The sequence below is a fragment of the Lonchura striata genome, chromosome 33, assembly GCF_050655825.1.
Source record: "Lonchura striata isolate lonStrDom1 chromosome 33, ASM5065582v1, whole genome shotgun sequence".
NCBI classification, from domain to species: Eukaryota; Metazoa; Chordata; class Aves; order Passeriformes; family Estrildidae; genus Lonchura; species Lonchura striata.
The window spans coordinates 6,469,004-6,703,896 of NC_140735.1; the positions used below are offsets into that span (position 1 = coordinate 6,469,004).

A 234,893-nucleotide genomic window follows, 5' to 3' on the forward strand; every position below is an offset into this window, starting at 1 on the left:
CTGTGCCCAGGTGTGTCCTGTACAGGTGTGTCCTGTCCCCTGTCCCAGGTGTGGCACCTGTGCCCAGGTGTGTCCTGCCCAGGTGTGTCCCTGTCCTTGTCCAGGTGTGGCACCTGTGCCCAGGTGTGTCCCTGTCCCTGCCCAGGTGTGTCCCTGTCCAGGTGTGACACCTGTGCCCAGGTGTGTCCTGTCCAGGTGTGGCCCTGTCCCTGTCCTCAGGTGTGTCCCTGTCCCTGTCCCAGGTGTGTCCTGTCCAGGTGTGGCACCTGTGCCCAGGTGTGTCCTGTCCAGGTGTGTCCCTGTCCCTGTCCTCAGGTGTGTCCCTGTCCAGGTGTGGCACCTGTGCCCAGGTGTGTCCTGTCCAGGTGTGGCCCTGTCCCTGTCCTCAGGTGTGTCCCTGTCCAGGTGTGACACCTGTGCCCAGGTGTGTCCCTGTCCCAGGTGTGTCTCTGTCCCTGCCCAGGTGTGTCCTGTCCAGGTGTGTCCTGTCCTTGTCCAGGTGTGGCACCTGTGCCCAGGTGTGGCCCTGTCCCTGTCCAGGTGTGGCACCTGTGCCCAAGTGTGTCCCTGTCCCTGTCCAGGTGTGACACCTGTGCCCAGGTGTGTCCTGTCCCTGCCCAGGTGTGGCACCTGTGCCCAGGTGTGTCCCTGTCCCTGTCCCAGGTGTGGCACCTGTGCCCAGGTGTGTCCTGTCCAGGTGTGTCCTGTCCAGGTGTGTCCTGTCCAGGTGTGTCCTGTCCCCTGTCCCAGGTGTGGCACCTGTGCCCAGGTGTGTCCTGTCCAGGTGTGTCCTGTCCCCTGCCCAGGTGTGTCCTGTCCAGGTGTGACACCTGTGTCCAGGTGTGTCCCTCTGCCCAGGTGTGTCCCTGTCCCTGTCCAGGTGTGCCTCACCAATCTCAGGTGTGTCTCACCTGTCCCTCACCTGTCTCACCTCTCACTTGTCTCTCACCTGTCCCAGGTGTGTCTCACCTGTGTCTCACCTGTCCCAGGTGTCTCACCTGTCCATATCTCACCTGTCTCACCTGTCTCTCACCTGTGGCTCACCTGTCTCACCTGTCCCAGGTGTGTCTCACCTGCCCAATCTCACCTCTCCCACCTGTCCATATCTCACCTGTCTCACCTGTCCCACCTGTCCCGGGTCTCTCACCTGTCCCACCTGTCTCTCTCACCTGTCTGTCTCACCTGTCCCATCTGTCCGCCTCACCTGTGCAGGTGTGTCTCACCTGTCTCACCTGTCCAATCTCACCTGTCTCACCTGTCTCTCACCTGTCCAATCTCACCTGTCTGTCTCACCTGTGCAGGTGTGTCTCACCTGTCTCACCTGTCCATGTCTCACCTGTCTCACCTGTGCAGGTGTGTCTCACCTGTCTCTCTCACCTGTCTCACCTGTGCAGGTGTGTATCACCTGTCCAATCTCACCTGTCTCACCTGTCTCACCTGTCCATGTCTCACCTGTGCAGGTGTGTCTCACCTGTCTCTCTCACCTGTCTCACCTGTGCAGGTGTGTCTCACCTGTCCATATCTCACCTGTCTCACCTGTCCATGTCTCACCTGTCTCACCTGTCTCTCTCACCTGTCTCACCTGTGCAGGTGTGTCTCACCTGTCCATGTCTCACCTGTCTCTCTCACCTGTCTCACCTGTGCAGGTGTGTATCACCTGTCCAATCTCACCTGTCTCACCTGTCCATATCTCACCTGTCTCACCTGTCTCACCTGTCCATGTCTCACCTGTGCAGGTGTGTCTCACCTGTCTCTCTCACCTGTCTCACCTGTGCAGGTGTGTCTCACCTGTCTCTCTCACCTGTCTCACCTGTGCAGGTGTGTCTCACCTGTCTCACCTGTCTCTCTCACCTGTCTCACCTGTGCAGGTGTGTATCACCTGTCCAATCTCACCTGTGCAGGTGTGTCTCACCTGTCTCACCTGTCTCTCTCACCTGTCTCACCTGTGCAGGTGTGTATCACCTGTCCATGTCTCACCTGTCTCACCTGTCCATATATCACCTGTCTCACCTGTGCAATCTCACCTGTCCATGTCTCACCTGTACAGGTGTGTCTCACCTGTCTCACCTGTCCATGTCTCACCTGTCTCTCTCACGTGTCTCACCTGTCTCACCTGTGCAGGTGTGTCTCACCTGTCCATGTCTCACCTGTCTCTCTCACCTGTCTCACCTGTCTCACCTGTCTCTCTCACCTGTCTCACCTGTGCAGGTGTGTCTCACCTGTCCATGTCTCACCTGTCTCTCTCACCTGTCTCACCTGTGCAGGTGTGGGGCCGCCGCCGGGCGCTGCCGCTGGCCCTGGCCGGGGGCCGGGTGCGGCTGTGGCTCCGGGGGGGGCGGCGCCAGGTGCTGCTCACCTGGGCGGGGCTGCAGGTGAGCCTGGGCCGCGACGGCGCCCTCAGCGTCCACGCCACGGCGGCCGGGCGGCTCTGCGGGGCCTGCGCCGGGCAGCGCACCTGCGGCACAGGTGAGCGCAGGGGAGGGCGGGGGACACCTGGGGGCAGGTGAGGGGATGGGGGGACAGGTGAGGGGATGGGGGGCACACCTGTGCTGCAGGTGAGGGGATGGGGGGACAGGTGAGGGGATGGGGGGCACACCTGTGCTGCAGGTGAGCGCAGGTGAGGGGCTGGGGGACAGGTGAGGGGATTGGGGGGGACAGGTGATCAATGGGAGCGCACCTGCGGCACAGGTGAGGGGATGGGGGGCACCTGCGGCACAGGTGAGCGCAGGTGAGGGCGGGGGGCAGGTGAGGGGATGGGGGGGGACAGGTGATCAATGGGAGCGCACCTGTGGCACAGGTGAGGGGATGGGGGGCACACCTGGGCACAGGTGAGGGGATGGGGGGCACACCTGGGCACAGGTGAGGGGATGGGGGGGGACAGGTGATCAATGGCAGCGCACCTGCGGCACAGGTGAGCGCAGGGGAGGGCGGGGGACACCTGGGGGCAGGTGAGGGGATGGGGGGGACAGGTGAGGGGATGGGGGTGACAGGTGAGGGGCTGGGGGGGACAGGTGATCAATGGGAGCGCACCTGCGGCACAGGTGAGGGGATGGGGGGGACAGGTGATCAATGGGAGCGCACCTGCGGCACAGGTGAGCGCAGGTGAGGGCGGGGGGCAGGTGAGGGGATGGGGGACAGGTGAGGGGATGGAGGGCACCTGTGGCACAGGTGAGGGGATGGGGGCACACCTGTGTGGCAGGTGAGGGGATGGGGTGTGGGGAGCACACCTGTGCCAGAGGTGAGCAGGGGTGGGGAGGTGGGGACACACCTGGGGCACAGGTGAGCACGGGTGAGGGGCTGGGGGCACAGGTGAGCTGGGGTGGGACACACCTGGGCACAGGTGAGGGGCTGGGGGCACCGGTGAGCTGGGGTGGGACACACCTGGGCACAGGTGAGGGGCTGGGGGGCACCTGGGGAGGCTCAGGTGTGTCCCAGGTGGGGGTGGGAGGTCCCAGGTACCCCCCAGGTGTCCCCCAGGTGTCCCCAGGTGTATCTCAGGTGTGCCCAGGTGTATCTCAGGTGTATCTCAGGTGTATCTCAGGTGTCCCCAGGTGTCCCCAGGTGTATCTCAGGTGTCTCCAGGTGCCCCCAGGTGTATCTCAGGTGTCCCCAGGTCTATCTCAGGTGTCCCCAGGTGTATCCCAGGTGTGCCCAGGTGTGCCCAGGTCTATCTCAGGTCTATCTCAGGTGTCCCCAGGTGTCCCCAGGTCTATCTCAGGTGTCCCCAGGTGTGCCCAGGTGTCCCCAGGTGTATCTCAGGTGTCCCCAGGTGTATCTCAGGTGTCCCCAGGTGTATCTCAGGTGTATCTCAGGTGTCCCCAGGTGTATCTCAGGTGTCCCCAGGTGTGCCCAGGTGTATCTCAGGTGCCCCCAGGTCTATCTCAGGTGTCCCCAGGTGTATCTCAGGTGTCCCCAGGTGTATCTCAGGTGCCCCCAGGTCTATCTCAGGTGTCCCCAGGTGTATCTCAGGTGTCCCCAGGTGTGCCCAGGTGTATCTCAGGTGTCCCCAGGTCTATCTCAGGTGTCCCCAGGTGTCCCCAGGTGTGCCCAGGTGTGCCCAGGTGTGCCCAGGTGTCCCCAGGTGTGCCCAGGTCTATCTCAGGTGTGCCCAGGTGTGCCCAGGTGTCCCCAGGTGTATCTCAGGTGTGCCCAGGTCTATCTCAGGTGTGCCCAGGTGTATCTCAGGTGTATCTCAGGTGTGCCCAGGTGCCCCCCCACCTGCGGGGGGTGTCCCGGTCACTCCCTCACCCCTCCCCCCCCTGTCCCCCCCAGCCCCTCCCCCTCCCCCTCCCCCGCCCCGCCCCTCCCCCCTCACCTGCCTGCTCCAGGTGCGCTCGCGGCGCTTCCGCAGCCCCGGGGGGGCCTGGGGGCGCTGGGGGAGGGGCTGCCCCTCCCCCCCCCCGCTGCTGCTGCCGGGCCCCGCCTGCGCCCCTCCCCCACCGCCCGGCCCGGCCGTGGCGCTGGGCGGGGGAGGGGCCGTCACCGTCACCACCGGCAGCCGCCGGTGGCACCTGAGCGGGCGGCGCGTCCAGGTGAGCGCCGGCGGACAGGTGGGGATGTGGTGATGGTGATGGTGGACATGATGGTGGAGATGATGGAGATGATGGGTGGATGGAGAAGGCTGGATGATGGTGATGATGATGATGATGGAGATGATGGGTGGATGGAGAAGGTTGGATGAAGGATGGATGAAGGTTGGATGATGGTGATGGTGATGGTTGGATGGAGAAGGTTGGATGATGGTGATGATGATGATGATGGGTGAATGGAGAAGGTTGGATGAAGGATGGATGAAGGTTGGATGATGGTGATGATGGTGATGATGATGGTGATGATGATGGGTGGATAGAGAAGGTTGGATGATGATGATGATGGGTGGATGGAGAAGGTTGGATGATGATGATGGTGATGGGTGGATGGAGAAGGTTGGATGATGGTGATGATGATGATGATGGGTGGATGGAGAAGGTTGGATGAAGGATGGATGAAGGTTGGATGATGGTGATGATGATGATGATGATGATGATGATGATGATGATGATGATGGGTGGATGGAGAAGGTTGGATGATGGTGATGATGGAGATGATGGAGATGATGGAGATGATGGAGATGATGGGTGGATGGAGAAGGTTGGATGATGGAGATGATGGGTGGATGGAGATGATGGGTGGATGGAGAAGGTTGGATGAAGGATGGAAGAAGGTTGGATGATGATGATGATGATGGTGATGATGATGGGTGGATGGAGAAGGTTGGATGATGGTGATGATGACGATGATGGATGAAGGTTGGATGAAGGATGATGAAGGTTGGATGGAGGATGATGGATGAAGGTTGGATGGAGGATGATGAAGGTTGGATGATGATGATGATGATGATGATGATGATGATGGAGATGATGATCAATGAAGGATGGATGAAGGTTAGATGGAGCTGATGATGACGATGATGGATGAAGGTTGGATGGAGGATGATAGATGAAGGTTGGATGAAGGATGATGAAGGTTGGATGATGAAGGTTGGATGAAGGACGATGGATGAAGGTTGGATGAAGGATGGATGAAGGTTGCATGATGATGATGATGATGACGATGGATGAAGGTTGGATGATGATGATGATGACGATGATGGGTGGATGGAGAAGGTTGGATAATGATGACGATGATGGGTGGATGGAGAAGGTTGGATGATGATGACGATGACGATGACGATGATGAAGAAGACCTCCCCGCAGCTGGACGGCGTGCCCGTCCCGCTGCCCTGGTGCCTGCCCGACGGCTCCGTGTGCGTTGGCGCCGCCGGCGGCGCGCTGCTGCTGCTGGGCCGGGACCTGCGCGTGGCCACCGGCCCCGGGGACATCCTGGAGATCTCCGTGTCCCCCCGGCTGCGCGGACGCACCTGCGGCCTCTGCGGCGACCACCACCACCTCCAGCTGGACCACCACCGCGACCACGCCGGGAGGTGTCCCCAGAGCCGCTGCCGTGAGTGGGACGCGGCACGTGGACCTGGGGTGGTGGGGTCTCCACGGGTTCTTGCAGGACCTTGGGGTGTCCATCGTGACCTTCTCGTGTCCATCCGTGACCCCTCCATGTGTCCATGGACTTCTCCATGACCGTTATGTGTCCATCCAGAGCTTCTCCATGCCTGTGTCCATCCCTGACCCGTGTCCATCCGTGACCTCTCCATGGTCCATGACCTTCTCCATGACCGTTATGTGTCCATCCAGAGCTTCTCCATGCCTGTGTCCATCCCTGACCCGTGTCCATCCGTGACCTCTCCATGGTCCATGACCTTCTCCATGACCGTTATGGGTCCATCTGTGACCTTCTCCATGCCTGTGTCCATCCCTGACCTCTGTGTCCATCCGTGACCTCTCCATGTGTCCATGGACTTCTCCATGACCGTTATGTGTCCATCCAGAGCTTCTCCATGTCTGTGTCCATCCCTGACCCGTGTCCATCCGTGACCTCTCCATGGTCCATGACCTTCTCCATGACCGTTATGTGTCCATCTGTGACCTTCTCCATGCCTGTGTCCATCCATGACCTCTGTGTCCATCCGTGACCTCTCCATGTGTCCATGGACTTCTCCATGACCGTTATGTGTCCATCCAGAGCTTCTCCATGTCTGTGTCCATCCATGACCTCTGTGTCCATCCCTGACCTCTGTGTCCATCCGTGACCTGTGTCCATCCTGGTGTCCTCCCCTGACCTTTGTGTCCATCCATGACCTGTGTCCACCTCTGTGTCCATCCATGACCATCTCATGTCAACCCATGACCTGTGTCCATCCTGGTGTCCATCCAGAACTTCTGTGTCCATCCTCATGTCCATCCATGACCTTCCCATGTCCACCCATGATCTTCCCATGTCCAACCATGACCTCCTCATGTCCATCCCTGTGTCCATGACCTGTGTCCATCCGTGTGTCCACCCATGACCTCTGTGTCCATCCATGACCTGTGTGTCCATCCCTGTGTCCATCCATGACCTGTGTCCATCCGTGTGTCCACCCATGACCTTCTCATGTCCATCCGTGACCTCCTCATGTCCATCCCTGTGTCCATCCATGACCTGTGTCCATCCGTGTGTCCATCCGTGTGTCCACCCATGACCTCTGTGTCCATCCGTGACCTTCTCACGTCCATCCTGGTGTCCACCCTGGTGTCCACCCGTGACCTTTGTGTCCATCTTGGTGTCCACCCCTGACCCCGTGGTGACCCCTGGTGACCCCACGCTGATCCCCTGACCCCGGGGTGACCCCCGTGACCCCGCGGTGACCCCGCTGTCCCCGCAGCCGCCCGGTGTCCCCCGGCCACCGCCCGTCCCCGCCGGGAGCTGGACACAGGTGAGGGAGGAAGGTGATGATGAGGAGGGGAGGGACCAGGGATGAAGATCTGGGACGGGTGGGGTGGCCTGGGGATGAAGATGATGGTGGGATGAAGGTGGTGATGGTGGGATGAAGATGGTGGTGGTGATGGTGGAGATGGTGAGGATGATGAGGGTAGGATGAAGATGATGGTGATGATGAAGATGAGGGAGGGGTGGAGGTGGTGGTGATGGTGATGGTGATGATGATGAGGGTGGGATGGTGATGATGGTGGTGGTGGGATGGTGATGAAGATGATGGTGGGATGGAGATGGTGGAGGTGATGGTGGGATGATGATGGTGGTGGTGGTGGTGGGATGGTGATGAAGATGATGGTGGGATGATGGTGATGGTGGTGGAATGGTGAGGATGATGATGAGGGTGGGATGAAGATGGTGGAGGTGATGGTGGGATGATGATGGTGGTGGTGGTGGGATGGTGATGAAGATGAGGGTGGGATGGTGATGATGAAGATGGTGGGATGGTGATGATGGTGGTGGGATGGTGATGATGATGAGGGTGGGATGAAGATGGCAGTGGTGATGGTGGGATGAAGATGGCAAAGATGGTGGTGGTGGGGTGAAGATGATGATGATGAAGGCGGGATGGTGATGATGATGATGATGATGAGGAAGATGGTGATGGGATGATGATGAAGATGAGGGTGGGATGAAGGTGGGGTGATGGTGATGGTGGGATGGTGATGATGATGATGGTGGGATGGTGATGACGATGATGGTGGTGGGATGATGATGATGATGATGATGGTGGGATGATGATGATGGTGGGATGAAGATGGGGTGATGGTGGGATGATGATGATGATGATGGAGATGATGGTGGGATGATGATGATGATGATGGTGGGATGATGATGGGGTGATGGTGGGATGATGATGATGATGATGGAGATGATGGTGGGATGATGATGATGATGATGGTGGGATGATGATGGTGGTGGGATGAAGACTATAGGGGTGATGGTGGGATGAAGGTGGCAAAGATGGTGGTGGGGGGATGAAGATGATGATGGTGGGATGGTGATGATGATGAAGGTGGGATGAAGATGGTGGTGATGGTGATGGTGGGATGGAGGTGGTGAGGATGGTGGTGGGATGGTGATGATGATGGTGGGATGAAGATGATGATGATGAAGGTGGGATGGTGAGGATGATGAAGATGAGGGTCTGATGATGGTGGTGGTGGGATGATGATGATGGTGGGATGAAGATGGTGGTGGAGATGGTGGTTGTGGGATGAAGATGATGAAGATGATGGTGGGATGAAGATGGGGTGATGGTGGGATGATGATGGTGGTGGGGTGAAGATGATGAAGATGGTGGTGGGATGGTGATGAAGATGAGGGTAGGATGAAGATGGTGGTGGTGATGGTGATGGCGGGATGAAGGTGGTGAGGATGGTGGTGGGATTGAGGGGGTGATGATGATGAAGATGAGGGTAGGATGAAAATGAAGATGATGGTGGGATGGTGATGAAGATGGTGGAGCTGATGGTGGGATGATGATGATGAAGATGAGGGTGGGATGAAGATGGTGGTGGGATGGAGATGGTGGTGGGATGGTGGTGATGAAGATGATGGTGGGATGATGATGGTGGGATGATGATGGCGGTGGTAGGATGGTGATGAAAATGATGGTGGGATGACGATGAAGATGATGGTGGGATGATGATGATGATGAGGGTAGAATGAAGATGGTGGAGGTGATGGTGGGATGATGATGATGATGATGAGGTTGAGCTGAAGGTGGGGGTGACAGTGGGATGAAGGTGGCAAAGATGGTGGTGGTGGGGTGAAGATGATGAAGATGATGGTGGTGGGGTGGTGAAGATGAGGGTGGGATGAAGATGGTGGTGGTGATGGTGGAATGAAGATGAGGATGATGTTGGCAGGAAGATGATGATGATGAGTGTGGGATGAAGATGGTGGTGGTGATGGTGGCATGGAGGTGGTGAGGAGGGTGGTGGTGGGATGAAGAAGATGATGATGAAGGTGGGATGGTGATGATGATGATCATGGTGGTGGTGGGATGGAGGTGATGGTGGTGGTGGGATGAAGATGATGAAGATGGTGGTAGGATGGAGATGTTGGGATGAGGATGATGATGGTGTTGGGATGATGATGAAGATGATGAAGTTGATGATGGTGGGATGATGATGATGGTGTTGGGATGACAATGACGATGGTGTTGGTGGGATGATGATGACAATGGTGGGATGACGATGACGATGATGATGGTGTTGGTGGTGGATGAAGATGATGAAGATGATGGTGGTGGGATGGAGATGTTGGGATGACAATGACGATGATGATGATGATGGTGTTGGTGGGACGAGGATGATGATGGTGTTGGGATGACAATGACGATGATGATGGCGTTGGGATGACGATGACAATGACGATGATGACAATGGGATGACGATGATGATGATGGGATGACGATGACAATGATGAAGATGATGATGATGGTGGGATGAAGATGATGGTGTCGGGATGACGATGACGATGGGATAACGACGATGACGATGACGATGACGATGACGATGATGATGAAGATGATGGTGGGATGATGATGATGGTGTCAGGATGATGATGATGACAATGATGATGACGACGACGACAATGGGATGATGACGATGGTGTCGAGATGACGATGAAGATGATGATGGTGATGGTGTTGGTGGGACGAGGATGATGATGGTGTCAGGATGACCATGACGATGGTGGGATGACAATGATGGTGTTGGGATGACAATGACGATGGTGTTGGTGGGATGATGATGACAATGGTGGGATGACGATGACGATGATGATGGTGTTGGTGGTGGATGAAGATGATGAAGATGATGGTGGTGGGATGGAGATGTTGGGATGACGATGACGATGATGATGATGATGGTGTTGGTGGGACGAGGATGATGATGGTGTCAGGATGACCATGACGATGGTGGGATGACAATGATGGTGTTGGGATGACAATGACGATGATGATGGCGTTGGGATGACGATGATGATGACGATGATGAAGATGATGGTGGGATGATGATGATGGTGTCGGGATGATGATGATGATGACGATGATGATGACAATGACAATGGGAAGACGATGACGATGACGAAGACAATGATGATGGCATCAGGATGACGATGGCATTGGGATGACGATGATGATGACGATGATGATGACGATGACGACAATGGGATGACAATGGTGTCGGGATGACGATGAAGATGAAGATGATGGTGTTGGGATGACGATGACGATGATGATGGTGGGATGATGATGATGGTGACAATGACAATGACGATGATGAAGATGATGGTGTTGGGATAATGATGATGATGACGATGGTGGGACGAAGATGATGGTGTTGGGATGACGATGACAATGGGAAGACGATGACGATGACGAAGACAACGATGTAGATGATGGCGTTGGGATGACGATGGTGATGATGATGATGATGGTGTCGGGATGACGATGACGATGACGAAGATGATGGCGTTGGGATGACGATGGTGACGATGGTGACGATGATGACGATGATGGCGTTGGGATGATGATAACGACGGTGTCGGGATGACGATGACGAAGATGAAGATAATGGTGTCGGGATGACGATGACGATGGAATGACGGTGACGATGATGATGATGATGATGGTGGGATGATGATGATGATGATGGTGGTGGGATGATGATGACGATGATGATGGTGGGATGATGATGATGATGATGGTGGTGGGATGATGATGATGGTGGTGGGATGATGATGATGATGGTGGGATGATGATGACGATGATGAAGATGATGATGATGATGATGATGATGACGATGATGAAGATGACGATGATGAAGATGAAGATAATGGTGTCGGGTTGACAATGACGATGGCGATGACGATGATGGTGGGATGATGATGATGAAGATGATGATGATGGTGTCGGGATGACAATGACGATGACGATGATGGTGGGATGATGATGATGATGATGATGATGATGATGATGATGGTGTTGGGATGACGATGATGATGATGATGATGATGATGATGATGATGGTATCAGGATGACGATGACGATGACGATGATGATGGTGGGATGATGATGATGATGATGATGATGATGGTGGGATGATGATGATGATGATGATGATGATGGTGGGATTATGATGATGATGATGATGACGATGAGGAAGATGATGATGATGGTATCGGGATGACGATGACGATGATGATGGTGGGATGATGATGATGATGATGATGATGATGATGATGGTGGGATGATGATGATGATGATGATGATGATGATGATGGTGGGATAATGATGATGATGGTGGGATGATGATGATGATGATGATGATGATGATGATGGTGGGATGATGATGATGATGATGATGGTGGGATAATGATGATGATGGTGGGATGATGATGATGATGGTGTCGGGATGACGATGACGATGATGATGGTGGGATGATGACGATGATGATGATGGTGGGATGATGATGACGATGGTGTCAGGATGACGATGACGATGACGATGACGATGGTGGGATGATGACAAGTGACCCCCCCCGTGTCCCCCCCAGGCCGCCTGCTGGAACCACTGGGAGGAACCGGAGGAACCCTCGGAGCACCACTGGGACCACTGGGAGCACTGGGAGGGAACTGGGATGGACTGGGAGGACCACTGGAAGCACTGCGAGCACTGGGAGGACTGGGAGGACCACTGGGAGGACTGGGAGGACTGGGAGGACTGGGAGGACTGGGAGGACCACTGGGAGGACTGGGAGGACCACTGGGACCACTGGGAGGACCACTGGGAGGACTGGGAGGACTGGGAGGACTGGGAGGACTGGGAGGACCACTGGGAGGACTGGGAGGAGCTGCGGGGGGGGCACTGGGAGCACTGGGAGCCCCGGTGGTCCCTGGGGCCATCCTGGGACCCTAAACTGGGGACAATAAAGCCACTGGTGTTACTGGTGATACTGGTGTTACTGGGAGGGAACTGGGATGGACTGGGATGGACTGGGATGGACTGGGAGGGACTGGGAGGGAACTGGGAGGGAACTGGGAGGGAACTGGGAGGGACTGGGATGGACTGGGATGGACTGGGAGGGAACTGGGATGAACTGGGATGGACTGGGAGGAACTGGGATGGAACTGGGATGAACTGGGAGGAACTGGGATGGACTGGGAGGGACTGGGAGGGACTGGGATGAACTGGGAGGGACTGGGAGGGACTGGGAGGGAACTGGGATGAACTGGGATGAACTGGGATGAACTGGGAGGAACTGGGATGAACTGGGATGAACTGGGAGGGAACTGGGAGGGACTGGGATGGACTGGGATGAACTGGGACAAACTGGGAGGGACTGGGATTGAACTGGGATGGACTGGGATGAACTGGGATGAACTGGGATGGACTGGGATGGATTGGGATGAACTGGGATGGACTGGGATGGACTGGGAGGGACTGGGAGGGAACTGGGATGGACTGGGAGGGAACTGGTTTATACTGGGATGGACTGGGATGAACTGGGATGAACTGGGAGGGTCCCAGGTGTGGGGGGACACCAGGTCTACCCATTGACTTCTATGGGGGGGATTTTGGGGGGTCCCAGGTGACATTTGGGGGTCCCAGGTGACATTGAGGGGTCTCAGGTGACATTTGGGGGTCTCAGGTGACATTCAGGGGTCCCAGGTGACATTGAGGGGTCTCAGGTGACATTTGGGGGGGTCTCAGGTGACATTTGGGGGTCTCAGGTGACATTTGGGGGGGGTCCCAAATAACCCGAGGGGATCCCAAATGTGACAAATTCTGCTGTCCCCAAATGTCCCAAATATCCCCAAAATGTCCCCAAAATGTCCCCAATGTCCCCAAACCTCCCCAAATGTCCCCAAAATGTCCCCAATGTCCCCCCAAAATGTCCCCAAAGCCCCCAATGTCCCCAAATGTCCCCAATGTCCCCAACCCCCCCAATGTCCCCAATGTCCCCAAATGTCTCCAAATGTCCCCAATGTCCCCAAAATGTCCCCAAAATGTCCCCAAACCCCCCAATGTCCCCAAATGTCCCCAATGTCCCCAAAATGTCCCCAAAATGTCCCCAATGTCCCCAAATGTTCCCAATGTCCCCAATGTCCCCAATCCCCCCAATGTCCCCAAAATGTTCCCAAATGTCCCCCAATGTCCCCCAATGTCCCCAAACCCCCCAATGTCCCCAATGTCCCCAGATGTCCCCAAAATGTCCCCAAACCTCCCCAATGTCCCAAATGTCCCCAAATGTCCCCAAATGTCCCCAAATGTCCCCAATGTCCCCAAATGTCCCCAAATGTTCCCAATGTCCCCAATGTCCCCAAATGTCCCCAATGTCCCCAAATGTCCCCAATGTCCCCAAATGTCCCCAAATGTTCCCAATGTCCCCAATGTCCCCAAATGTTCCCAATGTCCCCAAATGTCCCCAAAATGTCCCAAATGTCCTCAAATGTCCCCAATGTCCTCAAATGTCCCAAGTGTCCCCAATGTCCCCAAATGTTCCCAATGTCCCCAATGTCCCCAAAATGTCCCCAATGTCCCCAAATGTTCCCAATGTCCCCAATGTCCCCAATCCCCCCAATGTCCCCAAAATGTTCCCAAATGTCCCCCAATGTCCCCCAATGTCCCCAAACCCCCCAATGTCCCCAATGTCCCCAGATGTCCCCAAAATGTCCCCAAACCTCCCCAATGTCCCAAATGTCCCCAAATGTCCCCAAATGTCCCCAAATGTCCCCAATGTCCCCAAATGTTCCCAATGTCCCCAATGTCCCCAAATGTTCCCAATGTCCCCAAATGTCCCCAAAATGTCCCAAATGTCCCCAATGTCCCCAATCCCCCCAATGTCCCCAGTGTCCCCCAATGTCCCCAAAATGTCCCCAAATGTCCCAAATGTCCCCAAATGTTCCCAATGTCCCCCAATCTCCCCAAAATATCCCCAAAATGTCCCCAAAATGTCCCCAATGTCCCCAACCCCCCAATGTCCCCAAATGTCCCAAAATGTCCCCAAACCTCCCCAATGTCCCCAAACCTCCCCAATGTCCCAAAAATGTCCCCAAACCCCCCAATGTCCCCAAATGTCCCCAATGTCCCCAAAATGTCCCCAACACCCCCAATGTCCCCAAAAATGTCCCCAAACCTCCCCAGTGTCCCCAAATGTCCCCCAATGTCCCCAGAGATGCCCAAGCGCCAGGCCCAGTTTTTAACCCTTTATTGGCGGTGCCACCGCGCGTCCCCCGGAGCTCGGGGGGTGACAGACGCCGTGTCCCCTGTGTCCCCTCCCCGGGGGGGGGGTGACAGCCGTGTCCCCTGTGTCCCCTCCCGGGTGGGGGTGACAGCCGTGTCCCCTGTGTCCCCTCCCCGGGGTGGGGGTGACAGCCGTGTCCCCTGTGTCCCCTCCCCGGGGTGGGGGTGACAGCCGTGTCCCCTGTGTCCCCTCCCCGGGGGGGGGGTGACAGCCGTGTCCCCTCCCCGCTGTCACCCCCGCTGTCACCGCTCAGATCTTGCCGGGGAAGGTCCCCTCCTCACGGGCCTCGTCCCACGCGGTCACCTGGGCGGGGGGACAGAGGGGACACTGGGGACATTGGGGACATCAGGGACATTGGGGACACTGGGGACATCGGGGACATTTGGGAGGTTTGGGGACACTGGGGACATCGGGGGGGTTGGGGACATTGGGGGGATTTGGGGACATTTGGGACATTGTGGGGATTGGGGGGGTTGGGGACACTGGGGGGATTTGGGGACATTGGGGACATTTGGGACATTGGGGACATTTGGGGACATTGGGGGGATTGGGGACATTGGGGACATTGGGGGGATTGGGGACATTGGGGGGATTTGGGGACATTGGGGGGATTTGGGGACATTGGGGACATTGGGGGGATTGGGGACATTTGGGGACATTGGGAACATTGGGGACACTGGGGACACTGGGGACATCGGGGGGGTTGGGGACATTGGGGGGATTTGGGGACATTGGGGGACATTTGGGACAGTGGGGGGGTTGGGGACATTGGGGACACTGGGGACATTGGGGACATTGGGGACATTGGGGACATTGGGGGGATTGGGGGACATTGGGGGACATTGGGGACATTTGGGACATTTTGGGACATTGGGGACATTGAAGACATTGGGGACATTTGGGACATTTTTGGGACACTTGGGGACATTGGGGACATTGGGGGGATTTGGGACATTGGGGGACATTTGGGGACATTTGGGGACACTGGGGACAAATTTGGGACGTTGGGAGGATTGGGGACATCGAGGACATTTTGGGACATTTGGAACATTGAGGAAATTTGGGACACTTGGGGACATTTGGGGACATTTTGGGGACATTTGGGGACATTTTGGGACATTTGGGAACATTTGGGGACATTTTTGGGACATTTTGGGAACATTTTGGGACATTTTGGGACATTTTGGGACATTTGAGGACATTTTGGGGACATTTGGGGACATTTTGGGACATTTGGGGACATTTGGGGACATTTTTGGGACACTCGGGGACATTTGGGACACTCGGGGACATTTGGGGACATTTGGGGACATTTTGGGACATTTGGGGACACTCGGGGACATTGGGGACATTTGGGGACATTTTTGGGACATTTTGGGAACATTTGGGGACATTTTGTGACATTTGGGGACACTCACCCACGAGGAGGGGCACAGGGACTTGTAGACCCGGAAGTACCACTGGCACGGGGCGGCGTCGGCACCGCGGGCACCCATGGCGCGCTGGCAGCGCTGGAAGTCTGGTGGGGACATTGGGGACATCGGGAAAAAATGGGAGAAAAAGGGGAAAAATGGGGAAAAATGGGATTGGGGACATTGGGGACATTGGGGACATCGAGGGGACGTTGGGGACATTGGGGGGATTGGGGACACTGGGGACACTGGGGACATTGGGGGGATTGGGGGGGATTGGGGACATTGGGAAAAAATGGGAGAAAATGGGAGAAAATGGGATTGGGGACATTGGGGACATCGGGGACATTGGGAAAAAATGGGAGAAAATGGGAGAAAATGGGAGAAAATGGGAAAAAATGGGAAAAATGGGAGAAAAATGGGAGAAAAATGGGAGAAAAATGGGAGAAAATGGGGAAAATGGGAAAAAATGGGAGAAAATGGGATTGGGGACATTGGGGACATTGGGGACATCGAGGGGACATTGGGGACACTGGGGACATTGGGGGGGTTGGGGGGATTGGGGACATTGGGAAAAAATGGGAGAAAAATGGGAGAAAATGGGAAAAAATGGGAGAAAAATGGGAGAAAAATGGGAGAAAATGGGAAAAATGGGATTGGGGACATCGGGGACATTGGGGACACTGGGGACATTGGGGGTTTGGGGACATTGGGGACATTGGGAAAAAATGGAAGAAAAAATGGGAAAAAATGGGATTGGGGACATTGGGGACATTGGGGACATTGGGAGAAAATGGGAAAAAATGGGAAAAAATGGGAAAAAATGGGAGAAAAATGGGAAAAAATGGGATTGGGGACATTGGGGACGTTGGGGACATCAGGGACCTTGGGGACATCGGGGGGACGTCGGGGACGTCGGGGACAGTGGGAAAAAATGGGAGAAAAATGGGAAAAAATGGGGAAAAATGGGATTGGGGACATTGGGGACGTTGGGGACATTGGGAAAAAATGGGAGAAAAATGGGAAAAAATGGGAGAAAAATGGGAGAAAAAAAGGGAAAAATGGGATTGGGGACATTGGGGACATTGGGGACATTGAGGGGACATTGGGGACGTTGGGAAAAAATGGGAGAAAAATGGGAGAAAAATGGGAGAAAAATGGGAGAAAATGGGAAAAAAAGGGAAAAAATGGGATTGGGGACATCGGGGACGTCGGGGACATCGAGGGGACATTGGGGACGTTGGGAAAAAATGGGAGAAAAATGGGAGAAAATGGGAAAAAATGGGAAAAAATGGGAGAAAAATGGGAAAAATGGGAAAAAATGGGATTGGGGACATTGGGGACGTTGGGGGGATTTGGGACATTTGGGATATTTTGGGACATTTTGGGGACATTTGGGACATCGGGGACATTGGGGACATTGGGGACACTGGGAAAAAATGGGAGAAAAAGGGGAAAAAATGGGATTGGGGACATTGGGGACATTGGGGACATTTTGGTACATTTTGGGGACATTTGGGGACATTTTGGGGACATTTGGGGACATTTTTGGACATTTTGGGTGAATTTTGGTACATTTTGGGGACATTTTGGGACATTTTTGGACATTTGGGGAGGTTGGGGGCGGCCCCTCCCAGAGACAAAAAAAAACCCCCAAATTTGGGGATTTTTGTGGGTTTTTTTTGATTTTGGGATTTTTTGGGGTCCCCAGGTGGAATTTGGGGGATTTTAAGGAATATTTTGGGGATAAAAACCCCAAATTTGGGGATTTTTGTGGGGATTTTTGGGGTGAATTTGGGGGATTTTGGGTTTTTTGGGGTGCTGAGGTTGATTTTGGGATTTTTGGGGTGAATTTGGGGGATTTTGGGTCGTACCAAGGTGACTTTAAGATACTCTCTGGGAGGATTTTGGGGATAAAAAAACCCCAAATTTGGGGATTTTGGGGGATTTCTGTGGGGATTTTTGGGGTGAATTTGATGATTTTGGGTTTTTTGGGGTGCTGAGGTTGATTTTGGGTTTTTTGGGGTGAATTTGGGGGATTTTGGGTCGTACCCAGGTGACTTTAAGAGACTCTCAGGAAGGATTTTGGGGATAAAAAAAACCCAAATTTGGGGATTTTGGGGGGATTTCTGTGGGGATTTTTGGGGTGAATTTGGGGGATTTTGGGTTTTTTGGGGTGCCGAGGTGGATTTTGGGGTGAATTTGGGGGATTTTGGGGTACCCAGGTAGTTCTGCCAGCAGTTCCGGGTCTGGTTCTGGTTGGGGAAGCGGCCGGAGAGGGGAGAGAAAAAACCCCAAATTTGGGGATTTTGGGGGGATTTCTGTGGGGATTTTTGGGGTGAATTTGGGGGATTTTGGGTTTTTTGGGGTGCCGAGGTGGATTTTGGGGTGAATTTGGGGGATTTGGGGTTTTTTGGGTTTCCCAGGTGGATTTTGGGGTGAATTTGGGGTGAATTTGGGGGATTTTGGGTCGTACCCAGGTGACTTTAAGAGACTCTTAGGGAGGATTTTCGGGATAAAAAAAACCCAAATTTGGGGATTTTGGGGGGATTTCTGTGGGGATTTTTGGGGTGAATTTGGGGGATTTTGGGTTTTTTGGGGTGCCGAGGCGGATTTTGGGGTGAATTTGGGGGATTTTGGGTACCCAGGTAGTTCTGCCAGCAGTTCCGGGTCTGGTTCTGGTTGGGGAAGCGGCCGGAGAGGGGAGAGAAAAAACCCCAAATTTGGGGATTTTGGGGGATTTCTGTGGGGATTTTTGGGGTGAATTTGGGGGATTTTGGGTTTTTTGGAGTGCTGAGGTTGATTTTGGGTTTTTTGGGGTGAATTTGGGGGATTTTGGGTCGTACCCAGGTGACTTTAAGAGACTCTCAGGAAGGATTTTGGGGATAAAAGAAAGCCAAATTTGGGGATTTTGGGGGATTTCTGTGGGGATTTTTGGGGTGAATTTGGGGGATTTTGGGTTTTTTGGGGTGCCGAGGTGGATTTTGGGGTGAATTTGGGGGATTTTGGGGTACCCAGGTAGTTCTGCCAGCAGTTCCGGGTCTGGTTCTGGTTGGGGAAGCGGCCGGAGAGGGGAGAGAAAAAACCCAAATTTGGGGATTTTGGGGGGATTTCTGTGGGGATTTTTGGGGTGAATTTGGGGGATTTTGGGTTTTTTGGGGTGCTGAGGTTGATTTTGGGTTTTTTGGGGTGAATTTGGGGGATTTTGGGTCGTACCCAGGTGACTTTAAGAGACTCTTAGGGAGGATTTTGGGGATAAAAAAACCCCAAATTTGGGGATTTTGGGGGATTTCTGTGGGGATTTTTGGGGTGAATTTGGGGGATTTTGGGTTTTTTGGGGTGCCGAGGTGGATTTTGGGGTACCCAGGTAGTTCTGCCAGCAGTTCCGGGTCTGGTTCTGGTTGGGGAAGCGGCCGGAGAGGGGAGAGAAAAAACCCCAAATTTGGGGATTTTGGGGGATTTCTGTGGGGATTTTTGGGGTGAATTTGGGGGATTTTGGGTTTTTTGGGGTGCCGAGGTGGATTTTGGGGTGAATTTGGGGGATTTTGGGTCGTACCCAGGTAGTTCTGCCAGCAGTTCCGGGTCTGGTTCTGGTTGGGGAAGCGGCTGTCGAACGGCGCCGTTTTGTACCGGCCCAGCTTGGCCCGGATGTCCTCGGCCATCGCCTAATTTGCATAATTAACACCCTCATTAGCGCCTCCGCTCCCCCGCAGCCCTCTGGGCGGCGTTAATTAGCGGCCTGAGGGGGTTAATTAGGGTTAATAGCCGGGGAAATCGTTAAAAATTTGGGGTTTGGGGTGGCTGCAGGGGGTTTGTGGAGAGTGTTAATTAGGGTAATTAACTGCTGGTTAATTAGCTATGCAATTGGTTAGCGCTTAGTGGGTTAATCAGCATTCCAATCTGTCAACTAGCTCATTAACAATTAATTAGTCTCAAGGTCCATTAATAAATAAAATAATACAAAAGATCGAAAATATTGAAAAATCATTAATCATGTTAATGAGTAACTAATTAATTAGCTAACAAACCAGTTAGCGTTTGGTTAATTAGATATCAGCTCAGTTAATTAGTTAGCTCATTGATTATTAATTAACCCCACCCTGTAATGACCAATAACAGAACTAAAAATAGCAAAATAGAAAATTAAAAAAGAGAAATAATTTGCATTAATTACACAAATGGGCAACTAATTAACCACCTAAATAAATGGTTAGTAACTAGTTAATGAATTATCCCCCCGGCCTGTTAATTAGCTGATTAATTATCAATTAATTTCACCCTGCAACAATAAATAATAAAATAGAAGTGGAAACAACAAATTGGCAGCTCATTAATTATGCAAATTAGCAGCAAATAACTAGCTATCAAGCTGGTTACCACCTGCTTAATTAATTACCAGCACAGGCTGTTCATTAGCTAATTAATTGCTAATTAATCTCGCCCAGCAGCGACAAATAAAAGAATAAATCAGAGAATAGCAAAGACTAAAAGCTCATTAATTATGTAAATTAGCTGCTGGGTAACTAGCGAGCAAACTGATTAACACCTGGTTTGTCAGTAATCATTCTGGCTTGCTAATTAGCTCATAAATTACTAATTAACCCCACGTAACAACAACAAATAAGGGACTAAAACAGGACCAAAAACTGCAAATATTAAAAGCTTATTAATTATGCAAATTAGCAGCTAATTAGTTACCTGCAAGGTTAATGAGTGTTTAGTTAGTTAATTACCAACCTAACCAATTAACCAGATCGTTAATTATTAATTAAGATCTCTCAGCAACGAAAAACAGAACAAAACACAAAAGGGAACAGCAGAAACTAAAGTGCCATTAATTATGCAAATGAGCAGCTAATTAGCTAGCTATCCCATTGGTTAGCACCTGGTTAGCTAATTACCAGCCCAGCCAATTAACCAGCTCGTTAATTACTAATTAACCCCCCCAGCAGCGCAGACAGAGCAGAATGCAAATGGCGCAGCCGGGGCTGAGCTCATTGACTATGCAAATGAGCAGCGGGGTAATTTGCATAATCCATTCCTGCCCTCCCAGTTCAAACCAGTTCAAACCAGTGACCCCAAACCCCTCCCAGTATAAACCAGTAACCCCCAAACCCATTCCCAGTATAAACCAGTAACCCCAGACCCCTCCCAGTATAAACCAGTAACCCCCAGACCCCTCCCAGTTCAAACCAGTTCAAACCAGTAACCCCAAACCCCTCCCAGTTCAAACCAGTTCGAACCAGTGACCCCAAACCCCTCCCAGTATAAACCAGTAACCCCCAAACCCATTCCCAGTATAAACCAGTAACCCCAGACCCCTCCCAGTATAAACCAGTGACCCCCAGACCCATTCCCAGTATAAACCAGTAACCCCAAACCCCTCCCAGTATAAACCAGTAACCCCAGACCCATTCCCAGTATAAACCAGTAACCCCAGACCCCTCCCAGTTCAAACCAGTTCAAACCAGTAACCCCAAACCCCTCCCAGTATAAACCAGTAACCCCCAAATCCCCTCCCAGTCCCATCCCAGTTCAAACCAGTAACCCCCAAATCTCCTCCCAGTGCCCTCCCAGTCCCATCCCAGTACAAACCAATAACCCCAAACCCATTCCCAGTATAAACCAGTAACCCCAAACCCATTCCCAGTATAAACCAGTAACCCCAGACCCCTCCCAGTATAAACCAGTAACCCCAAGCCCTCTCCCAGTTCATTCCCAGTTCAAACCAGTAACCCCCAAACCCATTCCCAGTATAAACCAGTAACCCCAAACCCATTCCCAGTATAAACCAGTAACCCCAGACCCCTCCCAGTATAAACCAGTAACCCCAAGCCCTCTCCCAGTTCATTCCCAGTTCAAACCAGTAACCCCAGACCCCTCCCAGTTCAAACCAGTAACCCCAAATCCCATCCCAGTATAAACCAGTAACCCCAGACCCCTCCCAGTCCCTCCCAGTTCCTCCCAGTTTGTCCCAGTTCCCCGCACCTCGCTCCTCTCAAAGTCACCCCCGCTCGCCGCCCGCCGGAAGTGACGTCACCAGGGAGCGCCGAGCGCCGCCCGCGGCCGGAGCGGCTCCTCTGGGGAAAACATGGCGGCGCCGGAAGTGACGTCACGGAGCCCCCCAAAAAGCCATATTTTACCCCAAAAATCCCCGGTTTTACCCCAAAAATCGCCGGTTTTACCCCAAATCCGAATTTTTTACCCCAAAATCCGAATTTTCACCCCAAACTCCGATTTTTTACCTCAAAATCCACATTTTTAACCCAAAATCCCCATTTTTACCCCAAAATCCGAATTTTCACCCCAAACTCCGATTTTTTACCTCAAAATCCACATTTTTACCCCAAAAATCCCCGTTTTTACCCCAAAATCCGATTTTTTACCCCAAAATCGTCGGTTTTACCCAAAAATACCCGGGTTTTGCCAAAAAAATTCCCCATTTTTACCCCAAAATTATAATTTTTACCCCGAAATCCTCGGTTTTACCCCAAATATCCCCATTTTTACCCCAAAATCGGAATTTTCATCCCAAACTCCGATTTTTTACCTCAAAATCCACATTTTTACCCCAAAATCCCCATTTTTACCCCCGAATCCGAATTTTCACCCCAAACTCCGATTTTTTTACCTCAAAATTTATGTTTTTACCCCAAAATCCCCGTTTTTACCCCAAAATCCGATTTTTTACCCCAAAATCCTCGGTTTTACCCAAAAATACACCCCAAAAATCCCCATTTTTTACCCCAAAATCCGATTTTTTACCCCAAAATCCTCGGTTTTACCCAAAAATACCCGTTTTTACCCCCAAAATCCCCATTTTTTCCCCAAAATCCAAATTTTTACCCCAAAATCCTCGGTTTTACCCAAAAATCACCGTTTTTACCCAAAAAAAATCCCCATTTTTACCCCAAAATTCAAATTTTTACCCCAAAGTCCGCATTTTTAACCCAAAAAGCCCCATTTTTACCCCAAAATCTCTGGTGTTACCCCATAATCCACATTTCTACCACAAATTCCCACTTTTTACCCCAAAGTCCCCGGTTTAACCCCAAAAATCCCCCTTTTTTACTCCAAAATCCAAATTTTGACCCCAAATCCCCGGATTTAGCCAAAATCCCCGGGTTTTACCCCAAAATCCCCTATTTTTACCCCAAAATCTCTGGTGTTACCCCATAATCCACATTTTTACCCAAAATCGTCCTTTTTTACCCCAAATCCCCAGTTTTACTCCAAAAATCCCCATTTTTAACCCAAAATCCAAATTTTTACCCCAAAATATTCGATTTTACGCAAAAATCCCCAGTTTTACCCCCAAAATCCCCATTTTTACCCCAAAAATCCCCATTTCTTACCCCAAAATCCCATTTTTTACCCAAAAATCCCTAGTTTTACCCCCAAAATCCCCATTTTTACCCCAAAATCCCAATTTTTACCCCAAAATCCCCATTTTTTGTCCGAATATCCCAATTTTTTATACCAAAATCCCCTTTTTCCCCAAATTTCCGATTTTTTGTCCCAATATCACCACTGTTACCCAAAATCCCCATTTTTTATTCAAAATGCCTGGTTTTACCCAAAATCCCATTTTTTACCCCAAAATTCCCATTTTTTCCCCCAAATCCCCATTTTTAACCCTCAAATCCCCATTTTAACTCAAAACCCCCATTTTTACCCCAAAATCCCCATTTTTGTCACAAAATCTCTATTTTTCACCCAAAATCCCCGGTTTTAACCCAAAATCTCAATTTTTACTCCAAAAATCCCATTTTTAACCCAACAATTTCCCATTTTTAACCCAAAATCCCCATTTTTTAGCCCAAAATCCCCGGGGTTACCCCAAAATCCATATTTTTACCCAAAACTCCATTTTTCACCCCAATTTCTCCTATTTTTACCCCAAAATCCCCATTTTTGTAATGAAATCTCTATTTTTACCCAACCCCCCCGGGTTTTACCCCAAAAATCCCCACTTTTTACCCCCAAAATCCCCAATTTTACCCCAAAATTCCCATTTTTACCTAAAAATTCCAATTTTTACTCCAAAATCCCCGATTTTGCCCCAAAAATCCCAGATTTTACCCCAAATCCTCGTTTTTACCCAAAATCCCCAGTTTTACCCCCAAATCCCCATTTTTGTCACAAAAATCAGTATTTTTTTACCCCAAAATCCCCATTTTTACCTAAAAATCCCAATTTTTTTACCCTGAAATCCCCATTTTTTACACAAAACCTTCATTTTTACCCCAAGATCCAAATTTTAAACCCCAAATCCCGTTTTTTTACCCCAAAATCTCTGGTGTTAACCCAAAATCAACATTTTTTTCCAAAATTCCTCTTTTTCTGCCCCAAATCCCCGATTTTAACCCCAAAATCCCCAATTTACACCAAAATTTCCATTTTTACCTAAAAATCCCAACTTTTCCCCAAAATTCCCATTGTTTTACCCAAAATCTTCATTTTTACTCCAAAATCCCCTATTTTGCCTAAAAATCCTAGATGTTACCCCAAATCCCCATTTTTTACCCCAAATCCCCATTTTTTGTCCAAATATCCCAATTTTCTCCACAAAATCCCCATTTCCCCCCAAAATCCTCGATTTTACCCTAAAATCTCAATTTTTTTACCCCAAATCCCCATTTTTATCCAAAATTCCCGATTTTACCCCAAATCCCCCATTTTTTCCCCAAACCCTTGGATTTTACATTAAAATTCCCATTTTTAACCAAAATCCCCATTTTTTACTCAAATTTCCCGGTTTTTACCTAAAATTCCCCAGGTGTCACCCCAAAATCCCCATTTTTACCTAAAAATCCCAATTTTTTACCCTAAAAATCCCCATTTTTACCACAAAATCCCCATTTTTACCCCAAAATCTCCATTTTTTACCCCAAAATCTTCATTTTTACCCCAAGATCTCCGGTGTTACCCCAAATTCCCTTTTTTCACCCCAAATTCTTCAATTTCTAACCCAAAATCCCCATTTTTACCTAAAAATCCCAATTTTTTACCCCCAAACCCCCATTTTTTACCCAAAACCTTAATTTTTACCTCAAAAATCCCCATTTTTACCCCAAAATCCAAAATTTTACCCAAAATTCCCATTTTTCACCCCAAATTCTCCGATTTTTGCCCCAAAATCCCAATTTTTCACCAAAATCCCAGACTTTACCCCAAATCCCCCATTTTTACCCCAAATCCTTGGATTTTACCCTAAAATCCCCATCTTTAACCAAAATCCCCGTTTTTTAACTCAAAATTCCCGGGTTTCACCCGAAATCCCCAATTTCCCCCCAAAATTCCCGGTTTTACCCCAATTCCCCATTTTTTATCCAAAATCTCTGATTTTTACCCCAAAATCCCCATTTTTTGTCCAAATATCCCAGTTTTTTATACCAAAATCCCTTTTTTTTTGGCCAAAATTTCCATTTTTTCCCAAAATTCCAATTTTGGACCAAAATCCCCGATTTTACCCCAAATCCCCCATTTTTACCCCAAATCCTCGGATTTTACCCTAAAATCCCCATTTTTAACCAAAATCCCCATTTTTTTACCCCAGAATTCCCTTTTTTTACCCCAAAATCCCCCTTTTTACCTCAACATCCTCATTTTTACCCAAAATCCCCGATTTTACCCCAAAATCCCCATTTTTGCCCCAAAATCCCAATTTTCCCCCAAAATTCCCGGCTTTACCCCAATCCCCCATTTTCTTACCCCAAATCTCCGATTTTTACCCCAAAATCCCCATTTTTAACCAAAACCCCGGATTTTACCCTAAAATCCCCATTTTTTAACAAAACCCCCATTTTTTCACTCATAATTCGCGTTTTTTACCTAAAATTCCCCATTTTTTGTTCCCATTTTTCCCCAAAATCCCCATTTTTTAGCCAAAATCCCCATTTTTTGCCCCAAAATCCCCATATTTTTCCCCAAAATCCCCATTTTTTTCCCCAAAATCCCCATTTTTTAGCCAAAATCCCCATTTTTTCCCCCCAAATCCCCATTTTTTCCCCAAAATCCCCATTTTTTGCCCCAAAATCCCCATTTTTTTTCTCCAAAATCCCCATTTTTTCCCCAAAATCCCCATTTTTTGCCCCAAAATCCCCATTTTTTTTCCCCCCAAATCCCCATTTTTTGCCCCAAAATCCCCATTTTTTGCCCCAAAATCCCCATTTTTTACCCGAAATCCCCATTTTTTTCCCCAAAATCCCCATTTTTTCCCCCCAAATCCCCATTTTTTGCCCCAAAATCCCCATTTTTTCCCCCCAAAATCCCCATTTTTTAGCCAAAATCCCCATTTTTTACCCAAAATCCCCATTTTTTGCCCCAAAATCCCCATTTTTTTATCATCCAAATCCCCATTTTCTACCCCAAATTCTCCTCGGGGCGCTCTGAGGGCACTTCCGCCCGGAAGTGGGCGTGGCTTTGGCGTCAGGCCGGGTATGCGCATGCGCGGGGGGACTGTGGGGTCCCGCTATTTGTGACGTCACTTCCCGTTCCGGCAGAGGCGCGCGAGCCCCGCGTGGAGAAAGCGGCGATGAGGCCGGGTGGGAACTGGGACAAACTGGGACGGACTGGGATGGACTGGGATGGAACTGGGACAAACTGGGAGGGACTGGGATGGACTGGGACAAACTGGGATGGACTGGGACAAACTGGGACAAACTGGGAGGGACTGGGACAAACTGGGACAAACTGGGATGGACTGGGACAAACTGGGACAAACTGGGAGGGACTGGGACAAACTGGGACAAACTGGGAGGGACTGGGATGAACTGGGATAAACTGGGATGGACTGGGAGGGACTGGGATGAACTGGGACGGACTGGGACGGACTGGGATGGACTGGGACAAACTGGGATGGAACTGGGACAAACTGGGAGGGACTGGGACAAACTGGGATGGAACTGGGAGCAAACTGGGACAAACTGGGATGGAACTGGGAACGAACTGGGACAAACTGGGATGGAACTGGGAACGAACTGGGATGGAACTGGGAGGGAACTGGGATAAACTGGGCGGGACTGGGATGTACTGGGAGGGGATTTGGAGTGAACTGGGAGCAACTGGGAGAAAATGGAAGGGTAACTGGGATGGACTGGGACAAACTGGGGGGAACTGGGAGGAAACTGGGACAAATTGGGGGGAACTGGGACAAACTGGGAGGGAACTGGGACAGACTGGGAGGGACTGGGTTATACTGGGATGGACTGGGACGGGACTGGGATGAACTGGGAGCGCTGGGAGGGAACTGGGCCATACTGGGATGGAGTTAGAGGTGAACTGGGAGCACTGGGATGAACTGGGAGGGGATTCAGGGGGAACTGGGATGGACTGGGTTATACTGGGATGTACTGGGAGGGACTGGGTTATACTGGGAGGGACTGGGGGAGGCCTTGGAGCCAAACTGGGAGCACTGGGAGCCTCCAGGGCACCTCCCAGTACATACCAGTATATCCCAGTTCATTCCCAGTCCATCCCAGTATGATCCCAGTCCGTCCCAGTACGTCCCAGTCTGACCAGTTCCCCGCAGGTTTCAGCCCCCGGGGGGGCCGCGGCGGCTTCCGAGGCAGAGGTGAGTCCCAGTACAAACCAGTATAAACCAGTATAGCCTGGGGCTGCCCGTACTGGGAGCCCCAGTGCCCTCCCAGTCCCTCCCAGTATATCCCAGTTCCCTCCCAGTCCCTTTCCAGTATATCCCAGTATAACCCAATTCCCCTCCCAATTCCCTCCCAGCCCATCCCAGTTCATTCCCAGTTCCCTCCCAGTATAACCCAGTTCCCTCCCTGTATAAACCAGTATAAAACCAGTATCAATTCTCACTCCCTCCCAGTATAACCCAGTCCATCACAGTCCATCCCAGTATATCCCAGTATAACCCAGCCCCTCCCAATCCCCTCCCAGTATAACCCAGTATATCCCAGTATAACCCAATTCCCTCCCAATTCCCTCCCAGTCCATCCCAGTTCATTCCCAGTTCCCTCCCACTCCCCCCAGTTCCCCTCCCAGTGCTCCCAGTTCCCTCCCAGTATATCCCAGTATAACCCAATCCCCTCCCAGTCCCCTCCCAGTATATCCTAATTCCCTCCCAGTATATCCCAGTATAACCCAGTCCATCCCAATCCCCTCCCAGTAAAACCCAGTATAACCCAGTCCCCTCCCAGTATATCCCAGTATAACCCAGCCCCTCCCAATCCCCTCCCAGTATATCCCAATATAACCCAGTCCCTCCCAATCCCCTCCCAGTCCCTCCCAGTATATCCCAGTATAACCCAGCCCCTCCCAGTCCCCTCCCAGTCCCTCCCAGTACATTCCAGTATAATCCAGTCCATCCCAATCCCCTCCCAGTAAAACCCAGTACATCCCAGTATAACCCAGTCCATCCCAATCCCCTCCCAGTAAAACCCAGTATAACCCAGTCCCCTCCCAGTACATCCCAGTATAACCCAGTCCATCCCAATCCCCTCCCAGTAAAACCCAGTATAACCCAGTTCCCTCCCAGTATATCCCAGTATAACCCAGCCCCTCCCAATCCCCTCCCAGTCCCTCCCAGTACATCCCAGTATAACCTAGTCCCTCCCAGTATATCCCAGTATAACCCAGCCCCTCCCAATCCCCTCCCAGTACATCCCAGTATAACCCAGTCCCTCCCAGTATATCCCAGTATAACCCAGTTCCCTCCCAGTATATCCCAGTATAACCCAGCCCCTCCCAATCCCCTCCCAGTATATCCCAATATAACCCAGTCTCTCCCAGTCCCTCCCAGTACATCCCAGTATAACCCAGTCCCTCCCAGTATATCCCAGTATAACCCAGTTCCCCCCGCAGGTTCCGGTTTCCCGCCCCGCGGAGGGGGCGTGGCCAGAGGAGGGGGCGTGGCCAGAGGAGGGGGCGTGGCCCGCGGAGCGCCGAGGGGGCGTGGCCGAGGCCGAGGGGGCGGGGCCAGGGGCGGGGCCCGCGGCGGCTTCAAAGGCGGGAAAAAAGTGACGGTGGAGCCGCACCGGCACGAGGGTAACTGGTTTATACTGGTTTGTACTGGTTTGGACTGGGAGGGGGACTGGGAGGGACTGGGGATACTGGGAGAGACTGGGGATACTGGGAGGGACTGGTTTATACTGGGAGAAAAGTGACGGTGGAGCCGCACCGGCACGAGGGTAACTGGTTTATACTGGTTTATACTGGTTTGGACTGGGAGGGACTGGTTATACTGGTTATACTGGGAGGGACTGGTTTATACTGGTTATACTGGGAGAAAAGTGACGGTGGAGCCGCACCAGCACGAGGGTAACTGGTTTATACTGGTTTGTACTGGTTTGTACTGGGAGATGAACTGGGAGGGCCTGAGAGGGACTGGGGATACTGGGAGGGACTGGTTATACTGGTTATACTGGGAGGGACTGGTTTATACTGGTTATTCTGGGAGAAAAGTGACGGTGGAGCTGCACCGGCACGAGGGTAACTGGTTTATACTGGTTTATACTGGTTTGGACTGGGAGGGGAACGGGGTAAACTGGTTTATACTGGTTTATACGGGGAGGGACTGGGAAGGGAACTGGGTAACTGGTTTATACTGGGAGGGACTGGGAAGGGAACTGGGTAACTGGTTTATACTGGTTTATACTGGGAGGGACTGGGAAGGGAACTGGGTAACTGGTTTATACTGGTTTATACTGGGAGGGATTGGGAAGGGAACTGGGTAACTGGTTTATACTGGTTTATACTGGGAGGGACTGGGAAGGGAACTGGGTAACTGGTTTATACTGGTTTATACTGGGAGGGACTGGGAAGGGAACTGGGTAACTGGTTTATACTGGTTTATACTGGGAGGGACTGGGAAGGGAACTGGGTAACTGGTTTATACTGGTTTATACTGGGAGGGACTGGGAAGGGAACTGGGTAACTGGTTTATACTGGGAGGGACTGGGAAGGGAACTGGGTAACTGGTTTATACTGGTTTATACTGGGAGGGACTGGGAAGGGAACTGGGTAACTGGTTTATACTGGTTTATACTGGGAGGGGCTGGGGAGCAGCTGAGGGTCCCACGCGTGTCCCGGGCGTGTTCGCGTGTCCCAGGCGTGTCTGTTTGCGTGTTCAGGTGTGTTCATCTGCCGGGGCCGCGAGGACGCGCTGGTGACACGGAACCTGGTGCCGGGAGAGTCGGTGTACGGCGAGAAGCGCATCAGCGTCGAGGTACTGGTTTGTACTGGTTTGTACTGGTTTGTACTGGTTTGTACTGGTTTGTACTGGTTTGTACTGGGAGGGGCTGGGGCGATGGGAATTGATACTGGTTTGTACTGGGGGGGCTGGGAGGGGCTGGGGATGGATACTGGTCTGTACTGGTTTGTACTGGGAGGGACTGGGTTATACTGGTTTGTACTGGGAGGGGCTGCGGGGGATTGGGGATGGGTACTGGTTTGTACTCGGAGGAACTGGGAGGGACTGGGATGGACTGGGATGAACTGGGAGGGACTGGGGGCGATGGGGATGGATACTGGTTTGTACTGGGAGGGACTGGGAGGGACTGGGTTATACTGGTTTGTACTGGGAGGGACTGGGAGGGACTGGGGGGGATGGGGATGGATACTGGTTTGTACTGGGAGGGACTGGGGGGGATGGGGATGGATACTGGTTTGTACTGGGAGGGACTGGGTTACACTGGGAGGGATTGGTTTGTACTGGGAGGGACTGGTTTATACTGGTTTGTACTGGGAGGGACTGAGGGGGATGGGGATGGATACTGGTTTGTACTGGGAGGGACTGGGTTATACTGGGATGGACTGGGTTATACTGGGATGGACTGGGAGGGACTGGGTTATACTGGGAGGGACTGGGGGAGGCGTTGGAGCCAAACTGGGAGCCTCCAGGGCCCCTCCCAGTATGATCCCAGTACATCCCAGTATGATCCCAGTACGTCCCAGTACATCCCAGTATATCCCAGTATGTCCCAGTACATCCCAGTATGATCCCAGTATGATCCCAGTACATCCCAGTATGATCCCAGTATATCCCAGTATGTTCCAGTACATCCCAGTATGATCCCAGTATGATCCCAGTACATCCCAGTATGATCCCAGTACATTCCAGTATGATCCCAGTACATCCCAGTATGATCCCAGTATATCCCAGTACGTTCCAGTACATCCCAGTACATCCCAGTATGATCCCAGTATATCGCAGTATGTTCCAGTACATCCCAGTATGATCCCAGTACATCCCAGTACGTCCCAGTACATCCCAATATATACTGGTCTGTATTGGGAGGGAACTGGTTTATACTGGGAGGAACTGGTTTATACTGGTCCATTCTGCTCCATACTGGTTTATACTGGGTTATACAGGTTCATACTGGTGTTTAGTGGTTTCTACTGGTTCATACTGGTTTATACTGGTCTATAGGGGTCTATAAGGATTTCTATCAGTCCATACTGGTTCATACTGGTCTCTGACTGGTTTATACTGGTCTAGGAGGGCACGGAGTCCATCGAGTACCGGGCCTGGAACCCGTTCCGCTCCAAGCTGGTCTCTAACTGGTTCATACTGGTTTATACTGGTCTATAGGGGTCTATAAGTGTTTATATCTGTCCGTACTGGTTCATACTGGTCTCTAACTGGTTTATACTGGTTTACACTGGTTTAGGAGGGCACGGAGTCCATCGAGTACCGGGCCTGGAACCCGTTCCGCTCCAAGCTGGTCTCTAACTGGTTCATACTGGTTTATACTGGTCTATAGGGGTCAATAAGGATTTCTATCAGTCCATACTGGTTCATACTGGTCTCTAACTGGTTTATACTGGTTTAGGAGGGCACGGAGTCCATCGAGTACCGGGCCTGGAACCCGTTCCGCTCCAAGCTGGTCTCTAACTGGTTCATACTGGTTTATACTGGTCTATGGGGTCTATAAGTGTTTATATCTGTCCATACTGGTTCATACTGGTCTCTAACTGGTTCATACTGGTTTATACTGGTCTATAGGGACCTATAAGTGTTTATATCTGTCCATACTGGTTCATACTGGTCTCTAACTGGTTCATACTGGTTTATACTGGTCTATAGGGGTCTATAAGTGTTTATATCTGTCCATACTGGTTCGTACTGGTCTCTAACTGGTTTATACTGGTTTATACTGGTCTAGGAGGGCACGGAGTCCATCGAGTACCGCGCCTGGAACCCGTTCCGCTCCAAGCTGGCCGCCGCCATCTTGGGCGGCATCGACCGCATCCACGTGCGGCCGGGCGCCCGCGTGCTCTACCTGGGCGCCGCCTCGGGCACCACCGTCAGCCACGTCTCCGACATCGTGGGGCAGGTAGGGCACACCTGGGCACGGCTGGGCACACCTGGGCACACCTGGGGACACCTGGGCACACCTGGGCACACCTGGGGGCACCTGGGATCCATAAAACGTCATTTTGGGGTGAAAAAACCAAATTCTGCGGCCAAAAAACAGTGGGGAATTGGGATTTGGGGTCACCTGAAGGTCTGGAGATCTTCAGTGGAGGCATCTTGGGGGTACCTGGGCACACCTGGGGGCACCTGGGATCCGTAAAACCTCATTTTGGGGTGAAAAAACCAAATTCTGGGGCCAAAAAATGGTGGAGAACTGGGATTTGGGGTCACCTGAAGGTCTTGAGATGTTGGGTGGAGCCACTCTGGGGGCACCTGGGATCCGTAAAACGTCGTTTCGGGGCGAAAAAACCAAATTCTGGGTCCAAAAAACGGTGGGGAACTGGGATTTGGGGTCACCTGAAGGTCTTGAGATCTTCAGTGGAGTCACTCTGGGGACACCTGGGGACACCTGGGGACACCTGGGATCCGTAAAACGTCATTTTGGGGTGAAAAAACCAAATTCTGGGGCCAAAAAATGGTGGAGAACTGGGATTTGGGGTCACCTGAAGGTCTCGAGATGTTGGGTGGAGCCACTCTGGGGGCACCTGGGCCCCTCCCAAGCCTTTTGGGGACCTCAGGTGGACATTGGTGACCCCGGGTGGACATTGGTGACCTTGGGTGACCTTGGATGGACATTGGTGACCTCGGGTGGACATTGGTGACCTCGGGTGGACATTAGTGACCATTGGTGACCTCAGGTGGACATTGGTGACCTTGCGTGACCTCGGGTGGACATTGGTGACCTTGGATGGACATTGGTGACCATTGGTGACCTTGGGTGGACATTGGTGACCATTGGTGACCTCGGGTGGACATTGGTAACCTCGGGTGGACATTGGTGACCTTGGGTGGACATTGGTGACCTCAGGTGGACATTGGTGAGCCCTGGTGACCTTGGGTGGACATTGGTGACCTCAGGTGGACATCGGTGACCCCGGGTGGACATTGGTGACCTTGGATGGACATTGGTGACCATTGGTGACCTCGGGTGGACATTGGTGACCTCAGGTGGACATTGGTGACCTTGGGTGACCTTGGGTGGACATTGGTGACCTCAGGTGGACATTGGTGACCTTGGGTGACCTCGGGTGGACATTGGTGACCTCGGGTGACCTCGGGTGGACATTGGTGACCTCGGGTGGACATTAGTGACCATTGGTGACCTCGGGTGGACATTGGTGACCTTGGGTGACCTTGGGTGGACATTGGTGACCTTGGGTGGACATTAGTGACCATTGGTGACCTTGGGTGGACATTGGTGACCTCGGGTGGACATTGGTGACCTTGGGTGGACATTAGTGACCATTGGTGACCTTGGGTGGACATTGGTGACCTCGGGTGGACATTGGTGATCTCAGGTGGACATTGGTGACCTTTGGTGACCTTGGGTGGACATTGGTGACCTCGGGTGGACATTGGTGACCCGTGGTGACCTCGGGTGGACATTGGTGACCTTGGATGGACATTGGTGACCTCGGGTGGACATTGGTGACCATTGGTGACCTCGGGTGGACATTGGTGACCTCGGGTGGACATTGGTGACCATTGGTGACCTGGGGTGGACATTGGTGACCTCGGGTGGACATTGGTGACCATTGGTGACCTCGGGTGGACATTGGTGACCCCGGGTGGACATTGGTGACCTTGGGTGACCTTGGATGGACATTGGTGACCTTGGATGGACATTGGTGACCTCGGGTGGACATTGGTGACCCCTGGTGACCTCGGGTGGTCCCTGGTGACCTCGGTGGCCCCGGCAGGAGGGCGTGGTGTACGCGGTGGAGTTCTCGCACCGCTCGGGCCGGGACCTCCTGAACGTGGCCAAGAAGAGAACGAACGTGGTGCCGGTGATCGAGGACGCGCGGCACCCCCACAAGTACCGCATGCTGGTCGGTCAGTGCCACCACGGGGACGTGGACACGGGGCTGGGGACCTCCTGGAGAGGGGCTGGAGAAGGGTCTAAAGGTCTGGAGGAAGTTCTGGAGAAGGTTCTGAGGAACCTCCTGGGGAACCTTCTGGAGAAGGTTCTTGAGAAGGGTCTAAAGGCCTGGAGAACCTTCTGGAGAACCTCCTGTAGAAAGTTCTGGAGAAGGTTCTGAGGAACCTCCTGGGGAACCTTCTGGAGAAGGTTCTGGAGAAGGTTCTAAAGGCCTGGAGAACCTTCTGGAGAACCTCCTGTAGAAAGTTCCGGAGAAGGTTCTGAGGAACTTTCAGGGGAACCTTCTGGAGAAGGTTCTTGAGAAGGGTCTAAAGGCCTGGAGAACCTCCTGTAGAAAGTTCCGGAGAAGGTTCTGAGGAACTTTCAGGGGAACCTTCTAGAGAAACTTCTGAAGAAAGTTCTGTAGAAGGTTTTGGAGAAGGTTCTAAAGCCCTGGAGAACCTTCTGGAGGAAGTTCTTGAGAAGGTTTAGGAAAGGTTCTGGACGAGGTTCTAAAGGCCTGGAGAACCTCCTGGAGAAAGTTCCGTGAACCTGGAGAAATTTCTAGAGAAAGTTCTGAGGAACCTTCTGAGGAACCTTCTGGGGAACTTTCTGGGGAACCTTCTGGAGAAAGCCCTGAAGAAGGTTCTGGAGAAGGTTCTAAAGCCTTGGGAAACCTTCTGGAGAAAGTTCTGGAGAAGGTTCTGGGGAAACATCTGAAGAACCTGTGGAATCTCCTGGAGAAGGTTCTTGAGAAGGTTCTGAAGGTCTGGAGAACCTTCTAGAGAAAGTTCTGGGAAATCTTCTGGGGAACATTCTAGAGAAACTTCAGGAGAAAATTCTGGAGAAGGTTTGGGAAAGGTTCTGGAGAAGGTTCTAAAGGCCTGGAGAACCTTCTAGAGAAAGTTCTAGAGAAAGTTCTGGAGAAAATTTTGGAAACCTCCTGGGGAACCTCCTGAGGAACCTTCTGGGAACCTCCTGGAGAACGTTTTAGAGAAGCTTCTGGGGAACTTTATGAGGAACCTTCTGGAGAACCTTTGGGAGAAAGATTGGGAAAGTTTCTGGAGAAGGTTCTGGAGAACTTTCTGGTGAAGGTTCTTGAGAAGGTCTAAAGGGCTGGGGAACGTTCTAGAGAAACTTCTGAGGAACCTCCTGGAGAACCTTCTGGGGAACATTTTTGGAAATTCCTGGAGAAAGTTCTGGAGAAAGTTTGGGAACTTCCTGAGGAACCTCCTGGAGAACCTTTGGGAGAATCTCTGGGAAAGGTTCTGGAGAAGAACTTCCAGCCATGGTGGCCGTGATCTTCTCGGTTGTGGAATTTATGGGAATTTCGGGTTCCTGGCTGGAATTTTGTGGGAATTTTGGGTTTTTTTGGCTGAAATTTTGGGTTTTTATCCAGAATTCCAGGATAATTCCGGAATAATTCTGGAATAATTTGGGACAATCCCGTTTTTCCCTGTCCCAGCCATGGTGGCCGTGATCTTCTCGGTTGTGGAATTTATGGGAATTTCTCGTTCCTGGCTGGAATTTTTTGGGAATTTTGGGTTTTTTTGGCTGAAATTTTGGGTTTTTTTCCCAGAATTCCCAGATAATCCCGGATAATCCCGGATATTCCCATTTTCCCCCCGTCCCAGCCATGGTGGCCGTGATCTTCTCGGTTGTGGAATTTATGGGAATTTCTCGTTCCTGGCTGGAATTTTTTGGGAATTTTGGGTTTTTTTGGCTGAAATTTTGGTTTTTTTTCCCAGAATTCCCGGATAATTTGGAATAATCCCGGATAATCCCGGATATTCCCGTTTTTCCCCCTGTCCCAGCCATGGTGGCCGTGATCTTCTCGGTTGTGGAATTTATGGGAATTTCTCGTTCCTGGCTGGAATTTTGTGGGAATTTTGGGGTTTTTTGGCTGAAATTTTGGGTTTTTTTCCCAGAATTCCCGGATAATTCCCGGATAATCCCGGATAATCCCAGATAATCCCGGATATTCCCGTTTTTCCCGCTGTCCCAGCCATGGTGGCCGTGATCTTCTCAGTTGTGGAATTTATGGGAATTTCTCGTTCCTGGCTGGAATTTTTTGGGAATTTTGGGTTTTTTTGGCTGAAATTTTGGTTTTTTTTCCCAGAATTCCCGGATAATTTGGAATAATCCCGGATAATCCCGGATATTCCCGTTTTTCCCCCTGTCCCAGCCATGGTGGCCGTGATCTTCTCGGTTGTGGAATTTATGGGAATTTCTCGTTCCCGGCTGGAATTTTGTGGGAATTTTGGGGTTTTTTTGGCTGGAATTTTGGGTTTTTTTGGCTGAAATTTTGGGTTTTTTTCTCAGAATTCCCGGATAATTTGGAATAATCCCGGATAATCCCGGATAATTCCGGATATTCCCGTTTTTCCCCCTGTCCCAGCCGTGGTGGCCGTGATCTTCTCGGTTGTGGAATTTATGGGAATTTTGGGTTCCTGGCTGGAATTTTGTGGGAATTTTGGGTTTTTTTGGCTGGAATTTTGGGTTTTTTTGGCTGAAATTTTGGGTTTTTATCCAGAATTCCCAGATAATCCCGGATAATCCCGGATAATTTTGGATAATCCCGTTTTTCCCTGTCCCAGCCATGGTGGACGTGATCTTCTCGGTTGTGGAATTTATGGGAATTTCTCGTTCCTGGCTGGAAATTTTTGGGAATTTTGGGTTTTTTTGGCTGGAATTTTGGGGTTTTTTCTCAGAATTCCCGGATAATTCCCAGATAATCCGGGATAATCCCGGATAATCCCGGATAATTTTGGATATTCCCGTTTTCCCGTCCCAGCCATGGTGGCCGTGATCTTCTCAGTTGTGGAATTTATGGGAATTTCGGGTTCCTGGCTGGAATTTTGTGGGAATTTTGGGTTTTTTTGGCTGAAATTTTGGGGTTTTATCCAGAATTCCAGGATAATTCCGGAATAATTCTGGAATAATTTGGGACAATCCCATTTTTCCCTGTCCCAACCATGGTGGCCGTGATCTTCTCGGTTGTGGAATTTATGGGAATTTCTCGTTCCTGCCTGGAATTTTGGGTTTTTTTGGCTGAAATTTTGGGTTTTTTTCCCAGAATTCCCGGATAATTTGGAATAATCCGGGATAATTCCGGATATTCCCGTTTTTCCCATCCCAGGCATGGTGGACGTGATCTTCGCCGACGTGGCGCAGCCGGACCAGACGCGCATCGTGGCGCTCAACGCGCATCACTTCCTGCGCTGCGGCGGCCATTTCCTCATCTCCATCAAGGTGCGACCCGCACAAACCGCTTCCGGCCGGTTCCGACCAGTTCAGACCAGTACGGACCAGTTCAGACCAGTATAAACCAGTACGGACCAGTTCAGACCAGTATAAACCAGTTCAGACCAGTATAAACCAGTACGGACCAGTTCAGACCAGTATAAACCAGTACGGACCAGTTCAGACCAGTATAAACCAGTTCCAACCGGTTCAGACCAGTTCAGACCAGTATAAACCAGTTCAGACCAGTATAAACCAGTTCAGACCAGTATAAACCAGTTCCAACCAGTTCAGACCAGTATAAACCAGTTCCAACCGGTTCAGACCAGTTCAGACCAGTATAAACCAGTACAGACCAGTATAAACCAGACCAGTATAAACCAGTATGGACCAGTTCAGACCACTATAAACCAGCACGGACCAGATCAGACCAGTATAAACCAGTACAGGCCAGTATAAACCAGTACAGACCAGTATAAACCAGTACAGACCAGTTCAGACCAGTATAAACCAGTACAGACCAGTATAAACCAGTACAGACCAGTTCAGACCAGTATAAACCAGTACAGACCAGTATAAACCAGTACAGACCAGTTCAGACCAGTATAAACCAGTACAGACCAGTATAAACCAGTACAGACCAGTTCAGACCAGTATAAACCAGCACGGACCAGTTCAGACCAGTATAAACCAGTTCCAATCGGTTCCAACCAGTATAAACCAGTACCGACCGCTTCCGACTGGTTCCGACCAGCACGGACCAGTACAGGCCAGTTCAGACCAGTATAAACCAGTACAGACCGGTTCCAGCCAGTATGGACCAGTACAGACCAGTATAAACCAGTACAGGCCAGTATAAACCAGTACAGGCCAGTATAAACCAGTACAGACCGGTTCAGACCAGTATAAACCAGTACAGACCGGTTCAGACCAGTATAAACCAGTACAGACCGGTTCAGACCACTATAAACCAGTACAGACCAGTATAAAACAGTACAGACCAGTATAAACCGGTTCCGACCGCTTCCAACCAGTTCTGACCAGCATGGACCAGTTCAGACCAGTATAAACCAGGTCTGACCGGTTCTGACCAGTATAAACCAGTACGGACCGGTTCTGACCAGTACGGACCAGTATAAACCAGTTCCAACCAGTACGGACCAGTTCAGACCAGTATAAACCGGTTCTGACTGATCCAAAACCGGTTCTAACCGGTTCTGACTGCCTAAAACCGGTTCAAAGTGGCTCAAACTGGTTTTAACTGGTTCTGATTGATATAAAACCGGTTCTAACTGGTTCTGATTGGGATCAAACTGGTTCTAACTGGTCCTAACTGGTTCTGATTGGGATCAAACCGGTTCTAACTGGTCCGAACCGGTTCTGACTGGGATCAAACCGGTTCTAAGTGTCTCAAACTGGTTCTGACTGGTTCTGCTTGATATAAAACCAGTTCTAACCGGTTCTAAGTGGTTCAGATCGATGCAGAACTGGTTCTGACCGGTTCTGACTGCTGTAGAACCGGATCAAACCAGTTCTAACCGGTTCTGACTGCTGCAAAACCGGTTCTAACTGGTTCTAAGTGGTTCTAACTGGTCCTGACTAATATAAAACCAGTTCTAACTGATACAAAACTAGTTCTAACCAGTTCTGACCGGTCCTGACTGCTGTAAAACCGGTTCTAACCAGTTCAGACTGATATAAAGCCGCTTCTAACCGGTTCTAACCGGTTCTGACTGCTGTAAAACCGGTTCTAACCAGTTCAGATTGATATAAAGCCGCTTCTAACCGGTTCTAGCCGGTTCTGACTGCTGTAAAACCGGTTCTAACCAGTTCAGACTGATATAAAGCCGCTTCTAACCGGTTCTAGCCGGTTCTGACTGCTTTAAAACCGGTTCTAACCAGTTCAGACTGATATAAAGCCGCTTCTAACCGGTTCTAGCCGGTTCTGACTGCTGTAAAACCGGTTCTAACCAGTTCAGACTGATATAAAGCCGCTTCTAACCGGTTCTAACCGGTTCTGACTGCTTTAAAACCGGTTCTAAGTGATCCCAACCGGTTCTGATGGATGTAGAACCGGTTCTAACTGGTCTGTAACTGGTTCCAACGGGTTCTGCCTGATATAAAACCGGTTCTAACTGGTCCTAACTGGTTCTGACTGGGATCAAACTGGTTCTAAGTGACTCAAACTGGTTCTGACTGGTTCTAACCAGTTCTGATTGATATAAAACCGGTTCTAAGTGGGTCAGATCGATGCAGAACTGGTTCTAACCAGTTCTGACTGCTGTAAAACCGGTTCTGACCGGTTCTGACTAATATGAAACCAGTTCTAACTGATATAAAACCGGTTCTAACCAGTTCTGACTGATATAAAACTGGTTCTAACTGGTTCTGACTGATATAAAACCAGTTCTAACTGCCGTAAAACCAGTTCTAACCAGTTCTGGCTGATAAAAAACCAGTTCTAACCGGCTTTGACTGCCATAAAACTGGTTCTAACTGGTTCTAACCGGCTCTGACTCCCGTAAAACCGGTTCTAGACGGTTCTAACTGTCGTAAAACCGGTTCTGACCGGTCCTGACTGTCGTAAAACTGGTTCTAACCGGCTCTGACTGATACAAAACCGGTTCTAACCGGTTCTGACAGACATAAAACCAGTTCTAATTGATATAAAACTGGTTCTGACCGGTCCTGACTGCTGTAAAACCGGTTCTGACTGCTGTAAAACTGGTTCTAACCAGTTCTAACTGATATAGAACTGGTTCTAACCGGTCCTGACTGCTGTAAAACCAGTTCTAACCGGTTCTAACTGGTCCTGACTGCTGTAAAACCAGTTCTAACCAGTTCAGACTGATATAAAGCCGCTTCTAACCGGTTCTAACCGGTTCTGACTGCCGTAAAACCGGGTCTAACCAGTTCTAACTGATATAGAACTGGTTCTAACCGGTTCTGACTGACATAAAACCAGACCTAACTGATATAAAACCGGTTCTAACCGGTCCTGACTGCCGTAAAACCAGTTCTAACCGGTTCTAACTGGTCCTGACTGCTGTAAAACCGGTTCTAACCGTTCTAACTAGTCCTGATTGCCGTAAAACCAGTTCTAACCGGTTCTAACCGGTTCTGACCGGTCCTGATTGCCGTAAAACCGGTTCTAACCGGTTCTAACAAATCCTGATTGCCATAAAACCGGCTCTAACCAGTTCTGACTGATAAAAAACCGGTTCTAACTGGTCCTGACTGCCGTAAAACCAGTTCTAACCAGTTCTGACTGGTCCTGATTGCTGTAAAACCGGTTCTAACCGGTTCTAACCGGTCCTGACTGCCACTAAACCGGTTTTAACCGGTCCTGACCGGTCCTGACTGCCGTAAAACCGGTTCTAACTGGGTCTGACCGGTTCTGACTGCCATAAAACCGGTTCTAACTGGTCCTGACTGCCGTAAAACCAGTTCTAACCGGTTCTAACTGGTTCTAACTGGTTCTGACTGCCGTAAAACCGGTTCTAGCCGGTTCTAACTGGTCCTGACTGCCGTAAAACCGGTTCTGACTGGTCCTGACTGCTGTAAAACTGGTTCTGACTGGTCCTGACTGCCATAAAACCGGTTCTAACTGGTCCTGACTGCTGTAAAACCAGTTCTAACCGGTTCTAACTGGTTCTAACTGGTCCTGACTGTCGTAAAACCGGTTCTAACCGGTTCTGCCCGGTCCTGACTGCCGTAAAACCGGTTCTAACCGGTTCTAACCAGTTCTAACTGCTGTAAAACCGGTTCTGACGGTCCTGGCTGCCGTAAGACCGGCTCTAACCGGCTCTGACCGGCTCTGCCCGGCTCTGCCCGGCTCCAGGCCAACTGCATCGACTCGACGGCGCCGGCCGAGGCCGTGTTCGCGGGCGAGGTGAGGAAGATGGCGGCCGAGCGGATGAAGCCGCAGGAGCAGCTGACGCTGGAGCCCTACGAGAGGGACCACGCCGTGGTGGTCGGCGTCTACCGGTGACCGGGACACGCTGGGTTATACTGGGAGGGACTGGGAGGGACTGGGTGATACTGGGAGGGACGGGGAGGGGAAAACACGGGGGATTGAGGAGAAAAAATGGGGATTTTGGGGTGAAAAATGGGGATTTTGGGGGGAAAAAGGGAATTTTGGAGGTGAAAATGGGACTGGGTTGTACTGGGAGGGACGGGGAGGGGAAAATGGGGGATTGAGGAGAAAAAACGGGGATTTTGGGGTGAAAAATGGGGATTTTGGGGTGAAAAATGGGGATTTTGGGGCGAAAAATGGGGATTTTGGGGAAAAAAAGGGAATTTTGGAGGTGAAAATGTGACTGGGTTATACTGGGAGGGACTGGGTTATACTGGTTTATACTGGGAGGGATGGGGAGGGGAAAGAATGGGGAATTGAGGCACAAAAATGGGGATTTTGGGGGGAAAAATGGGGATTTTGGGGGGAAAAATGGGGATTTTGGGGGGAAAATGGGACTGGGTTATACTGGTTTATACTGGGAGGGACTGGGAGGGGAAAGCACGGGGGATTGAGGCGCAAAAACGGGGATTTTGGGGGGAAAAATGGGGATTTTGGGGATGAAAATGTGACTGGGTTATACTGGTTTATACTGGGAGCGACTGGGTTATACTGGGAGGGACGGGGAGGGGAAAGAACGGGGGATTGAGGCGCAAAAACGGGGATTTTGGGGGGAAAAATGGGGATTTTGGGGGTGAAAAATGGGAATTTTGGGGGTGAAAGTGTGACTGGGTTATACTGGTTTATACTGGGACAGGCTGGGTTATACTGGGAGGGACTGGGTTATACTGGGTTATACTGGGAGGGACGGGGAGGGGAAAACACGGGGGATTGAGGAGAAAAAATGGGGATTTTGGGGTGAAAAATGGGGATTTTGGGGTGAAAAATGGGGATTTTGGGGATGAAAATGGGACTGGGTTATACTGGTTTATACTGGGAGGGGAAAAAATGGGAGATTTAGGGATGAAAATGGGGATTTTTGGATGAGAAATGGGGATTTTGGGGGGAAAAATGGGAATTTTGGGGGTGAGAAGGAGACTGGTTTATACTGGGCCAGACTGGGTTATACTGGTTTATACTGGGAGGGACTGGAGGGGAAAAAATGGGAGATTTTGGGGCAAAAATGGGGATTTTGGGGTGAAAAATGGGGATTTTCGGGAGAAAAGGGGAGTGGGATGAACTGGTTTTGACTGGTTTATACTGGTTTTGACTAATTTTTACTAGTTTCTACTGGTTTTGACTGGTTTATTCTGGTTGTGATTGGTTTTTACTAGTTTATACTGGTTTTGACTCGTTTATACTGGTTTTGACTGGTTTTTACTGTTTTGACTGTTATTTACTGGTTTCTACTATTTTTTACTAGTTTATACTGGTTTTTACTGTTTTATACTGGTTTTTACTAGTTTTTACTAGTTTTTACTGGTTTTTACTGGTTTTTACTGTTTTATACTGGTTTTTACTAGTTTTTACTGGTTTTTACTGGTTTTTACTGTTTTATACTGGTTTTTACTAGTTTTTACTGGTTTTTACTAGTTTATACTGGTTTATACTGGTTTTTACTAGTTTATACTGGTTTATACTGGTTTTTACTGGTTTTTACTATTTTTTACTAGTTTATACTGGTTTTTACTGGTTTTTACTGGTTTTTACTAGTTTATACTGGTTTTTACTGGTTTTTACTGGTTTTTACTAGTTTATACTGGTTTTTACTATTTTTTACTGGTTTATACTGGTTTTTACTGGTTTTTACTGGTTTTTACTAGTTTATACTGGTTTTTACTGGTTTTTACTGGTTTTTACTAGTTTATACTGGTTTTTACTATTTTTTACTGGTTTATACTGGTTTTTACTGGTTTTTACTGGTTTTTACTAGTTTATACTGGTTTTTACTATTTTTTACTAGTTTATACTGGTTTTTACTGGTTTTTACTGGTTTTTACTAGTTTATACTGGTTTTTACTATTTTTTACTGGTTTTTACTGGTTTTTATTCTCCCCCCAGGCCCCCCCCGAAGGAGAAGTGACGTCATCGCTCCTCCCGCCCGCCAGGGGGCGCCAGCAGCGGGGGCGGGGCCTAACCCGGAAGTTCCCCGGAAATGGGCGGGGCCTAACCCGGAAGTTCCCCGGAAATGGGCGTGACCTAACCCGGAAGTTCACCGGAAATTGGGCGTGGCCTAACCCGGAAGTTCCTGTCGCTGAACCGGAAGTGGGCGGGGCCTGGGGGTGTTGGCAAATAAAGAACAATTTGTTAATTAGCCTCGTTAATTGATTCATTAATTAGGGGTTTATTAAGGGGCTGGGGGTGGTTCAGGGAGGTGTTAATTAATGGTTAATTCATTAATTAATAGTTACTAATTACACTTAATTAATTAACTACACATCATTAATTAATTACTGCGAGGGTTAATTGATTCCTGAGCGCGCTAATGACCACAGTGGTTAATTAGGGGGGATGTTAATTAATTGGGATTGCGTAATTAGAGGGGGTGGTTGATTACGGGTGTTAATTGGGGCTAATGGATTTAATTAATTTAATTGGGTTAATTAATTCTGGGTGTAATTTAATTAATTAATTAATGGGGTTGGTTAGTTGGGGAGGTTAATTGGTGGCATTAATGGCAGCAGTTAATTAGCCATGGGATTTGTTAATTGGCACTTTAATTAACGGGGTTAATTAATGCTGGGTAATGAATGGGGTTAATGTTTGGGTTCATTAATTCTGGGTTAATTAGTGGCATTAATTAATATGAGACTTAATAGTGGCGGGTTAATTAATGCTGGGGTTCATTAATGGGGCAAATTAATGGGTGTTAATGCTGGGATTAATTATTGGGGTTTGTTAATTGGGGTTAATGGGGTTAATTAATGGGGCTCATTAATGCGGGGCTGATTAATGGGGGTTTATTAGTAGGGTTAATTAATGAGGGTTAATAGGGTTAATTAGCGCTGAAGTTAATTAATTGGGTCATTAATAAGGGTTAATTAATGTGTTAATTATAGGGGGTTAATTAATGTAGGGTATAAAAATGGGGTTAATTAATGGGGATTAATAAATGAGGTAATTAATGGGGTAATTAAATGGGGTTAATAGATGAGGTAACTAATGGGGTTAATTAATGGGGTTAATTAGCTGGGTAATTAATGGGGGTTCATTAATGGGATTAATTAATGGTGCTCGATTAATGGGGTTCATTAATGGGGTTGATTAATGGGGTTAATTAGTGGGGTTAATTGAGGGTTATTTACAGCTGAGTAATTAATGGAGTTAATTAATGGGGTTGATTAATGGCGGTTACTAATGAGGTTAATTAATGGGGTTCATTAATGGGGTTAATTGATGAGGGTTAATTACTGCTGGGGTAATTAATGGGGTTCAATAATGTAATTAATGGGGTTGATTAATGGGGTTGATTTGATTAATCGGGTTTAATGGGGATTAATTAATTTGGTAATTAAAGGTGCTCAATTAATGGGGTGATTAATGAGGTTAATTAATGGGTCGATTAATGGGGTTCATTAATGGGGTCATTAATGGGGTTAATTACTGGGGTTAATTGATGAGGGTTAGTTATTGCTGGGGTAATTAATGGTTGTTGATTAATAGAGTCATTAATGGGGTAATTAATGGGGTTAATTAGTGCGGTAATTAATAAGGAGAGTGAATTACTGCTGGGGTAATTAATGGGGTTTATTAATGGGGTAATTAATGAGGTTATTAATGGGGTTCATTAATGGGGTTGATTATTGGGGTAATTAATGAGGTTTATTAATGGGGGTAATTAATGGGGTCATTAATGGGGTTAATTAATGGGGGTCATTAATGGGATTCGTTAATGGGGTTTAATGGGGATTAATTAATGGGGTTAATGGTGCTCAATTAATGGGGTGATTAATCAGGTTAATTAATGGGGTGATTAATGATAATTAATGGGGTGATTACTGAGGTTAATTAATGGGGTAATTAATGCTGGGTGGGCTGAACTGGGAGGGAACTGGGGGTTGTTGGTTTATACTGGTTTGTACTGGTTTGTACTGGTTTATACTGGTTTGTACTGGTTTATACTGGTTTGTACTGGTTTATATTGGTTTATACTGGTTTGTACTGGTTTATACTGGTTTATACTGGTTTATACTGGTTTATACTGGTTTGTACTGGTTTATATTGGTTTGTACTGGTTTGTACTTGTTTATACTGGTTTGTACTGGTTTATATTGGTTTATACTGGTTTGTACTGGTTTATACTGGTTTATACTGGTTTATACTGGTTTATATTGGTTTATACTGGTTTATACTGGTTTATACTGGTTTGTACTGGTTAATACTGGATTATACTGGTTTGTACTGGTTTATACTGGTTTGTACTGGTTTATATTGGTTTATACTGGTTTGTACTGGTTTATACTGGTTTACACTGGTTTGTACTGGTTAATACTGGATTATACTGGTTTGTACTGGTTTATACTGGTTTGTACTGGTTTATACTGGGATGGACTGGGAGGACAAACACAGGTTTACTGGGAGCACTGGTTTGAACTGGTAGAGGGTTTGGGGGTTACTGGTTTGAACTGGTTTGAACTGGTTTGAACTGGGAGAGGGTTTGGGGCTTACTGGTTTGAACTGGTTTGAACTGGTTTGAACTGGTTTGAACTGGGAGAGGGTTTGGGGGTTACTGGTTTGAACTGGTTTGAACTGGTTTGAACTGGGAGAGGGTTTGGGGGAACTGGTTTGAACTGGGAGGATGAACTGGGGGTTACTGGTTTATACTGGGAGCACCAGGAGGGGTCACTGGTCCTTACTGGGAGGACTGGTTTGAACTGGGACAAACTGGGAGCACCAGGAGGGAACTGGGAGTTACTGGTTTGAACTGGGATGAACTGGGAGGGACTGGGAGCACTGGGGGTCACTGGTCTGAACTGGTCTGAACTGGTCTGAACTGGTCTGAACTGGTTTGAACTGGGAGGTTCCCAGTCCCAGGGCCGGAGTTGCTGACTCAGCGCGGCCCCGCCCAGTCCCTCCCAGTTTGGGAGCGAAGCCAAACTGGGAGAGGCCCGAGGGCAACTGGGAGGGACTGGGACAAACTGGGATGGACTGGGATGGACTGGGAGGGACTGGGATGAACTGGGAGGGAACTGGGAGGGACTGGGATGGACTGGGATGGAACTGGGAGGGAACTGGGAGGGAACTGGGATGAACTGGGATGGACTGGTCTGAACTGGTTTGAACTGGTTTGAACTGGGAGCCAACTCTCCCGCCGTTTTTCCCCTTTATTCCCTCGCTTTTCATTGGGGGGGAGGGGCTGGGGAGGACCTGGGGGTGCCCAGGTGTGTCACAGGTGTGCCCAGGTACCCCCCAGGTGTGTCCAAGGACCCCCCAGGTGTGTCCAGGGACCCCCAGGTGTGCCCAGGGACCCCCAGGTGTGCCCAGGTGTGTCACAGGTGTGCCCAGGTACCCCCCAGGTGTGCCCAGGTGTGTCACAGGTGTGCCCAGGGACCCCCCAGGTGTGTCCCCAGGTGTGCCCAGGGACCCCCAGGTGTGCCCAGGTGTGTCACAGGTGTGCCCAGGGACCCCCAGGTGTGCCCAGGTGTGCCCAGGGACCCCCCAGGTGTGTCCAGGTGCCCCCCAGGAGCCCCTCAGGTGTCACAGGTGAGGTCATGGAGCCCCTCAGGTGCTCCCCAGGTACCCCCAGGTGTGCCCAGGTGTCACAAGGAGCCCCTCAGGTGTCCCCAGGTAAACTCAAGGAACCACTCAGGTGTTCAAAGGAACCATTCAGGTGTCACAGGTGAGGTCACGGAGCCACCCAGGCGTCCCCAGGGGTGTCCCAGGTGTCCCCAGGTGCCCCCCAGGTGTGCCCAGGTGTCCCCAGCTGTCCCCAGGTGCCCCCAGGTGCCCCCAAGTGTCCCCAGGTGCCCCCAGGTGCTTCCCAGGTGTCCCCAAGGGCCCCCCAGGTGCTCCCCAGCTGCCCCACAGGTGCCCCCAGGTGTCCCCAGGTGCTTCCCAGGTGTCCCCAGCTGCCCCACAGGTGCCCCCAGGTGTCCCCAAGGGCCCCCCAGGTGCTCCCCAGGTGCTCCCCAGCTGTCCCCCGGTGTCCCCAGGTGCTCCCAGGTGCTCCCCAGGTGCGCCCAGGTGCGTCAGTCGCCGCCGTTGTCGCGGATGGTGCGGCGGATCCAGGCGGTGAAGGCGCAGACGCGGCTGTACACACCTGGCTTGCCCTGCTGGCCGCACACCTGCAGCCCCCAGGAGACCACGCCCTGCAGGTACCCCCCGCACACCAGCGGGCCCCCGGAGTCACCCTGCACAGGTGAGACACAGGTGAGACAGGTAAACACACCTGGGACAGGTAAACACACCTGGGACAGGTAAATACACCTGAGATACACCTGGGTCACACCTGGCACAGACCACGCCCTGCAGGTACCCCCCGCACACCGGCGGGCCCCCGGAGTCACCCTGGGACAGGTGAAACACAGGTGGGACAGGTGAGTCCCCCCAGGTGTTCCCCAGGTGTGTCCCACCCATTCCTCCCCATACAGGTGAGTCCCCCCAGGTGTGTCCCACTTCCATTCCCCCCACCCAGGTGAGTCCAACTCCTCCCCCAATACAGGTGAATCCCCCCAGGTGTGTCCCAGGTGTGTCCCACCCCCATTCCTCTCATACAGGTGAGTCCCCCCAGGTGTGTCCCACTCCCATCCCGCCCATCCAGGTGAGTCTCCCCCAATACAGGTGAGTCCCCCCAGGTGTTCCCCAGGTGTGTCCTACCCATTCCTCCCCATACAGGTGAGTCCCCCCAGGTGTGTCCCAGGTGTGTCCCACCCCCATTCCTCTCATACAGGTGAATCCCCCCAGGTGTGTCCCAGGTGTGTCCCATCCCCATTCCTCTCCATACAGGTGAGTCCCCCCAGGTGTGTCCCACTCCCATCCCGCCCATCCAGGTGAGTTCCCCAATACAGGTGAGTCCCCTCAGGTGTTCCCCAGGTGTGTCCCACCCATTCCTCCCCATACAGGTGAGTCCCCTCAGGTGTTCCCCAGGTGTGTCCCACCCATTCCTCCCCATACAGGTGAGTCCCCTCAGGTGTTCCCCAGGTGTGTCCCATCCCCATTCCTCTCATACAGGTGAGTCCCCCCAGGTGTGTCCCACCCCCATTCCCCCCACCCAGGTGAGCCCAACCCCTCCCACAATACAGGTGAGTCCCCCCAGGTGTGTCCCACCCATTCCACCCATCCAGGTGAGTCTCCCCCAATACAGGTGAGTCCCCTCAGGTGTGTCCCACCCCCATTCCCCCCACCCAGGTGAGTCCAACCCCTCCCCCAATACAGGTGAGTCCCCCCAGGTGTTCCCCAGGTGTGTCCCACCCATTCCTCCCCATACAGGTGAGTCCCCCCCAGGTGTGTCCCACCCATTCCTCCCCATACAGGTGAGTCCCCCCAGGTGTGTCCCACCACCATTCCCCCCACCCAGGTGAGCCCAACCCCTCCCACAATACAGGTGAGTCCCCCCAGGTGTGTCCCACCCATTCCACCCATCCAGGTGAGTCTCCCCATACAGGTGAGTCCCCCCCAGGTGTGTCCAAATGCAGGTGAGTCCCCCCCAGGTGTGTCCAAATACAGGTGAGTCCCCCCCAGGTGTTCCCCAATACAGGTCAGTCCCCCCAGGTGTTCCCCAGGTGTTTCTCCCATTCCCTCCATACAGGTGAGTCCAATCCCTCCCCCAATACAGGTGAGTCCCCCCAGGTGTGTCCCAGGTGTGTCCCACCCTCATTCCTCCCCATACAGGTGAGTTCCCCAATACAGGTGAGTCCCCCCAGGTATTCCCCAGGTGTGTCCCACCCATCCCCCCATCCAGGTGAGTCCCCCCAGGTGTTCCCCAGGTGTGTCCTACCCATTCCTCCCCATACAGGTGAGTCCCCCCACACAGGTGAGTCCCCCCAGGTGTGTCCCAGGTGTGTCCCACCCATCCCCCCATACAGGTGAGTCCAACCCCACACCTGACCCCTCCCCACACCCTCTCAGGTGTGCCCGCCCCACCCCTGGGCGCCCCTGGGCACCCCTGGGCACACCTGGGCACACCTGGGCACACCTGGCCTCACCTGGCAGGAGTCGGTGCCGTCCCCGGCGCGGCCGCCGGCGCAAAGCATGTTGGGAGTGATGGCACCTGGGTACAGGTGAGCGCAGTCGGCGTTGGACCAGGTGAACACCTCCCCGCACTGCAGCACGTCCGGGAACGCACCTGGGCAGGTGGGACAGGGGGGACAGGTGGGACAGGTGAGGACGTGGACAGGTGGGACAGGTGAGGACGTGGGCAGGTGAGACAGGTGGGACATGGACAGGTGGGACAGGTGAGAAAGGTGAGACAGGTGAGGACATGGACAGGTGAGGACAAGTGAGGGACAGGTGAGACAGGTGGGACAGGTGGGACAGGTGAGACAGGTGGGACAGGTGGGACATGGACAGGTGGGGACAGGTGGGACAGGTGTGTCCCCACCCCCTCCCCTGTCCCTAACCTGTCCCCCACCCCCTCACCTGTCCCCAGGTGTGTCTCCACCCCCTCACCTGTCCCTCACCTGTCCCCCCATCCCTCTCACCTGTCCCCAGGTGTGTCCCCCACCCCTCACCTGTCCCTCACCTGTCCCCCCGCCCCCTCACCTGTCCCTCCCACCCTCACCTGTCCCCCCATGTGTGTCCCCACCCCTCACCTGTCCCAGGTGTGTCCCAGGTGTGTCCCCCCCTGTCCCTCACCTGTCCCAGGTGTGTCCCCATCCCCTCACCTGTCCCAGGTGTGTCCCCACCTGTCCCCAGGTGTGTCCCAGGTGTGTCCCCATCCCCTCACCTGTCCCAGGTGTGTCCCCCCCCGTCCCCAGGTGTGTCCCAGGTGTGTCCCCATCCCCTCCCCTGTCCCAGGTGTGTCCCAGGTGTGTCCCTCACCTGTCCCTCACCTGTCCCAGGTGTGTCCCCATCCCCTCCCCTGTCCCAGGTGTGTCCCAGGTGTGTCCCTCACCTGTCCCTCACCTGTCCCAGGTGTGTCCCCATCCCCCTCCCGTCCCAGGTGTGTCCCAGGTGTGTCCCAGGTGTGTCCCAGGTGTGTCCTCACCTGTCCCAGGTGTGTCCCCATCCCCTCCCCTGTCCCTCACCTGTCCCTCACCTGTCCCTCACCTGTCCCAGGTGTGTCCCCACCTGTCCCTCACCTGTCCCAGGTGTGTCCCCCCCTGTCCCTCACCTGTCCCCACCTGTCCCAGGTGTGTCCCTGTCCCTCACCTGTCCCAGGTGTGTCCCCACCTGTCCCAGGTGTGTCCCCATCCCCTCCCCTGTCCCAGGTGTGTCCCCACCTGTCCCAGGTGTGTCCCTGTCCCTCACCTGTCCCAGGTGTGTCCCTGTCCCTCACCTGTCCCAGGTGTGTCCCCCCTGTCCCTCACCTGTCCCAGGTGTGTCCCCATCCCCTCCCCTGTCCCTCACCTGTCCCAGGTGTGTCCCTGTCCCTCACCTGTCCCCCCGGGCTCACCCTGGCTGCCGCGGGTGCTGCCCCAGCCGGACACGACGCACCTGGCGCCCACCTGGGCGCACCTGGGCGGGAGCGGCGCGGGCCGCACGCGGGGCCCGAGGCGGGCGGGAGTGCGCAGGCGCAGCAGCATGACGTCACTGTCATGGCGGCCGGGGCGGTAGCGCGGGTGCACGAAGGCGCGCGCCCACGTGAGGCATTGCTCCGCCCCCTCGCGCATGCGCAGATCGTGCGCGCCCAGCAGGACCCGCAGGGGGCTGGGGGAGAGAGAGAGACAGGTGAGACAGGTGAGACAGGTGAGACAGGTGAGACAGGTGAGAGAGAGACAGGTGAGACAGGTGAGCTCACCTGGGACAGGTGAGACAGGTGAGACAGGTGAGACAGGTGAGACAGGTGAGCTCACCTGGGACAGGTGAGACAGGTGAGACAGGTGAGACAGGTGAGAGAGAGACAGGTGAGACAGGTGAGACAGGTGAGCTCACCTGGGACAGGTGAGACAGGTGAGAGAGAGACAGGTGAGACAGGTGAGACAGGTGAGACAGGTGAGAGAGAGACAGGTGAGAGAGGTGAGAGAGAGACAGGTGAGACAGGTGAGACAGGTGAGACAGGTGAGAGAGAGACAGGTGAGAGAGAGACAGGTGAGACAGGTGAGACAGGTGAGACAGGTGAGAGAGGTGAGAGAGAGACAGGTGAGACAGGTGAGCTCACCTGGGACAGGTGAGACAGGTGAGACAGGTGAGAGAGAGACAGGTGAGACAGGTGAGCTCACCTGGGACAGGTGAGACAGGAGAGAGACAGGTGAGACAGGTGAGACAGGTGAGACAGGTGAGAGACAGGTGAGACAGGTGAGAGAGAGACAGGTGAGCTCACCTGGGACAGGTGAGACAGGTGAGACAGGAGAGACAGGTGAGAGAGAGACAGGTGAGCTCACCTGGGACAGGTGAGACAGGTGAGACAGGAGAGACAGGTGAGACAGGTGAGACAGGTGAGACAGGTGAGACAGGTGAGCTCACCTGGGACAGGTGAGACAGGTGAGACAGGTGAGACAGGTGAGACAGGTGAGAGAGAGACAGGTGAGACAGGTGAGAGAGAGACAGGTGAGACAGGTGAGAGACAGGTGAGCTCACCTGGGACAGGTGAGACAGGTGAGACAGGTGAGAGAGAGACAGGTGAGACAGGTGAGACAGGTGAGACAGGTGAGCTCACCTGGGACAGGTGAGACAGGTGAGACAGGTGAGACAGGTGAGAGAGAGACAGGTGAGACAGGTGAGCTCACCTGGGACAGGTGAGACAGGTGAGACAGGTGAGAGAGAGACAGGTGAGACAGGAGAGACAGGTGAGAGAGAGACAGGTGAGCTCACCTGGGACAGGTGAGACAGGTGAGACAGGTGAGAGAGAGACAGGTGAGCTCACCTGGGACAGGTGAGACAGGTGAGACAGGTGGGACAGGTGGGACAGGTGAGACAGGTGAGACAGGGAAATACACCTGGGACAGGTAAATGGGGTTTGGAATGGGACAGGTGAGACAGGTGTGCCCAGGTGTGCCCAGGTGTGCCCAGGTGTGCCCAAACCCCAAAACTTCCCTTAAAACCCCCGAATTTTCACCAAATTCCCACCGATTTCCCCCAAATTCCCACCGATTTTCCCCGAATTTTCCCCATTCTCCCGCCCCCAGGTGAGTGCCCAGGTGTGCCCAGGTGTGTGGAAGCATTCCCAGGTGTGCCCAGGTGTGTTTGTATCCCCCTCAGGTGCGCCCAGGTGCGCCCAAACCCCAAAATCTCCCTCAAAACCCCCAAATTTTCACCAAATTCCCACCGAATTTCACCAGATTTCCACCAATTTTCCCCGAATTTTCCCCTTTTCCCGCCCCCAGGTGAGTGCCCAGGTGCGCCCAGGTGTATCCCAGGTGAGCCCAGGTGTACGGAACCATTCCCAGGTGTGCCAGGTGTGCCCAGGTGTGCCCAGGTGTGCCCAAACCCCAAAACCTCCCTCAAAACCCCCGAATTTCCACCAAATTCCCACCGATTTTCGCCAAATTCCCACCGATTTTCCCCCAAATTTCCCCGTTTCTCCATCCCCAGGTGCGCCCAGGTGCGCCCAGGTGCGCCAGGTGTGCCCAGGTGCACCCAGGTGTACGGAATCATTCCCAGGTGTGCCCAGGTGTGCCCAAACCCCAAAACTTCCCTCAAAACCCCCGAATTTCCACCAAATTCCCACCGATTTTCGCCAAATTCCCACCGATTTTCCCCAAAATTTCCCTGTTTCTCCGTCCCCAGGTGTGCCCAGGTGCGCCAGGTGCATGGAACCATTCTCAGGTGCGCCAGGTGTGCCCAGGTGCGCCCAGGTGTACGGAACCATTCTCAGGTGTGCCCAGGTGTGCCCAGGTGTGCCCAGGTGTGCCCAAACCCCAAAACCTCCCTCAAAACCCCCGAATTTCCATCAAATTTCCACCGATTTCCGCCAAATTTCCACCGATTTTCCCCAAAATTTCCCCATTTCTCCATCCCCAGGTGTGCCCAGGTGTGCCCAGGTGCATGGAACCATTCTCAGGTGTGCCCAGGTGCGCCCAAACCCCAAAACTTCCCTCAAAACCCCCGAATTTCCATCAAATTTCCACCGATTTCCGCCAAATTCCCACCGATTTTCCCCAAAATTTCCCCATTTCTCCGTCCCCAGGTGCGCCAGGTGCGCCAGGTGCGCCCAGGTGTACGGAACCATTCCCAGGTGTGTTTGTATCCCCCTCAGGTGCGCCCAGGTGTACGGAACCATTCCCAGGTGTGTTTGTATCCCCCTCAGGTGTGCCCAGGTGTGCCCAGGTGTGCCCAAACCCCAAAACTTCCCTCAAAACCCCGAATTTCCATCAAATTCCCACCGATTTTCACCAAATTTCCACCGATTTTCACCAAATTTCCACCGATTTTCCCCAAAATTTCCCCATTTCTCCATCCCCAGGTGCGCCAGGTGCGCCCAGGTGTACAGAACCATTCCCAGGTGTGCCCAGTTGTGCCCAAACCCCAAAACCTCCCTCAAAACCCCGAATTTCCATCAAATTCCCACCGATTTTCACCAAAATTTCCCCATTTCTCCATCCCCAGGTGCGCCCAGGTGCGCCCAGGTGCGCCCAGGTGTACAGAACCATTCTCAGGTGTGCCCAGGTGTGCCCAGGTGTGCCCAAACCCCAAAACCTCCCTCAAAACCCCCGAATTTCCATCAAATTCCCACCGATTTTCGCCAAATTTCCACCAATTTCCCCCAAATTTTCCCCTTTTCCCGCCCCCAGGTGTGCCCAGGTGTGCCCAGGTGAGTGCCCAGGTGAGTGCCCAGGTGTGCCCAAACCCCAAAACTTCCCTCAAAACCCCCAAATTTCCACCAAATTCCCACCGATTTTCACCAAATTCCCACCGATTTTCCCCCAAATTTCCCCATTTCTCCGTCCCCAGGTGTGCCCAGGTGCGCCCAGGTGCGCCAGGTGCGCCCAGGTGCGCCCAGGTGTACGGAACCATTCCCAGGTGTGCCCAGGTGTGCCCAGGTGCGCCCAGGTGCGCCAGGTGCGCCTCACCTGTCGCTGTGGCAGTGGGCGGCGGTCAGGACCCAGCTCCGGCCGATCAGGACGCCCCCGCAGTGCACGGCGCCCCCCGGCTGCAGCAGCAGCGCCTGGTACGGGTGCAGCCGCCGCGCGCAGCCGGCGCCGCCCACGATGCGGTTCTCGTCCGCCCCCGCGGCCGCTGGCCCGTTGGAACCGGTTAGAACCAGTATAAACCAGTATAGACCAGTACAGACCAGTATAGACCGGTATAAAACAGTATAGACCGGTATAAACCAGTATAGACCAGTATAGACCAGTATAGACCAGTATAGACCGGTATAAACCAGTATGGACCAGTTTGGACTGGTGGGATCCCAGTATCCCCAAAGTGCCTCCCCAGTTCTCGTCCGCCCCCGCGGCCGCTGGCCCGTTGGAACCAGTTAGAACCAGTATAAACCAGTATAGACCAGTATAGACCGGTATAGACCGGTATAAACCAGTATAGACCAGTATAGACCAGTATAGAATGGTATGGACCAGTATAGACCGGTATGGACCAGTATGGACCGGTATGGACCAGTATAGACCAGTATAGACTAGTACGGACCAGTCTGCACTGGTGGGATCCCAGTACCCCCACAGCCGTTGCCGACCAGTTAGAACTGGTTAGAACCAGTACGGACCAGTATAGACCAGTATAGACTGGTATAAACCAGTATAGACCAGTATAGACCAGTATAAACCAGTATAGACCAGTATAGACTGGTATAAACCAGTATAGACCAGTATAGAATGGTATGGACCAGTATAGACCGGTATGGACCAGTATGGACCAGTATAGACCAGTTTGGACTGGTGGGATCCCAGTGCCCCCAAAGTGCCTCCCCAGTTCTCGTCCGCCCCCGCGGCCGCTGGCCCGTTGGAACCGGTTAGAACCAGTACGGACCAGTATAAACCAGTTAGAACCAGTATAGACCAGTATGGACCAGTATAGACCAGTACAGACCGGTATAAACCAGCATAGACCAGTATAAACCAGTATAGACCGGTATGGACCAGTTTGGACTGGGGGGATCCCAGTATCCCCAAAGTGCCTCCCCAGTTCTCGTCCGCCCCCACGGCCGCTGGCCGGTTAGAACCAGTTAGAACCAGTATAAACCAGTTAGAACCAGTATAAACCAGTATAGACCGGTATGGACCAGTATAGACCAGTATAAACCAGTATAGACCAGTATAAACCAGTATAAACCAGTATAGACCAGTATAGACCAGTACGGACCAGTCTGCACTGGTGGGATCCCAGTACCCCCATGGCAGCTGCCGACCGGTTAGAACCGGTTAGAACCAGTTAGAACCAGTATAAACCAGTTAGAACCAGTATAAACCAGTACGGACCAGTATAAACCAGTTGGAACCAGTACGGACCAGTACGGACCAGTACGGACCAGTTTGGACTGGAGGGATCCCAGTACCCCCAGTTCTCGTCCACCCCCACAGCCACTGCCAACCAGTATGAACCAGTTAGAACCAGTATAAACCAGTATGGACCAGTATAAACCAGTACAGACCAGTTAAAACCAGTATGAACCAGCACGGACCAGTTAAAACCAGTAGAAACCAGTTAAAACCAGTAGAAACGAGTTAAAACCAGTATGGACCAGTTGAAACCAGTGTGGACCAGTAGAAACCAGTACAGAGCTGGGATCTCCCCATGATTTCCCAGTTCATCCCAGTTCATCCCAGTATATCCCAGTTCATCCCAGTTCATCCCAGTAACTTCCCAGTTCATCCCAGTTCCCTCCCAGTTCCCTCCCAGTGCTCCCAGTTCAAACCAGTGTCCCCAGTTCCCTCCCAGTCCCTCCCAGTGCCCCCAGTTCACCCTCCCAGTACAAACCAGTTCACCCTGATCGCCGCCCACTCACCCCAGTCCCGCCCAGTTCCTCCCAGTTCCTCCCAGTTCCTCCCAGTTCATCCCAGTTCCTCCCAGTGTCCCCAGTTCACCCCTGGATCCATCCCAGTATGGCCCAGTGAGCTCCCAGTTCAAACCAGTTCCCTCCCAGTGCTCCCAGTTCAAACCAGTTCACTCCCAGTTTGTTCCCAGTTCCCTCCCAGTGCTCCCAGTTCAAACCAGTTCACCCCCAGTTTGTTCCCAGTTCCTTCCCATTCCATCCCAGTCCCTCCCAGTTCACTCCCAGTGCCTCCCAGTCTCTCCCAGTTTGTTCCCAGTTCCCTCCCAGTGCTCCCAGTTCACCCCTGGCTCCCTCCCAGTATGGCCCAGTGTCCTCCCAGTGTTCCCAGTTCAGCCCAGTTCATTCCCAGTTCACCCCCAGTTCAGACCAGTGCTCCCAGTTCAAACCAGTTCACCCCCCATTTGTTCCCACTTCCCTCCCAGTGCTCCCAGTTCATCCCAGTTCACTCCCAGTTTGTTCCCAGTTCAAACCAGTTCATTCCCAGTTTGTTCCCAGTTCCCTCCCAGTGCTCCCAGTTCATCCCAGTTCACTCCCAGTTTGTTCCCAGTTCAAACCAGTTCATTCCCAGTTTGTTCCCAGTTCCCTCCCAGTGCTCCCAGTTCATCCCAGTTCATTCCCAGTTTGTTCCCAGTTCCCTCCCAGTGCTCCCAGTTCAAACCAGTTCAGTCCCAGTGCTCCCAGTTCACTCCCAGTTTGTTTCCAGTTTGCTCCCAGTTCATCCCAGTTCCCTCCCAGTTTGTTCCCAGTTCACTCCCAGTGCCCCCAGTCTCTCCCAGTACAAACCAGCAGCTCCCAGTTCTTCCCAGTTTGCTCCCAGTGCCCCCCAGCCCAAACCAGCCCAAACCAGTATAAACCAGTATAAACCAGTACAAACCAGTGGCCAGCAGCAGCCCACCAGTGCCCCCCATCCCAAACCAGTACAAACCAGTATAAACCAGTACAAACCAGCAGCTCCCAGTGCCTCCCCAGTGCCCTCCCAGTGCCCCCCAGCCCAAACCAGTATAAACCAGTATAAACCAGTACAAACCAGTGGCCAGCAGCAGCAGCGGCAGCAGCCGCTCCATCGGGAGGAGGAGGAGGGTGAGGAAGGAGCGGCGGCCTCCGAATCCCAGTTCAGACCAGTTCAGCCCAGTCCCCTCCCAGTTCCCTCCCAGTTAATTCCAGTCCCCTCCCAGTTCCCTCCCAGTTCCTCCCAGTTAATTCCAGTTCCCTCCCAGTTCAGCCCAGTTCATCCCAGTTCAGCCCAGTTCAGCCCAGTGCCTTTCCCAGTCCCTCCCAGTTCCTCCCAGTTAATTCCAGTTCCTCCCAGCCCCTCCCAGTTCAGCCCAGTTCAGCCCAGTTCCCCCTGCAGGGCCTCCCAGTTCACTCCCAGTTCATCCCAGTCCCCTCCCAGTTCAGCCCAGTTCCCCCTGCAGGGCCTCCCAGTTCAGCCCAGTTAATTCCAGTCCCTCCCAGTTCCCTCCCAGTTCCCTCCCAGTTAATTCCAGTCTCTCCCAGTCCCTCCCAGTTCCTCCCAGTCCCTCCCAGTTCATCCCAGTTCACCCAGTTCCTCCCACAGCCCCAAAGTGCCCTTTCCAGTTTAGCCCAGTTCCGCCCAGTGCCCTTCCCAGTTCCTCCCAGTTCCTCCCAGTACCCTCCCAGTTCATCCCAGTGCTCTCCCAGTTTGCTCCCAGTTCAATTCCACTTCCCTCCCAGTGCTCTCCCAGTTCGCTCCCAGTGCTCCCAGTTTGTTCCCAGTTCCTCCCAGTCCATCCCAGTTCCCTCCCAGTTCATCCCAGTTCCTCCCAGTACCATCCCAGTGCCTCCCAATTCATCCCAGTGTGGTCCCAGTTCACCTCAGTCCCTCCCAGTCCATCCCAGTTCCCTCCCAGTTCATCCCAGTTCAAACCAGTGCCCCGAATGCACGGGCAGGGCGACAGGGGGCGCTAAGCGGCCACTTCCGGGACTACAACTCCCGTCGTGCCCCGCGCCCCATAGAGGTATGTTACTTCCGGGACTACAACTCCCGTCGTGCCCCGCGCCCCATAGAGGTATGTTACTTCCGGGACTACAACTCCCGTCGTGCCCCGCGCCCCATAGAGGTATGTTACGTCCGGGACTACAACTCCCGTCGTGCCCCGCGGCGGCCTTCCCGCGCTCCTTAAAATTACCCCAGTCCCTCCCAGTCCCCTCCCAGTTCCTCCCAGTTCATCCCAGTCCCTCCCAGTCCCTCCCAGTCCCCTCCCAGTCCCCTCCCAGTCCCTCCCAGTCCCCTCCCAGTCCATCCCAGTTCCCTCCCAGTCCATCCCAGTCCCTCCCAGTTCCCTCCCAGTTCCTCCCAGTCCATCCCAGTTCCCTCCCAGTCCATCCCAGTTCCCTCCCAGTCCCTCCCAGTCCCTCCCAATCCTCTCCCAGTCCATCCCAGTTCCCCCCAGTTCATCCCAGTCCATCCCAGTTCCCTCCCAGTCCATCCCTGTTCCCTCCCAGTCCATCCCAGTCCCTCCCAGTATAAACCAGTTCCCTCCCAGTCCCTCCCAGTCCCTCCCAGTCCATCCCAGTTCCATCCCAGTTCATCCCAGTTCATCCCAGTCCATCCCAGTTCCATCCCAGTTCCCCCCAGTCCATCCCAGTTCCCCCCAGTCCATCCCAGTTCCCTCCCAGTTCATCCCAGTCCCTCCCAGTTCCCTCCCAGTCCCTCCCAGTCCCTCCCAGTCCATCCCAGTCCCTCCCAGTTCCCCCCAGTCCATCCCAGTCCCTCCCAGTCCCTCCACACCTCGCAGGTTTTTTCCATTTTTCTTTATTTCTCCCCCAAATCCCCGGTCAGTGCTGGCCACTGGTGGTCACCGGTCAGTGGTCAGTGGTCACTGGTGGCCACTGGTCAGTGGTCACTGGTCAGTGGTCAGTGGTCACTGGTCACTGGTCAGTGGTCACTGGTGGCCACTGGTCACTGGTCACTGGTCAGTGGTCAGTGCTGGTCACTGGTCACTGGTCACTGGTGGCCACTGGTCACTGCTGGTCACTTGTGGTCACTGCTGGTCATTCCTGGTCATTTGGGTCACTGTTGGTCACTCGTGGTCACTGCTGGTCCATGGTGGTCACTGTTGATCATGGGTTGTTGGTCACTGTTGGTCACTGTTGGTCACTGCTGGTCACTGTTGGTCACTGGTCACTCCTGGTCCCTCCTGGTCACTCCTGGTCACTGTTGGTCGCTGTTGGTCACTGTTGGTCACTCCTGGACACTGTTGGTGGCTGTTGGTCATGGGTTGTTGGTCACTGTTGGTTGCTGGTCACTCCTGGTCACTTCTGGTCCCTCGTGGTCACTCCTGGTCACTGTTGGTCACTGGTCACTCGTGGTCACTCCTGGTCCATGGTGGTCCCTCGTGGTCTCTTGTGGTCACTCGTGGTCACTCCTGGTCACTGTTGGTCACTGGTCACTGTTGGTCACTGTTGGTCACTGCTGGTCACTGGTCACTGTTGGTCGCTGTTGGTCACTGGTCGCTGTTGGTCACTGCTGGTCACTGTTGGTCACTGGTCACTGTTGGTCACTGGTCGCTCGTGGTCACTGGTCACTGTTGGTCACTGGTCACTGTTGGTCACTGGTCGCTGTTGGTCACTGCTGGTCACTGTTGGTCACTGGTCACTGTTGGTCACTGGTCACTCGTGGTCACTCCTGGTCCATGGTGGTCACTCCTGGTCACTGCTGGTCACTGTTGGTCACTGGTCACTGTTGGTCACTGGTCACTCGTGGTCACTCCTGGTCCATGGTGGTCACTCCTGGTCACTGCTGGTCACTGGTGGTCACTTGTGGTCACTCGCGGTCACTCGTGGTCACTGTTGGTCACTGGTCACTGTTGGTCGCTGTTGGTCATGGGTTGTTGGTCACTGCTGGTCACTGTTGGTCTCTGGTCACTGTTGGTCACTCCTGGTCCATGGTGGTCACTCGTGGTCATTCCTGGTCACTCGTGGTCACTCGTGGTCACTCGCGGTCACTCGCGGTCACTCCCCGGTGACGCGGCGGATCCAGGCGCGGGCCCGGCAGACGTTGCTGTAGACGCCCGGCTGACCACGCTGACCACACACGGCCAGGCCCCAGGAGACCACGCCCTGCAGGTACCCCCCGCACACCAGCGGGCCCCCGGAGTCACCCTGGGACAGGTGAGACACAGGTGAGACAGGTAAACACACCTGAGACAGGTAAACACACCTGGGACAGGTAAATACACCTGGGATACACCTGGGATACACCTGGGACAGGTAAATACACCTGGGATACACCTGGGATACACCTGGGATACACCTGGGTTACACCTGGCACAGACCACGCCCTGCAGGTACCCCCCGCACACCAGTGGGCCCCCGGAGTCACCCTGCACAGGTGAGACAGGTAAACACACCTGAGACAGGTAAATACACCTGAGACAGGTAAACACACCTGGGATACACCTGAGATACACCTGGGATACACCTGGGACAGGTAAATACACCTGGGCGCTCACCAGTCATACATGACACACACCTGGCACACCTGGAACACCTGGGGCACACCTGACACACACCTGGGCACACCTGGGCACACCTGGCACACACCTGGGCACACCTGGGCACACCTGACACACACATGGGCACACCTGGGGCACACCTGGGCACTCACCAGTCACACCTGACACACACATGGGCACACCTGGGCACTCACCAGTCATACCTGACACACACCTGGCACACCTGGGGCACACCTGGGCACACCTGGGCACACCTGGGGCACACCTGGGGCACACCTGGGGCACACCTGGGCACTCACCAGTCATACCTGACACACACCTGGGCACACCTGACACACACCTGGCACACCTGGGCACACCTGGGCACACCTGGGCACTCACCAGTCACACCTGACACACACCTGGGCACACCTGACACACACCTGGGCACACCTGACGCACACCTGGGCACACCTGGGCACTCACCAGTCACACCTGGGCACACCTGACACACACCTGGGCACACCTGGGCACACCTGACACACACCTGGGGCACACCTGGGCACACCTGGGCACACCTGGGCACACCTGGGGCACACCTGGGCACACCTGGGCACTCACCTGGCAGGAGTCGACGCCGCCCTGCGCCACACCTGCGCAGAACATGTTGGGCGTGACGGCGCCGCCGTAGGCGCGGGCGCACTGCCGGGCGCCGAAGGTCTGCACCTGGGCGCACTGCAGGTCCCGCGGCAGCCGCGCTGCGGGCACAGGTGAGGCGGGCAGGTGCGCCAGGTGAGCGGGAAAAGAATGAAAATACTTTAAAAATCAAGAAAATCCCCCAAAATTCCCATTTTTGGTCACATGGGACCCAAAATCCCCCGGATTTGCCCCATTTTGGGGCCGTTCCCAGCCCCAAAGGTGATGAACACCTGCACAGGTGAGCACAGGTGAGACAGGTGAGGGAGAAAAAAAACAAAAATCAAAAAAAATCCCCAAAATCCCCCAAAATCCCCCAAAAATCCCAAAAAATCTCAATTTTTTATTTCATGGGACCCAAAATCCCCCAGATTTGCCCCATTCCGGGACCGTTCCCAGCCTTGGTGGAACCCAAAACCTTCCTGGACCTGCCCAGGTGAGCACAGGTGGGACAGGTGAGAGAAAAAATAGTGAAAATTTTTTAAAAATCAAAAAAATTCCCCAAAATATCCCAAAATTCCCATTTTTGGTCACATGGGACCCAAAATCTCCCGGATTTGCCCCATTCCGGGACCGTTCGCAGCCCCAAAGGTGATGAGCACCTGCACAGGTGAGCACAGGTGAGGCGGACAGGTGCGCCAGGTGAGCGGGAAAAGAATGAAAATACTTTAAAAATCAAGAAAATCCCCCAAAATTCCCATTTCTGTTACATGGGACCCAAAATCTCCCGGATTTGCCCCATTCCGGGACCATTCCCAGCCCCAAAGGGGATGAACACCTGCACAGGTGAGACAGGTGAGACAGGTGAGGGAGAAAAAAACCAAAAATCAAAAAAAATCCCCAAAATCCCCAAAAATCCCCCCAAAATCCCAAGAAATCTCAATTTTTTATTTCATGGGATTCAAAATCCCCCGGATTTGCCCCATTCCGGGACCGTTCCCAGCCCCAAAGGTGATGAGCACCTGCACAGGTGAGCCCAGGTGAGGTGGGCAGGTGCGCCAGGTGAGCGGGAAAAGGGCGAACATTAAACAAAAATCAAAAAAATCCCCAAAAAATCCCCCAAAATTCCCATTTCTGTTACATGGGACCCAAAATCCCCCGGATTTGCCCCATTCTGAGACCATTCCCAGCCTTGGTGGAACCCAAAACCTTCCTGGACCTGCCCAGGTGAGCATAGGTGGGACAGGTGAGAGAAAAAATAGTGAAAATTTTTTAAAAATCAAAAAAATTCCCCAAAATATCCCAAAGTTCCCATTTTTGGTTACATGGGACCCAAAATCCCCCAGATTTGCCCCATTCCGGGACCGTTCCCAGCCCCAAAGGGGATGAACACCTGCACAGGTGAGCCCAGGTGAGACAGGTGAGGGAGAAAAAGCCAAAAATCCAAAAAAAATCCCCAAAATCCCCCAAAAATCCCAAAAAATCTCAATTTTTTATTTCATGGGACCCAAAATCCCCCGGATTTGCCCCATTTTGGGGCCGTTCCCAGCCTTGGTGGAACCCAAAACCTTCCTGGACCTGCCCAGGTGTGCCCAGGTGTGCCCAGGTGTGCCCAGGTACCTCCGGGTGACTTGGTGGTGCCCCAGCCGCTGACGCTGCAGTTCTGGCCAGCGCGGGGACACCTGGGCACACCTGGGCACACCTGGGCACACCTGAGACACACCTGAGATGCCACCTGAGATGCCACCTGAGACCCACCTGGGAACCCACCTGAGACCCACCTGGGAACCCACCTGAGATCCCACCTGGGAACCCACCTGAGACCACATTTAGGAACCCACCTGAGATCCCACCTGGTCTCCATAGAGAGCTCCAGAAACCTCACCTGAGATCTCACCTGAGACCTGACCTGGGAACCCACCTGAGACCCCACCTGAGATCCACCTGAGACACACCTGAGATCCCACCTGAGATCCCACCTGAGACCCACCTGGGAACCCACCTGAGATCCCACCTGGTCTCCATAGAGAGCTCCAGAAACCTCACCTGAGATCTCACCTGAGACCTGACCTGGGAACCCACCTGAGATCCCACCTGGGACCCCATTTTGGAACCCACCTGAGATCCCACCTGGGAACCCACCTGAGATCCCACCTAGGAACCCACCTGAGAACCCACCTGAGACCACATTTAGGAACCCACCTGAGATCCCGCCTGAGATCCGAGATCCCACCTGAGATCCCACCTGGGAACCCACCTGAGATCCCACCTGAGATCCCACCTGGTCTCCACAAAGAGCTCCACAAAGCTCACCTGGGGCTCACCTGGGGCTCACCTGAGACCCTTCCCACCCCCCCAGGTGTGCCCAGGTGTGCCCAGGTACCTCCAGGTGACTTGGTGGTGCCCCAGCCGCTGACGCTGCAGTTCTGGCCGGCGCGGGGACACCTGGGCACACCTGAGACACACCTGAGACACACCTGAGATCCCATTTAGGAACCCACCTGAGATCTCATCTGAGACCAACATGGGAACCCACCTGAGATCCCACCTGAGATCCCACCTGGTCTTCACAGAGAGCTCCACAAACCTCACCTGGGAACCCACCTGAGACCCCACCTGAGATCCACCTGAGACACACCTGAGATCCCACCTGAGACTCCATTTAGGAACCCACCTGAGATCCCACCTGAGATCTGAGATCCCACCTGAGATCCCACCTGAGATCCCACCTGGGAACCCACCTGAGATCCCACCTGAGATCCCACCTGGTCTCCACAAAGAGCTCCACAAAGCTCACCTGGGGCTCACCTGGGGCTCACCTGAGACCCTTCCCACCCCCCCAGGTGTGCCCAGGTGTGCCCAGGTGTGCCCAGGTACCTCCAGGTGACTTGGTGGTGCCCCAGCCGCTGACGCTGCAGTTCTGGCCGGCGCGGGGACACCTGGGCGCCGGGCGGATCTTCTTGACGCGCGGCCCGAAGCGCACGGGCGCGTCCAGCCGCAGCAGCATGAAGTCGTTGTCGTTGCGCCGCGCGTCGTAGCCGGGGTGCACCTGCACGGCCGAGACGCCGCGCACCTGGCCCGTACCTGCCCGCAGAGACGTGGTGCCCACCAGCACCTGGAGCTCCCTGGGAGGGTGAGATGGAGATCCATGGGACAGGTGAGATGGGACAGGTGAGATGGACAGGTGAGATGGGACAGGTGAGATGGAGATCCATGGGACAGGTGAGATGGACAGGTGAGATGGACAGGTGAGATGGGACAGGTGAGATGGAGATCCATGGGACAGGTGAGATGGACAGGTGAGATGGGACAGGTGAGATGGGACAGGTGAGATGGGACAGGTGACACAGGACAGGTGAGCGCACCTGGCCCGTACCTGCCCGAAGAGACGTGGTGCCCACCAGCACCTGGAGCTCCCTGCAACAGTGAGATGGACAGGTGAGATGGACAGGTGAGATGGACAGGTGAGATGGAGCTCCATGGGACAGGTGAGATGGACAGGTGAGATGGACAGGTGAGATGGACAGGTGAGATGGAGACCCATGGGACAGGTGAGATGGAGATCCATGGGACAGGTGAGATGGAGATCCATGGGACAGGTGAGATGGACAGGTGAGATGGACAGGTGAGATGGAGATCCATGGGACAGGTGAGATGGGACAGGTGAGATGGGACAGGTGAGATGGACAGGTGAGATGGAGATCCATGGGACAGGTGAGATGGGACAGGTGAGATGGAGATCCATGGGACAGGTGAGATGGGACAGGTGAGATGGGACAGGTGAGATGGACAGGTGAGATGGAGATCCATGGGACAGGTGAGATGGAGATCCATGGGACAGGTGAGATGGGACAGGTGAGATGGACAGGTGAGATGGACAGGTGAGATGGGACAGGTGACACAGCACAGGTGACACAGCACAGGTGAGATGGACAGGTGAGATGGACAGGTGACATGGACAGGTGAGATGGACAGGTGACACAGGACAGGTGAGATGGGACAGGTGAGATGGGACAGGTGACACAGGACAGGTGAGATGGACAGGTGAGATGGAGCTCCATGGGACAGGTGAGATGGGACAGGTGAGATGGGACAGGTGACACAGCACAGGTGACACACCACAGGTGAGGTGGCTCCAGCACAGCCGAGGTGGGACAGGTGTCTCCACCCAGCCAGGTGTGTGCCCAGGTGTGCCCAAATGTCCCCAGGTGTGCCCAGGTGTCCCCAGAGTGGCTCCACCCAACATCTCAAGACCTTCAGGTGACCTCAAGCACCGTTTTTGACCCCCAAACCCCATTTTTTGGCCCCAAAATTTGGTTTCTTCACCCCGAAACGACGTTTTACGGATCCCAGGCACCTCCAGGTGTGCCCAGGTGTGCCCAGGTGTGCCCAGGTGTGCCCAGGTGTGCCCGGGTGTGCCCAGATGTCCCCAGAGTGGCTCCACCCAACATCTCAAGACCTTCAGGTGACCCCAAATCCCAGTTCCCCACTGTTTTTTGCACCCAGAACGTCGTTTTTTCGCCCCGAAACGACGTTTTATGGATCCCAGGTGCCCCCAGGTGTGCCCAGGTGTGCCCAGGTGTGCCCAGGTGTGCCCAGGTGTGCCCGGGTGCCTCACCTGAGGGGCTGCCGGCAGTGCGCGGCCGTCAGGACCCACTGGGCGGCCACGAGGCTCCCCCCGCACAGGATCTGCCCCCGCTTGGTCAGGGCCACCTGGAACGGGCGCTGGGCCACCGAGCAGGGCCGGCCCCCGATGATCCGCGACTCGTCCTCCTCGGGCACTGGAAATGGGGAGAAACGGTGAAAAAACGGGAAAAAACGGGGAAAAAATGGTGAAAAAATGAGAAAAAATGGTGAAAAAATGGGAAAAAAAAAAGGGGAAAAAAATGGGGGGAAATGGGGTAAAACGGGGGGAAGATCCACGACTCGTCCTCCTCAGGCACTGGAAATGGGGAGAAACGGTGAAAAAACGGGAAAAAATGGGAAAAAATGGGGAAAAAGGGTGAAAAAATGGGGAAAAACGGTGAAAAAATGGGGAAAAACGGTGAAAAAATGGGAAAAACAGTGAAAAAATGGGGAAAAACGGTGAAAAAACGGTGAAAAAATGGGAAAAAATGGGGAAAATGTCCTGGAATGGGCGCGGGGCCCCCGATGATCCGCGACTCGTCCTCCTCGGGCACTGGAAATGGGGAGAAACAGTGAAAAAACGGGAAAAAATGGGGAAAAAATGGGGAAAAAGGGTGAAAAAATGGGGGGAAATGGTGAAAAAATGAGAAAAAAATAGGGGGGAAATGGGGAAAAAATTAGGGGAAGATCCACGACTTGTCCTCCTTGGGCACTGGAAATGGGGGAAAAAACGGGAGAAATTGGGAAAAAATTACAAAAACGGTGAAAAAATGGGGGGAAATGGGTGAAAAAATGAGAAAAAATGGGAAAAAAATGGGGGAAAAAATGGGGAAAATGGGAAAAAACGGTGAAAAAATGGGAAAAAATTACAAAAAAACAGTGAAAAAACGGGAAAAAATGGTGAAAAAATGAGAAAAAAACGGTGAAAAAATGGGGGGAAATGGTGAAAAAATGGGAAAAAATGGGGAAAAAAATGGGGGAAAAAAGGGGGGAAGATCCACGACTCGTCCTACTTGGGGACTGGAAATGGGGCAAAAAAGGGAGAAATTGGGAAAAAATTACAAAAACGGTGAAAAAATGGGGGAAAATGGGTGAAAAAATGAGAAAAAATGGGAAAAAAATGGGGGAAAAAATGGGGGGAAATGGGGGAAAAATGGGATAAAATGGGAAAAAATCAGGAGAAAAGGCTGGGGGAAATTGAGAAAAAATGGGAGGAAAAAAACAGGGAAACATTGGGAGAAAAATGGGAATTTTGTCCCGAAAAATGGAGAAAAAGGGGGGAAATTGTAGGAAAAGGTAAAAAAAAAAGGAAAGAAATGGTAAAAAAATGGGAAAAAGGGAAAAAAATGGAGGGAAAATTGGGAAAAAATGGGGGAAATGGGGAGAAAGGGGGAATGGACCAAAAATGGGGAAAAATTTGGGAATTTTGGGAAAAAAAGAGGAAAATTGGTAAGGGGGAGGAATGGACCAAAAATGGGGAAATTTTTGGGAATTTGGGGAAAAAAGATGGAAAATTGGGGGGGAAATGGGGAAAATGAGGAATGGACCAAAAATGGGGAAAAATTGGGGAATTTTGGGAAAAAAGATGGAAAATTGGTAAGGGGGAGGAATGGACCAAAAATGGGGAAAAATTGGGGAATTTTGGGAAAAAAGATGGAAAATTGGGGGGGAAATGGGGAAAATGAGGAATTGACCAAAAATGGGGAAAAATTTGGGAATTTTGGGGAAAAAAGGAGGAAAATTGGGTGGGAAATGGGGAAAAGGCCCCAAAAAGGGAAAATTTGGGATTCGGGCCCTTGCGGTCACGTGACGCCTCCGCTCCGGCGGCCAATCAGGGGTGCCGGAAGCTGTGACGTCATCAGGAGGGCGCCGGGGTCACCTGGGCGGGGTCAGTGGGGTCACCTGGGCGGGGTCACCTGGGCGGGGTCACCTGGGCGGGGTCACCTGGGCGGGGTCACCTGGGTGGGCTCAGGGTCATCTGGGTCTCACCTGGGTGGGGTCAGGGTCTCCTGGGTCTCACCTGCCCAGGTGGGGTCAGGGTCTCACCTGGGTGGGGTCAGGGTCTCACCTGGGCGGGGTCAGGGTCACCTGGGCGGGGTCAGGGTCTCCTGGGTCTCACCTGGGTGGGGTCAGGGTCTCCTGGGTCTCACCTGCCCAGGTGGGGTCAGGGTCTCACCTGGGTGGGGTCAGGGTCACCTGGGCGGGGTCAGGGTCTCCTGGGTCTCACCTGCCCAGGTGGGGTCAGGGTCTCCTGGGTCTCACCTGCCCAGGTGGGGTCAGGGTCTCACCTGCCCTGGAGGACTCCGGACATTCCAGCCACGCCCAGCTGGGCCAAGAACGAGGAACGGGGGCCCAGGTGGGGCTGGGGTCACCTGGGGAAAGGTGACCTCCTTGACCACCCGGACCTTCTGACCACCTGGACCATGAACACCTGGACCCTGAGACCACCTGGACCCTGTGACCACCCTAAGAGTGACCACCTGGACCTGTGGCCACCTTGAGAGTGACCACCTGGACCTTCTGACCACCTGGACCTGTGACCACCTTGAGAGTGACCACCTGGACCTTCTGACTACCTGGACCTGTGACCACCTTGAGAGTGACCACCTGGACCTTCTGACTACCTGGACCTGTGACCACCTTGACCCTGAGGCCACCTGGACCCTGAGACCACCCTAAGAGTGACCACCTGGACCTGTGACCACCTGGACCCTGTGACCACCTGGACCCTGAGGCCACCTGGACCCTGAGACCACCCTAAGAGTGACCACCTGGACCTGTGACCACCTGGACCCTGTGACCACCTGGACCCTGAGGCCACCTGGACCCTGAGACCACCCTAAGAATGACCACCTGGACCTGTGACCACCTGGACCATGAACACCTGGACCTGTGACCACCTGGACCCTGTGACCACCTGGACCCTGAGACCACCCTAAGAGTGACCACCTGGACCTGTGACCACCTTGACCTTCTGACCACCTTGACCTTCTGACCACCTGGACCTGTGGCCACCTGGACCCCGTGACCACCTTGGCCATGGTCACCTGGACCCACCTTGGCCATGGTCACCTGGACCCTGTGACCACCTTGACCTTCTGACCACCAGGACCTGTGGCCACCATGTCCCTGTGACCACCTTGGCCATGGTCACCTGGGCCTTGTGACCACCTTGAGAGTGACCACCTGGACCTTAGAACCACCTGGACCAGGACCACATTGAGTGACCACCTGGGCCCTGAGTGACCTCCTGAGTGACCAATGAGTGACCACCTGAGTGACCCTGAGTGACCCTGAGTGACCCTGAGTGACCCCTGAGTGACCCCTGAGTGACCCTGAGTGACCCCTGAGTGACCCCTGAGTGACCCTGAGTGACCCCTGAGTGACCACTGAGTGACCACTGAGTGACCAATGAGTGACCCTGAGTGACCCCTGAGTGACCCTGAATGACCCTGAGTGACCCCTGAGTGACCACTGAGTGACCACTGAGTGACCCTGAGTGACCCCTGAGTGACCCCTGAGTGACCCTGAGTGACCCCTGAGTGACCCCTGAGTGACCACTGAGTGACCAATGAGTGACCCTGAGTGACCCCTGAGTGACCCTGAATGACCCTGAGTGACCCCTGAGTGACCACTGAGTGACCACTGAGTGACCACTGAGTGACCAATGAGTGACCCTGAGTGACCCTGAGTGACCACTGAGTGACCACTGAGTGACCACTGAGTGACCACTGAGTGACCAATGAGTGACCAATGAGTGACCCTGAGTGACCAATGAGTGACCAATGAGTGACCACTGAGTGACCACTGAGTGACCAATGAGTGACCACTGACCACTGAGTGACCCCTGAGTGACCCCGAGTGACCCCTGAGTGACCACTGAGTGACCCCTGAGTGACCACTGAGTGACCGCCCTGAGTTCCCAAAAAATTCCAAAAAAATCCCCAAAATCACAAAAATCCACCAAAAAATCCCCAAAATTCCCAAAATCCCCAAAAATTCCCCAAAATTCCAACCCCAAAACCACAAAATCCACAAAAATCCCAAAATCCCAAACCCCAACCCCCAAATTTTCCCTAGAATTCCCAAATTTCCCCCAGAATTCCTGAATTTCCCCCAGAATTCCCGAATTTTTCCCAAATTTTCCTTGTAATTCCCAAGTTGCCCCGAATTTCCCCAAGTTTTTCCCATATTTTCCCTGAATTTTCCCAAATTTTCCCAAATTTCCCCCAAATTCCCCCCAAATTCCCCCCCAGAATTCCCTAATTCCCCCCAAATTTCCCCAAATTTTTCCCATATGTTCCCAAATTTCCCCCCAAAATTCCCAAATTCCCCCCAAATTTTCCCAAATTTCCCCCAGAATTCCCCAATTTCCCCCCAGAATTCCCAAATTCCCCCAAATTTTCCCCAAATTCCCCCGAATTTCCCCATTTTTCCCCAAATTTCCACCCAGAATTCCCAAATTTCCCCAAATTTCTCCCAAATTTCCCCCCAAATTCCCCAAAATTTCCCCCAAATTTCCCCAATTTTTTCCCATTTTTCCCCTAATTCCCCCCCAAATTCCCCCCAATTTCCCCATTTCCCCCCGGAATTCCCGTTTTTTCCCGTTTTTTCCCAGTTTTCCCCGGTTTTTCCCGTTTTTTCCCGTTTTTCCCCATTTTTTCCCATTTTTTCCCGTTTTTTCCCCATTTTTCCCCGGTTTTCCCCGGATTTTTCCCGTTTTTTCCCGATTTTTCCCATTTTTTCCCGGTTTTTTCCTGTTTTTCCCCGTTTTTCCCCAGTTTTTCCCCGTTTTTTTCCCCGTTTTTTCCCGTTTTCCCCGGTTTTTCCCCGTTTTTTTCCCCGTTTTTTCCCGTTTTTCCCGTTTTTTTTTCCCCGTTTTTCCCCGTTTTCCCCGATTTTTCCCGGTTTTTTTCCCCGTTTTCCCCCATTTTTCCCCGTTTTTCCCCGTTTTTCCCGTTTTCCCCGTTTTTTCCCGGTTTTCCCCGTTTTTCCCCCGTTTTTCCCGTTTTTCCCGTTTTTTTCCCCGTTTTCCCCGTTTTTCCCGATTTCCCCGTTTTTCCCGTTTTTCCCCCGTTTTTCCCGTTTTTTTCCCCGGTTTTTTCCCCGTTTTTCCCGTTTTTCCCGTTTTTTTCCCCGTTTTCCCCGTTTTTCCCGTTTTCCCCGTTTTTTTCCCCGTTTTTCCCCGTTTTTTCCCGTTTTTCCCGATTTCCCCGTTTTTCGCCCCAGTCCGGCTCACGCGCTCGCTCTCCATTGGCCGCGCGCGCGCGGGGGGCGGGGCCGAGCGCGAGGAGGGGGAGGAGCAGCAGGAGGGGGCGGGGCCGGCGCCCGGCGGGAACCATCCTGGAATTGGGGCGAAAAACGCGGAATTCGGGCAAATCCCGCGCCGCGGGAACGGGGCATGGGGTATTGGGGAATTTGGGGGGATTTGGGGGAAATTTGGGGAAATTTGGGGGGAATTTGGAAATTTTGGGGAAATTTGGGGAAAATATGGAAAATTTGAGGGATTTTGGGGAATTTTTGGGGGGAATTTTGGGATTTTGGGGAATTTTGGGGGGAAATTTGGGGGATTTCGGGGAAGATTTGGGGAATTTTGCAGGGAATTTTGGGGATTTTGGAGGAATTTTGGGGAAATTTGGGGGATTTCGGGGAAGATTTTGGGGGAATTTTGGGATTTTGGGGGATATTTAGGGAAATTTGGGGAATTTTGAGGAATTTTGAGGAATTTTGGAGAATTTTGGGGGATGTTTGGGGGAATTTGGGGATTTTGGGGAAATTTGGGGAAATTTGGGGGGATTTGGGGAAAATATGGAAAATTTGGGGGAATTTGGGGAAATTTGGGGGATTTTGGGGGAATTTTGGGGAAATTTTGGGGAAATTTTGGGGGATTTTGGGGGAATTTTGGGATTTTGGGGAAAATTTGGGGGAAATTTGGGGAAAATTGGGGGATATTGAGGAATTTTGGGGGATTTTGGGGGAATGTGGGGAAATTTGGGGCATTTTGGGGAAGATTTGGGGAATTTTACAGGGAATTTTTGGAATTTTGGAGGAATTTTGGGGGGAATTTTGGGGATTTTGGAGAAATGTGGGGAAAATTTGGGGACAATTTAGGAGAAATGGGGGAATTTTGGGATTTTTGGGGGAATTTTGGGGAAATCTGGGGGATTTTGGGGAAGATTTTGGGGAATTTTGGGAAATTTTGGGGGAATTTTGGGAAATTTGTGGGATTTTGGGGAATTTTGGGGAAGATTTTGGGGAAGATTTTGGAATTTTGGGGGGATTTGGGGCGATTTGGGGCAAATCTGGGAATTTTGGGATTTTGGGGGAATTTTGGGGGAATTTTGTGGCATATTTGGGGGGATTTGGCAGATTTGGGGAAATTTGCGGGAATTTGGGGAAGATTTTGGGAAATTTTTGGGGAATTTTGGGGGATATTTGGGGGATTTTATGGAATTTTTGGGGAAATTTGGGGAAATCTGTGGAAAATATGGAAATTTTGGGGGGATTTTTTTTGATTTTGGGGGGATTTTGGGGGATATTTGGGGAAATTTGGGGGAAAATTTGGGGAATTTTTGGGGACAATTTGGGGAAATTTGGGGAAAATATGGAAATTTGGAGGGGAATTTTAGGGAATTTTGGGGGAATGTTGGGGGGAAATTTGGGGAAGATTTGGGGAATTTTGTGGAATTTTTGGGGAAATTTGGGGAAAATGTGGGAATTTTGGGGAAATTTTTGGGGATTTTGGGGGGAATTTTGGGGAAAATGTTGGTGGAATTTTTGGGGAATATTTAAGAAAATTTGGGGAATTTTCTGCAAATTTTTTTGAGAATTTTGGGGATTTGGGGGAAATTTGGGGGAATTTGGGAAAATGTTGGGGAAATTTGGGAAAATTTTGGGGATTTTTTTTTTGGGGGGGAATTTGGGGGGACTTGGGGAATATTTGGGTAATTTTGGGGAGATTTGGGAAAAATTTGGGGGATTTTGGGGGAATTTTTGGGAAATTTTGGAGGATTTTGGGTTTTTTTTGGGGTTTTGGGGTTTTTTGGGGGTTTGGGGAAATTTTTGGGGTTTTGGGGTTTGGGATCCAGGTGAGATTGGGGGGAATTTTGGGAGGAATTTCTGGGATTTTGGGGAATTTTGAGGGAAATTTTTGGGGAATTTTTGGCGTTTGGGATCCAGGTGAGATTTGGGGATTTTTGGGGAATTTTTGGATCCAGGTGAGTTCCAGGTGCTGGGAGGGGGCGTGGCCACGATCCAGGTGAGATTTGGGGAATTTTGGGGAATTTCTTGGGAATTTTGGGGGAATTTTTGGGGAATTTTTGGGCTCTTGAATCCAGGTGAGAGCCAGGTGGGATCTGGGGGAATTTTGGGAATTTTGGGGGAAATTTTGGGGGAAATTTTGGGGATTTCTGGGGGACTGGGGGGGGGCTCACCTGGATTGGCAGGGGCTCACCTGGCTGGGACTCACCTGGATCTGACACACCTGGATCTGACACACCTGGACTGGGCTCACCTGGCTGGGACTCACCTGGATCTGACACACCTGGATCGGGGGGAGCTCACCTGGATCCGGCTCACCTGGATCTGACACACCTGGACTGGGCTCACCTGGACTGGGCTCACCTGGATCTAGGGGAGCTCACCTGGATCTGACACACCTGGCTGAGGGGGGAGTTCACCTGGCTTGGGCTCACCTGGATCTGACACACCTGGACCAGGCTCACCTGGACTGGGCTCACCTGGATCTAGGGGAGCTCACCTGGACTGGGCTCACCTGGATCGGGCTCACCTGGATCTGGCTCACCTGGACTGGGCTCACCTGGATCCGGCTCACCTGGCTGGACTGGGGCTCACCTGACTCAGGAGGATTCACCTGGCTCGGGTTCACCTGGCTCAGGCTCACCTGGCTGGGGTGGGGCTCACCTGGACCCGGCTCACCTGGATCAGGCTCACCTGGATCTGACACACCTGGACTGGGCTCACCTGGATCTGACACACCTGGACTGGGCTCACCTGGCTTCAGCTCACCTGGACTGGGCTCACCTGGATCAGGGGGGCCTCACCTGGCTCAGACTCACCTGGATCAGGTGGAACTCACCTGGCTCAGACTCACCTGGACCGGGCTCACCTGGATCTGGCTCACCTGGATCTAGGGGAGCTCACCTGGATCCAGCTCACCTGGATCTGACACACCTGGACTGGGCTCACCTGGCTTGGGCTCACCTGGATCGGGCTCACCTGGCTTCAGCTCACCTGGACCAGGGCTCACCTGGATCTGACACACCTGGATCCAGCTCACCTGGATCCGGCTCACCTGGATCCGGCTCACCTGGATCCGGCTCACCTGACTCAGGAGGATTCACCTGGCTGGGGCTCACCTGGCTGGGGTGGGGCTCACCTGGACCCGGCTTACCTGGATCGGGCTCACCTGGCTCGGGAGGATTCACCTGGCTCGGGCTCACCTGGATATGACACACCTGGCTGGGGTGGGGCTCACCTGGACCCGGCTCACCTGGATCAAGCTCACCTGGCTCGGGGGGGCTCACCTGGATTGGGGGGGGTGGAACTCACCTGGCTCGGGCTCACCTGGATGGGGTGGAGCTCACCTGGACCTGGCTCACCTGGCTCGGGCTCACCTGGCTGGGGCTCACCTGGCTGGGGTGGAGCTCACCTGGACCCGGCTTACCTGGCTGGGGCTCACCTGGATACCTGAGATGCTCACTCTGAGATACCTGGATCTGACACACCTGGATCTGACACACCTGGATCAGGCTCACCTGGTTTGGGGCTCACCTGGCTCGAGTTCACCTGGATCAGGCTCACCTGGCTGGGGTGGGGTTCACCTGGATTGGGGGTGGGGGAGGCTCACCTGGATCGGGCTCACCTGTCTCGGGTCTCACCTGGATCAGGTCTCACCTGGATCGGGTATCACCTGTTTCGGGTCTCACCTGGATCGGGTATCACCTGTCTCGGGTCTCACCTGGATCGGGCTCACCTGGATTGGGCTCACCTGTTTCGGGTCTCACCTGGATCGGGCTCACCTGTCTCGGGTCTCACCTGGATCAGGTCTCACCTGGATCGGGCTCACCTGTTTCGGGTCTCACCTGGATTGGGCTCACCTGTTTCGGGTCTCACCTGGATTGGGCTCACCTGTCTCGGGTCTCACCTGGATTGGGCTCACCTGGATCAGGTCTCACCTGGATCGGGCTCACCTGGATCGGGGCTCACCTGTCTCGGATCTCACCTGGATTTGGGGGGTGTCACCTGGATTTGGGGGAGTCTCACCTGGATCAGGGGGGTTTCACTTGGATTTGGGGGGTCTCACCTGGATTTGAGGGGTTCTCACCTGGATTTGGGGAGTCTCACCTGGATTTGGGGGGTCTCACCTGGATTTGAGGGGTTCTCACCTGGATTTGGGGAGTCTCACCTGGATTTGGGGGGTCTCACCTGGATCGGGGGGGTCTCACCTGGATCGGGGGGGTCTCACCTGGATTTGGGGGGTCTCACCTGGATTTGGGGCTCTCACCTGGATTTGGGGGGGTCTCACCTGGATTTGGGGCTCTCACCTGGATTTGGGGGGGTCTCACCTGGATTTGGGGGGTCTCACCTGGATTTGGGGCTCTCACCTGGATTTGGGGGGTCTCACCTGGATTTGGGGGGTCTCACCTGGATCAGGGGGGTCTCACCTGGATCAGGGGGGTCTCACCTGGATCGGGGGGGGTGGGGGGGGCACTCACCTGTCTCGGGCTCACCTGGGTCGGGTCGGGAGCGGCGGAGCCGGGCGGGGCCGGGCCGGGAATTCTTATAGGGACGGGGGCGGGGGAGGGGCGGGGGGGAGGGGCGGGGGGGAGGGGCGGGGGTGGGGGAGGGGCGGGGGGTGGGAGGGGCGGGGGGGAGGGGCGGGGGGGAGGGGCGGGGGTGGGGGAGGGGCGGGGGGTGGGAGGGGCGGGTGGGGGAGGGGCGGTGACGCGGCAGCGCCGTGGGAGGAACCCCCGGGAGGACCCTCCCCCCCTTTGAACCGGTCCTAAACCTGGTCCCGAGCCTGGAACTGGTCCTGAACCTGAGCCTAAACCTGGTCCGGGTCCTAGTCCTAAAACTGGTCCTGATCCTGATCCTGGTCCTGGAACTGGTCCTGATCCGGGTCCTAAACCTGGTCCGGGTCCTAAACCTGGTCCTGAGCCTGGAACTGGTCCTGAACCTGGAACTGGTCCTGAACCTGAGCCTAAACCTGGTCCTGGTCCTAAAGAACCTGAGCCTAAACCTGGTCCTGGTCCTAAACCTGGTCCTGAGCCTGGAACTGGTCCTGAGCCTGGAACTGGTCCTGAGCCTGGAACTGGTCCTGAGCCTGGTCCTAAACCTGAGGCTAAACCTGGTCCTGAGCCTAAACCTGGTCCCGAGCCTGGAACTGGTCCGGGTCCTGATCAGAGTCCTGGTCCTGATCCTGATCCGGGTCCTGAGTCTGATCCGGGTCCTGATCCCGATCCTGATCCTGATCCCGATCCCGATCCTGATCCCGATCCTGATCCTGATCTCGATCCTGATCCCGATCCTGATCCTGATCCCGATCCCGATCCTGATCCCGATCCTGATCCCGATCCCGATCCTGATCCCGATCCTGATCCTGATCTCGATCCTGATCCCGATCCTGATCCTGATCCCGATCCCGATCCTGATCCCGATCCTGATCCCGATCCCGATCCTGATCCCGATCCTGATCCTGATCTCGATCCTGATCCCGATCCCGATCCCGATCCTGATCCTGATCCTGATCCTGATCCCGATCCCGATCCCGATCCTGATCCTGATCCTGATCTCAATCCTGATCCCGATCCCGATCCCGATCCTGATCCTGATCCTGATCCTGATCCCGATCCCGATCCCGATCCTGATCCTGATCCCGATCCCGATCCTGATCCTGATCCCGATCCTGATCCCGATCCCGATCCCGATCCTGATCCTGATCCCGATCCTGATCCTGATCCTGATCCCGATCCTGATCCTGATCCTGATCCTGATCCTGATCCCGATCCTGATCCGGGTCCGGTTTTGATCCTGATCCTGATCCCGATCCCGATCCTGATCCATGCCCGGGTTTTGATCCCGATCCATGTCCGGGTTTTGATCCTGATCCCGATCCCGATCCTGATCCCAATCCCGATCCGGGTTTTGATCCCGATCCATGTCCGGGTTTTGATCCCGATCCCGATCCCGATCCATGTCCGGGTTTTGATCCCGATCCCGATCCCGATCCTGATCCGGGTTTTGATCCCGATCCATGTCCGGGTTTTGATCCTGATCCTGATCCCGATCCCGATCCTGATCCCGATCCCGATCCCGATCCATGTCCGGGTCTTGAGGGTCCCCTGGGCACACCTGGCCCCCCCGGCAGGTGACAGCGCCGGGGGCGGGGCCTGACCCGACCCGCCGGTGCCACCTGTGCCACCCCTGGTGTCACCTGTGTCACCTGTCACCTGTCACCTGTGTCACCTGCCACCTGTGTCACCTGTGTCACCTGTCACCTGTCACCTGTGTCACCTGCCACCTGTGTCACCTGTGTCACCTGTGTCACCTGCCACCTGTGTCACCTGTGTCACCTGTGTCACCTGTCACCTGTGTGTCACCTGTGTCACCTGTGTCACCTGTCACCTGTGTCACCTGTCACCTGTGTCACCTGTGTCACCTGTGTCACCTGTGTGCCACCTGTGCCACCCACAGTGCCACCTGTGTCACCTGTGTGTCACCTGTGTGCCACCTGTGTCACCTGTGTCACCTGTGTGTCACCTGGGTGTCACCTGTGTCACGTGTGTCACGTGTGTCACCTGTGTCACCTGTGTGTCACCTGTGTCACCTGTGTCACCTGTGCCACCCGCAGTGTCACCTGTGTGCCACCTGTGCCACCTGTGTGTCACCTGTGTGTCACCTGTGTCACCTGTGCCACCCACAGTGTCACCTGTGTCACCTGTGTCACCGGTGCCACCTGTGCCACCCCCCCAGGCCCGGTCTGTGCTGGCACACAGGTGACACCGGGGCTGGCACAGGTGACACCGGTGGCACTGCGGGCAGCACAGGTGACACCCGGGGGTGGCACAGCTGGCACCGGTGACCCTGGTGGCACTTTGGGGTGGCACAGGTGGCACACAGGTGACACAGGGGGTGGCACTGGTGGCACCAGGGTGACACCGGGGGTGACACTGAGGTGACCCTGGGCTGGTGGCACCAGGGGTGGCATTGAGGTGACCCTGGGGTGGCACCGGGGGTGGTGACAGTGACACCGGGGTGGCACTGGGGACCCTGAGGTGACATTGGGGTGACCCCAGGGGTGACCCTGGGGGTGGCACCGATGACCCTGGGGTGGCCCTGGGGTGACCCCGGAGGTCACATTGAGGTGACATTGAGGTGACCCTGGGGGTGGTGGCACTGGGGACCCTGGGGTGACCCTGGGGTGGCACTGGTGACACCGGGGTGGCACCAGGGGTGGCACTGAGGTGACCCTGGGGTGGCACCGGGGTTGGTGGCAGTGACACCGGGATGGCACTGGGGACCCTGAGGTGACACTGAGGTGACCCCAGGGGTGACATTGGGGTGGCACCGGGGGTGGTGGCACTGGTGACCCTGGGAGTGACCCTGAGGTGACCCTGAGGTGGCACTGGGGTGGTGGCACTGGGGTGACATCAATGTGACCCCGGGGGTTGGTGGCACTGGTGGCACTGCTGACCCCGGGGGTGACATTGGGGTGACCCTGGGGTGGCACCGGGGTGGTGGCACTGGTGGCATTGAGGTGACCCTGAGGTGACCCCGAGGTGACCCCAGGGTGACCCTGGGGGTGACATTGAGGAGACCCTGGGGTGGCACTGGGTGGTGGCACTGGGGTGACCCTGAAATGACCCCGAGGTGACCCTGAAATGACCCCAGGGTGACCCTGAAATGACCCCAGGGTGGCCCTAGGGTGGTGGCACCGGTGACCCTGAGGTGACCCTGGGGTGACCCTGGGGGTGACATTGGGGTGACCCTGAAGTGACCCCCAGGTGACCCCGATGTGACCCCGAGGTGACCCTGAAGTGACCCTGAAATGACCCCGAGGTGACCCCGAGGTGACCCTGGGGTGACCCTGAAATGACCCCGAGGTGACCCCGATGTGACCCTGAAGTGACCCCGAGGTGACCCTGAAATGACCCCCAGGTGACCCCCAGGTGACCCTGGGGTGACCCTGAAGTGACCCTGAAATGACCCCCAGGTGACCCCACGGTGACCCTGAAGTGACCCCGATGTGACCCCGAGGTGACCCTGAAGTGACCCCCAGGTGACCCCGAGGTGACCCTGAAGTGACCCCGAGGTGACCCCAATGTGACCCTGAAGTGACCCCGAGGTGACCCCCAGGTGACCCCAGGGTGACCCCGGGGGGGGGGGTCAGGAGGTCACATCTCGGAGGGGTCAAAGGTCAAAACACTGACCCCGATTTTTGGGGTGAGATTTGGGGATTTTGGGGGGGGAAATTTTGGGCATTTTTTGGGGTGAGATTTGGGGGTTTTGGGGTTAAATTGGGAGATTTTTTGGGGTGGAATTTGGGAATTTTGGGATGAAATTTGGGGATTTTTGGGGTGGATTTTTGGGTGAATTTTGGCAATTTTTGGTGTCAATTTTTTTAATTTTCTGCTGGAATTTAGGGGATTTTGGGGTGAAATTTGGGCATTTTTAAGATAAAATTTGGGGATTTTGGGGGTGGAATTTGGAGATTTTTGGTGTGGAATTTGGGGATTTTGGGGGTGGAATTTGGAGATTTTTGGGGTGGAATTTGGGGATTTTTAAGATAAAATTTGGGGATTTTGGGGGTGGAATTTGGGCATTTTTGGGGTGAAATTTGGTATTTTTGGGGTGAAATTTGGGCATTTTTTGGTCAATTTTTTATTTTTGGGGTGGAATTTTGGGCATTTTTGGGGTAAAATTTGGGGATTTTAGGTTTGAATTTTGGACACTTTTTGGGATGGAATTTTGGGATTTTTTGGGTCAATTTTTATTTTTGGGGTGAAATTTGGGGATTTTTGGGGGGAATTTTGTGGATTTTGGGGCAGAATTTTGGGGATTTTGGGGTGGAATTTTTGAGATTTTTGGGGTGAATTTTGTGGATTTTTGGGGTGAAATTTGGGGATTTTTGAGTGGAATTTTGAGATTTCTTGGGGTGGAATTTTGGGGATTTTGGGGTGAAATTTGGGGATTTTTAGGATAAAATTTGGAAATTTTGGGGGTGGAATTTGGGAATTTTGGGATGAAATTTGGGGATTTGGGGGGTGAGATTTGGCGATTTTGGGGTGGAATTTTGGGATTTTTGGGGTGAAATTTTAGGGTGAAATTTGGGGGTGAATTTTGGGCATTTTTTGGTGTCAATTTTTTTATTTTTGGGATGGAATTTTGGGGATTTTTGGGGTGGAATTTGGGGGTTTTTGAGGTGGAATTTTGGGAACTTTGGGGCAGAATTTTGGGGATTCTTGCCTGGATTTTTGGGTAATTTGGGTTTCTGGTAGATCAGGATTTTGGGGTGGGATTTTGGGTGGATTTTTGGGATTTTGGGGTGGGATTTTGGGTGGATTTTTGGGATTTTGGGGTGGGATTTTGGGTGGATTTTTGGCATTTTGGGTTCCATTTTTGGGACGGTGACTGAGATTTTGGTCGGGATTTTTTGGGCGATTTTGGGCCGGATTTTTGGGACTTTTTGGGGTGAAATTCCAGGATTTTGGGGTTGATTTTTTAAAATTATTTTTGTCACCCTGAACAGCAAATTTGGGGTGAAAAACATTTTTAATTTCCAGGCTGGAACTCGGATTTCGGGGATTTTCAACCTCGTGGCCCCGGGGGGTTTTGGGGTGAATTCGGCCGATTTTGGGGTGAATTTCGCCATTTTTGGGGTGAATTTGGCCAGTTTTGGGCTGAATTCATCAATTTTTGGGTTAAAATTGGCTATTTTTGGGTTGAACTCAGCCAATTTTGGGTTGAATTCAGCTGATTTTGGGTGAACTCAGCCGATTTTGGGTGGAATTTGGCCATTTTTGGGGTGAACTTGGCTGGTTTTGGGGCAAACTCGACTGATTTTGGGTTGAACTTGGCCGATTTTGGGTCAAATTCAGCTGATTTTGGGCAAACTTGGCTGATTTGGGGTCAAATTCAGCCATTTTGGGGGTGAACTCGGCCGTTTTTGGGGCGAATCCAGCAGATTTTGGCCGTTTTTGGGGTGAATCCGGCCGTTTTTGGGGCGAATCTGGCCGATTTTGGTTCAACTCAGCCGTTTTTGGGGTGAATCCAGCCGATTTTGGCCGGTTTTGGGGTGAATCCGGCCATTTTTGGGGCAAATATGGCTGATTTTGGTTGAACTCGGCCGATCTTGGGGTGAACTCGGCCGTTTTTGGGGCGAATCCAGCCGATTTTGGGGAGAATGCAGCCGATTTTGGCCGTTTTTGGGGCAAATCCGTCCGTTTTTGGGGCAAATCCGGCCGATTTTGGGGTGAATCCGGCTGATTTTGGCTGGTTTTTTGGGCAAATTCGGCCATTTTTGGGGTAAATCCGGCCGATTTTGGGGCGAATCCGGCCGATTTTGGGGCGAATCCGGCCGATTTTGGGGTGAATCCAGCAGATTTTGGGGTGAATCCGGCCGATTTTGGCTGTTTTTTTGGGCAAATTCGGCCATTTTTGGGGTAGATCTGGCTGATTTTGGGGCGAATCCAACCGATTTTGGGGCGAATCCGGCCGATTTTGGGTGAATCCGGCTGATTTTGGGGTGAATCCAGCTGTTTCTGGGGCGAATCCGGCCAGTTTTGGGGCGAATCTGGCCGATTTTGGGGCGAATCCAGGCGATTTTGGGGCGAATGCAGCCGATTTTGGCCGTTTTTGGGGCGAATCCGGCCGATTTTGGGGCGAATCCGGCCGATTTTGGGGCGAATCCAGGCGATTTTGGGGCGAATCCAACTGATTTTGGGGCGAATCCGGCCGATTTTGGGGCGAATCCAGCCAGTTTTGGGGCGAATCCGGCCGATTTTGGGGCGAATCCGGCCGATTTTGGGGCGAATCTGGCTGATTTTGGGGCGAATCCGGCCGATTTTGGGGCGAATCCAGGCGATTTTGGGGCGAATGCAGCCGATTTTGGCCGTTTTTGGGGCGAATCCGGCCGGTTTTGGGTCAGTTGTGGGCCATGGTGTCCTGCAGCCAGCGGCTGTAGCGGCACAGGTTGACGTACACCCCCGGCTTTCGGGGGTCCCCGCAGACCCCCGGCCCCCAGGAGGTGATGCCCTGCAGGCGCCCCTCGCACACCAGGGGCCCCCCGGAGTCGCCCTGGAAGGAAAAATTCGGGGGGTCAAGGCCGGGACCCCGAAATTCCCGAGAAAATCCGCGAAGATCCGGCGAGAATCCGGAGAAATCGGCCCCAAATCGGCCCAAAATCATCCCCAAAATTACCCCAAAATTACCCCAAAATTACCCCAAAATCACCCTCAAAATCACCCCAAATCCGCCCCAAAATCACCCCCAAAATCACCCCCAAAATCGCCTCAAAATTATCCCCAAAATCACCCCAAAATCACCCCCAAAATCACCCCCAAATCATCCCCAAAATCACTCCAAAATCGCCCCAAAATCACCCCAAAATCACCACCAAAATCATCCCAAAATCGCCCCCAAAATCGCCCGAAAATCATCCCAAAATCACCCCAAAATCATCCCCAAAATCATCCCCAAAATCACCCCAAAATTGCCCCCAAATCGCCCCCAAAATCACCCCAAAATCATCCCCAAAATCACCACCAAAATCATCCCAAAATCATCCCCAAAATCGTCCCAAAATCACCCCAAAATCGCCCCCAAAATCACCCCAAAATCACCACCAAAATCATCCCAAAATCACCCCAAAATCACCCAAAAATCACCCCAAAATCACCCCAAAATCGCCCCCAAAATCATCCCCAAAATCACCACCAAAATCACCCCAAAATCACCACCAAAATCACCCCAAAATTGCCCCCAAATCGCCCCCAAAATCACCCCAAAATCATCCCCAAAATCGCCCCAAAATCAGCCCAAAATCGCCCCAAAATCATCCCCCAAATCGCCCCAAAATTGCCCCCAAATCACCCCAAAGTCACCCCAAAATCACCCCAAAATCGCCCCAAAATCACCCCAAAATCGCCCCAAAATCATCCCCCAAATCGCCCCCAAAATCGCCCCCAAAATCACCCCAAAATCATCCCCCAAATCACCACCAAAATCATCCCAAAATCGCCCCAAAATCACCCCAAAATCGCCCCAAAATTGCCCCCAAATCACCCAAAAATCATCCCAAAATCATCCCCAAAATCGCCCCCAAAATCACTCCAAAATCATCCCCAAAATCGCCCCCAAAATCATCCCAAAATCACCCCCAAAATCGCCCCCAAAATCACCCCAAAATCACCACCAAAATCATCCCAAAATCGCCCCCAAAATCGCCCCCAAAATCACCCGAAAATCATCCCAAAATCACCCGAAAATCATCCCAAAATCACCCCAAAATGACCCAAAATCACCACAAAATGACCCCCAAAGTTGCCCCAAAATCACCCGAAAATTGCCCCAAAATCACCCCCAAAATCACCCTCAAAATGCCCGGGATTGACCCAAAATGTGCCCAAATTGCCCCAAATTCAACTCGGATTGTCCCAAAATGGTCCCAAAATGGTCCCAAATTGTCCCAAAATGGCCCCAAATTGCCCCAGAAAGTCCCAAAATTTGCCCAAATTGTCCCAAATTCACTTAAGATTGACCCAAATTGTCCCAATTTGTCCCAAAATGGCCCCAAATTTGCCCTGGAATGTCCCAAAATGTGCCCAAATTGCCCCAAATTCACCACGGATTGGCCCAAATTGTCCCAAAATTGTCCTAAAATTGTCCCAAAATGTCCCAAATTGTCCCAAAATGGGCCCAAAATGTCCTAAAATGGCCCCAAATTGTCCCAAAATGGCCCCAAAATGTCCTAAAATGGCCCCAAATTGTCCCAAAATGGCCCTAAATTGCCCAAAATTGTCCCAAAATGGCCCCAAATTGTCCCAAAATGGCCCCACACCTGTCTCACCTGTCCAATCTCACCTGGCAGGTGTCGGCCCGGCTGCGGGGCTCACACCTGTCTCACCTGTCTCACCTGTCCAATCTCACCTGTCCCACCTGTCCCACCTGTCTCACCTGTCTCACCTGGCACACACCTGTCCCACCTGTCCATGTCCCACCTGTCCCACACCTGTCTCACCTGTCCCAGGTGTCTCACCTGTCTCACCTGTCCCAGTCTCACCTGTCCAATCTCACCTGTCTCACCTGTCCCAGTCTCACCTGTCCCAGGTGTCTCACCTGTCTCACCTGTCCCAGTCTCACCTGTCCCAGGTGTCTCACCTGTCTCACCTGTCCCAGTCTCACCTGTCCCAGGTGTCTCACCTGTCCCAGTCTCACCTGTCCCAGGTGTCTCACCTGTCTCACCTGTCTCACCTGTCTCACCTGTATCTCACCTGTCTCACCTGTCCGACTCACCTGGCAGGTGTCGGCCCGGCTGCGCGGCTCCCCGGCGCAGACCCCTCACCTGTCCCAGGTGTCTCACCTGTCTCACCTGTCCGACTCACCTGGCAGGTGTCGGCCCGGCTCCGGGGCTCCCCGGCGCAGACCATGTTGGGGGTGATGGAGTCGGGGTAGATGCGGCGGCAGGTGAGCTCAGGTACGATGCGCACCTGGCTGCAGCGCAGCTCCTGCGGGAACGTCACTGCGGGGACACGCCCGGTCACACCTGGCCAGGTGACCCTGGGCAGTGACCCCACACCTGTCCGGGGTCACCCGGGGTCACACCTGAGCAGGTGACCCCTCACCTGTCCGGGGTCACACCTGGACAGGTGACCCCTCACCTGTCCGGGGTCACCCGGGGTCACACCTGGGCAGGTGACCCCTCACCTGTCCGGGGTCACCCGGGGTCACACCTGGGCAGGTGACCCCTCACCTGTCCAGGGTCACCCGGGGTCACACCTGGGCAGGTGACCCCTCACCTGTCCGGGGTCACCCGGGGTCACACCTGGGCAGGTGACCCTGGGCAGGTGACCCCACACCTGTCCGGGCTCACCTGGGGTCACACCTGGCCAGGTGACCCTGGGCAGGTGACCCCTCACCTGTCCGGGCTCACACCTGGGCAGGTGACCCCACACCTGTCCGGGGTCACCCGGGGTCACACCTGGCCAGGTAACCTCCCACACCCGTCTGGGGTCACATCTGGGGTCACACCTGGGCAGGTGACCCTGGGCAGTGACCCCACACCTGTCCGGGGTCACACCTGGGCAGGTAACCCCCCACACCTGTCTGGGGTCACATCTGGGGTCACACCTGGGCAGTTGACCCCACACCTGTCTAAGGTCACCTGGGGTCACATCTGGGGTCACCTGGAGTCACACCTGGGCAGGTAACACACCTGGGCAGGTAACCCCCACACCTGTCTGGGGTCACACCTGGCCAGGTAATGCCTGATGTCTCACCTGTGCCCAGGTGACCCCCACAGGTAACCCCGAAATCCCGCCTCACCTGTGCCCAGGTAACCCACTCACCTTAGGGGTTCCCAGGTGTGCCCACACCCCTCACCTGTGCCAGGTGTGTTCCCTGCATCTATCCCAGGTGTGTCTCACCTGTCCCAGGTGTTCCCTCACCTGCCCAGGTGTGTCCCCTCACCTGCCCAGGTGTTCCCTCACCTGCCCAGGTGTTCCCTCACCTGCCCAGGTGTTCTCACCTGCCCAGGTGTCCCTCACCTCCCCAGGTGTGCTCACCTGCCCAGGTGTGCTCACCTGTCCCATCCCCCTCACCTGCCCAGGTGTGTTCCCTCACCTGCCCAGGTGTGTCCCCTCACCTCCCCAGCTGTCCCTCACCTGCCCAGGTGTCCCTCACCTGCTCAGGTGTTCCCTCACCTGCCCAGGTGTCCCTCACCTGCCCAGGTGTTCCCTCACCTCCCCAGGTGTCCCTCACCTGCCCAGGTGCGCTCACCTGTTCCATCCCCCTCACCTCCCCAGGTGTTCTCACCTGCCCAGGTGTCCCTCACCTGCCCAGGCGTGTTCCCTCACCTGCCCAGGTGTCCCTCACCTCCCCAGGTGTTCTCACCTCCCCAGGTGTTCTCCCTCACCTCCCCAGGTGTCCCTCACCTGCCCAGGTGTCCCTCACCTCCCCAGGTGTCCCTCACCTGCCCAGGTGTGCCTCACATGCCCAGGTGTGTCCCCTCACCTGTCCCAGGTGTGCTCATCTGTCCCATCCCCCTCATCTGCCCAGGTGTCCCTCACCTGCCCAGGTGTGTCCCTCACCTCCCCAGGTGTTCTCACCTGCCCAGGTGCGCTCACCTGTCCCATCCCCCTCACCTGCCCAGGTGTGTCCCTCACCTGCCCAGGTGTTCTCACCTGTCCCATCCCCCTCACCTGCCCAGGTGCGCTCACCTTCGGGGCTGGTGGTGGAGCCCCAGCCGGAGATCTGGCAGGCGGTGCCGGGCGCGGCGCAGGTGCGCGCCAGCGGCAGCGGCCTCACCTGGCGGCCCAGGTGCGCCGGCACCTGCAGCCGCAGCAGCATCAGGTCGCCGTCCTTGGAGCTCTCGTTGTAGCCGGGGAAGCGGAAGGGCCGCACCTGCCGCCGCTGCTCACCTGGCGCAGGTGAGGCCTCACCTGGCGGCGGCGACGGGGCGGGGCCGGGCGCCGCCTCACCTGGGCGCACCTGGCGGTGGGAGGGGCGGCCCAGGCGGACGGTGAGGGGGCTGCGGAGAGGGACGGGCGGGACAGGTGAGACACAGGTGGGACAGGTGAGACACAGGTGAGATATGGACAGGTGGGACACAGGTGAGACACAGGTGAGATCGGACAGGTGGGACACAGGTGGGACAGGTGAGACACAGGTGAGACACAGGTGGGACACAGGTGAGACACAGGTGAGATATGGACAGGTGGGACAGGTGGGACACAGGTGAGATCGGACAGGTGAGATTGGACAGGTGGGACAGGTGAGACACAGGTGAGATTGGACAGGTGGGACAGGTGGGACACAGGTGAGATTGGACAGGTGGGACACAGGTGGGACAGGTGAGACACAGGTGAGACACAGGTGGGACACAGGTGGGACACAGGTGAGACACAGGTGAGATATGGACAGGTGGGACAGGTGGGACACAGGTGAGATCGGACAGGTGAGATTGGACAGGTGAGACACAGGTGAGATTGGACAGGTGGGACAGGTGGGACACAGGTGAGATTGGACAGGTGAGACACAGGTGGGACAGGTGAGATTGGACAGGTGAGACACAGGTGGGACAGGTGAGATTGGACAGGCGGGACAGGTGGGACACAGGTGAGATTGGACAGGTGAGACAGGTGGGACACAGGTGAGATTGGACAGGTGAGACACAGGTGGGACAGGTGAGATTGGACAGGTGAGACAGGTGAGACACAGGTGGGACAGGTGAGATCGGACAGGTGGGACAGGTGAGATTGGACAGGTGAGACACAGGTGGGACAGGTGAGATCGGACAGGTGGGACAGGTGAGATTGGACAGGTGAGACACAGGTGGGACAGGTGAGACACAGGTGAGATAGGACAGGTGAGATTGGACAGGTGGGACAGGTGAGACACAGGTGGGACAGGCGAGATTGGACAGGTGGGACAGGTGAGACACAGGTGAGATATGGACAGGTGAGATTGGACAGGTGAGACACAGGTGAGACACAGGTGAGATAGGACAGGTGAGATTGGACAGGTGGGACAGGTGAGACACAGGTGGCACACAGGTGAGATCGGACAGGTGAGATTGGACAGGTGAGATTGGACAGGTGGGACAGGTGAGACACAGGTGGCACACAGGTGAGATCGGACAGGTGAGATTGGACAGGTGAGATTGGACAGGTGGGACAGGTGAGACACAGGTGGGACACAGGTGAGATCGGACAGGTGGGACAGGTGAGACACAGGTGAGATATGGACAGGTGAGATTGGACAGGTGAGATTGGACAGGTGGGACAGGTGAGACACAGGTGAGATATGGACAGGTGAGATTGGACAGGTGAGACACAGGTGAGATATGGACAGGTGAGACAGGTGAGACACAGGTGAGATATGGACAGGTGAGATTGGACAGGTGAGATTGGACAGGTGGGACAGGTGAGACACAGGTGAGATCGGACAGGTGAGATTGGACAGGTGAGACACAGGTGAGATATGGACAGGTGAGACAGGTGAGACACAGGTGAGATATAGACAGGTGAGATTGGACAGGTGGGACAGGTGAGATCGGACAAGTGAAATTGGACAGGTGAGATCGGACAGGTGAGACAGGTGAGATTGGACAGGTGAGATTGGACAGGTGAAATTGGACAGGTGAGATCGGACAGGTGAGATGTGGACAGGTGAGATCAGACAGGTGAGATTGGACAGGTGGGGCAGGTAAAGGACAGGTGAGGGACAGGTGAGATCAGACAGGTGACACACATGACACAGGTGACACAGGTGACACAGGAGGTGACACAGGACAGGTGACACAGGGGACACAGGAGGTGACACAGGACAGGTGACACAGGTGACACAGGTGACACAGGACAGGTGGCACAGGTGATGCAGGTGGCACAGGACAGGTGGCACAGGTGATGCAGGTGGCACAGGACAGGTGGGGGTGTGCCCAGCTGTGCCCAGGTGAGCCCATCACCTGCCCGGATGAGCCCCTCCCCCTGCCCAGGTGTGCCCAGGTGTCCCCAGGTAACCCCCAGCCATGCCCAGGTGCCCCCAGGTGTATCTCAGCCATGCCCAGGTGTGCCCAGGTACCCCCCCAGGTGTCCCCAGGTGCTCTCCCAGCCATGCCCAGGTGCCCCCAGGTGTATCCCAGCCATGCCCAGGTGCCCCAGGTGTGCCCAGGTGTGCCCAGGTGTGTCCCAGCCTTGCCCAGGTGTGTCCCAGGTGCCCCAGGTGTGCCCAGGTGTGCCCGGCGCCCCGTTACCTGCGCGTACCCGGGGGCGTGGCAGTGCCTGGCCACCCAGACCCGCCCAGGTGTGCCCAGGTAACCTCCCAACCATGCCCAGGTGTGCCCAGGTGTGCCCAGGTGTATCCCAGCCATGCCCAGGTGTGCCCAGATGCCCCCAGGTGTCCCCAGCCATGCCCAGTTCTGCCCCCCCAGGTGCCCCCAGATGTGCCCAGGTGTATCCCAGCCATGCCCAGGTGTGCCCAGGTGAGTTCCCCATGCCCAGGTGTGCCCCAGGTGTGCCCGGTGCCCCGTTACCTGCGCGTACCCAGGGGCGTGGCAGCGCGCGGCCACCCAGACCCGCCCAGGTGTGCCCAGGTGTGTCCCAGGTGTGTCCCAGGTGTATCCCAGGTGTATCCCAGCCATGCCCAGCCATGCCCAGGTGCCCCCAGGTGTGCCCAGGTATCCCCAGGTGCCCCAGGTGTGCCCAGCGCCCCGTTACCTGTGCGTACCCGGGGGCGTGGCAGTGCCTGGCCACCCAGACCCGCCCAGGTGTGCCCAGGTAACCTCCCAACCATGCCCAGGTGTGCCCAGGTGTATCCCAGCCATGCCCAGGTGTGTCCAAGTGTGCCCAGGTGCCCCAGGTGTGCCCGGCTCCCCGTTACCTGCGCGTACCCGGGGGCGTGGCAGTGCGCGGCCACCCAGACCCGCCCAGGTGTGCCCAGGTAACCTCCCAACCATGCCCAGGTGTGCCCAGGTGTATCCCAACCATGCCCAGGTGTGCCCAGGTGAGTTCCCCATGCCCAGGTGTGCCCAGGTGCCCCAGGTGTGCCCGGCGCCCCGTTACCTGTGTGTACCCGGGGGCGTGGCAGCGCGCGGCCACCCAGACCTGCCCAGGTGTGCCCAGGTGTGCCCAGGTGTGCCCAGGTGTGCCCAGGTAACCTCCCAACCATGCCCAGGTGTGCCCAGGTGTATCCCAGCCATGCCCAGGTGTGCCCAGGTGTGTCCCAGCCTTGCCCAGGTGTGTCCCAGGTGTGCCCAGGTGTATCCCAGCCATGCCCAGGTGTGCCCAGGTAACCTCCCAGGTGTGCCCAGGTGCCCCAGGTGTGCCCAGGTGCCCCGTTACCTGCGCGTACCCGGGGGCGTGGCAGTGCGCGGCCGTCAGGACCCACCTGGGCGCCACCAGGGTCCCGCCGCAGACGAAGCGACGACCCCGGAACAGCGCGGCCTGCCAGGGCGGGGCACAGGTGTGCCCGTCCAGCACCCACCTGGGCACCCGCACACCTGAGAGAGACACAGGTGTGCCAGGGCGGGGCACAGGTGTGCCCGTCCAGCACCCACCTGGGCACCCGCACACCTGAGAGAGACACAGGTGTGCCAGGGCGGGGCACAGGTGTGCCCGTCCAGCACCCACCTGGGCACCCGCGCACCTGAGAGGGGCACAGACACACAGGTGTGCCAGGGCGGGCTCAGGTGTGCCAGGGCGGGGCACAGGTGTGCCCGTCCAGCACCCACCTGGGCACCCGCACACCTGAGAGGGGCACAGAGACACAGGTGTGCCAGGGCGGGGCACAGGTGTGCCAGGGCGGGGCACAGGTGTGCCCGTCCAGCACCCACCTGGGCACCCGCACACCTGAGAGGGGCACAGACACACAGGTGTGCCAGGGCGGGGCACAGGTGTGCCCGTCCAGCACCCACCTGGGCACCCGCACACCTGAGAGAGACACACAGGTGTGCCAGGGCGGGGCTCAGGTGTGCCAGGGCGGGGCACAGGTGTGCCCGTCCAGCACCCACCTGGGCACCCGCGCACCTGAGAGAGACACAGAGACACAGGTGTGCCAGGGCGGGGCACAGAGACACAGGTGTGCCAGGGAGGGACACAGGTGTGCCAGGGCGGGGCACAGGTGTGCCACGGTGAATTTTGGTGAATTTTGGGTGAATTTTGGGTGCATTTTTGGGGAATTTTGGGTGGATTTTGGGTGAATTTTGGGGAAATTTCGGGTGAATTTTGGGTGAATTTTGGGTGGATTTTGGGTGAATTTTTGGGTGGATTTTGATAAATTTTGGGGAATTTCTGGAGAATTTTTGGGTGAATTTTGGGTGAATTTTGGGGAATTTGGGGTGAATTTTGGGTGCATTTTGGGGAATTTTTGGGTGAATTTTGGGTGGATTTTTGGGTGAATTTTGGGTGAATTTTGGGGAATTTCTGGAGAATTTTTGGGTGAATTTTGGTGAATTTTGGGAGAATTTTTGGGTGAATTTTGGGGACATTTTGGGTGAATTTTGGGTGAATTTTGGTGAATTTTGGGTGAATTTCAGGTGGATTTTGGGGAATTTTTGGGTGAATTTTGGGTGGATTTTGGGAGTATTTTGGGGGGAATTTTGGGGAATTTTGGATGAATTTTGGGGAATTTTGATAAATTTTGGGTGGATTTTGGGTGAATTTTGGTGAATTTTGGGTAAATTTTGGGGGAATTTTGGGGTAATTTTTGGAGAATTTTGGGGAATTTTGGGGAATTTGGGGAATTTTGGGTGGATTTTGGGTGGATTTTGGGGAATTTTGATGAATTTTGGGTGAATTTTGGGAGAATTTTGCATGGGTTTTGGGGAATTTTGGGGATTTTTGGGGATTTTGGGGAATTTTGGGTGAATTTTGGGTGGATTTTGGGGAATTTTGGGGAATTTCGGTGAATTTTGGGAATTTTGGGTGAATTTCGGGTGGATTTTGGGGAATTTTGGGAATTTTGGGTGAATTTCGGGTGGATTTTGGGGAATTTTGGGGAATTTTGGGGATTTTGGGCTCACCTGAGGCCGCCGGCAGCAGCAGCAGCAGCAGCAGCAGCCGCATCCCTGCGAGGGAAATTTGGGGTGAAAAACGGGGATTTTGGGAAAAAATTGGAGGAAATGGGAATTTTGGGGAAATTTTGGGGAGATTTGGGAGGAAAATTGGGAATTCTGGGGGAGAGGGGAATGGGAATTTTGGGAGGGGGGAAATGGGAGGAAAAAACGAAATTTTGGGGAAATTTGGGAGGAAAAATGGGAATTTTGGGAAAATTGGGAAAAATGTGGGTGGGAAACAGAAATTTTAGAGGGAAAATGGGATTTGGGGAGAAAAACGGGGATTTGGGGAAAATTGGGAGTTTTGGGAGGAAAAATGGGAGGAAAAATGGAAATTTCAGGGAAATTTGGGGAAGAAAATGGGAAATCTGGGGCGAAAAATGGGGATTTTGGGAAAATTGGGATTTTGGGGAAAATCAGAGGAAAAAAGGAAATTTTGGGGATACTCTGGGAGGAAAAATGAGAAATTTGAGGGGGAAATTGGGAATTTGGGGGGGGAATTGGGAATTTTGGGAAAATTGGGAATTTGGTGGCGAAAATGGAGCAAAAATGGGAATTTTGGGGAAATTTTGAGGGAAAATTTGGGGGGAAAGGGGAAATTTGGGGGAAAAAATCAGAGGAAAAAATGGAAATTTCAGGGAAATTTGGGGGGGAAATGGGGATTTTGGGGGTGAAAACGGGGATTTCGGGAAAATTGGGGATTTGGGGGGAAAAAATGGGAATTTTGGGAGGGAAAATGGGAATTCTGGGGGGGAAAATCAGAGGGGCAAAAATGGAAATTTTGGAGAAAGTTGGGAGTAAAAATGTGGATTTTGGGAGGGAAAAATGGGAATTTTTTTGGGACAAAGGGAAATTTGGGGGGGAAATGGGAATTTTGGGGAGGAAATTGGGAAATTTGGTGGGAAAAATCAGAGGGGAAAAGGAAATTTGGGAGGAAAAAATGGGAATTTTGGGAGGAAATTGGAATGAAAGCGGAAAATTGAGGGAAAATTGAGGGAGGAGGGAAAGGGAAAAGGAAAAATGGGGAAAATCAGGAAAAATGGAGAAAAATTGGGAAAAAAAATGGGAAAAAAAGGAAAATGTTGGGAAAAGGGGAAGGGAAAGCGGGAATGGGGAAATTCCCGATGGGAACCCCAGAATTCCCAAAATTCCACCTGGAAAATCCCCAAATTCCTCCTGGAAAATCCCAAAATTCCCCAAATTCCTCCCAGAAATCCCAAAATTCCCCATGGGAACCCCGAAATTCGCCAAATTCCTCCTGGAAAATCCCAAAAATCCCAAAATTCCACCCACAAAAATCCCAAAATTCCACCTGGAAACGACAAAATTCCCAAAATTCCACCCCAAAAATCCCAAAATTCCCAATGGGAACCCCGAAATTCCCAAAATTCCTCCCAGAAAATCCCAGAATTCCCAAAATTCCATCCATAAAATACCAAAATTCCTCCCAGAAACCCCAAAATTCCTGGCGAGAACCCCAAAATTCCCAAAATTCCACTCAGAAAAATCCCAAAATTTCTCCTGGAAACCCCAAAATTCCATCCGGAATTCCCAAAATTTCACCCGGAAACCCCAAAATTCCCGATGGGAACTCAGAAATTCCCAAAATTCCCACGGAAAATCCCAAAATCCCTTGGAAAACCCCAAAAATTTATTGGGAAATCCCAAAATTCTCCTGGAAAATCCCAAAATTCCTCGGGAAAACCCCAAAAAACCACTGGAAAATCCCAAAATTTGCTGGAAAGTCCCAAAATTCCCGTGGAAAACCAAAAATTCCCTGGGAAAAACCCAAAATTCGCCGGAAAAATCCCCAAATCCCTTGGAAAATCCCCAAATTTCACCCGGAAACCCCAAAATTCCCGATGGGAACCCCAAAATTCCATCTGGAAAACCCCAAAATTCCCCCATAAAACTCCAAATTTCCCCCAAAATTCCCAAAATCCCCTGGAAAACCCCAAAAAATCACTGGAATTTCCCAAAATCTCAGTGAAAACCCCCAAAAATTCACTGGGAAATCTCCAAAATTCCTCCCGGAAAATCCCAAAATTCTTCTGGGAAGCCCCAAAATTCCCTCGGGATCTTCCGGAATTCCCACGAAAAAAACCCAAAAATCCCTCGGAGAAACCCCAAAAATTCATCGGAAAACCCCAAAATTTGCCGGAAAATCCCCAAATTTCCCCAGAAAATGCCAAAAATCAGCCGAAAAATCCCCAAATTCCCGACGGGAACCCCAAAATTCTCCCAGAAAACCCCAAAAAACCAATGGAAAATCCAAAAATTCGCTGGAAAATCCCAAAATTTCCCAGAAAATCCCAAAAATCCCTTGGAGAAACCCCAAAATTCCCCCAGAAAATCCCAAAATTTGCCAGAAAATCCCCAAATTCCCCCAGAAAATCCCAAAATTTCCCAGAAAATCCCAAAATTCCCACGGAAAACCCCAAAATTCTCCCCGGAAAATCCCAACATTCTGGACGGGAACCCCAAAATTCCCAAAATTCCTCCCAGAAACCCCAAAATTCCCGATGGAAAATCCGAAATTTCCAAAATTCCACCCAAAACCCCCAAAATTCCCGATGGAAACCCCAAAATTCCTCGTGGAAAATCCCAAAATTCCCCATGGGAACCCAGAAATTCCCAAAATTCCTCCTGGAAAATCCCAAAATTCCCAAAATTCCTCCCTTAAATCCCCAAATTCCACCCGGAAACCCCAAAATTCCCAAAATTCCGCCTGGAAATTCCCAAAATTCCTGCTGGGAAACCCCAAAATTCCCCAAATTCCCACAGAAAACCCCAAAATCCTCCCGGAAGATCCCAAAATCCCTTGGAAAATCCCCAAAAATTCATCGAAAACCCCCAAAAATTCGCTGGAAAATCCCAAAATTCCCGCGGAAAAACCAAAAATTCCCCCCGGGAAATCCCAAAATTCCCTGGAAAATCCCAAATTTCCCATGGAAAACCCCCAAAAACCACTGGAAATTCCCAAAATTCACCCCAAAATTCCCAAAATTCCCCCGGAAAATCCCAAAATTTTCCCGGGAAGCCCCAAAATTCCCTCGGGATCTCCCGGAATTCCCGCGAAAAAAAACAAAAATCCCTTGGAAAAAATCCCAAAAATTCGCCGGAAAATCCCAAAATTCCCGCGGAAAAACCAAAAATCCCTTGGAAAAATCCCCAAAATTCGCCAGAAAATCCCAAAATTCCTTGGAAAAGCCCCAAAATTCTCCCGGAAAACCCCAAAATCCACTGGAAAAATCCCAACATTTTGCTGGGAAATCCCCAAAAATTCCCCCGGAAAAATCCCAAAATCTCGCGGGAAAATCCCCAAATTCTTCCGGGAAGCCCCAAAATTCCCACGGGATCTCCCAAAATTCCCGGGAAAAACCCCAAAATCTTCCGGGAAAAGCCCCCAAACCGCCTGGGGACGCCCCGGAATTCCCGGAATTCCCGAATTTCCCGGAATTCCCGGAATTCCCGGAATTCCCAAGGCCCGGGTCGCACCTGGCGCTGCCGAATTCCCGCAGGAGGAGGAGGAGGAGGGGGAGGGGAGGAAGCGCCTCCGGAATCCCAAAATTCCTTCCGGGAACGGGGCGGGAAAAGCGGCGGGAGCCCCGAATTCCCAAAAATCCCCAAATGGGGGAGAAATCCCCAAAAAATGGGGGAGAAATCCCAAAAAATGGGGGGGAAATCCCAAAAAAATCATAAAAAATGGGGGGAAAATCCCCAAAAATGGGGGGGAAATTCCAAAAAATGGGGGGGAAATTCCAAAAAATGGGGGAGAAATCCCAAAAAATGGGGGAGAAATCCCAAAAAATCCCAAAAAAATGGGGGAGAAATCCCAAAAAAATCATAAAAAATGGGGGAAAAATCCCCAAAAATGGGGGGGAAATCCCAAACAAATGGGGGAGAAATCCCAAAAATGGGGGGGAAATCCCAAAAAATCCCCAAAAAAATGGGAGAGAAATCCCAAAAAAATAATAAAAAATGGGGAGAAATCCAAAAAATGGGGGAGAAATCCCAAAAAATGGGGGAGAAATCCCCAAAAAATGGGAGAGAAATCCCAAAAAAATCATAAAAAATGGGAAAAAATCCCAAAAAATGGGGGGGAAATCCCAAAAAAATGGGGGAGAAATCCCAAAAATGGGGGGGAAATCCCAAAAAATGGGAGAGAAATCCCAAAAAATCCCAAAAAAATCCCCAAAAATCCCAAAAAATCCCAAAAAATGGGGGAAATCCCAAAAAATCCTAAAAAATTGGGGAAAAATCCTACAAATTGGGGGAAAAATCCCAAAAAAAATCACAAAAATTGGGAGGAAATCCCAAAAAAATCCCAAAAATAGGGGGAAATCCCAATAAATGGGGGAGAAATCCCAAAAATGGGGGAGAAATCCCAAAATAATCCCAAAAATGGGGGAAAAGTCCCCCCAAAAATGGGGGAGAAATCCTAAAAAATCCTAAAAAAATGGGTGGAAATCCCAAAAAAATCCCCAAAAATTCAGGGGAAAAATCCCAAAAATCCAGAAAAAATGGCAGAGAAATCCCCAAAAATTCCCAATCAGGTGGGAAATCCCAAAAATGGGGAAAATCCAAAAAAAAAACCCCCAAATTTGGGGAGAATTCCCAAAAAACTGTGGGAAATCCCAAAATTGGGGGGAAATCCGTCAAAATTTGGAAAAATCCTAAAAATTGGGGAGAAATCCTAAAAAATGGGGGGAAATTCCAAAAATTGTGGGAGAATTCCCGAAATTTGGGAGAAATTCCAAAAATTTGGGACCCATTCCCTAAAATTTGGGACCCATTCCCTAAAATTTGGGACCCATTCCCAACAAGTGGGAGAAATCCCCCAAAATTGGGAGAAATTCCCAAAATTTGGGAGAAATTCCCAAAATTTGGGAGAAATTCCCAACAATTGGGAGAAATTCCCCCAAAATTGGGAGAAATTCCCAAAAATTTGGAGAAAAATCCTAAAAATTGGGGAGAAATCCTAAAAAATGGGGGGCAATTCCAAAAAATTGGGAGAAATTCCCAAAATTTGGGAGAAATTCCCCAAAAATTGGGAGAAATTCCAAAAAATTGGGAGAAATTCCCCAAATTTGGGAGAAATTCCCAAAATTTGGGAGAAATTCCCCAAAATTGGAAAAAATTCCCCAAAACTGTGGGGAAATCCCAGTCCAAACCAGTTCAAACCGGTTTAAACCAATTTAAACCAGTTTAAACCGGTTCATCCCAGTTCAAACCAGTCCAAAGCGTTCCAATCCCAGCTCCATCCCAGTTCAAACCAGTAAGGACCAGTTCAAACCAGTTCCCTCCCAGTTCATCCCAGTTTGTCCCAGTTCCCTCCCAGTCCCTCCCAGTCCATCCCAGTCCCTCCCAGTTCCATCCCAGTCCATCCCAGTTTGTCCCAGTCCCTCCCAGTTGCCCTCGGGCCTCTCCCAGTTTGGCTCCGCTCCCAAACTGGGAGGGACTGGGCGGGGCCGCGCTGAGTCAGCAACTCCGGCCCTGGGACTGGGAACCTCCCAGTTCAGACCAGTGACCCCCAGTGCTCCCAGTCCCTCCCAGTTCATCCCAGTTCAAACCAGTAACTCCCAGTTCCCTCCTGGTGCTCCCAGTCCCTCCCAGTATAAACCAGTACAAACCAGTAACCCAAGTTCCCCTCCCGGTCCCTCCCAGTTTGTCCCAGTTCAAACCAGTTTGTCCCAGTAACCCCCAGTTCATCCTCCTGGTGCTCCCAGTTCAAACCAGTCCCTTCCCAGTTCCCCCCCAGTACAAACCAGTAACCCCCAGTTCCCTCCCAGTTCAGCCCAGTTCCTCCCAGTAAGGACCAGTCACCCCTCCCTGTGCTCCCAGTATAAACCAGTAACCCCAGTCCCTCCCAGTTCAAACCAGTAACCCCCAAACCCTCTCCCAGTATAAACCAGTAACCCCAAACCCTCTCCCAGTATAAACCAGTAACCCCAAACCCTCTCCCAGTATAAACCAGTAACCCCAAACCCTCTCCCAGTTCAAACCAGTAACGCCCCAGCGCCCTCCCAGTGCTCCCAGTAACCCCCAGTTCATCCTCCCAGTCCATCCCAGTCCATCCCAGTCCATCCCAGTTCATCCCAATCTCCCCAAAATTCCCTCAAATTCTTCCCAAATTCCCCCAAAACCCGCCCAAGTATCCCCAAAAACCCCCAAAATTCCCTCAAAATCTCCCCAAAAAAATCCCCTCAAAAATCCCCAAATTTCCCCCAAATTCCATCGGAATCCCCTCCAAAATTCCCTCCAAATTTTCCCTAAACCCCCTCAAATTTCACCCCAAATCCCTTCAATTTTTCCCAAAATCCCCCCAAATTCCCCCAAAATCCCCTCCAATTCCTCCCAAATTCCCGCCAAAATTCCCCCCAAAATCCCCTCCAATTCCCGCCAAATTCCCCCCAAATTCCCGCCAAAATTCCCTCCAAAATCCCCTCCAATTCCCGCCAAATTCCCCCCAAATTTCCCCCAAAATTCCCCCCAAAATCCCCTCCAATCCCCCCAAATTCCCCCAAAATCCCCTCCAATTCCTCCCAAATTTCCCCCAAAATTCCCCCCAAAATCCCCTCCAATTCCCCCAAAATTCCCCCAAAATTCCCCCCAAAATCCCCTCCAATTCCTCCCAAATTTCCCCAAAATTCCCCCCAAAACCCCCTCCAATTCCCCCCAAATTTCCCCAAAATTCCCCCAAAATTCCCCCCAAAATCCCCTCCAATTCCCGCCAAATTCCCCCCAAATTCCCCCAAAATTCCTCCCAAATTTCCCCCAAAATTCCCCCCAAAATCCCCTCCAATTCCCCCCAAATTTCCCCAAAATTCCCCCAAAATTCCCCCCAAAATCCCCTCCAATTCCCGCCAAATTCCCCCCAAATTCCCCCAAAATTCCTCCCAAATTTCCCCCAAAATTCCCCCCAAAATCCCCTCCAATTCCCCCCAAATTTCCCCAAAATCCCCCCCAAAATCCCCTCCAATTCCCCCCAAATTCCCCCAAAATTCCCCCCAAAATCCCCTCCAATTCCCCCCAAATTTCCCCAAAATTCCCCCAAAATTCCCCCCAAAATCCCCTCCAATTCCCTCCAAATTTCCCCCAAAATTCCCCCCAAAATCCCCTCCAAAATCCCCTCCAATTCCCGCCAAATTCCCCCCAAATTCCCCCAAAATTCCTCCCAAAATTCCCCCAAAATTCCCCCCAAAATCCCCTCCAATTCCCGCCAAATTTCCCCAAAATTCCCCCCAAAATCCCCTCCAATTCCCGCCAAATTCCCCCCAAAATTCCCACGGAATCTCCTGGAAATCTCCTCAGATTTGCCCCGAAATTCCCAACGATTCTCCCCAAAATCCCCCCAAAATTTTCCCCAAAATTCTCACCCAGTCTCCCAAAAATTCCCTCAAATTCCCCCCAAAATCCCCCAATTTTCCAAAATTCCCACAAAAATCCCCCAAATCCTCCCAAAATCCCCCCAATTTTCCAAAATTCCCCCAAAATTCCCTTTAAATTCCCTCAACCCCCCCCAAAATTCCCCCAATTTTCCCAAATTCCTCCACAAAATTCCCAAAATTCCCAAAGATTCCCCAAATTCGCCAAAGTTAACCCCCAAATTCCCGGAAATTCCCTCCCAAATTCACCCGGAATTCCCAAAATTCCCAACATTCCCAAAATTCCTAAAGATTCCCAAAAGTTAACCCCAAATTCCTGGAAATTCACCCCAAAATTCCCCAAAATTCCCTGAAATTCCCAACATTCCCAAATATTCCCACATGTTAAACCCCGAATTCCCAGAAATTCACCCCAAAATTCACCCGGAATTCCCAAAATTCCCAAAATTCCCAAAGATTCCCCAAAGTTAACCCCCAAATTCCCAGAAATTCACCCCAAAATTCTCTCGGAATTCCCAAATTTACCCAAAATTCCCAAAATTCCCAAAGATTCCCCAAAGTTAACCCCCGAATTCCCAGAAATTCACCCCAAAATTCCCCAGACTTTCCCCAAATTTACCCAAAATTGCCCAAAATTCACCCAAAAGTGGCTGGGACCCCAAATTTACCCAAAATTCAGCCAAAAATGGGCTGGAACCTCAAAATTTGCCCAAAATTCTCCCAAATTTACCCAAATTACCCTAAAATTCCCCAGATTTTTCCCAAATTTACCCCAAATTCCCCAAAATTCCCCCAAAAAGGAGCTGGGACCCCCAAAATTTACCCCAAATTCTCCCAAATTCACCCAAAATTTCGCTAAAATTCCCCCCAAAAATGGGCAGATACCCCAAATTTCCCCAAAATTCCCCCAAAAAGGGACTGGGACCCCAAAATTCCCCCAAAATTCTCCAAAATTCACCCAAATTTCCCTAAAATTCCGCGGACTATTCCCAAATTTACCCAAAATTTCCCCAAAAAAGGGGCTGGGACCCCAAATTTACCCAAAATTCCCCCAAATTGACCCCAAATTCTCCCAAAATTCCCCAGCCTTTGCCCAAATTGACCCCAAATTCTCCCAAAATTCCCCAGAGTTTTCCCAAATTTTCCCCAAATTCCCCAAAATTCCCCCAAAAGCTCCTGGGAGCCCCAAATTCCATCCCGGGATTTTTGGGGAACCCCAAAATCGTCCCCATGGTGGCCACGCCCCCTTTTGCCATGACCACGCCCCCTTTTGACGTGGCCACGCCCACAAAACCCCGGCCCCCGATTGGCCCCGCCCCTTTCTGCACCGAGGCCCCGCCCCCTCCGCGCGCTGATTGGCTCCTGCACGATTAGCTCCGCCCCTTTCTCAACCCCGCCTTATCTGCGTTCTGATTGGTCGTTCCTCTCCCTGCCCTTCTCCCATTGGCTCCTGCGCCCCTTAGCCACGCCCTCTTCCTGATTCCTCCCTCCTCCCGCTCTGATTGGTGTCCCGCCCTCAATCCCGTTTCCCATTGGCTCCGGTTCTCCTTCGCCCTACGATTGGTCCCGCTTCCCTCTGGCCACGCCCACCGCTCCCTCCACCTTCCCCCTCCCTCTCCCCTCCCATTGGCCTTTCCTCCCTTAAGCCCCTCCCACCCCGCTCTCCCATTGGCTCCCGCCTTCCCGCCCACTCCTCCCATTGGCTCCCCCTTCCCGCCCACTCCTCCCATTGGCTCCGCCCCAGGCCCCGCCCCCGGCCCAAGATGGCGGCGGGCCCCGCCGCCGCCGCCGCCCGCGGCCGCTTCCCCGCTCGGCCGCCGCCGCCGCCGCGAGCGCCGCCCGGGCCCCGCCGCTGCCGGGCCCCGCTGGGCGCCGCCGCCGGCCCGGCGCGGCCGGACCCGGCGCTGCGGGCGCTGCTCGCCATCGGCCGCGGCCTCCGCCGCCTGCGGGCGCTGCTCGCCGAGCGGCCCGGAGCCGCCCGGCCGGTGAGCGAGGGACGGGTGAGGGGGATTGGGGGGGAATGGCGGGAACTGAGGGGAATGGGGTGAGGGGATTGGGGTGAGGGGAATGGGGTGAGGGGATTGGGGTGAGGGGGATTGGGGTGAGGGGAATTGGGGTGAGGGGGATTGGGGGGAATTTGGGGATCTTGGGGGGAATTTGGGGGGACCTGAGGGGATTTAGGGGGAATTTGGGGGGGATTGGGGGGAACGGAGGGGATTTGGGAGGAATTTGGGGGGAATTTGAGGGGAATTGGGGGGAGCTGAGGGGATTTAGGTGGAATTTGGGGGGAATTGGGGGGGAACGGAGGGGATTTGGGGGGGACTGGGGGGAGCTGAGGGGATTTAGGAGGAATTTGGGGGTTCCTGAGGGAATTTGGGGGGGATTGGGGGGAAACTGAGGGAATTTGGGGGGAATTTGGGGGGAGCTGAGGGGATTTGGGGGGAGCTGAGGGGATTTTGGGGGGAATTTGGGGGGAACGGAGGGGATTTGGGGGGGACTGGGGGGAACGGAGGGGATTTGGGGGGAATTTGGGGGTTCCTGAGGGGATTTAGGTGGAATTGGAGGGGAATTGGGGGGATTGGGGGGAAACTGAGGGAATTTGGGGGGAACTGAGGGGATTTGGGGGGAGCTGAGGGGATTTTGGGGGGAATTTGGGGGTTCCTGAGGGAATTTGGGGGGGATTGGAGGGGAATTGGGGGGATTGGGGAGGAACAGAGGGGATTTGGGGGGAGTTGACGGGATTGGGGGGGAGATGAGGGGATTTAGGAGGAATTTGGGGGGAATTGGGGGGATTGGGGGGAAACTGAGGGAATTTGGGGGGAATTTGGGGGGAACGGAGGGGATTTGGGGGGGACTGGGGGGAGCTGAGGGGATTTAGGAGGAATTTGGGGGGGATTGGGGGGGAACGGAGGGGATTTGGGGGGAATTTGGGGGTTCCTGAGGGGGTTTGGGGGGAATTTGGGGATCTTGGGGGGAATTTGGGGGGAACTGAGGGGATTTGGAGGGAATTTGGGGGGAGCTGCGGGGATTTGGGGGGAATTTGAGGGGAATTGGGGGGATTGGGGAGGAACAGAGGGGATTTGGGAGGAATTTGGGGGGAATTTGGGGGGAATTGGGGGAATTTGGGGGGAACTGAGGGGATTGGGGAGGAACAGAGGGGATTTGGGGGGAGTTGAGGGGATTTTGGGGGGAATTTGGGGGGATTGGGGGGGAACAGAGGGGATTTAGGGAGAATTTGGGGGTTCCTGAGAGGGGTTTGGGCAGAATTTGGGGGTTTTTGGGGGGAATTTGGGGGGATCTGAGGGGATTTGGGGGGAACTCAGGGGATTTAGGGGGATTTTGGGCTTGACTGAGGAGGTTTGGGGGGAATTTTGGGGTTTCTGAGAGGATTTTGGGGGAATTTGGGGGTCCTGAAGGGATTTAGGAGAAACTTTGTGGTTCTGAGAGGGTTTGGGGCAAATTTTGGGGTTCTGAGGGGATTTTTGGGGGAATTTGGGGGTCCTGAAGGGATTTAAGAGGAATTTGGTGGTTCTGAGAGGATTTAGGAGGGATTTGGGGGTTTCTGAGGGGATTTAGGGGGAATTTGGGGGGAACTGAGGGGGTTTGGGGGGGTCCTGAGTGGAATTTTGGGGTTTCTGAGGGGATTTAGGGGGAATTTGGGGGGAATTGATGGGAATTTGGGGGTCCTGATGGATTTAGGGGGAATTTGGGGGATTTGGGGGGAATTGAAGGAATTTGGGGCAAATTTTGGGGTTCTGAGGGGGTTTAGGGGGAATTTGGGGGGATCTGAGGGGATTTGGGGGGAACTCAGGGGATTTAGGGGGATTTTGGGGTTGACTGAGGAGGTTTGGGGGGAATTTCGGGGTTTCTGAGAGGATTTTGGGGGAATTTGGGGGTTCTGAGGGGGTTTGGGGGTCTTGAGTGGAATTGGGGGGAACTGAGGGGATTTAGGAGGAATTTGGGTGGAATTGGAGGATTTTGGGGTAAATTTTGGGGTTCTGAGGGGATTTTGCGGGGGAATTCTGAGGCTTTTTGTGGATTTTGGGGGATTCTGAGGGGATTTTGGGGAATTCTGAGTGAATTTTGAGGAATTCTGAAGGGATTTTGGGATTTTCGGGAATTCTGAGGGGATTTTGGGGAATTCTGAGGGGATTTTTGGGGGAATTCTGAGGATTTTTATGGATTTCGGGGAAATCTGAGGGGATTTTGTGGGATTCTGTGGGGATTTTGGGATTTTGGGGGGTTCTGAGGGAATTTTAGGGAATTCTGAGGCGATTTTGGGGAATTCCAAGGGGGTTTTGGGATTTTGGGAAATCCTGAGGGAATTTTAGGGAATCCTGAGGGGATTTTGGGATTTTGGGGAATTCGGAGTGAATTTTTGGCATCTTGTGGAATTCCGAGGGGGATTTTGGGATTTCGGGGGATTCTGAGGGAATTTTTGGGATTTTGTGGAATTCCGAGGGGATTTTAGGGAATTCTGAGGTTTTTTTGGGATTTTGGGGAATTCTGAGGGGGATTTTGGGATTTCGGGGGATTCCGAGGGGGTTCCGGGGCAGGAATTTGGGGTTTTTTTGGGGTGGATTTTTGGGTTTTTGGCATGAGAAGGGGGCGTGGCCAGGGAAAGGGGCGTGGCCTGGAAGGGGGCGTGGCTTTGTGGGCGTGGCCAGCGCTGACCCCGCCCCCCAGGAGGAGTTTCGGGGGTTCCTCCCCGAGGAGCTGGAGATGACCCCGGCCGTCCCCCCGCGGCGCTCCCGCCGAGGTCAGTGAGCCCGAAACCCCCCGAAATCACCCCAAAATCACCCCAAAATCACCCCAAACCCCCACAATCCCGAAAATCACCCCAAATCCCAAACAAAATCACCCCAAAATCACCCCAAACCCCCACAATCCCGAAAATCACCCCAAATCCCAAAAATCAGCCCAAAATCGTTACAAAATCAGCCCAAAATCATCCAAAATCACACCCAAAATCACCCCAAACCCCCACAATCCCGAAAATCACCCCAAATCCCACAGATCAGCCCAAAATCACCCCAAATCCCACAAATCAGCCCCAAATCGTTACAAAATAAGCCCAAAATCAGCCCAAAATCACCCCAAACCCCCACAATCCCGAAAATCACCCCATATCCCAAAAATCAGCCCAAAATCGTTACAAAATCAGCCCAAAATCATCCAAAATCACACCCAAATTACCCCAAAATCACCCAAATCACCCAAAATCCCCTGAAATCACCCCAAAATCACCCCAAAATCACCCCAAATCCCACAAATCTGCCCAAAATAATTCCAAAATCACCTCGAAATCAGCCAAAATCACCCCAAACCCCCCAAAATCACCCCAAAATCCCCCCAAAATTCCCCCAAATTACCTCAAGTTTTCCCAAAATCCCTCCCAATCCCCCAAATCCCCCCAAATCCTCCCAAAATCTCCAAAATTCCCAAAAAATCCTCCCCAAATCCCCCAAATCCCCTTCCAATCCCCCAAATCCCCCAAATTCCCCCAAAATCCCCCAAATTCCCCAAAATCCCCCAAATCCCCCAAATTCCCCCAAATCCCCTTCCAATCCCCCAAATTCCCCAAAATCCCCAAAATCCCCCAAATTCCACCAAAATCCCCCAAATCCCCTTCCAATCCCCCAAATTCCCCAAAATCCCCAAAATCCCCCAAATTCCACCAAATTCCCTTCCAATTCCCCAGATTCCCCCAAAATCCCCCAAATTCCCCCAAAATCCCCCAAATTCCCTTCCAATCCCCCAAATTCCCCAAAATCCCCAAAATCCCCCAAAATCCCCCAAATCCCCTTCCAATCCCCCAAATCCCCAAAATCCCCCAGATTCCCCAAATTCCCCCCAAATCCCCCGAATTCCCCCAAATTCCCCCCAAATCCCCCAAAATCCCCCAAATTCCCCCAAAATCTCCCAAATCCCCTTCCAATCCCCCAAATCCCCTAAAATCCCCCAGATTCCCCCAAATCCCCCAAATTCCCCCAAAATCCCCCAAAATCCCCCAAAATCCCCCAAATCCCCTTCCAATCCCCAAAATCCCCCAAATCCCCTTCCAATCCCCCAAATTTCCCCAAAATCCCCCAAATCCCCCAAATTCCCTTCCAATCCCCCAAATTAATCCAAAATCCCCCCAAATCCCCTTCCAATCCCCCAAATTTCCCCCAAATTCCCCCAAATTCCCCAAAATCCCCCAAATCCGCCCTGACCCCTCTCCCCTCCCCCGCAGGCTCCCGGCTCCCCTCTGGCTCCGCCCCCTCCTCCCCCTCCCGCGCGGGGGGCGTGGCCTCCTCCTCGCCCCGCCCACCCGGCCTCAAGCCCCGCCCACCCGGCCTCAAGCCCCGCCCCCGCCTGCGGCTGCTGCGCTTCGGGGGCGGGGCCTGGCCGAGGGGGCGTGGCCGCGGGGGCGTGGCCGCGGCTGACCACGCCCCTCGAGGGGGCGGGGCCAGGAGCAGCGGCGGCGGGCGGGGCCTGCGGCATTTCGTGATGCCATTGGTCAGCGCTCGCTCGGCTCGGCCAATCAGACCGCCCCGGCGCTTCGCGGACACGCCCACCCCGGAAGTGAATGGCGGGCACCAAAGTTCTTCCCGGGAACCCCAAAATTCCATCCGGGAACCCCAAAATTCCTTCTGGGAACCCCAAAATCCATCCCAGGAACCCCAAAATTCCCCCCGGGAGCCCCAAAATTCCCCCCGGGAACCCCAAAATTGCATCCAGGAACCCCAAAATTCCACGTGGGAGCCCCAAAATTGCATCCAGGAACCCCAAAATTCCACGTGGGAGCCCCAAAATTCCATCCAGGAACCCCAAAATTCCACCCGGGAGCCCCAAAATTCCACCCGGGAGCCCCAAAATTTCACCTGGGAACCCCAAAATTCCACCTGGGAACCTCAAAATTCCACCCGGGAACCCCAAAATTCCATCCAGGAACCCCAAAATTCCACCCAGGAGCCCCAAAATCCATCCCAGGAACCCCAAAATTCCATCCAGGAACCCCAAAATTCCACCCAGGAGCCCCAAAATCCATCCCAGGAACCCCAAAATTCCTTCTGGGAACCCCAAAATTCCACCCGGGACACCCCAAAATTGGCTCAGGATCCCCTTGGGGACCCTCGGGACCCCCCAAAATTTACCTGGGACCCCCCAAAATCCACTCAGGACTCCCCAAAATCCATCCCGGACCCCCAAACTTCCACCCAGGACATCCAAAATTCCACCTGGGACCCCCCGAATTCCAATCAGGGCCTCCCAAAATCCATCCCGGACCCCCCAAAATCCACCCAGGAACCCCAAAATTCCACCTGGGACCCCCCAAATTCCACCTGGGACACCCAAAATTCCACCCGGGACCCCCCAAAATCCATCCCGGACCCCCCAAATTCCACTTGGGACACCCAAAATTCCACCCGGGACCCCCCAGATTCCGCCCGGGACCCCCCAAAATCCCTTCAGGAACCCCAAAATTCCACCTGGAAACTCCAAAATTCCACTCAGGACCCCCCAAATTCTACCCTGGACCCCCCCAAAACCATCCAGGAACCCCCAAATTCCATCCCGGACCCCCTTGGGGACCCTCGGGACCCCCCAAAATTTACGCGGGACCCCCCAAATTCCACTTGGGACGCCCAAAATTCCACCCAGGACATCCGAAATTCCACCCGGGACCCCCCAAAATCCACCCGGGACCCCCCAGATTCCAACTGGGACCCTCGAAATTCCACCTGGGAACCCCAAAATTTCACTCAGGACACCCCAAATTCCACCCGGGACCCCCCGAAATCCCCCCAGGCCCCCCCGCTCTGCCCCTCCCCCCTCCGGGCCCTTCTGAGGGCGCCAACCTTCCGCTGGGCCGGCTGTGACGTCATCAAAAATGGCCGTGACGTCATCGACGACGGCCGCGACCTCATCGAAAATGGCGGCGACGCCGTCGAAAATGGCGGCGAGGCCATAGACGACGACCGTGACGTCATCAAAAACAGTCGTGATGTCATCAACGGCGGCAGTGACGTCATCAGAAGCGGCCGTGAGGTCACGGAGAGAGACGGTGACGTCATCAAAAACGGCAGCAACGTCACGGACAGCGGCCATGACGCCATCGAGCGCGATCATGACGTCATCGAAAGCGGCCGTGACGTCATCAAAAACGGCCGCGACGTCATCGGGAGCGGCGGTGACGTCCGAAAAAACGGCAGCGACGTCATCGGGAGCGGCCGTGACGTCATCGAACGGGGCCGTGACGTCATCAAAAACGGCCGCCACGTCATCGGAAGCGGCTCCGCCGAGGCCACGCCCCCCTGTGACGTCATCGACCTCACCGATGACGTCACCGAGCCCGCCCGTGATGTCATCGCCGCCGGCCCCGCCCTCCCCCCCGCTGCCCCCGGCCTGACCTTCGACCCCCGGCTGACCTTTGACCCCCGGATGACCTTTGACCCCCGCGTGACCCTGCGGCTGCTGCGGGTGACCTTTGACCCCGCCCCCTTCCAGCCCCGCCCCCTCCTGCTCGGCCCCGCCCACCTGCGCCTCCTCGGCCAATGGCAGAGCCCGGCCCAAGCCCCGCCCACTTCCGGCCCGCCCCGGCCGCCGGCAGGAAGTGAGGTCGCCGCGGCAGGAAGTGACGTCACTGCGGCCGGAAACGGCGACGGGAGGGGCGGTGACGTCACGGGGCGGGGCGATGATGTCACGGGGCGGGGCGATGACGTCACGGGGCGGGGCGATGACGTCACCGGCCGCGTCTTCGACCTCCTGAGCCGCGCCCGGCTGCAGCTCGGCCGCATCGACCGGCGGCAGCGGGTGCGGGATTGGGGGGGAATTTGGGGGGATTTTGGGGGATTTTGGGGGATTTGGGGGGATTCTGGGGGATTTTGGGGGATTTGGGGGGTTTTGGGGGGATTTTGGGAGGATTTTGGGGGGATTTGGGGGAGATTTTGAGGGATTTGGGGGGATTTTGGGAGGATTTTGGGAGGATTTTGGGGGGATTTTGGGGATTTGGGGGATTTGGGGGATTTTGGGAGGATTTTGGGGGGATTTTGGGAGGATTTTGGGGGGATTTGGGGGATTTGGGGGATTTGGGACATTTTGGGGGATTTTGGGGGATTTGGGGGATTTTGGGGAGTTTGGGGATTTGGGGGATTTGGGAGAGTTTGGAGGATTTTGGGGGATTTGGGGGATTTTTGGGGGATTTGGGGGGGATTTTGGGGCCTTTTGGGGGATTTTGGGGGATTTGGGGGATTTTCGGGGGATTTGGGGGAGATTTTGAGGATTTTGGGTATTTTAGGGGGATTTTGGGGAGTTTTGAAAGATTTTTGGTTAATTTTGGGGGATTTGGGGGAATTTTCAGAGAATTTTAAGAATTTAAGATAATGCTGGGAATTTTGAGGGAATTTGGGGAGAGTTTTCAAATTTTGGGGGAATTTTTAAAGACGTTTGGAAATTTTGGGTTATTTGGGGAATTTCTGGGAGATTTTGGGCAATTTTTGGGAATTTTTTGGTCAATTTTGGATTTTTTTGGTTTTTCCAGGCGGGGTCGGAGGAGCCCGAAGAGCCCCAGGTGAGAATTTGGGGAATTTTGGGAAATTTGGGAAATTTGGGGGAATTTTTTTGGGAAATTTTGGAAATTTGGGGAAATTTTTGGAATATTTTGGGAAAATTTGGGGAAAATTTGGGGATTTTGGGGGAATTTTAGGAAATCTGGGGAAATTTTGCAAATTCGGGGTAAATTTGGGGAAAATTCTGGAAAATTTTTTGGGAAGTTTTGGAAATTTGCGGAATTTTGCGAAATTTTTGGGAATTCTGGGAAAATTCGGGGAAAATTTTGGAGAATTTTTGGGGAATTTTAGGAATTTGGGGAAATTTGGGAAATTTTGGGGATTTTTTTGGGTAATTTTGGAAATTTGGTGAAATTTTGCGAAGTTTTGGTGAATTCCGGGGAAATACTTCGGGAAATTTTGGAAATTCGGGGAAATTTTGGAAATTTGGGTAAAGTTTTTGGGATATTTTGGAAATTTGGGGAAATTTGGGGAATTCTGGGGATATGGGGTAAAATTTTGGGGAATTTTTTGTTTTAGGAGGATTTTTGGGGGGATTTGGGGCGGGTTTGGTGTTTTTTGGGGGGGATTTCAGTGGCTGCTGTTTCATGGGAATTTTGGGGTTTTTTGGGGACTCAGGGGGTGCCCCGGAATCCCCCAAAATCCCCCAAAATTGCCCAAAATTCCCGAATTTTCCAGGGGTCCCCCCGGATCAAACACGTCTGCAGGAGAGCGCCCCCCCCCGAGCCGGGGACCCCCCCCGAAGGTGAGGGACCCCAAAATCCCCAAAATCCACCCAAAAAAACCCAAAATCCACCCAAAAAATGCCAAAATCCACCCGAAAACCCCCAAAACACAAATTCCACCCCAAAACCACCCAAAATCCACCAAAAAAAACCAAAAACCTCAAAACCCCCAAAATCCACCCCAAAAAACCCCGAAATCTAACAAAAAACCCTAAAATCCACCAATAAACCTCAAAAACCCCCAAAATCCACCAAAAAAAACCCAAATCCACCCCAAAATCCCCAAAATCCACCCAAAAAACCCCAAAATCCACCCAAAAAATGCCAAAATCCACCCGAAAACCCCAAAAACCCAAAATCCACCCCAAAAACACCCAAAATCCACCAAAAAAAACCAAAAACCTCAAAACCCCCAAAATCCACCCCAAAAAAACCCGAAATCTAACAAAAAACCCTAAAATCCACCAATAAACCTCAAAAACCCCCAAAATCCACCAAAAAAAACCCAAATCCACCCCAAAATCCCCAAAATCCACTCAAAAAAACCCAAAATCCACCCAAAAACCCCCAAAACACAAAATCCACCCCAAAAACACCCAAAATCCACCAAAAAACCCCAAAATCCAACCAAAAACTCCAAAATCCAACCCAAAAAACCCCAAAACCCCAAAAACCCTAAAATCCATTCCAAAAAAATGGGAAATCCAACCCAAAACCCCCCCAAACCCCAAAATCCACCCAAAAAACCCAAAATCTACCCCAAAAACCCCAAAAACCAAACCCCAAAACCCCCCAAAAAACCCAAAAACCCCCCAAAAAACCCAAAATCTACCCCAAAAACTCAAAATCCAACCCAAAAACCTCAAAACCCCAATATCCACCCCAAAACCCCCCAAAATCCACCAAAAAAACCCCAAATCCAACCAAAAACCCCAAAATCCACCCCAAAAACTCAAAATCCAACCCAAAATCCACCCCAAAAATCCCCAAATCCACCCCAATTAATTAATCCCAATTAATTAACCACAAATAACCCCAATTAATTAATGCAAATGAACCCAATGTACCCCAATTTATTAACCCCAGCTCACCCCAAATTAACCCAATGAACCCCAATTCATTAATCTCAAATTAACTCAATTAGTCCCAATTAATTAACACCAATTCACCCCAATTAATTAACCCCTCTTCACCCCAAATGAACCCAATGAAACCCAATTAATTAACCCCAAATTAGCACAATTAACCCATTTAAACCCAATTAATTAACCCAAATTAATCAACCACAACTCACTCTAGATGAACCCAATGAACCCCAATTAATTAACCCCAATTGACCCCAAATGAACCCAATGAACCCAAATCAGTGAACTCCAATTAATCAACCCCCCAATTAATTAACCTCAATTAATTAACCCCAACTCACCCCAAATTAACCCAACGAACCCCAATCAATGAACCCAAATCAATGAACCCCAATTAATTAACCTCAATTAATTACCCCAAATTCACCCCAAATGAACCCAATGAACCCCAATCAATGAACCCCAATCAATGAATGCCAATCAATGAACCCCAATTAATTAACCTCAATTAATTAATCCAAATTCACCCCAAATGAACCCAATGAACCCAAATTAATGAACCCCAATCAATGAACCCCAATTAATTAACCCCAACTCACCCCAAATGAACTCAATGAACCCCAGTCAATGAACCCCAATTAATTAACCCCAATTAATTAACCGCAATTAATTAACCCAAATTCACCCCAATCAATGAACCCCAATCAATGAAAGCCAATCAATCAACCGCAATCAATGAACGTCAATCAATCAACTGCAATCAATGAAAGTCAATCAATGAACCCCAATCAATGAACTCCAATCAATGAACCCCAATCAATGAACGCCAATCAATCAACCGCAATCAATGAAAGCCAATTGATGAACCCCAATCAATGAACTCAAATTAATTAACCCCAATTCACCCCAAATGAACCCAATGAGCACCAATTCATTAACCCCAAATTAACGCAATTAACCTATTTAACTCCAATTAATTAACCCCAATTCACCCCAAATGAACCCAATGAACGCCAATCAATGAACCCCAATTAATCAGCCCCAATTAATTAACCCCAACTCCCCTGCAAATGAACCCAATGAACCCCAATCAATCAACCCCAATCAATCAACCCCAATCAATCAACCCCAATCAATGAAAGCCAATCAATCAACCGCAATCAATGAAAGCCAATCAATGAACCCCAATCAATGAACGCCAATCAATGAACCCCAATCAATGAAAGCCAATCAATCAACCGCAATCAATGAAAGCCAGTCAATGAACCCCAATCAATGAACCCCAATTAATTAACCCAATGAACCCCAATCAATCAACCCCAATTAATCAACCCCCAATTAATTAACCCCAATTCACCCCAAATGAACCCAATGAACCCTAATCAATCAACCCCAATTAATTAACCCCAATTAATTAACCCCAATTGACCCCAAATGAACCCAACGAACCCCAATCAATCAACCCCAATCAATGAACCCCAATCAGTGAACCCCAATCAGTGAACCCCAATTAATCAACCCCAACTCACCCCAAATGAACCCAATCAACCCCAATCAATCAACCCCAATCAATCAACCCCAATCAATCAACCCCAATTAATCAACCTCAATCAATCAACCCAAATCAATCAACCCCAATCAATGAACCCCAATTAATCAACCCCAACTCACCCCAAATGAACCCAATCAACCCCAATCAATCCATCCCAATCAATCAACCCCAATCAATCAACCCCAATCAATCAACCCCAATTAATTAACCCCAATTCACCCCAAATGAACCCAATCAACCCCAATCAATCAACCCCAATCAATCAACCCCAATCAATGAACCCAAATTAATTAACCCCAATTCACCCCAAATGAACCCAATCAACCCCAATCAATCAACCCCAATCAATCAACCCCAATCAACGAACCCCAATTAATTAACCCCAACTCACCCCAAATGAACCCAATCAACCCCAATCAATCCATCCCAATCAATCAACCCCAATCAATCAACCCCAATCAATGAACCCCAATTAATAAACCCCAACTCACCCCAAATGAACCCAATCAACCCCAATCAATCAACCCCAATCAATCACCCCCCCAATTAATCAACCCCAACTCACCCCAAATGAACCCAATCAACCCCAATCAATCAACCCCAATCAATCAACCCCAATCAATCACCCCCCCAATTAATCAACCCCAACTCACCCCAAATGAACCCAATCAACCCCAATCAATCCATCCCAATCAATCAACCCCAATCAATCAACCCCAATCAATCAACCCCAATTAATTAACCCCAACTCACCCCAAATGAACCCAATCAACCCCAATCAATCAACCCCAATCAATGAACCCCAATTAATCAACCCCAGCTCACCCCAAATGAACCCAATCAACCCCAATCAATCAACCCCAATCAATCAACCCCCCAATTAATTAACCCTTTCCTCTCTCCCCAGACTCCGATGCCGAGGGCGGAGCCCGGCCCAAGCGGCCCCGCCCAGGCCCCGCCCCCTCCCCAAGCCACGCCCCTTCTTCTGACTCAAGCCACGCCCCCTCGCCAAGCCACGCCCCCTCCGCGGACACAAGCCACGCCCCCTCGCCAAGCCACGCCCCCTCGCCGGGCGCAGACCCCGCCCCCTGGGCAGCCGCCGGCCAATCGCGCGTGGCGGGGCGCGGCGGGGGGCGTGTCCAGGGGCGGGGCGGGGGGCGTGGCCAGGGGCGGGGCTCGCGCTGCGGGCGCTGCCGCGGCTGCCGGCGCGGGCAGGACTGCGGGCGCTGCCCCAACTGCCGCGACAAGCCCAAGTTCGGCGGGCCCAACACCAAGAAGCAGTGCTGCGTGTGAGTGCGGGGAGACGGGGAGATGGGGGGAAAAAATGGGGGGAAATATGGGAGAAATGGGGGGAAAAATGGGGGAAAATATGGGGAAGATATGGGGGAAATATAGGGAAGATATGGGAAAATATGGGGGAAAAAAACAGGAAAATATGGGGAAGATATGGGGAAAATATGGGGGAAATATGGGGAAGATATGGGGGAAATATGGGGAAAATATGGGGAGAAATGGGGGAAATATGGGGGAAAAACGGGGAAATATGGGGGAAATATGGGGAAGATATGGGGGAAATATGGGAAAGATATGGGGGAAATATGGGGAAAAAAGGGGGGAAATATGGGGAAAAAAGGGGGGAAATATGGGGGAATATGGGGGAAAAATGGGGGAAAATATGGGGAAGATATGGGGGAAATATGGGGGAAATATGGGGGAAATATGGGGAGAAATGGGGGAAATATGGGGAAAATATGGGGAAGATATGGGGGAAATATGGGGGAAATATGGGAAAAATATGGGGAAAAATGGGGGAAATATGGGGAAATATGGGGGAAAAATGGGGGAAAATATGGGGAAGATATGGGGGAAATATAGGGAAAATATGGGGAAAATATGGGGAAAAATGGGGAAAATATGGGGTCAATATGGGAAAGATATGGAGGAAATATGGGGAAGATTTGGGGAAATATGGGGAAAATATGGGGAAGATATGGGGGAAAACGGGGGGAAAAACAGGGAAAATATGGGGAAAAACAGGGAAAAATGGGGGGGAAATGGGGGAAAAAATGGGGAAAAAATGGGTGAAAAACGGGGGAGAAACGGGGTAAAAATGGGGGGAAATGAGGAAAAACGTGGGAAACGCGGAAAAATGGGGAAAATGGGGGAAAAAACGGGAAAAATGGGGGAAAAATAGGGAAAAAATGGGGAAAAAGTGGGAAAAATGGGGAAAAATGGGGGAAAATGGGGGAAAAATGGGGAAAATATGGGGAAATATGGGGAAATATGGGGGAAATATCGGGAAAATATGGGGGGAAACGGGCAAAAACGGGGGGAATATGGTGGGAAAATGGGGGAAAAAACGGGGGGAAATGGGGGAAAAACGGGGAAAAACGGGGGAAAAACAGGAAAAACGGGGAGAAACGGGGAAATATGGGGGAAAATGGGGGGAAATGGGGGGAAATATGGGGAAAAACGGAAAAATGGGAAATGGGGGAAAAAATGGGGAAAAAATGGGGGAGAAACGGGGGAAAAATGGGGGGAATGGGGGAAAATGGGGGTAAATGAGGAAAAAATGGGGGAAACGCGGAAAAATGGGAAAAAACGGGAAAAATGGGGGAAAAATTGGGAAAAAATGGGGAAAAAGTGGTAAAAATGGGGGAAATATGGGGAAAAAATGGGCTCAAAAATGGGAAAAATGAGGAAAAAATGGGGGGAAATGGGGGAAAAATGAGGAAAAAATGGGGTAATTACGGTAAGAAAATGGGGGGGAAATGGGGGGAAAATGGGGAAATTACGGTAAAAAAATGGAGAAAAAATAGTAAAAAATAGGGGAAAAATGGTGGAAAAATGGGGTAATTGTGGTAAAAAAATGAGAAAAATGGGGGCAAAAATGGGGCAAAAAGGGGGAAAAATAGGGGAAAATTGGGGAAAAAAATAGGAAAAAATGGGGGAAAATGGGGGGAAAATGAGGAAAAAATGGGGTAATTACGGTAAAAAAAATGGGAAAAGAAAAAAATGGGAAAAAATGGGGGGAAAAGGGTGAAAAAATGGGGAAAAATGGTCAAAAAATCTGGAAAAAATGAGGTAATTATGGTAAAAATGGGAAAAAATGGGAAAAAATTGGAGAAAATTGGGGTAATTAGAGTAAAAAAATGGGGAAAAAAAAACAAGAAAAAAGAAAAAAAAAGGGAAAAATGGGGAAAAATGGGGGGAAAATGGAAGAAAAATGGAGGAAAAAATTGGGAAAATTGGGGAAAAATGTGGGAAAAACTGGGAAAAAAATGGGGGGAAAATGCAGAAAAAATGGGAAAAAATGGGAAAAAAGTGGAAAAAAAATGGGAAAAAATTTGGAAAAAATGGAAAAAAATGGGGTAATTACAGTAAAAAAATGGGAAAAATGGGGAAAAAAAATGGAAAAAATTTGGGAAAAAAACGGTGAAAAAATGGGGGGAAATGGGAAAAAAATGTGGAAAAATGGGAAGAAATGGGGTAATTACGGTAAAGAAATGGGGAAAATCTGGGGGGAAGTTTAGGGTAAATACGGTAAAAACTTGGGGGAGATTTAGGGAAAGTTTGGGGGAAAATGGAGAAGATTTGGGAGAAATTTGGGGAAAATTTGGGGAAATTTGGTGAAGATTTGGGAGAAATTTGGGGAAAATTTGGGAGAAATTGGAGGGGAATTTTGGGGGAGATTTGGGGGAAATTTGGGATTTTTTGGGGAATTTTGACCCCTCCCCCCCCAGGCTCCGGCGCTGTGACAAAATCGAGGCTCGGAAACTGGAACGGCTCGGGAGGAGAGGTGGGACAAACTGGGACAAACTGGGAGGGACTGGGAGGGACTGGGAGGGGACTGGGACAAACTGGGATAAACTGGGACAAACTGGGATAAACTGGGAGGGGACTGGGACGGACTGGGACAAACTGGGACGGACTGGGAGGAACTGGGAGGGACTGGGACAAACTGGGACAAACTGGGAGGGGACTGGGTTATACTGGGTTATACTGGGTTATACTGGGAGTTACTGGGATGACACTGGAACCATACTGGGATCATACTGGGACCAACTGGGACTTACTGGGAGCACTGGGAGTTACTGGGGTGTCCCCAATGCCCCCCCCGGAACCCCCCAAAATGTCCCAAAATGTCACCAAATATCCCCGAATGTCCCCAAAATGTCCTAAAATGTCCCCAAATGCCCCCAAAATTACTGCAAATATCCCAAAATGTCCAAAAATGTCCACAAATCTCCCCAAAATGTCCCCCAAATCCCCAAGATGTCCCAAAATGTCCCCAAAATCCCCAAAATGTCCCCAAAATGTCCCCAAAATGTCCCCAAATGTCCCCAAAATATCCTAAGATGTCCCCAAAATGTCCCCAAAATCCCCAAAATATCCCCAAATGTCCCCAAAATCCCCAAAATGTCCCCAAAATGTCCCCAAATGTCCCCAAAATATCCCCAAATGTCCCCAAATGTCCCCAAAATGTCCCCAAATGTCCCCAAAATCCCCAAAATGCCCCCAAATCTCTCCAAAATGTCCCAAAATGTCCCCAAAATTATCCCCAAAATGTCCCCAAATGTCCCCCTGGGCCACGCCCCCTTCCCATATTGGCCCCGCCCCTCCCAGGTCTGACCACGCCCATCCCAGGTGTGGCCACGCCCCCTCCTTAGCCACGCCCCCTCACTCCTTGGTCACGCCCCCTCTGTAATTGGCCACGCCCCTCCTTCTTTGGCCACACCCCTCCTTCTTTGACCACGCCCCCTCCCAGGTGTGGCCACGCCCCCTCCCTCCTTGGCCACGCCCCCTCCAGGTGTGGCCACGCCCCCTCCCCCCCCGGCCACGTGGGGTCCGCGCGGGGTCCGGGACGGAGGGACAGGTACGGGGGGAGGGGATTTTGGGGGAAATTTGGGGGATTTTGGGCAAATTTGGGGGATTTTTTGGGGAAATTCGGGAATTTTGGGGGATTTGTGGGGATTTTGGGGGAAATTTGGGGGGAATTTGGGGGGATTTGGGGACATTTGGGGGCGAATTTGGGGGGTTTTGGGGAAATTTGGGGGGATTTGGGACATTTTGGGGGATTTTGGGGGAAATTTGGGGGATTTGGGGCAAATTTGGGAATTTTGGGGGAATTTGAGGGATTTTGGGGGAAATTTGGGGGGATTTGAGGGGATTTGGGGGGGGTTTGGGGGGGATTTTGGGGAAATTTTGGGTGGTGGGGGAGGGGACTTGGGGATATTTGGGGGAATTTTGGGGGAAATTTGGGGGATTTTGGGGAATTTTGGGGGGATTTGGGTGGATTTTGGGGAATTTTGGGGGGATTTTGGGGAATTTTGGGGGGATTTCGGTGGATTTTGGCTGATTTTGGGGAATTTTGGGGGGATTTGGGTGGATTTTGGGGGAAATTTGGGGGATTTTGGGGAATTTTGGGGGATTTGAGGAGATTTTGGGGAGATTTGGGGACATTTTGGGGCGAATTTGGGGGATTTTGGGGAAATTTGGGGGGATTTGGGACATTTTGGGGATTTGGGGACATTTTTGGGACATTTTTGGGATTCCGGAGGGGATTTGGGGCCATTTCCGGTGGATTTGGGGACATTTTGGAGGTGGGGGAGGGGATTTGGGGGATTTTGGGAGAATTTGGATTTTGGGGACAATTTGGGGATTTTCGGGATAATTTGGGGGATTTTGGGGCAGATTTTGGTTATTTTTGGGGGATTTTGGGTGAATTTTGGGTGAACTTGGGTGAATTTGGGGTGAATTTTTGGGTGAATTTTGGGTGAATTTTTGGGTGAATTTTGGGTGAATTTTGGGTGAATTTGGGTGAATTTTGGGTGAATTTGGGTAAATTTTGGGTGAATTTGGGTGAATTTGGGGTGAATTTTGGGTGAATTTGGGTGAATTTGGGGTGAATTTTTGGGTGAATTTTGGGTGAATTTTTGGGTGAATTTTGGGTGAATTTGGGGTGAATTTTTGGGTGAATTTTTGGGTGAATTTTGGGTGAATTTTTGGGTGAATTTTTGGGTGAATTTTGGGTGAATTTTTGGGTGAATTTTGGGTGAATTTTTTGGTGAATTTTTGGGTGAATTTTGGGTGAATTTTTGGGTGAATTTGGGTGAATTTTTGGGTGAATTTGGGTGAATTTTTGGGTGAATTTTTGGGTGAATTTTGGGTGAATTTTTGGGTGAATTTTTGGGTGAATTTTGGGTGAATTTTGGGTGAATTTTTGGGTGAATTTTTGGGTGAATTTGGGTGAATTTTTGGGTGAATTTTTGGGTGAATTTTGGGTGAATTTTTGGGTGAATTTTGGGTGAATTTTTGGGTGAATTTTTGGGTGAATTTGGGTGAATTTTTGGGTGAATTTTTGGGTGAATTTGGGGTGAATTTTTGGGTGAATTTTTGGGTGAATTTGGGTGAATTTTTGGGTGAATTTTAGTTAATTTTGGATGAATTTTGTGTGGATTTTAATTAATTTTAATTAATTTTGGGTTAATTCCGGGTGAATTTCTGTTAATTTTAGTGAATTTTGAACAGATTTCTGTTAATTAGTGCTCGTTCATTAACTCCTGTTCACTAATTACCGCCAAGTTTTTCATAAATGATTGCTGAATTTTCATTTCCATTAATTACCGCTAATTTTGCCATTAATTCCTGCTAATTGTGTTATTAATTCCTGTTAATTCCATCATTAATTATTCCTCATTTTGCCATTAATTACCACTAATTTTGTCATTTATTCCCGCAAATTCTGTCATTAATTCCCGTTAATTCAGCCGTTAATCCCCGTTAATTTTGTCATTAATACCCGCTAATTTCTTTATTAATTCCCGCTAATTTCCTCATTAATTCCCGCTAATTCCGTCATTAATCCCCGCTAATTCCGTCATTAATCCCCGCTAATTCTGTCATTAATCCCCGCTAATTCCCTCATTAATTCCCGCTAATTCCCTCATTAATTCCCGCTAATTCCCTCATTAATTCCCGCTAATTTCCTCATTAATTCCCGCTAATTCTGTCATTAATTCCCGCTAATTCCCTCATTAATTCCCGCTAATTCCGTCATTAATCCCCGCTAATTCTGTCATTAATACCCGCTAATTCCCTCATTAATTCCCGCTAATTTCCTCATTAATTCCCGCTAATTCTGTCATTAATTCCCGCTAATTCCCTCATTAATTCCCGCTAATTCCCTCATTAATTCCCGCTAATTCCCTCCTTAATTCTCCCTAATTCCCTCATTAATCCCCGCTAATTCTGTCATTAATCCCCGCTAATTCCGTCATTAATTCCCGCTAATTCCCTCATTAATCCCCGCTAATTCCCTCCTTAATTCTCCCTAATTCCCTCATTAATTCCCGCTAATTCCCTCATTAGTTCCCGCTAATTCCCTCATTAATTCCCGCTAATTCCATCATTAATTCCCGCTAATTCCCTCATTAATCCCCGCTAATTCCCTCATTAATCCCCGCTAATTCCCTCATTAATTCCCGCTAATTCCCTCATTAATTCCGACTAATTCCCTCATTAATTCCCGCTAATTCCCTCCTTAATTCCCGCTAATTCCCTCATTAATTCCCGCTAATTCTGTCATTAATTCCCGCTAATTCCCTCATTAATTCCCGCTAATTCCCTCATTAATTCCCGCTAATTCTGTCATTAATCCCCGCTAATTCCCTCATTAATTCCCGCTAATTTCCTCATTAATTCCCGCTAATTCCGTCATTAATCCCCGCTAATTCCCTCATTAATTCCCGCTAATTCCCTCATTAATCCCCGCTAATTCCCTAATTAATCCCCGCTAATTCCCTCATTAATCCCCGCTAATTCCCTCATTAATCCCCGCCCTCCCCCCCCATCCCCGCTAATTACCGCCCCGCTAATCAGCGCTAATTGCCCCCGCAGGTCACGTGGCGGACGGGGGGGGAGGGGCGCCCATGGGCGGCGCCGAGGGGGGGGAGAGGGGGGAGGGGCGGGGGGGGGCGGGGCCGCGGCCGCCCCTCCCCCACCGCCCCCGCGGCGCGCGCTGCGGCCCCGCCCCCGCCCCGAGAGCCCCGAGAGCGACGGTGAGGGGGGGAGGGGGGGTTTGGGGTGAATTCCCGGGATTTTGGGACATCTGGGGGGATTTGGGGTGAATTCCCGGGATTTTGGGACATTTGGGGGGTTTGGGGTGAGTTCCCGGGATTTTGGGACATTTGGGGAGAATTCCCGGGATTTTGGGACATTTGGGGGGTTTGGGGAGAATTCCCGGGATTTTGGGACATTTGGGGGGTTTGGGGAGAATTCCCGGGATTTTGGGACATCTGGGGGGTTTGGGGTGAATTCCCGGGATTTTGGGACATCTGGGGGGTTTGGGGTGAATTCCGGGGATTTTGGGACATCTGGGGGGTTTGGGGAGAATTCCCGGGATTTTGGGACATTTGGGGGGTTTGGGGTGAATTCCCGGGATTTTGGGACATTTGGGGAGAATTCCCGGGATTTTGGGACATCTGGGGGGTTTGGGGTGAATTCCGGGGGTTTTGGGACATTTGGGGAGAATTCTGGGGGTTTTGGGACATTTGGGGGATTTGGGGAGAATTCCCGGGATTTTGGGACATTTGGGACATTTGGGGGATTTGGGGTGAATTCCGGGGGTTTTGGGACATTTGGGGGGTTTGGGGTGAATTCCCGGGATTTTGGGACATTTTGGGGAGAATTCCCGGGATTTTGGGACATCTGGGGCGAATTCCGGCAGTTTTGGGACATTTGGGGGGATTTGGGGAGAATTCCGGGAATTTTGGGACATTTGGGGCAAATTCTGGGGATTTTGGGACATTTGGGGTGAATTCCGGCAGTTTTGGGACATTTGGGGGGATTTGGGGAGAATTCCGGGAATTTTGGGAGATTTGGGGCGAATTCTGGGGATTTTGGGACATTTGGGGGCTTTGGGGGGGTTTTGGGGGATTTGGGCGAATTTTGGGGGTTTTGGGGGGATTTTGGGAAATTTTGGGTGAATTTTGGGACATTTTGGGGGCTTTGGGGGGAGTTTTTGGGGGATTTCGGGGAAAATTTGGAGGATTTTGGGAGGATTTGGGGGGATTTTGGGGGATTTTGGGACATTTTGGGTTAATTTTGGGTTAATTTCGGGCCGTTTTTGGGGGTTCATTTGGGTTAATTTTGGGTTCATTTCGGGCCGTTTTTGGGGGTTCATTTCGGGCTCATTTTGGGTTCATTTCGGGCCGTTTGGGGGGTTCATTTTGGGCTCATTTTGGGTTAATTTGGGTCCGTTTTGGGGGTTCATTTGGGTTAATTTTGGGTTAATTTGGGTCCGTTTTGGGTTCATTTTGGGTTAATTTTGGGTTAATTTGGGTCCGTTTTGGGTTCATTTTGGGTTAATTTTGGGTTAATTTGGGTCCGTTTTGGGGGTTCATTTTGGGTTAATTTTGGGTTAATTTGGGGCCGTTTTGGGGGTGAATTCGGGCTCATTTTGGGTTAATTTCGGGCCGTTTTGGGCTCATTTTGGGTTAATTTGGGGCCGTTTTGGGGGTTCATTTTGGGTTAATTTTGGGTTAATTTGGGGCCGTTTTGGGGTTCATTTTGGGCTCATTTTGGGTTAATTTGGGGCCGTTTTGGGGGTTCATTTTGGGTTAATTTTGGGTTAATTTGGGGCCGTTTTGGGTTAATTTTGGGTTAATTTTGGGTTAATTTGGGGCCGTTTTGGGGTTCCCTCCGCAGAGGCCCCGCCCGGCTCTGGCCCCGCCCCCCCGCTCAGGCCCCGCCCCCTCCAGCCGCTGCTGCAGCTCCGCGCGCGGCGGCGCCACCTGCAGGTGGGAGCCGGAATTGGGGAAAAAACCGGGAATTTGGGAAAAAACCCGGAATTTGGGAAAAAACGGAATTTGGGAAAAAATGGAATTTGGGAAAAAATGGAATTTGGGAAAAACTGGAATTTGGGAAAAACCGGAATTTGGGAAAAAAACGGAATTTGGGAAAAAACGGGAATTTGGGAAAAACCGGAATTTGGGAAAAACTGGAATTTGGGAAAAACCGGAATTTGGGAAAAAAACGGAATTTGGGAAAAAAACGGAATTTGGGAAAAATCCGAAATTTGGGAAAAAGCGTGAATTTGGGAAAAAAACGGAATTTGGGAAAAAACGGAATTTGGGAAAATCCGGAATTTGGGAAAAAACGGAATTTGGGAAAAAAACGGAATTTGGGAAAAAATGGAATTTGGGAAAAAAACGGAATTTGGGAAAAAACCGAAATTTGGAAAAAACGGAATTTGGGAAAAAAACGGAATTTGGGAAAATCCGGAATTTGGGAAAAAACGGAATTTGGGAAAAAAACGGAATTTGGGAAAAAAAACGGGAATTTGGGAAAAAACGGGAATTTGGGAAAAAACGGAATTTGGGAAAAACGGGAATTTGGGAAAAACTGGAATTTGGGATTGGGAACCCGGAATTTGGGATTGGGAACCCGGAATTTGGGAAAAAAACGGAATTTGGGAAAAAAACGGAATTTGGGAAAAAACCGGAATTTGGGAAAAAACGGAATTTGGGAAAAAAACGGGAATTTGGGAAAAAAACGGGAATTTGGGAAAAAACGGAATTTGGGAAAAAAACGGGAATTTGGGAAAAAACGGAATTTGGGAAAAAACGGAATTTGGGAAAAAACGGAATTTGGGAAAAAACGGAATTTGGGAAAAAACCGGAATTTGGGAAAAAACGGAATTTGGGAAAAAAAACGGAATTTGGGAAAAAAAACGGAATTTGGGAAAAACCGAAATTTGGGAAAAAAACAGAATTTGGGAAAAAACGGGAATTTGGGAAAAAATGGAATTTGGGAAAAAAACAGAATTTGGGAAAAAAAACGAAATTTGGGAAAAAACGGGAATTTGGGAAAAAACGGAATTTGGGAAAAACCGGGAATTTGGGAAAAAACGGAATTTGGGAAAAAAACGGAATTTGGGAAAAAAACCGGAATTTGGGAAAAAAACGGAATTTGGGAAAAAACGGAATTTGGGAAAAACCGGGAATTTGGGAAAAAATGGAATTTGGGAAAAAAACGGGAATTTGGGAAAAAACGGGAATTTGGGAAAAAACGGAATTTGGGAATGGGGACCCAAATTTGGGATGGGAACCTGAAATTTGGGAAAAAACCCGAAATTTGGGATTGGGGACACGGAGTTTGGCATTGGGAACACGAAATTTGGGATTGGGGACCAAAATTTGGAATTGGGGACCCGAAATTTGGGAATAGGGACACGAAATTTGGGGAAAAACCCAAAATTTGGGATTGGGGACACGAAATTGGGGATTGGGGACACGGAGTTTGGGGAAAAACCCGAAATATGGGAATGAGGACCCAAAATTTGGGATTGGGGACCCGAAATTTGGGAATGGGAACCCAAATTTGGGATGGGAACCTGAAATTTGGGAAAAAAACCTGAAATTTGGGAATGGGGACCCGGAATTTGGGATGGGGGATCTGAAATTTGGGATTGGGAACCTGAAATTTGTGATTGGGGACACGAAATTTGGGATGGGAACTCGAAATTTGGGAATGGGGACCAGAAATTTGGGAATGGGTCACGAAATTTGGGATTGGGAACCCAAAATTTGGGGAAAACCCCGAAATTTGGGATTGGGAACCCAGAATTTGGGGAAAACCCCGAAATTTGGGATTGGGGACCCAAAATTTGGGATTGGGGACCCAGAATTTGGGATGGGAACCCGAAATTTGGGGTGGGGGAGGAGAAATTCGGGAGAGGAACCCAAAATTTGGGATTACGAACGAAAAATTTGGGGTGGGGGAGGGGAATTTGGGGTGGGGAACCCCAAATTTGGGGTGGGGGAGGGGAAATTTGGGGTGGGGGAGGGGACTTTTGGGGTGGGGGAGGGGATTTGGGGTGGGGGAGGGGCGTGGCTCTGACCCCTCCCCCCCCAGGATTGGGGCCCCGCCCCGGCCGGGTGGGGGAGGGGCCGGGCCGGCGACGGGGGAGGGGCGGCGCCGCGGCTGCGCGTCGACTTCAAGGTGAGCCCCAAAACCTCCAAAATTCACCCCAAAACATCCCCAAAATTCACCCAAAACCTCCAAAATTCACCCCAAAATCCTCCCCAAAATTCACCCAAAACCCCCAAAATTCACCCAAAAACCTCCCGAAATTCACCCCAAAATCCTCCCGATATCACCCCAAAATCCTCCCAAAATTCACCCCAAAACCTCCCAAAATTCACCCCAAAACCTCCCGAAATTCACCCCAAAACCTCCCAAAAATTCACCCAAAACCTCCCAAAAATTCACCCAAAATCCTCCCCAAAATTCACCCAAAATCCTCCCCAAAATTCACCCAAAACCTCCCAAAATTCACCCAAAATCCTCCCCAAAATTCACCCAAAATCCTCCCCAAAATTCACCCAAAATCCTCCCCAAAATTCACCCCAAAACCTCCAAAATTCACCCCAAAATCCTCCCGATATCACCCCAAAATCCTCCCCAAAATTCACCCAAAATCCTCCCCAAAATTCACCCAAAACCTCCCAAAATTCACCCAAAATCCTCCCCAAAATTCACCCAAAATCCTCCCCAAAATTCACCCAAAATCCTCCCCAAAATTCACCCCAAAACCTCCCGAAATTCACCCCAAAACCTCCCAAAATTCACCCCAAAACATCCCAAAATTCACCCAAAACCTCCCAAAATTCACCCCAAAACCTCCAAAATTCACCCCAAAACCTCCCAAAATTCACCCCAAAACCTCCCGAAATTCACCCAAAACCTCCCCAAAATTCACCCAAAAACCTCCCCAAAATTCACCCAAAATCCTCCCCAAAATTCACCCAAAATCCTCCCCAAAATTCACCCAAAACCTCCCAAAATTCACCCCAAAATTGACCCAAAATCCTCCCCAAAATTCACCCCAAACCTCCCAAAATTCACCCAAAACATCCCAAAATTCACCCAAAAACCTCCCGAAATCGCCCCAAAATCCTCCCCAAAATTCACCCAAAACCTCCCAAAATTCACCCCAAAACCTCCAAAATTTACCCCAAAACCTCCCAAAATTCACCCAAAAACCTCCCCAAAATTCACCCAAAACATCCCAAAATTCACCCCAAAATTCGCCCAAAATTCACCCAAAATTCACCCAAAACATCCCAAAATTCACCCCAAAACCTCCCAAAATTCACCCAAAACCTCCAAAATTCACCCAAAACCTCCCAAAATTCACCCCAAAACCTCCAAAATTTACCCCAAAACCTCCCAAAATTCACCCAAAAACCTCCCCAAAATTCACCCAAAACATCCCAAAATTCACCCCAAAACCTCCCGAAATTCACCCCAAAACCTCCCCAAAATTCACCCCAAAACCTCCCCAAAATTCACCCAAAACCTCCCAAAATTCACCCAAAACCTCCCGAAATTCACCCAAAACCTCCAAAATTCACCCAAAAACCTCCCGAAATTCACCCAAAACCTCCCCAAAAATCCCTCAAAAATGACACGAAACCTCCCAAAAAATCCCCAAAAAAATTCCAAAAAAATTTCTCCCAATTCCACAAAATCCTCCCCAAAATTCCCCTTTCCCACCCCAAAAATGTCCCAAAAATTCCCCAAAATTCCCCCAAAAATCTCCAAAAAATTCCACAAAAATTCCTCAAAATCCCCCCAAAATTCCCCCAAAATTCCATAAAAATTCTCTCCAAATCTCCCCAAAATTGTCCCCAAAATTCCCTTAAAATCTGCCAAAAATTCCCCTTCCCCACCCCCAAAAATCTCCCAAAAATTCCTCAAAATTCTCCCCAAAAATTCCCCAAAAATTCCTCAAAATTCCTCAAAATTCCACAAAATTATCCCCAAAATTCCCTCAAAAATCCTCCAAAAATCCCCAAAAATTCTCCCCAAGACCCCCCAAAATATTCCCCAAAAAAAACCCCAAAATCCCCCAAAATTCCCAAAAATTCGCCCCAAAAATCACCCAAAATTTCCCCAAAATTTCTTCATTTCCCCCAAAATATTCCCAAAAATTTCCCAAAAAATCCCCTCAAAATTCCACAAATTTCCCCCAAAATTCCCCAATTTTCTGATTTTTGGGGCATTTATCCCAAATTTTGGCATTTTTGGGGTTTTTTTGGCTTTTTTTTTTTTTCACCCCAAAATTTGTTTTTTTTGGGGACCAAATTTTGGGGTTTTTGGGTTTTTTGGGGGTAAATTTTGGGGTAATTTTTGGGGCAATTTTGGGGGATTTTGGGGCAATTTTTGGGGCCTTTTTAGGGATTTTGGGGAGTTTTGTTTTTCCATTTTTGGGGCAATTTTTGGGGATTTTGGGCCCATTTTTGGAGATTTTTGGGGACCATTTTTGGGTAATTTTTGAGGTCATTTTTGGGGATTTTGGGGCCATTTTGGGGGATTTTTTTTGTCCTTTTTGGGTAATTTTAATTTTTTTTTATTCCTGACCCAAATTTTGGGTTTTTCTCCCCAAACGAGGATTTTGCCCTGGACCAATTTTGACTTTTAGGAAAATTTCCATCAAATTTTGGGTTTTTTTGTGGTTTTTTGCCATTTTTTGGGATTTTTTTTTCCATTTTTTTGGGGTTTTTTTGGGTGGATTTTTGGGCAATTTTAATTTTCTTTGTTCCTGACCCAAAATTTGAGTTTTTCTCCCCAAACGAGGATTCTACCCTGGACCAATTTTGACTTTTGGGAAAATTTCCATCAAATTTTGGTTTTTTGGTGTTTCTTTGCCATTTTTTGGGATTTTTTTGCCATTTTTTGGGGGGATTTTTGGGGTAATTTTAGTTTTTTTTATTTCTGACCCAAAATTTCATTTTTTCTCCCCAAACGAGGATTCCGCCCTGGACCAATTTTGACTTTTAGGAAAATTTCCATCAAATTTTGGTTTTTTTGGTGTTTTTTTGCCATTTTTTGGGGTTTTTTTGGGTGGATTTTTGGGTAATTTAAATTTTTTTTGTTCCTGACCCAAAATTTGGGTTTTTCTCCCCAAACGAGGATTCCGCTCTGGATCAATTTTGACTTTTAGGAAAATTTCCATCAAATTTTGGTTTTTTTGGTGGTTTTTTTGCCATTTTTTGGGATTTTTTTTCCATTTTTTTGGGGTTTTTTTTGGGGATTTGGGGTAATTTTAATTTTTTTTATTTCTGACCCAAAATTTGGGTTTTTCTCCCCAAACGAGGATTCCGCTCTGGATCAATTTTGACTTTCGGGAAAATTTCCATCAAATTTTGGTTTTTTTGGTGTTTTTTTGCCGTTTTTTGGGATTTTTTTTCCGGTTTTTTTGGGTTTTTTTGGGTGGATTTTTGGGTAATTTTAATTTTTTTTTTATTTCTGACCCAAAATTTCATTTTTTCTCCCCAAAGGAGGATTCTGCCCTGGACAACGTTTGGCTGATGGGGGGGCTCAGCATCCTCTCCTCGGTGCCGGTCTCCGCCCCCCTCGTGTGTCTGCTCTGCGCCAGCAAAGGCCTCCACCAGGTACCCAAAATTCCCAAAATTCCCCCAAATTCCCAGAAATCCAAAAAAATCCAAAAAATCCCCGAAATCCCAAAAAAAACCCCGCGAAAATCCGAAAATCCGCTGATTTTTGATGAATTTTTAATGGATTTTTAAACGGATTTTTGGTTTCGTTTTTTTAAAAGGATTTTGGCGCCCCAAAAATTCCCAAAAATTCCCAAAAAATCCTCGAAATTCCAAAAAAAAAAACCCCCAGTGAAAATCCGAAAAACCGCTGATTTTTTATTAATTCTTTACGGGTTTTTGGGGATTTTTTTTTTTATTTTTAAAGGGATTTGGGAGCCCCAAAAATTCCCAAAAAATCCAAAAAATCCCCGAAATCCCAAAAAATCCCCCGCAAAAATCCAAAAATCTGCTGAATTTTAATGAATTTTTTATGGGTTTTTGGGGATTTTTTTTTTTTTTATTTTTAAAGGGATTTGGGAACCCCAAAATTCCCCAAAATTTCCAAAATTCCCAAAAAAATCGAAAAAATCCGCAAAATCCCCCAAAAAACCCCATGAAAATCTGAGGGATTTTTGGGGAATTTTTTGGGGGATTTTTTGGGGGATTTTTTTGGGATTTTTTGGGGATTTTTTTTTATTTTTGAGGTTTCTTGGGGATTTTTTTAGGATGTTTTGGGATTTTTGGGTAATTATGGGGGGAATTTTTGGGGATTTTTTTTGGGATTTTTTTGGGAATTTTTTGGGGAGTTTTTTTGGGGGATTTTATGGAGATCTTGGTGGGATTTTTTTGGGATTTTTCAGGGATTTTTGGGTATTTTTTTGGGAATTGTTTTGGCTTTTTTTGGGGATTTTTTGGGAATTTTTTTGGATTTTTTGGGGCGCCGTGTCCCTCCCCAACCATTTTGGGGCCGTTTCGCTCGTTTTTATCGAGATTTTTTTGGGGTTTTTTAGGGATTTTTTGGGATTTTTTTGGAGACTTTTTTTGGATTTTTTGGGGGGATTTTTGGGGATTTTTTTTGATTTTTTGGGGGATTTTTTTGGGAATTTTTTTGGGGTTTTTTAGGGACTTTTTGGGATTTTTTTGGGAGACTTTTTTTTGGATTTTTGGGGGTTTTTTTGGGAATTTTTTTGGATTTTTTGGGTATTTTTTGGGGTTCTCTCACCTGTTGCAGCCGCTGCTGTTCCAGCCGTGCCCAGCAGGGGGCGCCGAGTCCCTCCCCACCCATTTTTAACATTTTTAACCGGATTTTTTTGGGGATTTTTTTGGGGTTTTTTTTGGGGGATTTTTAAAGAATTTTTGGGGTTTTTTTGGGATTTTTTTTGGGATTTTTTGGGGTTTTTTTATGGGATTTTTTGGGGTTTTTTATGGGATTTTTAAAGAATTTTTCGGGATTTTTTGGGGATTTTTTGGGGGGATTTTTTTGGGTTTTTTTTCTGGGGATTTTTAAAGAATTTTTGGGGTTTTTTTGGGATTTTTTTTTGGGATTTTTTTGGGTATTTTTTGTTGTTCTCTCACCTGTTGCAGCCGCTGCTGTTCCAGCCGTGCCCAGCAGGGGGCGCCACGTCCCTCCCCACCCATTTTTAACGATTTTAACCGGATTTTTTGGGGATTTTTTTGGGGATTTTTTTGGGGTTTTTTTTGGGGTTTTTTTTGGGATTTTTACAGAATTTTTGGGATTTTTTTGGGAATTTTTTTGGATGTTTTTGGGACTTTTTGGGGTTCTCTCACCTGTTGCAGCCGCTGCTGTTCCAGCCGTGCCCAGCAGGGGGCGCCAAGTCCCTTCTCACCCATTTTTAACCAGATTTTTTTGGGGATTTTTTGGGGATTTTTTTGGGGATTTTTTTGGGATTTTTTTGGGAATTTCGGGACTTTTCCCGGCTCTCCCTTCTCTCACCTGCCCTGTGCCCGCAGCTGGTGCTGTGCCAGGTGTACCCAGCAGGGGGCGCCGCGTCCCTTCTGACCCATTTTTAACCAGATTTTTTTGGGGATTTTTTTGGGGATTTTTTTTGGGATTTTTTTTGGGATTTTTTTGGGGATTTGGGGACTTTTCCCGGCTCTCCCTTCTCTCACCTGCCCTGTGCCCGCAGCTGGTGCTGTGCCAGGTGTGCTGCCAGCCCTTCCACAGCTTCTGCCTGGGCGCGGGGGAGGCGCCGGGGCCGGGCCAGGCCGGGGCCTGGAGCTGCCGGCGCTGCCGCAGCTGCGGCGTCTGCGCCAGGAGGGGGCGCCCCGGCAAGGTGGGCACCGGGGGGCACCTGGGGGGGAAAATGCACCTGGGGGGGTGAAAAATACACCTGGGGGGGGAAAAACACACCTGGGGGCACCTGGGGGGACAAAAAACACACCTGGGGGTACCTGGGGGGGGAAAAAACACACCTGGGGGGGGGAAAAACACACCTGGGGGGGGAAAAAAACACACCTGGGGACACCTGGGGGGATAAAAATCACACCTGGGGGGGGAAAAACACACCTGGGGGGGGTAAAACACACCTGGGGGTACCTGGGGGGGGAAAAAACACACCTGGGGGGGAAAAAACACACCTGGGGGCGGAAAAACACACCTGGGGGGGTAAAAAACACACCTGGGGGGGGGAAAAACACACCTGGGGGTACCTGGGGGTACCTGGGGGGGTAAAAAACACACCTGGGGGGGTGAAAAATACACCTGGGGGGGAAAAAACACACCTGGGGGGGAAAAACACACCTGGGGGGGAAAAACACACCTGGGGGGGAAAAAACACACCTGGGGGCAGCTCTGAGCTCCTCTTATGGGATTTTGGGTAATTTTGGGGTGATTTGGGGTGATTTTTGGGGTGATTTTGGGGTAATTTTGGGTTGATTTGGGGAAATTTTTGAGGTGATTTTTGGGGTGATTTTGGATGAATTTTTGGATAAAATTTGGGCTGATTTTGGGGGGTTTTGGCGTGATTTTTGGGGTGATTTTGGGGTGATTTTGGATAAATTTTTGGGGCAGTTTTGGATAAATTTTGGGGTGATTTTGGGGTGATTTTTTTGGGGTGATTTTGGGGGATTTTAGTGTGATTTTTGGGGTGATTTTGGGGCGGTTTTGGCTAAATGTTGGGCTGATTTTGGGGCGATTTTGGATCGATTTTGGGCTGATTTTGGGGGGTTTTGGTGTGATTTTTGGGGTGATTTTGGGGTGATTTTGGATAAATTTTTGGGGCAGTTTTGGATAAAATTTGGGCTGATTTTGGGGGGTTTTGGTGTGATTTTTGGGGTGATTTTGGGGTGATTAGGGATGAATTTTTGGGGCGATTTTGGATCGATTTTGGGCTGATTTTGGGGTGATTTTTGGGGCGGTTTTGGATCGATTTTGAGCTGATTTTGGGGTGTTTTTTGGGGCGGTTTTGGATAAATTTTGGGCTGATTTTGGGGTGATTTTTGGGGCGATTTTGGATCGATTTTGGGCTGATTTTGGGGTGTTTTTTGGGGCGATTTTGGATTGATTTTGGGGTGATTTTTGGGGTGGTTTTGGATCGATTTTGGGCTGATTTTGGGCTGATTTTTGGGGCGATTTTGGATCGATTTTGAGCTGATTTTGGGGTGTTTTTTGGGGCGGTTTTGGATCGATTTTGGGCTGATTTTGGGGTGTTTTTTGGGGCGGTTTTGGATCGATTTTGGGCTGATTTTGGGGGGTTTTGTTGTGATTTTGGGGTGATTATGGATGAATTTTTGGGGCAGTTTTGGCTAAATGTTGGGCTGATTTTGGGGTGATTTTGGATCGATTTTGGGCTGATTTTGGGGTGTTTTTTGGGGCGGTTTTGGATCGATTTTGGGCTGATTTTGGGGTGATTTTTGATAAATTTTGGGCTGATTTTGGGGCGTTTTGGGTCCAGCCCCTCCTCGAGTGCTGCCGCTGCCGTCGCTGCTTCCACCCCACCTGCCTGGGGCCGGGGGCGCCGCCCCGAGCCCCGCCCGGAGCCTGGGTGAGAAATTTGGGGCGATTTCGGGCGATTTCAGGAAAATTCGGGGGGTTTGGGGCGATTCGGGGAAAATTCGGGGGGTTTGGGGGGGGATTGGGCGGGATTTGGGGGGATTTTTGGGAGATTTGAGGGGATTTGGGGGGGATTCGGGGAAAATTCGGGGGATTTGGGGGAAATTTGGGGGGATTTTGGGGCGATTTGGGGAAAATTTGGGGATTTTGGGGGGGTTTGGGGGAAATTTGAGGGGATTTGGGGGGGATTGGGGGAAAATTCGGGGGGTTTGGGGGAAATTTTGAGGGATTTGGGGAAAATTCAGGGATTTGGGAGGATTTGGGGGAAATTTGGGGGGATTTGGGGAAAATTTGGGGGTTTGGGGGAAATTTGGGGGGATTTCGGGGAGATTTGGGGGGATTTGGGGAAAATTTGGGGATTTTGGGGGGTTTGGGGGAAATCTGGGGGGATTTTGGGGAATTTGGGGGGATTTTTAGGAAATTTGGGGGGATTTTGGGGCAGATATGGGGGGATTTTGGGAAAATTTGGGGAGTTTGGGGGAACTTTGGGGGGATTTTGGGGGAATTTGGGGGAAATTTGGGGGGATTTTTGGGAAGTTTGGGGGGATTGGGGGAAAATTTGAGGATTTGGGGGAATTTTGGGGGATTTTGAGGCAGATTTGGGGGGATTTTGGGAAAATTCGGGAATTGTTGTGGGGTTTGGGGGAAATTTGGGGGATTTTGTGGAAATTTCGGGGGATTTTGGAAAAATTTTGGGATTTTTGGAGATTTGGGGGGATTGGGGAATTTTGGGGGGATTTTTGTGACATTTTGGGAAATTTGGGGGAGTTTTGAGGAAATTCGGGGATTTTGGGGGAAATTTGGGGGGATTTGGGGAGAATTTGGGGATTTTTGGGGATTTGGGGGAAATTTGGGTGGATTTTGGGGGATTTTGGGGCAGATTTGGGGGATTTGGGGAAAATTTGGGGATTTTGGGAAATTTTGGGAGAATTTGGGATTTTGGGCGATTTAGGGGAGATTTGGAGATTTTTGGAGGCAGATTTTGGGAAAATTTGGGGGATTTTGGGGAGGAAATTTGGGGGTTTTGGGAGGAAATTTGGGATTTTTTTGGGGGGGATATTTTGGATTTTTGGGGGATTTTTTGGGGAGGAATTTTGGGATTTTTTGGGGAGGAATTTTGGGATTTTTTGTGGGGGTTTTGGCGCGATTTTGGGGCGGTTTTGGGGGGGAAATCTCAACTTTGGGGGTTTTTTTGGGGTCTCCAGGTGTGCTGGGGCTGCCGGAGCTGCGGGACCCCCGAGGGGGGGGAGGGGCGGGACCCCCCCGAGACAGGTGAGGGGGGGAGGGGAGGGGAGGGGGGATTTGGGGGGATTTTGGGGGATTTGGGGGAATTTTGGGGTGATTTGGGGAAATTTTGGGGATTTTTGGGGGGATTTGGGGAAATTTTTGGGATTTTTGGGGGGATTTGGTGGAATTTTCGGGCATTTTGGGAGATTTTGGGGAGATTTAGGGGATATTGGGGGATTTGGGGGAATTTTAGGAGATTCTTGGGGGGATTTGGGGGAAATTTTGGGGGGATTGGGGAGGTTTTTAAGGGAATTTTGGAGATTTTGGGGGGATTTTGGAATTTTTTGGATTTCTGGGGATTTTTTGGGGGAAACTTGAGAGGATTTGGGGGGATTTTGGGAGGGACTTGGGGAGGTTTGGGGGAATTTTGGGAGATTTTGGGGGCGTTTTGGGGGAATTTGGGGTGATTTGGGGAGATTTTGGGGTGATTTGGGGAGTTTAAGGGGGGATTTGGGGAGATTTTGGGGGATTTGGGGAAATTGGGGGAAATTTTGGGGGTTTTTAGAGAAATTTTGGGGGGATTTTGAGAAATTTTGGGGGGAATTTTGGGGCAATTTGGGGTTTTTTTTCCCAAGGCGACATTCCTGATTATTTTTGGGTTAAATTTGGGATATTTTGGGGTTCCCGCAGAGGAGGGGGAGGGGCTGAGCCCCCCCAAAACCCCAGAGGAGCCCCCGGAGGGGGGGGAGGGGCCGGAGCCCCCCCCCGGCAGCCCCCCAGGTGAGGGGGGGGGTCCCCAAAATTTGGGCGGGTCGGGAACCCCGAAATCCTCCCAGGCACCCCAAAATCCCCCCAGGGACCCCAAAATCCAACCCAGGGACCCCAAAATCCCCCCAGGGACCCCAAAATCCAACCCAGGGACCCCAAAATCCCCCCAGGAACCCCAAAATTCACTCTGGAAACCCCAAAATCCTCCCAGGGACCCCAAAATCCTCCCAGGGACCCCAAAATCCAACCCAGGGACCCCAAAATCCCCCCAGGGACCCCAAAATCCAACCCAGGGACCCCAAAATCCCCCCAGGAACCCCAAAATTCACTCTGGAAACCCCAAAATCCCCCCAGGGACCCCAAAATCCTCCCAGGGACCCCAAAATCCTCCCAGGGACCCCAAAATCCAACCCAGGGACCCCAAAATCCTCCCAGGGACCCCAAAATCCTCCCAGGGACCCCAAAATTCACCCTCCAGTGTACCTGGCCCCGCCCCTCACTGGCCCCGCCCCTTTCCAGGTGTCTCTGGCCCCGCCCCTCACAGGCCCCGCCCCTTTCCAGGTGTCTCTGGCCCCGCCCCTTTCCAGGTGTCTCTGGCCCCGCCCCTCACTGGCCCCGCCCCTTTCCAGGTGTCTCTGGCCCCGCCCCTCACAGGCCCCGCCCCTTTCCAGGTGTCCCTGGCCCCGCCCCTTTCCAGGTGTCCCTGGCCCCGCCCCTTTCCAGGTGTCTCTGGCCCCGCCCCTCACTGGCCCCGCCCCTTTCCAGGTGTCTCTGGCCCCGCCCCTCACTGGCCCCGCCCCTTTCCAGGTGTCTCTGGCCCCGCCCCTTTCCAGGTGTCCCTGGCCCCGCCCCTTTCCAGGTGTCTCTGGCCCCGCCCCTCACTGGCCCCGCCCCTTTCCAGGTGTCTCTGGCCCCGCCCCTCACTGGCCCCGCCCCTTTCCAGGTGTCTCTGGCCCCGCCCCTTTCCAGGTGTCCCTGGCCCCGCCCCTCACTGGCCCCGCCCCTTTTCAGGTGTCTCTGGCCCCGCCCTCGGGGCGGTGCTCCAGGCCCTGCTGAGCTCCGCCCACGGCCCCGCCCTCAGCACCTGCGCCCAGGTGAGCACAGGGCACACCTGCGTGGGCGTGGTCACCCGGGAGGGGGCGTGGTCACATCTAAATGGGCGTGGTCACCCGGGAGGGGGCGTGGCCACACCAGGAGGGGGCGTGGCCACATTTTAAATGGGCGTGGCCACACATGGAGGGGGCGTGGTTACATTAAAGTGGGCGTGGTCACCCCGGGAGGGGGCGTGGTCACCGGGGAGGGGGCGTGGCCACATTTAAATGGGCGTGGTCACCCAGGAGGGGGCGTGGCCACTCGAAAGGGGGCGTGGCTATACATGAAGGGGGCGTGGTCAACTCTAAATGGGCGTGGTCACCCGCGAGGGGGCGTGGCCACACCGGGAGGGGCGTGGCCAATCCTGGGTGGGCGTGGCCACCTGTGGCGCCATTTTGGGGTCTCACCTGAGCCCCTCCCCAATTTTTGGGGTCTCACCTGAGCCCCCTCCCCCAAATTTTGGGGTCCCCCTTGAGCCCTTCCTCCAAATTTTCGGGTCCCCAATTTTTGGGATCCCCAAATTTTGGGGTCTCCCCTGACCACTCCCCCAATTTTTGGGGTCTCCCCTGACCACTCCCCCAATTTTTGGGGTCTCACCTGAGACCCACCCCCAAATTTTGGGGTCTCCAAATTCTTGGGGTCCTTAATTTTTGGGGTCCCCAAATTTTGGAGTGTCCCCTGACCACTCCCCCAATTTTTTTTGTCTCCCCTAAACCCCACCCCCAATTTTGGGGTCGCCAAATTTTGGGGGCCCCGAATTTTTGGGTCCCCAATTTTTGGGATCCCCAAATTTTTGGGATCCCCAAATTCTGGGGTCCCCAATTTTTGGGGTCCCCAATTTTTGAGATCTCCACTGAGCCCCTTCTTCAATTTTTGGGGTCCCCAATTTTTGGGGTCCCCAATTTTCTGGGTCCCCAATTTTTGGGATCCCCAAATTCGGGGTCCCCAATTTTTGGGGTCCCCCAAATTTTGGGGTCTCCTCTGACCACTTCCCCAATTTTTGGGGTCTCACCTGAGCTCCTTCTCTAATTTTTGGGGTCCCCCAGTTTTTGGGTCCCCAATTTTTGGGTCCCCAATTTTTGGGATCCCCAAATTCGGTCTCCCCAAATTTTGGGGTCCCCAAATGTTGGGGTGCCCACTGAGCCCTCCCCTATTTTGGGGTCTCATTTGAGCCCCTTCTCCAATTTTTGGGTCCCCAAATTCGGGGTCCCGAGTTTTTGGGTCCCCAAATTTTTGGGGTCCCTAAATTTTGGGGTCCCCGCTGAGCCCTCCCCGGTTTTGGGGTCCCCAGTGCCCCCTCGGGGGTCCCCAATTTTTGGGGTCTCCCAATTTTTGGGGTCCCCAAATTCGGGGTCCCCCATTTTTGGGGTCTCCCAATTTTTGGGATCTCCCAATTTTTGCGTCCCCAATTTTTGGGTCCCCAAATTTTGGGGTCCCCAAATTTTGGGGTCCCCGCTGAGCCCTGCCCGGTTTTGGGGTCCCAGTGCCCCCCCGGGGGTCCCCAATTTTTGGGATCTCCCAATTTTTGGGATCTCCCAATTTTTGGGGTCTCCCAATTTTTGGGTCCCCAATTTTTGGGTCCCCAATTTTTGGGGTCTCCCAATTTTTGGGTCCCCAATTTTTGGGTCCCCAATTTTTGGGATCTCCCAATTTTTGGGGTCCCCAATTTTTGGGGTCTCCCAATTTTTTGGGATCCCCAAATTTTTGGGTCTCTCAATTTTTGGGTCCCTGAATTTTCGGGGTCCCCAATTTTTGGGTCCCCAATTTTTGGGGTCTCCCAATTTTTGGGTCCCCAATTTTTGGGTCCCCAATTTTTGGGATCTCCCAATTTTTGGGATCTCCCAATTTTTGGGGTCTCCCAATTTTTGGGGTCCCCAAATTTTGGGGTCCCCGCTGAGCCCTGCCCTGTTTTGGGGTCCCCAGTGCCCCCCCGGGGGTCCCCAATTTTTGGGATCTCCCAATTTTTGGGTCCCTGAATTTTTGGGTCTCCCAATTTTTGGGTCCCTGAATTTTCGGGGTCCCCAATTTTTGGGTCCCCAAATTTTTGGGGTCTCCCCAAATTCGGGGTCCCCGCTGAGCCCTGCCCGGTTTTGGGGTCCCCAGTGCCCCCCGGGGGTCCCCAATTTTTGGGGTCTCCCAATTTTTGGGATCTCCCAATTTTTGGGGTCTCCCAATTTTTGGGTCCCCAATTTTTGGGGTCTCCCAATTTTTGGGTCCCCAATTTTGGGGTCTCCCAATTTTTGGGTCTCCCAATTTTTGGGTCCCCAATTTTTGGGGTCTCCCAATTTTTTGGGATCCCCAAATTTTTGGGTCTCTCAATTTTTGGGTCCCTGAATTTTCGGGGTCCCCAATTTTTGGGGTCCCCAAATTTCGGGGTCCCCGCTGAGCCCTGCCCTGTTTTGGGGTCCCCAGTGCCCCCCCGGGGGTCCCCAATTTTTGGGATCTCCCAAATTTTGGGATCCCCAAATTTTTGGGTCTCTCAATTTTTGGGTCCCTGAATTTTCGGGGTCCCCAATTTTTGGGTCCCCAAATTTTTGGGGTCTCCCCAAATTCGGGGTCCACGCTGAGCCCTGCCCAGTTTTGGGGTCCCAGTGCCCCCCCGGGGGTCCCCAATTTTTGGGATCTCCCAATTTTTGGGGTCCCCAAATTCGGGGTCCCCCATTTTTGGGGTCTCCCAATTTTTGGGATCTCCCAATTTTTGCGTCCCCAATTTTTGGGTCCCCAATTTTTGGGTCCCCAATTTTTGGGGTCTCCCAATTTTTGGGTCCCCAATTTTTGGGGTCTCCCAATTTTTGGGTCCCCAATTTTTGGGGTCTCCCAATTTTTTGGGATCCCCAAATTTTTGGGTCTCTCAATTTTTGGGTCCCTGAATTTTCGGGGTCCCCAATTTTTGGGGTCCCCAAATTTCGGGGTCCCCGCTGAGCCCTGCCCGGTTTTGGGGTCCCCAGTGCCCCCCCGGGGGTCCCCGCGCCCACCCCGGGCCCTGCGACCTCGGCGCCGTCGCTCGGCTGGCGGAGGGAGGAGCCTACAGATCCCTGGTGAGAATTCCCGAAAAACGGGAAATCCGGGAATGTCGGGGGGGGAAATCACGGAAAAACGGGAAATTTGGGAATTATGGGGGGGGGAAATCCCGGAAAAACGGGAAATTTGGGAATTATGGGGGGGGGAAATCCCGGAAAAACGGGAAATTTGGGAATTATGGGGGGGGAAATCCTGGAAAAATGGGAAATTTGGGAATTTTGGTGGGGAGGAAATCCCGAAAAAATGGGTAATTTGGGAATTTTGGTGGGGGAAATCCCCAAAAAATGGGAAATTTGGGAATTTTGGGGAGGACATCCCGAAAATCAGGGAAATTTAGGAATTTTGGGGGGGGAAATCCCGAAAATCAGGGAAATTTGGGAATTTTGGGGGGGGAATCCTGAAAATCCAGGAAATTTGGGAAAAAGGGGGAAGAAAGCCTGAAAATTGGGGAGATTTGGGAATTTTGGGGGGAATCCCAAAAATCCGGGAAATTCGGGAATTTCAGGGGGGAAATTCTGAAAATCTGGGAAATTTTGGAATTTTGGGGGGAGTAATCCAGGAAATCTGGGAGTTTCGGGGGGGAAGTCCAGAAAAATCCAGAGAGAAAAATCACAAAAAATTAGGGGGAAAAAAAAAAAAAAAACGGGGGAAAATCCCGAAAACTTAGGGGGGAAATCCTGAAAAATCGAGGGAAAATCCGGGAATTTTGAGGGGGAAAAAACCTGAAAAAACAGGGGAAAAAACACCAAAAAATGGGGGGAAAACCAGAAAAATTCTGGGGAAAATGGGAAAAAAATGGGGAAAAAAAAATCCCCAAAAATCAGGGGAAAATCCAGGAATTTTGGGGGGAAAAAAAATCCTGAAAAATTGGGGAAAAAATCCAGGAATTTTGGGGGTGAAAAATCCTGGAAAATCGGGGGAGAAATCCCGAAAAATCGGGGGAAAATCCCAAAAAAGCAAGGGAAATTTGGGAATTTCGGGGGGTCAAAACCCCCCAAAAAATCGGGGGAAAATCCGAGAATTTTGGGGGGAAAATCCCGGAAAAGGGGGCCGGGGTCCCAAATTTTGTGGTCCCGATTTGGGTCCGGGGTCCTGAATTTGGGGTTCCGAATTTGGGGTCTCAATTTGGGTCTGGGGTCTCATTTTGGGTCTGGGGTCCCAAGTTTGGGTCTGGGGTCCCAATTTGGGTCTGGGGTCCCATTTTAGGGTCCCAATTTGGGTCTGGGGTCCCGAATTTCAGGGTCCCAATTTGGGTCTGGGGTCTCATTTTGGGTCTGGGGTCCCAATTTGGGGTCCCATTTCGGGGTCCCATTTTGGGTCTGGGGTCTCCCAGCAGGAATTCTCGCGCGACGTCGCCGCCGTTCTGCTGCGGGGGGGGAGGGGCGGCCCAGGCCCCGCCCCCGAGTCAGGCCCCGCCCCCGAGTCAGGCCACGCCCCCGAGTCAGGCCACGCCCACCAGCCTGGCCACGCCCACCAGCCTGACCACGCCCACCAGCCTGACCACGCCCCCGGGCCTGGCCACGCCCCCGAGTCAGGCCACGCCCACCAGCCTGACCCCGCCCTCGATCTTGGCCACGCCCACGGCTCAGGCCACGCCCCCGAATCAGACCACGCCCCCGAGCCCGGCCACGCCCCCAGCTCTGGCCCCGCCCCCAGCGCGCGGGAGCTGTTCCTGAAGGTGGGGGAGGGGGAAAAATGGGAAAGGGGGAGGGGCAAAAATGGGGGAGGGGCGAAAATGGGGGAGGGGCAAAAATGGGGGAGGGGCAAAAATGGAAAGGGGTAAAAATGGGGGAGGGACGAAAATGGGGGGAGGGGGTCTCAAAAATGGGGTGGGGGAGGGGGAAAAATGGGGAGGGGGAAAAAAGGGAGGGGCAGAAATGGGGGAGGGGTCTGAAAATTTGGAAGGGGGGGAAAATGGGGGAATTTTAAAATTTGGGGAGGGGGAGGGGAAAAAAATTTGGGAAGGGGGTGGGGCAAAAATGGGGGAGGGGGAAAAATTGGGGAGGGGGAGGGGTTGAAATTGGGGGAGGGGCAAAAATTGGGAATGGGGAGGGGCCCAAAATTGGGGAGGGGAATTTTGGGTGGGGGAGGGGATTTTGGGGTGGGGGAGGGGAATTTGGGGTGGGGGAGGGGATTTGGGGGTGGGGAGGGGAATTTGGGGTGGGGGAGGGGAATTTGGGGTGGGGGAGGGGATTTGGGGGTGGGGAGGGGATTTTGGGGGTGGGGGGAGGGGATTTTGGGGTGGGGGAGGGGATTTTGGGGGGGGGAGGGGATTTTGGGGTGGGGGAGGGGCAGCCCCGCCCTCACCCCGCCCCTCCCCCCAGCTGATGGGCGGAGCCTTCCCCTGGTTCGACGCCCGAGACCCCAAAATTTGGAGCCCCCCCGAGACCCCCGAGTGAGTGTGGGGGAGGGGCGGGGGGAATTTTGGGGGGTCCCGGGCGGATTTTGGGTGGATTTTGGTGAATTTTGGGTTTATTTTGGGTGGATTTTGGGGTGGATTTTGGATGACTTTTGGGCTGGATTTTTGGTGGATTTTGGGGTGGATTTGGGTGAATTTCAGGTGGATTTTGGGTGGATTTTGGGTGTATTTTGGGAGAATTTTGGGTGGATTTTGGGAGGATTTTGGCATGAATTTTGGATGAATTTTGGGTGGATTTGGGGTGAATTTTCGGTGGATGTTGGGTGAATTTCGGATGGATTTTGGATTAATTTTGGGTGGATTTTGGGTGTATTTTGGGGTGGATTTTGGGGTGGATTTTCAGAGACTTTTGGGTGGGTTTTGGGAGGATTTTGGCGTGAATTTTGGGTGAATTTGGGGTGGATTTGAGGTGGATTTCGGGTGGATTTTGGGTGAATTTGGGGTGAATTTCGGGTGCATTTTGGGTGAATTTGGGGTGATTTTGGGGTGAATTTGAGGTGGAGTTCGGGTGAATTTTGGGTGAATTTTGGGTGGATTTGGGGTGAATTTTGGGTGGATGTTGGGTGAATTTCGGGTGGATTTGAGGTGGATTTTGTGTAGATTTTGGGAGAATTTTGGGTGAATGTTGGGTGACTTTTGGGGTGAATTTTGGGTGAATTTGGGGTGATTTTGGGGTGGATTTTGGGTGGATTTCGGGTGAATTTGGGGTGAATTTGGGGTGATTTTGGGTGCTGCCCACGCCCTCCCAGCCCGGCCCCGCCCCTGCCCGTGGAGCCGCCCTCCAGTGACCACACCTACGCCAGGTGGCGCCAGGAGCCGGCCCCGCCCCCAGCAGGTGAGGCCACGCCCACTCTGGTCAGGCCACGCCCACCCGGGTCAGACCACGCCCCCTCCGGCCTAAGCCACGCCCACCCCGAGTCCAGCTGTGCCAAGCCACGCCCCCTTTGAGCTCACCTGTGCTAAAGCCACGCCCACTCCGAGCCAAGCCACGCCCCCTTTACGACAAGCCACACCCACCCTGAGCTAACTTGATGAAGCCACGCCCACTCCGAGCCAAAGCCACGCCCCCGCCAAGCCACGCCCACTCGGGCCAGGCCACGCCCACTGAGTTAAGCCATGCCCATTCTGGGTTAAGCCACGCCCACCCTGAGCTCACATGCGCTAAGCCACGCCCCCTCGCACCAAGCCACGCCCCCTTCTCACCAAGCCACGCCCCTCCTCGCCAAGACACGCCCTCCTCACCAAGCCACGCCCCCTCATCACCAAGCCACGCCCCTCGCACCAAGCCACGCCCCCTCCTCGCCAAGCCACGCCCCCTCGCCCCAGCCACGCCCCCTCCTCGCCAAGCCACGCCCCTCCTCGCCAAGCCACGCCCCTCGCACCAAGCCACGCCCCTCCTCACCAAGCCACGCCCCCTCCTCGCCAAGCCACGCCCCTCCTCGCCAAGCCACGCCCCTCCTCACCAAGCCACGCTCCCTCATCACCAAGCCACGCCCCCTCGCGCCAAGCCACGCCCCCTCCTTGCCTAAGCCACGCCCCTCCTCACCAAGCCACGCCCCCTCATCACCAAGCCACGCCCCCTCATCACCAAGCCACGCCCCTCGCACCAAGCCACGCCCCTCCTCACCAAGCCACGCCCCCTCCTCACCAAGCCACGCCCCCTCATCACCAAGCCACGCCCCTCGCACCAAGCCACGCCCCCTCCTCACCAAGCCACGCCCCTCCTCACCAAGCCACGCCCCCTCCTCACCAAGCCACGCCCCTCCTCACCAAGCCACGCCCCTCCTCACCAAGCCACGCCCCTCCTCACCAAGCCACGCCCCTCCTCACCAAGCCACGCTCCCTCATCACCAAGCCACGCCCCCTCGTGACAAGCCACGCCCCCTCCTTGCCTAAGCCACGCCCCCTCATCAACAAGCCACGCCCCCTCTCGCCAAGCCACGCCCCCTCCTCACCAAGCCACGCCCCTCTACGCTAAGCCACGCCCCTCCTCGCCAAGCCACGCCCCCCGCGCCAAGCCACGCTTCCTCCTCACCAAGCCACGCCCCCTTTGAGCCAAGCCACACCCCTCCTCACCAAGCCACGCCTCCTCGCGCCAAGCCACGCCCCTCCTGACCAAGCCACGCCCACTCGTCACCAAGCCACGCCCTCTTTGAGCCAAGCCACGCCCCCTCCTCACCAAGCCACGCCCCCTCCTCACCAAGCCACGCCCCCCGGGCGCCCTGTGGGCGTGTCCCGCGCTGACCCCGCCCCTCCGGCCCCGCCCAGGTGAGGAGGGGGCGGAGCCGGCGCTGCCGGGCGGGGGCGGGGCGGACGAGCGGCAGTGCGCGCTGTGCCTGCGGCGGGGGGACGCACCTGCGCAGGTGAGGCGGGGGAGGGGCTGGGGAGGGGGAGGGGTCTGACAGGTAAAGGGGGAGGGGCTCAGGGGAGGGGGAGGGGCTGGGGGGTCAGGCAGGTAAAGGGGGAGGGGCTGGGGGCGTGGGGGAGGGGCTGGGGGGGCAGGCAGGTAAAGGGGGAGGGGCTCAGGGGATGGGGGAGGGGCTCAGGGGAGGGGATGGGCTGGGGAGGGGGAGGGGTTTGACAGGTAAAGGGGGAGGGGCTGGAAGGGTGGGGGAGGGGCTGAGGGGTCAGACAGGTAAAGGGGGAGGGGCTCTGGTAAAGGGGGAGGGGCTTAGGGGAGGGGGGAGGGGCGCAGGTGAAGGGGGAATTTTGGGGTTTTTTTGGGGATTTTTGGGGGGTTTTCTGTATTTTTGGGGGGATTTTTTTGGGTTTTTTTGTGTATTGTTGGGGGGGTTTTTTTGGGGTTTTTTTGTGTTATTTTGGGGGGATTTTTTTTGCACTTCTGGGGGAATTTTTTGGGGTTTTTTGGGTATTTTTGGCCATTTTCGGCCGGATTTTATTTGGGTTTTATTTTTTGGGGGGCTGTTTATTTTTAGGAGGAGGGGTCCCCAAATTTGGGGAGGGCTCCCAAATTTTGGGGAGGGCTCCCTAATTTGGGGAGGGGTCCCAAATGACAAGGGACCATTTTTGGGTGTTTTTTTGGGGCCAAAACTCCCAATTTTGCTCATTTTTTGGGCCCGTTTTTGGCCATTTTCGGCCAGATTTTTTTGGAATTTTTTTTGGGAATTTTTTTTGGGGGGATCCCAAATTTGGGGAGGGGTCCCTAATTTGGGGAGGGGTCCCAAATGACAAGGGACCATTTTCGGGTGTTTCTTTGGGGCCAAAAATCCTCATTTTGCTCATTCCAGCCCCATTTTAACGCTAAAATTTGGCTTTTTTGGCCATTTTTGGCCGGATTTTTTGGGATTTTTTTGGGTTTGGTCCCAAATTTGGGGAGGGGTCCCTAAATTTGGGGACGGGTCCCAAATGACAAGGGACCGTTTTCGGGTGTTTTTTTGGGGCCAAAAATCCCCATTTTGCTCATTCCAGCCCCATTTTAACGCTAAAATTTGGAATTTTTGAGGCCGTTTTTGGCCATTTTTGGGGGGAATTTTTGGGGTTTTTTGAGTATTTTTGGCCATTTTCAGCCGAATTTTTTTTGGGTTTTTTTTGGGGAATTTTTTTTGGGGGGGGGTCCCAAATTTGGGGAGGGGTCCCAAATGACAAGGGACTATTTTTGGGTGTTTTTTTGGGGCCAAAACTCCCAATCTTGCTCATTTTTTGGGCCCGTTTTTGGCCATTTTCAGCCGGATTTTTTTGGGGTTTTTTTTGGGAATTTTTTTGGGGGTTGGTCCCAAATTTGGGGACGGGTCCCTAAATTTGGGGAGGGGTCCCAAAAGACAAGGGACCATTTTTGGGTGTTTTTTTGGGGCCAAAACTCCCAATTTTGCTCATTCCAGCCCCATTTTAACGCTAAAATTTGGCTTTTTTGGCCATTTTTGGCCGGATTTTTTTGGAGTTTTTTTGGGAATTTTTTTGGGGGGATCCCAAATTTGGGGAGGGGTCCCTAAATTTGGGGAGGGGTCCCTAAATTTGGGGAGGGGTCCCAAATGACAAGGGCCCGTTTTCAGGTGTTTTTTTGGGGCCAAAACTCCCCATTTTGCTCATTCCAGCCCCATTTTAACGCTAAAATTTGCAATTTTTGGGCCCGTTTTTGGCCATTTTCGGCCGGTTTTTTTTGGAATTTTTTTTGGGAATTTTTTTGGGGGAGGTCCCAAATTTGGGGAGGGGTCCCTAAATTTGGGGGGGGTCCCAAATGACAAGGGACCGTTTTCAGGTGTTTTTTTGGGGCCAAAACTCCCCATTTTGCTCATTCCAGCCCCATTTTAACGCTAAAATTTGGAATTTTTGAGGGCGTTTTTGGCCATTTTTGGGGGGATTTTTTGGGGTTTTTTGAGTATTTTTGGCCATTTTCGGCCAAATTTTTTTGGGGTTTTTTTTGGGGAAATTTTTTTGGGGGGGGTCCCAAATTTGGGGAGGGGTCCCAAATGACAAGGTACCATTTTTGGGTGTTTTTTTGGGGCCAAAACTCCCCATTTTGCTCATTCCAGCCCCATTTTAACGCTAAAATTTGGCTTTTTTGGCCATTTTTGGCCGGATTTTTTTGGGGAATTTTTTTGGGGGTTGGTCCCAAATTTGGGGAGGGGTCCCTAAATTTGGGGAGGGGTCCCAAATGACAAGGGACCGTTTTCGGGTGTTTCTTTGGGGCCAAAAATCCTCATTTTGCTCATTCCAGCCCCATTTTAACGCTAAAATTTGGAATTTTTGAGGCCGTTTTTGGCCATTTTTGGCCGGTTTTTTTTGGAATTTTTTTTGGGAATTTTTTTTGGGGGGATCCCAAATTTGGGGAGGGGTCCCTAAATTTGGGGAGGGGTCCCTAAATTTGGGGAGGGGTCCCGCAGGACGAGGGCCGGCTGCTCTACCTGGGCCAGAACGAGTGGTCCCACGTCAACTGCGCCCTGTGGTCGGCCGAGGTCTTCGAGGAGGCCGACGGAACCCTCCGGAACGTCCACGCGGCCGTGGCACGGGGCCGGCAGATGGTGAGGATTTTGGGGAGAATTCCCAGGATTTTGGGCAATTTTGGGGAAAATTTGGGATTTTTAGGGGTTTTTTTGGGGATTTTTTGGTGATTTTGGGGGGTGTTTTTGGGGTGTTTTTTGGTGGGATTTGGGGTTTTTGGGGGTTCAGAACCCTCCGGAACGTCCACGCCGCCGTGGCCCGCGGACGGCAGATGGTGAGGATTTTGGGGAGAATTCCGGGGATTTTGGGCAATTTTGAGATTTTTTGTTGATTTTTTTGGGGTTTTTGGTGGTTTTTGGTGGTTTTGGGGGTGAATTTGGGGTTTTTGGGGGCTCGGAACCCTCCGGAACGTCCACGCCGCCATGGCATGGGGATGGCAGATGGTGCGGATTTTGGGGAGAATTCCGGGGATTTTGGGAAAATTGGAGAAAATTTGGGATTTTTTGGTGATTTTTTTGGGGGGTTTTGGTGGTTTTTGGTGTTTTTGGGGGTGAATTTGGAGTTTTTGGGGGCTCAGAACCCTCTGGAACGTCCACGCGGCCGTGGCCCGGGGACGGCAGATGGTGAGGATTTTGGGGAGAATTCCGGGGATTTTGGGAAAATTTGGGGAAAATTTGGGATTTTTAGGGGTTTTTTTGGGATTTTTGGTGGAATTTTGGGGGTGAATTTGGGGTTTTTGGGGGCTCAGAACCCTCCGGAACGTCCACGCAGCCGTGGCGCGGGGACGGCAGATGGTGAGGATTTTGGGGAGAATTCCGGGGATTTTGGGCAATTTTGGGGAAAATTTGGGATTTTTTTGGATTTTTGGTGGAATTTTGGAGGTTTTTGGGGGTGAATTTGGGGTTTTTGGGGGTTCGGAACCCTCCGGAACGTCCACGCCGCCGTGGCCCGAGGACGGCAGATGGTGAGGATTTTGGGGAGAATTCCGGGGATTTTGGGCAATTTGGGGGATTTTTAGGATTTTTTGGGGGTTTTTTGAGGGTTTTTGGGGGCTCAGAACCCTCCGGAACGTCCATGCGGCCGTGGCATGGGGACGGCAGATGGTGAGGATTTTGGGGAGAATTCCGGGGATTTTGGGAAAATTTGGGGAAAATTTGGGATTTTTTTGGATTTTTGGTGGAATTTTGGAGGTTTTGGGGACAGATTTGGGGTTTTTGGGGGTTCAGAACCCTCCGGAACGTCCACGTCACCGTGGCACAGGGACGGCAGATGGTGCGGATTTTGGGGAGAATTCCGGGGATTTTGGGAAAATTTGGGATTTTTTAGGATTTTTTGGGGGTTTTTGGTGGTTTTTGGTGTTTTTGGGGGTGGATTTGGGGTTTTTGGGGGTTCGGAACCCTCCGGAACGTCCACGCGGCCGTGGCCCGGGGACGGCAGATGGTGAGGATTTTGGGGAGAATTCCCGGGATTTTGGGCAATTTTGGGGAAAATTTGGGATTTTTGGGGTTTTTTTGGGATTTTTGGTGGAATTTTGGAGGTTTTTGGGGGTGAATTTGGGGTTTTTGGGGGTTCGGAACCCTCCGGAACGTCCACGCTGCCGTGGCCCGCGGCCGACAGATGGTGAGGATTTTGGGGAGAATTCCCGGGATTTTGGGCAATTTTGGGGAAAATTTGGGATTTTTTGGGATTTTTGGTGGAATTTTGGGGGTGGATTTGGGGTTTTTGGGGGCTCAGAACCCTCCAGAATGTCCACGCTGCCGTGGCACGGGGACGGCAGATGGTGAGGATTTTGGGGAGAATTCCGGGGATTTTGGGCAATTTTGGGATTTTTTAGGATTTTTTGGGGTTTTTTGGGGTGGTTTTTGGTGGGATTTGGGGTTTTTGGGGGCTCAGAACCCTCCGGAACGTCCACGCCGCCATGGCATGGGGACGGCAGATGGTGAGGATTTTGGGGAGAATTCCCGGGATTTTGGGCAATTTTGGGGAAAATTTGGGATTTTTAGGGTTTTTTTAGGGTTTTTTTGGGGACTTTTTGTGGAATTTTGGTGGTTTTGGGGGTGAATTTGTGGTTTTTGGGGGTTCAGAACCCTCTGGAACGTCCACGCCGCCGTGGCCCGAGGATGGCAGATGGTGAGGATTTTGGGGAGAATTCCGGGGATTTTGGGAAAATTTGGGATTTTTTAGGATTTTTTGGGGGTTTTTGGTGGTTTTTGGTGTTTTTGGGGGTGGATTTGGGGTTTTTGGGGGTTCAGAACCATCCGGAACATCCACGGCAGTTTTTTGGGGTGGGATTTGGGGCTTTTCGGGGATTTGGGGGGATTTTTGGGGATTTTGGGTTTTTTAGGGTGGGATTTGGGGTTTTTTGGGGTGATTTTGGGGGTGATTTTGGGTGGGTTTTTGGCCATTTTTTGGGGGATCTCTGAGAAGTTTTTTGGCCATTTTTTGGGGGGATTTTTTGGGGGTTTTTGGGGATCTCTGGGAAGGTTTTTGGCCAATTTTTGGGGGGTTTCTGAGAAGGTTTTTGGGCATTTTTTGGGGGTTCCTGAGAGAATTTTTGGGGCCTCACCTGGAAGGTTTTTGGCCATTTTTGGGGGGTCTCCGGGCAGTTTTTTGGCCGTTTTTTGGGGGTCCCCTCAGGGTGTTTTGGGGGTCTCCGGGCAGTTTTTTGGCCATTTTTTGGGGGTTTCTGTGGGAGTTTTTGGGTGCTCTCCAGGCAGTTTTTTGGCCGTTTTTTGGGGTTCCCCTCAGGGTGTTTTGGGGGTTCTCCGGGCAGTTTTTTGGCCGTTTTTTGGGGTTCCCCTCAGGGTGTTTTGGGGTGTCTCCGGGCAGTTTTTTGGCCATTTTTTGGGGGTCCCCTCAGGGTGTTTTGGGGGTTCTCCGGGCAGTTTTTTGGCCATTTTTTGGGGATCCCCTCAGGGTGTTTTGGGTGCTCTCCGGGCAGTTTTTTGGCCATTTTTTGGGGATCCCCTCAGGGTGTTTTGGGTGCTCTCCGGGCAGTTTTTTGGCCGTTTTTTGGGGGTCCCCTCAGGGTGTTTTGGGGGTTCCCCGGGCAGTTTTTTGGCCGTTTCTCGGGGGTCCCCTCAGGGTATTTTGGGTGCTCTCCGGGCAGTTTTTTGGCCATTTTTTGGGTGCTCTCCGGGCAGTTTTTGGCCGTTTCTCGGGGGTCCCTCACCCCTCGTGCCCTCCCCAGCGCTGCGAGCACTGCGGCCGCCCCGGCGCCACCGTCGGCTGCTGCTTGGCCGCCTGCGCCGCCAACTTCCACTTCATGTGCGCCCGGCGCTGCCAGGCCGCCTTCCTGCGGGACAAGCGCGTCTTCTGCCAGCGGCACGGCCGCCTGCTGGCCGGGGACGTGAGTCGGGGGGTCCCGGGGGGGATTTGGGGGGTCCCGAGGGGATTTGGGGGGTCCTGGGGGGGATTTGGGGGGTCCCGAGGGGGTTTCATGGGGTTCATGTGGGGTTATATGGAGTTAAAAGTGAGGACAGAGACACCCAGAAGGGGTTTAGGGGGATTTTGGGGTGATTTAGGAGGTCCTGACGGGGATTTGGGGGGTCCTGAGGGGGATTTGGGGGGTCCTGGGGGGGTTTCATGGGGTTCATGTGGGGTTATGTGAAGTTAAAAGTGAGGACAGAGACACCCAGAAGGGGTTTAGGGAGATTTTGGGGTGATTTAGGAGGTCCTGAGGGGGATTTGGGGGGTCCTGGGGGGATTTGGGGGGTCCTGAGTGGGTTTTGGGCGGTTCCATGAGAGTTTTGGGGGGTTCATGGGGGGTTATGTAGAAGTAAAAGTGAGGCTGGGGGCACCCAGAAGGGGTTTAGGGAGATTTTGGGGGGTCCTGGGCGGGATTTGGGGGCGATTTGGGGGATTTTGGGGGTTTTATGGGGTTCCATGGGGGATTTTGGGGGGTCCTGGCGGATTTTGGGGTTCCTTGGTTGGGTTTTTGGGGTGGATTTTGGGTTTTTTGAGGTTCCTTGGTTGGATTTTGGGGTTCCCGGGGTGGATTTTGGGGTTCTTGGATGGATTTTGGGGTGGATTTTGGGGTTTTCGGGGGCACCGAGTCGGATTTTGGGGTTCCCAAATGGATTTTGGGGGTCCCTTGTTGAGTTTGGGGTTCCTGGATGGATTTTGGGGATTTTGTGTTTCCTTGGTTGGATTTTGGGGTTCCTGGGGTGGATTTTGGGGTTCCCCAGTTGGATTTTGAGGTTTTTCGGGTGGATTTTGGGGTTTCTGGATGGATTTTGGGGATTCTGTGTTTCCTGGGTTGGATTTTGGGGTTTTTGGGGGCGCCGAGTCGGATTTTGGGGTTCCCAAATGGATTTTGGGGTTCCTGGGGTGGATTTTGGTGTTTTTGGGGTGGATTTTGGGGTTTTTGGAGTTCCTGGGTTGGATTTTGGGGTTTCTGTGTTTCCTGGGTTGGATTTTGGGGTTCCTGGGGTGGATTTTGGTGGTTTTGGGGTGGATTTTGGGGTTTTCGGGGGCGCCGAGTCGGATTTTGGGGTTCCCAAATGGATTTTGGGGTTCCCAAATGGATTTTGGGGTCCCCAGGAGCTGGTGCGCGACGGCGCCTTCGCGGTGCTGCGCCGCGTCCTGGTGGATTTTGGGGGGATCAGCCTCAAGAGGAAATTTTTGGGGGGCCTCGAGCCCGAGGCCGTCAACGTCATGATCGGTGAGAGATTTTGGGGCATTTTGGGGAGATTTGGGGATTTTGGGGGATTTTTGGGATTTTGGGGGGTTTTTGGGGGGGGGGGGTTGGGTTTTTTTGGGATTTTTTTGGGGAGGTTTTGGGGGGACTTTGGGTTTTTTTTGAGGGATTTTTCAGGGATTTCTTGGGGGGAATTTTGGGATTTTTGGGGGTTTTGGTGGGAATTTTGGGGGGATTTGGGGGTGGTTTTGGGTGGATTTCAGGTGAAATTTTAGGATTTTTCAGGGGTTTTTGGGGAGGTTTTTGGGGGATTTTTGCGGGGCTCTTGGGGAGGTTTTGGGGAATTTTGGGGAGGGGATTTTTTGGGTGGATTTGGGGTGAATTTCGTGTGAATTTCGGGTGAATTTTGGTTGAATTTCGGGTGAATTTTGGGTGAATTTTGGTTGAATTTCGGGTGAATTTCGGGTGAATTTTGGATGAATTTTGGCCGTTTTTGGGTGAATTTTGGGTGGATTTTGGGGTGAATTTTGGGTGATTTTTGGGTGAATTTCGGCCGTTTTTGGGGTGAATTTCGGGTGATTTTTGGGGTGGATTTTGGGTGAATTTTGGCCATTTTGGGGGTGAATTTTGGGTGAATTTTGGCCAATTTTGGGTGAATTTTGGTTGAATTTTAGCCATTTTCCGGGTGGATTTTGGGTGAATTTTGGCCGATTTTTGGGGTGAATTTTGGGTGAATTTCAGGTGATTTTTGGGGTGGATTTTGGGTGGATTTTAGCCATTTTTGGGTGAATTTTGGGTGATTTTTGGGGTGGATTTTGGGTGAATTTCGGGTGATTTTTGGGGTGGATTTTGGGTGGATTTTGGGTGAATTTTGGCCGATTTTTTGGGATGAATTTTGGGTGAATTTCAGGTGATTTTTGGGTGGATTTTGGGTGAATTTTGGCCGTTTTTGTCCCCCAGGCTCCATCCGCATCGACCGCCTGGGGGCGCTGTCGGAGCTGTCGGAGCGGGAGGGGCGGCTGTTCCCAGTGGGATACCAGTGAGTGGGACTGGTTAAACTGGTTTATACTGGTTAAACTGGTTTATACTGGTCTGTACTGGGAGAGGCGGCTGTTCCCAGTGGGATACCAGTGAGTGGGACTGGTTAAACTGGTTTATACTGGTTAAACTGGTTTATACTGGTTAAACTGGTTTATACTGGTCTGGACTGGGAGGGGCGGCTGTTCCCAGTGGGATACCAGTGAGTGGGACTGGTTAAACTGGTTTATACTGGTTAAACTGGTTTATACTGGTCTGGACTGGGAGGGGCGGCTGTTCCCAGTGGGATACCAGTGAGTGGGACTGGTTAAACTGGTTTATACTGGTTAAACTGGTTTATACTGGTCTGGACTGGGAGGGGCAGCTGTTCCCAGTGGGATACCAGTGAGTGGGACTGGTTAAACTGGTTTATACTGGTTAAACTGGTTTATACTGGTCTGTACTGGGAGGGGCGGCTGTTCCCAGTGGGATACCAGTGAGTGGGACTGGTTAAACTGGTTTATACTGGTTAAACTGGTTAAACTGGTTTATACTGGGAGGGGCGGCTGTTCCCAGTGGGATACCAGTGAGTGGGACTGGTTAAACTGGTTTATACTGGTTTGGACTGGTTTATACTGGTTTGGACTGGTTTATACTGGTTTGGACTGGTTTATACTGGTTTATAACTGTTTCTATCCGATTATACTGGTCCATATGATTTTTTTACTGGTTTATACTGGTTTTCTTTCAGATTATACTGGTCTGTACTGGTCCATACTGGTTTCTACTGGGTTATACTGGTTATACTGGTCTATACTGGGTTATACTGGTCTATACTGGGTTATACTGGTTTATACTGGTTTTTTTCTAGTTACACTGGTCCATACTGGTTCCAAACTGGTCCATACTGGTTTATACTGGTTTATACTGGTTCTATACTGGTTTTAACCGGTTCCATACTGGTTTTAACTGGCTTATACTGGTTTTAACTGGTCCATACTGGTCCATACTGGTCCATACTGGTCCATACTGGTTTATACTGGTTCCATACTGGTTTTAACTGGTTTATACTGGTTTTCAGGTGCTGGCGGCTGTACTGGAGCACGCGGGACGCCCGCCCCAGTGCTGGGTTATACTGGTCCATACTGGTCCATACTGGTCCATACTGGTTTATACTGGTTTTAACTGGTTTATACTGGTTTTCAGGTGCTGGCGGCTGTACTGGAGCACGCGGGACGCCCGCCCCAGTGCTGGGTTATACTGGGTTATACTGGTCCATACTGGTCCATACTGGTTCCAAACTGGTCCATACTGGTTTATACTGGTCCATACTGGTTTATACTGGTTCCATACTGGTTTTAACTGGTCCATACTGGTTTTCAGGTGCTGGCGGCTGTACTGGAGCACGCGGGACGCCCGCCGCCGCTGCTGGTACCGCTGCCGGATCCTGGAGCAGCCCCCGGGGCCGGGGGGGGGAGGGGCCGGGACCCCCCCGGGACCCCCCCCCGAGCACAACCGGACCATCGCCCACGGCAGCCCCGGTGAGAGACCCCTCCCCAAATTAACCAAAATCGCCCAAATTCACCCCAAAATTACCCAAAATTACCCAAAATTACACATATTTAACAAAATTTACCCAAATTCACCCAAATTCGCCCCAAGTTCACCCCGAGCACAACCGGACCATCGCCCACGGGAGCCCCGGTGAGAGACCCCTCCCCAAATTAACCAAAATCGCTGAAATTTACCCCAAAATTACACTTATTTAATGAAATTCACCCAAATTTAACCAAATTTACCCAAAATAACCCCAAATTCACCCAAATTCACCCCAAGTTCACCCCGAGCACAACCGGACCATCGCCCACGGGAGTCCCGGTGAGAGACCCCTCCCCAAATTAACCAAAATCGCCCAAATTCACCCCGAAATTACACTTATTTAATGAAATTTACCCAAATTTACCCAAATTTAACCGAATTTCCCCAAAATAACCCCAAATTCACCCCAAATTCACCCCGAGCACAACCGGACCATCGCCCACGGCAGCCCCGGTGAGAGACCCCTCCCCAAATTAACAAAAATCACTGAAATTTACCCCAAAATTACACTTATTTAATGAAATTTACCCAAATTTACCCAAAATAACCCCAAATTCACCCCAAGTTCACTCCGAGCACAACCGGACCATCGCCCACGGGAGTCCCGGTGAGAGACCCCTCCCCAAATTAACCAAAATCGCTGAAATTTACCCCGAAATTACCCAAAATTACACATATTTAACGAAATTTACCCAAATTCACCCAAATTTGCCCCAAATTCACCCCAAATTCACCCTGAGCACAACCGGACCATCGCCCACGGCAGCCCCGGTGAGAGACCCCTCCCCAAATTAACCAAAATCGCTGAAATTTACCCCAAAATTACCCCAAATTACCCAAAATTACACATATTTAACGAAATTTACCCAAATTCACCCAAATTCACCCCAAAATCACCCCGAGCACAACCGGACCATCGCCCACGGCAGCCCCGGTGAGAGACCCCTCCCCAAATTAACCAAAATCGCTGAAATTTACCCCGAAATTACCCCAAATTACCCAAAATTACACATATTTAATGAAATTTACCCATATTTACCCAAATTTAACCAAATTTACCCAAAATAACCCCAAATTCACCCCAAATTCACCCCGAGCACAATCGGACCATCGCCCACGGCAGCCCTGTTGAGAGACCTCTCCCCAAATTAACCAAAATCGCCCAAATTCACCCCAGAATTTACCCCAAATTCATCCCAAATTCATCCTTGAGAGCCCTCCCCAAAATTTACCCCAAATCACCCAAAATTACCCTGAGACCCCTCCCCAAATTACCCAAAATTACCCGAATTTACCCAAAATTCACCCCAAAATCATCCCCGAGACCCCTCCCCAAATTTACCCAAAATCACCCAAAATTCACCCAAATTCATCCCTGAGACCCCTCCCCAAATTTACCCAAAATCACCCAAAATTCACCCAAATTCATCCCTGAGACCCCTCCCCAAATTACCCAAAGTTACCCGAATTTACCCAAAATTCATCCGAAAGTCATCCTCGAGACCCCTCCCCAAATTTACCCAAAATCACCCGAATTTACCCAAAATTCATCCCAAATTCATCCCTGAGACCCCTCCCCAAATTTACCCAAAATCACCCAAAATTACCCTGAGACCCCTCTCCAAATTACCCAAAATTACCCGAATTTACCCAAAATTCATCCCAAATTCATCCCTGAGACCCCTCCCCAAATTCTCCCAAAATCACCCGAATTCATCCTGAAACCCCTCTCCAAATTCACCCAAAATTACCCAAATTCACCCAAAATTACCCAAATTTACCAAAATTACCCAAAATTACCCAAAATTACACAAATTTAACCTAATTCGCCCAAAAATACCCAAATTTACCCAAATTTAACCCCCCAGGTTCCAGCCCGGGACCCCCGCCCAGCCCGGGGGTCTCCCCCCCCCGCCGGCCCCCCCCGGGTGAGAATTGGGGGAAATTTGGGGGGATTTGGTAAAATTTGGGGATTTTGGGGGATTTTGGGGATTTTGGGGAAATTGGGGGGGGGGAGTTGGGGGGAATTGGGGATTTTTGGGGAAATTTGGGGGAATTCGGAGGGATTGGGGGATTTTTGGGGGAATTTGGGGGAATTTGGGGATTTTTAGGGATTTTGGGAGGATTTGGGGATTTTGGGGAAACTTAGGGGGATTTGGGGACATTTTGGGGGGATTTGGGGAAATTTGGGGATTTTTGGGGGAATTTGGGGGGAATTTGGAGGAATTTGGGTAAATATGGGGATTTTGGGGGGATTTAGGGGGATTTAGAGGAAATTTGGGGGGATATGGGGATTTTTGGGGGAAATTTGGGGATTTTGGGGGGATTTGGGGACATTTGGGGGGAATTTGGGGATTTTGGGGAATTAGGGGGGATTTGGGGATTTTTTGGGAAATTTGGGGGAAGTTGGGGACATTTTGGGGCATTTTGTGGACATTTTGGGTGAATTTTGGGGCATTTTGGGACATTTGGGGACATTTTGGGGCATTTTGGGGTGAATTTTGGGACATTTTGGGTGAATTTTGGGTGAATTTGGGACATTTTGGGTGAATTTGGGGACATTTTGGGATATTTGGGGACATTTTGGGTGAATTTTGGGTGAATTTTGGACATTTTGGGTGAATTTTGGGATATTTGGGGACATTTTGGGTGAATTTTGGGTGAATTTTGGGACATTTTGGGTGAATTTTGGGTGAATTTGGGACATTTTGGGACATTTTGGGGCATTTTGGGTGAATTTTGGGTGAATTTTGGGACATTTTGGGACAGGCCAGCCCCGTCCCATCCCGACCGCGGGGGACCCCGGGGTGTCCCCGAGGCCGCGCCGGCCCCGCCGGGTGTTGTCACCCATGGGTGCCACCGCCCGCCGAGGCCACCACCCCCCCCCGGGGACAGCCGAGAGCCCGGAGACGTCACCCAGGTGGGTGCCACCCCCCCGGTGTCACCCATGGGTGTCACCCCAGTGTCACCCCACTGTCACCCACGGGTGTCACCGCCGGTGTCACCCAGTGTCACCCCAATGTCACCCATGGGTGTCACCGCCGGTGTCACCCCCGTGTCATTGTCACCCCCAGGTCGATGCCACTCCCGAGGCCGTCGTCCCCCGAGCCGGGGGTGTCACCCGAGGGGGCGGTGGCACCGTCACTGTCACCCGAGGGGGCGGTGGCACCGTCACTGTCACCCGAGGGGGCGGTGGCACCACCGATGTCACCCGAGGGGGCGGTGGCACGGTCACTGTCACCCGAGGGGGCGGTGGCACCGTCACTGTCACCCGAGGGGGCGGTGGCAGCGCCGATGTCACCGACGTCACCGCCGGGGCCACCGCGGCTCTGGGGACAGGCCGGCGCCGGGTCAGTGTCACCCCAGTGTCACCTCAGGGTCACCTTCTGTCCCCTCAGTGTCACCTCATGGTCACCTCATGGTCACCTCAGTGTCACCTTGGTGTCATCTCAGGGTCACCTTCTGTCCCCTCAGTGTCACCTCATGGTCACCTCAGTGTCACCTGTCCCTTCCTCATTGTCCCTCACTGTCCCTCACTGTCCCTCACTGTCCCTCACTGTCCCTCACTGTCCCTCACTGTCCCTCAGTGTCCCTCACTGTCCCTCACTGTCCCTCACTGTCCCTCACTGTCCCTCAGTGTCCCTCACTGTCCCTCACTGTCCCTCACTGTCCCTCATTGTCCCTCACTGTCCCTCATTGTCCCTCACTGTCCCTCACTGTCCCTCACTGTCCCTCAGTGTCCCTCACTGTCCCTCACTGTCCCTCACTGTCCCTCACTGTCCCTCACTGTCCCCTCACTGTCCCTCACTGTCCCTCACTGTCCCTCACTGTCCCTCATTGTCCCTCATTGTCCCTCATTGTCCCTCACTGTCCCTCAGTGTCCCTCACTGTCCCCTCAATGTTACCTGCCACCACCTCAGTGTCCCCTCACTGTCACCTCAGTGTCCCCTCAGTGTCCCCTGTCCCCTCCTCATTGTCCCCTCTCTGTCCCCTGTCCCCACCTCAGTGTCAGCTCAGTGTCACCTCCTCATCATCACCTGTCCCCTCATTGTCCCCTCATTGCCACCACCTCATTGTCACCTCCTCATTGTCCCCTCAGTGTCCCCTGTCCCCTCCTCACTGTCCCCTCCCTGTCCCCTCAGGTCCCCGGGCGGTGGCAGCAGCGAGGACGAGGACGGTGACGCCGCGGGGACGGCGCCGCCGCGGCCACGGGGACGTTACTTCGGCTACGCCCGCACCGTGGTGGCCCCGGCGGTGGCACCGGCGGTGGCACCGTCCCCGCTGTCCCCGCTGTCCCCGTGTCCCCGGATCCGGCAGCTGGACGGCGCCGACGACGGCGCCCGGGGGACGGTGCCACCATCGGTGCCACCATCGGTGCCACCATCGATGCCACCATTGATACCACCATGGATACCACCATCAATGCCACCATCGGTGCCACCATCGATGCCACCATCGATGCCACCATTGATGCCACCATCGGTGCCACCATCGATGCCACCATTGATGCCACCATCGATGCCACCATCAATGCCACCATCGATGCCACCATTGATACCACCATCGATGCCACCATCGATGCCACCATCGGTGCCACCATCGGTGCCACCATCGGTGCCACCATCGGTGCCACCGCCCCCCGAGGGGCTGCCACCCGACATCGTGGACTTTGTCCTGCGCGGTGTCACCGAGGACGGCGACGACGAGGGCGCCTGGCAGGGACGGCGGCTTGGGGACATCGGTCAAAGCCACCGGCTTGGGGACATGGGTCAAAGCCACCGGCTTGGGGACATCGGGCAGGGCCACCACCTTGGGGACATCGGTCAAAGCCACCACCTTGGGGACATTGCGGAGAGCCACCACCTTGGGGACATTGATCACGGCCACCGGCTTGGGGACATTGATCAAGGCCACCAGCTTGGGGACATCTCCCAGGGCCACCACCTTGGGGACATTGATCGAGGCCACCGGCTTGGGGACATCAGTCAAAGCCACCAGCTTGGGGACATTGATCGAGGCCACCACCTCGGGGACATCTCCGAGGGCCACCACCACGTCAGGAACGCGCAGGGCCACTGGCTTGGGGACATTGGCCAGGGCCACCGGCTTGGGGACATCAATCAAAGCCACCGGCTTGGGGACATTGATCGAGGCCACCACCTCGGTGACATCAGCCAGGGCCACCACCTCGGGGACATCTCTCAGGGCCACCAGCTTGGAAACATCCAGGGCCACCACCTCGGGGACATCTCCGAGGGCCACCACCACGTCAGGGACATGCAGGGCCACCACCTCGGGGACATCAGCCAGGGCCACCAGCTCGGGGACATTGGTGGAGGCCACCAGCTCGGGGACATCGGCCAGGGCCACCAGCTCGGGGACATGTCCCCCGATGGCCGCGGGGACACCTTGGGGACACCGTGGGGACGTCCCAAGCGGCCGGGGGAGGGGACGGGGCCGGGGACGAAGAGACCACGGCTGGAGCTGGACGGCAGGTGGGGACACGGGGGACACTGGGGGGACACTGGGGACACTGGGGACACTGGGGACATTGGGGACACTGGGGACATTGGGGACATTGGGGACATTGGGGACATTGGGGACACTGGGGACATTGGGGACATTGGGGACATTGGGGACATTGGGGACATTGGGGACACTGGGGACATTTGGGGACACTGGGGACATCAATGGGGACAGTGGGGACACTGGGGACAAATTTGGGGACATTGGGGACATTGGGGACATTGGGGACAAATTTGGGGACATTTGGGGACATCAATGGGGACATTGGGGACATTGGGGGGATTGGGGGGATTGGGGACATTTGGGACACTGGGGACATTTGGGGACATTTTGGGGACATTGGGGACACTGGGGGACAAATTTGGGGACAAATTTGGGACATTTTGGGACATTTGGGGACATTTTGGGACATTTTGGGGACATTTTGGGACATTTGGGGACATTGGGGACATTTTGGGACATTGGGGACAAATTTGGGACATTTGGGGACATTTTGGGGACCATATGGGAAAATTTTGGGACATTTTGGGGACCATTTGGGGTTTTTTTGGGGTGAATTTGGGTTTTTTTTGGGGTGAATTTGGTTTTTTTTGGGGTGGATTTGGGGTTTTTTGGGGGTGAATTTGGGGTTTTTTGGGGTGAATTTGGGTTTTTTTGGGGTGAATTTGGGGTTTTTTTGGGGTGAATTTGGGGTTTTTTTAGGGTGAATTTGGGGATATTTTTGGGGTGAATTTGGGTTTTTTTGGGGTGGATTTGGGGTTTTTTTGGGGGTGAATTTGGGGTTTTTTTGGGGTGGATTTGGGGTTTTTTTTGGGGTGAATTTGGGGTTTTTCGGGTGACGTTTCTCTCTCCCCCCAGGCTGAAGGAGGAGCCGGAGGAGCTGATGAGCGACGGCTGCGGGTGAGCCCCAAAATCCCCCAAAATCACCCAAAATCCCCCAAAATCACCCCAAAATCCCCCAAAATCCCCCAAAATAACCCAAAATCACCCCAAAATCACCCAAAATCACCCAAAATCACCACAAAATCACCCCAAAATCACCCAAAATCCCCCAAAATAACCCCAAAATCCCCCAAAATCCCCCAAAATCACCCAAAATCCCCCAAAATCCCCCAAAATCACCCAAAATCCCCCAAAATCACCCCAAAATCCCCCAAAATCACCCCAAAATCCCCCAAAATCCCCCAAAATCACCCCAAAATCCCCCAAAATCCCCCAAAATCACCCCAAAATCACCCAAAATAACCCCAAAATCCCCCCAAAATCCCCCAAAATCACCCCAAAATCATCCCAAAATCCCCCAAAATCATCCCAAAATCCCCCCAAAATCCCCCAAAATCACCCCAAAATCCCCCCAAATCACCCCAAAATCACCCAAAATCACCCCAAAATCACCCAAAATAACCCCAAAATCACCCAAAATCACCCCAAAATCCCCCCAAAATCGGCCAAAATCCCCCAAAATTGGCCAAAAATACCCAAAATTAGCCAAAAACACCCCAAAATCAGCCAAAGTCCCCCAAAATCCCCCAAAATCACCCAAAATCACCCAAAATCACCCCAAAATCGGCCAAAATCCCCCAAAATCACCCCAAAATCCCCCAAAATCACCCCAAAATCGGCCAAAATCCCCCAAAATCACCCCAAAATCACCCCAAAATCCCCCAAAATCACCCAAAATCACCCCAAAATCGGCCAAAATCACCCCAAAATCACCCCAAAATCTCCCAAAACCAGCAAAAATCACCCAAAAATCGCCCCAAAATATTCCCAAAAAATCCCCCAAACCGCCCCAAAATCACCCAAATCACCCCAAAATAGCCCCAAAAATCCCCAAAATAGCCCCAAAATCACCCCAAAATATTCCCAAAAATCCCCAAAATAGCACCAAAAATGCCCAAAACCACCCCAAAATCACCCCAAAATCCCCAAAAATCCGCCCAAAATATTCCCAAAATCACCTCAAAGAGCCCCAAAATTGCCTCAAAATCGCCCCAAAATATTTCCAAAAATATTTCCAAAACTGCCTGAAATCACCCTAAAATATTCCCAAAAATCCCCAAAACCGCCCCAAAATATCCCCAAAATATTCCCAAAATGTTCCCAAAAATCCCCAAAACCGCCCCAAAATATCCCCAAAATCACCCCAAAATCAGCCCCAAAATATCCCAAAAACCGCCCAAAATATTCCCAAAAATGCCCCAAATCACCCCAAAATCCCCAAAACCGCCCGAATTCACCCCAAAATGTCGCCAGGTCCCCGCCCGGTGACGTCACGGCGGAGGCGGAGCCGCCCTGGGCCGCGTGCGCAGGTGGGGGGGATTTTGGGGGGAATTTGGGGGATTTTGGGCAAATTTGGGGGATTTTGGGGTGAATTTGGGGGATTTTGGGCAAATTTGGGGGACTTTGGGGGATTCGGGCTGAATTTGGGGGATTTTGGGGTGAATTTGGGGGATTTTGGGAAAATTTGGGGGATTTGGGCTGAATTTGGGGGATTTTGGGGTGAATTTGGGGGATTTTGGGAAAATTTGGGAGACTTTGGGGGGTTTTGGGGAATTTGGGGTAATTTGGGGGATTTTAGGGTGATTTTTGGGGATTTGGGGGGATTTTGGGGTGAATTTGGGGCATTTTGGTTAAATTTTGGGGATTTGGGGGATTTGGGAGATTTTGGGTGATTTTGGGGGGATTTTGGGGTGAATTTCGAGGATTTTGGTTAAATTTAGGGGATTTTAAGGAATTTTGGGGGGTTTGGGGGTGAATTTGGGGGATTTTGGGGTGAATTTGGGGGGTTTTGGTTCATTTTGGAGATTTTGGGTGAATTTGGGGGATTTTGGGTGAATTTAGGGTCCATTTGCCTCAATTTCGGTTCAATTCCGAGTCGGTTTTTTTTTGGTGCCAATTTCGAGTTCGTTTCCGTTAATTCCCCATTACCGCCCACCATTTTATGCTAATTCATGCAAATTTATGCAAATCTCGCAGGCGGCAGCTCGGAGGAGGAGGAGGCCGCGCCCCTCCCCCCGCGCGGGGGGGGGAGGGGAGGGGGCGGGGCCTCGGCGCCCCTCCCCCACCTGCGCTTCGAGATCAGCAGCGAGGACGGGCTGAGGGTGACGGCGCCCAGCCTGGAGGGTTTGTACTGGTTTATACTGGTTTGTACTGGGAGAGATGGGTTATACTGGTTTATACTGGTTATACTGGGTTATACTGGTTTGTACTGGGAGATCAGCAGCGAGGACGGGCTGAGGGTGACGGCGCCCAGTCTGGAGGGTTTGTACTGGTTTATACTGGTTTATACTGGGAGAGATGGGTTATACTGGTTTATACTGGTTATACTGGGTTATACTGGTTTGGACTGGGTTATACTGGGAGATCAGCAGCGAGGACGGGCTGAGGGTGACGGCGCCCAGCCTGGAGGGTTTGTACTGGTTTATACTGGTTTGTACTGGTTTGGACTGGGAGAGATGGGTTATACTGGTTTGGACTGGTTTATACTGGTTATACTGGGTTATACTGGTTTGTACTGGGTTATACTGGTTATACTGGGTTATACTGGTTTGGACTGGTTTGGACTGGTTATACTGGGTTATACTGGTTTGGACTGGGAGATCAGCAGCGAGGACGGGCTGAGGGTGACGGCGCCCAGCCTGGAGGGTTTGTACTGGTTTATACTGGTTTGGACTGGGAGACATGGGTTATACTGGTTTGGACTGGTTTAGAGTGGTTATATTGGGTTATACTGGTTTGTACTGGTTTTACTGGCTATACTGGTTTATACTGGTTTGTACTGGTTTGGACTAGGAGACACTGGTTATACTGGTTTGTACTGGTTATACTGATTTATACTGGTTTGTTTTGTACTGGGTTATACTGGTTTATACTGGTTTGTACTGGTTTCTACTGGGTTATACTGGTTTATACTGGTTTTACTGGTTTATACTGGTTTGTACTGGTTTATACTGGTTTATACTGGTTTATACTGGTTTGGACTGGTTTGGACTGGGAGACATGGGTTATACTGGTTTGGACTGGTTTGTACTGGTTATACTGGGTTATACTGGTTTGTACTGGGAGATCAGCAGCGAGGACGGGCTGAGGGTGACGGCGCCCAGTTTGGAGGGTTTGTACTGGTTTATACTGGTTTATACTGGTTTATACTGGTTTGTACTGGTTTATACTGGTTTGTACTGGTTTATACTGGTTTATACTGGTTTATACTGGTTTGTACTGGTGATTTGGGAGGGAATTTCCATTGTTTAGGGGGGGCAAAATTTGGGGTTTTTTTGGGGGGATTTTGGGGGTTTTCGGGAGAATTTGGGGGAAATTTTGGGGTGTTTTGGGGAGGATTTGGGTTTTTTGGGGAGAATTTGGGGGATTTTGGGGTGAATTTGGGGATTTTGGGGTGAATTTGGGGGATTTTGGGGTGAATTTGGGGATTTTGGGGTGAATTTGGGGGATTTTGGCTCTCCCCGCAGGCGCCTGGCGGGCGGTGCTGGAGCGGGTGCAGGAGGCGCGAGCGAGCGCCCGCCTCAGGCAGCTGAGCTTCGCAGGTGAGCCAAAATCTCCCAAAAATCAACCAAAAATCAGCCAAAAATCAGCCAAAATCAGCCAAAATCACCCCAAAATCAGCCAAAATCTCCCAAAATCTCCCAAAAATCAACCAAAATCACCCCAAAATCACCCAAAATCACCCCAAAATCACCCCAAAATCAGCCAAAATCAGCCAAAATCAGCCAAAATCAACCAAAATCAGCCAAAATCAACCAAAGTCAGCCAAAATCACCCAAAAATCACCTAAATCAGCCAAAATCTCCCAAAATCACCCCAAAATCAGCCAAAATTACCCAAAATCAACCAAAGTCAGCCAAAATCACCCCAAAATCACCCCAAAATCAGCCAAAATCACCCCAAAATCAGCCAAAATCACCCCAAAATCACCCCAAAATCACCTAAATCAGCCAAAATTACCCCAAAATCAGCCAAAAATCAACCAAAATTACCCAAAATCAGCCAAAATCACCCCAAAATCACCCCAAAATCAACCAAAATCACCCAAAATCAACCAAATATCATCCAAAAATCACCCCAAATCAGCCAAAATCAGCCAAAATCACCCCAAATCACCCAAAATTACCCAAAATAACCCCAAAATTACCCAAAATCACCCCAAATTCACCCGAAAATCATCCCAAAATCACCCAAATTCCCCCCAAAAAACCCCATTTCTCAGCCCCCAGCCCCATTTCAGAGCCCCCAGACCCATTTTAAAGCCCCCAGACCCCATTTTATCCCCATTTCCGAAGCCCCCAGCCCCATTTCCGAGCCCCCAGCCCCATTTCTGAGCCCCCAGCCCCATTTTTCAGCCCCCAGACCCCCTCCAATCCCTGTCCCGAAGCCCCCAGCCCCATTTCTGAGCCCCCAGACCCCATTTTATCCCCATTTCTGAAGCCCCCAGACCCCATTTTAAAGCCCCCAGACCCCATTTTAAAGCCCCCAGACCCCATTTTATCCCCATTTCCGAAGCCCCCAGCCCCATTTCCGAGCCCCCAGCCCCATTTCCGAAGCCCCCAGCCCCATTTCCCACAGGGATGAGCGGGCTGCGGCTGCTGGGCATCCAGCACGACGCCGTGGTTTTCCTGCTGGAGCAGCTGCCGGGCGCCGGGAGCTGCTCCCGGTACCGGTTCCGGTACCACCCGCCCCGGCGGGACCCCCCGGCCCCCGCCCCGCCCCGGAACCCCTCGGGGTGCGCCCGCGCCGAGCTCTACCTCCGGTAACTGGGGGGACTGGGAGGGACTGGTTTATACTGGGATGAACTGGGAGGGACTGGGGAGGAACTGGGAGGGGATTGGGATAAACTGGGATGGACTGGGAGGGACTGGTTTATACTGGGATGAACTGGGAGGGACTGGGAGAGGAATTGGGGGGGACTGGGATAAACTGGGATGGACTGGGGGGAAACTGGGAGGGGTGAAAAGGGGGTTTGGGGTCACTGTTTTATACTGGGAGGGACTGGGAGGGGATTTGGGGGGAACTGGGATAAACTGGGGGGGAGGGTCACCCACTGATTCAGGCGGAGGGGAACCCAAGGGTGGGGTGGAGGCAGCACCCAAGGGTGGGGTGGGAGTCACCCAAGGGTGGTGGTGGCACCCAAGGGTGGGGGTGGCACCCTTGGGTGGGGGCGGGCAGGGCTCCCTGAGGGCGGTCGGGGCGGCACCCTTGGGTGGGGGCGGCACCCAAGGGTGGGGCGGCACCCAAGGGTGGGGGTGGAGGAGGAGTCCCTGAGGGCGATGGGTGCAGCACCCAAGGGTGGGGTGGGAGTCACCCAAGGGTGGGGTGGGGGTGGCACCCAAGGGTGGGGGTGGCACCCAAGGGTGGGGCGGCACCCAAGGGTGGGGGCGGGGCAGGGCTCCCTGAGGGCGGTCGGGGCGGCACCCTTGGGTGGGGCAGCACCCTTGGGTGGGGGCAGCACCATTGGGTGGGGCAGCACCATTGAGTGGGGGTGGCACCCTTGGGTGGGGCGGCACCCTTGGGTGGGGCAGCACCCTTGGGTGGCACCCTTGGGTGGGGGTGGCACCCTTGGGTGGGGCGGCACCCTTGGGTGCGCTCCGACGCCGCGCCGGCCCGCAGGAAGTGCACCTTCGACATGTTCAGCTTCCTGGCGTCGCAGCACCGCGCGCTGCCCCGGGGGCCGCCCCCCCGCGAGGACGAGGAGGACGAGGCGCAGCTCAAGCCCACCCGGTCAGGAGACCCCCCCCAAAAAAAATATCACAAAAAATTGGGGGAACCAAAAAAAAATCCCGAAAAAATTTGGGGGGGAACCAAAAAAAAATCCCGAAAAAATTTGGGGGGGAACCCCAAAAAAATCCCGAAAAAATTTGGGGGGGACCAAAAAAAAATCCCGAAAAAATTTGGGGGGACCAAAAAAAAAAATCTCAAAAAAATTTGGGGGGAAACCAAAAAAAAAATCCCGAAAAAATTGGGGGGAAACCAAAAAAAAATCCCGAAAAAATTTGGGGGAAACCAAAAAAAAATCCCGAAAAAATTAGGGGGGGAAACAAAAAAAAAAATCCCAAAAAATTTGGGGGAAACCAAAAAAAAATCCCGAAAAAATTGGGGGGGAAGCAAAAAAAAAAATCCCAAAAAAATTGGGGGATCCCCACCCTAAAAATAAAAATCCCAATAAATTTGGGGGGGGAACTCAAAAAAAAATCCCGAAAAATTTGGGGGGGAACCCCAAAAATATCCCAAAAAAATTTGGGGGGGAAGCCAAAAAAAAATCCCGAAAAAATTTGGGGGGGAAGCCAAAAAAAAATCCCGAAAAAATTTGGGGGGAAACAAAAAAAAATCCCAAAAAAATCTCCCCACCCAAGAAAAAAAATACAAAAAAAAAACCCAAAAAATTTGGGGGGGGAAACCCAAAAATAAAAATCCCAAAAAAATTCGGGGGGGGAACCCAAAAAAAAAAAATCCCAAAAAATTTGGGGGGGAACCCCAAAAAAAAAAATCCCAAAAAAATTTGGGGGGGAACTCCACTTGGAAAAAAAAAATTAAAAAAAAAAAAAAATCAAAAAAAAAAAACCAAAAACCCAAAAAACCCAAAAAACAAAAACAAACAAAAAAAACTATAAAAAAAAATTCCTCAAAAAACACCCCCCCAAAAAACTCCAAAAATAATCCAAAAAATCCCCCAAAAAACAAACAAAAAAATTAAAAATCAAAAAAAGGCCCCAAAAAACCCCAAATATAACCGAAAAATAACCCAAAAAAACCCCGAAAAATAATCCAAAAAACCCCCCCAAAAATACCCCCCAAAAATAACCCAAAATAATCCCCAAAATATAACCAAAAAAGAACGCCCAAAAATAACCCAAAATAATTCCCAAAATACCCCCCAAAAAAACCCAAAAACCCAAAAATACCCCCAAAATCCCCCCAAAAAAAACCCCAAAAAAAGCCCCCCAAAAAAATTAAATCCCCCCCAAAAAAAAACCCAAAATACCCCAAAACCCTCCCAAAAAAAAACTCAAAAAAAACAAATAAAATAAACCCAAAAAAACCCCATTCCCCCCATCCCCCAGACCCAAATTTTGGGAGACCCCCACCCGAAAAAAAAACCAAAAAAATTTGTAGGTGACCCCACCCCCAAAAAAAAACCAAAACAAAACAAAACAAAAATCCCAAAAAAACCCCCAAAAAAACCCCCAAAAAACCCCCCAAAAAACCAAAAACAAACCAAAAAACCCCAAAAATAACCCCAAAAAAAACAACCTAAAAAACCCCCAAAAAACTTAAAAAAATCCCACAAACAATCCCAAAACAAAACAAAACAAAAAAAAAATCCCCCAAAAAGTCCCAAAAAAAGGCAAAAAAAGTCCCCAAAAAAAGCCCCAAAAAAACTAAAAAAAAAAATATTCCCAAAAAAAACCAAAAAATCCCAAAAAAACCCCAAAAATCCCAAAAAACCTCCAAAAAAACCCCCAAAAAATCCCAAAAAACCACCAAAAAAAACCCACAAAAAACCAAAAAAAACCCAAAAAAGAACCTCGGGGACACCCCAAAATTTTTGGGGCAAATTTCTGGGATTTTGGGGCAGATTTTGGGGATTTTTCGGGCTGTTTTTAGGGGATTTTGGGGGGGGATTTTTGGGATTTTGGGGCGGATTTTGGGGATTTTGGGGCAGATTTGGGAAGGGATTTTGGGGATTTTTGGGATTTTTGGGGTGGATTTGGGGGATTTTTGGGTGGATTTTTGGGAATTTGGGGGAGATTTTTGGGGCGGATTTTGGGATTTTCGGGGCGGATTTTGGGGTGGGATTTTTGGAATTTTGTGGCGGCTCGTTGGGATTTTTGGGTGGGTTTTTGGGAATTTTGGGCCAGATTTTGGGGCTTTTGGGGCGGATTTTGGGGTGTTTTTTTGGGATTTTTGGGGCGGATTTTGGGTTGGATTTTTGGGGGTGTTTTTGGGGCGGATTTTAGGGATTTTGGGTGGATTTTTGGGGATTTTTGGGACAGATTTTCGGGATTTTGGGGATTTTGGGATCTGGGATTTTTTCGGGGGGGGTTTCGGGGGTCCCCCCGGTTTTTGGGGTGCCCCTGACGCCCCCCCAGCCTTTGGGATTTTGGGGCAGATTTGGGAAGGGATTTTGGGATTTTTGGGATTTTTGGGGTGGATTTGGGGGATTTTTGGGTGGATTTTTGGGAATTTTGGGCCAGATTTTGGGGGTTTTGGGACGGATTTTGGGGTGGTTTTTGAGGATTTTTGGGGCGGATTTTGGGGGGGATTTTTGGGATTTTGGGGCGGATTTTGGGGATTTTGGGGCAGATTTTGGGGGGGATTTTTGGGATTTTGGGGCGGATTTTGGGTATTTTTGGGCGGATTTTGGGACGGTTTTCAGGATTTTGGGGTTTTTGGGATCTGGGATTTTTTTGGGGGGTGTTTTGGGGGTCCCCCCGTTTTTGGGGTGCCCCTGACGCCCCCCCAGCCTTTGGCATTTTGGGGCGGATTTTTGGGATTTTGGGGCAGATTCTGGGGGGGATTTTTGGGAATTTTGGGCGGATTTTGGGACGGTTTTCGGGATTTTGGGGTTTTTGGGATCTGGGATTTTTTCGGGGGGGGTTTCGGGGGTCCCCCCGTTTTTGGGGTGCCCCTGACGCCCCCCCAGCCTTTGGCATTTTGGGGCGGATTTTTGGGATTTTGGGGCAGATTCTGGGGGGGATTTTTGGGAATTTTGGGCGGATTTTGGGACGGTTTTCGGGATTTTGGGGTTTTTGGGATCTGGGATTTTTTCGGGGGGGGGTTCGGGGGTCCCCCCGTTTTTGGGGTGCCCCTGACGCCCCCCCAGCCGCGCCACCAGCCTGGAGCTGCCCATGGCCATGCGCTTCCGGCACCTCAAGAGAACGGCCAAGGAGGCGGTCGGGGTCTATCGGTGAGGGCACAGCTGGCACAGCTGGAACACCCGGGCACACCTGGGCACACCTGGGCACACCTGGGGGCACCTGGGGACACCTGGGATCCGTAAAACGTCGTTTCGGGATGAAAAAACGACGTTCTGGGTCCAAAAAATGGTGGGGAACTGGGGTTTGGGGTCACCTGAAGGTCTTGAGATGTTCGGTGGGGCCAGTCTGGGCACACCTGGGCACACCTGGGCACACCCGGGCACACCTGGGCACACCTGGGGGCACCTGGGATCCATAAAACGTCGTTTCGGGGTGAAGAAACGACGTTCTGGGCGCAAAAAACGGTGGGGAACTGGGATTTGGGGTCACCTGAAGGTCTTGAGATGTTCAGTGGAGGCATCTTGGGGTCACCTGGGCACACCTGGGCACACCTGGGCACACCTGGGGACACCTGGGGACACCTGGGGACACCCGGGCACACCTGGGATCCGTAAAACGTCGTTTCGGGGCGAAAAAACCAAATTCTGGGGCCAAAAAACGGTGGGGAACTGGGATTTGGGGTCACCTGAAGGTCTTGAGATGTTGGGTGGAGTCACTCTGGGGGCACCTGGGGACACCCGGGCTGGATTTTGGGGGGATTTTGGGTGTTTGGTGGGAATTTTGGGAGGATTTTGAGGAATTGGGGGGGATTTTGGGAGGAATTTGGAGGATTTGGGGGTATTTTGAGGGATTTGGGGGAATTTGGGGGGATTTTGAGAGAATTTTGTGAGGATTTTGGGTGGATTTTGGGAAATGTTGGGAAATTTTTGGGGATTGGGGGGATTTTGGGGCTATTTGGGAGGATTTTGGGGGAATTTTGAGAATTTTGGTGGAATTTTGGGGAATTTGGGAGGATTTGAAGGGATTTTGGGGGGTTTGGGGGGAATTTTTGGGGGATTTGGGGAATTTTTGGGGATTTTGAGGAATTTGGGGGAACTTCAGGGGTTTTGGGGGGATTTTGGAAGGATTTGGGAGATTTTGGGGGATTTGAGTAGATTTTTGCGGGTATTTTGGGAAATTTTGGGGAATTTTTTAGGATTGGGCGGATTTGGGGGGATTTTGAGAATTTTTGGGGAATTTTGAGGGATTTGGTGGGATTTTGGGGGGATTTGAAGGGATTTGGGGAGGATTTTGGGGGGATTTAGAGAATTTTGGGGAATTTGGGAGGATTTGAAGGGATTTTGGGGGAATTTGGGGAATTTTGGGGAATTTTGGGGGATTTTGGGGGGATTTGAAGGGATTTGGGGGGTTTGGGAGGATTTTGAGAATTTTTGGGGATTTGGGGGGATTTTGAGTGGATTTTGCGGGTATTTTGGGAAATTTTGGGGAATTTTTGGGGATTTTGGGGAATTTGGGGGTATTTTGGGCTTCCTGGGGTGGATTTTTTTGGGTGAAATTTGGGTTTCCTGGGTGGGTTTTTTGCATTCCTGAGCGGATTTTGGGGGGGATTTTGGGGATTTTGGGGTTCCCCAAATTTGGGGTGACCCTGACCCCCCCAAATCCAGCTCGGCCATCCACGGGCGGGGCCTGTTCTGCAAGAGGAACATCGAGGCCGGGGAGATGGTGATCGAATATTCCGGAATCGTCGTGCGCTCCGTGCTCACCGACAAGCGGGAGAAGTTCTACGACAGCAAGGTGGGCACCCCCAAAAAATGGGGAAGAAACCCCAAAAATGGGAAAGAAACCCCAAAAATGAGAAATCCGCAAAAAAAAGCCCCAAAAAATGGCAAAGAAACCCCAAAAACGGCAAAGAAACCCCAAAAAACGGCAGAGAAACCCCAAAAATGAGAAATCCTCAAAAAAAAGCCCCAAAAACCCCCAAAAAACGGCAAAGAAACCCCAAAAAACCCAAAAAAATGGCAAAGAAACCCCAAAAATGAGAAATCCGCAAAAAAAAGCCCCAAAAACCCCCAAAAATGGCCAAGAAAGCTCCAGAAACCAGCAAAGAAACCCCAAAAATGAGAAATCCTCAAAAAAGCCCCAAAAAACAGCAAAGAAACCCCAAAAAAGGCAAAGAAACCCCAAAAATGAGAAATCCTCAAAAAAGCCACAAAAAACGGCAAAGAAACCCCAAAAAAACACCCCAAAAATGAGAAGAACGCCTCAAAAAACCCCAAAAAATGCCAAAGAAACCCAAAAAATGAGAAATCCTCAAAAAAGCCCCAAAAAAGGCAAAGAAACCCCAAAAAATGCCAAAGAAACCCCAAAAAAACAAAAAAAAATGGCAAAGAAACCAAAAAAATGAGAAATCCTCAAAAAAGCCCCAAAAACCAGCAAAAAAACCCCAAAAAACGGCAAAGAAACCCCAAAAAACCCAAAAAAATGGCAAAGAAAGCCCCAAAAAAGGCAAAGAAACACCAAAAAAAACCCCAAAAATGAGAACGCCTCAAAAAAACCCAAAAAACGGCAAAGAAACCCCAAAAAACCCAAAAAATGGCAAAGAAACCCCAAAAATGGAGAACTCCTCAAAAAAACCCAAAAATGGCAAAAAAAAAAAAAGAGGAGAACTCCTCAAAAATTCCAAAAACGGCAAAGAAACCCCAAAAAATGAGGCAAAGGCCCCAAAAAATGGAGGGGGAACAAATTAGGAGGAAAAAGCCAAAAAATTGGGGGGGGGAAATTTGAAAAATTGGGTAGAAAAGTCTAAAAATTGGGATGAAAAGTCCAAAAATTGGGATGAAAAGTCCAAAAATTGGGAAGAAAAGTCCAAAAACTGGGAAGAAAAGTCCAAAAATTGGAGAAGTCCAAAAATTGGAGAAGTCCAAAAATTGGGAAGAAAAGTCCAAAAATTGGAAAATTCCGAAAGTTTTGGGGGGATAAATCAAAAATTGGTGAGGATGCCCCAAAAACGGGGGGAAATCCTAAAAAATTGGGGTGGAGGCGCCAAAAACGGGGAGAAATCCCCCCAAAAAATGGGAGGGAAATGGGAAAATTGGGGAAAAGCGGAAAAAACGAGGAAAAAACACCAAAAAATGGGAAAGGCAAAAAATTGGGGGGACCACGGCCAAGCCTGGATGAGGTCACCAACCCTTGATGATGTCACCATTGACCACGCCCAGCCCTTGATGATGTCACCAACTTTGACCACACCCAACCATTGACCACGCCCAACCCTTGATGATGTCACCATTGACCACGCCCAACCCTTGATGATGTCACCAATGCTTGACCTCACCCAACCCTTGACCTCACCTTGATGACATCACCCAACCATTGACCACGCCCAAGCCTTGATGTTCTCACCAAATCTTGATGACCTCACCCAACCCTCGATGACCTCACCCAACCATTGACCTCACCCAACCATTGACCACACCCAACCATTGACCCCACCCAACCATTGACCACACCCAACCATTGACCCCACCCAACCATTGATCTCACCCAACCATTGACCACAACCAATCTTTGACCACACCCAATCCTTGATGTCACCAACCCTTGATGATGTCACCAACCCTTGACCACACCCACCCCTTGATGATGTCACCATTGACCTCACCCAACCCTCGGCCACGCCCAACCCTTGATCACCCCATTGACCACACCCAACCCGTGATGACCTCACCCAACCATTGACCTCACCCAACCATTGACCCCACCCAACCATTGACCGCACCCAATCTTTGACCCCACCCAACCATTGACCTCACCCATTGACCTCACCCAACCATTGACCCCACCCAACCATTGACCCCACCCAACCATTGACCACACCCAACCACTGACCCCACCCAACCATTGACCCCACCCAACCATTGACCCCACCCAACCATTGACCTCACCCAACCATTTACCTCACCCAACCATTGACCCCACCCAACCATTGACCCCACCCAACCATTGACCCCACCCAACCATTGACCCCACCCAACCATTGACCACACCCAACCATTGACCCCACCCAACCATTGACCTCACCCAACCATTGACCTCACCTTGATGACATCACCCAACCATTGACCACGCCCAAGCCTTGATGATGTCACCAACTTTGACCACGCCCAACCCTTGACCACACCTTGATGTCACCAACCCTTGGTGATGTCACCAACCCTTGACCACGCCCACCCCTTGATGATGTCACCATTGACCCCACCCAACCATTGACCCCACCCAACCCATGATGACCTCACCCAACCATTGACCTCACCCAACCATTGACCTCACCCAACCCTTGACCACACCCAACCCTTGACCCCACCCAACCATTGACCCCACCCAACCATTGACCACACCCAACCATTGACCCCACCCAACCATTGATCTCACCCAACCATTGACCACAACCAATCTTTGACCACACCCAATCCTTGATGTCACCAACCCTTGATGATGTCACCAACCCTTGACCACGCCCACCCCTTGATGATGTCACCATTGACCTCACCCAACCCTCGGCCACGCTCAACCCTTGATCACCCCAATGACCACACCCAATCTTTGACCACACCCAATCCTTGATGTCACCAACCCTTGATGATGTCACCAACCTTTGACCATGCCCAACCTTTGACACCATTGACCACATCCAATCTTTGACCTCACCCAACTCTTGACCACACCCAGCCCTTGACCACGCCCAACCCTCGATGAGGTCACCAATCATTGACCCCACCCAACCATTGACCCCGCCCAAACCCTTGACGCCGCCCAACCCTTGATGACCTCACCCAACCCTTGACCACACCTTGATGTCACCAACCCTTCCTGATGCCACCAACCCTTGACCACGCCCACCCCTTGATGATGTCACCATTGACCACACTCAACCCTCCATGACCTCTCCCAACCTTTGACCACACCATGATGACCTCACCCAACCCTTGACCATGCCCAACCCTTGAGATGTCACCAACCCTTGATGACCTCACCCAACCCTTGACCTCACCCACCCCTTGACCACACCATGATGACCTCTCCCAACCTTTGACCACGCCATGATGACCTCACCCAACCATTGACCTCACCCACCCCTTGACCACACCATGATGACCTCACCCAACCATTGACCTCACCCACCCCTTGACCACACCATGATGACCTCTCCCAACCTTTGACCACACCATGATGACCTCACCCAACCCTTGACCATGCCCAACCCTTGAGATGTCACCAACCCTTGATGACCTCACCCAACCATTGACCTCACCTACCCTTGACCACACCATGATGACCTCACCCAACCATTGACCATGCCCAACCCTTGATGACCTCACCCAACCCTTGACCACACCCAACCATTGACCTCACCCACCCCTTGACCACGCCATGATGACCTCACCCAACCATTGACCTCACCCACCCCTTGACCACACCATGATGACCTCACCCAACCATTGACCATGCCCAACCCTTGATGACCTCACCCAACCCTTGACCACACCCAACCATTGACCTCACCCACCCCTTGACCACACCATGATGACCTCACCCAACCATTGACCACACCCAACCCTTGATGACCTCACCCAACCCTTGACCTCACCCACCCATCGACCACACCATGATGACCTCACCCAACCCTTGACCATGCCCAACCCTTGAGATGTCACCAACCCTTGATGACCTCACCCAACCCTTGACCACACCCAACCCTTGATGATGTCACCATTGACCACACCCAACCATTGACCACGCCCAACCATTGATCACCCCATTGACCACACCCAACCCTCGACCACACCATGATGACCTCACCCAACCCTTGACCTCACCCACCCCTTGACCACACCATGATGACCTCACCCAACCCTTGACCTCACCCACCCCTTGACCACACCATGATGACCTCATCCAACCATTGACCACACCATGATGACCTCACCCAACCATTGACCACACCATGATGACCTCACCCAACCCTTGACCACACCATGATGACCTCACCCAACCCTTGACCACACCATGATGACCTCACCCAACCGTTGACCATGCCCAACCCTTGAGATGTCACCACACCATGATGACCTCACCCAACCATTCACCATGCCCAACCCTTGAGATGTCACCAACCCTTGATGACCTCACCCAACCCTTGACCACACCCAACCCTTGATGATGTCACCATTGACCACACCCAACCATTGACCTCACCCAACCATTGATCACCCCATTGACCACACCCAACCCTTGATGATGTCACCATTGACCACACCCAACCATTGATCACCCCATTGACCTCACCCAACCCTCGACCACACCATGATGACCTCACCCAACCATTGACCATGCCCAACCCTTGAGATGTCACCACACCATGATGACCTCACCCAACCCTTGACCTCACCCACCCCTTGGCCACCCCACCAGGGCATCGGCTGCTACATGTTCCGCATCGACGAGGCCGAGGTGGTGGACGCCACCATGCACGGCAGCGCCGCGCGCTTCATCAACCACTCGTGCGAGCCCAACTGCTACTCGCGCGTCATCCACGTCGAGGGCCACAAGCGCATCGTCATCTTCGCGCTACGCCGCATCCTGCGCGGCGAGGAGCTCACCTACGACTACAAGTTCCCCATCGAGGAGCCGGCGGCCAAGCTGCCCTGCAACTGCGGCGCCAGGAGATGCCGGCGTTTCCTCAACTGAGGTTCTGCAGAACCTCCAGAACGTTCTCGAGAACCTTCTCGAGAACCTCCAGAACCACCTCAAGAACATTCTGGAGAACCTTCTCGAGAACCTCCAGAACCACCTCCAGAATCACCTCCAGAACGTTCTGGAGAACCTTCTCGAGAACCTTCTCAAGAACCTCCAGAACATTCTCAAGAACCTTCCCCAGAACCTCCTTGAGAACCTTCTCAAGAACCTTCTCGAGAACCTCCAGAACCACCTCCAGAATCACCTCAAGAACGTTCTGGAGAACCTTCTCAAGAACCTCCATAATCACCTCCAGAACGTTCTCAAGAACCTTCCCCAGAACCTCCTCAAGAACCTTCTCGAGAACCTTGTCTAAAACCTTCTCCCGAAGGTTCTCGAGAAGGTTCTTGAGAATGTTCTGGAGGTCTCGAGGAGGTTCTGGTCGCCGCATCCTGCGCGGCGAGGAGCTCACCTACGACTACAAGTTCCCCATCGAGGAGCCGGCGGCCAAGCTGCCCTGCAACTGCGGCGCCAGGAGATGCCGGCGTTTCCTCAACTGAGCTTCTCCAGAACCACCAGAACGTTCTCAAGAACCTTCTCGAGAACCTCCAGAACCACCTCCAGAAACACCTCAAGAACATTCTGGATAACCTTTTCAAGAACCTCCAGAACCACCTCCAGAATCACCTCGAGAAAGTTCTCCAGAACGTTCTGGAGAACCTTCTCGAGAACCTCCAGAATCACCTCCAGAACGTTCTCCAGAACCTCCTCATGAACCTTCTCGAGAACCTTCTCAAGAACCTTCTCAAGAACCTTCTTGAGAACCTCCAGAATCACCTCCAGAATGTTCTCAAGAACCTCCTCGAGAACCTTCTGGAGAACCTTCTAAAGAACCTCCAGAATCACCTCCAGAATGTTCTCCAGAACCTCCTCACGAACCTCCTCAAGAACCTCCTCGAGAAGGTTCTTGAGAAAATTCTGGAGGTCTCGAGGAGGTTCTCGAGAAGGTTCTGGATTGGTACTCGAGAAGGTTCTGGAGAAGGTTCTCGAGGTGGTTCTGGAGGACGTTCTGGAAAAGGTTCTCAACAGCGTTCTCGAGAAGGTTCTGGAGAAGGTTCTGGTGGTCATCGGTCCATTGGGTGCTCCTGGAAGTTCTTGAGATGCCTCCAGACAATGGAAGGTCCCAAAACTCAGAGGAACAAAATTTTGGGTGCCACCAGAAGCTCTTGAGATGCCTCCAGCCATGGGAAGGTCCCAAAAATCAGGGGAACGAAATTTTGGGTGCTCCTGAAAGTTCTTGAGATGCCTCCAACCAACGAGAAGGTCCCAAAAATCAGAGGAACAAAATTTTGGGTGCCACCAGAAGCTCTTGAGATGCCTCCAACCAATGAGAAGAGACCTTGGGGGTCTCCCAGGCCTGGAGACCCCCCGATGGACCCCTCCCCCCTCCCCCACCCCAAAATGGCTCCTGCCCCTCCCCCCGCGGCGTTTTTGGGGCGTTTTTGGGATTTTTCCGGGTTTTTGTATTTTAATTTAACGGCGGCGCCAGCCCCGCCCACAATAAAAGCGACCAATGGGAGGCGGCGGCTGCGGATTTTGGAAATGGCGGGAAAAATGAGGGGAATGGCGGGAAATGGGAGGGAAAATGGCGGGAAAAATGAGAGGAAATGGCGGGAAAATGAGGGGAAATGGCGGGAAAAATGAGGGGGAAATGGCGGGAAATGGGAGTAGAAATGGCGGGAAATGGGAGGGGAAATGGTGGGAAAATGAGGGGAAATGGCGGGAAAAATGAGAGGAAATGGCGGGAAAATTAGAGGAAATGGCGGGAAAATGAGAGGAAATGGCGGGAAAAATGTGGGAAATGGCGGGAAAAATGAGGGGAAAATGGCGGGAAAATGAGGGGAAAATGGCGGGAAATGGGAGGGGAAATGGTGGGAAAATGAGGGGAAATGGCGGGAAAAATGAGAGGAAATGGCGGGAAAAATGAGAGGAAATGGCGGGAAAATTAGAGGAAATGGCGGGAAAAATGAGGGGGAATGGGAAAAGTGAGAGAAAAGGGGGGAAATGAGGAATTTCCCCCAAATTTTCCCAAATCCCTCCAAAAGTCTCCCCCAGATTTTCCCACCATTCCCAAATTCACCCAAAATTCCCCAAATGCCCAAAATTCCGGCAATTCCCCCCAAATTTCCGCCAAACGGCCCCAAATCCCCATCAGTCCTTCCCCCAGCCAATCAGGAATGCCTAAATACCCCCAAAATCCCCTTCAGCCAATCAGGAACGTCCTAAAATTCCCCCCAAGCCCCACCCCAAATAATTCAGGGCGGCCTCCAAAATTCTCCCCAAAATCTCCCTCAGCCAATCAAGATCCCCCTAAAATCCCCCCTAAAAAAAAACCAAATTCCCTCCAAAATTCCCCCAAAAATCCCCCAAAATCCCCTCCAAAATTCCCACAAAATTTCCCCCAACCAATCAGGACCACCCCAAAATTCCCCCCTCTCCAAAAATCTCCTTCCAACCAATCAGGACCCCCTCCAAAATTTTCTCCCCTCTCAGCCAATCAGAATCCCCTAAAATTCCCCCCCCCCCCCCCCCCCAATCCCCTCTCAACCAATCAGGAACCGCCAAAATCCAGTTTCAGCCAATCAGGAACCCCCAAAATCCCCCCCACCAACCAATCAGGACCCCCCCAAATTTTCTCCCCCCTCCCCAAATCCCCTCTCAGCCAATTAGGACCCCCCCAAATTCCCCTCCTACCAATCAGAATCCCCAAAATCCCCCCAAAATCCCCTCTCAGCCAATCACGACGCCCCAAAATCCCCTCAGCCAATCAGAACCCCCCAAACCCCCCCAAAAATCCCCTCTCAGCCAATCGTGACCCCCCAAAATTCCCCCCCAATCAATCAATACCTCCCAAAATCCCCTCTCAGCCAATCAGAACCCCCCAAAATTCCCCTCCAACCAATCTGAACCCCCCAAAATCCCCTCTCAGCCAATCACGACCCCCGAAAATCCCCCCAAAATCCCCTCTCAGCCAATTGTGACCCCCCAAAACCCGATTTCAGCCAATCACCACCCCCAAAACCCCCCAAAATTCCCCTCCAACCTATCAGAATCCCCCAAAATTCCCCCCAAAAAATCAGAATCCCCCAAAATCCCCTCTCAGCCAATCAATACCCCCCAAAACCCCCCAAAATTCCCCTCCAACCAATCAGAACCCCCGAAACCCCCCCCAAACTCCCCTCTCAACATATCGCGACCCCCCAAAATCCCCTCTCAGCCAATCAATACCCCCCAAACCCCCCCCAAAATTCCCCTCCAACCTATCAGAATCCCGCAAAATCCCCTCCCAGCCAATCGTGACCCCCCAAAATCCCCTCTCAGCCAATCAGAATCCCCCAAAATCCCCTCTCAGCCAATCACGACCCCCCAAAATCCCCTCTCAGCCAATCACGATCCCCCAAAATCCGTCAAAATCCCCTCTCAGCCAATCACGACCCCCCAAAATCCGTCAAAATCCCCTCCCAGCCAATCACGACCCCCCAAAATCCGTCAAAATCCCCTCCCAGCCAATCACGACCCCCCAAAATCCCCTCTCAGACAATCACGACCCCCCAAAATCCCCTCTCAGCCAATCGTGACCCCCCAAAATCCCCCCAAAATCCCCTCAGCCAATCAGGACCCCCCAAAATTCCCTCCCAACCAATCAGTACCCCCCAAAACCCCCCAAAATCCCCTCTCAGCCAATCAATACCCCCCAAAACCCCCCAAAATCCCCTCTCAGCCAATCGTGACCCCCCAAAATCCCCTCTCAGCCAATCACGACCCCCCAAAATCCCCCCAAAATCCCCTCTCAGGCAATCACGACCCCCCAAAATCCCCCAAATTCCCCTCCAACCAATCAATACTCCCCAAAATCCCCCCAAAATCCCCTCTCAGCCAATCGTGACCCCCCAAAATTCCCCCCCAACCAATCAGTACCCCCCAAAACCCCCCAAAATCCCCTCCAACCAATCAATACTCCCCAAAAACCCCCAAAATCCCCTCCCAGCCAATCGTGACCCCCCAAAATCCCCTCTCAGGCAATCACGACCCCCCAAAATCCCCCAAATTCCCCTCCAACCAATCAATACCCCCCAAAACCCCCCAAAATCCCCTCTCAGCCAATCGCGACCCCCCAAAACCCCCCAAAATCCCCTCTCAGCCAATCGTGACCCCCCAAAATCCCCTCTCAGCCAATCAGGACCCCCCAAAATCCCCTCTCAGCCAATCAATACCCCCCAAAACCCCCCAAAATCCCCTCTCAGCCAATCAATACCCCCCAAAACCCCCCAAAATCCCCTCTCAGCCAATCAATACCCCCCAAACCCCCCCCTCCTCCCCCCCAAACCCCTCCCCCCTCCCTCCCCGCCCCTCCCCCACCCCCTCCACCCCTCCCCTCCCCCCCCCCGCAGCCCCGCCCGGATTAAGCCGCGTCCCCCCCACGCCCCAATGAAAAATTTTGGGGAGTGGGGGGGGGGAGGGGAGGGGAGGGGAGGGGCCGGCGGGGTGGGGGTGGGGGAGGGGCGTGTCCCCCCCCTCGGGGACAGCGGGGACGGCGCGGGGACAGCGGGGACAGCGCGGGGACGGCGGGGACAGCGGAGGCGACAGCGGCCGGCCAGGAAGGAGCGGGGCCGGCCCCACCCCCCCCGGCCCCCCCGAGGGGCGGCGACCAGGTTTGGGGGGGGGGAGGGGCGTGGGGGGGAGGGGGGACCAGTAGGGACCAGTAGGGACCAGTAGGGACCAGTAGGGACCAGTCCCCTGTGTTATCTTGTCCCAGTTTGGCCCAGTTCCCCGGTGTCACCCTGTCCCAGTATGGACCAGTTTGGCCCAGTTTCACTGTCCTGGATTGGCCCAGTTCCCTGGTGTGACCCTGTCCCAGTTTGGACCAGTTTGGCCCAGTTTCACTGTCCCAGTTTGGCCCAGTTCCCTGGTGTGACCCTGTCCCAGTATGGACCAGTTTGGCCCAGTTTCACTGTCCCAGTTTGGCCCAGTTCCCTGGTGTGACCCTGTCCCAGTATGGACCAGTTTGGCCCAGTTTCACCGTCCCGGTTTGGCCCAGTTCCCTGGTGTGACCCTGTCCCAGTATGGACCAGTTTGGCCCAGTTCCCTGGTGTGACCCTGTCCCAGTATGGACCAGTTTGGCCCAGTTTCACTGTCCTGGATTGGCCCAGTTCCCTGGTGTCACCCTATCCCAGTTTGGACCAGTTTGGCCCAGTTTCACCGTCCCGGTTTGGCCCAGTTCCCTGGTGTGACCCTGTCCCAGTATGGACCAGTCCCCGGTGTCACCCTATCCCAGTTTGGCCCAGTTTGTCCTGGTGTCACCCTGTCCCAGTTTGGACCAGTTTGGCCCAGTTTCACTGTCCCGGTTTGGCCCAGTTCCCTGGTGTGACCCTGTCCCAGTATGGACCAGTTTGTCCCAGTCCCTCGTGTTACCCTGTCCCAGTTTGGACCAGTTTGTCCCAGTCCCCGGTGTCACCCTGTCCCAGTATGGACCAGTCCCCAGTGTCACCCTATCCCAGTTTGGCCCAGTTTCACTGTCCCAGTTTGGCCCAGTTCCCTGGTGTGACCCTGTCCCAGTATGGACCAGTTTGTCCCAGTTCCCCAGTGTCACCCTGTCCCAGTTTGGCCCAGTTCCCCGGTGTCACCCTGTCCCAGTATGGACCAGTTTGTCCCAGTTCCCCGGTGTCACCCTGTCCCAGTTTGGCCCAGTTTGTCCCAGTTTCCCAGTGTCACCCTGTCCCAGTTTGGCCCAGTTCCCCGGTGTCACCCTGTCCCAGTTTGGACCAGTTTGGCCCAGTTCTGCTGTCCCAGTTTGGCCCAGTCCCACTGTCCCAGTTTGTCCCAGTTTGTCCCAGTTCCCCGGTGTCACCCTGTCCCAGTATGGACCAGTTTGGCCCAGTTCCACTGTCCCAGTTTGACCCCACCCCAGTTTCTCCCAGTTTATCTCAGTCCATCCCAGTTTCTCCCAGTTTGGCCCAGTCCAGTGTCCTCCTCTCCCAGTTTGGCCCAGTTTGACCCCAGTTCCCGGGTTCTTCCTGTCCCAGTTTGGCCCAGTCCATCCCAGTCCATCCCAGTCCCTCCCAGTTCATCCCAGTTCATCCCAGTCCATGCCAGTTCATCCCAGTCCATCCCAGTCCATCCCAGTCCATCCCAGTTCCATCCCAGTTTGTCCCAGTCCATCCCAGTCCATCCCAGTTTGTCCCAGTTTGTCCCAGTTTGTCCCAGTCCATCCCTGGTTCCAGTTCCCACGGGAAAGGGGCGGAGCCAAATCCTGGAGGGCGGGGCCAGGCCCAAACTGGGAATCCAAACTGGGAATGGGACCCAAACTGGGAATCCAAACTGGGAACGGGATCCCAAACTGGGAATCCAAACTGGGAATGGGATCCCAAACTGGGAATCCAAACTGGGAACGGGATCCCAAACTGGGAATCCAAACTGGGAATGGGATCCCAAACTGGGAATCCAAACTGGGAACGAGACCCCAAACTGGGATCCCAAACTGGGAACCCAAACTGGGAACGAGACCCCAAACTGGGATCCCAAACTGGGATCCCAAACTGGGAACGGGACCCAAACTGGGAATCCAAACTGGGATCCCAAACTGGGAATGGGTCCCCAAACTGGGACCCAAATCCCAAACTGGGAACCCAAACTGGGAATGGGACCCAAACTGGGAACCCAAACTGGGAATGGGACCCAAACTGGGAACCCAAACTGGGAGCCCAAACTGGGAATGGGACCCAAACTGGGAACCCAAACTGGGAATGGGACCCAAACTGGGAACCCAAACTGGGAATGGGACCCAAACTGGGAATCCAAACTGGGAATGGGACCCAAACTGGGAACCCAAACTGGGAATGGGACCCAAACTGGGAATCCAAACTGGGAACGGGACCCAAACTGGGAACCCAAACTGGGAATGGGACCCAAACTGGGAATCCAAACTGGGAACGGGACCCAAACTGGGAACCCAAACTGGGACCCGAATCGCAAACTGGGACCCGAATCCCAAACTGGGAACCCAAACTGGGACTCAAATCCCAAACTGGGACCCGAATCCCAAACTGGGATCCCAAACTGGGATCCCGAATCCCAAACTGGGATCCCAAACTGGGACCCAAATCCCAAACTGGGAACCCAAACTGGGACCCAAATCCCAAACTGGGATCCCAAACTGGGACCCGAATCCCAAACTGGGACCCAAATCCCAAACTGGGAACCCAAACTGGGAACCCAAAGTGGGACCCCAAATCCCAAACTGGGATCCCAAACTGGGACCCAAATCCCAAACTGGGCCCCGAACTGGGACCCCAAACTGGGACCCCAAACTGGGCCCCAAATCCCAAACTGGAATCCCAAACTGGGACCCCGAATCCCAAACTGGAATCCCAAACTGGGACCCCGAATCCCAAACTGGGATCCCAAACTGGGACCCGAATCCCAAACTGGGACCTGAATCCCAAACTGGGACCCCAAACTGGGACCCCAAATCCCAAACTGGGACCCCAAATCCCAAACTGGGAACCCAAACTGGGCCCCGAATCCCAAACTGGGATCCCAAACTGGGCCCGCCCCTTTCCCATCAGCCCCCGCGGGGTCCCCGGAGGTCACCGAGCCCCGGCCGGGGTGGGGGAGGGGCGGGGCGGGCCCCGCTAATTAGCGCCGCTAATTAAGGCCAATTAACGCCCTCGTTAATGAGCCCCAACGGGCTGGGCCCGATGACGTCACCGTTGCGAAAGGGCCCAGGCGGGGCGGGGGGGGAGGGGAACGGGGGGGGACCTGAAATGACCCAAAATGTCCAAAAATGACCCAAAATGGCCCAAAATGGCCCCAAAATGGCCCCAAAATGGCTCAAAATGGACCAAAATGGCCCAAAATGGCCCCAAATTGTCCCAAAATGTCCAAAAATGTCCCAAAGTGTCCCAAAATTTCCCAAAATGTCCCCAAAGTGTCCCAAAAATGGACCAAAATGTCCCAAAATGGCTCAAAATGGACCAAAATGGCTCAAAATGGCCCAAAATGGCCCAAAAATGTTCCAAAATGGCCCAAAATGGCACAAAATGGCCCAAAATGGCCCAAAATGGCCCAAAATGTCCCCAAAATCTCCCAAAATGGCCCAAAATGGCCCCAAAATGGCCCAAAATAGCACAAAATGGCCCAAAATGTCCCAAAATGTCCCAAAAATGTTCCAAATGTCCCAAAATTATCCCAAAATTATCCTAAACTACCCAAAATGATCCTAATTACTCAAAACTACCCCAAATGCCCCAAAATGCCCCAAAATTATCCTAAAATGGCCCCAAAACAATCCTAAACTGCCCAAAATTACCCAAAATTAAACAAAATAACCCAAAACGACTCAAAATGACCCAAAAATGTCCCAAAATTACCCCAAATGTCCCCAAAATGACCCAAAATGTCCCAAAATTCCCACAAATGGTCCCAAAATGCCCCAAATGGTCCCAAAAATGTCCCAAAATGTCCCAAAAATGTCCCAAAATTGTCCCCAAAATTCCCCCAAATGATCCCAAAAATGTCCCAAAATTGTCCCCAAAATTCCCCCAAATGATCCCAAAATGTCCCGAAATGACCCCAAATTTTTTCGGCTCCGGCCCCGTAGCGACGATGAGGCGGCGCCCCCTGGTGGCGAGGCTGGCGCTGGTTCTGCTGGCAGGTGAGGAGAGGTGGGACATGGACATGGACAGGTGGGACATGGACATGGACAGGTGGGACAGGTGGGACATGGACAGGTGGGACATGGACATGGACAGGTGGGACATGGACATGGACAGGTGGGACATGGACATGGACATGGACATGGACAGGTGGGACATGGACATGGACATGGACATGGACATGGACAGGTGGGACATGGACATGGACAGGTGGGACATGGACAGGTGGGACATGGACATGGACATGGACAGGTGGGACATGGACATGGACAGGTGGGACAGGTGGGACATGGACAGGTGGGACATGGACATGGACATGGACATGGACAGGTGGGACAGGTGGGACATGGACATGGACATGGACATGGACATGGACATGGACATGGACAGGTGGGACAGGTGGGACATGGACATGGACATGGACATGGACAGGTGGGACATGGACATGGACATGGACATGGACAGGTGGGACATGGACATGGACATGGACAGGTGGGACATGGACATGGACAGGTGGGACATGGACATGGACATGGACATGGACAGGTGGGACATGGACATGGACATGGACATGGACAGGTGGGACAGGTGGGACATGGACATGGACATGGACAGGTGGGACATGGACATGGACAGGTGGGACAGGTGGGACATGGACAGGTGGGACATGGACATGGACATGGACATGGACATGGAGGACATGGACATGGACAGGTGGGACATGGACATGGACAGGTGGGACAGGTGGGACATGGACAGGTGGGACATGGACATGGACATGGACATGGACATGGACATGGACAGGTGGGACATGGACATGGACAGGTGGGACAGGTGGGACATGGACAGGTGGGACATGGACATGGACATGGACATGGACATGGACAGGTGGGACAGGGACAGGTGGGACATGGACATGGACATGGACAGGTGGGACATGGACATGGACAGGTGGGACATGGACATGGACATGGACATGGACATGGACAGGTGGGACAGGGACAGGTGGGACATGGACATGGACAGGTGGGACATGGACAGGTGGGACATGGACATGGACATGGACATGGACAGGTGGGACATGGACATGGACATGGACATGGACAGGTGGGACATGGACAGGTGGGACATGGACATGGACATGGACATGGACATGGACAGGTGGGACATGGACAGGTGGGACATGGACATGGACATGGACATGGACATGGACATGGACATGGACAGGTGGGACATGGACAGGTGGGACATGGACATGGACAGGTGGGACAGGTGGGTCATGGACAGGTGGGACATGGACAGGTGGGACATGGACAGGTGGCACATGGACATGGACAGGTGGGACAGGTGGGACATGGACATGAACAGGTGGGACATGGACATGGACAGGTGGGACATGGACAGGTGACACAGGTGACACTGACAGGTCTCTCTTCCCCCCACAGTGGCGCAGGTGACACGCGTGACCGGTGACACGCGTGTGGTGGGCGGCCACGCCTGCGTCCCGCACTCGCAGCCCTGGCAGGTGGCCGTGCTGGACATGTACAAACTCTACTGCGGCGGCGTCCTGGTGGCCCCGCGCTGGGTGGTGACAGCGGCGCACTGCACCACACCTGGGTGAGGAGACACCTGGGCACACCTGGGGACACCTGGGGACACCTGGGGACACCTGGGGGCACCTGGGGACACCTGGAATCCATAAAACATCATTTTGGGACGAAAAAAACAAATTTTGGGGCCAAAAAATGGTGGAGAACTGGGATTTAGGGTCACCTGAAGGTCTTGAGATGTTGGGTGGAGCCACTCTGGGGGCACCTGGGGACCCCTGGGGGAACCTGGGTCTGTAAAACGTCGTTCTGGGGCAAAGAAACCAAATTTTGGGGCCAAAAATTGGGGTTTGGGGCCAAAAATGGTGCTTGAGGTCACTTGAAGGTCTTGAGATGTTGGGTGGAGCCACTCTGGGGACACCTGGGGACAGCTGGGCACTGCTGTGGGCACCTGGGGACACCTGGGGGTACCTGGGGACACCTGGGGGCACCTGAGATGTCCTTGAGGTGTTCCTCAGATGTTCCCCAGGTGTTCCTCACCTGTACCACCTGTCCCGTCCTCTCCATGTTCCTGAGATGTTCCTGAGATGTTCCTCAGACATTCCTGAGATGTTCCTCAGATGTTCCCCAGGTGTTCCTCAGACGTCCCTCACCTGTCCTGTCCCCTCCATGTCCCTGAGATGTCCCTGAGATGTTCCTGAGATGTCCCTCAGATGTTCCTCACCTGTTCCTCACCTGTCCCTCACCTGTCCCACCTGTCCCATCCCCTCCATGTTCCTGCGATGTTCCTGAGATGTTCCTGAGATGTTCCTCAGATGTTCCTCAGACGTTCCTGAGATGTTCCTCAGACGTTCCTCAGACCTTTCTCACTTTTCCAATGCCCTCCATGTCCCTGAGATGTTCCTCAGACGTTCCTGAGATGTTCCTCAGATGTTCCTCACGTGTCCCTCACCCGTCCCACCTGTCCCACCCCCGCAGGGTGACCATGGTGGCCCTGGGCAAGCACCGGCTGTCCACACCTGTCCCTGTCCCTGTCCCCCATGTCCCCGAGATGTTCCTGAGATGTTCCTGAGATGTTCCTCAGACGTTCCTCAGATGTTCCTCACTTTTCCCATGCCCTCCATGTCCCTGAGACGTTCCTCAGATGTTCCTCACCTGTCCCATCCCCTCCATATCCCTGAGATGTTCCTGAGATGTTCCCGAGATGTTCCTCACGTGTCCCTCACCCGTCCCACGTGTCCCACCCCGCAGGGTGACCACGGTGGCCCTGGGCAAGCACCGGCTGTACGCGCGCGAGGCGGGCGAGCAGCGCCGCATGGTGGCCCGCATGGTGGCCCACCCGGGCTACGACCCCTCCACCAAGGACAACGACATCATGCTGCTGAAGCTCCTGGCCCCCGCCGCCATCTCCGAGCGCGTCCGGCCCGTCCCGGTGGCCTCGTGTCTCCCCCGGCCCGGCACCGCCTGCGTCACCTCGGGCTGGGGGGCCACCACCTCTCCCGAGGGTAAGGTGGCATCTGAGGGGGGTTCGGGCCGGGCGCCGCGCGGTCGTCTGGGGCGTCGCGTGGTCATCTCGTGGTCATCTCGTGGTCTTCTGGGGCTTCTCGTGGCCATCTCGTGGTCATTTGGATCTCCTCATGGTCATCTCGTGGTCTTCTGGGGCTTCTCGTGGCCATCTCGTGGTCATTTGGATCTCCTCATGGTCATCTCGTGGTCATCTCGTGGTCTTCTGGGGCTTCTCGTGGCCATCTCGTGGTCATTTGGATCTCCTCATGGTCATCTCATGGTCTTCTGGGGCTTCTCGTGGCCATCTCATGGTCATCTGCACCACCTAAAGGTCATTTGGGTCTCCTCGTGGTCATCTTGTGGTCATTTGGATCTCCTCGTGGCCATCTTGTGGTCCTCTGGGGCTTCTCGTGGTCCTTTGGGTCTCCTCGTGGTCACCTGGACCACCTAAAGGTCACCTGGGTCTCCTCGTGGTCATCTCGTGGTCCTCTGGGGCTTCTCGTGGTCATTTGGGTCTCCTCGTGGTCATCTTGGGGTCATCTGGGGCTTCTCGTGGTCATCTCATGGTCATCTAGGGAACCTTGTGGGCATCTCGTGGTCCTCTGGGTCTTCTCGTGGTCATCTCGGGGTCATCTGGGGCTTCTCGTGGTCATCTCATGGTCACTTTGGACCCCTGGTGGTCACTCAGGAGGTCACCCTGGTGGTCAGTCACATGGTCACTTTGGACCTGTCATGGACACTTTGGATCCCTGGGGGTCACTCAGGGTCACTCAGGGTCACTCAGTGGTCAGTGGTCACTCAGGGTCACTCAGTGGTCAGTGGTCACTGTGGTCACTCAGTGGTCAGTGGTCACTGTGGTCACTCAGTGGTCACTCAGTGGTCACTCAGTGGTCACTCATTGGTCACTCAGTGGTCAGTGGTCACTCAGTGGTCAGTGGTCACTCAGTGGTCACTCAGTGGTCACTCATTGGTCACTCAGTGGTCACTCAGTGGTCACTCAGTGGTCAGTGGTCACTCAGTGGTCAGTGGTCACTCAGTGGTCACTCGGTGGTCACTCAGTGGTCAGTGGTCACTCAGTGGTCACTCAGTGGTCACTCAGTGGTCACTCAGTGGTCAGTGGTCACTGTGGTCACTCAGTGGTCACTCATTGGTCACTCAGTGGTCAGTGGTCACTCAGTGGTCAGTGGTCACTCAGTGGTCACTCAGTGGTCACTCGGTGGTCACTCGGTGGTCAGTGGTCACTCAGTGGTCACTGTGGTCACTTGGTGGTCAGTGGTCACTTGGTGGTCACTCGGTGGTCAGTGGTCACTCAGTGGTCACTCGGTGGTCACTCGGTGGTCAGTGGTCACTCAGTGGTCACTCAGTGGTCACTCGGTGGTCACTCAGTGGTCACTCAGTGGTCACTCAGTGGTCACTCGCCCCGCAGTGACCTACCCCGAGGTCCTGCAGTGCGTCAACGTCTCTCATGGTCACTGGGGTCACTCAGTGGTCACTCGGTGGTCAGTGGTCACTCGGTGGTCAGTGGTCACTCAGTGGTCACTCAGTGGTCACTCAGTGGTCACTCGCCCTGCAGTGACCTACCCCGAGGTCCTGCAGTGCGTCAACGTCTCTCATGGTCACTGGGGTCACTCATTGGTCACTCAGTGGTCACTCAGTGGTCACTCAGTGGTCAGTGGTCACTCAGTGGTCAGTGGTCACTCAGTGGTCACTCATTGGTCACTCAGTGGTCAGTGGTCACTCAGTGGTCACTCAGTGGTCACTCAGTGGTCACTCAGTGGTCACTCTGGTCACTCGCCCCGCAGTGACCTACCCCGAGGTCCTGCAGTGCGTCAACGTCTCGCTCTTCTCGCCGGCCGAGTGTCGCCGCTTCTACCCCGGCTCCATCACCGACAACATGATCTGCGCCGGACACCTGGCGGGCGGGCGGGACTCCTGCCAGGTACGGACACACCTGGGACACCTGGGGACAGCTGGGGACACCTGGGGACAGCTGGGACACACCTGGGACACCTGGGGACAGCTGGGGACACCTGGGACACCTGGGACAGCTGGGACACACCTGGGACACACCTGGGACACACCTGGGACACCTGGGACACCTGGGACACACCTGGGACACACCTGGGACACACCTGGGGACACCGGGGACACCTGGGACACACCTGGGACAGCTGGGACACACCTGGGACACCTGGGACACACCTGGGACAGCTGGGACACCTGGGAGAGCTGGGGACACCTGGGGACAGCTGGGACACACCTGGGGACAGCTGGGACACCTGGCGGGCGGGCGGGACTCCTGCCAGGTACGGACACCTGGGGACACCTGGGGACAGCTGGGACAGCTGGGGACAGCTGGGACACACCTGGGACACCTGGGACAGCTGGGACACACCTGGGACACACCTGGGACAGCTGGGACACCTGGGACACACCTGGGACACACCTGGGACACACCTGGGACACACCTGGTGGGCGGGCGGGACTCCTGCCAGGTACAGACACACCTGGGACACCTGGGACACACCTGGGAGAGATGGGATACCTGGGACAGCTGGGGACACCTGGGACACACCTGGGGACACCGGGGACACCCGGGGACACCTGGGACACACCTGGGACACACCGGGGACACACCTGGGACACACCTGGGACACCTGGGAGAGCTGGGACACACCTGGGACAACTGGGGACAGCTGGGACAGCTGGGGACAGCTGGGGACACCTGGGATCCGTAAAACGTCGTTTCGGGGCGAAAAAACGACGTTCTGGGTCCAAAAAATGCTGGGGAACTGGGATTTGGGGTCACCTGAAGGTCTTGAGATGTTGGGTGGAGCCACTCGGGGTACACCTGGGCACACCTGGGCACACCTGGGGACACCTGGGGACACCTGGGGGCACCTGGGATCTATAAAATGTCATTTCGGGGTGAAAAAACCAAATTTTGGGGCCAAAAAATGGGGTTTGGGGGCCAAAAATGGTGCTTGAGGTCACCTGAAGGTCTTGAGATGTTGGGTGGAGCCACTCTGGGGACACCTGGGGACAGCTGGGACACACGGGGGACACCTGGGGACACCTGGGACACCTGGGGACACCCGGGGGCACCTGGGATCCGTAAAACGTCGTTTCGGGGTGAAAAAACGATATTCTGGGTCCAAAAAATGGTGGGGAACTGGGATTTGGGGTCACCTGAAGGTCTCGAGATGTTCAGTGGAGGCATCTTGGGGTCATCTGGGGTCACCTGGGACACCCGGGGACACCTGGGGGCACGTGGGGTCACCTGGGGACACACCTGGGGACACCTGGGATCCGTAAAACGTCATTCTGGGGAGAAAAAAACAACGTTCTGGCTCCAAAAAATGGTGGGGAACTGGGATTTGGGGTCACCTGAAGGTCTGGAGATGTTGGGTGGGGGCACCTGGGGACACCTGGGAGGGGTCACCAAGAGTTTGGCCAACCCAAGGGGTCACCCAACCCAACGAGATCCACCAAGACTTTGCCCAACCCAATGAGATCCATCAAGGGCTCACCCAACCCAACGAGATCCACCAAGAGTTTGACCAATCCAAGGAGTCACCCAACCCATTGAGATCCACCAAGGGCTCACCCAATTCATCAAAGTCACCCAACCCAAAGAGGTCCATTAAGGGCTCACCAGACCCAATGAGGTCCAACAAGAGCTTGCCCAACTCAAGAGTTTGAGCAACCCAAGGGGTCATCCAACCCAAGGGGTCACCAAGCCAATGAGGTCCATTAAGGGGTCATCAAACCCAGTGAGATCCACCAAGAGTTTGCCCAACCCAAGGGCTCACCCAACCCATGGGGTCACCCAACCCAATGAGATCCACCAAGGAGTCACCCAATCCATCAAGGTCACCCAACCCAAGGAGATCCACCAAGGAGTCACCCAATCCATCAAGGTCACCCAACCTGAGGAGATCCACCAAGGGTTTTCCCAACCCAAGGGGTCACCAAACCCAGTGAGATCCATCAAGGGCTCACCCAACCCAAGGAGATCAACCAAGAGTTTGACCAACCCAAGGGCTCACCAAACCCAATGAGATCCATCAAGAGTTTGACCAACCCAAGGGCTCACCCAACCCAACAATGTCTATCAAGGTCTCACCCAACCCAATGAGATCCACCAAGAGTTTGACCAACCCAAGAGTTTGCCCAACCCAACGAGGTCCATCAAGGGCTCACCCAACCCAATGAGATCCACCAAGAGTTTGCCCAACCCAAGAGTTTGACCAACCCAAGGGCTCACCAAACCCAATGAGATCCATCAAGGTCTCACCCAACCCAATGAGATCCAGCAAGAGTTTGCCCAATCCAAGGGCTCACCCAACCCAAGGGGTCACCAAACCCAGTGAGGTCCTCCAAGGGTTTGACCAACCCAAGAGTTTGGCCAACCCAAAGGGTCACCAAACCCAATGAGATCCATCAAGGGTTTGACCAACCCAAGAGTTTGACCAACCCAAGGGGTCACCCAACCCAATGAGATCCACCAAGAGTTTGCCAAACCCAAGGAGATCCACCAAGAGTTTTCCCAACGCGAGGTTGTCCCCCGGCCGGTGGTGACCTTGGGCCACCTTCTCCTCAGGGTGACTCGGGCGGGCCGCTGGTGTGCGGGGGCACCTTGCAGGGCATCGTCTCGTGGGGTGACCTCCAGGGCTGAGGGACCTTCTGGGTTCCACCAAGCCCTCGTTATGATCCTTGGTTGGACCTCCTTGGGTTGGGTGATCTTTTGGGGTCCATCAAGGGTTTGACCAACCCAAGAGTTTGGCCAACCCAAGGGCTCACCAAAGCCAAGGAGATCCACCCAGAGTTTACCCAACCCAAGGGTTCACCCAACCCAACAATGTCCATCAAGGTCTCACCCAACCCAATGAGATCCACCAAGAGTTTGCCCAACACAAGAGTTTGACCAACCCAAGGGCTCACCAAACCCAATGAGATCCATCAAGGTCTCACCAAACCCAGTGAGATCCATCAAGGGTTTGACCAACCCAAGGGGTCACCAAACCAATGAGATCCATCAAGGTCTCACCCAACCCAAGGAGATCCACCAAGAGTTTGCCCAACCCAAGGAGATCCACCAAGGGTTTTCCCAACCCGAGGTTGTCCCCCGGCCGGTGGTGACCTTGGGCCACCTTCTCCTCAGGGTGACTCGGGCGGGCCGCTGGTGTGCGGGGGCACCTTGCAGGGCATCGTCTCGTGGGGCATGGAGCGCTGCGGGCAGCCGCGGCGCCCGGGCGTCTACACCAAGGTGTGCCGCTACGCCCGCTGGATCCAGGAGACCATGGAGGACACCTGAGGCCACCCCACCCCACCCACCCAGCCAGCCAATAAAGACGTGCCGGGAACGCGGCTCCGCCTGAACTTCCTGCGGGCAAAGGGCGGGGGGAAATTCGGGGGATTTTGGGGAAATTTGGGGAAATTTGGGGAAATTTGTGGGGTTTGGGGGATTTGGGGGGATTTGGGGGATTTTGGGGAAATTTGGGGGGATTTTGGGGGGAATTTGGGGAAATTTGGTGAAATTTGGGGGGAAATTTGAGGGATTTTGGGGGGAATTTGAGGGGATTTCGAGAAAATTTTTGGGAAATTTTGAGGGGATTTTGGGTGAAATTTGAGGGGATTTGGGGTGAAATTTGAGGGGATTTCGAGAAAATTTTTGGTAAAATTTGAGGGGATTTGGGGTGAAATTTGAGGGATTTGGGGTGAAATATGAGGGGATTTTGAGAAAATTTTTGGGAAAATTTGAGGGGATTTTGGGTGAAATTTGAGGAGATTTGGAGAAAATTTTGGGGAAAATTTGAGGGATTTTGGGTGAAATTTGAGGAGATTTGGAGAAAATTTTGGGGAAAATTTGAGGGATTTTGGGTGAAATTTGAGGGGATTTGGAGAAAATTTTGGGGAAAATTTGAGGGATTTTGGGTGAAATTTGAGGGGATTTGGAGAAAATTTTGGGGAAAATTTGAGGGATTTTGGGTGAAATTTGAGGGGATTTGGAGAAAATTTTGGGGAAAATTTGAGGGATTTTGGGTGAAATTTGAGGGGATTTGGAGAAAATTTTGGGGAAAATTTGAGGGGATTTTGGGTGAAATTTGAGGGGATTTGGAGAAAATTTTGGGGAAAATTTGAGGGATTTTGGGTGAAATTTGAGGGATTTTGGGTGAAATTTGAGGGGATTTGGGGTGAAATTTGAGGGGATTTTGGGTGAAATTTGAGGGGATTTTGGGTGAAATTTGAGAGAATTTGGGGTGAAATTTGAGGGGATTTTGGGTGAAATTTGAGGGATTTTGGGTGAAATTTGAGAGGATTTGGGGTGAAATTTGAGGGGATTTTGGGTGAAATTTGAGGGGATTTTGGGTGAAATTTGAGGGGATTTGGGGTGAAATTTGAGGGATTTTGGGTGAAATTTGAGGGATTTGGGGTGAAATTTTAAGGGATTTTGAGAAAATTTTTGGGAAAATTTGAGGGGATTTTGGGTGAAATTTGAGGGATTTTGGGTGAAATTTGAGGGGATTTGGGGAAAATTTTTGGGAAAATTTGAGGGGATTTTGGGTGAAATTTGAGGGATTTTGGGTGAAATTTGAGAGGATTTGGGGTGAAATTTGAGGGGATTTTGGGTGAAATTTGAGGGATTTTGGGTGAAATTTGAGGAGATTTGGGGTGAAATTTGAGGGGATTTGGAGAAAATTTTTGGGAAAATTTGAGGGGATTTTGGGGGAATTTTGGGGGATTTTTGGTGAAAATTGGGATTTTGGGGGAGAATTTAGCAGAATTTAGGGGAAAATTTGAGGAGATTTCGAGGGAATTTTGGGGAAAATTTGAGGGGATTTTGGGAAAATTTCGAGGGAATTTTGGGAGAAATTCAGGAAGCAATTGGAGTGGATTTTGGGGGGAATTTGAGGGAAATTTGGAGGGAATTTGACGGGATTTGGGGAGATTTTCAGGGAATTTTTGGGGCAATTTGGAGGGAATTTGAGGGGATTTTAGGGAGATTCTGAGGGAATTTTGGGGAGATTCACAAAGAATTTGGTGGAATTTTGGTGGAATTTGAAACCATTTGAGGGGATTTTGGGGGGAATTTGAGGGATTTTTGGGGAAAATTTGAGCAGATTTTGGGTGAAATTTGAGGGGATTTGGGGAAAATTTTGAGGGAATTTTGGGGAAAATTGGAGGGATTTTGGGGGAGAATTTAGCCAAATTTATGGGAAAATTGGAGGGGATTTCGAGGAAATTTTGGGGGGGAATTTGAGGGGATTTTGGGGAGATTTTCCGGGAATTTTGGGGGGTTTTGGGGATACTTGAGTGGATTTTGGGGGAATTTGGGGGGGATTTGAGGGAATTTTGGGGAAATCGGGGTGAACTGGGAGCACTGGGAGATACTGGGAGGGTGAATTCCCGGGAATTTCGGGGTTAACTTTGGGGAATCTTTGGGACTTTTGGAAATTTTGGGGAATTTGGGGAACATTTGGGGTTAATTTTCGGGAATCTTTGGGGCTTTTGGGAATTTGGGGAATTCCGGGTGAATTTTGGGGTGAATTCCCGGGAATTCGGGCGTTAAATTTGGCGAATTTGGGGAATATTGGGAATTTTGGTGTCAGTTTCTGGGAATTTAAGGGTTAAATTTGGGCAATCTTTGGGAATTTTGAGGAATTTTGGGAATTCCGGGTGAATTTTGGGGTGAATTCCCGGGAATTTCGGGGGTTAACTTCGGCGAATTTTGGGGAATTTTGGGAATTCCTCCCCCCCCCCCACCTCCGCCCCCCCCCCGCATTCCGCGCGCGCTCCCGCCCGCGGCTCAGCCAATCAGAGCGCGGCGAGGGGGCGTGGCCAGCGCGGGGGGCGGGGCCTCAGGCCACGCCCCCTCCCCTATAAAAGGGGGGCCGGGCCCCGCCCCCCCCCCAGACGGGACCGAGCGGGGATGGGGGAGGGGCTGGGCTGGGTGAGAGGGGCGGATTTGGGGGGAATTCGGGGGATTTGGGGAAAATTGGGGGATTTTGGGGGGATTTGGGGGATTTTGGGGGATTTTGGGGGGATTTTGGGAAAATTGGGGGGATTTTGGGGGATTTTCAGGGATTTTGGGGGGATTTTGGGGAAATTTTGGGCGAATTTTGGAAAATTGGGGGGAATTTGGGGGATTTTGGGGGAATTTTGGAAAATTGGGGGGAATTTGAGGGAATTTTGGGGGATTTTGGGGGAATTTGGGGGATTTGGGGAGAATTGGGGGATTTTGGGGGAATTTGGGGGGATTTTGGGGGGATTTGGGGGAAATTTGGGGGGATTTTGGGCGGATTTTGGGCGAATTTTGGAAAATTGGGGGGATTTGGGGGGGATTTTGGGGATTTTGGGGGAATTTGGGGGGATTTTGGGAAAATTGGGGGGATTTTGGGGAGATTTGGGCGATTTTGGGGGGATTTTCGGGGATTTTGGGGGGATTTTGGGGGGATTTTGGGCGAATTTTGGAAAATTGGGGGGATTTTGGGGGAATTTTGGAAAATTGGGGGGATTTTGGGGGGATTTTGGGGGATTTGCGGGGAATTTGGGGGATTTGGGGAAAATTGGGGGATTTGGGGGGATTTTGGGGAGGTTTGGGGGAAATTTTGAGGGAATTTTGGGGGAATTTTGGAAAATTAGGGGGATTTTGGGGGGATTTGGGGGAAATTTGGGGGAATTTTGGGCGAATTTTGGAAAATTGGGGGGATTTGGGGGGGATTTTGGGGATTTTGGGGGAATTTGGGGGAATTTTGGAAAATTGGGGGGGTTGGGGGGATTTAGAGGGATTTTTTTTGGGATTTTGGGGATTTTGGGGGAATTTGGGGGAATTTTGGAAAATTAGGGGGATTTGGGGGGGATTGGGGGATCTTTGGGGTGATTTTTGGGAGATTTGGGGGATTTGGGGGAGATTTGGGGGATTTTGGGGGGATTTTCGGGGGATTTTCGGGGATTTGCGGGGAATTTGGGGGATTTGGGGAAAATTGGGGGATTTTGGGGGAATTTGGGGGGATTTTGGGGAGATTTGGGGAAAATTTTGAGGGAATTTTGGGGGAATTTTGGAAAATTAGGGGGATTTTGGGGGGATTGGGGGGAAATTTGGGGGAATTTTGGGCGAATTTTGGAAAATTGGGGGGATTTGGGGGGGATTTTGGGGATTTTGGGGAAATTTTGGGCGAATTTTGGAAAATTGGGGGGAATTTGGGGATTTTGGGGGAATTTTGGAAAATTGGGGGGAATTTGAGGGAATTTTGGGGTATTTGCGGGGAATTTGGGGGATTTGGGGAGAATTGGGGGATTTTGGGGGAATTTGGGGGGATTTTGGGGGGATTTGGGGGAAATTTGGGGGGATTTTGGGCGGATTTTGGGCGAATTTTGGAAAATTGGGGGGATTTGGGGAGATTTGGGGGATTTTGGCGGGATTTTCGGGGGATTTTCGGGGATTTTGGGGGGATTTTGGGGGAATTTTGGAAAATTGGAGGGATTTTGGGGGGAATTTGAGGGAATTTTGGAAGATTTGCGGGGAATTTGGGGGATTTGGGGAAAATTGGGGGATTTTGGGGGAAATTTGGGGGGAATTTTGGGGGAATTTTGGAAAATTAGGGGGATTTTGGGGGGATTGGGGGATCTTTGGGGTGATTTTGGGGAGATTTGGGGGATTTTGGGGGAATTTGGGGGAATTTGGAAAAATTGGGGGATTTGGGGTGGGACTTTGGGGGGATTGGGGGATTTTGGAGGATTTTGAAAGGATTTGGGGGGATTTTGGGGGATTTGGAGGCAATTTGTGGGAATTTTGGGAAATTTGGAAAATTGGGGGGATTTTGGGGGATTTTGGGGGGATTTTGGGGGATTTTGGGGGGATTTTGGGGGAATTTGGGAAAATTGGGGTGATTTGGGGAGGAATTTGGGAAAATTGGGGGAATTTGGGGGGATTTTGGTGTGATTTTGGGGAGGTTGGGGGGGATTTGGGGAGTCCCGAGGGAATTTGGGGGGATTGAGGAGATTTTGGGGGATTTTAAAGGGATTTGGGGGAGAAATTTGGGGGAATTTACGAAAATTGGGGGGATTTGGGGAGAAATTTTGGGGAATTTTGGAAAATTGGGTGGATTTTGGGAGGATTTTGGTGTGATTTGGGGAGTCCCGAGGGAATTTTGGGGGAATTTTGGAAATTTGCGGTGATTTGGGGGTTGTGAAGGAATTTGGGGGAAATTTTGGGGAGATTTTGGGGGGCTTAGAGGGATTTTGGGGAAATTTTGCAGGAATTTTGGAAAATTGGGGGAATTTGAGGGGATTTTGGGGAGATTTTTGGGGGTCCCGAGGGAATTTGGGGGGATTTCGGGGGAATTTTGGGGGTTTGGGGGGTTTTGGAGGGATTTTGGGGAATTTCGGAAAATTGTGGAGATTTGGAGGGATTGGTAGAAATTTGGGGAGATTTTGGGGGAATTTTGGGAGATATGGGGAGTCCCGAGAAAATTTGGGGGGATTTGAGGGGATTTTGGGAGAATTTTGGGGGGATTTGGGAAAACTGGGGGGATTTGGGGTGGATTTGAGGGAATTTTGGGGGTTTTGGGGAGGATTTGGTTGGGGTTTTGGGGGGTCCCGAGGGAAATTTTGGGGAATTTGGGATATTTTGGGGAGATTTTTGGAGGATTGGGCGGATTTGGGGAATTTTGGGGGATTTGGGGATTTTGGGAGGGAATTTTGGGGGAATTTTGGGGGATTCGGGGATTTTGGGGCATTTTTGGGGGGGATTTGGAGGAATTTTGGGACAATTTTGGAGAAATTGGGGCGAAATGTTTTTGGGTTTGACCTCTGACCTTTGACCCCTACCCGGACAGGCGGTGCTGGCGCTGGCGGCCATCGGGAGCTGGGGTCAGTCAGGGGTCAGGGGTCACGCCGGGGTCAGGGGTCACTCAGGGGTCACTCATTAGTCACTAATTGGTCACTCAGGGGTCACTCAGGGGTCACTCATTGGTCACTCAGGGGTCACTCAGGGTCACTCAGGGGTCAGGGGTCACTCAGGGGTCACTCAGGGTCACTCAGGGGTCTCTCAGGGGTCTCTCAGGGTCACTCAGGGGTCACTCATTGGTCACTCATTGGTCACTCAGGGTCACTCAGGGTCACTCACGGGTCACTCATTGGTCACTCAGGGGTCACTCAGGGTCACTCAGGGGTCAGGGGTCACTCAGGGGTCACTCATTGGTCACTCATTGGTCACTCAGGGTCACTCAGGGTCACTCACGGGTCACTCATTGGTCACTCATTGGTCACTCAGGGTCACTCAGGGGTCACTCAGGGGTCACTCATTGGTCACTCATTGGTCACTCAGGGTCACTCAGGGTCACTCACGGGTCACTCATTGGTCACTCAGGGGTCACTCAGGGTCACTCAGGGGTCAGGGGTCACTCAGGGGTCACTCACTGGCCACTCATTGGTCACTCAGGGTCACTCAGGGTCACTCACGGGTCACTCAGGGTCACTCAGTGGTCACTCATTGATCACTCATTGATCACTCAGTGGTCAGAGGTCACTCATTGGTCACTCAGGGGTCACTCAGGGGTCACTCAGGGGTCACTCAGGGGTCACTCGGTGGTCACTCAGAGGTCACTCAGGGGTCACTCAGGGTCACTCATTGGTCACTCAGGGTCACTCAGGGTCACTCAGGGGTCACTCAGGGTCACTCATTGGTCACTCATTGGTCACTCAGTGGTCAGAGGTCACTCATTGGTCACTCAGGGGTCACTCAGGGGTCACGCCTCACTCCCTGCTCTCCCATTGGTCCCTCCCCGCCAGGCTCCGCCCCCCCGGCGCCGGCCCCGCCCTTCCTGGAGGAGCCGGCCAATGGCAGCGCGGTGCTGGGCGAGGGGGCGGAGCTTCGCTGCCGGGTCCGGGTGGGCGTGGCCGTGCAGTGGGCGAGGGCGGGGCTCCTGCTCGGGGCCCCGCCCACCCGCGCCCACCCTCGCTACCGATTGGCCGGAGACCCCGAGAAAGGTGGGCGGGGCTAAAGGGGGCGGGCATGTGGTGGGCGTGTCCAGGGTGGGCGTGGCCTGTGCTGGGCGTGTCCCTGGTGGGTGTGGCCTGTTATGGGTGGGCGTGGCCTGTGTTGGGCGTGTCCCTGGTGGGTGTGGCCTGTTATGGGTGGGCGTGGCCTGTGTTGGGCGTGTCCCTGGTGGGTGTGGCCTGTTATGGGTGGGCGTGGCCTGTTCTGGGCGTGTCCCTGGTGGGTGTGGCCTGTTATGGGTGGGCGTGGCCTGTGTTGGGCGTGTCCCTGGTGGGTGTGGCCTGTTATGGGTGGGCGTGGCCTGTTCTGGGCGTGTCCCTGGTGGGTGTGGTCTGTTATGGGTGGGCGTGGCCTGTTCTGGGCGTGTCCCTGGTGGGTGTGGCCTGTTCTGGGTGGGCGTGGCCTGTCCCTGGTGTGTCACTGGTGGGCGTGGCCTGTGTTGGGTGGGCGTGGCATCTTATAGGCATGTCCTGAGTGGGCGTGGCCTGCCTTTGGTGGGCGTGGCCTGAGTTGGGTGGGCGTGGCCTCTTTATGGGTGTGTCCATGAGTGGGCGTGTCCTTTTCCCGGGTGGGCGTGGCCTGCCCCTGGCGTGTTCCCGGTGGGCGTGGTCTGTCCCGGGTGAGCGTGGCCTGTGATTCGTGTGTTGTGGTGGGCGTGGCCTGTACTGGGCGTGTCCCCAGTGGGTGTGGCCTGTCCCGGGTGGGCGTGGCCTGTGTTTGATGAGCGTGGCCTCTGATTGGTGTGTCCTGGTGGGCGTGGCATGTGATTGGCGTGTCCTGGTGGGCGTGGCCTGTCCCGGGTGGGCGAGGCCTGTGTTTGATGAGCGTGGCCTGTGATTGGTGTGTCCCGGTGTGCGTGGCCTGTGTTTGATGAGCGTGGCCTGTGATTGGTGTGTCCCGGTGTGCGTGGCCTCTGTTTGATGAGCGTGGCCTGTGATTGGTGTGTCCCTGGTGGGCGTGGCCTGTGTTTGATGAGCGTGGCCTGTGATTGGTGTGTCCCTGGTGGGCGTGGCCTGTGTTTGATGAGCGTGGCCTGTGAATGGTGTGTCCCTGGTGGGCGTGGCCTGTGATTGGTGTGTTCCGGTGGGCGTGGCCTGTTCCGGGTGGGCGTGGCCTGTGTTTGATGAGCGTGGCATGTGATTGGCGTGTCCCCGGTGGGCGTAGCCTATCCCGGGTGGGCGTGGCCTGTGTTTGATGGGCGTGGCCTGTGATTGGTGTGTCCCGGTGGGCGTGGCCTATACTCGGCGTGTCCCCTGTGGGTGTGGCCTGTCCCTGGTGGGCGTGGCCTGTGATTGGCGTGTCCTGGTGGGCGTGGCCTGTCCAGGGTGGGCGTGGCCTGTGTTAGATGGGCGTGGCCTGTGATTGGCGTGTCTTGGTGGGCGTGGCCTATACTGGGCGTGTCTCCGATGGGCGTGGCCTATGGTTGGTGTCTCCCTGGTGGGCGTGGCCTGACCCGCTTGGGCGTGGCCTGTGTTTGATGAGCGTGGCCTGTGATTGGTGTGTCCCGGCGGGCGTGGCCTGTGATTTGTGTGTCCCGGTGGGCGTGGCCTATATTGGACGTGTTCCCGGTGGGCGTGGCCTGTCCCGGGTGGGCGTGGCCTGTGTTTGATGAGCGTGGCCTGTGATTGGTGTGTCCCGGTGGGCGTGGCCTGTGATTGGCGTGTCCCGGGTGGGCGTGGCCCGTCCCGGGTGGGCGTGGCCTGTGTTTGATGAGCTTGGCCTGTGATTGGTGTGTCCCGGTGGGCGTGGCCTGTGATTGGTGTCTCCCGGTGGGCGTGGCCTGTGATTGGTGTGTCCCGGGTGGGCGTGGCTTGTCCCGGGTGGGCGTGGCCTGAGTTTGATGAGCGTGGCCTGTGATTGGTGTGTCCCGGGTGGGCGTGGCCTGTGATTGGCGTGTCCCGGGTGGGCGTGGCCCGTCCCGGGTGGGCGTGTCCCCCCGGTGGGCGTGTCCTGACGCGGGGGGCGTGGCCAGGCGAGCACCACCTGCGGATCCGCCCGGTGGCGCTGGAGGACGACGGCGCCTTCAGCTGCCAGGCCGGGCAGGGCAACGGCACCCGCGGCTCCCGGCCCGCCCTGCTCAGCGTGCTGGGTGAACTGGGAGCACTGGGTTGTACTGGGAGCGGGCTGGGAGGGGGAACAGGGGATTTGGGGTTGCTGGGTTATACTGGGAGGGACTGGGGAGAACTGGTTTATACTGGGAGGGAACTGGGAGGCGGCTGGGGGGGACTGGGGGGGAGGGGAAAGGGGATTTGGGGTTACTGGGTTATACTGGGAGGGAACTGGGAGGGACTGGGAGGGGATTGGGGGGACTGGGAGGGACTGGGAGGAAACTGGGAGGAACTGGGAGGGAACTGGGAGGGAACTGGGAGGGACTGGGAGGGAACTGGGAGGGACTGGGAGGGAACTGGGAGGGAACTGGGAGGAACTGGGAGGGAACTGGGGGAAACTGGGAGGGACTGGGAGGGATTGGGGGGGACTGGGAGGGACTGGGAGGGAACTGGGAGGAACTGGGAGGGACTGGGAGGAACTGGGGGAAACTGGGAGGGACTGGGAGGGATTGGGGGGGACTGGGAGGGACTGGGAGGGAACTGGGAGGGAACTGGGAGGGAACTGGGAGGGACTGGGATAAACTGGGAGGGATTGGGGAGACTGGGAGGGACTGGGAGGGAACTGGGAGGGACTGGGAGTGACCTGGTTTATACTGGGAGGGACTGGGAGGGGATTGGGGGGTCTGGGAGGAACTGGGAGGGAACTGGAGGGGATTGGGGGGGACTGGGATGAACGGGGACAAACTGGGAGGGGATTGGGAGGAACTGGGAGGGACTGGGATGGACTGGGAGGGGAATTGGGGGGAAACTGGGAGGCATAAAAAGGGGATTTGGGGTTACTGGTTTATACTGGGAGGGGACTGGGATTATCCCCCAACATCCCCCCAAAGTTGCTGCAGGACCACCCAGTCCCTCCCAGTATAAACCAGTAACCCCCAGTTCCCTCCCAGTGCCTCCCAGTTCCCTCCCAGTGCCTCCCAGTCCCTCCCAGTATAAACCAGTAACTCCCAGTCCCTCCCAGTCCCTCCCAGTTCCCTCCCAGTTCCCTCCCAGTTCCCTCCCAGTCCCTCCCAGTCCCTCCCAGTATAAACCAGTAACCCCCAGTCCCTCCCAGTTCCCTCCCAGTTCCCTCCCAGTGCCTCCCAGTCCCTCCCAGTCCAAACCAGTAACCCCCAGTCCCTCCCAGTCCCTCCCAGTTCCCCCCGGCTGGAGCTGCTGGAGGGGGCGGAGCTTCCGCTGGTGGGCGGGGCCGAGGTGCGCGTGCGCTGCCACGCCCACGACGCGCGCCCCGCCCCCACCCTGGAGCTGCGCCTGGGTGAGGATTGGGGCAAAACCGGGGAGATTTGGGCAAATTCGGGGAATTATTTGGGAAATTTCGGGGAAATTTTGGGCGATTTCGGGGAAATTTGGGCGATTTCGGGGAAATTTTGGGCGATTTCGGGGAAATTTGGGCAATTTTGGGGAAATTTGGGCAATTTCGGGGAAATTTTGGGCGATTTCGGGGAAATTTTGGGCGATTTCGGGGAAATTTGGGCAATTTCGGGGAAATTTTGGGCGATTTCGGGGAAATTTGGGCAATTTCGGGGAAATTTTGGGCGATTTTGGGGAAATTTGGGCGATTTTGGAGCGATTTTTTGGGTGATTTTTTGGGGCATTTTGGGACATTTTCATTGATTTTGAGGGTATTTTGGGAGAATTTTGGGGCTTTTTTTTCATTTTGGGGTGATTTTGCAACAATTTCGGGTATTTTGGGCAATTTTGGGGCATTTTGGGAAATTCGGGACGATTTTGAGGCATTTCAGGTGATTTTGGGGTAATTTGGGGCAGTTTTGGGCAATTATGGGGCTTTTTGGGTGATTTTGGCCAATTTGGGGTGATTTTGGCCGATTTTGGGAGATTTTTGGGGATTTTGGGTGATCTTGGCTGATTTTAGAATAATTTTGGTTGATTTTGGCCGATTTAGGCCAATTTTGGGTGATTTTGACTGATTTTGGGGTGATTTTGGGAGATTTTGGGTGATTTTGGACAATTTTAGGCGATTTGGAGTGATATTGGCTGATTTTGGGTGATTTTTTGGCCGATTTTGGCCAATTTTGGCCAATTTTGGCCGATTTTGGCCAATTTAGGATGATTTTTTGCCGATTTCAGGTGATTTTGGTGTTTTGGGGTGATTTTGGCTGATTTTGGGGTGATTTGGGGTGATTTTGGCCAATTTTGGGGTGATTTTGGCCGATTTTGGCCGATTTTGGGGCGATTTTGGGTAATTTTGACCGATTTTGGCGATTTTCGGCCCCCAGGGCAGGAGCCCCTCCCCGACGTCTCCTCCCGGGTGTTCGAGGGGTCCCACCCCAAACTCAGCTCCAGCGAGGCCACGGCCAGGTGAGACCAGTACAGACCAGTACGGACCAGTATAAACCAGTACAGACCAGTATGGACCAGTATAAACCAGGACGGACCAGCATAAATCAGTATAAACCAGTACAGACCAGTATAAACCAGTATGGACCAGTATAAACCAGTATGGACCAGTATGGACCAGTATAAACCAGCATAAACCAGTCTATCCCAGTATAAACCAGTGTAGACCAGTAGGGATGATTATGAACCAGTATAAACCAGTATGGACCAGTATAGACCAGTGTAAACCAGTATGGACTAGTAGGAACCGTTATGAACCAGTATGGATCAGTATAAACCAATATAGACCAGTATAAACTGGTAGGGACTGGTATGGACCAGTATGGACCAGCATAAACCAGTATGGAACAATGTAGACCAGTATAAACCAGTATGGACCAGTATAAACCAGTGTGGACCAGTACAGACCAGTATAAACCAGTATGGACCAGTAGGGACCATTATGGACCAGTATAAACCAGTAAAAACCAATATAAACCAGTATGGACCAGTAGAAACCAGTATAGACCACTGTGATCCACTAAAAACCAGTACAGACCAGTATAAACCAGTAAAAACCAGTAAAAAACAGTATGGACCAGTATAGACCAGGATAAACCAGTACAGACCAGTACAAACCGTTATAAACCAGTATAAACCAGTACAGACCAGTATAAACCAGTATAAACCAATATAGAATAGTATAAACCAGTATAAACCGGTCCAAACCACTCCATACCACTCCAAACCAGTCCAAACCAGTCCAAACACCTCCAAACCAGTCCAAACCAGTATAAACCAGTCCAAACCAGTATAAACCAGTATAAACCAGTCCAAACCAGTATAAACCAGTATAAACCAGTATAAACCGGTTTCCCCGGCCAGGTTCACCCCCGGCCCCTCGGACCACGGGCGCCTCCTGCTCTGCTCGGCCTCCAACGCGGCTGGGGCGGCGCCGGCCACGGCCGGGCTGCGGCTGGAGATCGCGGGTGAGCGCCATCCCATAATAATCCCCAAAAAAATATCCCAAAATAGCCAAAAACTGACCCAAAATATCCCAAAATATCCCCAAAATGTACCCAAAATATCCCAAATTATCCCAAATTAAACTGACCCCAAACTGCGGCTGGAGATCGCGGGTGAGCGCCATCCCATAATAGTCCCCGGAAAAATATCCCGAAATGGCCAAAAACTGACCCAAAATATCCCAAAATATCCCCAAAATGTACCCAAAATATCCCAAATTATCCCAAATTAAACTGACCCCAAACTGCGGCTGGAGATCGCGGGTGAGCGACATCCCATAATAGTCCCCGGAAAAATATCCCAAAATAGCCAAAACTGACCCAAAATGGCCAAAAACAGCCAAAAACAGACCCAAAATAGCCCAAAAAATAGCCCAAATTATCCCAAATTAAAGTGACCCCAAACTGCAGCCGGACATCGCGGGTGAGCGCCATCCCATAATAATCCCCGAAAAAATATCCCAAAATAGCCAAAAATTGACCCAAAATGGCCAAAAACTGACCCAAAATGGCCAAAAACAGCCAAAAACTGACCCAAAATAGCCCCAAAATATCCCAAAATTATCCCAAATTAAACTGACCCCAAACTGCGGCTGGAGATCGCGGGTGAGCGCCATCCCATAATAATCCCTGAAAAAATATCCCAAAATTATCCCAAAATGACCCAAACTGACCCAAAATACCCCAAAATATCCCCAAAATATCCCCAAAATGTACCCAAATTATCCCAAATTAACCCAAAACTGACCCAAATTATCCCAAAATATCCCAAATTATCCCAAATTATCCCAAATTAAACTGACCCCAAACTGCGGCCGGACATCGCCGGGTGAGCGCCATCCCATAATAATCCCCGAAAAAATATCCCAAAATAGCCAAAAACTGACCCCAAATATCCCAAAATATCCCCAAAATGTACCCAAAATATCCCAAATTATCCCAAATTAAACTGACCCCAAACTGCGGCTGGAGATCGCGGGTGCGCGACATCCCATAATAATCCCCGAAAAAATATCCCAAAATAGCCAAAAATTGACCCAAAATGGCCAAAAACTGACCCAAAATGGCCAAAAACACCCAAAAACTGACCCAAAATAGCCCCAAAAATATCCCAAATTATCCCAAATTAAACTGACCCCAAACTGCGGCCAGACATCGCCGGGTGAGCAACATCCCATAATAATCCCCGAAAAAATATCCCAAAATAGCCAAAAATTGACCCAAAATATCCCAAAATATCCCCAAAATGTACCCAAAATATCCCAAATTAAACTGACCCCAAACTGCGGCTGGAGATCGCGGGTGAGCGCCATCCCATAATAGTCCCCGAAAAAATATCCCAAAATAGCCAAAAATTGACCCAAAATGGCCCAAAATGTCCCAAAATAGCCCAAAACTGACCCAAAAATAACCTGAATTAACCCAAAATAGCCCAAATTAACTGCACATCACCGGTGAGCTGCATCCCATAATAGTCCCCAAAATAACCCAAATTAACCCAAAATATCCCAAATTAACCCAAAACTGACCCAAAATATCCCCAAAATAACCCAAATTAACTGAAAATAGCCCAAATTAACCCCAAATGGCCGGTGAGCTGCATCCCATAATAATCCCCAAAATATCCCAAAACTGACTCAAAATAACCCAAAATATCCCAAAATTGACCCAAAATATCCCAAAATATCCCAAAACTGACCCAAAATATCCCAAAATATCCCAAAATATCCCCAAAATTAGCCCGAATCAACCCAAAATAGCCCAAATTAAACCCACATCGACGGTGAGCGACATCCCATAATAATCCCCGAAATAACCCAAAATTATCCCAAAATGACCCAAACTGACCCAAAATACCCCAAAATATCCCAAAATATCCCCAAAATGTACCCAAATTATCCCAAATTAAACTGGCCCCAAACTGCGGCCGGACATCGCTGGGTGAGCGACATCCCATAATAGTCCCCGAAAAAATATCCCAAAATAGCCAAAAACTGACCCAAAATAGCCCAAAATGTCCCCAAAATATCCCAAAATGTTCCAAAATATCCCCAAATGTCCCAAAAGATCCCCCAAAAACTGCAAAATAACCCAAAATATCCCCAAAAATCCGCCGAAATTCCCCAAAGCTGCCCCAGCCCCTCCCAGTACAAACCAGTAACCCCCAGTTCCCTCCCAGTATAAACCAGTAACGTCCCAGTTCCCTCCCAGTATAAACCAGTAACCCCCAGTTCCCTCCCAGTATAAACCAGTAACGTCCCAGTTCCCTCCCAGTACAAACCAGTGCTCCCAGTATAAACCAGTAACCTCAGCCCCCCTCCCAGTCCCTCCCAGTATAAACCAGTAACGTCCAAGTTCCCTCCCAGTCCCTCCCAGTTCCCCCCTAATCCCTCCCAGTATAAACCAGTTCCCTCCCAGTCCATCCCAGTCCATCCCAGTTCCCTCCCAGTCCATCCCAGTCCCTCCCAGTCCCTCCCAGTTCCCTCCCAGTCCCTCCCAGTATAAACCAGTGACCCCAGCCCCCCTCCCAGTCCCTCCCAGTATAAACCAGTGACCCCAGCCACCCTCCCAGTCCCTCCCAGTATAAACCAGTAACATCCCAGTTCCCTCCCAGTCCCTCCCAGCCCCTCCCAGTTCCCTCCCAGTATAAACCAGTTCCCTCCCAGTCCCTCCCAGTTCCTCCCAGTCCCTCCCAGTCCCTCCCAGTATAAACCAGTTCCCTCCCAGTCCCTCCCAGTCCCTCCCAGTATAAACCAGTTCCCTCCCAGTCCCTCCCAGTCCATCCCAGTTCCCTCCCAGTTCCCTCCCAGTCCCTCCCAGTCCCTCCCAGTATAAACCAGTGACCCCAGCCGCCCTCCCAGTCCCTCCCAGTGCTCCCAGTATCCAGGGGCTGCCGCCACTGGTGCGGGCGGGGGAGGAGCTGCGGCTGCTCTGCCTCAGCCGGGGGGGGCGGCCCCCGCCCAGCCTGCACTGGGACAAGGTACTGGGATGTACTGGTTTGTACTGGGAGGGACTGGGAGGGGCTGGGAGGGGATTGGGAGGGACTGGGAGGAACTGGGAGGGGATTGGGAGGGAACTGGAAGGGACTGGGAGGGGTCTGGGAGGAACTGGGAGGAACTGGGATAAACTGGGAGGGACTGGGAGGGAACTGGGAGGGAACTGGGATGGACTGGTTTGTACTGGGTGGGAACTGGGAGGGAAGTGGTTTATACTGGGAGGGATTGGGGGGAACTGGGAGGGAACTGGGACATTATTGGTTTATACTGGGAGGGAACTGGGAGGGACTGGGATTAACTGGGAGGGACTGGGAGGGAATGGGATTAACTGGGAGGGAACTGGGAGGGAACTGGGATGGACTGGGAGGGACTGGGAGGGAACTGGTTTATACTGGGAGGGACTGGGGGGGACTGGGAGGGAACGGGAACATTACTGGTTTATACTGGGAGGGAACTGGGAGTTACTGGGAGGGACTGGGACTTACTTGGACCAAACTGGAAGATACTGGGATTAAACTGGGAGACACTGGGAGTTACTGGGATCAAACTGGGAGTTACTGGGATCAAACCGGAAGTTACTGGGAGTTACTGGGACCAAACTGGGAGTTACTGGGAGCACTGGGACCAAACTGGGAGTTACTGGGAGCACTGGGATCAAACTGGGAGGCACTGGGAGTTACTGGGATCAAACTGGGAGGCACTGGGATCAAACTGGGAGTTACTGGGAGGGACTGGGAGGCACTGGGATCAAACTGGGAGGCACTGGGAGTTACTAGGACCAAACTGGGACCAAACTGGGAGATACTGGGACCAAACTGGGAGTTACTGGGACCAAACTGGGAGGCACTGGGATCAAACTGGGAGTTACTGGGAGCACTGGGGTCAAACTGGGAGGCACTGGGAGTTACTGGGATCAAACTGGGAGTTACTGGGACCAAACTGGGAGTTACTGGGATCAAACCGGGAGTTACTGGGAGTTACTGGGACCAAGCTGGGAGTTACTGGGAGCACTGGGGTCAAACTGGGAGGCACTGGGAGTTACTGGGATCAAACTGGGAGGCACTGGGATCAAACTGGGAGGCACTGGGATCAAACTGGGAGGCACTGGGATCAAACCGGGAGTTACTGGGAGTTACTGGGACCAAAGTGGGAGTTACTGGGAGCACTGGGATCAAACTGGGAGGCACTGGGAGTTACTGGGATCAAACTGGGAGGCACTGGGAGTTACTGGGATCAAACTGGGAGGCACTGGGACCAAACTGGGAGGCACTGGGACCAAACTGGGAGGCACTGGGATCAAACCGGGAGGCACTGGGAGTTACTAGGACCAAACTGGGACCAAACTGGGAGTTACTGGGAGTCACTGGAATCAAACTGGGCGCGCTGGGACCCGCGCAGTGGGCGTGGCCTGTCTGTAGCCCCGCCCCTTCCCCTGCCCCGCCCAATCAGGACGGGGAGCCGCTGGAGGGGGCGTGGTCAGAGGACGAGGGGGGCGTGGCCAGGACGCGGCTCGTGTTCAGCCCCGCCCCCGAGGACGATGGCGCCACCTTGCGGTGCCGCGCCGTGACGTCACTGCCGGGGGGCGGGGCCAGCGCCAGCGTCAAACTGCGCGTGAGCTGTGAGGGAACTGGTTTATACTGGTTTATACTGGTTTATACTGGGAGGGAACTGGGAGGGACTGGGATAAACTGGGATGGAACTGGGAGGGACTGGGAGGGACTGGGAGGGAACTGGGAGGGAACTGGGTTATACTGGGAGGGAACTGGGAGGGACTGGGAGGGACTGGTTTATACTGGCTTATACTGGGATGGAACTGGGAGGGGTTTGGGTTATATTGGGAGGGACTAGGAGGGAACTGGGATAAACTGGGAGGAACTGGGAGGGACTGGGAGGGACTGGGAGGGGATTGGGTTATACTGGGAGGGACTGGGAGGGAACTGGTTTATACTGGGAGGGACTGGGAGAGACTGGGAGGGAACTGAGTTATACTGGGAGGGACTGGGAGGGAACTGGTTTATACTGGGAGGGACTGGGAGGGACTGGGAGGGGATTGGGTTATACTGGGAGAGACTGGGAGGCGACTGGTTTATACTGGTTTATACTGGTTTATGCTGGGATGGAACTGGGAGGGACTGGGAGGGAACAGGTTTATACTGGGAGGGACTGGGATAAACTGGGAGGGACTGGGAGGGAACTGGTTGGGTCTATACTGGTCCATACTGGTTTATACTGGTCCATACTGGTTGATACTTGTTTATACTGGTCTATACTGGTTGATACCACTTATGCTGGTCCGTACTGGTTTATACTGGTTGGTGCCACTCATACTAGTCCATACTGGTCTATACTGGTCCATACTGGTTTATACTGGTTGGTACCCCTTATACTGACCCATATGGTTTATACTGGTTGGTATCAGTTCAGACTGGTTTATATTGGACCATACTGGTTTATACTGGTTTTTAGTGGTTTATAATGGTATATACGGGTCCATACCGGTCCATACTGGTTTATACTGGTCCGTACTGGTTTATACTGGTTTATAGTGGTTTATAATGGTTTATACCGGTCCATACCGGTCCATACTGGTTTATACTGGTCCGTACTGGTGCAGACCCCCCCGCCGAGCTGACCCTGCAGGGCTCGGGCGCCGTGGCCGAGGGGGGGGAGGCGCGACTGAGCTGCACCAGTGCTCCCAGTAACCCCCCAGTACGGCTGCGCTGGTGGCTGGGCGGCACCGAGCTGCGGCCCAGCGCCGAGGGGCCCGCCCCGGTGAGGGACTGGGAGGGACTGGTTTGTACTGGGAGGGACTGGGAGGGACTGGGAGGGGACTGGGAGGTAACTGGGAGGGACTGGGAGGGACTGGTTTGTACTGGGAGGGACTGGAAGGGAACTGGGAGGGAACTGGGAGGGACTGGAAGGGACTGGGAGGGGACTGGGAGGGACTGGTTTGTACTGGGAGGGGACTGGGAGGAACTGGGAGGGGACTGGGAGGGACTGGTTTGTACTGGGAGGGACTGGGAGGGGATTGGGAGAGACTGGGAGGGAACTGGGAGGGGCTGGGATGGACTGGGAGGGACAGGGAGGAACTGGGAGGGACTGGGAGGGAACTGGTTTATACTGGTAGGGAACTGGGAGGAATGGGGAGGGAACTGGTTCATACTGGTAGGGACTGGGAGGGACTGGGAGGGAACTGGGATAAACTGGGAGGGACTGGAATGGCTAAAAAGGAGATTTTGTGTTACTGGTTTATACTGGGAGGAACTGGGAGGGAACTGGGATGGAGTGGGAGGAAGCTGGGAGGGACTGGGAGGAACTGGGAGGGAACTGGGATAAACTGTGTGGGACTGGGAGGGACTGGGATAAACTGGGAGGGAACTGGGATGTGTAAAGAAAGATTTGTGGTTACTGGTTTATACTGGGAGGGACCTGGGAGAGACTGGGAAGGAACTGGGATGGCTAAAAAGGCGTATTTGACATTACTGGTTTATACTGGGATGAACTGGGACGCACTGGGCGCGAGTGCGGCCGCGTGACCCCCGGGGTGACCCCCGGGTGACCTTTGACCCCAGGGGGGCGGGGTCGTGTCCAACGTGACCCTGCGGGGGCGGGGCCAGGACCACGGCTCCGCCCTGGTCTGCGAGGCCGAGACCCCCGGGGTGGGCACGCGGAGCGTGGCCGTGACGGTCAGCGTCAGCCGTGAGCACTGGTCCTTACTGGTTTATACTGGGAGGGACTGGGAGGGAACTGGGGGAGACTGGGATGAACTGGGAGGGGTAAAAACGGGATTTGGGGTTACTGGTTTATACTGGGAGGGACTGGGAGGGAACTGGGAGGGGACTGGGAGGGACTGGGAGGGAACTGGGAGGGACTGGGAGGGAACTGGGAGGGAACTGGGATGGACTGGGATAAACTGGGATGGACTGGGAGGGAACTGGGAGGGAACTGGGGGGGACTGGGAGGGACTGGGAGGAATTGAGAAAGAACTTGGAGGGGTAAAAAGGGGATTTGGGGTTACTGGTTTATACTGGGAAAGACTGGGAGGGACTGGGAGGGAACTGGGAGGGACTGGGAGGAACTGGGAGGGGACTGGGAGGGACTGAGAAAGAACTGGGAGGGGTAAAAACAGGATTTGGGGTTACTGGTTTATACTGGGAGGGGACTGGGAAGGAACTGGGGGGGACTGGGAAGGACTGGGAGGGTAACTGTGGGGACTGGGATGAACTGGGAGGGACTGGGAGGGGACTGGGGGGGACTGGGAGGGACTGGGAGGAACTGGGAGGGGACTGGGAGGGACTGAGAAAGAACTGGGAGGGGTAAAAACAGGATTTGGGGTTACTGGTTTATACTGGGAAGGACTGGGGGAGACTGGGAGGGGTAAAAAGGGGATTCGGGGTTACTGGTTTATACTGGGAAGGACTGGGGGGACTGGGAGGGACTGGGAGCAAACTGGGATGAACTGGGACTTACTGGGAGGGACCTGTTCTCTTTCAGAGGGGGCATGTCCCTTTAAGAGGGGTGTGTCCATTTAAGAGGGGGCGTGTCCCTCTAAAAGGGGGCGTGTCCAGTTAAAATGGGCGTGTCCCTTTAAGAGGGGGCGTGTCCGGTGATCTGTTCTCTTTAAGAGGGGGCGTGTCCCTTTAAGGGGGCGTGTCCCTCTAAAGAGGGCGTGTCCCTTTAAGAGTGGGCGTGTCCCTTAAAAAGGGGGCGTGTCCCTTTTGGATGGGGCGTGTCCCTCTAAAGGGAGTGTGTCCCTTTAAGAGTGGGCATGTCCCTCTAAAGAGGGCATGTCCCTTTAAGAGGGGGCGTGTCCCTTTAAGATGGCGTGTCCTTTTAAGAGGGGGCGTGCCCTTTAAGGGGGCGTGTCCCTTTAAGGGGGCACGTCCATTTAGGAGGGGGCGTGTCCCTTTAAAAGGACCGTGTCCTTATAAAATTGGGCGTGTCCCTCTAACGTGGGCGTGTCCCTTTAAGGGGGCGTGTCCCTTTACGAGGGGGCGTGTCCCTTTGAGAGGGGGCATATCCCTTTACGAGGGGGCGTGTCCCCTTAAGGGGGCGTGTCCCTCTAAAGAGGGCGTGTCCCTTTAACGGGGCGTGTCCCTTAAAGGGGGGGTGTCCATTTAAGGGGGCGTGTCCATTTAAGGGGGCGTGTCCCTCTAAAAGGTGGCGTGTCCCTTTAAGAGGGGGCGTGTTCTCTTTACGAGGGGGCGTGTCCCTCTAAAGGGGGCGTGTCCCTTAAAGGGGGCGTGTCCCTCTGAAGGGGGCGTGTCCCTTTAAGAGGGCGTGTCCCTTTAAGGGGGCGTGTCCCTTTACGAGGGGGCGTGTCCCTTAAAGGGGGCGTGTCCCTCTGAAGGGGGCATGTCCCTTTAAGGGGGCGTGTCCCTTTAAGGGGGCGTGTCCCTCTGAAGGGGGCATGTCCCTTTAAGGGGGCGTGTCCCTTTAAGGGGGCGTGTCCCTTAAAGGGGGCGTGTCCCCGCTCGGCCCCGCCCCCAGACCCGCCCCAGGCGCTGTGGGTGGAGGCCCCGCCCCCCAACGCCACCTTCCGGGTGGGGGAGGAACTGCAGCTGCTGTGCCTGGCCCGGGGGGGGCACCCGGCCCCCCAGCTGGGCTGGAGCAAGGTGGGATTTGGGGGAAAAACGGGGGAATTCGGGCAAAAATGGGGAAAATGGGGAAAAACGGGAAAAAACGGGGAAAAAATGGGGGAAATGGGGGAAAAATGGGGAAAATATGGGGGGAAAATGGGGGAAAATGCGGGGGGAAATGGGGCAACCGGCCCCCCAGCTGGGCTGGAGCAAGGTGGGATTTGGGGGAAAAACGGGGGAATTCGGGCAAAAATGGGCAGGAATGGGGAAATGGGAAAAAACGGGGGGGAAATGGGTGAAAAAATGGGGGAAAACGGGGAAAAAATGGGGAAAAAATGGGGGAAAATGGGGGGGGAAATGGGGGGAAAATGGGGCACCCGGCCCCCAGCTGGGCTGGAGCAAGGTGGGATTTGGGGGAAAAACGGGGGAAATCGGGAAAAAATGGGGAAAATGGGGAAAAACGGGGGGGAAAACAGGGGGAAAATGGGAAAAAACGGGGAAAAAATGGGGGAAAATATGGGGAAAATGGGGGGGGAAATGGGGAGAAATGGGGCACCCGGCCCCCCAGCAGGGCTGGAGCAAAGTGGGATTTGGGGGAAAAACGGGGAATTCGGGCAAAAATGGGAAAATGGGGGAAAAAACGGGAAAAAACAGGGAAAAAATGGGGGAAAACGGGGAAAAAATGGGGAGAAAATGGGGGAAAATGCGGGGGGAAATGAGGCAACCGGTCCCCCAGCAGGGCTGGAGCAAGGTGGGATTTGGGGGAAAAACGGGGGAATTCGGGCAAAAATGGGCAGGAATGGGGAAATGGGAAATAACGGGGGGGAAATGGGTGAAAAAATGGGAAAAAACGGGGAAAAAATGGGGGAAAATGCGGGGGGAAATGAGGCAACCGGCCCCCCAGCTGGGCTGGAGCAAGGTGGGATTTGGGGGAAAAACGGGGGAATTCAGGCAAAAATGGGCAGGAATGGGAAAATGGGAAAAAAACGGGGGGAAATGGGTGAAAAAATGGGAAAAAAAGGGAAAAAATGGGGAAAATATGGGGGAAAATATGGGGAAAATATGGGGGAAATGGGGCACCCAGCCCCCCAGCTGGGCTGGAGCAAGGTGGGGAAAAAATGGACAAAAATGCGGGAAATTGGGAAGAATGGAGGAAAATGGGGTAAAATGGGGAAATTGGGGAGAAAATGGGCAAAAATGGGGGTAAATGGGATAAAATGGGGAGAAATGGGAAAATTGGGGGGAAAATGGGGGAAATGGGGGAAATTGGGCAAAAATAGAGAATATGGGGGAAATGGGGGAAAATGAAAGGAGAAAAGGGGGAAAAATGGGGGGAAATTGGGCAAAAATGGGGGGAAAATGTGGGAAAAATGGGCAAAAATGGGGGAATTGGGAAGAATGGGGGAAAATGGGGAAAGATGGGGAAATTGGGGTAAAATGGGGGGAAATGGGGGAAAAGGGGGAAAATAGGAAAAAATGGGGGAAAAATGGGGGGAAATGTTTTTTCCCAGTATAACCCAGTTCCTTCCCAGTTCCCTCCCAGTCCCTCCCAGTTCCTCCCAGTCCCATCCCAGTCCATCCCAGTCCCTCCCAGTGCCCTCCCAGTCCCTCCCAGTGCCCTCCCAGTCCCTCCCAGTCCCTCCCAGTTCCCTCCCAGTCCATCCCAGTTCCCTCCCAGTCCATCCCAGTTCCCTCCCAGTCCCTCCCAGTTCCTCCCAGTCCCTCCCAGTCCATCCCAGTCCCTCCCAGTTCCTCCCAGTTCCCTCCCAGTTCATCCCAGTTCCTCCCAGTTCTCCCCAGTCCCTCCCAGTCCCTCCCAGTCCCCTCCCAGTTCCTCCCAGTCCCTCCCAGTTTATCCCAGTCCCTCCCAGTCCCTCCCAGTCCCTCCCAGTCCCTCCCAGTTCCCTCCCAGTGCCTCCCAGTCCCTCCCAGTTCCCTCCCAGTTTATCCCAGTCCCTCCCAGTCCCTCCCAGTTCCCCCCCAGTTCCCTCCCAGTCCCTCCCAGTCCCTCCCAGTCCCTCCCAGTTCCCTCCCAGTTCCCTCCCAGTCCCTCCCAGTCCCTCCCAGTCCCTCCCAGTCCATCCCAGTCCCTCCCAGTCCATCCCAGTCCCTCCCAGTCCCCTCCCGGCTCAAGCCCCGCCCCCTCCCCAGGACGGGCGCCCCCTGCCGGACGCCCCGCCCCAGAGCCGCTCGGGCCACGTGACCTGGCGGGCGCTGCACGTGACCGCCGCCCCCGCCGACAACGGCGCCGCCTACCGGTGCGAGGCGGGGCCCGGCCGCCAGGGGGCGCCCCCCGCCCGCAGCGCCCCCGTGCGGCTGCGCGTGCTCTGTGAGACCCCCCCCGGGGCGTACTGGGTTATACTGGGAGGGACTGGGAGGGGATTGGGAGGGACTGGGATGAACTGGGAGGAACTGGGATGGACTGGGAGGGACTGGGAGGGAACTGGGAGGGACTGGGAGGGACTGGGAGGGAACTGGGAGGGACTGGGAGGGAACTGGGAGGGGATTGGGAGGGACTGGGATGAACTGGGAGGAACTGGGATGGACTGGGAGGGACTGGGAGGGAACTGGGAGGGAACTGGGAGGGACTGGGAGGGAACTGGGAGGGACTGGGAGGGACTGGGAGGGAACTGGGAGGGACTGGGAGGGAACTGGGTTGCACTGGGAGGGAACTGGGATGAACTGGGAAGGAACTGGGATGAACTGGGAGGGGATTGGGAGGGACTGGGAGGAACTGGGTTATACTGGGAGGGACTGGGAGGAACTGGGATGGACTGGGAGGGAACTGGGATGAACTGGGAGGGGATTGGGAGGGACTGGGAGGAACTGGGTTATACTGGGAGGGACTGGGAGGGACTGGGAGGGGATTGGGAGGGACTGGGATGAACTGGGAGGAACTGGGATGGACTGGGAGGGACTGGGAGGGAACTGGGAGGGAACTGGGAGGGACTGGGAGGGACTGGGAGGGAACTGGGAGGGACTGGGAGGGACTGGGAGGGAACTGGGAGGGACTGGGAGGGAACTGGGAGGGACTGGGAGGGAACTGGGATGAACTGGGAAGGAACTGGGATGAACTGGGAGGGGATTGGGAGGGACTGGGAGGAACTGGGTTATACTGGGAGGGACTGGGAGGAACTGGGATGGACTGGGAGGGAACTGGGATGAACTGGGAGGGGATTGGGAGGGACTGGGAGGAACTGGGTTATACTGGGAGGGACTGGGAGGGACTGGGAGGGGATTGGGAGGGACTGGGAGGGAACTGGTTTATACTGGGATGGAACTGGGAGGGACTGGGAGGCGGTTCGGAAGGGATGGGGGGGAACTGGGAGGGACTGGGGTGAACTGGGAGGGACTGGGAAGGGACTGGTTTATACTGGGAGGGAACTGGAACAAACTGGGAGGGACTGGGGGGAACTGGAAGGGACTGGGTTGAACTGGGATGGAACTGGGAGGGACTGGGACAAACTGGGAGGGACTGGGAGGGGACTGGGTTATACTGGGAGGGGACTGGTGGCCTTGGGGCTGTGGCCACAGCTGGGCGTGGCCACCCTGTGCCCCTCCCAGTTCCCTCCCAGTTCCCTCCCAGTTCCTCCCAGTCCCTCCCAGTCCGTCCCAGTAACTCCCAGTTTGCCCAGTTCCCGCCCAGTCCGTCTCCATCTCGGTGGCCCCGCCCGAGCCCCGCCCTGGCCACGCCCTCAGCCTCACCTGCCGCGCCGGCCCCGCCCACCCGGCCCCGGAGCTCACCTGGAGCCGCCCCGGCCATGCCCCGTGAGTGCTCCCAGTACGGACCAGTACGGACCAGTATGGAACAGTTAGGGACCAGTACGGACCAGTACGGACCAGTTAGAGACCAGTACGGACCAGTTAGAGACCAGTACGGACCAGTACGGACCAGTTAGGGACCAGTACGGACCAGTACAGACCAGTTAGAGACCAGTACGGACCAGTTAGAGACCAGTACGGAACAGTTAGGGACCAGTATGGACCAGTTAGAGACCAGTACGGACCAGTTAGAGACCAGTTAGAGACCAGTACGGACCAATGTTCATAAGTATAGAACAGTATGGACCAGTATAAACCAGTCTGGAACAGTTAGAGACCAGTTAGAGACCAGTACGGACCAATATGGACCAGTACAGAATATTATGGACCAGTATGGACCAGTATAAACCAGTATGGAACAGTTAGAGACCAGTTAGAGACCAGTACGGACCAATATGGACCAGTACAGAACATTATGGACCAGTATGAACCAGTATAGACCAGTTAGAGACCAGTACGGACCAATATGGACCAGTATAGAACATTATGGACCAGTATGGACCAGTACAGACCAGTTAGAGACCAGTACGGACCAATATGGACCAGTATAGAACATTATGGACCAGTATGGACCAGTATAGACCAGTTAGAGACCAGTACGGACCAATATGGACCAGTATAGAACACTATGGACCAGTATGGACCAGTATAGACCAGTCAGAGACCAGTACAGACCAATATTCACCAGTATAGAACACTATGGACCAGTATAGATCAGTAAGGACCAGTACGGACCAGTACAGACCAGTTAGAGACCAGTACGGACCAATGTTCACCAGTATGGACCAGTACGGACCAGTATGAACCTGTATGGACCAGTATAGGCCAGTATGGACCAGTATAAACCAGTATGGATGAGTATGGACCAGTATAAACCAGTACGGACCAGTATGGACCAGTTAGAGACCAGTATGGACCAATATAAACCAGTACGGATGAGTATGGACCAGTTAGAGACCAGTATGGACCACTATGGACCAGTACAGACCACTACGGACCATTATGAACCAGTATAGACCAGTATGGACCAGTACGGACCAGTTAGAGACCAGTACAGACCAATGTTCACCAGTATGGACCAGTACAGACCAGTATGAACCTGTATGGGACAGTTAGAGACCAGTTAGAGACCAGTACGGACCAATATGGACCAGTATAGACCAGTATGGACCAGTACAGAACATTATGGACCAGTATGGACCAGTATGAACCAGTATAGACCAGTATGGACCAGTATAAACCACTACGGACCACTGTGGACCAGTTAGAGACCAGTATGGACCACTATGGACCAGTACAGACCACTACGGACCATTATGAACCAGTATAGGCCAGTATAGACCAGTATGGACCAGTACGGACCAGTACAGACCAGTATAGACCAGTACGGACCAGTTAGAGTCCAGTAATGACCAATACAGACCAATATGGACCAGTATAAACCAGTATGGACTGGCATGGACCAGTATGGACCAGTACAGACCAGTATTGACCAGTTAGAGACCAAACAGACCATTATGGACCAGTAAGAACCAGTATAGACAAATTAAGTACCAGTATAAACCAGTACACACCAGTTAGAAACCAGTATGGACCAGTTAGAGACCAGTATAGACCATTATGGACCAGTAGAGATTAGTACGGACCAGTGTGGACCAATATGGACCAGTATAGACCAGTATGGACCAGTATGGAACAATGACTGACCAATGACCTCCCAGTTCCTCCCAGTCCCTCCCAGTCCATCCCAGTTCCCTCCCAGTATAAACCAGTTCCCTCCCAGTCCCTCCCAATCCCCTCCCAGTATAAACCAGTTCATCCCAGTCCCTCCCAGTTCCCTCCCAGTCCCTCCCAGTCCCTCCCAGTATAAACCAGTTCCCTCCCAGTCCCTCCCAGTCCCTCCCAGTTCCCTCCCAGTCCCTCCCAGTTCCTCCCAGTTCCCTCCCAGTAACATCCCAGTCCCTCCCAGTTCCCTCCCAGTCCCTCCCAGTCCCTCCCATTTCCCTCCCAGTCCATCCCAGTCCCTCCCAGTCCCTCCCAGTCCCTCCCAGTACAAACCAGTAACCCCAGTTTCCCGCAGGGAGGCGGGGCAGCCGCTGCCCCCAAGCCCCGCCCCCCACGGCGGGGTCACGGTGGGGTCACGGCTGCTCCTGCAGGGGGCGCTGTCGCTGCAGGATCAGCCAATCACCTGCCGCGCCTGGAGCGCGTCACTGGGCGTGGCCGTAAGCTCCGCCCACATCCTGCGCCTGCGCCGTGAGAGCCCGCGCCGCATACTGGGATGGACTGGGAGGGACTGGGAGGGACTGGGAGGGACTGGGAGGGAACTGGGAGGGACTGGGAGGGACTGGGAGGGAACTGGGGGGGACTGGGAGGGAACTGGTTTATACTGGGAGGGACTGGGAGGGACTGGGAGGGGATTGGGGGGAACTGGGAGGGAACTGGGAGGGGATTGGGGGGAACTGGGATGAACTGGGAGGGAACTGGGAGGGACTGGGAGAGAACTGGGAGGGACTGGGAGGGACTGGGATGGAACTGGGAGGAACTGGGAGGGAACTGGTTTATACTGGGAGGGACTGGGAGGGACTGGGAGGGGATTGGGGGGAACTGGGAGGGAACTGGGAGGGGATTGGGGGGAACTGGGATGGACTGGGAGGAACTGGGAGGAACTGGGAGGAACTGGGAGGAACTGGGAGGGAACTGGGAGGGAACTGGGAGGGACTGGGAGGAACTGGGATATACCGGGAGGGAACTGGGTGCCATTAAAAAGCTTTGGGGATACTGATTTATACTGGTTTGTACTGGTTTATACTGGTTTGTAGTGGTTTGTGCTGGTTTACACTGATGCAGACAGTGGGAGGGTCCCTGGGGCCTAACTGGTTTATACTGGTTTAAACTGGGAGCCCATTTACAAAGCACTGGGAGCTGTGGGGGTTGAATCTTATGGTAACTGGGCTCAAACTGGTTTGTACTGGTTTATACTGGTTTATACTGGTTTATACTGGTGCAAACATTAGGGGGGTCCTTGTCACCTTACTGGTTTATACTGGTTTATACTGGGAACCCATTTTGATGACACTGAGAGATGTGGCGGTTGAACCAGGCTCAAACTGGTTTATACTGGTTTATACTGGTGCAAACATTAGGGGGGTCCCTGTCACCTTACTGGTTTATACTGGTTTATACTGGGAACCCATTTTGATGACACTGAGAGATGCGGGGGTTGAACTGGGCTCAAACTGGTTTATACTGGTTTGTACTGGCTTATACTGGTTTATACTGGTGCAATCAGTGGGAGGGTCCCTGTCACCTTACTGGTTTATACTGGTTTATACTGGGAACCCATTTTGATGACACTGAGAGATGCAGGGGTTGAACCGGGCTCAAACTGGTTTATACTGGTTTGTACTGGTTTATACTGGTTTATACTGGTGCAAACATTAGGAGCGTCCCTGTCACCTTACTGGTTTATACTGGTTTATACTGGGAACCCATTTTGATGACACTGAGAGATGCGGGGGTTGAACCGGGCTCAAACTGGTTTATACTGGTTTATACTGGTTTATACTGGTTTGTACTGGCTTATACTGGTTTGTACTGGTGCAAACATTAGGGGGGTCCCTGTCACCTTACTGGTTTATACTGGTTTATACTGGGAACCCATTTCCAAGGCACTGGGAGCTGCGGGGGTTGAACCGGGCTCAAACTGGTTTATACTGGTTTGTACTGGTTTGTACTGCTTTGTACTGGTTTATACTGGTTTATACTGGTTTGTACTGGTTTACACTGATGCAAACACTGGGAGGGTCCCCGGGGCCTTACTGGTTTATACTGGTTTATACTGGGAAACCATTTTGAAGACACTGAGAGATGCAGGGGTTGAACCGGGCTCAAACTGGCTTGTACTGGTTTGTACTGGTTTGTACTGGTTTGTACTGGTTTATACTGGTTTCTACTGGTGCAATCAGTGGGAGGGTCCCTGTCACCTTACTGGTTTATACTGGTTTATACTGGGAACCCATTTCCAAGGCACTGGGAGCTGCGGGGGTTGAACCGCGCTCAAACTGGTTTGTAGTGGTTTGTACTGGTTTATACTGGTTTATACTGGTGCAGCAGTGGAGGGTCCCTGTCACCTTACTGGTTTATACTGGTTTATACTGGGAACCCATTTTGAAGACACTGAGAGATGCCGGGGTTGAACCGGGCTCAAACTGGTTTATACTGGTTTGTACTGGTTTGTACTGGTTTATACTGGTTTATACTGGTGCAAACATTAGGAGGGTCCCTGTCACCTTACTGGTTTATACTGGTTTATACTGGGAACCCATTTCCAAGGCACTGGGAGCTGCGGGGGTTGAACCGGGCTCAAACTGGTTTGTACTGGTTTGTACTGGTTTATACTGGTTTATACTGGTGCAATCAGTGGGAGGGTCCCTGTCACCTTACTGGTTTATACTGGTTTATACTGGGAACCCATTTTGATGACACTGAGAGATGCGGGGGTTGAACCGGGCTCAAACTGGTTTATACTGGTTTGTACTGGTTTATACTGGTTTGTACTGGTGCAAACAGTGGGAGGGTCCCTGTCACCTTACTGGTTTATACTGGTTTATACTGGGAACCCATTTCCAAGGCACTGGGAGCTGCGGGGGTTGAACCGGGCTCAAACTGGTTTGTACTGGTTTGTACTGGTTTGTACTGGTTTATACTGGTTTATACTGGTTTATACTGGTTTGTACTGGTTTATACTGGTTTATACTGGTGCAGCAGTGGAGGGTCCCTGTCACCTTACTGGTTTATACTGGTTTATACTGGGAACCCATTTTGATGACACTGAGAGATGCGGGGGTTGAACTGGGCTCAAACTGGTTTATACTGGTTTGTACTGGTTTATAGTGGTTTATACTGGTTTGTACTGGTTTATACTGGTGCAAACAGTGGGAGGGTCCCTGTCACCTTACTGGTTTATACTGGTTTATACTGGGAACCCATTTTGATGACACTGAGAGATGCGGGGGTTGAACCGGGCTCAAACTGGTTTATACTGGTTTGTACTGGTTTATACTGGTTTGTACTGGTGCAAACATTAGGGGGGTCCTTGTCACCTTACTGGTTTATACTGGTTTATACTGGGAACCCATTTCCAAGGCACTGGGAGCTGCGGGGGTTGAACCGGGCTCAGACTGGTTTGTAGTGGTTTATACTGGTTTATACTGGTTTATACTGGTTTATACTGGTTTATACTGGCTTGTACTGGTTTATACCGGTTTATACTGGTGCAGCAGTGGAGGGTCCCTGTCACCTTACTGGTTTATACTGGTTTATACTGGTTTGTACTGGTTTGTACTGGTTTGTACTGGTTTATACTGGTTTGTACTGGTTTATACTGGTGCAGCAGTGGAGGGTCCCTGTCACCTTACTGGTTTATACTGGTTTATACTGGGAACCCATTTTGAAGACACTGAGAGATGCGGGGGTTGAACCGGGCTCAAACTGGCTTGTACTGGTTTGTACTGGTTTGTACTGGTTTGTACTGGTTTATACTGGTTTATACTGGTGCAATCAGTGGGAGGGTCCCTGTCACCTTACTGGTTTATACTGGTTTATACTGGGAACCCATTTTGAAGACACTGAGAGATGCGGGGGTTGAACCGGGCTCAAACTGGTTTATACTGGTTTATACTGGTTTATACTGGTTTGTACTGGCTTATACTGGTTTATACTGGTGCAAACATTAGGAGGGTCCCTGTCACCTTACTGGTTTATACTGGTTTATACTGGGAACCCATTTCCAAGGCACTGGGAGCTGCGGGGGTTGAACCGGGCTCAAACTGGTTTGTACTGGTTTATACTGGTTTGTACTGGTGCAGACGCGCCCCTGCTGAGCGCCGGCCCCTCCCCCGTGCGGGTTCCGGAAGGTTCCGAGGCCGTCCTGGGGCTGTCGGTGCGCGCCCATCCCCCCCCCGAGGGCTGCACCTGGAGCGTGCGGGGCCGGCCCATCGGCCCCGGTACTGGTTTATACTGGTTTATACTGGTTTATACTGGTTTATACTGGATTTTGCTGGTTTGGGCTCTGGGGGCACTGGTTTGGGGTGCGGGGTTACTGGTTTGGACTGGTTTGGGGTGCGGGATTACTGGGAGGGACTGGGAGGGGATTTGGGGTCACTGGTTTGGACTGGTTTGGGGTGCGGAGTTACTGGTTTATACTGGTTTATACTGGTTTATACTGGTTTGTACTGGTTTATACTGGTTTGAAATTTGGGGTTACTGGGAGTTACTGGGAGGGCACTGGGAGGGCACTGGGAGTTACTGGGAGAGCACTGGGAGGTGTCCAAGGGGTTACTGGGAGTTACTGGGAGCACTGGGAGGTCACTGGGGGTTACTGGGAGTCACTGGGATTTACTGGGAGTGCACTGGGAGTTACTGGGGGTTACTGGGAGTTACTGGGATTTTACTGGGAGGTGTCCAAGGGATTACTGGGAGTTACTGGGAGTTACTGGGAGTTACTGGGAGGGCACTGGGGGTTACTGGGAGGGCATTGGGAGTTACTGGGAGATACTGGGAGTTATTGGGAGGGCACTGGGGGTTACTGGGAGTCACTGGGAGTTACTGGGAGGGCGCTGGGGGTTACTGGGAGTTACTGGGAGTTACTGGGAGGGCACTGGGGTTTACTGGGATGTTACTGGGAGTTACTGGGAGTCACTGGGAGTTACTGGGGGTTACTGGGAGGGCACTGGGAGTTACTGGGAGGGCACTGGGGGTTACTGGGAGTTACTGGGAGGGCACTGGGTGTTAACTGGGAGGTTACTGGGAGTCACTGGGAGGTTACTGGGAGGTCACTGGTGGTTACTGGGAGTCACTGGGACCACCCCAGTGCCACCCACGGTGGGTGTGGCCTCTCCCTTTAACCCCGCCCCTTTCCCTTTAACCCCGCCCCTTTCCCTTTAACCCCGCCCCTTTCCATTGGCCCCGCCCCCTTTCACTTGGCCCCGCCCCTTTCCCTTGGCGCCGCCCCTTTTTCCGTGGCCCCGCCCATTTCCCTTTAACCCCGCCCCTTTCCCTTGGCCCCGCCCCCTTTCCCTTGGCCACGCCCCTTTTCCATGACCCCGCCCCCTTTCCCTTTAACCCCGCCCCTTTCCCTTGGTCCCGCCCCCTTTCCCATGGCCCCACCCCCTTTCCCGTTAACCCCGCCCCTTTTCCCTTTAACCCCGCCCCTTTCCCGTGGCCCCGCCCCCAGGGGCGTGGCCGCGCTTCCGGCAGTCGCCAGGGGGCGCCCTGCGGATCGCCAACGTCACGCGCGCCGACAGCGCCCCCTACCGGGTGCGGTGCCGCAACGCCGAGGGCGCCGCCGGCGCCGAGGTGACGCTGCTGGTGCAGGGTGAGGGAGCCCCAAAGTGACCCCAAATCAGCCCGAAATCAGCCCGAAATTAGCCCGAAATCAGCCCGAAAATGACCCGAAATTAGCCCGAAATTATCCCCAAATCAGCCCGAAATTATCCTGAAATTATCCTGAAATTATCCTGAAATTAGCCCGAAATCAGCCCCAAACTAACCCGAAACCAGCCCCAAATTAGCCCGGAATTATCCCAAAATCAGCCCGAAAATGACCCAAAATCAGCCCGAAATTATCCTGAAATTATCCCCAAATCAGCCCGAAAATGACCCCAAATCAGCCCGAAATTATCCTGAAATTATCCCCAAATCAGCCCGAAAATGACCCCAAATCAGCCCGAAATTATCCTGAAATTATCCCCAAATCAGCCCGAAAATGACCCCAAATCAGCCCGAAATTATCCTGAAATTATCCCAAAATCAGCCCGAAATCAGCCTGAAAATGACCCGAAATCAGCCCAAAATCAGCCCAAAATTAGCCCAAAATCAGCCCAAAAATATCCCGAAATTATCCCAAAATTAGCCCAAAATTATCCTAGAATTATCCCGAAATCAGCCCGAAAATATCCCAAAATCACCCTGAAACTAACCCACAATCAGCCCAAAAATATCCCAAAATCAGCCCAAAATTATCCCAAAATCAACCCGAAAATATCCTGAAATCAGCCCAAAATTACCCCAAAATTATCCCAAAATTATCCCAAAATCTACTGGAAATTATCCTGAAATTATTCCCGAAATCAGCCCAAAATCATCTTGAAATTATCCCAAAATTATCCCAAAATTAGCCCGAAAATATCCCAAAACTATCCTGAAATCAGCCCCGAAATCTCCGGGAATGAACCCAAAATTACCCCAAAATCTCCTCAAATCCCCCCAAATCCTCCCAAAATCCCCCAAAATCCTCCCTAAACTCCCCCAGGACCCCCCAAATCCCCCCCAGGACCCCCCAAATCCCCCCAAAATCCCATAAATCCCCCCCAAATCCCCCCTAAACCCCCTCAGGACCCCCCAAATCTCCCCAAACGTCCCCAAAATCCCCAAAATCCCCCCAGGACCCCCCCAATCCCCCCTAAATCCCCCCAAAACTCCCCCAGGACCCCCCCAATCCCCCCTAAATCCCCCCTAAACCCCCTCAGGACCCCCCAAATCCCCCCAAAATCCCATAAATCCCCCCCAAATCCCCCCTAAACGCCCTCAGGACCCCCAAAATCCCCCCCAGGACCCCCCAAACCTCCCCAAAATCCCCCCAAGACCCCCCAAACCTCCCCAAAATCCCCCCCGGATCCCCCAAATCCCCCCAGAACTCCCCTAAATTCCCCCCAAATCCCCTCTAAACCCTCCAGCCCCCCCAAAATCCCCCCAAGACCCCCCAAACTTCCCCAAAATCCCTTCCAGGACCCCCCCAATCCCCCCTAAATCCCCCCAAAACTCCCCCAGGACCCTCCAAATCCCCCCTAAATCCCCCCAGATCCCCCCAAATCCTCCCCAAATCCCCTCTAAACGCTCCCAGGACTCCCTAAATTCCCCCAAAATCCCCCCAGGACCCCCCAAACCTCCCCAAAATCCCCCCAGGACCCCCCAAAATCTCCCCCAAATCCCCCCTAAACCCCCCCAGGACCCCTGAAATCTCCCCAGGACCCACCAAATCCTCCCCAGATCCCCCCCAAATCCCACCTAAAGCCCCCAAAATCCCCTCGAAATCCCCCAAATCCCCCCCAAATCCTCCCCAGGACCCCCCCAAATCCCCCCCAAATCTTCCTCAAAACCCCCCCAGCACCCCCCAAATCCCACCTAAAGCCCCCCCACGACCCCTGAAATCTCCCCAGGACCCCCCAAATCCCCCCCAAATCTTCCTCAAAACCCCCCCAGGACCCCCCAAATCCCACCTAAACCCCCCAAAATCCCCTCGAAATCCCCCAAATCCCCCCCAGGACCCCCCTAAATCCCCCCTAAATCCCATAAATCCCCCCCAAATCCCCCCCAGGACCCCCCAAATCCTCCCATAATCCCCCAAATCCCCCCCAAATCCCCCCCAGGACCCCCCAAAATCCCCCCAAATCCCCCCATAATCCCCCTCAAATCCCCCCAGGACCCCCCCAAACCCCCCCTGACCCCCCAATTTTCTGCCCCCCACCCCCCAGTGCCCCCCAGCATCGTCCGCGCCCCCGACCCGGTGGTGGTGGAGGAGGGGGGGGAGGGGCGGCTGCTGTGCGAGGCCCAGGGCAGCCCCCTCCCCCCCGGCAGCGTCCGCTGGGCCCGGCTGGTGAGAGGGGGCGGGGGGGATTTGGGGGGTCCTGGAGGGGTTTGGGGGGTCCTGGAGGGGTTTGGGCGGGATTTGGGGGGATTTGGGGGGGTTAAGGGGGGATTTGGGGGGATTTGGGGGGTCCTGGAGGGATTTGGGGGGGTCCTGGAGGGGTTTGGGGGGTCCTGGAGGGGTTTGGGGGGTCCTGAGGGGATTTGAGGGGGATTTGGGGGGGTCCTGAAGGGATTTGGGGGGTCCTGGAGGGGTTTGGGGGGATTTGGGGAGGATTAGGGGGGATCTGGGGGGTCCTGGAGGGGTTTGGGGGGTCCTGAGGGGATTTGAGGGGGATTTGGGGCGGTCCTGGAGGGATTTGAGGGGGTCCTGGAGGGGTTTGGGGGGGATTTGGGGCAGATTTTGGGGGGTCCTGGGGGGATTTTGGGGAGGTTTGGGGGGTCCTGGGGGGATTTTGGGGGAATTTAGGGAGTCCTGGGAGCGTTTAGAGGGGATTTGGGGGGGATTTGGGGGGTCCTGGAGGGGTTTGGGGGGTCCTGGAGGGATTTGGGGGGTCCTGGGGGAATTTGGGGGGTCCTGGAGGGGATTTAGGGGGGTCCTGGAGGGGTTTAGGGGGGATTTGGGGAGGATTTGGGGGGGTCCTGGAGGGATTTGGGGAGATTTTGGGAACTTTTGGGGGGGATTTGGGGGCTCTGGGGGGGATTTGGGGGGTCCTGAGGGAATTTGGGGGGATTTTGGGAGGATTTGGGAGGGATTTGGGGGGTCCGGGCGGGATTTTGGGGGGATTTCTGGGGAATTTGGGTTGATGCCTTTGAGATATTTCGGGGCAATTTTTGGGGCTATTTCAGCGCCATTTTGAGGCTATTTTTGGGATATTTGGGGTCTCTTTTAAGATATTTTGGGGGTATTTTTGGGGCTATTTTGGGGCTATTTTTGGGATATTTCGGAAATATTTTGCGTCTGTTTTTGGGCTATTTTTTGGGCTATTTTCGGGATATTTCAGGGCTATTTTTGGGTATTTTCAGGCCATTTTGGGGCTATTCTGGGGCTATTTTCAGGATATTTTTGGTCTATTTTGGGCCTATTTTTGGATATTTCGGAGATATTTTCGGGGCTATTTTCAGATATTTTGGGGCTATTTTCAGGCTATTTTGGGGCTATTTTTGGGCTATTTTCGAGCTATTTTCGGGCTATTTCAGGGCTATTTTCGGGATATTTTGGGGCTATTTTAGGCCTATTTTTGGGCCTATTTTTGGGATATTTTGGGGATATTTTCAGGATATTTTGGGGCTATTTCGGGACTCTTTTTGGGGCTCTTTTCGGATATTTCGGGCCTACTTTTGGGGCTCTTTTAGGGCTACTTCGGGCCTATTTTTGGGCTATTTTAGGGCTATTTTGGGCCTATTTTTGGGAAATTTTGGGGCTATTTTTGGGACATTTCTGGTCCATTTCGGGCCTATTTTTGGGGCTGTTTTCGGATATTTCAGGGCTATTTTGGGCCTATTTTTGGGGCTCTTTTATGGCTATTTTGGGCCTATTTTTGGTCTATTTTTGGGCTATTTCGGGCCTCTTTTTAAGGCTCCTTTCGGGTATTTTGGGGCTATTTTGGGCCTATTTTTGGTCTATTTTTGGGCTATTTCGGGCCTCTTTTTAGGGCTCTTTTTGGGTATTTCGGGCCTATTTTTGGTCTATTTTTGGGCTATTTTGGGGCTATTTTCACGATATTTCTGGTCTATTTCGGGCCTCTCTTTGGGGCTCTTTTTGCATATTTCAGGGCTATTTTGGGCCTATTTTTGGTCTTTTTTGGGGCTATTTTCGGGATATTTTTGGTCTATTTTTGGGCTATCTTACGGTTATTTTTGGTCTATTTTTGGGCTATTTTTGGGCTATTTTACGGTTATTTTGGTCTATTCTTGGGCTATTTCGGGCCTGTTTTTGGGGCTGTTTCCGGGTATTTCGGGGCTGTTTCGGGCCTATTTTTAGTCTATTTTTGGGCTATTTTGGGCCTCTTTTTGGTCTATTTTGGGGCTATTTCGGGCCTCTTTTTGGTCTATTCTTGGGCTATTTCGGGCCTCTTTTTGGGGCTCTTTTTGGGTATTTCGGGGCTGTTTCGGGCCTATTTTTGGTCTATTTTTGGGCTATTTCGGGCCTGTTTTTGGGGCTGTTTCCGGGTATTTTGGGGCTGTTTCGGGCCTATTTTTGGTCTATTTTTGGGCTATTTCGGGCCTCTTTTTGGGGCTCTTTTTGGGCTATTTCGGGCCTCTTTTTGGGGCTGTTTCCGGGTATTTTGGGGCTGTTTCGGGCCTATTTTTGGTCTATTCTTGGGCTATTTTGGGCCTGGTTTTGGGGCTGTTTCCGGGTATTTCGGGGCTGTTTCGGGGCTATTTTTGGTCTATTCTTGGGCTATTTCGGGCCTCTTTTTGGGGCTCTTTTCAGGTATTTCGGGGCTGTTTCGGGCCTATTTTTGGTCTATTTTTGGGCTATTTCGGGCCTATTTTTGGTCTATTCTTGGTCTATTTCGGGCCTATTTTTGGGGCTCTTTTATGGCTATTTTGGGCCTATTTTTGGTCTGTTTTTGGGCTATTTTGGGCCTCTTTTTGGGGCTCTTTTCGGGTATTTCGGGGCTATTTCAGGCCTATTTTTGGTCTATTTTTGGTCTATTTCAGGCCTATTTTTCGTCTATTTTTGGGCTGTTTTGGGCCTATTTTTGGTCTATTCTTGGTCTATTTCGGGCCTATTTTTGGTCTATTCTTGGGCTATTTCGGGCCTCTTTTTGGGGCTCTTTTCAGGTATTTCGGGGCTGTTTCGGGCCTATTTTTGGTCTATTTTTGGGCTATTTCGGGCCTGGTTTTGGGGCTGTTTCCGGGTATTTCGGGGCCGTTTCCCGGCCCTCCCCAGCCCCTCTGTCCCCCTCCCCAGGGCGACTCGGGGACCCCCCTGGCGCTGCCGCCGGGGCTGGAGCCGCTGCCGGGGGGTCCCGGGGGGTCCCTGCGGGTCCGGGGGGCTCGGCGGGACCTGGGGGGGCCCTACGAGTGCCGGGTGGACTCGGGGGTGCCGCCCCCCGCCCGCGCCGTCGTCCGGCTGCTCGTCACCTGTGAGGGGGGAGGGGCTGGAGGGGAGGGGCAAAATGGGGAGGGGGAGGGGCAAAATGGGGAGGGGGAGGGGCTAAAGGGGTGGGGGAGGGGGTAAATGGGCAGAGGGAGGGGGTAAATGGGGAGGGGGAGGGGCCTTATGGGGTGGGGAGGCTGAATGGGGAGGGGGAGGGGCTAAAGGGGAGGGGGAGGGGCCTAATGGGGCGGGGGGCTGAATGGGGAGGGGCTAAATAGGGTGGGGAGGGGCTAAAGGGGAGGGGCTTAGTGGGGAGGGGAAGGGGCTAAATGGGGAGGGGGAGGGGCCTAATGGGGTGGGGGGTGAATGGGGAGGGGTTAAATGGGGTGGGGGGTGAATGGGGAGGGGGAGGGCCCTAATGGGGTGGGGGTGAATGGGGAGGGGCCTAATGGGGAGGGGGAGGGGCTTAATGGGGAGGGGGAGGGGCCTAATGGGTATGGGGGCTGAATGCGGAGGGGGAGGGGTTAAATGGGGAGGGGGAGGGGCCTTATGGGGTGGGGGGTCTGAATGGGGAGGGGGAGGGATTAAATGGGGAGGGTGAAGGGGCTTAATGGGGTGGGGAGGGGCTAAATGGGAGGGGGAGGGGCGAAATAGGGAGGGAGAGGGGCCTAATGGGTGGGGGGGCTGAATGGGGAGGGGGAGGGGCCTTATGGGGTGGGGGTGGCTAAAGGGGAGGGGCTTAGTGGGGAAGGGGAGGGGCTAAATGGGGAGGGGGAGGGGCGAAATGCGGTGGGGGGGCTGGAGGGGGAGGGGGAGGGGCTAAATAGGTGGGGAGGGGAGGAATGGGGTGGGGAGGGGCTAAAGGGGAGGGGCTTAGTGGGGAAGGGGAGGGGCTAAATGGGGAGGGGGAGGGGCCTAATGGGTGGGGAGGCTGAATCGGGAGGGGGAGGGGCTAAATGGGGAGGGGGAGGGGTTAAAGGGGGTGGGGTTAATGGGGCGGGGCTAAAAGGAAAGGAGGGGTGGGTAAATGGGGTGGGGGAGGGGCTAAACACAGAGGGGGAGGGGCTAAAGGGGAGGGGCTTAAAGGGGAGGGGGAGGGGCTAAATGGGATGGGGGAGGGGCTTTATGGGTTGGGGAGGGGCTAAAAGGGGAGGGGCTTAACGGGTTGGGGAGGGGCTTATTGGGGAGGGGGAGGGGCTAAAATGAAAGGGGGAGGGGCTAAATGGGATGGGGAGGGGTATTATGGGGAGGGGGAGGGGTTTAACGGGTAGGGGGAGGGGCTAAAGGGGGTGGGGTTAATGGGGGTGGAGCTAAAATAAAAGGGGAGGGGCTAAAGGGGGAGGGGCGGGACAAACGGGCAGAGCCAATCGCGGTCGTGGCCACACCAGGGCGGCCAATAAGAGCTGCCCCGCTGTTGAATCAGCCAATGAGAGCGTCCAACAGGGGGCGCCCTCCCCGGTTTTTTTTCCCAGACAGCCCCGAGATGGAGGCGGAGCCTGAGGAGGGGGCGGGGCCGGGGGCGGTGCTGGTGGGGGAGGGGGCGGAGTCGGCGCGGCTGCGCTGCCGGGCCCGGGGCGTGCCGGGGGTGGAGCTGAGCTGGGAGAGGAACGGGCAGAGCCTCCGCGCCGGGGAGCCGGGGTGAGGCACTGGGATGGACTGGTTTGTACTGGGAGGGGCTGGGAGGGGACTGGGAGGGACTGGGAGGGACTGGGAGGGAACTGGATTATACTGGGAGGGACTGGGATGGAACTGGTTTATACTGGGAGGGGCTGGGAGGGGACTGGGAGGGGTGAAAAGGGGATTTGTGGATACTGGTTTATACTGGGAGGGACTGGGAGGGAATTGAGAGGGACTCCCATTCCCTCCCAGTTCCCTCTGATTCCTCCCAGTCCCTGCCCAGTCCCTCCCAGTTCCCTCCCAGTGTATCCTAGTCCCTCCCAGTATAAACCAGTTCCCTCCCAGTTCCCTCCCAGTCCCTTCCAGTTCCCTCCCAGTTCCTCCCAGTTCCCTCCCAGTTCCCTCCCAGTTCCCTCCCAGTCTCTCCCAGTCCATCCCAGTCCATCCCAGTTCCCTCCCAGTTCCCTCCCAGTCCCTCCCAATCCCCTCCCAGTCTCTCCCAGTCCCTCCCAGTTCCCTCCCAGTCCCTCCCAGTTCCCTCCCAGTCCCCTCCCAGTTCCCTCCCAGTCCCTCCCAGTCCCTCCCAGTTCCTCCCAGTCCCTCCCAGTTCCCCCCCAGTCCCTCCCAGTCCCTCCGAGTCCCTCCCATTTCCCTCCCAGTTCCCTCCCAGTCCCTCCCAGTCCCTCCCAGTCCCTCCCAGTTCCATCCCAGTCCCTCCTAGTCCCTCCCACTCCCTCCCAGCCCCTCCCAGTATAATCCAGTTCCCTCCCAGTCCCTCCCAGTCCCCTCCCAGCCCCTCCCAGTCCCCCGCCTCACCCCAGTCCCCCCACACTGGTCCCAGTTCGCCCTTCCAAGAGCTCCAGTGGCGCGAGGGGCCCTGGACCAGCTCCGTGCTCACCGTCGCCAACATCAGCGCGGCCCGGGCGCGCCTGCGCCGCCTCTTCCTCCAGTCCTCCCAGTCCTCCCAGTCCTCCCAGTCCCCTCCCCGGCCCCGCTACCGCTACCAGAACGTGCCGGCGGCGCCGCCGGACTGGGAGCACTGGGAGGGCGGCAACGGCACCGTCGGCGTCTTCGACTGCGTGGCGCAAAACGAGCGGGGGAGGGCGCGGAGGAGAATGAGGCTGCGGCTGGGGGGTGAGGAGGGGACTGGGAGGGACTGGGAGGGACTGGGGGGAACTGGGAGGGAACTGGGAGGGAACTGGGAGGGACTGGGAGGGACTGGGGGGAACTGGGAGGGAACTGGGAGGGAACTGGGAGGGACTGGGAGGGACTGGGAGGGAACTGGGATGGACTGGGAGGGAACTGGGAGGGACTGGGGGGGAACTGGGATATACTGGGAGGGACTGGGAGGGAACTGGTTTATACTGGGAGGGATTAGGATATACTGGGAAGAAACTGGGAGGAACTGGGAGGAACTGGGAGAGACTGGTTTATACTGGGAGGGACTGGGAGCCCTGGGATCAAACTGGGATCTCACTGGGCTCAAACCATTTTCGTCCCCTCCCAGACCGGCCGGACCCCCCCCGGGCTCTGCGGCTCTCGGGGCTCTCGGGAACCTCCCTGAGCCTGGCCTGGGAGCCGGGCTTCGACGGCGGCCTGCCCCAGCACTTCCTGCTGCGGTGAGCCCCGCCCCACGCCCACTTCCGGTCCCATCACGCCCTCCCAGTGACACTTCCGGGCTGTCCACCCCCATTTCCGGTTATCTGGCGTCACTTCCGGTTTGCCCACCCTGACTTTCGGTCGGTTAAAACAGTCCCTGAGTCACTTCCGGTCTATCCAGCCCAACTTCCGGTTGTCTCTTTTAATTTCCGGTCTGCCCACACTGACTTTCGGTCGGTTAAAACAGTCCCTGAGTCACTTCCGGTCTATCCAGCCCAACTTCCGGTTGTCTCTTTTAATTTCCGGTCTGCCCACACTGACTTTCGGTCGGTTAAAACAGTCTCTGAGTCACTTCTGGTCTAGCTAGACCAACTTCCGGTTGTCTTGTGCCACTTCCGCCCTGCTCACACTGACTTCCGGTCCCTTAATGCCCTCCCTGAGTCACTTCCGGTCTATCCATCCCAACTTCCGGTTTCTGGCCATCACTTCCGGCCCCACCGCATCCACTTTGGCTTCTCTGATGTCATTTTCGGGCCTCTCCCATCAACTTCCGGTTCTATCGAGTCACTTCCTGTCCGCCCACCCAAACTTCCGGTTCACTCGAGTCACTTCCATTCTTCCCACTTCAACTTCCGGTTCTTCCGAGTAACTTCCGGTCCTCCCACTTCAACTTCCGGTTTCCTCGAGTCACTTCCGGTCCTTCCAGTTCAACTTCCGGTTGTTCCGAGTCACTTCCGGTCCTCACACTTCAACTTCCGGCCCTCTCGAGTAACTTCCGGTCCTCCCACTCCAGTTTCCGATTTACCCGAATCACTTCCTGTCTGCCCACCCCAACTTCCGGTTCTTTTCTTGGTTCCCCTCCAGGCCCCGCCCACTTTTCCTTACCCCCTCCACCCTCCCCCCCCCGGGGTTTCCCAGCCCCCCCTCACTTCCGGCCCCTCCCCCGCAGCGCGGCCGGGCCGGGCGCCCCTCCCCCGCCCGCCGCCATCGTCACTTCCGGCCGGGCGCTGACGCTGGGCGGGCTCCGGCCGGCCACGCCCTATGACGTCACCGTGCGCGCCCGCAACGCCCGCGGGGACAGCGCCCCCGCCCGGCTGCGCGCCGCCACCGCCGGTACCGGAAACGGCCCAAAATGGCGGCGGGCGGGGGGACAGCATGGCCGCCGGAAGCGGCGCTGGGGGGAGACTTCCGGTTCTTGGGCCAGGAGATGGGAGGGGGCGGGAGGATTTGGGAGACAGGAAGTGAGTGGGGAAACAGGAAGTGGGTGGGAAAACAGGAAGTTGATGGGGAAACAGGAAGTGGGTGGGGGGAACAGGAAGTTGATGGGGAAACAGGAAGTGGGTGGGAAAACAGGAAGTTGATGGGGAAACAGGAAGTGGGTGGGAAAACAGGAAGTTGATGGGGAAACAGGAAGTGGGTGGGGGGAACAGGAAGTAGATGGGGAAAACAGGAAGTAGGTTGGGAACAGGAAGTGGGTGGGGAAAACAGGAAGTTGGTGGGGAATTAGTATGTCGATGTGGGAAAAACTGGAAGTGGATGGGAAAACAGGAAGTGGGTGGGGAAACCCGGAAGTGTGTGGGGAAAACAGGAAGTAGATGGGGGAATAGGAAGTGGGTCGGGAAAACAGGAACTGCCTATGGGAAAACCCAGAAGTGGGTGGGGAAAACTGGGAAAGGGTGTTCAAAACAGGAAGTGCATTTGAGAAAACCCGGAAGTGGATAGTAAAAACCAAAAGTAGATGGGGAGACCTGGAAGTGAGTGGGGAAAACCGGAAGTGGGTGGGGAAATAGGAAGTGGGTGGTGCAAACAGGAAGTGGATAGGGAAAAAACAGAAGTGGGTGGGGAAATAGGAAGTGGATGTGGGGAAAATCCTAGGTAGAAGGGAAAAACCGGAAGTGGATGTGGGAAAACCCAGAAGTGGGTGGGGAAAACAGGAAGTGGGTGTGGCAAAACTCATAATTTGGTGCGAGAAACAGGATGTGAATGGGGAAAACAGGAAGTAGATTTGCGAAAAACAGGAAGTGGATGGGGGAATAGGAAGTGGATATGGGAAAACCCGGAAGTGGGTGGGGAGAACTCTGAAGTGGATGTGGGAGAAACAGGAAGTGGTTGGGGGAAACCCAAAAGTGGGTGGGGGAATAGGAAGTGGGTGGGGAAAACAGGAAGTGGGTGTGGAAAACAGGAAGTTTTGGTGGAATAGGAAATGGTTCAGGAAAATCGGAAGTGGATGTGGGAGAAACAGGAAGTAGGTGGGGGAAAACGCAGAAGTCGGTGGGGAAACCCAGGAGTGAGTGGGGAAAACAGGAAGTGGGTGGGGAAAACCGGAAGTAGGTGGGGGAAACAGGAAGTAGATGTGGGAAAACCAGGAAATGGATGGGGAAAACCGGAAGTGGGTGGTGAAAACTGGCAGTAGATTTGAGAAAACCCAGAAGTTGGTGGGGAAACCGGAAGTGGGTGGGGAAAAGAGGAAGTGGGTGTGGGAAACAGGAAGTGGATGTGGGAAAACCAGGAAATGGATGGGGAAAACAGGAAGTAGGTGGGGGAAACAGGAAGTAGATGTGGGAAAACCGGGAAATGGATGGGGAAAACCGGAAGTGGGTGGTGAAAACTGGCAGTAGATCTGAGAAAACCCAGAAGTTGGTGGGGAAACCGGAAGTGGGTGGGGAAAACAGGAAGTGGGTAGGGGAAACAGGAAGTGGATGTGGGAAAACCAGGAAATGGATGGGGAAAACAGGAAGTAG

At 52.8% G+C, this 234,893-nt stretch overlaps 9 protein-coding genes and 5 long non-coding RNA genes across 30 annotated transcripts; 6 read left to right on the top strand and 8 right to left on the bottom strand.

Annotated features, from left to right (window-relative positions):
- Positions 1-4,469: 4,469 nt before the first annotated feature.
- Positions 4,470-9,330, bottom strand: LOC146764549 (uncharacterized). Of its 8 annotated transcripts, XM_085564474.1 has the most exons (6): positions 6,646-9,330; positions 6,452-6,547; positions 6,293-6,353; positions 5,356-6,102; positions 5,253-5,288; positions 4,470-4,925 (listed from the first exon to the last, which is right to left on the bottom strand). In XM_085564474.1, exons 1-6 carry the CDS (start codon positions 9,328-9,330, stop codon positions 4,486-4,488), a joined length of 4,065 nt encoding a protein of 1,354 aa, XP_085420600.1. In that variant the 3' UTR covers positions 4,470-4,485. The 8 variants fall into 8 exon arrangements, with proteins under 8 accessions (XP_085420600.1, XP_085420598.1, XP_085420596.1 ...); XM_085564472.1 differs by having other exon boundaries at positions 4,470-5,355; positions 5,485-6,102; positions 6,293-6,372; positions 6,469-6,547; XM_085564470.1 differs by having other exon boundaries at positions 4,470-5,288.
- A 5,281-nt stretch (positions 9,331-14,611) lies between these two features.
- COX6B1 (cytochrome c oxidase subunit 6B1) lies at positions 14,612-26,495 on the bottom strand. Of its 2 annotated transcripts, XM_085564487.1 has the most exons (5): positions 26,446-26,495; positions 22,065-22,156; positions 19,633-19,741; positions 16,083-16,183; positions 14,612-14,967 (listed from the first exon to the last, which is right to left on the bottom strand). In XM_085564487.1, the coding sequence occupies exons 3-5, from the start codon at positions 19,736-19,738 to the stop codon at positions 14,914-14,916; spliced, it is 261 nt and encodes an 86-aa protein (XP_085420613.1). In that variant the 5' UTR covers positions 19,739-19,741; positions 22,065-22,156; positions 26,446-26,495; the 3' UTR covers positions 14,612-14,913. The 2 variants fall into 2 exon arrangements, with proteins under 2 accessions (XP_085420613.1, XP_085420612.1); XM_085564486.1 differs by lacking the exon at positions 22,065-22,156.
- Positions 26,496-26,524: 29 nt separating this feature from the next.
- FBL (fibrillarin rRNA 2'-O-methyltransferase) lies at positions 26,525-43,892 on the top strand. Of its 2 annotated transcripts, XR_014950741.1 has the most exons (10): positions 26,525-26,623; positions 27,610-27,651; positions 28,905-29,087; positions 30,173-30,267; positions 32,210-32,380; positions 34,221-34,353; positions 37,518-37,630; positions 41,463-41,608; positions 43,638-43,742; positions 43,776-43,892. XR_014950741.1 is itself a non-coding variant. In XM_085564482.1 (9 exons), the coding sequence occupies exons 1-9, from the start codon at positions 26,614-26,616 to the stop codon at positions 43,657-43,659; spliced, it is 915 nt and encodes a 304-aa protein (XP_085420608.1). In that variant the 5' UTR covers positions 26,525-26,613; the 3' UTR covers positions 43,660-43,892. The 2 variants fall into 2 exon arrangements, 1 of the variants encoding a protein (XP_085420608.1); XM_085564482.1 differs by having other exon boundaries at positions 43,638-43,892.
- Positions 43,893-46,128: 2,236 nt separating this feature from the next.
- LOC146764552 (kallikrein-6-like) lies at positions 46,129-58,670 on the bottom strand. Of its 2 annotated transcripts, none has more exons than XM_085564485.1 (5): positions 57,650-58,670; positions 54,686-54,851; positions 51,130-51,383; positions 49,721-49,860; positions 46,129-47,926 (listed from the first exon to the last, which is right to left on the bottom strand). In XM_085564485.1, the coding sequence occupies exons 1-5, from the start codon at positions 57,684-57,686 to the stop codon at positions 47,765-47,767; spliced, it is 759 nt and encodes a 252-aa protein (XP_085420611.1). In that variant the 5' UTR covers positions 57,687-58,670; the 3' UTR covers positions 46,129-47,764. The 2 variants fall into 2 exon arrangements, with proteins under 2 accessions (XP_085420611.1, XP_085420610.1); XM_085564484.1 differs by having other exon boundaries at positions 51,112-51,383; positions 57,650-58,667.
- A 1,592-nt stretch (positions 58,671-60,262) lies between these two features.
- LOC146764553 (kallikrein-14-like) lies at positions 60,263-76,112 on the bottom strand. The gene is made up of 8 exons (XM_085564483.1): positions 76,094-76,112; positions 71,581-71,684; positions 66,334-66,496; positions 64,593-64,840; positions 61,701-61,837; positions 60,586-60,747; positions 60,407-60,427; positions 60,263-60,309 (listed from the first exon to the last, which is right to left on the bottom strand). Exons 2-6 carry the CDS (start codon positions 71,681-71,683, stop codon positions 60,598-60,600), a joined length of 801 nt encoding a protein of 266 aa, XP_085420609.1. The 5' UTR covers position 71,684; positions 76,094-76,112; the 3' UTR covers positions 60,263-60,309; positions 60,407-60,427; positions 60,586-60,597.
- Positions 63,847-64,550, bottom strand: LOC146764554 (uncharacterized). The gene is made up of 3 exons (XR_014950744.1): positions 64,469-64,550; positions 64,193-64,251; positions 63,847-64,050 (listed from the first exon to the last, which is right to left on the bottom strand). It is a non-coding gene; the product is annotated as an uncharacterized LOC146764554 (long non-coding RNA).
- LOC146764555 (uncharacterized) lies at positions 66,935-69,581 on the bottom strand. 2 transcript variants are annotated; one of them, XR_014950742.1, is made up of 5 exons: positions 68,918-69,581; positions 68,859-68,885; positions 68,569-68,746; positions 68,461-68,517; positions 66,935-68,387 (listed from the first exon to the last, which is right to left on the bottom strand). It is a non-coding gene; the product is annotated as an uncharacterized LOC146764555 (long non-coding RNA). The 2 variants fall into 2 exon arrangements; XR_014950743.1 differs by having other exon boundaries at positions 66,935-68,409.
- LOC146764556 (uncharacterized) lies at positions 73,710-75,392 on the bottom strand. Its single transcript, XR_014950745.1, has 5 exons — positions 75,306-75,392; positions 74,963-75,225; positions 74,705-74,927; positions 73,855-74,229; positions 73,710-73,794 (listed from the first exon to the last, which is right to left on the bottom strand). It is a non-coding gene; the product is annotated as an uncharacterized LOC146764556 (long non-coding RNA).
- Positions 76,113-81,115: 5,003 nt separating the features above from the next.
- LOC146764557 (kallikrein-14-like) lies at positions 81,116-95,743 on the bottom strand. 5 transcript variants are annotated; one of them, XM_085564393.1, is made up of 6 exons: positions 95,629-95,743; positions 92,098-92,142; positions 90,429-90,576; positions 86,780-87,108; positions 84,965-85,101; positions 81,116-82,658 (listed from the first exon to the last, which is right to left on the bottom strand). In XM_085564393.1, exons 2-6 carry the CDS (start codon positions 92,138-92,140, stop codon positions 82,506-82,508), a joined length of 810 nt encoding a protein of 269 aa, XP_085420519.1. In that variant the 5' UTR covers positions 92,141-92,142; positions 95,629-95,743; the 3' UTR covers positions 81,116-82,505. The 5 variants fall into 5 exon arrangements, with proteins under 5 accessions (XP_085420519.1, XP_085420518.1, XP_085420517.1 ...); XM_085564392.1 differs by having other exon boundaries at positions 86,798-87,108; positions 90,465-90,576; positions 95,629-95,735; XM_085564391.1 differs by having other exon boundaries at positions 90,465-90,576; positions 95,629-95,735.
- LOC146764558 (uncharacterized) lies at positions 86,428-86,799 on the top strand. The gene is made up of 3 exons (XR_014950719.1): positions 86,428-86,479; positions 86,521-86,539; positions 86,731-86,799. It is a non-coding gene; the product is annotated as an uncharacterized LOC146764558 (long non-coding RNA).
- Positions 95,744-101,402: 5,659 nt separating the features above from the next.
- On the top strand, positions 101,403-176,183 carry KMT2B (lysine methyltransferase 2B). The gene is made up of 38 exons (XM_085564554.1): positions 101,403-101,503; positions 104,205-104,277; positions 105,754-108,317; positions 109,045-109,074; positions 109,751-109,817; positions 113,342-113,723; positions 116,178-116,233; positions 122,143-122,234; positions 124,351-124,437; positions 127,782-127,895; positions 129,968-130,114; positions 131,735-131,824; positions 133,098-133,164; positions 133,810-133,899; positions 134,899-134,981; positions 137,928-138,017; positions 139,334-139,678; positions 140,325-140,395; positions 141,169-141,254; positions 142,688-142,782; positions 145,261-145,398; positions 148,509-148,667; positions 149,861-149,981; positions 150,918-150,996; positions 152,358-152,515; positions 154,442-154,501; positions 155,343-155,493; positions 155,648-155,923; positions 156,716-158,068; positions 158,958-158,999; positions 160,356-160,411; positions 161,079-161,225; positions 162,569-162,643; positions 163,680-163,863; positions 164,721-164,831; positions 167,935-168,018; positions 169,534-169,663; positions 174,341-176,183. The coding sequence occupies exons 2-38, from the start codon at positions 104,241-104,243 to the stop codon at positions 174,614-174,616; spliced, it is 8,193 nt and encodes a 2,730-aa protein (XP_085420680.1). The 5' UTR covers positions 101,403-101,503; positions 104,205-104,240; the 3' UTR covers positions 174,617-176,183.
- Positions 118,330-118,966, top strand: LOC146764560 (uncharacterized). The gene is made up of 2 exons (XR_014950753.1): positions 118,330-118,718; positions 118,868-118,966. It is a non-coding gene; the product is annotated as an uncharacterized LOC146764560 (long non-coding RNA).
- Positions 176,184-179,160: 2,977 nt separating the features above from the next.
- Positions 179,161-191,737, top strand: KLK14 (kallikrein related peptidase 14). Of its 2 annotated transcripts, none has more exons than XM_085564427.1 (6): positions 179,161-179,316; positions 183,264-183,317; positions 184,764-184,935; positions 186,117-186,370; positions 188,174-188,310; positions 190,975-191,064. In XM_085564427.1, exons 2-6 carry the CDS (start codon positions 183,269-183,271, stop codon positions 191,047-191,049), a joined length of 687 nt encoding a protein of 228 aa, XP_085420553.1. In that variant the 5' UTR covers positions 179,161-179,316; positions 183,264-183,268; the 3' UTR covers positions 191,050-191,064. The 2 variants fall into 2 exon arrangements, with proteins under 2 accessions (XP_085420553.1, XP_085420552.1); XM_085564426.1 differs by lacking the exon at positions 190,975-191,064 and adding an exon at positions 191,536-191,737 and having other exon boundaries at positions 179,164-179,316.
- Positions 191,738-197,167: 5,430 nt separating this feature from the next.
- On the top strand, positions 197,168-233,397 carry NPHS1 (NPHS1 adhesion molecule, nephrin). Its single transcript, XM_085564527.1, has 24 exons — positions 197,168-197,177; positions 198,168-198,365; positions 200,348-200,457; positions 201,636-201,738; positions 202,721-202,802; positions 203,706-203,809; positions 206,707-206,825; positions 208,291-208,459; positions 209,456-209,613; positions 210,414-210,560; positions 212,301-212,456; positions 214,572-214,749; positions 216,027-216,252; positions 218,323-218,495; positions 222,110-222,247; positions 223,477-223,617; positions 225,776-225,897; positions 228,808-228,982; positions 230,409-230,574; positions 231,395-231,687; positions 232,061-232,172; positions 232,840-232,920; positions 233,102-233,265; positions 233,357-233,397. The coding sequence occupies exons 1-24, from the start codon at positions 197,168-197,170 to the stop codon at positions 233,395-233,397; spliced, it is 3,366 nt and encodes a 1,121-aa protein (XP_085420653.1).
- Positions 233,398-234,893: the final 1,496 nt, after the last annotated feature.

What these genes read in the sequence shown, in the direction of transcription:
- LOC146764549 (XM_085564466.1), bottom strand. Translation starts at nt 9,330, where the DNA reads ATGCCACCATCACCACCACCATCTTCATCCCACACTCATCATCATCAT. An exon ending in CCATAACGGTCATGGAGAAG is followed by an intron (nt 6,103 to 6,292) that starts GTCATGGACCAT and finishes GTCATGGAGAAG; the next exon opens with TCCATGGACACATGGAGGGG. An exon ending in TTCATCATCCTTCATCCAAC is followed by an intron (nt 5,356 to 5,484) that starts CTTCATCTATCA and finishes TCATCATCCAAC; the next exon opens with CTTCATCATCCTCCATCCAA.
- COX6B1 (XM_085564486.1), bottom strand. Translation starts at nt 19,738, where the DNA reads ATGGCCGAGGACATCCGGGCCAAGCTGGGCCGGTACAAAACGGCGCCG. An exon ending in CTGCTGGCAGAACTACCTGG is followed by an intron (nt 16,184 to 19,632) that starts GTACGACCCAAA and finishes TGTCCCCACCAG; the next exon opens with ACTTCCAGCGCTGCCAGCGC. An exon ending in CCCTGTGCCCCTCCTCGTGG is followed by an intron (nt 14,968 to 16,082) that starts GTGAGTGTCCCC and finishes CCCCCCGCCCAG; the next exon opens with GTGACCGCGTGGGACGAGGC.
- FBL (XM_085564482.1), top strand. An exon ending in GGAGCCGCACCGGCACGAGG is followed by an intron (nt 29,088 to 30,172) that starts GTAACTGGTTTA and finishes TTGCGTGTTCAG; the next exon opens with GTGTGTTCATCTGCCGGGGC. An exon ending in GTGGTGGTCGGCGTCTACCG is followed by an intron (nt 41,609 to 43,637) that starts GTGACCGGGACA and finishes TTCTCCCCCCAG; the next exon opens with GCCCCCCCCGAAGGAGAAGT.
- LOC146764552 (XM_085564484.1), bottom strand. Translation starts at nt 57,686, where the DNA reads ATGGAGCGGCTGCTGCCGCTGCTGCTGCTGGCCACTG. An exon ending in GCTGCTGCTGCTGGCCACTG is followed by an intron (nt 54,852 to 57,649) that starts GTTTGTACTGGT and finishes CCAACGGGCCAG; the next exon opens with CGGCCGCGGGGGCGGACGAG. An exon ending in ACGGCACCGACTCCTGCCAG is followed by an intron (nt 47,927 to 49,720) that starts GTGAGGCCAGGT and finishes TCACCTGTGCAG; the next exon opens with GGTGACTCCGGGGGCCCGCT.
- LOC146764553 (XM_085564483.1), bottom strand. Translation starts at nt 71,683, where the DNA reads ATGGTTCCCGCCGGGCGCCGGCCCCGCCCCCTCCTGCTGCTCCTCCCC. An exon ending in GGCCAATGGAGAGCGAGCGC is followed by an intron (nt 66,497 to 71,580) that starts GTGAGCCGGACT and finishes CCCCATTTCCAG; the next exon opens with TGCCCGAGGAGGACGAGTCG. An exon ending in CACTGCCGGCAGCCCCTCAG is followed by an intron (nt 64,841 to 66,333) that starts GTGAGGCACCCG and finishes TCACCCTCCCAG; the next exon opens with GGAGCTCCAGGTGCTGGTGG.
- LOC146764557 (XM_085564393.1), bottom strand. Translation starts at nt 92,140, where the DNA reads ATGCGGCTGCTGCTGCTGCTGCTGCTGCTGCCGGCGGCCTCAG. An exon ending in GCTGCTGCCGGCGGCCTCAG is followed by an intron (nt 90,577 to 92,097) that starts GTGAGCCCAAAA and finishes TGTCTCTCTCAG; the next exon opens with GTGTGCGGGTGCCCAGGTGG. An exon ending in AGGTGAGCGCACCTGGGCAG is followed by an intron (nt 85,102 to 86,779) that starts GTGAGGGGGATG and finishes GTGTCCCCGCAG; the next exon opens with TGACGTTCCCGCAGGAGCTG.
- KMT2B (XM_085564554.1), top strand. Translation starts at nt 104,241, where the DNA reads ATGACCCCGGCCGTCCCCCCGCGGCGCTCCCGCCGAG. An exon ending in AGGAGCCCGAAGAGCCCCAG is followed by an intron (nt 109,075 to 109,750) that starts GTGAGAATTTGG and finishes CGAATTTTCCAG; the next exon opens with GGGTCCCCCCGGATCAAACA. An exon ending in GCCCTGGGCCGCGTGCGCAG is followed by an intron (nt 160,412 to 161,078) that starts GTGGGGGGGATT and finishes CAAATCTCGCAG; the next exon opens with GCGGCAGCTCGGAGGAGGAG.
- KLK14 (XM_085564426.1), top strand. Translation starts at nt 183,269, where the DNA reads ATGAGGCGGCGCCCCCTGGTGGCGAGGCTGGCGCTGGTTCTGCTGGCA. An exon ending in GCGCACTGCACCACACCTGG is followed by an intron (nt 184,936 to 186,116) that starts GTGAGGAGACAC and finishes CCCACCCCGCAG; the next exon opens with GGTGACCACGGTGGCCCTGG. An exon ending in GCGGGCGGGACTCCTGCCAG is followed by an intron (nt 188,311 to 191,535) that starts GTACGGACACAC and finishes CCTTCTCCTCAG; the next exon opens with GGTGACTCGGGCGGGCCGCT.
- NPHS1 (XM_085564527.1), top strand. An exon ending in TCCAGCGAGGCCACGGCCAG is followed by an intron (nt 202,803 to 203,705) that starts GTGAGACCAGTA and finishes TTCCCCGGCCAG; the next exon opens with GTTCACCCCCGGCCCCTCGG. An exon ending in CTCCGCGCCGGGGAGCCGGG is followed by an intron (nt 230,575 to 231,394) that starts GTGAGGCACTGG and finishes CACTGGTCCCAG; the next exon opens with TTCGCCCTTCCAAGAGCTCC.